General features: G+C 40.4%; 5 protein-coding genes and 2 long non-coding RNA genes across 41 annotated transcripts in view; 4 read left to right on the top strand and 3 right to left on the bottom strand.

The window, feature by feature from the left end:
* The window catches only part of CUL2 (cullin 2), a 49,239-nt gene extending 2,621 nt beyond the window's left edge, over positions 1–46,618 (bottom strand). The window contains exons 1-21 of one of the 6 annotated variants that reach the window (XM_048076613.2): positions 46,478–46,618; positions 43,252–43,390; positions 39,882–39,984; positions 37,994–38,088; positions 28,932–29,037; positions 24,702–24,784; positions 21,935–22,021; positions 18,426–18,522; positions 18,224–18,334; positions 16,827–16,989; positions 15,525–15,649; positions 13,814–13,921; positions 10,926–10,985; positions 10,416–10,544; positions 10,235–10,321; positions 9,560–9,712; positions 9,102–9,179; positions 6,306–6,372; positions 5,467–5,669; positions 2,595–2,696; positions 1,756–1,872 (exon numbers count right to left, since the gene is read on the bottom strand). In XM_048076613.2, the coding sequence (XP_047932570.2) occupies positions 1,756–1,872; positions 2,595–2,696; positions 5,467–5,669; positions 6,306–6,372; positions 9,102–9,179; positions 9,560–9,712; positions 10,235–10,321; positions 10,416–10,544; positions 10,926–10,985; positions 13,814–13,921; positions 15,525–15,649; positions 16,827–16,989; positions 18,224–18,334; positions 18,426–18,522; positions 21,935–22,021; positions 24,702–24,784; positions 28,932–29,037; positions 37,994–38,088; positions 39,882–39,984; positions 43,252–43,370 (2,193 nt within the window). In that variant the 5' untranslated portion in view covers positions 43,371–43,390; positions 46,478–46,618. The other 5 variants (XM_048076612.2, XM_066991496.1, XM_066991497.1 and 2 more) reach the window with 5 other exon arrangements.
* A 4,863-nt stretch (positions 46,619–51,481) lies between these two features.
* On the bottom strand, positions 51,482–57,064 carry LOC106045298 (uncharacterized). Its single transcript, XR_001212714.3, has 3 exons — positions 55,000–57,064; positions 52,820–52,874; positions 51,482–52,236 (listed from the first exon to the last, which is right to left on the bottom strand). It is a non-coding gene; the product is annotated as an uncharacterized lncRNA (long non-coding RNA).
* A 141-nt stretch (positions 57,065–57,205) lies between these two features.
* Positions 57,206–90,760, top strand: CREM (cAMP responsive element modulator). Of its 27 annotated transcripts, none has more exons than XM_066991478.1 (10): positions 57,210–57,361; positions 61,763–61,875; positions 62,507–62,630; positions 65,806–65,919; positions 70,107–70,253; positions 74,188–74,279; positions 74,420–74,562; positions 79,866–80,054; positions 87,826–87,982; positions 88,310–89,619. In XM_066991478.1, exons 2-10 carry the CDS (start codon positions 61,835–61,837, stop codon positions 88,413–88,415), a joined length of 1,113 nt encoding a protein of 370 aa, XP_066847579.1. In that variant the 5' UTR covers positions 57,210–57,361; positions 61,763–61,834; the 3' UTR covers positions 88,416–89,619. The 27 variants fall into 27 exon arrangements, with proteins under 27 accessions (XP_066847580.1, XP_066847586.1, XP_066847591.1 ...); XM_066991476.1 differs by lacking the exon at positions 88,310–89,619 and adding an exon at positions 90,027–90,760 and having other exon boundaries at positions 57,212–57,361; XM_066991477.1 differs by lacking the exon at positions 88,310–89,619 and adding an exon at positions 89,626–90,760 and having other exon boundaries at positions 57,213–57,361; positions 65,809–65,919.
* A 25,289-nt stretch (positions 90,761–116,049) lies between these two features.
* CCNY (cyclin Y) lies at positions 116,050–242,887 on the top strand. 3 transcript variants are annotated; one of them, XM_048076573.2, is made up of 10 exons: positions 116,050–116,596; positions 193,320–193,394; positions 199,185–199,219; positions 210,562–210,662; positions 214,004–214,039; positions 217,821–217,878; positions 217,975–218,094; positions 229,873–230,039; positions 234,716–234,878; positions 240,421–242,887. In XM_048076573.2, the coding sequence occupies exons 1-10, from the start codon at positions 116,443–116,445 to the stop codon at positions 240,535–240,537; spliced, it is 1,026 nt and encodes a 341-aa protein (XP_047932530.1). In that variant the 5' UTR covers positions 116,050–116,442; the 3' UTR covers positions 240,538–242,887. The 3 variants fall into 3 exon arrangements, with proteins under 3 accessions (XP_047932530.1, XP_047932532.1, XP_047932531.1); XM_048076574.2 differs by lacking the exon at positions 116,050–116,596 and adding an exon at positions 135,706–135,921; XM_048076575.2 differs by lacking the exon at positions 199,185–199,219 and having other exon boundaries at positions 116,557–116,596.
* Positions 242,888–250,680: 7,793 nt separating this feature from the next.
* Positions 250,681–252,937, top strand: LOC136790011 (uncharacterized). Its single transcript, XR_010829080.1, has 3 exons — positions 250,681–250,936; positions 251,883–252,022; positions 252,753–252,937. It is a non-coding gene; the product is annotated as an uncharacterized lncRNA (long non-coding RNA).
* Positions 252,938–257,373: 4,436 nt separating this feature from the next.
* GJD4 (gap junction protein delta 4) lies at positions 257,374–267,687 on the top strand. 2 transcript variants are annotated; one of them, XM_048076521.2, is made up of 3 exons: positions 257,374–257,817; positions 258,826–258,961; positions 262,169–267,687. In XM_048076521.2, the coding sequence occupies exons 2-3, from the start codon at positions 258,898–258,900 to the stop codon at positions 263,350–263,352; spliced, it is 1,248 nt and encodes a 415-aa protein (XP_047932478.2). In that variant the 5' UTR covers positions 257,374–257,817; positions 258,826–258,897; the 3' UTR covers positions 263,353–267,687. The 2 variants fall into 2 exon arrangements, with proteins under 2 accessions (XP_047932478.2, XP_013051145.3); XM_013195691.3 differs by lacking the exon at positions 257,374–257,817 and adding an exon at positions 257,983–258,623.
* Positions 267,688–280,325: 12,638 nt separating this feature from the next.
* On the bottom strand, positions 280,326–283,606 carry FZD8 (frizzled class receptor 8). The gene has a single exon (XM_013195695.3). The coding sequence runs from the start codon at positions 282,996–282,998 to the stop codon at positions 280,962–280,964; it is 2,037 nt and encodes a 678-aa protein (XP_013051149.2). The 5' UTR covers positions 282,999–283,606; the 3' UTR covers positions 280,326–280,961.
* Positions 283,607–288,358: the final 4,752 nt, after the last annotated feature.

The following is a 288,358-nucleotide window of genomic DNA, read 5'->3' as shown; positions in this document are numbered from 1 at the left end:
ATTTTTGTACTGCTTCACATTACTGCTTGAAGTTCTACAATTGCTCATTTAAGATGACATCAGGTCTCCACAGTACATTGCAACATAGATAAGAATTATTTAGAAGTCTAGCCTTCAGTTTTTACTTATATTCTGGGTGGATTAGAACATTTAATATTAAAAACTGAGAACTACAGACTAAATGAATAAGGACACGATTTTCATAAATTTATAGGTCATAAATTTAGTTAAAAGCTAAAGTTAAAAAAAACTATACAAGTTGATGTGGCTGGTGATAGATAAATGGGGCACCAACTTTATTCTGTGCTGTTTTTTAAGCTGACTTGCTATCAAGATATTCACTTTTCTGGAAAAACTTGAAAAATCTCCTGATGTTAATAGACTGTACTATTCTGCAAGAGTACTGCACGAGCAAAATGCAGCATAAGCATGTCAGATACTGCCTCCTGAGCTGGACAAAGAAGGAAATGACCATAAAGTAGTTCTTCTGTTTCTAAGCTGTCCAAGTTTGTTCTCTCTTCCACCATTTAAACGGGTCTCAAGTAAAGCACACTTTGAAAACTTTTTTAAGTTGTGAATATGGGGGAAAATATTTTCAAAGATGAATCAGGGCTTGCCTACCATTTTCTAGTTTTAACATAAAAATCTTAGAGGATTTCATCATGATTGTATGAAACAGAAGAGCAAATAAACAAAGGTTTTGAGAAGTAATCAAGGCCTATGCTGCCTCATCTTTTAGATGTTCAAAATCAGATTTCTTAGGTTAAGCTTGCTTTCAGAGAGTTTGTGTACAAACACTATTTATTTAAAGATCCAAAACCTTTCAGATGTCTCGTGTTACCAGTCAATATGAAAGCTCTGGACTTACAAGCTCTCTGCAGCTGCTTATTTTGCTTAGGAAATAAAAAATAATTGGCAATTATGGTAAACTAATTTCTCCATCACCACAGGACAGAAAGAATACAGAAGACCTCAAAATGACAGAATGCCTCTCCACCATGTTCAAAATAGTCCAGAAAAGCAGGACTCTATTCCCTCTCCCACCAATCTGCTCTGAGGCTATCCAGCAAAGCTTGGGAGACACAAGAACGACTTGGAAGGTTGAGAAAAACTAGGGACTGGTTGGTATGAGTGAAGGTTTGGTTGGAATAGGAAATGCAATTAGGCAGGCAACTATCACAGATGGAAAAGTAGAAGAAAAACGAAAGAAATAACACCTTTTTCCAAGCCAGTCCATGACAGTTCACAGATCATTAATTTAGAATACAAAAAATCTAGACAACTGTACTGCTGCTAAAATAAAGATTAAGAGGTGCACGTCTACATACTCAGACAACTTTTAAAATATAAGCCATGAATTAGAACAAAATCCAACTTTACAATTAGAGCTCAAAATTGGCGAGGTGCTTCTGTGGAAATGTAATGTCTAGAATATCCATACTCAAGTGTCTTCAATTGAACCTACAGCTCTGGCAACGATTCCTACAGGATACAACATCTGCAGGTATAGAACCAGCCAACTGGGAAGAGCAAGCACAGCACTAAAGCATTAAGCATCTCTAAGACATATTTACAGGGCTGAGTGATCACAGGTAAGTGCCCCAGTACTATGGTTCCAAGTAGACTCCATTGGAATTCTCATCAATTTCACTGAAGTATTAGTTTTGACATGGGAGTTTTGTGGTCAGATGTTTTACCCAGCTATCCTGAAGATTTTCCTCCAAATCATGCTTAAGAAGAGGATTTTTATCTTACCTCCTGAATAAGAGCATTATGTCGCAACACTTTACGTGCTTTCATGATACGGACTATAGCAGCTTGAAGATACATTTTTCTGTCTTCATCTACAGCGCTTCTGGTCTGTTCCATCTCCTGCGATATAGGAAGAATGGTAAAGCTTCAAATATAGTAAGATCAACAAACACGTCATAAAAGTATCTTGAATCTAAACTTTTTACTTTATTAAAAGTGGTCAACTGATATAAAAATCTAGATAAAGATCAATGTAAAGCGCTTCTGTAAATCAAGAACACCAGGTTTCATGAAAGTCAGCAGGTAGGTAGGAGGAAGACAGCCAAATCAGATTCTGCTATGGAGAAAAGTGGGCAAAATTTACTGTAAGATATTGAGTTTGTCGGCACATACGTCTCTTGTATACATGTCTATGTCTTAAGAGATATAGAAGGAAACTGGATTATCAAAATTTGAGTTGATTATAGTTGATGGACACAAAACCATATGAAAACAGAGTTCAGTGGATCTGCTGTTTCTGGATTAAATTGCTTTTATAAACACTACCAACAAAAGAGTCTCATTAGATAAGACAAGGTGAATGTCAATTCAGTTTGGTACAAGAGGAATAGCTCTTGTTCATTTTTTATTCTTATTCCCTAACCCTTTTTTTTTTCTACCTGTATTTTAAGTACAAAAAAATTGCAGTGCTTAAACTGTAAACTTAAACAATGTTTTCACAATGATATAAATCTTACACAGAGACTCTTATATCTGCTTTTACCAACCTAATACAATCAATTCAATTTTAGAAAAATAAGCTTCATAAGCTCTTCAGTTTACAAACATCAAAAAATACTTGCCTGTGGTGTGTCTTTCTGCATTGACGTAGTAATTTTAAATTTCGTTCGTTTACTGCTGAAGTTCATATTTAATGAAAACGTAGACTCTGCCTCTACATCTTCCTGCAATAGAGAATCTTTTTAAAAAACAGAAATGGAACCAAAAAAGAATAAGCAGCAAGGATTTGCCAGGATAACAGTTTACTTAGAAAAATCACAGGTAGGGGCTTGCATACATACAAATAATTACAGTGGATTTGTAGTTGAAAATTCTAAAGAGCCACTTGAACCAGGTTAGTTTTTTAAGTTACAGTTTAACTAACCTAGAAATACAGTCTATTTTACAAGACACTATAAAAAACTCTGATATACATGAGTACTGTTAATAAGTCAATATTATGAATAGAATAGTTCCAGTCCGAAGGGACCTACAAAGATCAAGTCCAACTGTCAGACTACTTCAGAACTGACCCAAAGTTAAACTGTCATTAAGAGTGTTATCCAAATTCTTCTTAAACATGGACAGGCACGGTGCATGAACCACCTGCGTAGGAAGCCTGTTCCAACATATACCTACCATTTTGGTAAAGAAGTTTTTCCTAATGTCTAGTCTGAACATTAAGAAAAACTTCTTTACTGAGAAGCAATTAAAGCAATTTCAGTTTTAATAACTGAACAGCTGTTTTAACTTATGGTTTAATACTTCAATAGCTTATCTTAGTTGCAAACACTCTCCTTTTAAACACATTTTTGTCCCTGCAAAGAAAGTAGGATTTGCATTTATTTATGGCAGAACCTCAAGAGAGCAAGCTATTACTTTCACAAACATTACTAAAGTTGCCTTTAAGAACTTAAGGAAAAAAACTAAACATTTTATGTTGTATCAGAAACAGTTGATGAACTGCACCTTCTACAGCTCCACAACTGTATGCAATTTCTCTTTTTTTCTCATCTGGATCTCAATTTTTTCCCCTACACATGTCAAAGTCCATTTCTTTCAATAAATTTTAACTATTCCCAGCAGTCCCAACACCTTTACATTCAACTAACAGGATGACCTGAACAATCTTTCCAATTTCCAGGCAAGAGTCTGTACAAGTATTACCAATTTCCAGCAGAACACAGTTACCGGGCTTCTTAGACTTCGGAATCTTGCCAAACTATGGTTGCCTCAAGTGCAAATACTTGAGCAAACTCTTAAGCAAACACTGTCAATATTTATTTAAAAAATATACCAAATACTATTACTTTTAATTTTATACTCTGCAGACATTCTCTATTAGAATATAACATCTAGTCATATATAATATCTAGTATAGAAAATTTAATACGGAAGGGCAAAGATCAACAGCTTTAAAAATGTCATTAAACTTTAGTGCTGTTGTGTTTATATGGTTGAGTATAAAACAAAACAAAACCAATAAAGATTTTGTCAAAACTTTGTTTAAAAAAAAAAAAAGAACAAGCAAAAGCAAACTGCAGTATATAATACATTGTACTTTGCTGTGTAGCTCAGACACAGGTAGAGAGAAGTCAGTATGTTTAATTTCACTGTTTAAGCCACTGAAGTTCACTGGCTTATCCAATGAGTAAGCTGATAGACTGCATACAGATCAGCTTTCAAATTGCTGGACGGAATGCAAAGAAAACAGAATCAGCTAATACGTTTGAATACAACAGCCTGTAAGTTAAAGAACCAGAAAATGCAGTGGTAAACATTAAAAGGTAAAAGGACTGGAAAGCTATACCATTCAGCCTTCAATGACATATGCTTAAAGAAACTAGATGAACCTTATATGGCAGACAAATAAATGTAAATCCTTTAAATAATGGGCAACTTTCTAAGATTATGAAAAATCTCACTGTTTTCTGTAATAGCTCCCAGTGTTATATTTCACCCATGGTTTAACAGACATCTTCCCAGCCACTGTTCCAACCTGAGCTCATTTCTAGATATTGGAAGCATGTCCTATGCTTCAGCCAAGCATCAGATCTTCCTTGCGATCTCACTTTCCATTTTCTAACATTTTCCTGGTTAAAAAAAAAAGCAGCTATCAGAGCAGCTTTGGATTTCTTCTCGTAAGCCAAGTGAACAGCTTATCAGTTTGTTCTGCTTGATACTGTCTGAATAACTTGGGCTTTCTGGGCTAGCTGGAAGCACATACTAAAGTTTGTACGGTATGCAAAGGCACTTCTGTAGCATTACTGACGTAACAGACTTCTGTGCCCTTCACTGCATGGGGAAAAAAGGTAAGTGATTTGATGTACGTCATACAGAAGTGTGAGGCAGAGTCAGTAATAGTACCTGTATGAACCTTTGCCTTAACCACAAACAAAGCTCAGATGTTACTAGAACTCCATGAAACTCATGGAAAGACAGAGTTTGGCATAATGCAGCAAAAATCCTCTCACACAAGCCCTCCTTGCTGTCTGTCCTCCTCCCTCCTTCTCCTGTAACATGTCAGCCAGGAAGTATATGGTTGCTGTTACTTTCAGTCTCTTAACCCCACAAATTTATTTTAAGGATCTTTTTAAGTCATTTTGATTTACTACTCAGGCTCCTTCCTGTGATCCCACTACTTTGAAAGTGATGTATTTAAAGAGAATTCCCATCCAACAGTAGTGAGTTTAAAGCCACATGGATTCAACAGGAACAATAAACAGTCCCAGCATTATTACCTTTTTAGCAGACCCTGCTTTTATAGGCATATAGACCAAAGATAGTCTACTTCTTCCCCTCTTTCCTTATAAATATTTGTAATTGCTAACAAGGCCCATAATATGTTAAAAAAAGAAAAAAAGAGCTGATTGTTTTGTATTAAAAAAAGCCCTTGACAAACAGTAGAATGAAAAGACTGAGAACATGAAACACTTTTATATCATTACTGCATACCTTGTCTGAGTCATGGTTGATCATTTTGACATCGAGTAAGGATTTGATAGTTTTTGTCAGTTCCTTCTCATTCATTTGTGTGCTGTCCTGAAGCTCCTTGTAACTGACAGTTTCACTGTTGTTGAAGGCAAGCAACACTGCCATTTGGTATGTTGTCACCATGGCTACATACGGTTTGCACAAATAATTCATTTTTACTTCACCTGTAATGATACAAGTAGTATTTTATAAACTGATTAATGTGCTGAAAAGACATCTGAAGCCTAACTACTAGAGCTACTCATACAGTTCCTACACACATGCAATTCCAGACATGCAATTCAGACCTCAATATGGCATGGGAACATGAAAACCGATGTTGTAAATTTAGACACGTAGGATACGGTTTGCAAAAAAAAAGCACTCATTAATTGTGAATACCACAACAGTAGTGTTTTCAGGAGAAAACTGAAAGCGTTGAATTTGAATAATGCAATACAATTTAAAGTAGTAAAAAAATTCCAAATACCCTCAATGCAACACTGCAACACGCAAGCTTCAATTAGTAACAGCTTACACAGAATCACAGAATAGTGATTAAAAAAGGCACTGAAGAATGTGCATTAAGAACGAACAACTCTAGTTTTCCCTGGATTTAATAAATCACAGGTGACATGCAGGTTTACAAACAAATTTTGGAAATACTAAATAGCAAATATTATATTACTTAATGATGCAAAAATAATAAACTGACTTAATATGCAGTGTAATGTTCTACCTCCAATGTCTGCCGTCATTTGACCTTTAACAAACAATTGCCAGTTGTTTAGAGCATAAGTTAGCAAAGCTTTTGTTTTTACCTGTACAAAGATAATGTAACCAAGTAAGCTTCCTTCCACTAAAATGTTGACTGTAGAATAATTCAAACTGCAAAACAAGATGAACTTCAGTTAATCACACATATAAACTTACAATAGTTTAATATCACACTAACACTCCAGCAAAGAAATACTGGTTTTATGCTCACTGTATTAGACACAGACCTTGCTGATAAGTTCATGACAGCACCTTCTTTTAGAAGACGGGTGATTGAGCACCAGCCAGTTAGTGAACTACTTGAACACATTAACATACCACTTGATGACTCAATCAAAAAGATTGTTGAGACATTCATACTCTCAAAGCATAAAATATTGTAGCTAAAATTAGTGTAACTTGACTGAACCCAACAGAGTTCCTCAATGTTTATCAATCTTGTTATGTTTTATCATTCTGTTCCTTCCAATTCCATATGAAAACAAATGTATTTTTGTTTTTTCACCTTGGTGAAATCAAACCTATATTCCATGGCTTTAACTTCATTTGATTTGTCTTGATTTAAAATCAAATCAGAAAATCCATTTTACTGATTTTTTTTAAGCATCATTACAAAAATGTAAGCTTTTAGTTAACAGGTATTTCCCACAGCCAGCTATGCAATGATGAATCTCATCCTGCAAATCTCAAGATGAATCTCATCTTATGTTCCTCAACACATTTTTAGGGGAAAATTTCAAAAAAAGCAAGCTTAAAGGCAGGTATAGTTTTTGTCACTCTTCCAGTTTCGGTTTCCGACTAGACACAACTAAACAAATGGAAAACATCTCAGAACCAAGAAACAACTAGGAATCCTTAAATTTCTGCTGCCAAACTTGTAAACCTTCAAAAACTTCCAAAACCTATTTTCAGAAAGAAACACACATTTATGATTTAGAAGGTAACATTTCAAACTTATGTTGACATCAAAAATTGAAGCATCTCCTTAAAATCAGTATTTTAAAATTCTTATTTCCTAAATTGCATTAGTAGTAATATTAACTTCTTCCTGATTTTTTTTCTTTTTATAAGAATTTATAGTCATTATGGAAAGTGTTACATCAGTCACTCTGGACAGCAACTTTTCCTGATATTTAAGATATAAAAAGACACATAAACACATAGAAAACCAAGAATATGAAAAAATCAACCTCTGAACAAGAAAAGGACTTAAATTAAAAATTCCTCTCTTCCTTTAGAAACATGGGACGACTTTGTTCCTTGCTTTCGTGCAACTGAAAATTAGCTATGCAGTTTGAAATTTTGCAATAAAGTACACAAGTCTGGCATCTATAAATGAGATAGCTCTACAGAAGACTCCAGAAATGCCATTACCAGAAGATTCTTTCAAAACTACATTTACCTACATTTAAATATAATTTTCATAGAATAAGAGAAGGAAAGGCATATATGACCGGTGGATTGTGGTAAGAAAAATCAAGTTTACAGAGAAGATGCAAAATTATCCTACTTTCGTATTATATGCAATTTATCAATCCTGCTATTCCTGGAAACTAGTATGCAGTGCAGAGATAGAAAACAAAAAACAAAACAATCAAACAAACAAACTTGGAAAATAAAGGAAACACTGGATTTTGAAGAACAAGTAAAGATATTCCAGAATGTTAAAAACAAATAAACAAAAAACTTTCAAGGAGACGGCTTCCAGGTTACTTGTTCTGTGGGCTAATCAGACTGATGGAGAAAAGTTACTCTGACAGAAAAGAATTTCTCCAAAGGCTAAAGAAATTTATGGTAAGGCTTATAAAGATCAGATTTTATTTTAACATATGTAATAAGTCTGACCATTTTTCAGAAGAAATAACACTGGGAATTTTAGTAGACATGGCATTCTCTTGGATGTCATCTGAAAAGAACTGAAATTTGGCTAAAAAGCTAACAGAAAAATTAAAATATGAAATGGACCATAATCCATACAGACATGAAGGACAAGTCAGACTGCATAGTCATTGCCAAGTGCCTGGTAAGCGTTAGTATTTTTTGTTGTTTGCTTATTTTTATTTGTTTAGGAAAAAAATCCAGACATTTTGCCCTCATACTGCCTATTTGAAAGGAAAAAGAAAGTAAGGCGTGCAGACTAATCCTAATGTTAGGTCTAGCTATTTTTTGGCAATGAGAAGAACTCTGGCAAATTCAGTCTTTCCTTAAAATTGGATGGAAAATCCTCACATCCCAGGTAGCCAGCGCTACCATTTAGAACGTAACAATATAATCAAAATTAATGAAACATTCCACCCGTACAAAACAGAAATAATTTTAAATAGCAAGAGAATATGTGGCCAAAGCTAAACTTCTAATGTTTTGAGAATTCTCAAAATTATCTTTAAAAGAAGTTTGCATGAGTTTGATTTTGAATGAAATGTGGCTCATATGAAATACATGACAAGAAAGTTGTATCTGCTTTTTAATCTATGAATTCTATGCAATTTTAATATTACTTTTTATATTATATCTAGATAATTTGTTAAAATCAGTTGGAATTGGTTTTAAAGTTAAGAATCAAGTCAGTTCACTTGATTGTATTTAGTGGCATTTTCCTCTTCGATCACTGAGTGTAGAAAACAGAAGAAATAAAAGTTATGCAAATGCATACATGGAAATCAATATGTCATTTGGGTGACCTTTCCAAATTTCATATAACTAGAGAAAGGGTAGCCTTGATTTACAATCAAAATGAAATAGCTCCGGTTTTCCTCTGTTAGAGTGATCATCATAGTGGTGTTTTTTTTTGGAGTTTTTACATTTTCCACATGTTTACAAGAAGCCTCCTACTAACCTACCATCTGTACACTTTTTTCCAGTTCCTGAGGAATTGCAAATGTAGAAGAAGGAGCCTGAGTTAGAGGCCATGCACCAGCCTAAGGGTATCAGGAAAAATGAAAGCATTAACATTTTCACATGATATATACATCAAGAAAAAAAAATAACACCACTAAATAGTTTTACAATGTATATTTTCATAAGACACTCAACTGAGACCAGAAGTTTGAGCACTGCTCATTACGCGTGCCCCAGTGAGACGTAAACTCAGGTAAAAAACACAAGGCATTTTGCATCACTACTATTTAGTGTGCTAGCAGGTTAATTTTAAAAGTTAAAACTAGGAAAACAAACTATTCCACACTGATCACAAGGTGTCATATGAGAAGTGTTCCTAGTTAGAAAAATATTTCACTTGATATCAAAACATAAAAAATGAAGTACAAATAACTCAGTAATAATAAACATACATTAGTACCTGTAGAACATATATCTGAAAACTAATTCCCAAATCTATAATCGTGTCTTGGTTTTTGATAAAGTTGTTGAATTTATTGTTGAGATCAGCACTAACACTCATGTCTGTATACATTCGATGCAGCTTGCTGGTAAATTCATAACCACAGGCTTGCTGTGAAAAAATATTGTAATAAGTTTTATTGTGAAAACAATACTTATTAAATAAATAATGCACATTCACACATTTATAATATGAGTATCTAATTAGTAGAAGTGTTATATACTGTTTACAGAGAACACCACGTATAATAGAAAACAAACACTATGAAAGAAAATTATCAAATTTATCTTAATCCTGCTTTGTACACATTAGTTTAGATGAACAGTATAATTTCTTATAAAATTGAAGGATAAATCTAGTTTATGACAGGCTGCTTGGTACTTTTACAATATAAAAAACAGGCTATTGAACACACTTTATAAAACTACCCAAAAATCATAAAAAAAACTTTCATATTTAAGTGATACTTCACAATATATCTTTCATACACTATGAAAAACTTAATTTTTCTTTTCAACTACTGTAAACAGAATCTACCAATTACTAAGTTATCTCTGGCACCCTCTGCTGCTCCCTCTCAACACCACATTCTCTTATGCTTGTTTACATTGCATTAGAAGAGGATTACATTACCTTTAGTTTATTAATCATGGCTTCTTCAGAGTCCATAGACATAGACAAACCATGAATTAACCTTTTTGCCAACATTCTGGCATAGAACTGCAAGGCAAAAAAAAAAAAAAAAGACATGAGGATTCTTGAAAGTATAACCACATTGTTCGTGTATAGTTTAAATTTGAATATCAAAAGTTACCTTTTGGAATACATCTTTGTCATCTATGTATTTGAACACGGTAATGAAACTTGTAAGTTTGTCTTCTACTTCATTCTCTGTCATTCCCTTCGCTGACTTCTTCAACAAGTTGTCACAGTATTTGGCCAGCTCAAGTTAAAAAAAGAGAAACCCAAACCTACTTGTCAAGCTTGAGAACAAATGTATACCAAAGTACTCTTAAATTCTACATGAAGGTTAAAACATGAAGTAATTCACAGTCCATAGTCTCATGTTCTATTATAAGGGCTGTATTCACAGGTAAAAGATACCAACTACACACACCAAAACCACAAATTCTGTATTAAAAATTATAACTGCACCATTTTTTGCATACCCCCAAAATGTGAGGGGGGGTTAAGTAACCACTACTGACATACACACCTGAGGCTGACTTAGAGAAATGGATATTCATGTGATGGTCCCTATGCTAATTCGTTTGATAGTTATAAAGAAGTATTATTACATTCTACAATAATACTTATCACTTACCAACTCAGGTGCTTTGCAGATCGACTTGGGCTCCCTATAGTTAACTACTGATGTCAAAGCCTACATAGGAACACAGAGCAAAGATATAAAATGGAAATTACTTGAAACTTTTTCTGTTATGAATTTTAAAGTAATTAAAAAAATATTCAGGTACAGACCATCCAAGAGCCTATGAAACTCAAAAGAAACAATGAATAAAAGGATTTGGATTACTGCTCTGTGAGAATTTGTTGAATATTTTAAAGTTGAGTTGACTTGCAAAGTTAATTTTTAATTTGAGTTGAAGTGCAAAAAGTAGAGGAATAGGAGTTAATTTCAAAAAGCAGGAGAGAGAATTAAGTTTCTCTCCTTCGTTTAAGTTAATTAGAAACTTAAGCACTGAAGTATGAAGGTTTTGGTATACAGCAATAAGTATTGGAAAGAAACTAAGGAAAGCTGATAAAGCAGATTTGAGCAGCAGCACATCAACAGTAGCTTACAAGACAACACAGCTTGATTTGAAGAACATACTTGGTACGCAGTAAGAAAGAAAACTATTTTGGTTTTCAGATTTTTGTTAGACTAAAGAAAATTAAAAAAATACTGTTGAGAGACATTATGTGGAAATTTGAAGCAGGGCGATACAAAAAACATGCTAGCTGAAGAAGGATATGAGGAAATAGAAAGGAAGGAGATAAATGGCAGTTTGGAATTGGAAATTGCACGATAAAGATACCAGATTCATTGAGATTAGTTTATAAGCTATCAAATTTGAATTAACATTTTAAATTAATACTGGCCTAAAAATATTGCATAACCATAGTTTCTAGGAATTTAATCTGTTTGTGACTTTAGGTTCAAAATTCAGTAAGACTTAAACTAGCAAGAGTCCAGGAAATTACTTCCTTGAGTTGCTATATCATGTTACAAAAAATTAATGCTCAAATGAACCTATGCAGAAAATATAATAATAATAATAATTATTATTATTATTAAGAAGAACTGACAAACGACTTTTTGTACAATGCCTCAATATTCCAGTATTTGACAATAGGTCCCTAAAATCCCTATGACAAAGGAATTCACTATTTGACAAGAAATATGGAAATCTGAAGCTTGGAGCACTCTTTTGTAATAATACTGGAGGAAACAACAGCAATTTTGATACTGACCATGAAAATTGGCAACAGATTAAGATTTTAAATATCTGTTGTAAAAAAGATCACTGAAGTGACGAACCGAAGTGTTTCAGGAAAAAGTACACTGCCTAGGTACCAGTAAAAGTAGCTGTCAGTCTCCTTTTACTCCACCTTCTGGTAGATGACTTTAGTTGCACTTGAGATGCAGCATGGTACTGAAATAAGCATTTGTTTTAAAATACTAAATAATTAATTTCTAAGTATCACAAAGACAGATGGTTACCTATCAATTGTATTATTGATATCTTTGTCCCTACGTTTTTCCAGACTAACCTTGGCTGAAACTTATCTAAAGCTTTGAATAAGACTAACTACAAACTCCGAATACTATAAACACCAGAAAAAAGAGTAATGAAATGTATGCATGCATCTTATGACTTAAAACTATAGATAGGAAAGCATTACATTCACTCTCCAGGAAAAAAGATACAATGATGTATCTCTAAGAGTGGGATATTAACAAATGGATAAGATCAAATGTTCTTCTCTGAGAAGGAACCACCCAGTCTCGCAAGAGCCCAGGCATGTTTTGCAGAATTAAATTATTGTTATTATTAGAAACTAAATGTATAACACTTTGGAGTGTTATCTTAAATATTTTCATAGGTATGCATTCCACAAAAAAGGATGTCAAGCAGCTTTACTTAAAAATGCTTATTTAAATTCAAATGCAGTTGTCTCCTAGAAAATGTTACTGTGACCAGTGATTGAAGTGATATTATTTTCCAGATATCCTTTGTAGTCAGCTTGCAAAAAATCTAAACAAAGCTGCTCTGTAAGTAAGACTATCAGCATTCAGAGTTTAAGTGGAAGCAAATTCAAGTTCAAATGCATCTAAGAGTTATCACAGAATGGTTAGGGTTGGAATGGACCTTTGGAGGTCATCTGGTTGAAACCCCCTGCATGAACAGAGCCACCTAGAGCATAGTGCCCAGGACCACGTCTACACAGCTTTTGAAGGTCTCCAAGAAAGAAGACTCCACAGCCTCTCTGGGGTCCCATTCCAGTGTTCCATCACCTGCACGGAGCACAGAAGGGCTTCTGGTGTTCAGATGGAGCCTCCTGTGGGCCACTTTGTGCCCATTGCCTTTTGTCCTGCCTCTGGGCACCACAGAAAAGAGCCTGGCTCCATCCTGTTTGCACCCTCCTTTCAGGTATTTATAGATGTTGACAAGATCCCCCAGAGCCCTCTCTTCTCCAGGCTGAGCAGTCCCAGCTCCCTCAGCCTCTCCTCACAGGAGAGGTGCTCCAGTCCCTTCAGCATCTCAGTGGCCCTCTGTTGGACTCTTTCCATGTCTCTCTTGTACTGGGGGGCCCAGAACTGGACACTGTACTCCAGATAAGGCCTCACCAGTGCTGAGTAGAAAACCTTTTGCTGAGTTGCCAAACCTCTTGCAACACACAATTTGTCTATTCATTACCTTAAACTTATATTAAATGGGTCAGCTCCATTTTTGTGTTTTGATTTTTGCTTAAAAGGCTTCCTTTCAGTAAAATTTTAAGTATTACCATGTTTTTCTTTGTACATATCTATTTTTTTCCCCAGTACTAGAATTTCTTTCATATCATTGCATTTCTAAACTAGAAAAACTACATGAGAATTCTATCAATAAATGTGCTGATGCCCTGAAGAATTCTCATGAACCTGAAACAGGGTTCCACATTGATTTCCAATGCTTTTTTTTTTAAAACTGAATAGGTTAAAATTACCTTGTCAAGGGCACTCATAAAGTGTTGATCACCATTCAAAACTGTGTTGATAAGTTGAACAAATTTACTATGCACTTCCAAAACTGACTCCACAAACTGAGTTGGCATCTAAAAAGGAGATAAAACAGAAAGCAAGTTATTAAGAAAAGGGTTATTATTTACACACAAACATAATTATATCTACATTAGTTGTACATTTTTTTCTAATTATTCTTTCTGATAAAAAGTTAAAATCACTAATAATTAAGTCTTTGAGAGGATTGCTTCTGCAGTCATACTCTTGTACTAGAGTGCTTGAGCATGTTTTCAAATTAAAAAGTCTATGGCTACATTTAGAGTCAATCACACATTTGAGTCTATACTGCTCCGATGCTGTCTAATCTTTTCCATAACAACCTAACATAATTTATAAGCATTTTCAGAAATTGTTAACGCTAATATGCAAATACAGAAATCAAGTGGAAAATCCACTGAAATAAGGAAACTGTTTCTTCTACTGACTCTGAAGACAGAAAGCTGGATGAGACGTTTGAACTTTCCTACATAGAAGAACAGTTACCAATCGAATTTAGTGTGCCACATTTCAGCAAAATATTTTGTGTGGAACCAGCTAATGTGAATTCAAGGAGCCCCCACACAAATAATATAGCAGGCTGCAATGTAAGAGTGTGCAATGCACTCACCATGTCACTTGACTCCCCAAGTGCATTATCAGGTCACACAGCAGAAACGTGTTGATGCCAAAGCACTCCACCATAGTGGAGCCAAGTATTTCACGTTTTGAGTTTACCTATGTAAGGCTGTGAATTTTCATCACCCTCATGGGTCTGCATTGATTTCACTATGGAGACACTATTAGCTTGAAAGAATAGACTTGGTAAACTTAATTTTTTGAAAGAAAAATGTGCTACTAAATACTTCAGTCAGTTTTCTGAAGGTACAGAGGAGCTATGAGGAGTAAGCAGACTCCTGTGCAGTCAACAGAAGTTAGTTTACAACAGCCCATGTCTCTGTATTTTTATAGACAGAAGTACTGGATGGCTAAAGTCACTGTCCTACACTGAGCACAGATCTAGACAGCAAGATGTATAAATGTACAAAAGAGCTTCCATGTGGCATTTTTTTTTCTCTTCTGAACAGCAATGTTCAAGGAACAAAAATTGATTTCAGTAATTTAAATACACATAAGTTGAAAAAAAATTTAAACAAAAACACTTCAGTAGAGCAATTAAGCTACAGTATTTTCAAACGTCACATACAAACATGAAACTACAAAATTATTAGTGAAAAACACCACACCAAAGCAGGACAGGATGTTGAGTCTTTACAAATAACACATCGTTAAACTAAATGGTATCACTGGTTACTAATATATGAGAACAGCAAATGTCAGGGAAAAAAATAAAACAAAAGACGACACAAAAAACCACATACAACAAAATGACCTACTTGCCATGACAGCATTAAACAAGCAACAATGAAAAATATCTATCTGTAGTTGCTCTGGTTAGATCACAACAATCAACTCTCAGGATAGATATGTGTTGTACAGCTAAGATTGCTGATTGGAAACTACAATTTATCCATAAAGTTCCAACCCAATTTCATATAAACAAAATTAAAGAAACATAATATACTAAAAAGAAAAGGGTAAACATTTCATTAGGAATGTCAATCAAATAGGTAATTTCAGCTGCCTAAGGAAACTCACATTTTCCTGAGAAAGATTGCTGGTTGCTCTAAGGCCCTCATCATGGATATGGTTTTGTAGTTCCTGAATCATATGAGGTAAACCACTTGACACAGCACGAAGGAGAGTATACATATTTGCCATGTCTGTAACAGAGATACATTTTTATAGAATATGCTTAGAAACACTAAAAATCAACACTTAATATAGTATCATAATTTCACACACAACTTTCAAACACTGAAACAGGACCAACCGTTTTGAAAAAAATATTTAACATACACTGAATCGCCGACAAAAGAAGAAAAGGAAAGAGCAGGGCTAGTATCAGCATTTACTGAGTACTGCCATTGGGACTACATTACTCTTCCAATAGTGCGTATCTAGGATAGACTCCAAAAGGACAGGTAGCCTGGTAAAGAAAAGTATTGTGCTAGTTTATTTTTAATCCTCTGCCTCCCTAAGTCTCCCTTAGCAGCAGCTGACTAAGATCAGTTTTGATGTCTTCTTGACATTGTTTTCCTTCAACGGTGGCTTGAGATTTTTCTCAGGTAAGAAAATAAGCAGTGGCTGGCTTTATTAAATTTATGTAAAAAAAAAAAAAAAAAAAAATCCAAGCCATGATCAATTGTGCAAAAACTCTTTGGAAATTTATCACTAGTATTAAATACATTCTGTCTGTGAAAAATAATTTGTTTCACATAATAGATACAATCCTCCATGCAAGAATAACTATTCTTTCAAGGGTAAAAGGCGTGTAGTCATCAGGAAGCTTTTTTTTTTTTCTTTACAAAAAAAAAGGCAGGCAGGGAATATAAATGTAAGAACATCTGCTTCTGTAAAAAAGGATTTGGGAGGGGAGATCACAAAATTCAGGACAATAAAAAGTGGCTATGGAAAGAAGCCAAAATGTTTTATAATCCTGACCCGTCAAATGAAGATGAAGAAATCTGTAAAGACAGAGCCATTGGTTTACAAATGAAAACACAAGCATAAAATATGATTAATTCTATAGGACAAAAGACTTCAGTGTGTTTTTAAGCTGACTAAGACAAGGAAAGGGAAAGAGTTTTGGCCAAAAGAAGGACTGTTAAAAGTAAAATGCAAAAGAAGGTTTAGACTGTATATTTGGAAGAACAATGACAACTTGAAAGGTAAAAGAAAAATCTCATTTGGAATTTAATTGAGCTTTCTAGATGAGTAATATATATTAGCTGAAAATGCTTACGCGCATCAAAGGTCACTAAATAAAAATAATAAATCTCAATGCTAAATTAATAAAATAAAAAACACTTCATGCTTTTTGAGATCAGTGAGTCTTACCACTTCTTTTCTCTTGTCTGATAATATTGTGACATTCTGCATGTAGAAACTGCAAGTGATCTGCTACCATTCTCTGTTGGCATTCATGAATCACTTTGCCATATGAGCTGGGATGCAAATATTTCCGACACCGCATCTCTTCATCTTTTAATCTACCTAAAACCTACAGACAAGTTTTCAAACTGAGAGCAAATGAAATACTAACAAACAGCCTAGATCCATGAATGTACAATAGTATAAATACATAGAATAAGAGACAGAATCGAGTAACCAAAAGGTAAACTCGCCCAAAATGCTGAATAATTGAATTTGCTGATTTGAATCAGGCAGTTACTGAATTAACATAATCTTCTATTTCTCAGTCACTACTAGAAATCTAATAGCATTCAATAGTCCTCAAAATTTCTTCTTCCTTTGACTTTGTGACCAATTTCTCCTACTACACTTCTTATTCCTTCTGAGAAAGTATGAATATAATATACATATATAAATATAAAAATCAAATTTCTGTTCTAAACCCATTTGTTTGTATGTAAATATGTATACATACAACATGTATAGATCTACACCTGAGCTATTCAGAAGAACTCTCTTTACAATCTCAATGAATGAAACAGGTATTACCATAAAAGAAGTCATGAATACTGACATAAAAGTATTTATAACCGGTGAATGAGGGGATGCTAGGGAGACTAGCACAGCTGCAGAGCACTAATGATAAGCAAGATAAATCTGCATTTCTTGCAGTTCAGTTGAAGCCTTAGCCTTTCCCTGAATTTCACCTCAGGTGTTCAACCATTACTTTATGCTTCCTACAGTTATAACCAATCTCCCAGCCTTGTCTTCAACTTTTCCATCTTGTTACTGTGAAAAGCACGGCATCAAGGACTGATTCTTAGTCTTATATTAATCTCTGCCTTCTCAACCAAGGTACAGGTACCAAAACTTGACTTCATAAACCGCAAAACAAAATTAGACCTACTTCAGAATATATAATCTTTAAAAAATGCTCTGTAACTACTCCACCATATAGTCTTCCCTAAACATTACACTGCTAAAACTCTCATCTTACAGATGAAGTGCTTTTATGAAAAACAGAAGGAAAACAAAAAAGTGAGGAAGCAATAAGGATCAACCTGCTGCTTTTTAAATATCTGTATTTATTTGTACTTTTCATGCAATTGGTTTATCATTTATTATAGATTGCTAGCTTCAAAATAATTTATCTAGGCAAAGTTTTTAATCTATATTCAGATAAAGCATGCCATCAGAATAATCTCAAACTGTAATAAAGCACAAGAAAGAACAAATATGGAACAGAACAGGAACACATGAATCATTTATAAATTGGTAATCTTGTATTTCGGTTACTGCACATGTACAAAATAATCTCTTACCTTCTCCATGTATTGTGAGCAATTTGACTCTTGCAATAAATTTGAAGCTTCTTGTTTATAATACTCCCCTGTTTCATTCAGAAAAGGACACTCAAAAATTTCCTGATAAAACTAAAAGGGAGATTTTTTTTTTAAGTGCAAATAATGCATATACTAGACTAATGTTCACAATTCAGAATATAAATCAGAAATGTGTATCTACCTTTAGGGGGAATTTTTTCTTATACTGTTCAACATGAACAAAGGAGTTAATAACCCCATGGATTACTTTCTGGTTTGGGTCTTCTCCACAGCGATCACTGAAACAGTCAAAACAAACATTCATGAGAATGGAGATATCTAGGTGTAACGAATCCGATAGCCTAATGAAATAACTTTGTATTAGATGAAAACATTTTCTAGTAAATTCCTCTGCTTAAATTGGCCAAAAAAAGAATAGGATTAATCTCAAAATAAATAAATACGCTGTTTCTTCTCTCCTGTATGTTTAAATTGTTGAAGTGGCAATTCATAAACTATTCACAAGCATTTGCAGAACGTGAAACTTCCAAATATTTGTTAAGGATTTAAGTATTCTAAACTACGTAGTCTAAGCAAGAACTTTAAAAGTTACATCAAGCTCCACCTTGTATCTATAGCCTTCATTGAACAGATCACTTTCACACTACCGTCTCTGCCATTAGAATCATTTTTGCCAACATCACACCAAGAAGCCTAGTATGTGCTTTTCAGAATATTTGCTATTCAATCAACATGCAGACGTCAAGTAGAACAAATAATGTACTTGGCACAATCTTTACTCATATGTTGGAAAAGAAAACCTTGCATTTTCCAGTCAATTTCTTAGCTTCAAACGAGTGGGCTCAAATAAAGTAAATATACCCTTTAGTTCCATTCAGTTGAAAACAAAAGTAATAAAAAAAAGTGTTTTGGCGTTTTGCACTGCAATTAGCAGTGATCATTCTTTTGCAAAGACTGGAAATAACAGACCCACTCAGAGCAGCAGAGGTACTCCTGAAACATGAACTGTTCTAAAAAAGACTACCTTTCACATATACTTTGCCAAAAAAAAAAATTCCTTAACTCCTACTTGTAGATAGGATTAAAATACCACTTTTAAAAAAGTATATTTACAGCCAAACATCCAAAGCTGTAATTTCAAATGCTTTCCATTTTTAAATACATATACAGATATATAGTTGTAGATATAAGAACTTTACTGAGACTGCGCTGAAAGAGAAAATCAGTTCTCTATTGGAAACTGTTGTTGGCTCAGGAGAGTCAGTCACAGGAATGACTTAAAAATTAAAAGGGGGGAAAAAAGCAAAGCCAGCATAAACACTTCAAATCCAAACATTAACATACACACATCTAGGCTGCAGGTGGAACGATGGAGAAATCATCTTTCCTTGCCTTTATTTTAGAATTGATGAAAAAAATACAGAGGATGCCCATGAGAGGCATCCTAGAGAGGTTTAACAGGGCAGCCACAGCAGCAGTTATTGCGTTACACGCACCACACCATATTCCTATGTTCACATTACTGATTATGAGTATTGCTCCTAAATACCACCGCATCCTAAGATCCTTAGATTTAAGCTCATGATGGCTAGAAAGAATTTTCTTTCCCTGGGGGGATAGGAAGGTTTCCTTTGGTTCTGGCAGCTGAACCAGCACAAGAGGTCTGCTTTAGGGTACATGTAATCACATCCCACGTTCTTTCCAATACTCCTCTCCTAAGTCTGGTTACGTGATGCATAGGTGGCAGCACCTCACAGAAGAGAAGTGTAACACTAGACCACGACCTGGAAGCAGTTCCGTCCAGGAGGTGGCAGGCAGCACAGTAAGGCTGCACAATGCATGAGCTCTGAACACAGAACAATGTCACCGAGTGCAGGAAGCTATGGGACCAGAAGTTAAACATGTTGGACAGCTGGGCTCTGCCAAGAGATGGTGCAACCTGCCTCCAGCATGCAGGTTTCTGGACCTGGAAAGCCAGGGGTGATACAGCACTGTAACTGAGTAAGAACCAGCTCCCTGCTGCTCAATTCACAGGCCACTTCACAGACCTTAGCTCACGTAGATGCTGGAGAAGAAGAGGCAGGAAAAGGTCAGGACAAGGGAATTCAAAGGACAATGTACCATCAGAAAAAGTTTTGTGTTTTTTAATAAAAAACGGTAGCAGATGCAGCTTCTTGCCTGGGCTGCAAGGGAGAAGACAGGCTTTAGACACAGAGGCCATACAGCATAAAGGCAATAGAGGAAAAGGATCGCAACGCAGAGCTGGCCTTCCATGGGGGTAGCTGGGTGTACACAATAAAAAAAGTAAGAATTGATGATCTGCTGTTGAATAGGGTGGTAGTGAGGATGGGGTTGCCAATCAAATGATAAACTTGGAACAAAATTCTTAGTATCAGGAAAATTATACACTACTGGATTCACCTGATTTCAAGGCCTTCAAAATTGTGCAGTTTTCCTTCAGAATTTTGTAGTTTTGTTTAACTAAGATCATGTTATAATGCAGTAAAAAAAAAAATAGAACGATTGCCAAGAAGTACTTAACAGATGCCAACACTCCCCATTCTTTTCCCCCACACTCAAAGAATTTTAAGCAGTTTAACCTAGGTTTCCTCTGTGTGTGAGCACTATACATCTACAGCAAAGTTGTTGCAAAATTTATTGACAGAACTGTGTTATAAACTTCATTATGAGCCTGTCTTTCAGATGAACCTATTTTCAGCCACACAGTTTCCCAGACAAGCAGCATGTGTCTCCAAAGTATCATTCTTGTCAGTTGGGTAGCATCTTCAGGTTTTTATTTACAGTTATTGAACTCCTCAAGAAAACTTACAGAACAAATGGGTAGTTTCAACAAAACTTGATAGAAGTCTCAGTTGTTACAGAAGTTTCAAGTTTTATTGTTATAACAGTTGCAGTAATGAGTGTGTACTGAACTCGAATGAGACAAACTGGTGACCCAGGAGGTGGATGTTTATGCTGCATAGTTTCTGTGTAGTGGTAGCCAGCAGGCAGTACGGATGCGAATTTTTACAGAAGCAGCTGCCACGCAGTGTGAAGTAGGGATGTCACAAGACATTGTGGGAGGATGGAAAAGAATGAAAGAATAATGTTTGGTGGGGAAAATCAACCTAAAATATAAGGCACCAGAAAGAAAAGCTCCTCCAATTCTGCTGCTGATATGGTCCCCTTTTTCAAAATCAATGGAGAAAACTACAAAGCAAAAGCTCAAGGAAATTGTGCTGTTTTATTAACTCCATCTTTAGCCTTAAGACTAAAACTAACAGTAGAAGTTTAACACATACTGTACAGTGTACTATTATATCCATACTGAACATATTTAAAGGTCAACATACAATAATAAATCCTATATTCATTAAAAGAAGATTCCATTATTCAAGTGTTCTGCTGTGTCAGACTGATGGCCTATCTAAAACTACAGAATGTGCCATGAACCAGAAGAGCCTGTTTGGAACACTTTAAAAGAAATTATTAACTTCTAATAGATTTTCTTTCAAATGATACATTATTTGTATCAGCTTAGAGAGAAATAGGTTCAGTTAGTTAAAAAGCGTTAGTTGAGTTTAGTAGAGAAGCATCTCCCGGTTAGTCTGTGCTAATCACACCAACATTTGAGCTAGCACCTGCATAATTTCCAAATTATTTAAGAATTTCAGAGATGAATTTTCTCACAATTCGAGATCTTGTCGGCTTCCTGTTGTGTTGAAACAAAAATGCGTAAGTTGATATTCAGCTTGCCTTGCAGAAGGAGTGCTTGGGCTAGAGGGAGGGGGAAGAAAGTGTGTTATATTCAGAACTCTGTATTAAGAGAACTGTATTAAGAGAAGTGCAGTCAGACAAGACTAGCTGAAGTGCTTTAACAATTCTCTGCTGTTCAAGGGGGCTAATACTACTCCCTTTTGCTTCGTCACAGGCTTCTGGGTCCCTCTTGCACTGCTTTGGCACTCATCTAAGTCTTTGCTGAACTGATTCATCATGCCAATCCATAGAAATATTAAAACTAGACCTTGTTCTGTTGAACCACAAATCACTACTTGTGCTTCTTCATTTTCACATGCCCTGAGTGTTTAATTTTAATTTATTTTAATGGGTATTGTAAAAGTTTATAGCTTCTAAAAAAGCAGGTGTGTGTAAGAATTTAGTCAGTTTGTGTTTTGTTTTTTTCCCTTTAAATTCCAGTTCAATACATTCATAAAAACAGAAAGCAAAACTTGTGGCTTTGCTCTCCATATCTTTTCTGGTACAATAAAGATATAGTTAAAACATACTTCTATATACAGCCATTTGACTACTTCGTTGGTTATTAACTCTGTGTATTGTTGTATTCTATGCAAAATCTTCTGGTTATGAGAAGCTCAACTGTCCATCTATTTAAATTGTATTTTCTCTGTAAAATAAATTTTAATAAATTAAATCATGCATGTTTAAGTACTACACTAAAGACATCTGATGGATAAGTTTAAGTATATATATTAGTAATTTTATTAACTTTATTATTTTTTTTAGATAACAATCATGCATATTCTTGTGCCTCTGATAGATGCACTTTATTGATATCCATTTCTTTAAAAACATTAATCCCTGATTTGCTGAACTCAACACTAAAAGACATTTAACAGCCATTTGCAACAAAGACTTCGAAATTGCCTCTTGCAACATGCCTCGGCCAGTGGACTAATAGCAAAGAACAGTAACAGCACTACAGTTACATGCAAAGACGATCTTCAGAATACAAATAGCAATCCCCCCCTTTCACGGTATCAGGAAGAACAGCTGTAATACTAAGTTGTCTTATACAGTTCATTACATAATATACAGATCAAAAATGACTAGAACAAAATTAATATGGATAGTTAGATGGATATTTTTAGAAAAAAAGGTGTGTGCGTGGGGGGGTGGAATTACAGACCCAACTATTGTAGACAATTACTCAAGCTGCATTTAAAATGTTTAACAAATAACATTAGTATGTTACAGTCTCAAGATCTAACATCCTGTGAAGCTAATGACCTAAACATCCTTGCAAGGTCCACAGTTAGCCTCAAGGTAAATATATACCATTACTTTTAAGCAGCATCAGATGTTTGTTTAGAAAGATTTTAACACAGATTTCTGCTTCCACCACTAAGTGAAATATACAGATTGACCAAAACAAGCATTCAGTGTCACTGTGCTTGATGTAAAAAGGCAGAATTTTATTCACCATGAATTAGGGAATCTTCATTTAGTAAATATAAACCCATAGTACAATTGTTATGGTAAACATATGAAAGAAGCCACATAAGCACTGGTTACAAAGAAAGCACAGTTCAACAACCAAAAGCGAATAGGTCCTGGCTTCAGAAATACCATCTGAGAGAAACATCCTGCCAGTTATTGAGTCTTCAGAAATGTAATTCAGAAAGGAAAAAAATAAAAACATTAATACTGAAATCAGTCTTCCAATGCTTTATGGATACAGCTTTTTGCCTGACCAAGTCTGCATTCTAAGGTATCTCAATCTGCCAAATTAGCTCATTCTTTCAGTTTATATCATTAGCCTAGTCACCTGAGTCACTGAGGCATGCAATTCCTTAAAAAATCCCAGTCATTAGGCAACCCCACAACTACCGTAACTAGCAGTAAAAGTGTAGAAACTGATAGAACTTACAACTACACACAGCATCTGTAGTTGATTTCAAAATTTCTGGTTATTTATAAATAAAAAGATCTTACAGGAGCTAAATAGTACAAAGGTTTTAAATCAAAAAACTTAAAAAGCCCTAAGAACTTAATGGGGATACTACAACCATATCTACCATGGAATTACCAAGGATGTCAAGGAACAAAGATTCCGAAATAAAACAAATTCCCTTGAAGTCCAAAAATAATTATTTCCACTTCACAATTAATGTAAATCACCAAGAACATTAAATAAAGTCACTCATCTGAGCAACAGAAACCCAGACGCTGCGGATAAGCAAGAATTTGTTTTGAATCCCAGGCAAAGCAATGTAGCTTTACTGTCTTTGGCAAATCTGTGCATAAGACCTTATGTTTACTGACAGCACAGAAACCATAAGCAGTCAGCATAAGATAGAGAAAAAGGCAAAAGACATCCTTTGGGCCCTGGAGAATTATCCCAGCTATTCCCCCATCACATTATTATTAAGACAGGTTGCTGAAACAGAAAAAAATCATTACACTTTGGTTACAGTAAATGAAGTTTTCTTTCTTCTCAGTCCTCTTCCACATACACAAACAGCAATCATATAGCTACATTTATAAAAACTGATAGAATAGCATTATCAGGCAAGAACATATCTTCAATTAAATCATAAACCAGTTTGGTCAAAGTGCTTAGACTTTTCGAAAGAAAGTAGTACGATAATACCCCCACTGTATCAGTAGTACTGATAATACCACACCACTGTGTAAAAGCAAAAAAATAAGGACTCACTTTTTGATTTCTCGGAGGAGCATCCGAATAAGGATGGCCTGTAGTGGCTCAATCATTAATTTTCTCCACATATCAAGAGCTAGCTGTCAGGACACAATACCACAAGTTTATATCAGTAAAAAAAGAAAAATACAAAGAAAAATAACAAAGATAACAACTCCCAATTCCCCATTCAGGATTTTAAAAATAAGTAACTTAAAAAATAAGATTTTAAAAATAAGTAACTTAAAAAGAAGAGGAGAATATCCAATGATTTTGTTTGGACACCCCTTCCACATCTGAAATGTGTGCAGACACACAATTACTAGCATAAAGCATAGAGAAAACAAGAATGAAGAACACCATGTTTGCCCTGCAAATCTCAAGAACAGACCCCATTTTGTAACAATCACCCGTATTTCTAGAAATGGTATCAAATATCCTCAGCTGACAAAACAGAATGTCTCTCAGCCAATCTGTAAGAAGGTAGCATAAAAGATACAGATCCCTTGTATCCAACACAACACCTCCACATTAAGATGCATACAACTTAAATCAAATACTAGCCTGCAAGTGGTTTTGCTTAAATGGAATTCAAATTACTTTCACAAGAATTCCAGATGAATGTGACCCTGTCCTTAGCATATCACTACAAGGATCAAACTGTCTTGAATATTTCAAACTCTTGTGGATATAGTAATCACTCCCAAAACATGCCATTCTTATAAACATGGCTGCAATTGTTCATATGAGTTTTTGCAACAGGGCAGTCAAAAATCAGATGTGAAGTCCAAAGGGGATAACGTGAAAGACCCCCACATATTTGAGACTTCTAAAAACACCTGCCAGTAGGGGGTAACCTGGGAAAGACTGAACTCCCCCAAACCAGTGAGGACAGAGGCAGTTTGCTGCTAAAACAACCTTTGACGCAACTAACGGCTCCCTAGCTGTTAAACTTGAAATATCGGGGAGGTATGTCTTAACTGAAAGTAGGCATCTAGCTACTAAGCATCCAATCTGATTCACTCTGCAAAATAAACCTTCCTTTTAAAGACCAATTTGTAAGAGCTTCAAGCTGTCTGCTGGAATTTTCTTGTCAAGCAAACTACAGACAGATCAAGCCAGGAACCTGGTCTATCAGTTCAGGAGACCTTTTTGTCCTTGAAAAGAGGAATTGATCTTACTTCTCCACCTAAGACTGACAATACAGAACATGGCAGTTTCCTCCAATTTCCAGAATTTGTTCCCCTGTGATGAAGGAAAAAAATAGAAGACAGCCTACCTACCTTCTAGCTCAGGACTCCCCTGAGTCCTCTCCCTCATTAAAAACTCAGAACTCTGAAGTCACTGACATGAGCTCAGCTCAGAAAAAGCAATACCCTTCATAAAGCATTCATAAAATATTAACAAAAAATATCTCATTTTGCAAGCACTACCAGGCTACTTTCATAAACCGATTTCATCCCGTTTTCCTAGTACGAGAATTACTGAGCGTCCGGAACACCTTCTGGAATGATAAAATGTTTGAGGCCATGCCGATATGTATCTCATACATACTCCCACAGTCTCTCGTATGTTCCTAGTGTTACATACTCCAGAAGAACCAAGCAGGCATGTACTCTTGTTTAAGATTATTGAAAAGCTCCCAAAGTTTCATGAATACATATCAGTGATGTTGAGACAGAAACTTAAAAGCACATAGAGAATTCTGTTTCTACAAATTCTAAATACTGGATATTATTTTTGTAACTTCATCATGAGACTGAAAAGATCTATACATAAAATACGCCCATTTGTTCTTGAATAGATAAAGGACAGATCATCTCAGTCATCCAAAAGTGTTTAAGTGATAATTCCGTCCATTCTAAAGTGATGAACATCGGAGATACTTTTGTCAAAGCCCCTAGTGTAATCCAATGAATACAAGGCAGAATCCTAAACAGGAACCACAATGAAAGAAAATGCTTTCAAAACAAAGACTTGATACATTTGGCCAATGCCTTGCAGATCAAGAAATGTGAACCAGTTTTATTTCTGGAGCACTGAATTCACCAAAAACAGCCCTAAGTAGTTTAAGTGCATTAAATTATGTGTGTAGGACTCCAATCTCCACTGCTTTGCAGAGCAAAGGAGTAACTGCTATAAATCTACTCCTACATCAGTAACGAACAAAGATTAACTTCACTGCCACAGGACCCAAAATTTACCTCCTACTATTACAACTTACGAAGACAGCATTTGTAAAGAGAAATGGAAAGAATAGTGGCGAGTGAGATGATAAAAAAATGGTTAGTAGAATTTTAGACATCATCCAGAACACCTTTGTCAAAACCCATAGGCTGTCTGGTGAAGCTTAAAAACCTTGATTCTCCCCTTAACCTACCGAAATGATGAGCTACAGATATACTGTACTGTCCAAGCTGGGAAGCTTGAAGAAAAGTGTCATCATTCCTCTCCCCCATGATTCCATAAATACGAGGAAAACTAGATAATCAAAAGATGAATTATCTGCTGTTTATTCTTTTTTGGTAAGTACATCCTAGGGCAGAGAGCTATGGACAAAACGCAGAATTGCTACTACCATTCTTTGGTTGATACTTCAGAATGGAGCAGAGCACAAATTCCTAGCCCCAGGGAGCTCAGAATAGCCCAGAACTATTCCCAGTCCCAAAAGCAGCTGAACTAACATAGTCATTTGCACAGAGCTGAGGACTACCTCCAACAATTGTGGAGGAGTCAATTAAATCTCAGCCTATGGAGATAATGAAAAATATGTAGTGCATTTTGAAGACCGCACAAATAGCACAGAATTACGTGCTTCCAAGCGCTGATAAGCTCTTACAGATGACACTGATTAGAAAACCCAGGTGACAGTACAAGTAGACCAGAGAAGTATTTCCTTTTCTAAACTGCCTTGATTTGAAGTGTATCATGTTGCTGGTATTTTTTCCAGCCCACCCATAATCTGTCAAAGAATTAGCAACTTCAACTGGCAATGTCATCTTCATCAGGATAGAAGATGCTTCCTCACGCATCACATTCTCTCTGCTCTTAACTAAGACAGCAGAGATCTACTTAAAACAATGAAATCTAAGAGCTAGAAGGACAGTAAAACTTAAAGGTCCAGTTCTGACATTAGAAAAAAAAAAAAGGCTTCTAACTTTCCAAATCAAGAGAGGAAGAAGTATTTGCTTCCTTTTTAGAGAAAAACCATAAATGTAGAGAGGAAAGGAAAAACCACCACACCACTTTGAGTGTTAATAGAATAAATTAATCCTCCAGCTAGCACTGTGTATTTGTCACAGAAGCAAAGCAAGCAGATACACAAAAAAGTATTCAAAATTAAAGTTTCTATTCAACTGTGGTTTTGTTCCAATTCATACTCAAGTGGTGTTTTCAAAGTCTTCCTAAAGACATACAAAAATATTCTGTTGTGAAAAATCTGAAAGAAATTTTCTACTGGGAAATTTTCATTTTACTTTCTTTTATTTCAGGGCTTCTTGGCTGCAATAGTAGCCACGAAGTGACAGAAACAATGTATACTTCACTTCCCCAAAGCCGAATTACACAGGGTGGTGGTATCTCAGAACATACTATTGACTTTTTTCATTTTACAGATAACTGAAAATGAGCCTCAGACTCTCCAACTTACATAAGCCAACTGTAGTTGTCAACACACTTGTGTTTATTCCAATTTTTTTTTTTTTAATGATAAGCCCTCCCTACATGATATTTAAGTGCACAGAAGGCCTATGTTTTCTTCCAAAATCTGAATTGTTACAACTGAAGCACAGGAGAGCCTGCACTGGAAAATAAGATGTGCAGTATTGCTGAAGACTCTACTCTCAAAAAAGCTGTAGCACTTTGCGACAACGCAAAATATAAGTCTAAAAGTAATATTTCAAAGATTTCCCCAAATAAAAGTATTGCCTCTTTAAAATCTTTTCTAGATGATAGTGCCACATGAAAAAAACAATTTTCCCCAATAAGAGGTATCATAATACTTTGAACTGAAGTTCTGCAACAATCTTCACATTTGCTTTCTACCCTCCACCATATAAGTCATTACACACGTGTGTGTTTATATATATAAACATCAAAACTGTATTCTCATTTTCCATAGGATTCAGTACTTGTATCTTCTACTTTAATTAATTACTCAGATTCTGTGAAACACAGAAGTCAAAATTTGAAAGGACCAAGCTGTGGCTGTAGTGCAGCTGAACACAGTTGATATTCGGAGATACCTACCTCTCCTATTTCCATCAATGGTTCGTTCATATCCACCCCTCCATAGCCATACTGAAGATCAGCTTCTGTCAATTTGTTCTTCTTAATAAACTGTGTATTGAGGTACCTGTACAAATAAACACATTCTAATCAAAATATGGAAAAAATTGAGCTATTAGTTTTTAAAAATAAATTTGGAATTCTGGAATGTCTTCCACATCACAAAAGATAGCCATGATATTGGTTAAAAGTGGTTATCTGTTGAAAGTTCTTAAAATACAGATGACTTGAATATCGAAGAACCTTATATCATGTTAAAGCAGTACTGTGGTAGTAATTGAGATATTAGTCTGATAGATCTCTGTCAGCATTTTCTTGGCAAGCAATATACTTGTGTAAGGATCCACAGTAGGTGTAGAAGAAAGTTCCCAAGTATCATTTTTTTTTGCACTCCCCCCCCCTTTTAAAGTAAAATGTGTTTTCTACCTATTCTGCTTATTACTTTGCATTGCTCTCAGTCTAAAACACCGTTTCACTGTACTTCAGGTACAATGATTTATGCAATTATTCTTATTTTTACTACTCCACAGACGTCATCATCTATTTAAATTAAGAATACATTTTCTACTTTGGAAAAATACATAGTTTACGCAATCCTGGCTAGCTTCAGCATCCCAAAGGGGAATGCTTATAACAACAAAAAGCTACATCCTAAAAATCAATGATTATGAGAACCACTTGAAAGTTACACTGAATTATTGAAAACTCCATTGCCTCAGCCAAGGCAACACGTAGCACAATGTACAATGAACTATAATCTAGAATAAAAGACTGACAGGCTAAATTAATTCAATTTGCATTTGTTTTCCTGCTAGTATTCAAAACTATGTTCTCAACATGTACGCTGAACTCCAACTGTTTTGTTGACAAAGGTGAACTCGAAGCACTTTGGGGGAATCTAAATGGCCCTTCCAGTAGTACTCAGCAACAAAATCTGCTGAGAAAAAATGCCTGTCATTTTGAGATTAAATCCTTCTTATAGTGGAACTGCGTGGACGATTCAAAGATTAAGACTCACGCACATTCACTTGCCATAGATATGTGCTATAGATATGTGCTCCTTTCAGTATTTTGATTTTTTTTCTGGGAAGCAATCCAAAAATAACGTCAATTTTAACACGGTCAATTTGTTAGGTAACATCCCTCCCTCAGATCATGGTAACTGCAACTAGCAAATAGCTGTATCATAAATTTTAAAGAGAAGAGAAGAACATGCATAAATTAACCTCATGAACAGTTATATAGAAGAAATGTTATAAATACCTTTTAAAATTATTTTTTATTTTAGGATTTGATATTTATTATCATATGCATAGTTTTTAGAAAGAACAGAAAACGGCTTTTGCACAAGACCTGATAAAACATCCATCTTAATTCTCAATATTCCTCAAGAAGGAATACAGTAGCATTTTCAAACAGAACCGTTCTCCCTCTCCTGAAGATTTTCTAATTAGAATTAGAAATGGTATTAGAATTTTCTAATATCATTTCTCATAACTACACTTAAAATATCTATGTTCTTGCTTAAATGAGCTAACTAAGAAAACTTAAAATGTCATATCCATCTAGTAGTTCTAAGATGCCTGGTTTCAGACACTGAAGAGAGCCCGATTACCAAAGCACTTTTAAGGGATGCTGATTTCAGAGGCTGTACCAGGCTAGCGGTGTCTGAACGCTTTAGGTAGGAAGGTAAATGACGAGCAAGAAAGACAAGGAGAAACACACTACAGAAACCTCCAAACTTGAAAGAATTTAGCCACCAGCATACAAAGAATGAAGACTGGTGATACCGCAGTGGTGACAAACTGGAAAACAGTGGGCTAATCTCCTTTCAGACCCCACAGAGTACCAAAACCCACACTGCTACCATCAATCATCATCATAAATTTTCAAGTACTAGTCTCTGTGGAAGGCTCCAGTCCCACCACTTCACGTAAAGCGTGTGTGGACATGCAGAACAGTTAGGCCTTAGTAGGCCTTAAGCAGGCACGTTCCTCATTTTTGTTACATGGGGGAAAGTCAGCCGGTACCATACTACTTGCTTTTTTAGCCAGCTTAAAAGGAAAAAGTCCTATGCTCTGCCTATTCACAGCACATGCCTTCTCAACAATCGCAGACCAGGCAATTGATTAAACTTAAAACTAGTGTAACCACAAGTAAATAGATGAGTTTAACCAAGATGAAGTACTTCTTTGCAGACCTATCTAATTCACCAAAAAAGAGGTGGAAAGAAGCAGACAGGCAGAACCACTCTTTCGAGAAGAGCTCAGAAATACTGAGAACAAACTTGCCTCTATTTCCCTTCCACTTATCTCACCATCAGCTCCCAGCACAAGCAAATAACTGAAAAAGATGTGCAAACAGTATAATCTCACATCATCCTCTCCACTGAAGCGATAAGCCATTTTTCACCTTGAATAACTACTCAAAATACTTAATCTGCATTTCTTACTTGTAGAAGACAACCCGTGAGGTTCATCAGTAACTTACTTCAGAGACAAGGACTAGGTACGAATTGATAATAGCAGAAAATACCCACAGACTCTTACTGCTATTGAGATACAACTTTCAGGTGAAAATTTGGAGTACCTGACCACACAGCTTCAGGCTCAACTATTTGAGAGTACACCTATGCAGGCTTATGCTATATTATCTAATAAAGAAAAATGTAAAAACGAAACAAAAGAACAAAAAAACTTTAAGGTTTGTTTCCTTTCACAGTGTTAGTGAAGCAATATACTTTTCCGTACCCAAACCTCAAAACACACCCTCTGAAATATTTCACTCCAGAAAAAGGTTAAAACAGTTCCAAAAGTGTTACAGGAGTCATTTAAAACCATCACCTATTTGACAGGGGAATACTGGAAGCCAGTGTTCCCATCTGAATTACCAGTTAATGTCAGGAAAGTGTCCAGTAAATAAACACACATTTTGGGGCACAGCTTTTCAGACTAAAGGCACCCGATAATTCAACAGATAAGTCCTTTAAGTATTTTAGCAAAAAATTAAACAAACATTAATTTAACAATTAGAAGGGTATCTAATTACTGGGACAGACTGCCAGGTTACATGGGAACTTTCATGTATTTGGTATTTTTAGATCAACCAAGGGCAACAATCTATCCAGAGATCCCTGTTCTAAATACAGCGACCACATTCCCAAATCAATGTTTCCAAATCACAATAACACGCAATGTCCTTGCGGATACAGACTTTGCAAAGCCTTGTCAGAAGGATTAGTTGAACATACATATTTTTTCTTTAAACATGTTACGTGGGTTTAGTGATTTGAATTGCACACTCCTGGATAAGAAACAAATATTAGCATTGGCAAAATAGATGTTGTGAAATTTAGCCCGAATATAATAAACCCAAGACTGTACCTGTCTCAAGACAACTCCTTGTAATTTTCTATGTTCTCCATCATAAATCCGAAAAAGTTTACCTTCATTAAATCTTTGTCCACCCATGACAGGACACCACAGAACAACACATTTCTAGAAGTACCATACTTCTTTAAGCAAAAACAGTGAACCCTTCCTGTTCAGGTTATTTCCTTCCCAAAAGCTCTCCAAACGTATGGAAGAAACTTTTGAGTAATGGTTTTTTTTTTTTCCTCCGAACTTGCCCCCACTTACATGTTACATATTTTAACCTTAAGCAGCATCCTCTAGGGTGCAAAATAAGTAAAATCTGTGCAAGGAAAAACATGTTAATTGACAATGAAATACTATTTATGACCAATTGTCAATCATTCCTCTAAATTAAAAAGAAAGAAAATAGTTCTAGCTCGATCTCTCCGTTTTCAGTTTAAAGTACCAACCCTAGTTTTCACACTTAACTGGCAAATAAGACAAGCAGCTACTTCGAGAACTGTTTTCTATACTGATCCTCAAAATGGCACATGAGCTCAGCAGGACAGTATACAGAAATAAACTCAATCAAGTGCTGAAGAAATTGCTTTAAGAAATTTGCATCAGAAGTGCAACAATGTGAACAATTTTCACAAATTGTTGCAAGTGCTCATGGATAAATGGATAAAGAGCCTACACGACAATACCATCCACTGTTCTGAGGCATAGGAGGCAATTAAAACCATAACTAATTAGTCCTAATTATTATAGATAGTTTCAGAAGAATGATTTATTTATTTATTTAACAAATAAACTGCTTTGCAAGCTACTGAACATATAGGCATATACATTTACTAAGTACATGGCAAAATTATAAAGGGGTACATTACCGTACAACAGCACATAGCAATCTTATTAATGCTTTCGATGATTTGCATGCGCTTTCATATGCACTTATGCTTAAAACCAAAAATTTCATTCTTGATATTTCTGCCTTTTGAAAAAGGAAAAATCTCCAAGATCCAAGAAGTTTTTTTTTTTTTTTATCTCGACTGTCACCCCAGTCAACAACAAAACAAAAAGTGGGAAAGGGTTCTTTGAACATAAATTATTCTAAAGCCCACAAAACACTTGAAAAAGTCTTTACACACTCTTTTCTAAGAAAAAACACTTTTTTTCTATCTTTTCAGTTAACATGACAGAACTGTCAAAAAAAAACACCAGAAACACCTACTACTGGTGTCAGAATAAACAGTCAAATTTTAAAAATAAAATATTCAAAATTTTATATATAAAGAAAGGGTTACTTGCACTCATTCCTTAAGGAGGTTTTACCTCTTGAGCTGGAAATGCAATACAGCAACAAACTAGGGACTTAAACAGAAGCTCGACATGACTAAGTCTGTGATAGCAAAGGGGGTGTACAGGAGTGTCCCGAGGGAGGTAGGGAACACCACTGCAAGGTCACACTCTATCATGTCTGAAAGTCTACGACAATCAGGGGCAACACCTAATGATTTAAAAAAAAAAGAAAAAGGCAGAAGGATCTGGGGAACTCCACCAAAGTCACACCTCAGTCCCTGGGAAAATAGCAGAGAACGCTTGAAAGTCATTTCTAGTTACAAGATAAGAAAGCAACTGGGAACAGCTAGCACTGATTTACCAATTGCAAATCACACCTGAGTAACTTGAAATAGGATGAAATGGGACTGTGGATGAGGGGAGAGCAGTGGATTTTATTTACCTTTGGTGTAGCTATCCACAAAGTCTTTTATAGTATCATTGTAACCACACAGGAAGAGGCTGGATCATGGACTACAAGGCGGGTGACCTGTCAGACTGGAAAGGCAGGGGTCAGCGGTGCTAAATCCACCTGGGGACCAGTTGCAGACAGCATTGTGGGTGGACACTAAGTCAGCAAATTGCCATCGCAGCGTTGACAATTAACCACTTCCTTTGCGACATCAGCAAGAGAGTCACCAGCAAGTGGAGGGATGCCATTGTTCCATCAGCGCTGCCCAGAGCACACCTGGAATGTTGGCTCGAGTTTCAAGTACCCAAATACAACAGAGGTTGACAAGTGGGAGTCCAGAGAAAGCCCAATGAAATAGAATCATTAAGGTTGGAAAAGACCTCCAAGATCATCTGGTCCAACCGTCCCCCTACCACCAGTATCACCCACTAAACCACATCCCTAAGCACCACATCCAACCTTTCCTTAAACACCCCCAGGGACGGTGACTTCCTGAGCACGAGACATACCAAAGATGAAGATAAACTCTCCTCTGAGGAGCATAGAGGAAAGACAAGAAACAATGCACACCAAACATGTGGGAAAATTTCTTAGAATGAGAGTGTAAGTATGCTGCACAGAAAGTTGCAAAATCTCTGTCCCTGTAGGAGCTCAGAATTCAACTCAACAAAGCCTTATGCAACCTAGTATACCTTTGAAGTTAGTCCTACTCCAAACATAAGGTTGAACTGGGTGACCTTCAGAAGTTCCTTTAGACCTAGTGTGTTTTTTTTTTAAAGGAAAAGTCACCATTACATGTTTCAGTGAAAACATTCATGAGAGTTACACTAAAAGCAGCAGAACCACTCTGCTTTATACAAGCAGGATGCTTTAATGCATCTAGCAATACAGATATACAAGTTCTTAGCACTCGAAATTTTCATAATCCTATCTGTTCTGATTCACTTTTAAGCACAGATGAACTATTCACTGGTTGACAGACCTGTAAAACAGGGTTAAGTCATCTAATCACAATTGGAGCATTAGCTAATAAATGAAAGCGACTTCAACATGACAAAGCACTGCAGATAATAAAAATGTTGTGACTTCAGCAGTTGTAACAAGACGATGAGATCATTAATACATACCTGACGTGGAAGTAAACTTCCAAAGGCTACAAAATGCTATAGCTTAAAATGAAGGCAGTCCTTTCAGTTGAAATCTCAATAGAAAAATATTGTTCAAGTTAGGTTTGAAAAGCTGAAAGGACTTATTGTTTAAATCTTTCCCGTATTTATTAAGTTACATATTTAGTAAGAAGGACTAAGAACAGCAGCCTCTTAACACTTAAAAAACAAGAGAAGGGACTGGAACTAACGTCAGTTTGAATTATGTGATGGGTTACTTAGGGGTTGCAAGATATCTCATGTAAAGTGAGAAAAAGATCCAGATAAGGCTGAAGACCTAAAAATTACTACAGATGAATATGCTGGTATCATTACAAATGCTACAAAAAAGACAAGATGGAACAAAGCAAAAACTGATATTTAGAAAAAAGCAAACAACCATTTAAATGAAAATCAATTTGCTGGGTATGAAACCCCCTCAGTTGTTTGAAATAATGATACACGAAACAGAATTTGTACAATTACCTGTGAAAACAGTTACAGCACCATGACACAGGTAAGTGTCAATGTCTAGCACCACTTTTGTCTATTGTTAATCTGCTAATAATAAAACAAACCCTACAGTTTAGTCAACATCAAGCGCTCCTTATTCCATCAGTTTTATCATCTTGGGTTAAGTCAAGTGTGTGTGGGATTTGAATTTTTCAAATTGAATTCAAATTTGTTTCCTTAGGAAAACGCAGCCAGGAGGGGTGGGAGAAGAAATAAATATATCAACCACATTTTAGTAGTATTTCAAATATTATCTATCAAAGTAGAAGGATTAAGAAGACATGCAAGCCTACTTAAATTTTAAAGGTACCTATTTAAAAAATATTATTAACTTTGGATCTATTATCTTTATTATCTTTGGATCTATTAATTTTCATTGCTGAAAGAATTATGCAAATTAGATCCTGGGATAAAACTGGAGTTAACTAACTTATGCTACCTTCTTGAGAGCAGGAACACAAGAAAACAACTCCAACTAGTTTATAAAAACAGAATATCAATTTATGGTCTTCAAAGGTATTTTCAGCAAAAACATTTTCTTGGAAAATGAAAGAGTGACATAACACTTAATGAAGTGCTTCCAACGCATGAAAGCTATTATGACTCTACTAATCAAGGCCTGAATTATTTATTGCCTTCACTTAAGAGTGTCTTTCAGTTCCCATTACAAGGTGTGTTTTATCATAGAACATACAGTCATACTTCCACAAAGTCATACCCTTTATAGACTTTTCAAAGATACTACATGACAAAACTCAATCTCAAAAGAAGGAAAGAAGATACAAAGCACTCCACTAAACTTTAAGGTAAAATTATTTCCAACAAATTATCTAATGTTAAGTAATTTTTCTGGACCAAAATACTATATGCAAAGTCTGAAGAGTTAGAACAGACAGAGAAGAGTTAGAATAGACAGAGCTGACATGAAATTAACTACACAGTTTAAAAATTTGTCATCACTGAATATCATTACACAGTTACTGACCTTATATATACTTACAGGTGTGTTTGTATGCACAGTAACTGTTACAGAAAAGCAAGCCCTAGGTTGTTTAGAAGTAAAACAAGAAAGCAGGTGCACACTGCTGGAAAAGTATTTTAATTTGTTGGTTTAGGACCAGAAGCACCCAAGAGCTCAGAAAAAACTGTTACACAAAGCAGAATCAATGAGATTCCTACACACTAAATGGAACTTCCCCCCAGCCCCCGCCCCGTATCAACCCTCCAATTATGTGAGACTCCAGCACATCCATTCCCAGTCTCCTAGAGGTCATTTAACAGATTCTTCAAGGTAACAAACAGTTCTGCTAGAGTAGTGGTAAAGGTCTTGAAGCTCTTTGTAAATCCTTAAATCATATTGTCTCATGTTACCAAACACAATATTAGCAGTACCTCATAAGTTATATTTACTTGCTGGGTATCACAAGCATAATGGACACTAGTATGTTCAAACTGCAGCCAGACTGGAACTGAAATTCAAATCCTAGTATATCTAAAAACATCTCAATATAGTTACAATTCTGTCAGTTCATGCAGGAGCCGGTTTTATATGCTTAAGCTATCACTAGTAGCAAAGAAACACACTCACAATTCAGGCAACATTAAAAGTACAAAAATAAAAGGGACCAGTTGTATTTTTATTTGCAGACTTGGCTATAATTTATTTTTTTAAAAAAAGTAAAATTTATTTTCTGTATAGAGTCTATCAGCTTCTGAAACTCTCTGTAAGGAGTAAAGAAAGATGTCCATTGCCTCTAAGACCTGTAGCCTTAACATCCACCTGATAAGACCCCAACAGTACTTAGCCTTGTGAGAAAGGCTCTTCTAGAAGGGAGAGGTATGTTTTTTGCCAAGGTACACGGCCAAGGTTTGAAATAAACCATGCTGGTTCAACAGGACGCTTCAGTACAATGCCATCATGTAGAAAAATACCGAGTATTACAAGCTGCTTCACTACAGAGCTCGTTAGCGCTGACATATTTGGCACTGGAACATCAGAAACAACTAAAGTAGGCTATACTAGTAATAACAGAATTGTAGGAATAATCTTGGATAATTACTTTAGTGGTAAGGAGCAGTACACAAAAAAACCTGTTGGAGCATTATTCCTGTTTTCTTACGTTCTGCTGCTATAACTACATTTTCTCCAAAACTCACCTGGGGCATATACACCTCTTGCTCTCTTTAAACATTCTTCAGTTTAATATGTAGATCCCAGTAATAATCTCAAAAGTTTAACAACTCATTTGCAAAACTTACCTGTATAAGCAGTCCATATAGTCTGCTCCTTTGCTATACTCTTCCCAGTATCTGTGATACATAACCAGTACTTGTTCTTCAGATTCCAGAACTCTCTGTGAAGGAAGACAGGTGCGCACAGGTGCACACACACACACAGGTAAAATTAGTAAGAAAATAGTATAAATTGAAAGTTGTAACAGGATTACTGTTTTAGAACAACCACAGATGCAAAACTAAGACCACACCTAAGCTTCAACAACAGTCAAAATAACATTTTTGCAATGACCTGAAAACTACCAAATATTACTTAGAAGTTTTGATAAGTTAACTACAACAGCAGAAGTTGTTTTATTTTGTGTTTTACAAGGACAACCTCTATAATACGTTAATTTTCTATTTGTCCTTACAGAAGCACTGGCTTGAACAAGCACTGTTCATATTCTCAGCATATGCTGGTGGATAACTCACATAACTACTTCTCCACTGACATGAACTAATTTTAAACCCATGCAACCACATGCACACTGGGGGAGTTGCCTCACTCACTGTAACTATTTAAAATCAGTATGCATTACTCATTTGAAAAACCCTCATACTCACCAATAATCCTGGAATAAAACAACTTTAACAAAGCACAGGTATATGCAAACTTATACACATCTTAAATTCTGTAAAGCTAGGCCCAAATTTTTTGGAACATCAGCCATTTATCACCTGAGAAGTTGTTGGTATACTAAAGTTCTCAAAATATAATAGTATTTCAAACGAATATAGTTTAACTAATTTGTTTAAATCTAAATTGTATGATTTGTGGAGGCAGACAAGATCCTAGGAATTTAGCTCCAGAATGCAATTTTAAACTGTCTCAAGCAGCAACAAAGCTTGTTCCACAACAATATAAAAGGAAAGCCAGTAGGCCAGATAGAATCAAGAGTGCTTTCCTCTGTAGTATGAATTTCACAAAGATTTTTCAAAATTATTTCAAAGACAAATGATGGGTAGCCACTTCCAAGAACTGGATGTATGCTTTCCACGCCTTCCCACAGCTTCTAGTGTGCCTGAGTGTCCTAAGTGAGCTCGTTCAGCTCACTAAATAACTGAGAAACAACTTTGTGACTGAGTTGTCTGCCAGTTTTGTGAACTGATTTAGTCTGTCAAAGCATCAGAGGTAGCCTCCCTGCAACCAGTGGAACTACCTATTAAGGTGTCTAGCCTATGCTGTCAAGCATACAGGTACTTAAGTTGAAAAACCAGCAATACGCCACTCAGCAGTGCTGGCCAGAACTTGCAGCTCTTCACTCCCTATACAGACACCAAAGAGAGGCAGGCATCTAGTTTAACTCTTTTTACTGATGCACAAGGAGATACTGTTCATCCATCCTATATATGCAGCGTGATAAATCACGATTCTGTTGAATTTCTGTGTCATCATGTAAGACACCTAAACTAATTTACAGCTATATTGGTATAGAAGTACTGTTATATGTCATAATAAATAATTTGTCATTACTTCCTCCCATCTCAAGCACTTTTCTTTCTTAGAGTATACACAGTCGGTTTTCAAGACGCTGGAGTAGTTTTACATTAAACAGACAGCTAATGACAAACTATTAACACATTCTGAAAATGAAGACCTTTCTGTAACTCATTTGATTATAAGCAGTGAACAGAGAAGAATGAACATATTACAAATTGTATGCATTTGTTGTTGGCTTGAAAAGTAAGTCTGTGATGCATACAGACATCTGTCTCTCTCATAGATGTATATTCTGGTGCCAGAACACTGACACCTCTGATTTTACCTCAGAAAATATACACAGCTTCACATGAACAAAACAAAAACCCACCCTGAAGTCAAAAAAGGACAAGCAATAACCACACACACATCATTAACTGTATAGGTTACCTTGTGCAAATGGCGTACATGATTTTCCAAAAAAATTTTAGTCTCAGTATAAAGTCTCTCTCCAAGAGGTTCAGGATAGGCCACACACAAAGCATAAATGTCTCTGGGTTAGGAGTCAAGGCTTGTATCTGCTTAAAGTATGAAAACTCATCAACAGAATTTAAAGTTTACATAAACTACCCACCCACATTTTAGAGGTTTTAATTTTATTTTTTTTGTGTGTGTGATTAAATCGATCTTTTTCTGAAGTTTCTCTAATCCCTGATTTGCAAAGAGCAAGTTTTCAGCTTCAATAATCAATATCTCTGTTTTAAGTAGTGGAAGCAGAGGGAACATTAGGGCTCGGATCCTGGAACTTCTGACAGCCCCACACTGACATGGCTACCACTTATTTACCATCTACAGATAGATATGATTATCTGAAAGTGAAAATCAGCATTCATCTAAAATACTTCTGTATCTGCAGCCAGTATGGCTGGTGGAACGATCAGTTCTCCAGCTGAAAAAACACCAAGACAATTACAGGAAGATCCTGACGTTCTACCTGTCCAAAAAAGTCCAACTGTTAGACAGCAGTTATCAAAGTACAGTTATCAAAGTTCTAAACTACCACTCCCTATTCAACTCGATCAGCCTCTTAACTTAAAGAACACACCCTAGCCAACCGAACAGTTAGAAGCAAAGTCTTAAAATTTGTATTGGGCATTCGTAATAACCAAATTCTTATAAATAATATCTCAAGTAGAGATTTGTAACTGTCGCTTTTTTAGTGGACAATGAAACATCTCCAGAATCACTTGTTTCCACAGAGAACCGGTGAGGAGATCTGAAGGTCAAAGGTGGCTGGAGATGACTCACAGTTTAAATACAGTGACATATGGTCTTTCAGGTGATCTTTTCCAGAAGATTCTTTAACCCTTACACAGTTAGGGCTCTCAGTTCCCTGGCATTCTAGCATTTCGAGGTATTAGCTAAGTTTAAAGATGAGCCAGGTTTAACAATAAAATTATCATCAAAGTTACAAAGAAAACACTATATTTGAGTTTTGGGAAAGTAATGATGCAAGAATTAGTTCTAGAAGATGAATCTGCACATTGCAAAGCTTCTCAGCCCTAAAAGACTGCTAGCCTGTGTACTGCGCCTGACCTCAGCTGTCTCAAGCAGCGCATAAGAGAAAGCAATCACTTCTGAGAACAGTGCTGCAGACTGAAGTCACATTCCTCTGCTGTAGCTCATTCTTTATGTCATTGTTGCGACTACAGAGGGAGTACGCTGATCACCTGGTACTATAATCAATAAAACAGCCTGGATTAACACATTGTGCAAAGCTATTAGTCATCTCTTCGTTATGCTTATTAAGCAGCAAGAAGAATAGAGTAAACAACCAGCATTTCCTCACCCATTTTTAAGTCAGGTCTATGAAGAGGTCAGATACATACACCAATTTTACAATCCCTCTAGATGTTTAGAAACACGTTACTCCAATTAAATTAAATTTGGCAGAGAGTAAAGAGCTATCACAGAACAAGAAGATACACTGTAGGAAGACTTGGCATTTCAAACTTATTAATAACATCTCAGATTAAAAAAAAAAACACATTTAAAATACAAGAAAAATCTTCCACGCTAGCTGTACAGAAGAGCTACCAGTTTCACTGAGTTGTTCAAGACTCAGTCACTAGTTCATGTTAAAACATACAGCTTGGGTAATGTAGCAAAAGTACCAATCCGCATTTAAGGTTGGCCTGAGGGGCTCTGTAACTACCAGTCTGCCATGGAGAATACTCCAAAAGGCTCCTGACTGTGCCAAATTAGGCAGTAACAGTGCCACCTTCCCAGGAATTTAACAACGCCATGCTTTACTCTCATCTCTCAAAGAATTACTTGCCAAATGATTCTTCCCAGACTGCTTCCTGAGTCTGCTATTCCCAAGCGTTCGCCTCCTGATGCTCAAGCAACTGAAGCAAATCCCAAAAGAGGATCAAAGAGCAGACCTGCGTACAAGGTCCCAACATAAGAAGTTCTAAGTGGAGAAGTATGACGAGGAATCAATCCAACATCTCATTCAACTATTCTGAATATAAAATCCACTTTGGGTGCCCTTGTTAAAATGGTTAGAGTTTTACACTACACAAGTTAACTTGTTAAAGACTGAAACGAGTGGTTCTTAAAATCTGCTTAGAAAGAATTACTACAGCACTACCTGTAAGCATGGGAGCGCACATCTAATTAACGAAAAAAGTCACCAATGTTTTGGTGTTGTTTGAACTTGACTCAAAGACAAGGCGAAGAGTCATGCCCCCAGAAATTAATTAAAAGTTTTCAAATGAAAGAGCCACTTAAAGATTATTGCACCATACAACCGCATAACCATATTCTACGTGGTCTATGAGCAACTACAATTTTATATATTTACATACACAAACTCAAAGTCAGAGGCAAACTGAAAACAAGTCTAAGAAACAGTAACACGTTCAGAAAGAGAAGAGGCTTTAGAGCCCAGCTCCTGCACAAAGAACGAGGTCACACTGTAATAACTTATACCTAAGAGTTCTCTTGGAAGCTTCCTTTTTCACCCAGCAGAAATTTAAAAAAACTGATAAACAAGTCTAAACCATTCTTCCACCTTATAATCAAATCCAACTCAGTCAGATTGCCTGGGAGCAGCTATGAGCCTCCAAAACTTCTCTCATTATTCACCCTACTGACAAGGGTAATGAATGCGCAGACACAGGGCACAGCTTTATTGCTGCAAAAAAAGAAGTTCACTGAAACAGATCTTATTACAAGCCCACTTTATGTGTAAAATGCAAACCTTTCACTACAACAATATCACTTGTGCAGTTATAACTTGAACTGTAAGCCTGTACGATCACAGCTAGAAATCTATGTTGAAAATAATCACTCTTAACTGTTCAGGACCAGGGAGCTATAACAGTGGCAGAAAAGAAGGCTTTTCTATAAACCCTGGCTACAGAAATGTTTAACGGCATACTTAGAAGTACAAAGAAGATGGAGATGTGTTTAAGCAAAACAAAAACAATCTCACCTCTACCGCCAGCAAAGTTTAAAGATTAATTCTCTGTCTTAGATGCTCCCCTCACAACACACACACTTCAACATATAAGAAAGAATCATTATTACAATAGGGGAAATTGATGCATGAGCTTTTGTGAACAACTGTAGCACAAGCTAAATATTGATGGTAAAAACGAGCAAAAACTCAGTCTCCACTGACTCATGAGCTTAACATCAGGTACTACCTGAAAACGCACTCCTGATCAAGACCACTGACACTGTCACACAGCGCAGGCTTGCTCCATGCTAAGCACATCACACAACCATATCAGGATTGGCACTTAAAGGATACGAGAAGCGGTCGTTCCACGTCGCTCTTTCAACATAATCCAACATAACAACAGCTTTAATTGTTGTTAGAAGTTTGTTCCATGTTTCATCAAAGTCAACTACTCGTGGTTTCAGGGACATTGTGGGGCTTTAGTGTTAATCTGCAGAAGAATTAAACATATCAGGCAATGCTGCACAATAATTAAAAAGAATACATCTCATTTGATTTTTTCAGTTTAAAGTGTATATACTGCTGCAACACATCAGCACAGCAACATGAAAGGTGCCTCCCTCCTCCCCCCAAAATCAAGCTCTTAAGCCCTGATTTTTAACATTAAGGAAGGAACACTAATGCTGCACGAGTAGCCTACAATGTAACACCAGTTTATCTAACACCACCACGCCTCAAAGCTCATCACCTTACAGAGATGTCCATTCAACAGCACCATATGAAGAAACTGACTTTTCTGCATGCCTTTGGTCACTTTTACACAAAGACTGCTTCAGCTTCTCAGTAGCTGAGGGAACTTTGAGCAGAAGCACACTCAACAGATTAGCAGTTTATCTGAAATTACTGTTGTCAGCTCGTAGCCAACGTTCACCTCAAGCTTTCATGAAACGTTTGTTGGCGTTATATTTGAAAAGCCACAAAACCCAAAAGCTTTGATCAAGATGACAAAAAGAAAACACTTAACACAGAGCAGTATGCACAGCTTGCGCAGCTTATTGCTCTGTGCAGCACGACAAACAGTGAACTCCTTCAAATAAAACGTGGCTTGAAAATACAGAAGTCATGTTAATAAATTCACGTAAAAATACTTGGAGATTTATTGAAACAAACAAAAAAATAAATTACTGAAATAAAGCTAGGAGAAGAGTAATAGAATTCAGAAAAGAGGTCCTGAGAAAGACAAAAAACTGTGAAGGCCTCTTCTTTCTGTGTTCCCATTTGCCTCCGTCCCATGCACCCAACCCAGCAAGGAGCTGAAGTGTGACACTCCATGCACAGAGCGAGCCTAGATCCTGCTCAGAAGGATGGCATCATAAGATAAAGAACAGGAATAAGATTCCTATTCCCATTTTATTTAGATGGGCAGGTGACTTCTCACTTGATTCCCACATTTTCATGGTCAGAAGGAAAAAAAAAAAAGAAAGATACTGACAGACTTTTAGCATGGAGACATGTCTACAAGGTAAAGAATCAAAAAATACATTGAAAAGGTGGTTATCCAACTTACTCCCTTAACCCTACTGGCTTTGTATTTTTTCCTCAGGCACACAACTTCTTTCAAACTGCAGGATATGCAGCTTCTCAGATTAAAGAAAATACTAATCATGTCAAAAGCAGCTTCTACACCTTGTATCTGCAAAATGTTACCCTGACTAGTTAACCAAGCTCCTTAACTGCTGTAAACTCAGGAACCTCAGAAGGCTGTTTTCCTCTCCCTGCAATACAACAACTTCCATTTGAAGTGTAATCAATTTACTACCTACATTTGCTTTGATTTCCTAAAAAAAAGAGTAGCAAATAACATCAAGGAAGTGGTATTATCCTGGGCATTATGAGCAGGACTTTTTTTTTTTTCCCAGCAGAAGAAATAAAAATCAGTAAGCGATGGTTGGACTGGACGATCTTGAAGGTCTCTTCCAACCTTAATAATTCTATGATGCATAAATACTTCTCAGTTCAACAGTAACATGTAAGTTGGTGTATTTGCAACATGGCTACTATCGCTTTGGGAAATAAAAGAAAAGTCTTCTACTGCCATATACGGGTTGGAATGTGTTACGCAAAAAAATCAATGAGAATTGACAAAATAAACAGATATCCACCAAAGGTAAACTGAAAAACACAAACTGATGCATGTTTCAAAGAAACATGAACTTCAGTAGAAGTAAACAACTTCAAAGCTCTCTTTTAAAAGAAAAAAAAAAAGTATTTTTCTAAAAGCCTTAATGTTAATCTTCTAGTAAACGCAAGAACACTTTCAGATGATGCCAAGAAGTTTTCATGGTCCATAAAACCTTTAAGAATCCCAAGAAGCACTTGTGTTAATGAAGTTACACTTAATTGAATGTTACATGTTACAGGCTTTTCTCTCTAAAACATGCACTTGGTATCTCTAACTAAACAGGCACTCCTTCAAAGATAAGCAAAACCGAGGGGAGGAAGGAAGGCTGAAGAAAAATTCTTCCCTACAATACATCCCACAGGACCAGTAACATTGTATTTAGGGTCAGCCAAACATGTAACATGCAAAACACTGCGCATCCCTGTAAGCATAGAAGTATTCGGGGTTAAACAGCTTAAGATAGAGCTGACTAGAGCCTGGTAACCTCTTACAACTTTTAAGCCAATGTGAACCTAACTTTTACGAACGCGTTGACAAACCCGGTGTAAGTTTTTGTGTACAACACCGGGGTTTTGGGTGCTAGCGGTCCAAGCTTACCACCTCAGAGCGCTAAGCGCCCCGCGGTGCTGCACGCCGTCCTGATATATCTACTCGGCGGTCCTGATACATTTACCTCGGTGGTAAAAGTTACACCAGCGCCGAACGCCTACCCCGGGGTGCACGCTACCGAGGGGCTGGGAGCCCTACGCGACCATTACCAGCCCCGCGGCGGGCAGCCGGCGCTGGCACGCCTTCACACGCGGGGACGAGGAGCGGATGCCCCCCGTCCGCCCCCCTCTCAGCCCGGGCAGGGAGCCCCCAGCACGGCAGCCCCGACCCCCAACCCCCCCCCCGGCCCTACTCTCCCCGCCCCGGGCACCCAACCAAAACCGAAACCAGGCGGGGCCGGGCCCCGCCGCTCCCTCCCCACAGGGCCCGGCCCGGGGAACGCCCAGCGGGGCCCCCCCCGAGCCCCCCGAGCCGGGGGCGCTGCCCCGGGACCCCCTCAGGGGGGCAGCGGGCGGGGAAGGGGGGGGGGGGGAGCCCGGCTCCCTCCCGCGGCCCGGCCCCGCCGCCCCCCGCCCCGAGCCGTGGCCCCGTCCCCTCAGCGCGGCGGGGGCGCGCCCGGCCCGGCCTTTACCTGGCGGCCCCGAGCACGCGCCTCGCGCGCGCGCCCCCCTCCCCGCTCCCCGCCGCGCGGCCGCGGTCCCTGCCCCGCGCCCCGTCCTCACGGCGCTGCCATTACCCAGCCGCTCGCGCCCCGCCCCGCCCCGCCGCCGGCCGCCGCCACTGACGGGGCCGGGGTGACGCGCGGCCCCGCTGCCTCCGCTCGCCTCCCTCCCTCCGCCGCCTCACCCGCCCCGCCCCGCCGCCTGCCGCCGCCGTTCGCTCCCGGGCTCGCCCCGCCGCCGGCAGGATGGGCGGCGGGTGGCGGCTCCCGGCACACCGAGGTTTTCCGGCCGCGCCCCCCCCCGCCGGAGGGGAGGCGGTTGGTACGGCCCGCCCTACGGCAAGCACGGCGGGCCGCAAGGCCCCGCGCCGCGCATGGGCCGTGGGGGAGCCTCCATGGGCGACGGTGCCCGCGCCGCGCATGCGCGGGGCTCATGGGGTCTGGGGGTGTGTGTGGAGATGTGGTGTTGTGCTTCCGGTGCTCCTGAGCCCGCAGTCCTTACGTTATTAAACTTAAACCCTCTTCTCTGTAGTGAATCTGTATCCCTTCTGTGGGTCCTTCTGTGTTCTTAAGAGATCCCTTAATAATTATCAGGTTACAAAGAAATAACTAGTAACTCCTTAAGATAGTATATATTCTCCTTAATATTTTTCCCTTAGTTGCGTGAGATGCCATTACATCACACAAAACGCTTCCTGATTTTTATTTCCTTTGTAAAATGCATCCCTGTCCAGAAATGCTTAGAAATAGCTCACTATAAATTTTGTGGGTTTGATTTTTTTGTTTTGTTTTGTTTTTTCCTTATGAAGTTCAGGAATGTGAAGGATAGGAGGACAATAAGAAAACAAAGACAAACAAAAAAACACATCAAACCCCTATGGAAGAAGAAAAAATTCCAAATTCAGTGTTGCAATTGCTAATACAATTCTTACTCAAAATATAATACGTTTATAACTCCAATTTCTCCTTTCTGTTATTTGTAGTGTTTCCTGCCAGAGGGGAATCTATGTTTGATTTCAGCCCGCATGTTTGTTTGTTTAATTATGGAAATGCCGCACAGCTGCTCTTATTGTTCAAGGCGGTTTTCATACGTGTATCCTCCTTCACATGCTATTCAAATACTTTTTTTTTTTTCCATCTGCCCAACTGTAAATAGCAATTGCAGAAATACACAGCTGGTACAGTGAGGTCGTTTTCTGAATAGTAACTCAAAACTGTTCTACACTTCTTGTAACTTACAGAACAAACTTGTTTAAGGCCTGGCGTGTAGCCAAAGGTGGATTTCTACACGTACATGTAAAAATCCAGTGACATCAAATTCTTAAACAACTTATTTTTCCTTGGCTGTGGAAAAACAAGGGTTACTTTTTTCTTAAAAGTCAAGTCCAGTTCTTCAGTTACGCAAAAGCAAGCCTAAATATGTATCTTATAATGAAGTGGTATCTTAAAATAAAGAGGTATTTTATCATAAAATGGAAAATGAAGTTCTAAAGATATGAGTGCTAACTCTGTAGTCTACATTGAAAAGATTGTCATCAGTGCACATTTCTGTATCTTTGTAAAACTGTATGTAGGTGTCAGGTTTACATAATTATAATTATGGTACTCCAAAATATCTTAATTTTATGTGTATGCAAAAAGTATCAAATCTAACTGACCTTAAATTAAAAAAAAAATAAGAATATTTTAGACTCTCAGTTTTCCAGTGGTCTTCACACAGACAGCTGTAAAAGAAATTGCACCAAGTAAAAATGTAGTAATCAGGCATTTAAATCAGCAGGTAGTCCAGCTGATAAACTCCAACTGTTAATGTTCACAAGTTCAAAAGTCCAAACTAAAACCTCTGAAAATCACAGTGTGTGGATACCAAGTTCTCAGCACCAGCAGTTTTCCATGGATGTGCTCCTCTCGTGTCACAATAGTGAGTGTAAATAGAGCCAAAGAAAGAACATCAAAATACAAAAAATGTTTATAATGTGTAACAGAATGTTTTTTTCTGGAAATCTTCTTTCCATCTATTCATTGCATAAGTTATTAATTTGCTTTCAGTGAGCTACACAGGTTAGTTTGTAGTAGATGCGTATGTGACCTTAAAACTATGCCACAACACCTATACAAATAGTAAGTACTCTGTGATTACATCAACTATCTCCACATCTTTATAACCAGTACTGCAGTATTTCCTGAAATTCCCCTGGTGTTTATATGTATTTGTTCTCTCTTATCTGATACTTATGTTTCTCTGTCTGTTTGTATTAGTTTGTTTTCTCTTCCATAATTAATTCTTTTGGCAGGAGCTGCCTCTTTTGTTTATGTTTATACTACAGCTAACGCAGTGTTATTCTGGTCCAAAATTAGGAATCCTTAAGCCTATGATAATACAAGCACTGTATGAAATATGCCAATATATGGCCTACTGCTTTATTTAAAAATAACCTCACCCTTAAACTGTGGTTTCCTCATAAACTGTTGGCAAAGCCTGGTACCCCTCAGCAGAAAGTAATCAGTCAAGGCCTCCTTTTTTCGTAAAGGTATGGATCATCCTTATTTGCACATTTACTTGTCACTCAGCTAGTTCTTTGTGCCTGCCCCAGGCCTAATTACACTGTGAGAAATCATAGAATCGTAGAAGGGCTTGGGTTGGAAGGGACCTTAACCCCCCTGCCATGATGCCTGACTTCCTTAGATCTTGGTATTATTTCTTCTCCTTTCAGACATGTCTGAGTTGCATAGTTATTTATCACTGGGCATATCTAAAGTATTATTAATAGTATTACCACCTCGTGTTGTAGTAAATGAGATAGTTTATTCCTTCCTGCATTTGTTCCAGGATCTCTGGAAATTCAGGTATACGTTGCTGCCTTAGCAATCAAAGCAAACAAGGGAAAAAGCCAAGATGATGACTATAATTATCAGCAGAAAACATTATTATCAGAGGTACAACGAGATACACGAAAGGAAGAATGAACCTTTATTTCCTTACAGATATTTTTAATCTAGTCTTTTATCATGGCTTTGTCTTTCATGTGGTGGCGTATTAAATATGAGTATGAATGGAATGTATATTTTGTGGTTATTAAAAACCACAGTAGCAAAGTATTATTCTTTTAGCTTTCATTTTAAAGTTTATGAAGTGTGATAATTTCATGTTTCAAAACCTTTAATTCTTGAAAAGAAATAATCTCACTGCAATCATGTCCACTAGATGGCAGTGCTGAATATATAAAAATAGTCTAAGAAGTTGCACATCATACACGGTGACTAACAAAATCTAAATGTTATTGTACATGAAATAGGAAAATAGACAGAAGTTGAACTTTCTCAAACAGCATTTATTAGTTATCCATCAATGGCTTAGTTCAACTCCCATATTTGTTCTGTCCTTCCCCAAGACCTGAAAAAAAATCATGAGGCAAATTTTCCTTCATTACTAAAAAAGGGGCACCAACTAATTTTCATGTCATTGTAACCAAACAGTTAAATTCAATGTATGTATGAACAACCCTAATTAATTTCCCTTTCTCGTTTTTTTTTTTTGCCACACAGTTATTGTTAGTGAAATTCCAGAACACGATTGACAGGTAAAATGGCATATTTAGAACTTGTATTTAAACATCAGTGGGTTGTTTTTTTGTTTTTTTTTTTTGCAATAACTCTGAATCAAAATAATAGTATTTAAAGGACTTTTAAGATATAAAATATCTTCATATCGTAGAATTATGATTTGGGTTGGAAGGCACCTTTAAAGATCATTTAGTTCAACCTCCCCTGCACAATGCAAGGTATCAAAATAGTGAAGACTTTTAGAGCTTTCCCTTGTTCCATTACAAGATTTTAATCCTCTTCTGTGAGTGTATTAAATGCAAACATCTCAGGTACTTGTTACTGACTGGGATTAAATAGCTATAATAAATAACAACACACTGCCTCAGGATGTTCAAGTAATCTGGCATATAAAAGGCTTCAGTGTTCCTAATTATCACATTGCTAATCTAGGCAAGCTCTAGAAAAACAACAACAACAACAACCAGCTTCTAATTGAAAGAGGTATGCGACCTTTTTTCTGACCTGCTGGAAACGGAGCAGGCCTAGCTGAGTCATTCCTTACCAATGGGTTTGAACTGATCATTGGGATTTTGCTTTGAGGTTTTTAATTTGAATATAAAACTGGCCCCAAAGGCTTACTGTAGTAAACAAGATACTGTTTGTAGCTTTCGTGCACTGTTGTGTATATAAAATCCCCAAGACAGCATGTGTTGCAAAATGTAATAACAACTGAATACATAGAACAGTTAAAACATTATATACAGCATCTGTTGCATTAGGAGACCAAACAGCCACGTGAGGGCACTGTATACAACTGAAAGAAAGTTGAACAAGTTAGAGAGTAAGTTATTTTACCTCTACTCATCCATGATTAAGCAATACATCTGTTTACGCTACCAGCAGTGAACCAAACAACCTGGTCAGTAAGCCCCTCTCCTTCCCCTTTAATTCAGAAATTGTGTAACTGCCCTCAGATAGCGATTCTTCTATTTTTTATTTTTAGCAGTATGGCTGCTTTTTATAAGTATATACCACATTAAAATCATATTCAAATAATCATTTTAATATTCACAAGGAGATGCTCATGAATGTAGTGATGCAGTGAAAAAGGATTGTTTAACAGGTATTGTGAGAGGAAGAAATCATCTTCTTTCTGTTTGCTAGGCACAATGAAATGGAGAAAATAGTCATTTAAATCTCGAGTGGTTCTACTACAATACTAAAAATATAAAATCCAGCATATTGCTCTTTGACATCTCTGTGTGGGGTATGTATAAGCACATATAGAAAGAAGAAAAACATTGAAGTTCAGTGACTGCACAGTCCTTAGTGATGACGAATTTTAGGCAATAGAACTTAGCTTTGAGACAAATAGAATTTACAGAACGGTTTCCAGGAAAAAGGAAGGGGGGGGGGGGGGGGGGGGGCAAGTAGTATTGGTCTTCACTGAAATATAATAAATAGAAAATGTCTAGTGCCTATTTCTGAGACATCAATTTTCAAATCAGAATAGAGATCAGTCCACTGACTGAAGTCCACTGATAGTTTTCTCAGCTTTTTTTTTAACGAAATTATTTAATAACGTCTCTCAAGTACTTCAGCAAAACACATTTTTCATACTTAACGGAGACTGAAGCCTCTTGTAATGTGCAAAAGTAGCAGACAAGTAGAATGAGAAAAAAAAACGGTCATAAATAAGTCAGCTGGCAAAAGAGCATCATCAAGGAGACAGGTTTGTTGAGCCAGCATTTGATAAAAGAGACAAGATGGAGATTTCCTCTCCAGGAAAAACACATTGCTTTAGCCATTTATGTGTATTACTGGGAGCTTAAGAACTAAATAACTCTTGACATGAAAGAAATATAATGGCTCTGTCACATAAATAACACGGTGAATAGCTTGATAATCTCCTGTTATACTGAATACTACTCCATTTAATTATTTTTCACTTGAATCTCTTCCTGCTCTTTACTTACCCAGACACCTCTATTTTGTGGCTGGTGAGCTCCATTTATTCAGTTGCTTTTGCTTTCCATTTTTTCTTCTTCCTTTTTAAACTTCATGGTCATTTACAACCATCTAACAGGAAAACAAATAAACAAAAAAAAACCCTGCCCCCCCCCATCAAAAACAACACACAGGTGCTAGAAAATGTAGTCTACAGCCAGACTGTTAAACGAATGCATTTTTTATATATTTTTGAAGGAGTCTGAGACCTTTATACGTGTTTCTCTTTTACTGCATTACCCAAATGGCTGATGGCATTCACCTTGCATTCACCTCTCAATGTCTGTAAGAGCGCCTGCCACATTATTACATCGGCTTGCCTTGCTTTACAGCAGGAATCTTTTGCAAAGTGTGTTTGTACGACAGCAAACAGGTTGTGGTATGCGCATTCCTGTGGTACAGTATATTCTCATTAAGCTATTTGAGCCTTTTAAACCTTTCAGGAAGCATTTCATACAGGTAAACTCCATGTAGTTCTCCACGTAGTTCTATCCATGTAGTTCTCTTATGCAGCCTACTCAGGAAACTTTTAGTGGTACAATTTTGTGTATTTAAATTTTAAATAGAACTCAGCCAGTTGTGTGCAAAGGGACATGAGTTTATATTCATGTTACAAGTACAAAATAATGTGTTACATAAACCTCATACTTTCCACCAAAGAAGCGCAAAGATCTCTTCAAACAGTACTAAATTGTAAATAATCAAGCACACTGTAAAGTACATATTATGTCCATGCTATAAGCAAGGAAATTATTATACAGGGCAATAGAGAAAATTCATTACTCTGCAGAAGAAATAAAAGAAATCACGTAATAGATCTCAACTGCCATTTTTTTTCTGCTGCAGCAGAAATGCCATCATTCGTGTGTCTTGAAATTGCTAGTCGATGCATTAAACATGAAATGAGCATGCGACAGATGAGTACACAGCAAGTCAGAGAACCTCAAGCTACTTGCCCAGCTATGAGTACTTACAGGGTTCCCCAGTTTTTGGCTCCTCCCGGCTCCGTTGTGCATGGAGAGACCTAACCTGGGGATGGCAGAGGAGAAGCAGGCACTGCAATTTTTATTAATTCCCCTTCTCATAAAGCTTTTCTTACAAACACCACACCAAACATCCAGCTGCACATTCACAAACCATTTTAACTGTTGTGTTACTTGGGCAGTGATGAATAACATTCAATATAAACCATGGTTTCGCTGCAGGTGTACTCTGCTTTCCTTTGTCAGGTTTTGGCACACCAGTAAGCAGCCCTCCTTTCAAACTACATGACATGTCAGGTAGTAGCGTACCACTTGTGATTCCAGTTTAGTATTCATAAAATTAGATTTTGGTTTACAAATCCTAACAAAACGTCAGATTTTAAAAGTACATCGAATTGTTGTATATCAGGCTGTGCATCTGTGCTTAGGGCAGTAAAATATTGTAGCATTATTGCAAGTTATTATCCAAAATCAAATCACCACAAACCCAAGAAATATCAAAGTAATGATACCTTAAAAATGTATTCCTTGAAACCAGTTTATATATATATATATATTAAAAAAAAAAAAGAACAGGTAAAATAAATCATTAGTTTTATATTTTACCATTATGGTATATTATATTTAATGCTTTTTACAGTATACTTCTTGCCTAATCTGTTCTCTGTTTCAGACAGGTCAGGATTCTGTTGCATCATGAGGGTACTGGTTACTTCTGCCTTTCACAACACTTACAAAATCAGTTGTGAAAACACTGGCTGTGTGTTATGACTGCACTTTTGTATGACCATCCTACAAGTTCTGCACATCAATTCCTTTAGAGACAATGAAAGAATAGAGGTAGAAGTTGTTTAATGACCCACTAAAATGTGAGTGGTCCATGAAGAGATCTGTGGTACAATTATTTTTTGGTAATTCATGGAATCAGAGAATGGCTTGGGTTGGAAGAGATCTCAAAGACCATCTGGTTCCATCCCCCTGCCATGGGCAGGGACACCTCCCACCAGACCAGGTTGCCCAAAGCCCCATCCAGCCTGGCCTTAAACACCTCCAGGGATGGGGCATCCACAGCTTCTCTGGGCAACCTGTGCCACTGCCTCACCACCCTGAGTGAAGAATTTCCTCCTAACATCTAATCTAAATCTCCCATCTTTTAGTTTAAAACCGATACCCCTTGTCCTATCATTACACTCCCAGTCTTTTCTAGGTTTATATAACCACTGAGGAATTAATTTATGACCTATGACAATAATTACAAACATGCATTCTTTAGGGAGACAAAGGAGATAAAGATGTAGACATCAAACATCAGATTGCATAATCAAAGAAAAATATAGCACAGTTAGAAAATGCTAACAGGGAGTTTCATTAAGTGCTACATGAAAATAAATTTATTGGACATCTTTTAGCAAAGAATTCAATGGGAATTATTTCTGGTATAAAAAACTACCTGTAAATTATCATCTTCTTTATACAAATAACTATCTTCGTTATACAAATAACATTTAGGGCATTTCAGACATAATTTGAATAAAGGCTTTTTTTAACCTTTAAGTTTTATTTCATCATTTCTTAATGTTTAGGATGTGTAAGCGTGGAATGGGCTGGAAAGAGATATATGTAACACACCAAATGGCTAGAAGATGAAAAAATTCACAGAACAAACACTTAAACATCAGTCAAGGTGTCAATATTGGGATCATTTTTAAAAGCAAAAATACTAAATACCAGTATTATTTCAACTAGAATGCCATTATTTATTTATTTATTTTCTGTCAGTCTAACCTATATTATCTTCAAATGTCTGGACTCTAATTAAAAAGAAATCTACAAATATAAGCAGCTTATTCATTTTTCTATTTTTACTTATGCTGTGACAATCTATGTACTTTTTACAAGAAAACTAGATGTATCTTATAAGACTATGATTGAAATGCACGAAGTTCTTTTAACTCCATTCTTTAAAAAATCTATTTGAAAGATTGAAGACCCAATATGTAAAATCAGTTTTTTGAAGATTACAGTGTTTGTAGTGATGTAATATACCTAGGTGAAGGATTTACGTTCTTAGCAAAGGGCATCGTGTTTCTTTTGCGTTTCTTTTGGTGTCAGTGCCAACTGAAGTCACTTGACTCCCTGCTCATATATTAACCCCTCAGTCAAGATCGTACTTCTCTGTGTGATGGTGCAGAGGGCCAGGTTGATCCAGGTTAAAAGCAACTGTTTTTTTCTTGGTGTACTGTTTCCAACTCAGATTACTTCCCAGATAGGCTTCTGGGTTCCCCCAGTGGTGCGAATGAGATGCCAGAAGATACTGGAGGCTGCTTAAGCTGGCACTGACTCACATTTTTAACTCCTTAGAGAGGTCCTGACTTTGCGCACTAAATCCAAAAAAAATAAAAACAAACAAAAGCAATTAAAAAGTAACTGCTATTGAATTGCTGGTATTTCCTTGAAGTTGTAGGACACGATCGGACATTTCAGGTTGGAGAGGAAAGATGACCCAGGTGGTCATTGTGATGGCAGTGAAGTGCCTGGATTTCAAATTTTTGTTCAGAATCACCTCGTGTAAATTATGACAATCATAAAGAGTCCCGCCCTGTGTGGTCTTCTTATGTATGCTTTTGGCCTTAGCCTTCCAAATTAAATTGGTTCATGTCAGGGACTGATCCCACTTAGAACAATTTTAGGATGATTTTAGTTGCAGCGATGCACGTTCGTAGCAAAGGCTGTTCTTGCCTCAGCTAACAAATACACTACCCCAGCCTCGCCACAGTAAGAATGCAATGTTTCCTGTTTTTTACCTTCCTCTTCTAGCCCACTGACCCTGTGGCCAGACTAAACCCAGGCAGAACTTTACCGGCCTCAGTAAGCCATGTCAAGTATTCAAGAGCTGCAGCTGGTTAATCATCTCTACATCCCTAAAGACTAAATCCCTTTGGCAGTTCACTCATTCCTCTGACCAGATGTTTCTCAGACTGGAAGTTAAATTTTCAATTTCTCATTTAGATAATATCACAGAATCATTTAGCTCGGAAAACACTTCTAAGGTCATCAAGCCCAACCTTTAACCTAGCACACAGTTTAATATACCTCGCTAAACTAGATAAAAAAGGTACAAATAGTAACAAGTTGCTAGGTAAGCATTTAAAAGCTGCTAATGACCTACTTGAAAACTAACAGAAAATAACTGCTTTTCCAAATTCACACCACCAGAGTTCCGTGGAAATTTGTGGTTTGTTTATAAACAGCTCACTCCATTGGTTTCCATTCTTTAACACATTTTCTCAACTTTTCTGTTTGTAATCAGATTTCCACCTTTAAAAATACATCTGAGGTGTTACTAGCATCACAGCAGCTGATTTTGACTTCTTGAATACACTAGATGGGGACAGAATTACTTCCAAAGGCACCAGCACAGTTATTCTCAGTATTTTTATGCTTGCCTGCTCATTTGATTATGTTATTATTCCACAAAATATTTTCTAGTTCAACAGGGGGTTCTAGTAAAGCACGTATTTGACGGATGGGCATCAGAAGTCTGTCCCTAATGGGTTGTTAATCACGGGAAGAGCAACGCCTGTTTAAAACCCCGAAGAGACACACAGCAGTGTGTGCAGCGAGCCAAAGGAGGGAAACAGAACCGAAACAGGAAGGGGGCTGTTCGGTATTTCGGCAAAGGAAATGCAGAATGCAAACTGACAACTTTCATCAGCACCGGGGACGTTAAAAATGTATTATTTGCTCTGGATTGTGATCTGGGTAGGTGTGTTGAGTAACTTCTGTGAGACGCGTTAACAACGTTAAGTGGTCAAAGGCAAAGCCCGTGTAGATAAATGCAATTCCCTTCTCACGGAGTCAGAGATAAGGGTTATTATTTCTGAAAACGCAGGAAATCGATACTTCGGCTCTCCCCGCTCTGTGAACAAGAGAAACGTGACGCGTCCTCCCGCTCCCCGACCACTGCCAGCCAAGGGAACACAACGCTGGGCTTTCCTTCTCACCGGGCGCACCGCCGCACGGTTTCTCACAGAAACATAACCCACAGGCAGGGGCAACACCTAACGGTGTAAGACAAACTGGGCCATGTAACTCGGGCGTGCAGCGGCGCGCCCCTCCGGGCCCTGCCGGGTCCCCCCGCGCCCCCCACCCCAGCCCCGCTCCCCGGGCCGGGCCCGCCCGGGCGTTACAACCAAGCCGCCCCCCCCCCACACCCCACACGCCCCGCCCCCCGCCGCCTCGTCCCGCCCCTCAGCCAATGAGCAGCGCCGCCCGCGGCCCCGCGGCGCCGGTTGGCCCCGCCGCCTGCCGTTGGGGAGCCCCTCGGCCACTCGGCGGCGCCGCCCGCGGCCAGGCCCCGCCCCCTTCGGCGGCCGGCGGCGCTGGGAGTCGCCGCGGACGCCATTTCCTCAGCGCCCCCGCGGCGGCGCGGCTGCATCAGCGCTGACGTGAGGCCGACGCGCGGCTCCGCCCGGCCCAATCCCCCTCCACCCCCACCCCCCTGTGACGGGGGCAGCGCGCACAGGGCGCCGGGTGAGTGCGGGAGGGGGCGGGGACACGGGTGCGCGCAGCCCGGCACCCCCCACGCGCCCTCCCCCCCTCCCTCCCCCCTCCCCCAGGCGGCGGGGCCGCGCGCGGGGCAGCGGCGGCGCGCGGCGGGCAGGGGAAGGGCAGAGGGGCGCTGCGCCGCCGGGAGCGCGCGCCAGGGGGCGGGGGCGGCGCGTCCTCGTCGGGAGCGCGCTCGGAGGGCCGCGCCCGCCCGCCGTGGGGGAGCTCGGGGCCGGGCGGGGCGGGGGGGGGGGATGAGGGGATGGGGGGGGGGGGCAGCGGCTCTGTCCCGGCGCCCCCCTGAGGAGAAGGGGCGGCGGGGGGGGCCCGGCGGCGGCTGGGGATGGGCGGGGAGGGCTGTGCCCGCTTCCAGCGGGGTTCGCTAGCGGTTAAACGGGCCCCGGTGCTGGCACGGCCCTCAGGGGTGTTCAGGGCTCCCCGGGCTGTGAGGACCGGTACCGGCTGCTGGGGTCGTTGTGGGTGCGGTGATCCTGAGGTACCAGGCGGGGGGGGGGGCTAGCTGGGGTCCTGGTGAGGACGAGGAGGGTGGGGAAGGAAAAGGAGAAAAACGTGTGGAAGTTAGGCGATGGGAGAGCAGCGTTGTGCCGCCACGGAACGCCGGCAGAACGCGGCTTGCCCCGGCTGGGCGCTGCGGGCGCCGTGGTGCGCTCCTCACAGCGGCACGGCGGGGCAGAGGGCAGCGCCCCCCTCTGAAAACCGTCTTCTCCCCCAAAACCGGCGCTCCGAGCGCTTCCACGCTCGCTGCCGGGCCGCCAGTAAGTGCAAACCAGGCCTGTGTAAGTTCACACGCTTGCTTTCTAGTAACTTCCCCGAGAATAAAAGCCTTCAAAGAGGTGCGTGGAGCAGGGGTTGAAGCGTATTGCTAAGCCTCTTCCTTCGTCATAAGCCGCCTCTGTAAACAGCCACCGATGTACGAAGTATTGTGGAAATAAAGAAGCTACCTTTAAAACGTCTCTGGGTATTTAATGAGAAAGTCACGCATGCAAGTTTATACCGGTTTGCGCATGCAGTTGAATTTCACGGTCAAACGTTAAATATTCACATTAATATTCACTGATATGCTTCTAGAACAAATAGCACTATTGATGGTAAAATAATTTTTTTGTGATCTTTATCACAGAAAACTATATCATTAAAGATGCTATCCTTGTCCTTTATGGACAAAATATACTAAAAAATGCCACCTATAGGTACTAAAGGCATTACCTACAGATGTAAGTGACTTCCAGTTGTCTGCTTTTCCCTCGAGCTCATGCTGTCAGTTTTGTCCCGTTGGCGATGCTGCTGTTACCAGCTGAAGAAGCTTTTGGTGTGTTTTATGTGCATCTTCATCTTCTTAATAGGTGTTTACCTGCTACTGAGCTACTGTACCTAAGTGTCAGTAACTATAGTAAATACATATATTAATAGGCATTAAGATGTTATTAACTAGATAACAGTTAAGCTTCCTGCCACATCTTGGAAGATCTGCTTGTAGGGAGAAAGGGCTATCTTTGCTTAGGTTAGGGAAAGCCATCCCCCCCCCCCCTTTTTTTTTTAGTGGGAGAGGTATGTCTTGTTTATTGAATTAAAAATCCAGACTAATATTTAAAATTAGTGTCCAGTCATCATAAACAACCAAGGTAGAATATGTAGGAAATGATTGTATTAATGGTGAATATTATAGGACTAAAGCTTGTATATCGTTAATCATACAGTGAAGAAAAACATATCATTTTAGATGGAGGTTAGGACTGTATCCATTAAAACTAATGGATTAATTTTCCTGTAAAACAGGAGGAAGGTTACAATATTATACAGAGGGTAGACTTTAATAAATTTAAGCTGTAGTGTGATGCGTACTAATACTGATACACCTATACAAAGGATTTTAAGTGGTTGACAACAGTGTTTTTTTTTCTTTGAAACTTAAAAGGAAAAAAATCTTTTAGAATTTTATTTTAGTGTGGAGTGATTGAGTATGAGACATGAAAGAAATTATTTGGTAGGTTCTGCATTACTAACTTTCTTACAACTGAGGTTTTAGAAAAACATTGTTTTGATCTACTCCGTTTTATTCTGCATATTTATTGAAGTACTTCAGTATTCATGGTTAAGTGATATATGAGATAGTACAGGAAATAAACAGCCTGTAAGGCTCAGGCTATATAAATCGGAGAGTTTATGAAAATGCACTAAAGACAGCGATACCTGGACCAGATTGTGGAATTCAGAAGTTTCGTAGCATGCACAGTCTTGAGCTGCGCATGAGCCCACGTAAGGTGATGTGGCTGTACCACGGCACCGTGGGCGCCAGTGGCTGCGAGTGACCTTTGCCTGTGAGTTTAGTTATTCCTATGGTTATGTTTACGGAAGGTTCTTAATCTTGTAACATGTATGATTATGATATTAATAGGCTACAATATAGCTTCAGTTAGCCTTCTCATAGAAGTTTCATGTCAACCTAAATCTTTTAAAAGTACTTACGTATTTGTTGTGGTCGTTTTGGTTTTGTAGAATGTAGTTAGACCTTTGTAATTGGGATGGGGGATTTCTGCAGCATTGTTACTCAAGACCCGGTTTTCCAACATACAGCCATATTTTCAAAAATAAGTGGGTTTTAGCTTACCTAGAAGTAGTGTTTTGCTATGGTCTAGGGTAAACTTGAATTTAATGGCTGTCAAAAAACAAAAAAACTAAAGAAAAGCAGCATAAAAAATTTCAGCATAAAAATCTTCAGTTTTTGTTCTTCTTTGCTAAAGATTTAAAATAAGGCATCGTCTATGTTGACTCAGAATATACACATTCATAGGTGGAAAATATATTTCAATTCTTGAGTTTTTCATGTATGCCATGTCTTAATTATGTTTGCTGTTTCACTGACGTATATAATGCTTGTTGTTGTTCTTCTAATTTAATGTAGATAATCTAAAAAACAGTTCTTTCCCTGTACTGTACTTTATAAAATACTAGGAATAACTTTTTATTGGAATTTCTGCTGTGCTGATGCTGTTTTCATAGCTATTAGCTAACTGTTACTGGACTGCAGCAGCTGGAAAAGCTGTGGGAAAGAGATGCTGATAATAAAAGTAGTAAAACAAAACATTTTTGATAGTGTTCTGCAATCAGGAAAGGATTAAGCTACAATTTGGAACATAAAACCCGTTTGTTCATGAAATGAAGTCTGGCTCTTGCCAGGTAAAATTTCTGTGAAATGTTTTCAGTGGGATGAAAATACTTGTGTGTTGGTTTTCTGGTTTGTTTTTTTGTTCACGTTTTCAGCAGTAGGTTATGTGTGACAGATGGCTTTGGGTAACAAAATACTTCAAGGCCTGTACAAAGTGAATTAAATCTGACTGTATTCATATAGGAAGAGGTTGCAGTGACTGTGGTGCCCGTACATAGTCATCATTTAACCTGCCCTGGTGGGTGAGCTGTTCTGAAGCTTACGGAGGCATTCGTAGGTGAACCAGATACAGATTCAAACATGAAAGCTCTGTGGCTATTCCCAGTTTACTAAGGAACAAATACATTTTCTACTTTTTTATTGTTATATTGAATACATGTATACAAATGAAATGCATTAATAAGATAAACATTTTGAAAAATTATGGTGGAAAACTTGGTGAAAACATTCTCCCCAGAGTTGTCCAGTTTGGTGTATTAAAGTAGCCCTTCAATTAGCTCGTACCTAGCGAAAGAGTTGATGAGTTATAACTACGAGAAGGCAGGAATGTTGAAAGAAATTATGAATTTGATCTGAATCGGCGCTGACACAGAGTGTAAAACTTCTGTTCGCAGAAATACCCCGACAAGTGTAAGCGCTTAATTTGTGAGGTCCTGCCAGCAAGGCAGGCTGTTAAATCCGGTCAGTAGGACCCCATTAGAGGAACGCAGGTTTGAAATCCGCTGCTCTGTGTCATTTCAATGGGTTCATCTCTGACCTGTATGGTTTCAGGTTACCACAGAGGTAGAGCAGTGTTTTCATGCCTTTATTCTGTGTTGCCCCAGAAGGAGCTGAGTTGGGACGCAGCGCCGTTAACTTGCCGCATGTGGGACTCTCCCAGCCAGCTGGGACAGCTGGAGGTGGCGCTCAGCCTGGCTTGCCGTGCCCTAGTTCCAGGGCCTGAACCCAGCTGATCTGAGCCTGCAGAAGCTCTGTTTTCTGCCTCTTACAGCCCCTAGCGGTGTCACTTCCTCCTGTGGTCTTAATTCCTTCCCCAACACCGCGCGCAGTTGGGAGCGCGTCTGCGGGGCACGCTGGGCTCTGTAGGTTCCGTACCCCCCGTCTGCCCAACCTATATCCCCATCTTTGTTCTGTTGTGACTTGCACGGTTGCCATGGCAATGCTTGTGACTTGTCACTTGTTCCGTGTTACACCTTCAGTGCAGAGAATGGTAGGAGAGAGAGAAAGGGAGCCGAAGAGAACCTTGTTTTAACACACACACATCTTCCGTTATGACTAAGAGTGCCAAGAGATATGGAAAAGCAACCGTAAGGTAACTGCATTTCTATACAGCAGATATATTTAGAAGCTTTCTCTGTCGAGTTTAAACTTGTAGTTTAAGTTGAGGGTCAGGGAGTTGTTTATTCTTCTCTGAAACTTGCCCTAATTTTAAAACCTGCAGAGTGAGAAGAATGGCTGAGGGTCTTGAGCCCCGAGCAGTTTACAGATAGTTGTACTACAAATCCCAGACCGGGGTTGTTCTCAGCGGAGCCTTTAGAGGGCTGTGCCAGCACGTGGCCGCTGGGAGACACGAGGGACCCTCTGCAGGCAGTGCTGGTGGGCTGTGCAGGAGCACAGTGCTTGTAGACCCTGGTCAGCTCTGCTCAAGACCCCAGGGCTCTGTTCATCCCTCCCCTGAGAACCATTTCCAGAACTGCCCCTCCTTGCAGCTTTCCAAAGCACACGTTTTATAGCTCTTGGCTATGTGAATGAAGATTTAATATGAGTGAGTGGGAAGAAAGGACTTCAATTAATCTGATAAGTTTGAGAAAGATCTATGTGTTTACTGTTAGTTGTTAGTTTACTGCTCCAAATATAAAATAATCTTGTAGTGCTCTTTTCTCCCTAGATGCCCGATAAACCTTAATACAACAAAATTTATATATGTGTGTACTTACTTTTAGACAGATGACCATGGAAATGGTTGAATCGCAACAGGATGAAAATACAGTGGATTCTCTGCCAGACAGAGATGCTGTTCACGATCGGAGTCAGCCAGGCGAAAGTCATATTTCCTCAGTACCTCAGGTAAGCTGAAATGTGGAAAGACGAGAAGAATCAATAAAGTGACATTCAGAAATGTTACGATTCTTTTATTGTTGATGATGAAATTACTAACTTGTATGGTGTTGTCATGTGCTGTTAAGTCTTGTTGTTAAATAGGAAAAAACACCAAGCTTATACTGAAAACCATACCTGCTGTATTTAACGAAAGGCCAGTATAACATCAGGTCTGTTAAAAGGTGACACTTTTAGGAGACTAGGCTTTTCAGAATGATCATTAGGGATCTTTTACACTTTTCTCAGATGATCGTATGTATTTGTTATGCAGATGAGGATAGAGTCCTAAAGAATTGAGGTGGCTGCAAGATCAAACAGTGGAAATGTGTGTCTTGAAGATGTGTTGCATAACAAAAGTGAAAATGAATAAAAATAGTCATTGCTCTTTCCTACTTCCATTTTTTTATAGCATGTGTTTAGTCTTGCAAGTACAATTGTGCTTGTTCTGTTTCATCTCTGTGCATGTGGTGACAGTATCTGGGTTTCTAAAATGTACATGTTCTACATAGTAATCATACCTGGATACTTCTTTGGCAGTTAATGGATAAAGATGACATAAAACAATGAAAATAAGCACTGAAAGGTTCAGCACTTGAGAGAATGTTCTTGCCAGTGCTAAGATTTATAGCTTCAGGATGTTGTGTAGACCCCTTTGAAGGATCTTCAAAACAGCTTTGTGAAATAAAGGAACTGAGTTTAAAAAAAAAAAAAAAAAAAAAAATTAGAGAAATTCTTCCACATCAAAAGTTAGAAGTTAGTAAGATTTCTGTCTGAACTATAATGGAGGGATGCTCCATTATTTCATGCCATGTATGTGGCATGTTAGATACTTGATTTACATTATAGATTTATTTTCAAGAGTGAATGCAACTGGGTTTTTCTGGGTCTTCAGACACCAAGTAGAACTCGTTTGTTTTTTCTAACCTGTGGCATTGGGTTGTGGTTTTGTTATCTACATCCCTGGAAATCCTGTGTTGTTTTTTTTTGTTTTGTTTTGTTTTTTCCCTTGAAGAATGGAGTATGAAACCAAGATATTTTTTTTTCTGCTGATTTCACCCCTTCATTTCATCTTTCTTTGATAGTTCAAATTCGGTGTTTTAACGTAACAGATTTTACTTGTAAGCCATTAGCTCATACAATAGTCTCTGCTGGTATCTCTTGGTACTTGAGTACTGCGTGGTGGTAACTGATGAGGTTCAGCCATGCTGGGCAGGGGCCTTAGGTCTTTCAGTTAAAACCAATAACTCTTGAAGTACTGATGAGGAGAAGAGTCTGGAGTTTACATCTCTGAGTTCCTTAGGCCTTCTGACCAAAAGGAGGAGCTGGGGCAGAGCTCAGAGCTGCTCAGTGCTCTCAGCTGGAGTCCATGTCCCTGTGTGGGCCTTCCAGAACAGCGGGTTCAGCAGCGTGGCGCCGCTGAGGAAAATGGCGGAGCCGGGAGGCCTCCAGCGGGCGGCCCCTGGAGCCCCCGGTGGTGGCCACTGACCAGCGGGGGCCCCGCCACCTCAGGCCAGGCCACCGTGCTCCTCCTGCCACCCCTGCGGCCTGTGGGACACACACTGCTGGCCTTGGGCAGCCGGGAGGCTGTGCCCACCCCCTTGGCGCCCTGAGGCTCAGTTGCCACCGTGTTTCGGTGGGTCGGCCTGACCCGGGAGGAGAGCTTATTGCCGAGAAGGGGGAACGGCCTGGTTTTGCAGGGAGCTTTGTTTGGCCTAGGATGAGGAGGACTCTCGTAGTTTATGTTCCCGCCTGGCACGTTCTGCAGGTGAGAGGTCGTCCCAGTGAAGGTTAGAGAGCCATGGTGAGAGGGGAAGCAGGGACTTTTTGGGATGAGGAACATCCCTACCTGCTTCTGCTGGGTGTGGGATGGGAAACTCGGGGCGCTTCTGAGGGATTTGTGGCTGTGCTGCTGGTCTGGCACCTGTGAATTTGGGACAGAAGGGCACAGATAGCTCCTTCCCCCTCTTTTACCTCTGAAGGAGTGCAGTTAAGGCAGCCACTGAAAGTGACTGTCATGTAGCTTTCTCCCACTTCCAGTCATCTCTCCTAGTAATTTTCTTGAAGTTGTGCAGTAATGTGAGAAAAGTAGGATGAGTTGGTTCCTACCAAGAGGTAAAATGTCTGCTCGCTGAACTTGAGGGTTGTTTTTCAGACATCTGTGTGGGGTTTTTATTTTTTTTTCCAGGCAGATATTTTTTCAACCTTGGTTTTGTTCTGTTAGAGGTAAATCATTTTCATACATTATCTTTTAATACTCAATTTGTGGTTCTCTGTATATTATCAAAGAATGACAGAATGGTTGAGGCAATGAGGGACCTCTAGACCAATAGCCCTGCTCAAGCAGGGTCAGCCAGAGCAGGTTGCCCAGGACTGAGTGCAGGTGGGTTTTGAATATCTCCAAGGATGGATACTCCACAACTTCTGTGGTTGGCCTGTACCATTATTTGACTTCCCTCACAGTAAAAAACAAACAAACAAAAAACACAACAATTTTTCTTGTGTTCAGGTGGAATTTTATGGTTATTAATTTCCTTGGCCTGTTGTTGAATTAATACTTTGTTCAGGGAATGATGAGGAAAATGCTGAAGGATATAACTGCATAGGAGTGTGTTTTGTTTGTCTGTTTTCCTCCTCTGGAATTCAGGCTTTTTAGAGAAATACCTGCCACCTAGTGTGATAAAGGCCGACCAGGTAATCAGTGTGGAGATTGTATGAAGAGAGCAGGCACTGTTTTTGTGCTGAAGCATTCCATTGATACTGTTTGGATGGAGAGCTGTGGTGTGGTGGTATAACCTCCAGTGCCATGGGGACCCCTTATAATTTATTAGCAGAGATAAGAGCTTTTTTTTTTCTTATGTTGTGTAATAGATAGTTATATGCTCCTGCAATTTTTGATGATGAAAGTAAAACATTTTTTCCTGCAAAAGCAAAAATTAGCAAATCAGAAACTAGCAAAATGAGATGCATCTTTCATCCATTGAGGCAAAACTGACAATTTCTGCCTTTAAAGGGATATTTTTGTAATAAAATTAATTAATATAGATTAAGATAGGTATGCAAGGAATTCAGCCACAGACGCTAAGTCCCAGCCACCAACAGAATTATGTAAGAAAATATTTATAAAAGTTTTGGTTGTCTTTAGAAGCTGTTTGAACTGTGTAGAACACCCAAACGAGAAGATCGATGCCTTTTCCTCAGTGAAGAGCAGAGGTGTGAGGTGGTAAACGTCTCCATGGGTTTTGTCTCGTATGCACAGGTGATATGCTAATGCATATAGGGCTGCTCTTAGAAAAATAAGTTAATTTGGACTGAAATATTCTCGTAATATCTATGATAAAATTTGGAACAGTTACATGCGCATTGTTATTTAAATTAATGTTCATTTTGCAGCATTTTTAGAGTCTGTATAGCATTCTGTGGTGTACTGTGCTCAGCTACATAAATATACTAAGTATAACTATAAATAAGTAAGAGCAATATGCTTAGAACTTTTTCAATTTTGACAAAGTACTTTTTTTTTCTTTAATCCTGCATCCTGGATAAGTTCTTTGAATCAGTATTTGCATTTGTTATATTCCATCTATTATTAGAGCTGTGTTTGCTGCCTTGATCTGAAATATTTTCTGTTGACCTCACCGTGCTGGCCCTGAACCAGACATGGGCCAGGATTTACAGTGTGAAAACTGCTGTCGGAGGGATTAGGAGGGACCTTTCTGATGCAGGCACTGCAGAGCTGTTGTGAGCCGGGACTACTCAGGTTTAGCACTTCAAGGACATTCACTTTGGGCTCGCAGCACGAAATGTTGCATTAAATCTTGCTCCTAGGAGATTGAGCACTGTAGAAGTTCTCCACAGTGTTGTGAATGTGGCTCTAAAACCAGCCTGCCAAGTGCAAGTCCAGGGCATTTAGGAAAATTGATGTTACAGCATTACGAACCTGCAGCTTTGTCACTGCTTTGTGCTTCTTCAAGTGTATCCTATTGACAAGTGGCTGAGATCAGTCTAACCTTGATTTCCTTAAAACTAGGAGTTTCCTTCTTGGTGTTGGCTGTGCAATTGGCCAAAACTTCCCTGTCTTCAGCTTTTCCTCGTAAAGGCTAGGCAGTACCTGAACGTGACAAGTCCTGTGCTCTTCTGTTAGGTGAACCCACAAAGGGTTTGTTCTTTTCCAGAAGCACTCCTCTCATTACTTCTGGAGTCCTTGCAGCGTTTAAATTCTACAGCTGAGGCACAAATCAGGTGGAACTGCATGTGGTGTACTTCCTATTAGCCGTGTTTGAGGCATGAGAGGTTGAGTGTCAGTGTGAACTCTGTAGTACTCTGTAGGGGAAAGTTATCTGACCTTGAGTGACAGTGTGTGTACGCAGGACAGCTGTGCAGTGAGCCGTGGATCTTGAAGTCAGAGAACTGATAAGCAGTTGAACTCCTGAAAGAATACGTACCTCAGTGTGAAGATAATTCATGTTTATTTTTCTGACGGGTGGGGTGGGAGGGTGCCTCTTGCTTTGTTTCCCTCTTTTTGCAAGAGGGAGCTCTTCTGTTTCCAAACATACAGAGTACGGGCCCACGCTGCCATGTCAGACTACGTGGTTGGTATTTGTTGAAGCTATTAGGCTCGACTGTTGCACACGTAAGAGGCTCGACCATCAAAGGATATTGCAACATCCAAAGTCTCTTAGCAATTGCTGGGGCATAACCCTTGCACTGTTTAATCAGGTACTTGGGGTGTTAATCTTCCGCTCGCTCTCTGTGTTGCTGAATTGCTTAGGGATTGTTTTCGGGCATTGTGCTACACAGACCTCGGAGTGACGATGTTAGAAGGAGCATTGCTCATCGCTGACGGCTGAAAGTAATGTGTTTTTTGCCAGGGTTGTGTCAGTCAGTGTGTATGCATGATAGCCTCAAATGGCAAAAGTATCTCGGCTAACACAGGACTGTTCAATTCGAAACAATTCAAAGCGAGATGCGAATCAAAATTATTTTTACAGTTTTAAAAATTTGTAAAAGAGATGCAAAATACGACGTTAGAAATTGTCATAGTTCTAGAAAACAAACCTAAGACAAAGTAGTCACAGACTTTAAGTGTAGTTCGTAGGGACTGCAATAACATGAATGTGCACACAGTATAACTTTCAGAAATTGGTGGAAACTCAGCCATGATCACATCAAGTTGAGATGTTTAAAGCAGATATAAATGAGCAAGCAAATCACTTTTTGGTTTTGGAACCAGCTTTAAAGATACTATTGTCTCTCCTCCCCCTGCACCCTACACCTCCATTTAATCTCCTATCTGAATTAATGGGAACAAAACAATTCATCCTGTGATACTGTCGACTTTAGACTATTAGCTGAGTGATTTTTTTATTATTATTTTTTTCCCCTCCTTTTGCGGTTAGACTGAATGAATAAGTAGCTTTTAAATGACAACAGTGTTTCTTAATTTTGAGTACTGGTTTACTTCCTGCTTATATGTGCCTGACCCATTGTGTGCCAAACACAGGAACTAATAAACTGTACATGTAGTGCAGTTTGGTGTTTGTACTCAACATGTTCTTCCTGATACCCTAGAGAATTGTAGCAGATTACTGCTATCTTTGAGAGCAGCAAACTGAAAGGTTTGGTGAAATTGCCTTTGTAATGTTTTGAAAAGTTAGCATGCTTTGTAAATGTTTAGACTGCTCCATGCTCCTTCCTTGAAGCTGGGGTTTGGGATGATGTCAGCTTTGACTGACAGAAAATAGATCGCGATCTCCAGGACGTTCAAGATGTTCTAGATCTCAAATATGTATTCTGATAATAATGTTCGTATTTGTGGTATAGACTGGGAAGAGAGCTTGTGTATCCTATTTACATGGTGCCATTTAATGCCATTTAAGGAATGATTGCTTGCATTTAGGGATTAAAAATGTCCTCAATTGTTTTATTTCCTGAAAATCTGTTCAGTTTACTACAACAATCGAGCAATTGCATAGTGAATGTGTACAAGCTCCTGTGTCTGTTCGCTAGAAACATCGTTTCTTTGAGATAATGTGAGCCAACATCTGCTCTTCTTGATAGCAGCATGTCTTAATAGTAGATAAACGTTTTCTCTTGCCTTAAGAAAGAAACGTTTCCCAGACAAGCAATGGCTTACCGATCATAAGTAAAGTGTCATTTAATATTAGGAATTTAAAAAACAACAAAACCCCCAAAAAACAACTTCAGTGTGAATATAGAAAAATACAAAACTCTTTAAACAATTTTTTTCAAATTGGGCATTAATCATGTTTTTCTTCTCACTCGCATCTCTTTTTACCTCTACTGCTCGCACCAGCTACCTTTTTGGGCTGAGAACCAAGCTAGGAAGGGGAAGATATCAGCATCTTAGATATGACTCAGGGCTTATTCTTGTTCATGCGGAAGTTAGAAATTAAGTTTTTCAATGCAGTTTACTTTCAGAAAGACTTATCTATTTTTATCGTATGATTTTATGAAGTTGTTTGTAATTTTTTTCCTCTTCACTCTGAGTTTCAGGATGTTTCATCACAAAGAACTTGAGATCAGTCTTAGTGTTTTCCCTTTTGCTTCAGTATTTGTTTCTGATAACAATTTTAGCAGTAAGAGAATAAAATCTGAGTTATTTCTTAGTCTGTAGATGCTTAACTATTTCTTAACACATTCGGCATCAATACACGTGATTGAGAGCCAGGGGCTGGGCAAAGCAGCTTGTGCTCTGAGATGTCATTAGAAAAAGGGGTCAGATGTCTTCCTGGACAGAACGGGGCTACCTTTTTCTTCAGCTCTGCTAAGTTTAAAGATTTGTCTGTACGTTATTTTAGTTGTATCAAAGTGTTCCAACTCTGTCTTGGTTTTGTGAAATATGTAAAGTGAATTTATTAAACTAAAACAATTTACAAACCCATGCATTGCTTTATTGAACGCTTTTTTCCTTCCTATTATCGCATCCCTTGAGACATATATCTGAAAACCAAAAGTTGAACCTAAACTTTTAGCTTAACAAAGCAAAAACAAAACAGTTGTGGATATTTTTTGGACCAAGAACATTCTGCTCTGTATCTTTTTGTTGCAGCATACCACTTGAATGAATATTGGTGTTTTTGGTTACGTTTCTTGAGCTTCTTCCTAGCCTTCATGCTAGCGACAGCAGATTTACTCTGTGATAGCTTAGGGTTGTTTTTGATTGAAAAGAAAATGTGAAGTCTCTGGGGGGAAGGGGGGGAAGGATGAAGATTTGCAGTTTGGTAGGGCTCAGTTTTCCACACCATTTGGAGAGATACCACGTTTTTCCTATGAAGACTTGTGTACTTGCGTGTGAGATAAGTACGCACGCTTAAGCTGTTCTGGGTACGGCATCAGAACCAGTTTGTTTTAGTATCACTTCTAAAAGCATTTACTGAAATCTTGCGGCGTGTTTCTTAAACATGACGGTTGTAACTTTTGCAGGTTTCTGTAGCTGCATCAAGTGCTGGAAGAGGATCTCCAGCAGTAACTCTAGTGCAGTTGCCTTCTGGTCAAACTGTTCATGTCCAGGGTGTCATTCAAGCCACACAGCCCTCAGTCATTCAGTCACCACAAATGCAAGCTGTTCAGGTTAGCTCTTTTATTGTTCTGTTTTCATGAATATTTGGTGCTTCATTACTCATGCCCCTGCCCTCATCTTCAGCTTCTCTTCATTCCTGCCGGCGCTGGGAGATTTACTAGTGCGGTTGTAGGAAGGTGGGGGTGGGGAGGGCGGTGGCAAGCAGCCAGCTAGTAGCAGCTCTGCAAGCATTGTGTAGCGATTCCTTAATGCTTCCTGTTTATTTCTTAAGAAATTGTGTCTTGGAACCCTGAACTTTTGCAACAGCAAGTTTGTGTAATAACATGACCTTGTTTTAGCGTACCTTGCAGTTCTTCTGTTTCGTTCAACTCCGCGATCGTCCTGATTCTAATGGAAATTTGCAAGTGTCTCTTACGCTGTATTTCTGAGAGCATCTGGATGTGATGGAAGTAAACATAGCTTCAAATGATTCCTTGTTGGTGTAGCAGGCTCAGTTAGAGCATCTGGTACTGCTTTTTGTGGGTGTGTATAAGTAAAGAGCAAAAATAAGGGCAGCCTCAAAATAAACGTTTATTTGGCAAATCTTCACGTTTGAACCTGCTGATGTTAGAAAACAGGGACCGGTACAAAATGCTTAGAGAGCTTTCAGAGCTTTTAAGTAGTGAAAAAGACTGAAGAGAATGACTTTGCACTATTTTGCAAATGACTAGGCAAGCCTCCCATTAGCGTTTCTCTTGTAGGCAGGAATGTCTTTGATCCTTCCTTAAAAACTGATTGCAAAATGAAGGCTGAATTGGTTCTTGCAAGTAGAATTGATAATCTCTGCAAAGAAAGGCTAGATAACAGTTACATGTGAACAGTTTTACCTGCAGTCGTTGCAATGTAGTCAGGAAAAGACAAATGTATTGTCAGTCTTCTTGAGAAGCTGCTTTGAAACTTTTTAGTAGCTTTCAAGTGTAATAGATAAAAAGGCATGTGCAAGTATATTTATCCTAGAGACTAGAAAACAAGAATAAAACCTTAGCCAGGTATTCAGTAGTTTATTTGTAGGTGTAGATGAAAAAAGTAAAAGTAGTAAAGGTAAAGTAAAATGTAGAATGGTAAGGTTTGGAAATTCTAGATTGCTACTGAAAAGGTGCAGGAGATGGCTTGGGTTTGGTCAGACTTGAAGGCAAATTGGAATATTCAAAAAATAAATACTCTTTTTGGGAATTCTTTCTCACTATAATTTGCCAGGGTGAACTTTATCAAATAATCATGTTATAGTCATTCCTAGTTTCTGTCACTGCTTTTCTTCATGTTGCTGTGCTTGGGGCATGCATACAAAAACAGGCCTTGCTTCAGAGCTCAGGAGGAGGAATTTCTCCCGAATCTCTTGACAGCTGCTGCTGTGTTGTCTTAGGGGGTGGAGATTGACTGTTTGTTGTATTGAGTCAACTCTGTCCTCTCTTTCCCGAAAGAGCAGAGATGGGAAAGCTGTGTCCTGGTTAATACTAACTTGTTAGTTCCATTTTTTTTGGCTTTGTTTTCGTTTGAGCACGTTAATGGTAAATAGTGTGACTCTCCCAGAAGGGCTTGAAGATGCTGTTTTAAAAAAAAAAAAAAAAAAAAGTGAAGGACTCCAGTACAGCATTGCAGAGGTTGCCTAGGCTCTTCTGTGATCTTCTTAAGCGCTTTATCCTGCCACCTGGCACTTCCTCCAGATTGTTTGGCTTTAACTTAGCGTATTTTTCTGCCAGATAGTAGGAGACTTGGAAAATGGTATCAGTCTGCTTAAATAAATAAATAAAATACATAAATAAAAATATCTTGAAGGCTGACGTTAAAGCCTGCATGACCTCTCCCTCAGACACCTGCAGCTTTAAGCTGGAAGACATTTAATTGTATTTTTTTTCTTGTAACACTGTTGCTTTCTGGATGAAAAATACTTATCTGCGTTGTGTTCTTTGTTCTGTTATTGTTGTTTTACTTGTAGGAAGGCTTGCAATTCAGATTATTTGACTTTGCTACTTGCTTCTCCCCTGTAATATATCAGGTATTGACAGAGGCACATGAGCTCATATTTGTTGTGAGCTATATTTGTTCACAAATGCAGAACAGCGTGTTAAGGTTGGAGAAGTCTGACTGATGGCCAGGAGAAACGGCACTGCTTCCCTTCTGTAAGCCTCGTGGACATGGCTGCTTGCTATTAGAAGAAACAAACATTACATTTCTCTCTTGTATCCTGATGAAAATTAGAACTTTTGAAACTTCTTGCAGAAAATTTCCTCTTCCACATTAAAATGCTTACATTTTCTTGTTAGTTACTTACCATCTTACCGAAGTGCTGCTGTTCCTGACTTCTTGGTTGTCTTCACAGTCAAGAAGGGGTGGCCATTAGTAATTCTAAGTGGAATGACCAAGATCTTGTTTTCCTGCTGTTTGTCCTGGGATGTTTTTTTTTTTTTTTTTTAATTATTTTTATCCTGTGGAGTGAAAGCTCACTTTCTGAGTTATGCTGCTCTTGGCTGTGTAATGTTGCCTTTAAAGGTTTGTGCCAGAGGCTTGAAGATTGATCCATGAGTAGATCTGCATAGGGCACTGGAAATGCCTTTCAGAAGATCTCTGGTCAGCAGTGGTTCATCCTGCAAAAGAACGAATACAAATGTTTTGAAACTCTCGTGTCTCCCCAGTCAGCTCTGAAGCCTGGTTTGGAGCTGGATGCTTGTAGACATGCAGAAGTGCTTCTCATTATTTCCAGGTCTGTTTTAATTAGATAGGCATAGTGTTTTAATCACGTTCCTATCTACTACCCAGCAAAATTGAGGCTACGTTATTAATGTAATATTTTTTGCACAAAATTGGAATGTAATGAAATTAATATGTAGAGAAAAACCCTCATTCTGCAGTAACATGTAGTTCTTTCAAGGTGCAGTTGTACAGGTTTGAGATGGAGTGACACAGGCCCATGAATTTCCCGAGCCTTCCAACCAGTCATTTTCTGTTGGTCATGCAGGTTTTGTTTTCAGGCACCAAGCGCTGAGGCCTAGCAGCCACAGTACTTCTCGAGGTTTGTCTGGTCTTTCCTGAGCTGTAGAGAAGTCTCCACCCAGGTCGAACACTTGAGCCTTCTAGTCACTTCACTCTTGTTTAATGACGTGAGTGCTTGTTCAGCGTTAGTTTAGAACAGTATTTAGTCTGCAGCTGCATTATGGTCTTTATGTAAAAGGTCATTTTCCACGCCACCATTAGCATACTGTTTCAGTTTTGGAAATCTTATACACCAATAGTTCTGAGTAGTTGCAAGAATCAAGAAATTCGCATGTTTTTCTTGTTCAGTAATCGGTTTCTGTTCTGTGTAATGTAATATTTGCTGGCAAAGAGTGTGATTCAGCTCCAGGCCTTAATGCTCTGGGTAATTTTAAGAGACAAGAACCTGTGAAAAGAATGCTAATAAAGTCTTGAGAAAATAAAATAGATATTGTAGACTTCACAGAAGTTTCTAAAAGTTTCATGAAATTGCTAAGTTGTATTTATGAACGTGTTGATAAGTGTAATTTAATAAATGTATATTTAAATAAACTTATTTTCTAAATAGATTTGGTGTGGTTTTGAAGAAGTTTTTGTCTTGTATACAGTTATTTAAGGTGCATTCATGCGGTATTCTGCATTTTAAGTGTTTAATTTTAATTTAAAAGCTAATTGTACAATATTTTTACATTTAAAGAAATCTATATCAATACTTTTTCTTGATGTCACTAACGTTGTAATGTGGATTATTTATATTTTTTTCGAAATGGAAGATGTCATCTAAGTGCCTGTGTGTTGCTTACGTCATAGTTTGTGATGTGTTGTGGAAAGAGAAGTCCAAGATCACATGATTTGTGATTTTTTTTAAAAAGTGCATAAACTTCCTGTATGCAGACATGGAAGGAAATTTTTAAATATGATCTTTTTACTTTTTTTTTAATGAAGTTATAAATTTCAGAAACTTTGCTATTACAGGTAGCATCGATTGCAGATGAGTCTGCAGAATCAGAAGAGATAATTGATTCTCAAAAACGTAGGGAAATACTTTCAAGAAGGCCTTCATACCGGTAAGGACTTTTGGTTTTGTTTTTGCTGGTTTTAAAGGCAGGTTATATGTAACAGCAAAACTGTCTGATAAAAGCCAGTGACTTAGTTTCTCATGGGTATGGAATTTCAAATATATAAAACTATCTTTGTTCTCTTCTAGAAAAATTTTGAATGAACTCTCTTCAGATACTCCTGCAGTCCCGAAGATTGAAGAAGAAAAGTCAGAAGAAGAAGGAGCGCCTTCTGGAATTTCTCCAATGTCCATGCCAACCAGCCTGTATCAGACTAGCTCAGGGCAATACAGTATGTTTGCAAAGATCTGTGTTTCGTTGCAGAACACAAATAGGAACAGTTTTTTTTCTAAAAGTTCCATAATGAAGTAGAGATGTTTTGGTGAAGAAGAATGAGAGCTTCTATATTTCTAAATAATCTAAATTTTTATATTTAATTTCTCCTAACATGGGCACAACAGACATTTTAGCCTGCTTCTCTTAATGCTTGTTGATTGCTAAGTTTAGTCCTTCTAGAATTCCTACGCATTAAAAATGTGGAGGTGAGGCTCAGATGAAATGACAAATGTTGGCACTGGGTTATGTTTTGTGTGCATGTACAGTGTTATAAACCATTGCAGTTTCATGTTGCTGTGATTTGATATGTATTAGTATTATACGCTACATGAAAAATGACAATTGGTGAGCAGTTACTTTTTTAAACATAGGGTTGGAGCATGAAATTCTTTATTAACTTTGAATTTTCATTTTTAAAAGAACAACCTATCTATCTCTCCAATTGCCAACGATTAACACTCTCTTAACTGCAGAATTAACCTCAATTGTAGTCTTCAACATTTGGTACTTTATCCAAACACAGTCTAAAAGTTAGTTTCACAGTTCTACTCTCTAGATTTAATTCCTGCGTTTATATTGAAAACATTGCATAACTTGCTCCATATATCTTCTTTGTGCTTAATCGTGTATCATCTAAGGGATACCTTTCTGATAACTTTTTTTTTCCAATTATGTATTTGATAAAGCTTCATTCCTGCAGTTATTTTTTGATGTCTTTCTATGCATAGACCTGCTGAAATGCAGGTATTTTCCCTTTCATATAATGACAGCAGAATTGCCAAAGGAATGTTGTTTTCTGAAACTTTGCTTTGAGAACAGAGGAAGTCTATTAAAACATGAACAGTAGAATATAAAAGAAGATAAAATGTCTTTCTGCATGCAGTGTTCTAGTCACCCTTAGAATTCTTCATTTATTTTTAGTTTGTACAACTGAGTTGTTATCAAGTCAGAGAAAGCAGAAATCGCATATAATATCTACACTTCTGCATAGAAAATAACTTTGCTTGGAGTTCCTAAGCTGCTTTTCTTAACTGTCCTGTAAAGCGCGGACATAAAGGTCTGCTTTGTGATGTCCATCATTTGAAGTGCTCTTTTCCATGGACTTCTGGTCATACTAAATGACAGTTACCTAGTCCAGAATCTGCTTCTTTTTTTTTTTTTTTTTTTTTTTGGGTGGTGGTGGTGATGTTAGCTTCAGAGAAGTATTTGCAGTTTCAAGACTAAAAAAGAAAGTGCTATAGTGTCCGTACTATGCTCTAATGAGCCTTCAAACCTTAAGGATTTCTAAGAAATCAGGAGTTTAGATTTCTTACTCATAAATTCCTCTGCGAAACCAGACTTGTGGTTGCAAGAGACCATTCTCACGTCTTAATGGAAGGATATTTTAGTTTGAATGTTATGTATATAATAATGGCAGGGAAGCGTATAAAAGAATAATGAAAATCTCAGTTTTATCTTTCTTGTTCAAACAAACATTTACTTTTGAAAAATCAAAGAGCAGAGAGCATCACCAACAATGTGCTTGAATTAGAAGAGTCCATAGAAATTTAATTTAATCTAATTTATCTTAATTTAAGCCTGGCTTGAGCATGGAAGCATAGAAGAATTCTGCTTCATGCTGCTTTTTCTTTCAGTAAGTTCTATTGGTAGCTTTTTTTTTTTTTGCAGTACATTTAAGATAACTAAATCTACAAATATTTATTTAATGTTTCAGACATAATGAGACATGGCTTCAGGATGCAATGTCAGTCTTCATAGACCCTACTGATTCAGGCTTAAAAATACGTTTTGAGAGCCTTGTCTTCCTGGAAATTGCTTTCTTACTCAATTTATTCATTTGATGTTTTTTGTTTTCAAGTTTACATTTCCAAGTTAAAATGTCATATATCTTTTTCTGCAGTGAAGTCTGTTCTCTCCACTTCTGGTTAGGGAAAAAATACAGCCTTTGTCCTTAAAATTACTGCTTGCCGGAAAAGTTACGTCTGAGGTTGAATCCAAGTGGTAGCAAGGATGGTCATCTCCTTGTAGTAGATGGAGGCTTAATTTGGAATTTACCAAAGAGAGCTTGGCTGTTTGCTTCTAGTTCTGACAGCAGGCCCAAAAGGCACAAATCTGCAGCATTTCTGAGCAGCTGTGCTGCTGCCTGCCTGGGTTCCCCTAAATCCCCTGGAAGGCTGTGTGGGAATGGAACATCTCCTGTGCTGACTTCTGGCTGGGTGCGATGCAGAAGGTCACGACAGAGATCTATTTTATTTTTATCTCTCATGTCAGTTATATCTCCTCATCTGCTTATCATCACCGTATCTGAGTACCTCTCTGTCCTTGGCCAGTGTTGGTGGCCTGGGTTCTCCTGTGTAGGCAGCCAGCAGTTTGTTTATAAAGGTTTTGTGGTGTCCATGGCAATGAAGGCTGGTCTTGTAGGGTCACTACAGCTGTCTCTACTGTGGCCTGGTTTAAAATGTACCATATGTCACTAAATATGCTGAATCCTTGTTTTTCTTTATTTCTCTCTCTATTCTTGAATGGGAGAGGCAGGTTAAGAGTAGCTGAAAAGATAGTTTTGGCTGTATGTTGGTGTCGGTAGGTATGTGGTAATTATTTTTGGAAGAACTTGATAACATACTTGGTTTTAAGATAAACGTGCTTGGTTCTGTTATCAGCAGTGATGGCTGCTCTTTGCTTACTTTTTACCAGCCAAAAAATACGTTGCCATGGTTTCCAAATACCATTTTCCTTTCCTTAGGGTTCTTGGCTTTGGCCTGTGGAAGCAGATGGACTGACAGGCATGACCAGCTAGATGAAATGTGGGTTTACATCCGTCACCATGTATGTTGATTTTTCTGTAAGGAGAACATACACTTTTTTCCTAAGGCGGTGTCTTTTGTATGAGCCACGTAGCCTGATTTGCTACAAAACTGCTTTGCTGGCTGTCGTTCTGTCACAGGGGTTGTTGAATACTGAAAAAAATGGTTTGCCTCAACTGTGGTGGTGGTCTAAACACACAAGAGTTGTTTGCTTAGATGGAGATTGTGAATCAACTTCCTTCTTGCCTACTCGTGCATGTCATGATGTTCTTTCTGGACCAGTGCAGGGAAAATGAAAATAACTAGTTCTTTTGCCATCTGTTTTGGTTACTTGCCGTCTTAGGAAAGGTTTTTAACAATTTTTATCAATTGCAGAATTAGGAAATATGCTGGGAAAGAGCAGCTTTTCCTTGCCTTGGGAGGGAGGGAAAGGTCTGATCTTTCTGAATTAGGGGTGTTGATCATACTCAGAGAATGGTGTTAGTTTCACCTTCAGTCCTAGCTAGAAGAGAAGCTGCCATTTATTATACGCAAGTGCACGATGTACAAAACCAGGGGATGTCTGGGAAAATCCAGTATTCTATGAAGGCCCAATTTCAAGTAAAGCTCTGACACACGAAGTATCTGTGCAGTGGTTGGGATTAGGGCAGTGAATAGGGTGGGAGGAGTGTCATGTCCATAATAGGGTAGGAATCAATCCTATAGGAGGGAGAGTGGAGTACCTTCTCTGTTATTTAAAAAGAACTGAATTGTGATCTAACTAAACAGTTGAACTGACTTTTTTGTGTAGTGTGGTACTCTAATGGTATAGACATACCATTTTTTTTTTGGTGCTAAGTCTTTGTGAGTTCAGTGTTCGAGTAAATTTCACTTCCCTGGGAGGTACTGACGATCTGCTGAGAACCTGCTATTGTCCTGGACCTAATGAACAACAGAGGAGACAATGATTTATTCTTACTTCTCTTTCCTCTAAGCTGCCCCCAAATGGGGCACTTCCTGCTTTGGAGGCCAGACAAAAACAGCATATTGCTCTTTTATTTCTTTTTTTTCTTCCTGTAATGCCTTACGGAGCCCCCATGGAGCATGCGTTTGGTTCTGTGTGATGTTCCCCATCCTGAGGGTAGGGCTGGAGGTCATGCTGAACCTTGTTGCAGATAAAGCTCAGCCTGAGGGGAATTCCTTGTTTTACCCCAAATAGAAACTAAATTAGCTAATTGTATTTGGCCACTTTGGTAGGTGATTCCTATATTTTGAAATAAATCATCTGAGGTTTTAGTAGATTGCTACTATTCCCGAAGTTACTAATAACTGTTAGTGATTAGTAAGTAATCTCCTGTTAGCGTTTCAGTGCTCTTTGAAGTGTTACTGTCTTATGTTGTACTTTCAAGTTAACATACTATTGTCAGGACAAAACATCTGAAATCAATAGTCTACCTCCAAAATTCATGTAGGTATCTTAGAAATCATGTACCAGAGCTGAACATTCAAAAATGTCCTCAAATACTGTCAACCTGGCCATGAAATCTGAGGAGTTGAGAGTCCTGAATCTGTACTTACATACCACGTTTGTACCATCTCAGACCACTTCAAGTACAATGCCAATGATTGTCAGTTAAGTATCTTCACGGGGAGACATAAGCCCATTACTTCTTGGGAACTGGGTTCTCTTCTAAAAGTTTTTAATTAACATATTCCTGTTCTTGATGAGGGCAATGCTAATTTGAAAAGACAGACAATTAATAAACTCTGTAGGGAATTTCGTTTTTGCCTGATTATTTAATTATGATGAGCTAGCCGCAGGTTACACAGCATGTTTTTTTGTGGGGAAAGTATACCTTTCGTATTGTTGACCACATGGGAAGAAGACTCCGTTCTGTTTCTTTTCACATAAGCCAGTAAGCCAGACTCTTTACAACTTTCTAAAACTTGGGAAAATGTTTTTGTCCTAGGCTTTCAGTCAAACTAAGAGAAGGAGGAAGAGTGAGTGTTAGAAGAATTGTTACTCTTCTGTCTAGATGTCCTAGGTTTTGTGTCATGGGATTTGGTAAAGACAGATTTTTAAAATAATCTTTTTATATTAGTGTAGAAAACTGCAATTCTTTATAGCTAGAAGCTACCAGTCTTTTTTTTTTTTCCCCTCTTGTATTAAAACTATTTTAGGACTTCCAGAAATATTTTTAATATTGCTGGAAATTTACAGAGAAACATATGTGCAGCAGTTTTTTTTTTTCTTCCCTTGTTAGACACATGGCATGTACTACACAACAGGATTCATGTTTGCGAAAACCAGTATTAACGTTGTGTGTTTTGGGTTTCTTTAATACAAGTGTGCATTCAACAAGAAGAGGACCTGGAGTCCTATCAAATGATGTTTATTTTAAAAAGGGCGATGTGCTTTTAGCATGTTGTATGTCTCTTTCTGTTGACTAACCTGTCATTTTCTTTTTATGTTTAGTTGCTATAACTCAAGGTGGTACAATCCAGATTTCTAATCCACCCTCTGATGGAGTCCAGGGACTGCAGGCCTTAACGATGACAAATTCAGGAGCTCCTCAGCCTGGTGCTACCATTGTGCAATATGCAGCACACTCGCCTGATGGTGCACAACAGTTTTTTGTTCCTGGAAACCAGGTTGTTGTTCAAGGTATTGTTTATTAGTCTACTACACTTTACTTTTTTCATATTAAACATTTCTTCCTAAACGGCTTTTATTTTGTGTTTACGTTGTAGCACTATTAAATAACACTTACATGTAATATGAAAGATGATCCTACAAGGAGACTGAGTTCCTCTGTTCAGTAAAGCAGATACTTCTTTAGATTAAAAAAATTACGAGGAGGAAATAACAGGATAAAATCACCTTCTGCTTTGAATGCTTTTATCCATATTCTGAGAGACATGTTTAATTGAAGTAAAGATGGTGTTGCAGTTTGAACTGAGATGCTGAGTCTGCATCTCATCTAGTATATGAAACTAATTTGTTTTTTTCAACAGCATTCATACAACACGAGTTCTGATGGTACTTGGAAGTTCACAAGGCTATGTTTAGGGCAGAATTTCCTTGCAGTTTGTGTCTTGCCATTATTGGAAAGGAGATCCTTTCATGAAGCTGATTTTCTCACAGAAGAACAACTTACAGGTCCTGTGAAATGTACACATGTGAATTGAACTGTGAATAGTGAATTCTTAAACCTTACTGTAGTTTATACAGGATTTCCTATTCTTCCACTGTTCCCAGCCATTCAGAAATGCTGAGGGAAGTGGAGAACCAAACACATTGGATTCTTATCAATACCAGTAGGGTCGAGCTTTAGATTATATTGAGGAAACCTTTTGGAAATGTGTACAAGAAGTCTATATAGAGACACCAAATTAATGCTATGGAGGATATAGGGAATTTAGTTTCCATTTTCCTGTTTGTCTTTGTGTCAGTACAGAGGAGTAAAGTAGGAAACATGGCCAAATGCTTTCTTAAGCCAGAACAGCTAACTGAAATAAACCATGAGAAGGGTAGGAAGACGTTAAACATGTATTCATGGAATGGATGAGTGTCATCAACTAAATGCAGACAGATAAAGAATCATGGAGTGGTTTGGATTTGGAGCAGCCTTAAAGACCATGCAGTTCCAACCCCCCTGACGTAGGCAGGGGCACCCCCCACTAGATCAAGTTGCCTAAAGCCCCATCCAGCCTGGCTTTGAACACTTCCAGGGATGGGGCATCCACAGCTTCTCTGGTTCCAGTGCCTCACCACCCTCTGAGTGAAGAATTTCTTCCTTATATCTTCTAATCTAAACTTACCCTAGTTTGGTCTGAGATAGTTGGTGAAGTCCAGGTCAAGGATTTTTTTTTTGCACCCTAACAGGGACGTTTGGGATAAGTTCTGTCTTTAAGTGGCTGTTTCTCTCCCTTTGCTGTAAAGGAAGCTCAGGATGTAAATAACGCTATTAGCTTGTAAATATTTAGCTTTTTGGGATAGTACTAAATAATGACACCAAACTTGAATTCTTCCGTTGCCTCTGGTCAATTCCTTGCTGAAATATCGTGTCTTTCTAGGACTTAGAAGCATTTCAGTGAAACTTTAATACTATAATGTGAAAAACCTTGAAATGGTATTTGTCATGGAGACAGCACTGTTGTAACTACCTTAAGCGTTACTAGGTATACATTCTTAGTGAAGCCTTAAGACCCAAATTTGTTGTGGTGTTGTGTGTCGTCCCCCTCCCCCCCCAATTTCCCATTCTGGTGGTGGTGCATGTATATCTCACCTTTGATGAAAACCTTCAAAACAGATTCAGAGACAGTTACTGAATACCTGCTATGTCCTGTTTCTGTAAGTTTCTAGATTCTTTTAACCGAATTGATTTGTTTTCTGTCCATGCTTAGCAAAGTTGAATTTTCCTGGAATTCTCTGTTTCTTTGGCCCAAACAAAGACTGCTGCTTTAGTGATGCTCGAAGTGGTTGACACTGAAGAAAAATGCTACATAAAATATACAGGAAAAATACAAAGGGAATAGTAAGCATGCTTGAACTCAGAGATGATCAGAAGCGGTTTCAAATTATTATACACTATTGTTCCAAACAAATCCTTTAGGTGAAAAATAGAAGTAGGAAAGCCCTTGAAAATGTATAAGGTAAGAGAGATCTTGTTCTAATAATTGCGTATCATCAACAAACCTGAGTTACGGAGGATGGCGTGAGACAATGGAGCAGTAAGTCCTTGCTGCAGGTCATGTTGTTTGATATAGCTGAAAGTCTGTAGGTATATAGGTGATGAAATGTGTCATTTATGTACACTTTGACTGGCTATCAATACATGATATCGTGACAGTGCAGATTATAAGAGGAAAGCAACATTCTGCTTAGTAAACTGTCAAGCTGCATGTCTATATTTTTATAATGGTTTTGGTAGACAACATTTAAATTTGACTTATAATAATTATAGAAGGGAGATGGGGAACAAACCCAACAAATAGCAGTCCTGGACTGTATTTTACGGTTTCAGAAATCTGAAATTTATACTGAATTTGAACTGTATTTTACAGTTTCAGTATCTGTTTCAGAACCTTTCAGATTGGGTATGTATTCAGATTTTTTCCTAAAGGATTTGTTGATGAATCTGTTGCGATAATGGATGGCAACACATAAACCCTGTGCTTGGTATTTTCTGATAACCTGTGTGATGGGAAAAAGGACTAACATAAAAGGGCCAAAGATATTGGTCTGAGTGATATTTTGTTAGCTACTGATTTGCCTCATTTTGCCAACAAATGGAGCTCTGATGTCCTGATGGTTTCCTAATACTCTGGGCTCTTTGCTAGCTGAAGAAAAAAGTGTTTAATTTTTAGTGAAAATGAGTGTAGGAAAATCGTATCAAAAATATTCTGTTGGGACCTAGGTGTGTTTTATTAATATGGTCAGTGATATTTCAGAGATCCGTGGTTGGTATTTCTTCAGTGCTTCAGTTCTGATCTTTTATTCACATGATCCTGAAGTGGTCTTAGAATCACGGGGGGATCCTCCCTTGCACTGATGCTCCCGTTACTGCTGTCCTTGGCATAGCTTCACAGCTGATGAATTACCAGTGTAAATGTGTTACAGGCACAGGCTTTAGGAGTTTGCTGTGCCCTGTGTACAGAACAGTGCCTGGGCTGCTGGCTTGGGTCTAGTTTCATTCAAGCTGGTGTAAAGGAGTAAATACTTTAAAGATGAGATTGTTTTTCTTTTATTTTTTAAATAAGTCAGCCAGATCTCTTGGATGTATTTTTTTTTTTTTTGAAAAAGGAGGGAATGGCTGGAGGGGCTGCCCTTATTCAGAGTTACTGGTCTGCCTGTTAGACCAAAGTCACTCTCATTAGGTTGACTTATTTTGTTGGAGCTTTCTTCAGTCTTTTCTGAAGCTTTTAACTGAAATGAAATGAGTGGGTTGAAAGTCTCCCCTGGCCTTCCCCCCCCGCCCCATAAGGAGCTGTAGCCTTTCGTTTACTTGTTACAGCTTGTTAAGCTCTGCTGCCTCACACGGCTGTCTGTCAGATTTCTGCCTTCTAGTGGAGCTGCTCAAACCAAAACAATTGCACAAGTCCTTATAAAATGCCACTGTTTTCTGTCCAGTCGAGATTTTATCCTAAATCATTCATGAATTCTGCAGTCATTTTCTTAATTTCTGTCAGTCAGTGCTCTGAATCTTTGTCTTGTTATACAGCCAGCTCTGTGGTGAGTGCTTTCTGTAGCTTTATGTATAATTCAGGGGAAGAGAACAAAGCTGGGTTTACAGAAATACGGAAGGAAGAAAAAAAAGCTTTACTGGAAAAGCAGTTCTTTGGGCTGCAGTTTCAGTGAGCTGTTCCAGTGACAGAGCATATTAATGACAGCGGTAGGCAAGTGAGGTCACTGTGATGTCAGTGCTCTTGCTTGTAATCCTGCACATGCTTGCTAGTTTGGAACAGTTCATGCTGAGCTCTGGTAGAGGGACAAGAGAAGCCTGTGTGCAGAAGCTGGTCATGGCTGTAACAGGAGATGAAACAGGTAAAAATTATATTAGTCTTTTACATTATATTGGGTTTACATTATATTGGGGATGTTTAAGCAATGCTCAGTGTTTGTGACGTTTTCTTTTGAACTTGTTGCTGTAACTTAATCCTTCAAAACTGGTACAAAGGTTTTGCTTATACCTAGTCAGTGTAGGATTTCAGAGTGATTGTAACAGTTTCACCTTGGGGGGGAAATTTGTGTTAGTTTGTAAGTTCTTGTACAGATTGATTCAGATAACTAATATTTGATGGAGGATTCTGCTGAAAAAATCCATTACTTTTAAATCATTTAATGTGGATATAGTCATATATATTGTTGTAATTGTTCTTTTTATTTATTTTGTAAAAAATGACACTGCCTTTTTTTGTTTAGCAATAACGGCTAACAGATTTGGTAGCTAAAACATGCTTAAGCATAGCTGTAAGATAAAGGTGTAAGTTGTTTCAGTGGTATAAATGAACCGTTTTGCTTTCCTTATTAAAGAAAATAGCGAATAGAAGCAGATTTGAGAGCAGAAATTTTAAGTATTGCAATGCCTGCGTGTGTTCTCCTCCGCTGTTAAAATGGTCTGTTCCTCAGCTAATTGAGTTCAAAAGGCTGACGTCACTAGATTTCCTGGAATCGTGTTGCAGTAGGGAACTGGAAAAGTTAAACTCCAAACAAGATACACATTGACGTCAGCTCCAAGTCATGCTGTGATTTAGTCAGTTCCTTTCTGCTTCGTCAATTGCCTCCGGCAGCTCTGTGATGTTAACCAGTTTGCAGCCGGTACCGACGTGCTGCTTGGTGCTGGTACATCTTTTTTCATTAATCCAAAGATATTTATCTTCCCCGAGTCTGTGCTTTGTGTTTTTATACACAAAGGAATAATGATTCATGTCTTGTTTAGCCAGTTCAGTGGTGAAGTTTAAAACCCTTTGATAATTTAGTCTCATCATTATGACTCACAGGAAGGGAGAATAGATACACCAATACATAGCATGTATCAGTTTTTTTTCTCCTGTGTGGTTGCTGAAAGAATTCAAATGCAGGGGTGCTCTCTAGTGTTCAAGCTATTTATTTTTCCCCCAGGAGCTTGCTGATACAAGGTGTTTGATTTTTTTTGATAACTTAGGTAATTTTTATTTTTTTCCCAGAAATTAATTTATAAGGGTAGTTGTGCTCTTGTGAATGTCATTTTTTGTTTAATTTCCTGTTAATAATGTCCTTTGTCTAAGTCTCAACTCAAAGCTTTAGGTTTTTGGTGACATTTTTCTCCCTTGCAATTTTAAGGAGGGAAAAAAAAAGATGATCTATGGTAATGTGCTAGGAAACTATACCATCTACAGGGTTGTTGCTCTGTTAACATTCTCAGCCCTATGTCTGATACGTAGGAATGACTTTAAAGCTCCGTAGGGTTTCATTAGGAATGAACGCTGTTTTTAAAGGTCTGGCAGTCTGGATCAAGGTGTTGGGGATTTGTGTCTCAGATGCTGAAATGGAAGGTACCCTTCTGTGTAGTACATGTGTATGTTAAACACCATGGTTATGGTGTACCCCATGTGTATGACTTAAACACCATGATTTTTTCCAAGGGTATTTTAGCCTTCCTGTTTAAAGTCTGTTTCATCTTTCCCAATCTCTTTTCCAGGGGAAACAGTACTTTATTGTAACATTTAGAGATATTACACAGAAATGTGCCGAGTTAGAAATAATCAGTTTGTAATCATGTCATTTACTTCATCGTAAAGCAAACATTACTGAGGTATGCTTTTTTTCCTTTTTTTTTTTTAATCTGCAGTGCCTGGGTTTGCTAGGTCTGTACCAACAACCGGTTATTTCTCTGTGAGCACACTTGGCAGTTCATAGCTGGGCCGAGTTTTAGGCAGGGACAGACACTCTGGAACGTGGTCAGCCCCTTCGCACAGACGTTGTTGCTTGCTTACGTGGTGCTTGTTGATCCCAGCTGAGATAGGGGCTCGCTGTTGTTGAGCCGTGCTGCAGGTGCCTATTGCAGAGTCCTTTTAACAGCAGCAACAATAACGCCTGTTAGGTAACGTCTGAGTGTAAGTCAAGCAAAGACAACAGAGTTGTTGGTGCTGTCAGGCTGAGGTGACCTGGGTTATGGGCTTTTCCCTGTGACGTGATCTAGAAAGGGCTTCACTTTGTCTTCTAATTCACTGTAGCTAATGCAACGTAAAATATCATCTCTTTTTTTCGTAACATATCACCTCTTTTTTTCATAAGATATCATCTCTTTTTTTTCCTAGTGAAGAGAGATAGACAAAGGTAGTTCTTGCAGTAGCCTTTATAAAAACAAATGTAATGTGGCCAGCGTGAAGGTGAGCCTAGAGTCTCTTTAAAAAAATTCCGCTTTTATAAGCTGAAGTATCATCACCATGATATACCTGGGGCTCCTAACAGAAGCAGAGAACGCAAATCAAGGGTTAAGTCATTCTGTGATAGCAACACGAGCAGCCCAAGGCCGTGGCAGCTGCCGGGCAGCGCTCCAAGGCCGCCTCGGTGGCGTTCGCTGCCCGCCCAGCCCTGGCCCCGGCGGATTAGTCAGAGCCCCGCTGCGCTCCGCCGGCCGTGCTGCACGCCCTGCTGCTGCTGGAGCTGGTAGGGATTTAGGGACAAGGCTGTGGAATTGTAGTCTAAACAGAGCTTGAGCCTATTTTTTCTATTTAGTTAGTGAGCCACCTGCACAAACTGCATCAGATTAATGGTAATTTTTTTGTGAGGTTGAGGATTTGGTTTTGGTTCTGTCAGTCTGTTGTTGACTGATGTCTCTTTACTGCTCCAACTGTCAGCCCCCCCCCAGACTGCTTTGTCTACATTTTATTTTTCCAGTTTAAGTTTTTCTGTCACTTTAATATTGCTTTAAGTATAAATTAAGCATAGTTTAACAGCCCCTGAAATTTCATCTTTTATGTTCAGTTGCTTTAATGACAAAAATTGAAGTTCTGTTCTGGGATAATAGGAAATGTTTGTGGAGTTAAATAGGCAAATATTTGCTTAAAATTTTAAGAAGGATGCGTTTTTTGTTTGATTTTTCTGTCAGACAAGACAGCACTTAGGACTCTCACCGTGCTTGAAAGTTGAAGTACGCAATGCCATAATGTAGGAACAAAGTATTTTAGAAAAATGGAAATGAGGTGAGTGTATCAGAAGGGTATTGGTTCCAAGATCAGATTTTATATCTGCATTTAGTGTGGGAGAGCTCAAAGCCGGCAGGCTTGGGAGATGAACTTTTGCACCCCTATTACTGTGTAGCTACGCCTCTTCCTGTGCTGCAGCCACTGCTTCCTCGTGCCTGCTGATGCTGCAGCATCCTATTTGTGCTCCTGCTCGCTGTGAGCATTTGGCTGTTCTGTTTCATTTTGGCAACGGCAGCTCTGCCCAGTTTTCCAAGGGTTGCCAAGCTGCTTCTTCTAAAGGAAGGAGCAGGAGCTGGTACTGTTGCTGTCACAGGGAAGAGGAGCGAGTTGACTCCTGAAGCCCTGAAGCATCTGTTAGGGGATAGTGGTAGTATATAACCCTCAGCAGGACCGTCTTTTCGTGGGATTGTACAAACAGGAAATAAGAGGGCACGATCTGACAGCATTTCTCAAACAGCTTTCCCTATGTTGTTTGAAAAGAGCCATGTGGAAGCTTTCACAGGCTTCAGTCTGGCCGGCTGGTGGGAGCACATGCTAGACCAATTTAGATGGCTTGCTTTACAATAGAGAAATGAAAGCTAGTCAGAAAAAAAAAATATAGTTGTGACATTACAGGCCTGTGAAATACTTTGTGTAGTACGGATCCTGATAATTCATCAGCCAAATCCTGTTATTTCCAGTGAGACTTTTTGCATAGTTCTTTTTTTTTGCCATAAAGATTTAAATGTGATTCTTTAATACAGCTGCCACTGGAGACATGCCAGCTTACCAGCTTCGAACTCCCACTACTACCTTACCTCAGGGAGTGGTAATGGCAGCCTCGCCAGGGACTCTGCATAGTCCTCAGCAGTTGGCAGAAGAGGCAACGCGCAAGAGAGAGCTGCGACTTATGAAAAATAGGTAAGGCTACGTAGCAATAGCTGCTGTTGCTAAATAAATAAAGAAAGAAATCATTCTAATAAAGTTTTCTTCTTAAGGTCATGAGTACTGCCTGTGATTGACGAAGGAAAGAAATTCTTTGTCAGTCATCCCACCTACTTAGAGAATTTATGAATATTGGGCACTAACACTGGAAAGTTAGGGCTGGCCTTATCTCCATGGATTTTTAGTTCTAAAATTTTATGGTAATTCAAAAATCAGTATTGGTGTTGTCCATTACTGGTCATTTCTGTGATGATCCGGAAGTATACTTACTGTTGAATGATTTTATTTTTTTTCCACTGACAGCACAATGACCAGTATGGGCATGCTCATCTTGAAACTTCCCTGGAAAGAATTGGTTAGAATAATATCTGAGAATCTCATTAGCAGCTGTCCATTTATGATGCTGTGAAGAAGAGTTATTTTAGGATCGAATGATAATTACAGAATTTCCTACCTACCTCGCTACTGTGATAAGTTATTGTACAATGCTCTTGGCATTTAGCATACTGTGTGAGATGGCTGTATATTTTTTTAAATTAGTTGACGTGGAATTGACCGTATGCTGTAAATACCTGTCTTTCTCTGCACGTTATTCTTGCTATTTTTAGGGGACTTCCTTTTTTTAAATCTGTATCAATAGAAATCAGATTAATGCCTTCAGGAAGAAATAGTCTGCTGTGCAGATCTCTAATACATTGAATAGCCACTTACTGAATTCTTGGTATTGCTTTGCTCTCATGCCTGTCCTTACTTTAAATTACTCACGAGGACTGCTGCATTGTAGTGCCTCCCTTTGTTTCTCCTCTCTGCATTTTTAAAACTAGTCTCTATGCTGTCTCGCATATAACTTGCTGCAAAGTTCTGTTCTCACAATCTGACACTTCTTAAAGTTCCAAAAAGTTAGCAGAGTGGAATCCCAGTGTTTATAGAACTTCTTTTAGAATCGAAAACTTGTTGAGATGTGCTTCTGAAAATGCTATCTAAAGTGCGTAGCTTCCGTATAGCAATTCTGAGCAGAGCTATGGGAATGGCTCTGGGCTGTCACTTGCCAACACGAAAAAAAAGTCATTGAAATATGCCCAGGTGGACAGTTCTGAAAGGCTAAAAAACTGTTTGGACTTAACTTCTTGGTTAAAAGCAAAAAACTACAGCAGGTTTTAAATTTGGCATCTATCTTTTTATCTGAAGAGAGTAGCGTTATGGTTGTATTTTGTGAAAGTAAATTCTTTGAGTTTGAATTTAAGATTTTGAATGCAGAGATCATACTCCAGATAAACACATCAAATGGAGTATGACTGGAAGAAGAAATGCTGCTTTCAGTCTTAATGTGTCCCTTGGTCATCATTTACCGTGCTTTTCTCAGTTCCTCTGTGTATTCTATCATTGTATTTGTTGGTGCTGAATTTGTTTCAAGTCGGTTTAGTTGTTTTGAATTGCATTTTAACCATGTTATTGCTTATGGCTGTTATCTGCTGTTCTGTTTGTGCAATCCAAGAGTTGTTGTTGTTAGTGGTGGTGGTGGTTGTTGTTGAACCACAGGGATTGCAGGTAATTTCATTTATCCAGTCTTTGCCGTATTGTGGCTGTTCCTGTAGTCATTTGCCTTGTATTGGTTCCAGGGAAGCTGCCAGAGAATGTCGCAGAAAGAAGAAAGAATATGTCAAATGTCTTGAAAATCGTGTGGCTGTGCTTGAAAACCAAAACAAGACTCTCATTGAGGAACTCAAGGCCCTCAAAGATCTTTATTGTCATAAAGCAGAATAACTGTCTTTCATTTGGACCTTGTTTATTATGAACTTTAATCAAGGCATGAGAGGAAGCAATTCTACAGATTGCCATATGAACTTGAGAAAGAGACACTTGAGGCCCTTGTGGAACCCAGTTTTGCTTAGTGTTTTCAGACTGATTTGGGAGATATTCCAAAATTTGGAATTCAGTCGTAGTCTCCCTACTCTGCTGAGCTTTCTAATAGCATGCAAATGGCTTTTTTGTTTGCACTTTTTACTTCTGCTTTTTGCAGGGAAGCTGCTAAAGAATGTCGACGTCGGAAGAAAGAATACATAAAATGTCTGGAGAGTCGTGTTGCAGTGCTAGAAGTTCAGAACAAGAAACTTATAGAGGAGCTTGAAACCCTTAAAGACATTTGCTCTTCCAAAACAGATTAGTAGAAATATTTATTATACTGTGAACTGACTAAAATATTTCCAGTTGCTTTATAAGGCAATACATAGCCAACATGAATTATGGTTTTCTCTTTGTGTCATTTATATTATATTCCAACTTCTAACATTCCCAAATGCTTTCCTGCTTTTTGTCAATTCATAGCTCCAATTTCAGGTTTTCCACGCTCCTCCTTTCTACCATCGAAGGAGCCAAATGCTGTAAAAAAAAAAAAAAAATAACAAAGTGAAAAAGTGCATCATTTCTAAGAGCTGTTTCTTTGCCATATATTTACATACTACTTTTTACGTGTTACTGCTAGTGGCCTGCACATACAAAATATTTTACAGTTGTTTTAAATGAATCACAAAGATAATGCATCCAGTAATACAAGAAAATCAAACAACCCAAGGTATCTCAGGAAAGAGTTTATAAAAGAATGTTATGATTACATGTATGTACTAGCATACTAGTCTACAAATGATTTTATGGCATATTTTTATATTAGTTGCTTTGTGGGGAAAAAAAAGTATTGTATTGCTGTCACTGAGTGCCATGGTTAAAGATAGTTTTTAATAGAACCATGTTGTTTAACCTGTGTAGTGTCTGATTTCCTTTAAACATCTGGGCTTTTTTTTGTGGGGGTGGAAGGGGTGGGAGGCTTTTAAACCTGTGAGAGTCTAGAAGGGGAGGAAGGAGAAAGGCATACGTAAGCTCTTTGACATGATGTGAAGTATGTTGTAAATATCTGAAAACAGCTCTCTGATATATGACTGCTATTCACTTACATTGTCTGTAGTTTGTGAAATACTTGATTTATTAGAGTTCTATCAAAACTATTTGAGTTATATCAAAATTCAATATTGCATCCTGAATACTTCATTTTAGATTCTGGACAGTTGTACACAGTTACCTGTAGTGAAGGCTGATCCTGTAGCTCTTTTCACACTTTCTGCAAAGTACCAGGAGGAAGTAAACGTGGCTTACAGAAGGAAGCTTCCCAATGACAAGTAGCAATTTGCTGATTCACAGGGTTCCAGAATATAGGTGAGAACTGAAGATTTTTAAAAACAAACCCGTGCATAAACCAGATTACAGTTCCAGTAAATGCAGTGTGCCAATTTACTGTAGTACTTTGAAAGAAAATAGAGCTTATGCAAAATCTCTTCCAGGTTTTTGTTTAACTCAGGAATTATTTAATTGATTGGTGGCCTGTACAGTCTATGAGCAGGGTATTTGGGAACTTTGCATGTGTGTATTGGAGAAGGGGGGTGGAATTCTGCCACTACTGAAGTCACTGAGATTTCTTTGCTTAATTTAAACTGAATTCACCTTTAACCCAATCCCACATTCCTTCCTTCTGATACTGTTGGGGTGAGGGCTATTTTTTTGATCTTTTTTTCTGTCACTTTCTGAATTTACTTGAAGTAAACAGGATATATTTCTCCAATCCTTTTGAAAATCCCTCTAGGTACCTAAGTGAGACCATTTGTAAGAAGAGGTAGTATCTCTTTTTCCTGCAGCTACATCAATTGGTTTAAGAAGGAAACAGACCAGCTTTTGGACCCACAGGCTCTGCTTCAGGTCTGGAACCAAAATGAAATAAAATTTAAAATAACCTGTTTCACTGTGAAAATGCATCCCAAGTGCTAAAGTCAGCAGGGGGTCCGTGGGTCTTTTGAAGATGGACAGGATGAGCACAGGCTATTGCAGGTCCACATTGAAGCCTCTAGACTGCAACAAAAGTGTCCAGCAAATTGTTTGTTGTGGCTCTGTCACTAGAATCTGTTTTCTGTTACAGGTAGGCATTGCTCCTGACTCTCACAAGGGATTTGGAAACTAAGTGGAAAGAAACTTGGGCACATGGTGGATACCTCTCCTGTACAAACCTCTCTTATCTTCCTCTTCCCAGTAGTATCTGGTACTACCTCTAAATAGAAATGACAGGAGGAATCCTTGTCTGCCTCACATCTAAGTAGTCTACAGTCTTTGCTAATGCACTTAAAACATTTGATTAATGTGCATATTTATGTAAACAATGACTCTGGGGAAGGGTGAGGAAGTCTCTGTTAATAACAGAGCTAAACCAAAATGTTCTTGGGTGTATGTTTGGTCGTTCTGGAAAAGTCCATTTCATATATTTGTCTGCACTAGGGAAAAGTATTCTGCTTTCAGAAAGTCCACTGCACAAAACCTGGCTCATTTGGACCAAGACTGGGAAAAAATATGTTTATGACACATGCTTCTTTCATTCTCAGTTATTTGGCTTGACGTAGCGTTGATGTTGACAGAATTTTTGTAAACTAAACATTTACGGATTTTAAAATGAGAATGAATTGGTGAACAAGAACATTTAAGATGTATGGTTGGTAAATTAGATCCAAAGCGCATCTTGTGGTGAAGGAAATGAGTTACTTGCAAATAATTTGTAAATGAAGGCCTGCAGAAATGCCAAGGATCTGATGTCAAATTGACAGTGGAAAAATAGAGTACTTACTAATCCTGTTTTGAGTTGATTTGAGAAGGTGCTCTGAAAACTTTTGGAGAGTTCCCTGAGGTTAAATGAAGATTTGAAGGAAAGCTCAAAGTACCACTGACATTAGTCAGAGAAGTAACACCATAATTCTTACGTGAAATGGGACTGCTGGAACCATTGAAATGATAGGATATATCCTAGGATATATGAATTAGTTCAGATTATAAAGAAACACAGTATCCTTAGCTGTTGAGGTTCATGTGAATACCAGGACTTGCTCCCTCTCACTGTTCTAGTTGTTCAGTTCTCTTGAACCAGCCTTTAGCTGAGGGGAAGAAAGAAAACGGAAGGAAGATTACATCTTTGTAGAGCTTTGTCTTTGCACGTGGGGAAGCACGCACAAGTCCAGTGGACTTGGAACATTTTCATTTTTGTACATCTTGAATTACATTATTGATGTTTGTCTGGATTCACATAGGATGTCTCCAAAAGCAACAGCTGCAAAAGAATGGTAGTTTTTTCTGGAGCGCTTTTGTTCATGAGCTGGACCAAGTATGGTTTCAAGTGGCTTTCATGTTTTATTCTTGACTTTACAGTCAGGGCAACAGTTGCCAGGTAAGTCTTGTACGGAGAAGTCTATTTAGAAAAAGCAAAGTCAAAATTTTTGGGTTTAATCTTCTGCTGAAATTTAACTTTGGACTCTGCAGTAGCATGCAAATGTATAGATTTTTATTATACCTTATAATATTATTGTACGCATTGTTGGTGACTGTCAAATTATTCACAATTTGAATTTTTCAAATATTTGGGATTTAAATGTTTAAAGCACAGTATTACATACAGTACAAAGTGAAAGGGCTGAAAAGAAGAAGGTAGATTGCTTGTTACTCCTTGCTAGTAACAGGGGAGAATAGCAACAAAGGATTTCAATTAGGTTCAGCCTATTCTTTTTTTTTTTTTTTTAAAACAAAACAAACAAAAAAAAAACAACCAGCCTTTTCTGAGAAGGCATACAGGACCCTCGATGCCTGCTTTGGTTTCTTCTGCATGGTTAATGCTTGGCCTTTTAATTATGAAGCTATTCTATGAGGACTTTCATAAAAATTTGTCCTAATCCAGTTGTTGAAGAGGGAACTACTCGTGTGTTGAGCTGCCTGAATTAATATTTCAGATTTCCTGTGCTCTAGGTCTTAGTTGAATTGATAGTGTTCGTATGATAACCAGATTGTCACTCATCGCATAAAATCCTTTACACCAAATTTATGGTATTAATTCATAATTTTGTAATCTTTTTTTTTTTGAGTGTGACAATCTGTTCTGGTATCTGGTATTATGAAAAGCAAGCTAGGTAACTACGAAGCTCTACCAAACTATATTAGAAGCATCTACTGTCCTCTTCTGTATTGAAGATGATTGAGTTCCCTCTTTTTGTTAGAATCCATAACCACAGAGGTTTGATGACTGTTAATAAGGGAGACTCTTCAAATAACTTCTCGACCACAAGATCAAAACCCGCATTCTGTCTTCTAGCATGTATATCATTGGTTTTAATGCCTTTTCCCACAATTTGATGCTGTTGTTACTTTCAGAAAAAGAAGTTGCTAAGAATGTACAAATAACAACTGGAGATGTGTTTAGTCTTAATTATCTTATTTGATGGCTGCGTCACCATCGCATCAACAAGTTTGGGAAGAACCTACTTCCACAGTGAAAACCTAGCTCTGAGCTCTAGATACCAGCGTAATTTCCATAGGAATCTGATTCTAATTCAGATTTGTGAACTCAAGTGCTTGGTGTGGTACAGGAGAAGGGCCTTTTGGACACAGTATTGTTCTCATTATAGAAACATTAAATGAACTTGAGTTTATTAGAGGAGAACTTGAGCATTGTCCAATCTGTGATTTATCAGAGCCAGGATTTTTTTTCTCCTGTACCAGTTAGAAAGGCTGAAATAATTGTGATTTCTCTTTCGGCAAGAAAATCATATCCATATTGCACAAAACTATTTTCCTTTGCTGAATCTGAGATAGATAGCCAGAGGATCTGCTTTTACTTCACAGGAGTATGCACAAAGGACTGCATGGATTTTTTTATTATTTTCAAACGTAACTTCATGTAGCTCAGGGGAAATGGTCTCTTCAAGAATGCCTTCAGCCTCCTAGAGTTGTGGGTGATGAGGAATGTAATAGTCAGCTTCCTCTTAAGGTACAGCTTTGAGTCATAGCTGTTTTCTTCCCCATCTAAGCAGATGGGGGGAGCAGAGTTAAAAAGAAATCTCTAGGCTGTTAGCTCTTGAATGTCTAAACCTCAGCTGATGTGAGCTGGGAAAATTGGGATTAAAAACAGTATATTTTGTGAGTAGGTGTGGGCTTGGTGGTTTGGGTTGTGTGGTTGGTTGGTTTATTTATTTATTTATTGGATTGTTAGTTCCTATGGATTTTACAAGATCTATTTGCAAGAATAACTGTAGTTTTTCTGCCTGCACAGATGTAGACCTGAAGACTGTAGGCTCTATAATCTCTCACTTGGTTCTCCAGGGTTTTCCTTGTATTTTCAAACATAATTGTTGATCTGTCCTGTTATCCTACAGATATCAGAGTAATAGCTAAATCCAGTGTGATCTTTTTCTGAATGAAGCCTCACTTCAAAGAGAACAGCAGCTCAGCTGCTATTTTGGATTGCGTCATTTTGCCCACAGTTCTTTTCTGTTTTATCTCACTTCAGATTTTGTGTTTGGGTGTGTACATGACAAGAATGTGTTGAATGCTGATGCTGAGCTGTTAAGCAGCTGATTTTTGGTTGTTAGCATTCCTGTATAAAATGTAGTCTTATGGGGCAGTGGGTTTCATTTGAGATTTTCATGGCACTATGAGGCTCTTCTGGATGAGAGATACCAATGATTTCATTATTCCAGCCAAAGTTGTACTAGTTTGAGTATTTGCTTGATTTAAAAGCTTAAGAAAATGAGTTAGTTAATTTCAGGTCAGTTTGATAGTATCTCATGAAGACTGGCAAAGGCTAGTAGCAAAAATCACTTTAATCTATCTGTAATGAATATTTTCTAGTTTATTTTCTCAGGTTTCTGCTTTTTTCCCACTTCTGAGATGCAGCTTCCTTATTGCAGTGTGTTTGTTCGCCATGTTACGAAGCAGAAGGTGTGTATGTACACAAAGTCTCAGAGAGGGTAATGTGAGAGTTTAATGCTGTGTGTAGACTGAGGGGGAAAAATAACTTCATTGTGTTATGTATGAGTTGAATGGGAAAAACAGCAGAGGAAGTGTCTTTGTTATGGTAAGTGCTGAGGTTTTTCCTCTCCTTTAATAGCCATATCAGTGGAGTCAGGTGTGATTAATACGTCTTGTGAATGGAATAACTATAAAAATGTCCCAGCTCAGAAGTCTTGCTACCTAGCCAAGTTATTGTTTTTATTTTGTGGTTTCAAATTTATAACTTCCAAATGGTCTTGAATGAAGCTTTTGTTGGTCTTGTTTTCATGATTTTTTCCCCGAATGTGGTTGTGCTTATACCAGGTAAAAGCTGCATCAGAGCCATTTAACAAGATTAGTCTGGAGAAGAACATTAGAGGTAGGAAGAAGCCTCTGCCTCATCTGAATCTATGATGGCGTAAATCTCATATGGAGCAAGGCAGGCTCTAATAAAAATAATACAAAACTAAGACACATTATTCTATAATGTACAGGGGCTGCTTCTACTAAAGTAATTCTTGTAACATTTTTTAAAGTATTATTGTTTCAGCAGGGTATTTATGAAGTTTCTAACTGCCCTTACGTCTTACAGGAATGAGAGAAGTGCAAACACTTTCTGAGTTCAATGCATGCTGACATGTTTTGGTTCTGAAGAATTAGATTCTGAGAGATCCTAGCTGTATGTAATAAAAACTTTCAGAATTTTGTCAGCTGCTGTACAAAGAAAATACTCAGTTCTTACACATGTGCCTCTTCACTAGTGAGGCTGTCAGTTGCTTCAAAGATCAGGACAGGGGCTTGGAATTACAGCCTTCTTGATGCAAGTACACGACCAAAATTTGTTGAGAACTTTAAAGTAGATATTCTCCTGTTCCCCTCATCTGAGCCCTGACCTAATTAACTTTTTTTTTTTTTTTGAAGTGTGTCTACCAGAGTTTGGCTTGACATGAAATATGGCCAGAAAGAAAGAGAGGAAAAAAAGTCATGAGTGAAAAGTCATTGAAAGCTGTAGTGTTAGAGTAACACAAGCAGAGAGGTATTGTCAGTTTGTACATTGGAGCTTTTTTGCTTAGCTCTGTATTGTTTTTATATAAGAATCCAAATACTCTGTGCAGGGATCAGAGCTCTGTTGTAGTGAGCATAGGATGAAAAGCATTAACATTTGAAAATTGCTTCCAGTTTTTGCTCTAGTAGCGTGTAGCTTGTCAACTATAGCTCTCATGCTGACAGATCTATTCCATATGTTCTGTGTCCTTTCTCAAAAATGCTTTTCATTTTCTTGATATATTAATCTTGTTTCCTACAGAGTGATGGGCAGTCATGTTTTTGTCTGATTTCTTCTAGTATGTTTTGAACCCGGCAGTCAATTTCAATTAAATAGATGTCGTAGGAATCTCTCGAAAGTTTCATGAAAATAGGTGTTGCCAAAGAAGGCCATGCTGTTCACGGAGGTAATAAAGAAAAAACTACAACGTAAGCATTGTTAGATACAAAAAATCTAATTGGAATTTTTCCTCCTGTTAGACTCCAGAGACTTAATTCACTGATTGCAGGTGAACCGTAGAAAAGGAGGTTTCATAGTTTTATTGCTGACAACTATTTGTATTTTGGAGAGGCATACAGACTTCTGTGGAACACACCATATGTATTTAAAAGGAAAATGTGTTTATAGACAAAGCATTTATTTTTATTTAAAATTTTACAGTTTAAGTCTGCAAAGTATTTGAGTCTGAAGCTGTACTCTGCCTCTTTGCTAAGCCAACAGGAGTTGGCCAAGAGGCAAGGAATGAATGTACCCTGATTAAATGTTGCTGGATGCTATCCTGGATTTAAACAGTTACTGACAATTTTGTAGGCTTCAGCTAGGCACAAATGTTAAATAAATATATATATATACATATATATACTGGCTTTGAAATGTGTTATTTACAAGAAAAAATACCTATTGCCCTTACAGTGTTGCATTAAAGTAGCTTTAAGTAAAGAAAGTCTGGTAGTTCACTCTGTTAGATTACAAATGCTAGTCATTTCTGACCTTTTGGGTCAGAGCTTGAAATACAAGACACGAATTTTACAGCTGTTTTAGAGTGACACCTTGTGGAGTATAAATGTCTACACTTTATTTCCAAAGACTTATTAAGCAGTCAAAAGGTATTACAGAAGGAGAAGTTTTTTGTATCCAGAGGTAAGAACTTACAATTTCTTTTATCCAAGTCGGGGGGGAGATGTTTACTATAGTAAAAGGTGTTCTGTGGTTGAGAATACAAACTCAATTTTGTGTTGTTCCTGTGTCAATACATAGTAATAAAAATAATTTAAGTTTTGATAGCCTTTTAATGGGAAAGAATACTGTATTGACAAAATTTCAATTTCTAGAGTCTTCCTGACTGATAGTTTCATTTATTTAAAGATAAAATGACAATTCTTTACTCTTGATTACATTCATTCTAATAATCATGGAATGTTATCTAAATACATAAAAATTGTTTTTAGAAATACTGCAATTGAAGCATAGCACTTACTAGTTCTGGGGTCATGAAAATGAAATGCAATAAATAAGCATATTTAGAAACCTAATTGTGTGACAATAACAGGAAATAATTTTAATCCACTTTTAATGCAACTTAATGAAAGATCATTTTGGCAGTAGGAAAGGAGGCCAGGGTTTGAAAGAGGGAATATAGAAAACAGGAAAAGATAAAGGCAGTGATGAAGAAAGTCCATTCTTCAGGCTGGATAATAAATCTTCTAATAAATCACCCATTTCTGCATTACCATGAATATAGAGTATTCCATCCGATGGTCACATGTGCAAGCGGCTCTCTGTATGCATAGATTATACAGAACTGTGTAGTATAGTGGTTTTCCCAAAGCTCTTATGAGGCCTGAACAGAGCTCCTAAATAGACTTTTTTTTTTTTTTCATTAAAGAGATATAGCCAAATACATGGGTTTTGATCTCAGGTTCAGCAGGTGAATTTCGGAATTGTATGGTAAGTTAATGGGCGTGTACTACAAGAAACCAAAAGATGATGTATGGTTTCAGAATGGTTGTTATTGATTAAGGGATTAATTCAAATTATATAATTAACAAAGCAATTACACCATGTAATTTCCATTCATAAATGTAATGTTAACTCATAGTTTAAAACTGTTTTTAAAGTTGATGTTGTAGGTGAGACAATCTAAAGAGGGTTGGTATCCACTTTCACTGCAGTGTCACAGAATGGTTGAGGCTGGTAGGGACCTCCAGAGACCATCTAGTCCAACCCCCATGCTCAAGCAGGGTCACCTCGAGCACATTACACAGGATCACATCCAGGCGGGTTTTGAGTATCTCCAGAGGAGGAGACTCCACAGTCTCTGGGCAGCCTGTTCCAGTGCTCTGTCACCCTCACAGTAAAGTTGTTCCTCATATGGCGGTGAAACCTCCTGTGGTTCAATTTATACCCGTTACCCCTTGTCCTATGGCTGGCTACCACTGAGAAGAGTTTGGCGCCATCCTCTTTACGTTGTCCCTTGGGTATTTGTAGAGGTTGATAAGATCTCCTCTGTCTCCTCCTCTGTGCTATCCAGGCCCAGCTCCCTCGGTCATACCTCACAGGACAGATGCCCCAATCCTCATCTCCGTGGCTCTGCGCTGGACCCTCTCTAGAAGTTCCACATCCCCCGGCAGTATATGGCTGCCAAGCTTATACAGTCAATTTGCTGTTGCAGCTGTTTTCACCATAGCAAATTTAGCTGATGTTAGATCTGGATGCGTGACTTTTCCCTGGATTGAATCATTTCTGAGGGTAGAAACGCTGTTCTTAAACAACATTTACCATTAGTTTTTGCTGTTTGAGTAGATCAGTCAGTTTCACAAAAAGAGCCATTCTGTTCCCAGAGCCCTCCCTCTCCTGAATGAAGGAAATAATGCTCCATTTCTTTAGCAAACATTTTTGCTCTAGAAACACTCAAGCCTTCTGCTTGGTCTGCTGTGACTGCCATTTAGTGCCCTAAGGATTGGAAATGGATTTTCCCTGATAACACAACTGACCTCTTCTCTTGCAGCAGAGGTCTCACCATCCTACTTGAAAACGTTTTGCAGAAGAGGAGAAGCAGCTAGTACAAATACATATGGCAATATCTGCAGGCCTCAGGTCAGAGCCGCATTATAGTGGTACAGTTGTACCAGTTCTCCTTAATAAATGGCTGACAGCAGAGCCTCTGCTTCTAGTGGATATTTGCCCAAAGCCAAATACATGGAAACTTGTACAAGTTATTCTTATTTCTGCAGGTATCTATTTTTTTTTTTATCGATTTCTTGTAGTTTCTTTTTCAAAGTCTTCTCTTGGGGTGATGGCTGTTGTTGCAGAGTTTAATGACCTCTCTGGCTCTAGGTAATAATGGTCACATTCAAATTTTTCTTGAGAAAGGTGGTTCACATCTACCTTTGGCAATGGCATTTGTTACGCTTTATCGTACACACTTCAGTGCCAGAGAAATGGCTACAGAGACATCAAAGAGCTTTTCCAAGTGTACTGGTGTAAAATAAAGGTATATGGTGAAATCTGAAGGTAGGAAAAGCTTCCTCACAACAAGAAAGGCATCCCCATAACAAAAATACCAAAGCTGTGCTCTGAAGTTTTACAGAAGGCTTTAAATCAGGCCAAACCATTTCCTTGCCTACCTGCACAGGTTTTGAAAAGGAGATTTCAGCTATGAAATCTAGACTCTGACAGAATCAGTTTACAACAGATAATGTAAAAATACTCATTCAAATGTCTACGTCTGCTGAAATTATAAGAAACATAAAAACAAGGGGTTGTATGCATTTATGTATGCATGCACTGCATGTAGACTTATATTTAGGACAGAGGAAAACATGATTAAAAGTATCTACATAGACTTTATTTTTAGTTAGGATATGGATTTAATTTTACCTGCCTCTTGGAAAAAAATCTTCATGTACAGAAAAAAATGCTTGACTACTTCATAATGATTTATGCAACTGCACGAGAGAAATTGTGTATAGATGAAAACATAAAATGTGAGTCAATTGGTGCCCCTTGCAAACTGGCACAGTAGTTAAGTATCTAGGTCACTTTTTAGATGTTATTTTTCCGGGATCTCAGACAGATGCCCAGTGAAGTGAAAAACAATTAATGGAATTGTTGATATAAAATTAACCCTATTGCAATACAGAGGAATGTAGTAAAAACAGCAGCTTGGTTTTAAAATACATACTTGATCAGGTGATAAACCTATCGCATTAATAAAATCTCTTCATAAGCACAATGGCTCTGAATCTTTAGCAATATAATGCAAAATAAAGGGTATTTTAAAATAAAGGGAACAGAGCTAATACCTGATCAGGTAATACTTGATTTTAGCCTGAGTCAGCAAATTTTTTGTTCATTTCAGTTGGTAATGTAGCAGAAAGCATGGTTGGACCTGACAGTATGTGTTCCATGTGAACCAACAGAAGCTATTCTAAATTCTTCTCTTCTTTGAAGCTGCTTACCTAAGCCAAAACACTAACAAACAAAAGAACAGCAAAAGAACAACAAAAGCAAAGTAAGTACCTGAGGCAAAAGGAAGGAGTTTACTGCAAGAAATGTGATGGGGGGAAAAAAAGTAAAACTGGCAGTCTTAGCCCAGTATTCAGTAGGAGTGGTATGAAATGCTATGGGGAGCTGGGAGTGCTATGCCTGGTTCTCATTCAGAGTTCCTGAGGCTGAGTATGTCATCGTATGAGAGAAGCAGAACTGGCTGAATAACATTGTACTTCGCTTCTGGGACTTGAACTGCTTGTTTGCTTCAGGCTCAGTGGTTAGTGGATGCAGTAGATGGAGCCAAACTGACAGCGAGACCTTAAAGTGCAGCCCACATTGAAGAGAACTGCTAAGAGAACTACAGCAACATTTCTGGACCTACTGCTGGAGATAGCGTTACCTTAATGTCCAGACAGATCAAGCAGTAAATTGTTTCACATCTAAATTCTAGGTACTTGGTCCTGAATGTGGTGACTGGATCTCTGTGTCAGTGTGTTCAGGCTCCCAGCACGGTATGTGAGTACTCACATTAAAATTCACAAACATTCATAAGAGCAGGCATGGAAAGTCCAAGACTGCTTTGTCTGCATTCCTGTGTGAGTTTTTATAATTGCTTGAAGTAATATTTGTTTTATCTAGAAAATAGTCATCTAAAATCTAGGTATTCCTCTGTAGTTTTAATTCCCTCAGTGCAGTAACGGGCAGCATTTCTGCAGTGCAGTCCATATCTTTCTGAGGATGGAATTATTTGCCGTTGGTGAAGTCCATTCCCTTCCACTGAATGTACAAGCAGTTCAGAGATGAGCTATGAGGAAGAGGACGAGCCTTCCAATAGCTCAAGTTAGTTGAGACGTATCCCACAATGGAGTTATCTTGACCTTTCTCAAGACAGAACAATTTTTTTATAAAATCACAGAATCATTAAGGTTGGAAAAGGCCTCCAAGATCATCTGGTCCAACCATCCCCCTACCACCAATGTCACCCGCGGAACCATGTCCCCAAGCACCACGTCCAACCTTTCCTTGAACACCCCCAGGGATGGTGATGTCATCACTTTCCTGGGCATCTCTGAGACAAAAAATTTTGAGAGGAACAGCTTTGGTAAAGAAGTGGAGATGATAGTATTGTGTGAGAACGATGCTGTGCAGATGGCGGACCCTGAGTAGCGTGGTCGTTAAAGACTTCCTAGGAGAGGTAAGGTTGAGTGTTCTTGGACAGAGGAGGAACTGAAGGCAAGTCCCACAGATCAGGAGATGAATCCTGATTCTGCCATAGATGCTGTATAAACATGTCATGGATTGTGTCATTTTAAAGGGTAGTAATAGCTTGGGCTTCATGGCAGTTTGATCAGAAAGCACACGGCACGTTTTGCAACTTTGCAGTTAACTGAGACCCCCCGTGGTATCGGGCCTGCGTTCTGGACTCTGAGCTGGTCACATGCAGCCTAACCAGCCCTGGGAGGACTGGAAAAAAGCGTAGCTGTTAACAGGAGGAGAACTGTAGTCATGTCAGGTGCTCTTAATTTTAGGAAGTGAGGTTATCCACATTCATTTATATCCCATTTTAGATAATGAAGCCTTTCTTTAGATCTGGCCTTGTTGCGCTATGTCTTGTCAAATATCTGATCGTGTTCTCATTAATTTTTCTACCTTGGTGAACCTGCATAGAAATACTTACACAAAACTGAAGTACTACGGTATCTGTGGCCATTAAATACTAGATAATGATTATTTTAATTTCAATTTTCTTTACACCTTCTTAGCAACTAGCATGTTTTACCTTTCTTAGCATAAGCCACTTACGGGTTTAGTAAAAACTTAGTTATTTCTGAGTACTTCTTAATCTTTTGAATATATTCTAGAAATATTTTATGGATATTTACAGAAGGGAAGAAAGCCATTTGGGGGCAATTGCATAACAATATAAACAGGGTTTAATCTAATGTGATTCTGCAACTCTTGGGAAGGAGTCAAATGTTCATTTGGAATTCAATCCCAGGATAAAATTCCGAAGTGTTGTTAATATTTTGTTAAAATGTGTTGGATTTTTGTCAATAAATTCACTGTCAGTAATGGTATGTTACTGAATTCACTGTTGCCTGTGAAAAGGTCTCACAGTAAAAGCTCTAAACTCTTCACCAGATTTTTTTAAGGAGAAAGGTTTAAAACTGAACATTGCACAATATAAAAATTGTACATTGTAACTGCAATGAGGTTTCCCAACCTGTATCTCAAGTCTAACCCAAATTGTTACTTAGCTTATTTGGATTCCAGATGACAACTTCAAAAGTTGTGTTATTCACATGAATAACATAAATTAATAATCAGTACAGATCTGAAAGTGTTCAAAGTTATTTTTATCTTTGCAGTACCACTTACCACTGATGCTGGCAGCATTAGGGCACGTGTGATTACTTCTCCATGCAGACAGGAACCTTTTTATTACCCTGTATTTAAGTATATGCACTCAGTCTTTCCAGTAACACACACCATTTTTTACTTACGAAGTTGTGTTACAGCTGCTGCCTCTGCCATTCTGTGTGTTTATGACCCGTGCAACCCTGTCTGGAGTCCAGTGGCTGTCTTGTGCTCTTGCACCTTCTGGGCATTACCCTCTGCATCTTGTCATTCTCCTCACTTGTATGATCAGGCACATTGGATTTAAATTGCTGTCGTTCCTGCTAATGCAAATCAAAGTCTTTAACTGGTGATGCCCAGTACGTATGGATGCAGAAATACAAATTAGCTCATTGAAATAAACTGCTATAGAAATTTTCCATGAAAATTGGTTTTATATTTGGTCCATATAGCTAAATTACAGACATTAATAGGGTTCCAAAATATATATGCTTTAAATATAGGGATACTCATAGAAATCAGTGGTGAAAGTAACAATGACATAAAGAGTTAAGAAACTGAGCTCCTTAGTTGCCCAAGAGAGACAGGTACACACAATCCTTCTCCCTCAGAAAATCCCACAGACAGAATTAGGCTCTACTTGCAACCCATCAGCACCTCGATACTTTCTTCCACAGTGCTTTTTGCTGTTATATAAAGAGAATTGGTTAGTGACACAGGCAGCTGCCTCCTGCTGTGACTGGCTAAAAATATTTGGTTTGTAATGGACTAATGCTTTTAAAAAGATGCAAGAGTTTGTGTAAAAGTATATTTGATAATGCTTAGTTAAGGGCATCCACGCCTCTCATTGTGATGCACTCCTCTGATTTCAGAACCTTACATCTATGAACCTTCAACCTAACTCCTCTTCTTGCCATACCTAACAAGTTCTTGGATGGGACACAAGTAACCTCTACATGCCATGCCAGCAGTGAAGTCCTGATACATTTGTATTCTGCCTAAACTTCCTGTGTAATGTTCTGGGGACGTTGCCTTACACGGATAGTTCTGTAAGTCACGTTGAACTTGTGCTGAGTTTGATGGCCAGTGAGGACAGCACATCTTTATGTGCAGAAGCTTCGGCTGAGAACAGCGTTGTACTGTTAGCCTTGTGTCTTAATAGGGATACCACGTGAAAAAGTGGATTCAAGTTGTGCAGTACTTCTCTGTTTCAGGCCTTATTATGGTTGAGAGCGAGACAGGGTTTGTGTTTCTTTAGACCAAGTGTTTGAATCCACGGTCTGATAGCTTGCGTTCTATCCCTGCCATCCTTATGTTATCCCTGAAAAAGGAGAAAAACAAACCAAAAAACCACCGCAGGAACATTCTCAGGAAATACGGGCATGCTAAAACTGAGCAGTGGTTGGTGGAGTGAGGAGCAAGGAGTGAATAGCCCAACTTAATTCTGCCTGTGTTACGTCTGGCCAAAGCCGTTAGAGTTATTTGGATTCTCCTCGCTGACTGACCTTATGATTCAGTTCTCAGCGATGCATTCATTATTCCACAGGAATAAACGCATACGTTTACTGCTTGGTGTCTGCAGATTTGTACGTGGCATTCAAGCATGCTTAAAGGCAGGATATTGAGCACTTGCAGGCAGACAGTTAACGCAGTGTTTGTATTTCTCTTTCGTCTCATGGTTGCTTCTGGGATGCCTGGTTCTGCAAGGCTTTTTCTTTTTTTTCTTTCTATTTTTTTATTTCATTTTATACCCTGTTGTCAGTGGGAGTGTGCGTGATTAGCGGTATAGATCAAACCCAGACCCTGTGAGCCCTAGCACTCCAGATGAATGACAGAAAATGTGTTTTGCATTACTGTCATGTATAAAATGTTCTTTTGTTGGCTACACTGTGGCCAGCAGCGTGATTTATCCTAAACACTATGCCAGCATAGCATTTTTTTTGAGAAAAAGTAGCCACCAACAAATAGGCATACTTTTTAGCAATATAGAGAATCCCATACAAGTTGCAAATTCATGTCTCGGTCTGAACAACTGGGAAAATTAGAAACCAGCTAAAGAAAATACTGTGTGATCATTGTGGATAAACCAGCACATTTAGCCAGTGAGATGAACCTTTAGTAATGCTCCTATGGTCAAAGATAACAAAGGTTGAGGTTAGGGGCTTGAATTGTATAATTTGTATACATAAACTTGTATAATTTGAATATATCAAGTACAAAGACTGCATTTCATCAGCTTTAAAGCTCCAAGGGGCAACTGTGAAATCTGATCTGAACTGCCAAAGCCTTCCAAAGAATTTTGCTTTGTAATCTTGCACCAAATTCTGCAATTCATGTAATGCACCCATTGCAGAAACAAAAGCAGCCTTCTTTAATTGTGCTTTTGCTATTTATTGAAGAGGTCTTGCTGCTATTTTAGAAGTTCTGTAATAAAATTTAAAGAAAATGTGCATATGCTTGTATACAGATTTTCTGCCCTGAATTATACAAGATGTTTTTCTGTTTGTAGAAAATAGAAGTGACGTTTGTCATCTACTTTTTCAGCCAAGCACATCTAGCAGAGCTATAATTTATAATCATATGTTGTAATATGCTTTCGTGTTCATCATTAGAACTTAATAAATTGTCAAAATGTGTGACAGTTCGAAGTTCCTGAGATGTAAAAAATGATGTCTCTAAATCCTTTTCAGTTAAGTAGCTTTAAAATAAAGGGACAGAGTCATCACTGAATTAGTAAGTTCTCTTTAAACAGTGTCACTCTTGTAACTGCAGCAAAATTATGCTGCAGTAAACCTGGTGATGCAGTGAACTGGGCCAGAGAAAAAAATACCTTTCTAATGCATGCACTTTATGTCCTGTAGCACACCCCCTGAAGGTGTTTTATGACTGATAGAGGTCTGTCAGAGGGGACGTTTTGGAAAAGTGTTAACTGAAGAGTTCCAGCAGAAAAGGGCAGCATTAACTCAGAAGGAAAAACAGCAAGGTAGATCCTTATTTGAGATAAAACTGTCTTCAGTAATTGTATTCTCAGTTATTTGAAGTATAATTCAGACTAGGTTCTTGCCAATATTAGTCAGCAGTTTTCTACAGAAGTTGCTGTGCTGAGTCCCCTCTTCAACCATAGATTCCTGGATGCAGCAGCAGATCTTAAAGCCTTCTGGCTTGCCAGCTGCTACAATTCCAGAGCTGCTTCAAAGACTGCAGAGTGGTGAAAATATATAATCACCTCCTCTTAAACAGTTTGAAAAGTATTCCCTGATTTTTATTTCCATTAAAAAGTATCTTTAAACAAGCCACTTTCCCTTTTGACTATTTAGAACAATTGCACAATAGTATTAATGTGTTTTCGTTACTTCTTGGTTTTATTTACACGTTTGCTAGGACAGTCTATTCTTTATTTTACCATATGGTTCTGTTTCTTTATCTGCTTTGGCTCTTGTCACTTTTAACTGTGTGAAATGGATTCACAGACATCCAGTGGGAAGTGTTTGTAGGTCAGTGACTAATTTTTCCAGGCCCATATTGCAGACTCTGGTGATTTAGACTGATTCTATTTATAGAGAAAAGATGACTTTTTTTAACCTATGAACTTACACTCTCATGTTGGCATTTCTGCACTCAGCTGATGTATCTGCTTGTTGAGTGATGATGACAGCAAAGTTAATATGCCACGCAAGTGGCAAAATGTGTTACAAGATACCAGAGTTTGTTTCACATTGGATGACAGATACGGGTGCTGCCTGCATCAGGAAGCATTAGTGTGCACGTCAAGCACCACGACAGGGTAGAATATCTATGATGATGGAGTATTCTGCCATTTTATTTACTTGGTCCCCTTTTCTATGGTACGTGAACATCTTGCTGTTTTCAAGATTTTAGACTTACAAATATCACTTGAGACAGTGAGATTTTATTCCTGATTCAGTGAAAGGGATCTAAGAAACAGATGAAGGGTTGATGAATGTCTTGCACGCAGTTTACAGAAGAGCAGAAAAGTGAATTTGGGTCCCTTGACTGCATGCAAATCAATGGGTTGTTATTCCCACAAATAAAGCCAGCAGTGCTACTATCTCTGCGATTACATAGTTCAAAATATAGAAAATGAATAAGCAGAAAGTTTTATGGCAAAATACAGTTTAAGCTGTATTTCAGATCACGTGTCTGACTGACGGCTTGCTAGTAGCAACTGAAATGAAAATAAACTTCACCTGGCTAAAGGAGGCAGCCTTCTCTTCCTTTTTTTGTCCACAGAAATGGAAAGTGATTTCAAATTCATGCTGGCTTTTCCTACGTTTTGAGGAAAAATCTTGAACGTTCATATCACTCCCATTTTCAAAAGGGGCAGAAAGGAGGACTCAGGGGAACTGGTGAGCCTCACCTCTGTGCCTGGGAAGATCCTGGACGAGATCCTCCTGGAAGCAATGTCAAGGCACGTGCAGGACAAGGAGGTGATCCGAGACTGCCAGCACAGCTCCGCCACCGGCCTGACCAGTCTGGTGGCCTTCTGTGGTGGAGTGGCTGCGTCAGCTGACAAGGGAAGACTGACTGATGTCATCTACCTGGACTTCCGCAAGGCCTTCGACGCGGTCCCACATGACATCCTGCTCTCCAGACTGGAGAGAGATGGATTTGAAGGGCAGACCATTCGGTGGATAAGGAGTTGGCTTGAAGGCCACCCCCAGAGAGTGGTGGTCAATGGTTCTGTGTCCAGGTGGAGGCCCTCAGGGGTCTGTCTTGGGACTGGTGCTGTTTAATATCTTTATCCACAACATAGAGAGATTGAGTGCACCCTCAGAAAGTTTGCAGATGACACCAAGCTGATTTGGTGCAGTTATAACAGAAGGAAGGGATGCCATCCAAAGGGACATGGACAAGCCTGAGAAGTGGGCCCACGTGAACCTGATGAGGCTCAACAAGTCCAAGTGCAGGGTGTTGCACCTGGGTCGGGGCAATCCTGGACATGAGGACAGACTGGGAGAACTCATTGAGAGCAGCCCTGCAGAGAAGGACTTGGGGGTTCTGGTGGACGAAAAGCTTGACGTGAACCAACAGTGTGCTCTTACAGCCCAGAAGGCCAACTGCATCCTGGGCTGCATCAACAGAGGGGTGTCCAGCAGGGGAGGGAGGGGATTGTGCCCCTCTGCTCTGCCCTTGTGAGGCCCCACTTGGAGTCCTGCAGGTCTGGGGCCCTCAGCACAAGAAGGACATGGGTCTGTTAGAGCGGGTCCAGAGGAGGGCCATGAGGATGATCAGAGGGCTGGAGAACCTCTGCTGTGAAGAAAGGCTGAGAGAGCTGGGGATGTTCAGCCTGAAGAAAAGGCTCCAGGGAGATGTCATTGAAGCTTTTCAATACTTAAAGGGGGCTTATAAAAAAGATGGAGAACAACTTTTTCCTCAGTCAGATAGTGACAGGACAAAGGGGAATGGTTTTAAATTAAAAAAGGGGAGATTTATAATAGAGGTTAGGAGGAAATCCTTTGCTCAGAGGGCAGTGAGGCACTGGCCCAGGCTGCCCAGAGAAGCTGTGGCTGCCCCATCCCTGGAGGTGCTCAAGGCCAGGCTGGATGGGGCTTTGGGCAACCTGGTCTGGTGGGAGGTGTCCCTGCCCATGGCAGGGGGGTTAGAACTGGGTGATCTTTAAGGTCCCTTCCAACCCAAACCATTCTGTGATTCAATGATATGGGAGCCTTAATTTTAATTCTGTAGGATTGGTTATGTCCTTGGTACTTCTTCATTTAGAGGGAGAGGACTTTGAAAATCATACATTGAGGTTAGCATTACTTTTGTAGTCCAGCCTTTTCTTTCAAAGGACACTGGGACCAATGCCCATTGATAGTGGATAGAATTCACTGTTCAAATAGAAAAATAAAGGAAAGATTTTCCCCCATTTAGGTGAACAGTTTTTAATTTTACATTATTTTTCAAAGGAAAGGGTATTGCCTAATCTTTACAGGACTTGAGAAGGTTGAATAAAATATTTATGAAATACACAGTCAAACTGATATATCTGCTGTTTTGTTAAGTACAATAATTAATTTGTTTTTTGTTGCTGTTGTTGTTGCGGTTTTTTTGTTTGTTTTACCTCTGTTTCCATTTTCTGTATTTTCCAGGCATATGCACAGAAACAGGGGATTTGTCTTGAGGAGAGTAATGTTACAATTCTACAATTCTAAATGTGTTCCTACAGGTATTCACAATTGTAGTACTCTGCTAAAAATCAGTAAGGCTTATGCCTGGACACTTCTCTGTTGAAAGCTTGGACACTTTAAGAGCTTTAATTTCCATACTGACTTTTTTGTCCATACTCACTTTTTTGTTTCACCTCTTGGTTTGAAAATTAACTGCGGAAAGTCTATTTTCACCTCTATATAGAAAATGATAGCAGAAATTTAATCAGTTTGAGAATGTGTTTCATGGGGGCAATTCTTGAGATGAGTCAGTACAGTTCACAGTATTCAGCTTGGTTCCCTGTCTCTGAAACCTTTAACTTTTCTTTAAATCAGTTCTTCAAACACAGCTTTGCACTATTCTGGTTAAAAAGGCTGGTCTTCTAGGGAGCTGACGGCTAAAGTAAGATGCTTCCCTGATGCTTTTCTTCATATAAAGGGCTCAGCCTGAGCATATGTGTGTACAGTGAGCTATACTTCTAAATAATTAAATTCCTTGCATATTAACATATATTAGCTCATGTTACACACAAATGTTTGTAACTACAAGCTGCCATGACTGATACTCAGAAGTGCTGTGTATTGAGAGTTGGGTGAAAGTTGTTTATTCTTTCAAAAATATATAATATTTTTATATATATAATATTTTTAAGCTGAATTAGAGAATAAAATATGTCTGAACATGCTAACCTAAGTTTCTGTTCCTGGTTCAGGTCTCATTGTACAAATTGTGAGCAGCTTCAGTGAAATTGAAGGAGTTACTCTTGCCTAGACCTGTACGAAATCAGAACACATTAACAGATACCTCTTTACAGAACGGGATCTTTCACAAGCAGAAAGGACTAAAACACAGTAGCCTCTTATTCATACTCCATATAGACTCTCCAGTTGGCAAAGCCCTTCGTGGCAGCACTGTCTGTTTTTACACATTGTTTTGTTTTGTTTAGTTAGGCTTTGCTATACAAGGGGTTTTATTGTTCAAGAGGAGGCAGTCCCACCCTTGCTAGTAGTCACCATGCCATACCATTGGGTAATTATAGCTCTTTACATGCCAAGATCTCAGACCAAGAAAAGGCAGCCAATCCTGATATGGGAAGACACACACTGGCACAAAAAAGAAAAAAATAGCTAGAGAGACAATGAAGAGAGAAAAACAGAGAGAGACACTGTATGGGATTGTGCTTTATCTGCCTATGACAGTAGCATCAGGGGCAATGTTGTTTTTCCCCAGTAGTTTTCCAATATAGTTACTCCATTCACTGATGAATTAAGACTATGTGAAACTGTGCCAAAGCTAATCCAGTCAAATTCCACCCAGATGGTTAAATCCAATTGCCTGTGCCTTCCCCCACAATGCAAAAGCTTCCCTGGTACAGTCTGCTTTGTTACTGCTTTCCTCCCCTGCCAACCGGCAGCTCTGTGCTGTACGGGTGATCTTCCCTCGTGTGCATAATGCCCGGGCTTCTGGCTGCCTCCACACACAGATCTTAACTTGTTCCATCCCTGGAGAGGTACAAAAAATATGAATGGTTAAGTGTATATATAAATATTCCAGTGTAGCTGTTCTTCAAATGTTTCACCCAAAACGATACTCAGCCTTTCCCTAATTGAGGGAAACTGCCTATTTCTGCAGTAATTTCAGTTTGGTGAGAGAACTGGCAATAATATTCCAGATAATATATTATCTGGCTATGTATGTTTAGGGAAGTACTCTAATGCCTGCCTGAAGGTGTGTCACCTTCATTCCTGAATCCCCTATTTCCTCCTGCTTAGCAAATGAAAATGGCTAGGATTCTCCAGTTGTCACACACTTCAGAGCAGGACCGTGACTTTGTGCCCTGATTTACTGCCTAGAATATTACCTCTTCCGTAGCTGGCAGGAGATTAACATCCTAATTCATGCACTGCAGTTAAATACATTTAGTAGGTAACCTGAATTTTGCCCTTTGCATTCAAAAGAAATCTTGATTTACTCTACATACTGCTCTCAGATTCAGAAAAGCTGCTTACTCGCCAAGTAAAAGTGCTGTTCACCAAAGGGCTGCCTTCAGTTGATGAGAATTCATTTGAAATGTTTTCAGTTAGGTAACACTGAGCAGGGACTCCATAACTTACATAATTCTTGTTGAGTCTTGATGTCTTTCCTGTGACCGGTCACTGCGGGATCACTCTGCCAAGTACCCCAGAAACCTCCAGGTGCCTCTGATGACAGCATAATGGTTGGAGTAGGCATAGGAAGGGCTCCAGATAAGTTGTGACACGGCTGAAAGGACATTTTTTGGCAAGCACTGAAATACTTCCTTCAAGAAAGAGAAGACTGCCTTAATCCTAGAAGAATCAACACCTTAAACAAAGGGGGAACGTGCCGCAGGAGTAGTCCACCTGAACCCACAGGGGTGGACATCTCAGTGAAGTCTGAGCCGTGATGGGTGAACGCGTCCTCCGGAGGAATGCAAAGACTTCGCCTTCCTGGTTGGGTCAGAATCAAGTACGAAGAACTTGCCTTGAGGAAGAAAGTCTTTTGCTGCCACTGAATTTGGGATTGCAACATAAATAATAAATAATAATAAAAAAAAATCAGAGGGTTGATAATTAACATCCCTCAGCTGTTCATCACTGCTGTGCTAGGTAATATTCTAGTCAAAATAAATTTAGGCATGATTGTAAACAGAGTTTAGGGTATGATTCAGTCAACCAGCCAGATCACTTTTCACATTTGTACATAGGAATGTTCATTTTAAGCTTTCTTTTAAAAAATCCCATACAACAATTAACCCTGTGATAAATTTGGCAATACAGCATTTTAGACTTTAATGCCTAAATTGTTAGTAGGACTCCTATTGAACATTAGGTGGCAGTGTGGGGAAGGTATTGTATGACAAATTTCTCAGAGTGTATCTGGAAGACAATCTGGAGTCAAAAGATCTAGCTGTCACCAATCCTTTATTTTAAAGGATTTTATTTTATTTTATTAACCTGTGTTTCCCATATCACTAGGTTTGCAAGCAGAAAGTAGTTCAGGGTTAAAAAATATTTACCACTTCTACGTACCCTAAATAGGTAAAAACCTTTTCTAAGCAAAACAGTGACCTACATCTGCTACACTTGTTGATGATGTACTAGGAAGACTTCAGGAACAAAATTTAATGGGTCACATTATTAACATTAAACCTATAAAAGTACATTGTCTTCCGAACAGTGGAGATTTAAAAATATCTTTATGCAGGAAGAAGCCCTTTGTAAACACAGGTAGCTCAGCACTGACCAATCTTGGCCTTAGTTTTAGGTGCTTTATGGTGTTCCTCAGCTGATGTATTAAGTTCCTCGGGAGGACAAACTCATGAAAATACATAATCTTAAACTTCAAGGACAGAATGATCTCCAAGCAAGGAAAGACACAAAAGATCATCTTTTGAAACACGACATCTAAGCAAGTCATGAGGTACAGTGAAGTGTTTTTGCTTTACAGTGCCAACGTTTATCAAATGATAATTTACATTATACACTTGATACAGCTGAAATTTGATACAGCTGAAATAAAGTTGTCACAATTGAAAACCAAACATGCTTTCCTGACGTATTTCATTTATTTACTTGTCTCAGCTCTCAGATACCAGCGTGAGACCATTACCCTAGAGGAGCGTTCCTTTTCTTTGACCTTCTCCGTAAGTAGGTATTGTAGCACCTTTGCCATTAGAATGTACTTCAGCAAGCTCTTAGGGCGAGAGGAGGAATAAAGGCATATGAAAAATTCAGAACAAGAGACTGCAAGTAGGAAAATAGGTTGCTACATAGTGATTACATGGTCACAACTGGTGATCACAAGTATTAAATATTTCATATTTTAAAACATTTTTAATGTTTACCTTTAGAGTATATGGACTGAAGTATAAATCATTTGTTTCTAATGAAGAAAACATCTTCTTTAGCTTCTCTAGTTAGATAAGAAGACTTTGCAATTAACCAACCTCCATCATTATGTTTTTGCCTGTTTTGTTTCAAAGATTATGAAAACTGTGGAATATGTACAACATAAAGATTTGACTAAGGATTTGTTATAATAGATTTAGAGATGTTAAAAAAAATCTAAATCATTAGGGGTTACGAAATGTTTGCTCTGTGCCCAAAAAATTAAGTGGTATTGGTACAGCAAAGCAAGGTAACACAAAGGCTTCCCCTGAAGGCAGTACCCAAGCACATGTTTAGAACACAATGCTGCTGGCACCTGAGGAGCAGTCATGGTGGGAGACTACAGGTCAAAACGGCTGTAAATGGGAAAGTGTCTGGATTCCTACAGGATGGTAGGATTTAACGGGGCAGGGCAGGGAGCCATGGCAGGCAGGCAAACAAGTACTTCTTCCACAGAAGCCTTTCTAGCCCTGTCGAACTCCTCCTGTGAGGTGTGCTAAGCTAGACATTTCACTAATGTTTTATTTTTCTATTTTATGTATCCTAGGATAGATTTGATTCTTGCAAAGTTGTGTTTGATTTTTTTCTGATGACTGCTTCTGACCATCTGTGACTTAATCGGCTCTGGCGAGGTGAGCATGGTTTATGCCATGTCCTGGTCCGAGCAGAAGAGTGGGCTGGCAGCAGGCTCGGGAGCAGCTCCAGCCCTCCAGCTGAGGAGCTGGGTACGCCTGATGGTTGCAGCGACCTACGTGGTGGTGGTGGAAAGGGCTAATTAACATTACATCCTACTACGGGACAATATTTCTAAGCTAGAGCACCAGCAAGTGCTTAATTTCCTTTCGTTTGGACACAGACTACAGAATACAGAAGACACTAACACACAAAAGATACTAAACGTATTTTTCATCTTGCATTACTCAAACACAAAAGGACAATGTAACAAACGTACATCGCCGCTTTGGGGTATCACAACATTATTTACAGAAACCCATCCTCAACGTGTTTTTTAAAATGTTATTTTTCTTTATTGTTTTGTACCCCACCAGAGTACATTTGTATCAAATAAACATTGAAGCTTGTTGAAAAATAAAAATGATTTTTTCTTTGCAATGTAGGGTCTGAAAAAAATTTAGTATGAAAACTTAAAGTCTTTCATGTAATTATCCAACTTGGGGCATTATTTATAAAGACACAGTTGTGTCTTTCTGTAATCGAATTATCAGTGTAACCATTTGACTAACGTGACTCAGACCTCCAGTAGTCATGAGATTTGCTTAGATTATAAAGATTAGAAAACAAAACTAATGAGAAACATCCCGAGTCTCCATCGTTAGGATTACACTGATACTGGAGAAAGGGATTTTGACTGGGAAAGCTCTGAATACATGGTAGGGGCACATCACCAGTCGGTTGCATGCTCTCCATCCCCTCTGACCACTCATCTGTGACCACCAGTGGAGTGGGGAGCTGGGGGTTGGCCTCTTCTCACAGGTAACTAGTGGTAGGACTAGAGGGAATGGCCTCAAGTTGTGCCAGGGGAGATTTAGGTTGGAAATGAGGAGACATTTCTTCTCAGAAAGAGCAGTCAGGCATTGGGACGGGTTGCCCAGGGAGGTGGTGGAGTCACCGTCCCTGGGGGTGTTCAAGGAAAGGTTGGACGTGGTGCTTAGGGACATGGTTTAGTGGGTGATACTGGTGGTAGGGGGATGGTTGGACCAGATGATCTTGGAGGCCTTTTCCAACCTGAATGGTTCTGTGATTCTATGAAAACCAAGCCCTCGCAGAATGGAGACGGTTGGACCAGATGATCTTCGAGGCCTTTTCCAACCTTTTCAACCTTTATGATTCTGTGATGCTCTGAATTCCTGAAGGAACCGAGGACACACCCCGCTGCTGGGGGACACGGAGCCGTTGGTGTGAGGGGACCCCGGCGGGGCAGCGCCTGCGGGGGGACAGCGGGGCTGACGGGGGGCTGCAGCCCCCAGGGCGTGCAACGCCGGGCGGGAGCCGCCCCCTCCGCCCCGCCGCTCCCTTCGGCCACCGCCGTGCTTCGTCTTCCCGTCACGTAAACGCACACGGGGCTCGGCACCGCCTGGCAGCGGGCAGGCGGCACGGCCGGGGGCCGCCCCTCAGCCCCCGCCGAGCCGGGCACGGCCGCCGGCCCGGCAGCCCGCCTGGCAGGAGGCGTCACCGCCCGCTTGAACCGGAACCGCTTGGCGGAGGCCGCCCGGGGCGGCTGCTGCTGCTGCTGCCGGTGCTGCCGCTGCGGCTGCCGCGGTGCCGAGGGGGTGAGGGGGGCCCGCGGGGGCGGAGGAGGAGCGCGGCGGCCCCGCCGCCCGGCGATGGGGCTGTGCCTCGGCCGGCCCTGCGCCGCCCGGCCGCGCAGCAGCGCTTAGCTCGCCCTCAGCTGCCGCAGCCCTCGCCGCGGGGCTGCCGCCTCGGATGACCCAGCGGCGGGATCCGCCGGCGAGTGCAGCCGCAGGGCGCCGCAGCCGCCGCCTCTCCCCATCCTCCTCCTCCTCCTCCTCGTCCTCCTCCTCCTCGCCCATGGCCGCCCGCCGCCCCCGCTGACCGGCCGCCCCTCGCCTCCTCCCCGGCCGGGGTCGGCTGGAGCAGAGAAGATGGGGAACACCACCTCCTGCTGCGTCTCCTCCAGCCCCAAGCTGCGCAGGAATGCCCACTCCCGGCTGGAGTCCTACCGCCCCGAGGCCGACCTGAGCCGGGAGGACACGGGCTGCAACCTGCAGCACATCAGCGACCGGGAGAACATCGACGGTGAGGGCGGCCGGGCGGCGAAACCCCGGGGGGCTCCGGTCCCTTCCCCTCGCCCTGCCCGGGCGCGGAGCCCCCGCGGTGTCCCCGCGTCCCAGCCCCGGCCGTGTGGTGCCGGGGTGCGCTGCCCGAGCCCTGCGGCACCTCGGCGGGGGTGCTGGGGGTCGCCTGGGCTGGGCCGCGCTGGGACGGGCCTGTCGCGCATATCGCCGGCCGCGGGCAGAAGCCGCGGGGCAGAGCCGGTGAGGCAGCAGCGAAGGCAAGAAGTGACCTCCGCGCTGCCGCCGTGACTCTTCCTGCCCGCGGTGCTGTCGCGATGAGGCGCGGCTGCTGGGCTCGCCCGCGCGTCGCTTCGCCCCCTTTCCCCTCAGCCGTGCCCTGAGGAGCCCCGGCCCCCCGCAGAGCCCAGCCGAACTCGCAGGCGCGGGTTAACCCGCACAGGCCGCTCGGGCTCTGGGTGCCCGCACCGTTCGTCCCCACAGCTTCACCTGGGGGAAGGTCAGCGGCGTCCCGGAGCAGTTCACATGCAGTGCTTTTGGTAGGGAGCCAGGAGGAGTGACTGTGGCGCGCCTCACTTTGCCTTCCAGGGTTTTGTTTTTTATTTTTTCGTAGCTTACGTGGTGGTGATTTTATTACGGTTTTGTGTTAGGTCAGTTCTTGGCACCGGTGAAGTTACGAAGTGCCTGGTAGCAGATGGATTCCCTCTCTGGTTAAGGCCATTTCTCTGAATTCTGGAATTTAATCCTGGAAATATGAATGTTTTTCAGATGTCTTCGCTGCACGCAGCTGAAAAATCGGAGTGTAATAGGATCAGTAGGTGGAAAAAAATACATAATGGTCTGGTCTGAGACAGTCAGGGAAATGAAAGAACCAATTGTTGATCTATGAATGATTAATTCTTCCAGCAGCAGCGTTGTCCAGCGTAGCAGTGTGCATCTATATCTACAGCAACAGATCCTGCAGTAAAGTTTTTGGTCAGATGAGTGGATGAGTGTGGGCTTTGTGCCTTGTTCTTGAAGCTTTTTTTTTTGTTGGTTGTTTCCCATGGATGGAAGAAGGGTATAGGTGAAAATAGTAAGGCATGTGTGCTTGCTAAAATGAGCATATAATGCAGATAACTTTCTGTATCTTGGTAATTATATCAAGAAACAATCTGTGTTGGTTGGTTTGTTTGTTGGATCAAGGCACATGTCTGCTTTGTCTCCCTTTAAACCGTGGTATGTTTCAATCCTGGGGTTGGATTTTTAGTGTTCTAACAAGTTACATTTGTATTAATAATTTTTAAATGTTTTTTTGTTGTTGTTTGTTTTTTTGTGTGTGTTTTTGCTATTTGTCTAAGGCTGCTGTTGGTGAAATGCCGTGTTTTCAAATGGGCAAGCTGTCTGATTCTTGAAAAGACCAAACAATTACGAGTTTTGTTTTTGTGCCTTGCTCTAATCTTGCTGCCCTTTATGGGTAGGGGCCACAAAATAAGATGTCACTGAGGAGACTGGTGGTCAGTAAATGTCCGTAGACATGAAACAACTGGAGATGATAGCTGGGTAAAACAGCTCTTTGGAGCGTGCTTTGTTGCAGAGCTGCTACCCTGGAGTCATGCTCGCTGCAGGTCTTTTAGGCAGAGGTGGCAGGCTGATTGCTAAGGGTAGGAAGGTGATACTGTGATTCTGAAATTTTATTTCTTGTTAGACTACCTGTTACGTTTTTGTGGTCAAGTTGCTTGAAGTTATACGGCACACGCATGTTTACAGACGAGTCACAGGGGTGAAAAAAAACTGCTTAATAGGGAGCTATAATATTTTTTTTTATCATTTTACAATTGCATGAAGATATTTGAACAAGGGAAGAACAATAGCCTGCTTATCTGTGTCGTGCAGAGAAAATGCTGGGTGCTGATTCCTTGATATTACCACAGATCGTGAACTATTTCCAGGAGTTTCTCGAATTGCTAGCGTTTGCCAAATGTACTTTTTTTTTAAGCAAGTGATGATAGCGACTGATGCACTGAACGAAAACGTTTCTGACACTTTTACTTCATATTTAGTTTTCTTGCTGCTCTTCAAATGAGAACCCTTCCATCCAGCCCAGTGCCAGTGCCAGAGGCTGCCAGGCACAAGAAGTGCAAATTCACGTCTCTGGCGAGCCCCGGCTCTGCGAGCGCTGCTTCCAGGAGCTGAGCGGTCGTGACATGCAGCGGCTGAGTTAACTTGGTTCACGTGGAAGTTCCCTTCATGCTCATGTTCAGCGAAAGTCGTGACACTCTTTTTTTTTTTTTTTGAGTGGGTAAAGCTGCATGAATAGAACAGGAACTTTTAAAGCCTTTAAATCACTTGTGGGCCGTTTCTAAGTTTTTAAGAGATGTGTGGTTTTCCTTGTTGCGGACCCTGTTCCTGGCAGTATCAGAGGGAGAGGGGAAGAAGAGGGAGGAGTGACCCAGCTCCAACAATGATTTAAGTGGAACCGTTAGTACTGGTGGAAGTGGAACTGTTTGAAGTTTGCCAGTGTTAAATGCCTTGTAAAGAAACATTTGTCAAATCTGCCTTCAAGATCATGCCTTTAAATCGTCTCATATGATGCAACCCAATCCAGTAGCAGCTTTTCAAAGAATGGTTGGAGGAGTTCTGTTTCCTTAGGACTGGGTTTTATAGCAAGATACTATCTCTGTGGCGGTGGTACCTTGTCAGAAAATCTCCATTTCTGTAATGCTTCGCAACTGTTTATGAAGTGATATCTGAAAGAGAAGGGAATTTTGAAAGAAGATAGAATGGGAGGAATTTATCAAATGACATGTCGGAGAATACTAATGGTGGATTTATCTCTCTTTTAGGGTGTTTTTTTTTTTTTTTTTTTTGGTCCTAAAAACTTTTCTTAAAGGTAACTGACTTCTTTAAGACTCCACACGTGCACAGTTGACTCTCTCAATTATGTGTAGTCCCCAGGATGCCTTTTTTTTGTACAGGCTCATGATAGTGAAGACCACCCAGCAGATTTTGACTTTTCTTTTTGGAGACAGAGCAAGAAGATGATGGTAACGTACAGTTCAGAGGTTACCCTTCCTTGGCTACCTGCTCTGTTTGATGATTATTGCTGAGGGGGAGCTTCGACATTTTCCAGTGCTTCACATTTAAAAATCTACTTCAAGAAAATTCTGGCAGTAGCTTCAAGCCTTGCAGATTCCTAGCTCAGTCCTTTAGCCAACAGGACGTTGCTTTACAAGTGTTGATGACAGCAGTAAGCAGAAGCAGTAGAAGCCTTGACATTTCAGGTTCTGTATCCTATTTGTGTGTAAACGTCTGTATGTGCAAGCCATGGAAGCGGCTCGGCTGTGTGTTTAAATCCCGGCTAGCTGGAGGGCTGCGGTGCAGGCTGCGCTTGGTTCTGTACCCCAGCAGCTCGCCCTGCCAGACCCGCTGCTGCCCTGTCTCGTGCAAAAGCTGAGCTGGAAAAGAGGGCTCTCAGGCGTGATTTCCCTGCTGGGGGCATGATTTCCATAGTAAGCTTCTCAAGTAGGGGGCTGTAGGGAGGGGACACGGGATATCTTACCGCAGGTAAGATGGCACGAAGCGAAGCTGCTCTACCTCATATATGGTTAAATTGGGCAAAAGGAGACTAGATGGAGAGTTCCTAGGCCATTGGAAGGGAAGATTGTCCTTAATGATTACACCCTCCCCCGTCTCTTCCTTCCTTCTCCCCCCCAGAAACCAACCTATGATATTTTTTTTCCTCTGTGTAAACTCCTGTTAATGTCACTAGGTCGTTTTTCATTGCTAGCTCAGATAATGTCATCCTCTGCAACTGGGCATCACAGATAAACCTCTTCAGCCCTTTTCATCATGTGCCAGTCATGTTAATTTTTTTGCTCTATAATGCACAGACTCCTAAGACTGGACTGGTTTTTTTTAAGCCCTTTTTTGTTCTTTTATTTATTTTTCCCCACCCTCTTGACAATAGCATGTGGGAATCCCTGAATTGAGATTTGTTAGTATTTGTATATCTCTGTCTTCAAGAGCTAGGGAATGATGGGTTGCATGTTTTGAAGGAAATGACTTACATTCACAGCAGTGAAGATACATGCACTTCTGAAGCAAATTAAGGATATAATAATCTGTGTTTTACACGGACGTTCCCTGCTAACATCTGGATCATAACAGGATAGCCCTTTTTTTTTTTTTTTTCCCAGAACAAATAGTGTGGTTTACATGAGAGTCTCTTTCAATAATGTTCTTTCTCCTTTGGCCAGAATGCTTGCACAGTGGTGTCCGTATGCTTTTCAATGCTGTCGTTTGCATTGTGCTCCTAAGCATTTGTCAGAGGTCATGCATTGGAGTAGCACAGCAACCTTGTACGTTCAAAAAAATTAAAAAGAACCTGATGTGGTCCTACCTCACCAAGCTTCTTCCTATACTGCACACTGCATGTGATGCATACCTCACAGCTTTCTTTTGTACTTCACTGTCAGCCTCATCTGTTTGCTGGCGTGTTCCCTGCTCCTCAGAGGCACCATCATGTTGTACAAACCCTTCTAAAACCTCACTTTTACATCATTCACATCAAATCAGTTAATTTACACCTCTTATGAAGTGAGTATTTTGATATTTAGCAGTAGAAGGTTTCAGATGCACGCATGCTAAGGCTAATCGTATTTGAACTTACTGCTAACTAATTTTATTAGTGCACTGCCATCTGATGAAGACTTCCTTTGAAAGTGAGTTACACGAGATCAACAGTCTTGGCTGAGTAAATTGGTACTTGAAGTGGAATGACATGATTTAAAATTATAGGTCTCTGAAAATGTGAAGGACTACCGTGTTTTCTGGTAGGTTTCTTCCTTAGATTTTACGTGCAGTAGAAATAATGGATTAAAAAACAGAGCAAACCTCTCCGCTTTGTGGTTATAGCTGTTTTACCTGATCTTGTGTGCTTCATGAAGTTCTTTCAGGCTCAGAGGGCGTGCTGCATCTTCAGGCCTTGCTCCAGATCTGACTTCTTTGTCCAAAAAGCAATCCTGCAAGTTTGGCACCCACATATGGCGGTGGGATGCTGCTTTCTGAACCGCGTGAGATGCTGGGTGCGTGTTTGCTGGGTGTCTCTCGCACCTTTCTGTGAGTACCACTCGCTCCCTGCTGTCTGCAGTGAGTCATGAGCTTGGAAGGCGACTAAGAGAGTACCTAGCACAGCCGTAGTGGTTCTTGTTTTGCTGGCCAGCTGCAGATCAGGCATAGCCTAAATACCTTCCTTGTATATCTTTGCATGCATATGAAATACATTTTACAAACTGGCAGTATAAATGCTGAACAGCCTTCCTCTGAGCTCGCTATGTAGAAGTGAATTGAATCACTTAGCTTCTTTACTTTTCCTTTGAACTTGGACGACCAGAGTTTCTTAAATCCCATTAGTTTTCTATGTGCATTCTGACATACGGGGTGACCTGTTTTATTTTGTCCTGCAGAATATCTATGTTCCAGAAACCTTTGAAATCTATATGAAGTGACTGTAAATGCTAATAAACTTTTAAAAGTTAGCAATTTGTTATTTAGACAAAATATGCCTAGCAGTAGGCTTAGGTATTGCCTTCACTGGAGTGGTTACCAGTTCCTGTGTATCTTCTGCAGCAGTTTTGTCTCCTTACAGTCCAACTTTGAAAGCAAATACTCCAGAATTGCCGAAATGAGCTGTTGGGATATTTTCATGTTTCTCAAGATGAAACTTGCAGAAGTTGACCAAAATTCAGAGATGGATTTGTTTAGCTCAACTTAAACTACGTCACTCTGTAGACCATATGTGCCATCCTAACTCCCCCAGCCAGTTGGGTTTGAGCATCATCAGCCCTTGTATTTTATCTGGGAGAATTAATTAAAACTCAGAGTGTTCCCTAGCCCGAACTGGGGAAAGAACAGCAGCAGCGGTGTCCTGAAGACTGGTCCTTGGCTAGTATTGAAACCAGCCAACGGGCTGTTGTTGGGGTATTAATGAGAAATTATTAATGAAAGCTGGTTGGAGAATTTGGTTGAAATCCTTTTTCTTATTGTTCTTCTCTCTCCCCGCCCCCCCCCCCTTTTTTTTCTCTTTCCTTTCTCATCACAATTTAACATTCCAGGCCTGCAAACTCTAAAGGATTTGTAAGAGCAACCATCATTCAGCTAAGGCAAGTTTCTTATGTCGCCCGGATTTACATTTCCCAGTCACTGATGTTCTTTACTTCTCGTTATTTCTTTGCAAAGGGGTGCTGTTTCTGTGAAGTGCGGTAATGTGACAGTCTTACTGAAACACCTTTACGATCCCATCATAGATGCAGGTTGCACTGCAGAATTGCCCTCTTGCCTATAGCTTGTGATGAACGAAGCTTCGGTAAAAGCAATGTTTTGTTACTGAGTGGCACTTTACTACTGTCTTTGTTAGAGTAAAAATGCTACAGAAAACTGTAATATTTGAATGCTTAGACAAGTTTATGGAGTAGAGCTAATACTAAGACTAAAAGTGAGTTGTGTTTCACCTCGCGTAATACTTGCCACACTCTTCTCCACTGTGCTTCTTCAGGGGAAGAGCGTCTGCACTGGTATCTCTGTGGTATCATTCTCTCTGCAGAAGTCAGCCTTCAATTACTCATTCATAATCTTCCCTGAAAAATAACACCACCCAGCTTTACTTAAAAACCAAAAATAAAAACAAACAAAACACCAAAACTTTGAGCTCAGGCTATTTGCTTGTTAGTTTCTTTGTCTGCAGAAATGATTCCTACACACCTGTGGCTGAGATCCCAAAGATGCCAGGTTGAAAGTGAGAAGATTTACTTTCAACAGTATAGAAATCAATACGAGGTTGTGTTGAAATTTTGAAAGCTCCTTTTCTTTGCAGCATTGGTATTTCATTAAAGGTGGGGGTTGATGAGTTTCTATTCCTGAATCCAAGTCTGAATGGCTAGTCACGTTTTTATAAAGTCAGGCTACCCCAAATGTCACGCATAAGGGGCGTTGTTACTAAATGAAGGTGTGAAGCTGGTCGTACAGGGATCCTACTCTAGTTTTGGAGCAAAACTAGCAGATTATTAGCATGTTTAAAGCTGTTTCTGGTACACAGTTTATCCCTGCACACAGGTATTCCGAGAAGGGCTGCCTTTTCGTTGCCGCGTTGTGGTGTTATGACGTCTTACCGAATACTTATTACCCTCTTTGTTCCTGGAAAGAATGCATTACTTTCAGATACTGGAAGTAATACTGCATGAGGAAGAAGTTATACGTGATCAGCAAAGATGTTCTGAAATACTGCCCTACATCTGTTTGTGTCTGAACTTCGTAGGGAGAGGGTAATTTAGAAGTCACAAGAGCGTGTGAGGCTGTGTATGTGCAATGACTGGCAGGAGTTACGCTTCTGTGCTTGGAGTTCTTCTTGGTCTTCATCAGTATTTCCATTTCCTACCTAAGTATACTGTGGTTTCTTTGTCCTCTTTTCTGCCCTTCCTAGGGCAGGAGGTTGCTATACTTGAAGATCTGAAGTTTGGGAGTTGTACCTGGTCCTGACCAAGACAGGACACGCTTACCTGCTTTGGGAGCAAGGAGCTCGCAGGCTGCGGTCAGGGAGCTTTACAAGCACTGATTACATCTCTCAGCCACTCGTGGTAGCCTCTGAAATGATGCAAGTTGTGTAAAGGCCTTGAAGAAGGTCTCTCAGAATCTGAAAGGGATTAGAGCTAGCGGCTCTTGGGCTGATGGTCAGAATTTTAGATCCTGTCTGTTTCTCTAGCTTGAAAACACTTGTCCGTGTGTTACACCATCCCGTGTACCATTGACATTCAGTAAGCTGTAGTCTCTGGTGTCTGACAGCCCCCACTTCCTCCTCCTCAAAGAAAGCTGTTAAAATAACCAGTGCGACATACAGGTTAGAAGGAAAAGAAATGTTATGATGAGGAACATACAGATAATTGTCATATAAATTTAGATTTCTAGACGTTTGGTTATTTTACTGCTGTAGGATTGCAGCCTCTGGTGTGTCCAGGGGATATATCGCACCTGCTATGAGTCAGGACATTTATCACCTGTTCTGTTATCTATTTGTTCTGTTTGCTTTTTATTTTGGAGGATTTTGGAGCAGACTGATTTTCATTTTATTAATTAAATTTATGAAGCTATATAACTGAAATCAGCAGAGATAAATTCAGAAGGGCGAGTCTGGTTACTGCAGAATGTTTTGCCTAGTCATTCAGAGCATTATTCTGCTGTGTACTTCGAGAGAGGGGAAAAAACAAACAGTTTCAGATCCTATCAGCGAGGATTTTATTTCTAATTGCTCACGCAGTTTCAACTACAGCTGTAGGCAGGGCCTTAAAGTTATGGGATCTCCAGGCTCACGAAGTTTGTTGAGAATGATCTGACTTGAATTTGGTACTCTCTCCTCTTATTGCCATTAAAATAGGTAGTGCAATTAGCCTCTCGACATAGGAATTCAAACCATGTACCTGGACAACTGCTGTTACTGACTATTAAATAGTAATCAATCACAGATTTATGTACATTTGAAATGAATGTTTCCTGAAAAGAGATTCTGAAACCAAGATAGAGGAGCTTTCTTCCGATGGGTATTTTGGTATTTCTTCCTACGTGGTTTGATGCAGCAGATTCGAAAGTCACACGTTAAAACGGACATCAAGATAAAATCCATCATGAGGAGTGAGTGATGAGATCTTTGGCGTGTCTCTGCCGTAGGCCGTGTGGCCACCCCACCTGAATGCCCCCTGTGACCGCGTAGCTCTCGGTAGCGCTTCCTTCTCCAGGCTTTTTGTTGTGGCTCTTCCTACCTGACAGAAATCCATGTGCATTTTATTCAGTCAATGGAGGTTGAAAGGGGGGTGAGCGGTTTGGAAATGCAGTTAGATTTTAAGCTTTCAAACCGTGTTGCCTGCAGCTAAATGTCCTCTTTCCTTTTAGAATAATTCATTTGCGATGCTAAGTGTCTGCTGTACTGCAGCGATGATGCACAGCTATCCTCCCTGTGTCACGCATAGGAAGAAATTGTTGTTTTACTGTGTACTTTTTCTGGGGTTTAGGTAAGAGGAGGATGCCTTTAACTGAAGTGGTCCTGGAGATCCGATCTGTGGTAAAAATAGTGTGCAGAAGGAGAGCTCTAACTGGTTGTTTTGGGGAAGAAAACAAACCAACACCGCCTTGGAAAGCTAAAACAAACAAAAAAATTTACAATTCTTTATTTAAGCAGTGATGTAAATTCCACGTCTAGCAACGCGTTTCCACTTGGCAAAATGGATATTTGAGTGAAAGGGATGCTGCCAAGCTAAATTTAACTGGAAGCGAATGTTTTGCGAAAAGTAAGCTTTCAACCTCAAGTCACGTTGAAAAATATTATAGTAAACAGTTATTTTTATAACAAGTGGTTGAATCACAGTTGATGTAACCCAAACACTGAAGCATTATGTTACTACGTGAGAACCTGAACTTAAATGGAACAACTCTAGAACAAAATGCACATCGATACTGGCTTCTACAGGGCGATTGCTGAGGACGCAGCGAGGTGCGGTGCCTGGCAGAACTCGCAGCCCCGGGAGGTACGGTACGAGAAGGTGGGAAGAAGTTGTGCTGACCAGGTCCGGGCAGCTCGCTGCTGGCTCCGTTCCCCTGTCCCTGGGGGCTGGGGGCAGCTGGGGAGCTGGGTGGTGTGAGCCCAGCACCGGCTTTGTCTTTGGGCTGTTTGTAAGCTGTGAGGGCTGGCCTTCGTGGCTTCTTTGGAAATATAAACTAGGGGTAGGTAGCAGGCTTTTTTTTCACTTGTTCTTTTTTTTCTAACTCTTTTTTGGTGTTCCTTAGTGAATTATTTATACCTGAGATATTTGTATTCAACAAATCTTCTGGTAAATACCATTGAAAAAGTAAAATGTTATTATTTTTTTAATCACGTTGCTGGTATAATCTTAAACAAGCTTTGATCTGAAAGAGAAAAATTTCCTTTCAAATACTGCCCTCCTCCATCCTTGTAACTTTAATGAGACTCTGATTTTTCTGCCTTCCCCCATCCCCTTTTTTGTACATCTCTGACAGTCTGCATTACTTGCCTCCTGCCAGTGCTTGGCAGCTCAGCATTTTTTTTTTTACCCCAAACATACCCAAGTTCCTGCCTCTAATCTCATTGCCTTTTATTTGACCCCTTCTGTTCTGCTGTGCTTTTTGAGCTACGAGAAGTGAACAATACAGACAGTGTATTCTAGGGCAGGGGTTGTGTGATGATTCCACGATGACATCAGAAATTTCAATGTGAATTTCAAAACCCTGCTTTATATTTTGTCATGTTTGCATTTTAACATTTGCTGTGCATTCCTAGTTCCTACCTCTCCTGCATGTTTTACAGCCAAGCAGATAAAATAATCCTTACTGTCTCCGATCAGCACATTATCCACACATAGTAAGATACCTCTATTTTTTTTCCCGTATCTTTGCACTTAAAGGGCATTGAGCACATTTTTTGATCTCCATCATTTTCTTCATGACTTTCGGAAATGTGTGCTTTGTGATGAGTTTGTGTCCTGGATTTTTGGGAGTTTGGGATTACAGATACACTGCAGTGCATGGGCTGTAATTCTTAAAATACAGGCTGAGGCTGTGTAGGTTGTTTCTTCTCAAATAGTGGAATGCATATACACTGCTTTCGTCTAAATAAAAAGCTGAAGAGAGATTTAGTTAGTAACAGTATTAAGATTTGCAATTCGTGGAAGAAAATTCTTGATAATTACCATCTCTGTAATTGATGCTCTGCCCGTGCTTCAATGTGTCCAGCTGTATGTAAATCTCCAACTACATATTTGTGCATTTCTTCCCTCATGTAAATGAGGAATCTCCTTGGTTTCTATTTGGGGACCGGGACCCGATTGATTTGGCATTGCCTAATTGAAAAGCAGGATATGTTGCCAAGAAAGGATTTTCCTTCTATTCAGGGAGTGGGGCGGCGTGAGCTCCGAGCTCGCAGGCGTTTCCGTGTGCTCCCCGCCTCGGGGGCAGCGAGCGGGCAGGAAGGTTTGTAGTGCTGCCCTGGTGGGTTTCTGGGGTCCGGCTGCACCTTCAGCCCGGCCCTGGCCTGCCGAGGAAGGATGGGACCACGTTTCCATCTCCCACGTGTGGCCTGTGCCTGGCACAGTTCCTCCCCATGACTTTCATCGGTCTGCGGCTCTTGTCCGTGTGATGGTTTGGTCTGAGGCTCTGTAGGGCAGAAAGGCTCTCCAGCCTCTATCTGCTTTTTCTCTTATTTTCTGTTATTTGTAGAAAGTTCTTGAAATGGTCACGAGTGTTTCCTGTGCCCTGCTTGCTGGCCATGCCATCGTCTCCAGCAAGCAGCTCCTTCAGCCTAATCCTGCTACTCGGACCTGTACGCCCCATGCTAAGTCAGCACGTTGCCTCATGCTGTTGTAGCTGTGTCACTTGGCTGGTCTTATTTATGTGACAAAAGCGAATGGAAGCACCGACATCTCAGGAGAATTTGCTGACCTGCCTGGTCCAATGCCAGCTCTAACGTGGGGATTTTAATCCTGTTTTTCACCTAGGCAAAGTAGTTTTGATGCAGGTATACCAGTTGCTAAAGGTAACCTATTAAATAAGAAAATATACGTGTGTGTGTGTGTATCTCCTGATATAACTCTTTGGCAGGGGGCGTGGAGCAGTATGTAACTAACCCTGTGAAGCTTCAGTTCAGCAGTGCACGTAAGCTGTATACTGAAGCCCATTGCTTATATCTGTAAGGCTGTTATAGCACCTGAGCTGGCTCTTATCATGCAGTTAAGTCCTGGGATAAGTTATTTGCTAAACAGGGCCTGTGTGTGAATAATGCTTGTTAAAATAATTGAGAGCATGAAGCTTGCTGCTGCAAGATGCTTAGCGTTCACTTGTCTGCTCGGCAGAGCACTTGTTGAGAGAGGATATTGCATCTGATTTATAAATAGCCCGATTAACTTCCTCCTGCTTGCTGTGGTTCTCTTTCCTTAAGTATCTCTGGTACTTTTTTATGATATCTGTTGGAAAATAGCAGAGAAAGTGTATGCTGATGCCTTCTAGAGAGGTGGCAATACATAGCTGGAATCTGAAAAATACTTTGAGCCACGAGCCTGTTTGATCTCTGGAAAAATCTCTACAGCATCTTTCAAGTAAAAGCCTGCCAATATTGACTTGGTGTTTGGAGAGAAACCTAAGGCCTGGTTCGGGAAAGCAGTTTTGTGTCATTTAGCAAATAGCGTAACCTCTGCTTATCTTACTGTCTGGGTCTCTGTCTTTGTTCACCCACTATATTTTCATTGGATCCTGATCTTTTGTCTTTGTTTCTCCCTTTGCGGCAGGGATTATTGTTTTGCAACAAGTATGCTTTCTTATCCTAGCAGGATGAGGTTGTTACCCAGGACTGGGTCATGATAACTTTTTTTTTTGCTCCCGTAATAATAAATAAACTTGTGTTTAAGTGTATTTTCTGAATGGATCTGAAAACAGATGGGAGGGATAAGTCTGTGTTTCTTCATGATAATGTATAGCACTTAGCCTCAGGCACGTGCCTATGTATCTTAAATATCTAACACATTGGTAGTTAGCATTAATTATTTCCATCAGCTTCATTCTTTTAATTAAAAGAAATCATTATCATCTCCATGGTGGTATATTGACCTAGTGAACAGTGGAGAATCAGAAATGAATCAGAAATGATGAACAACATTCCTTACGTATTTATGCCTCTGCTTGTTAGTCTAGTGGTAAGGGGTGACTCCTTGTGTTTTCAAGCTCAGACAGCAGCGAGGAGATGTCTTCAGCTCTCTGTTTACCAGAAAGATGGAAGTAAACAAAAAGGATTGATGAGATTTAGAAAGAAAGCTGAAGGAGATTTGGATATTAAGTAAGCTGGCAAATACTGTGCCTGAATCTTGGGAACAGGATTTGTTTTTAAGCTAATATGTGTTCTCTCCCACTTAATGGATTTTTTTAATTCCCCAATTATAAAAGATTTTTATTTTTTTAGAAACAGTGTCTTGATGCTACAAGCTAGCATTAAAATTAACAGTCGGCATCTATCAAGCAAAGCAATCTCCATGTCAACAAGTAGTGTTTGGAAGACAATTAGAAGCACTTGAAACACATTAGAAGATGTATGGTGAGTGGGTAGGGAAATGCTGTTTTATTCATTTGTACTACAGACTCTAGGTGAAATTTCAGTAACCCTAATTCTTTGCTTACCCTTCTCTCAGATTTGAAACTCACTTAGGGTCACATACTCATCTGTTTTAAGTGAGCTTAAAGGAACTCAGTGGAACTACATCTAGGCAAATCTGTTTGATTTCCAAGCTGATGGATGGACACAGCTCTTGAAATCAAATCCAAGGTTTGAGACTTCCTTCAGCTTGCCTCAGGTTTGAGGACTGAGCATTTTTCTGCCATGTAGAATTAATTTAGTTCTTGTAGTAAAATTGGCGCAATACATTTTATTTGTGGGAGTTTAATTTACATGTATGTATATATAAAAACCCCACAACAAAAAAGCTTTCTGTAAAGAAAATCAGGGATTCTGTGTAAGTGTAGAAACAATTAGGACATTGAGTTTCCTGCCAGGAACGGGTAACTGAAATAGAGCTGGTAACAACTCAAAGACTTATTCTGCTAATTTCTTCATGCCTCCTTATGCTGTACAATTGGTCTCCTTGACTTCTGTTTTTATTTCTCAAAAAAAAAAAAAGGTGAAAAATACCTTGCCAAGAATGCCTGCACCTAGAAACTAGGTGTCTTTTTCAGTTTTTTCGTCCTTAGTCCAAGGGTGATGTAGAAGTTTTTGATTTTCACCACTCATGGCTGGACTTGCAAGGTGGAGAGCGCGTTGTATCCTCGTTAGGGTGGTTGCTTGGGCCGTAAGTAAGACAAGATCAGCAGCTTTGCTCTTCTGCTGAACGTGAATTTAGCATTAAATGATCTGTTAGACTTGCTTCTCTCTTTCAGAGGGATGTTCAGCCGTGTCTCTACTTAGAGCTTAATTTGTAGTTGCTTTGATAGTAGTTTCAACCCTGAGCTATGGAAATCCTTTCTCATCTTTTTGAGCTCCTTGTGGGTTTTATCAAAGGGTGGAATTTTTCTTTCTCAAATATTTTCTCTGTGAAAGTATATTTAGAAAGTAGCTTACCAACTGCTCCTCTGCCTCCCTCTCTTCTTGCAGACTCGGGGTCTGCTACTTGCCTACGTTATTTACTGCATAGCATTTGCTGTGTATATACTGTGCTAAAATATTCACGATGTAAGGCTGACTTTCAGAAAGGCAAACCACTTGATTACCCTGTAAAGTTAAAAAATAATTACAAAATAAGACTTATTAAAATATATATATATATATTTTTTTTTAACTGAGTCTTACCTTTTTCCAACTAGTGCCTTACATACTTGCCTTAAAGTGTTGCATTAGACTGTAGCAGAGAATTTGAGAAATCCCACAGTTGGTCAAACCAAATGTCTTTGACAGCAGCAGCTGCTCAAGGAATGTGTACAGAAACATCTGTAGCGTGCTGTGTTAGATAAAGAGCCTTACAGGATTGGAGAATACCTGGAAACATTTAAAAGACATGGAGACGTAATACAATTGTGTTTGGATGTGGAATTATTTTTAAAGAAAAGATAGCCTTAGCCTTAAAAAAAAATAAAAAAGAATGGACGTTGCTTGTTTATAAACCTCTGTATTAGATTTGTATTGCTTCTGATACAGGGAAGTAAGTTCATCCATGGGATTGTTTTGGAGCGCGCTCCTGTATTTCTGAGGCGTATGTGAGAGTCCTACAGAAATATGCAGGTCTGTGAGCAGCAGACATGCTTAGATATTTGACACTTTAATTTTTGTGGGCTTAGGCTATGTTGATGGTCTAAGAGAACACTGAGGAGTTTTCAGTGTCAAGTAGAATGTTGAAAAATACGTGTATTTTTTTTTCTTTGCTTAATATTTTTCTTAGCTAAAAAACTCAATTCTAAAAAGCAATCCTTGCGTACCAAGAAGTTTCACAAGGACACACAAATGAAGTTGTAGTTTCAATGTGAAATATGATTTTAGTGCTTCTGCAGTAAAATTCTATGCCCTTACAGACTGAAGTGTGCTTTGGGCCTTAAAAGAGCATGGGGTCAACTTATCCAGAGTCAGCTACGGAAATGGCTTTCCAAAAACAAGTTTTTAGTTTACTTCAGCACTCACTGCCTCATAATTTCTGAAGGAGAAAGGTCAGCCTGATGGTCTCAGTAGTTTTTTGGTTTTTGTTTTTGTTTTTGGCATAGCATGCTGGAGGGTGAATTGGGTATTACATGGCATGTAAATACTGTTTGGGGGGAATGCAGGAATGCAGTATGCGCTTTACGTTCTCTCTTATTAGAGCAGGTTTCTTTAACTAATAATGTGCAAAGCAGAAAAAAAGAATGGAAACATGAACTTCTGTTAATAGATTATTTCTGCTGCTCTGCATATTGGAGAGCGTTGTTTGCACACTGAAAAGAAAACCGGGTTAATATAGGGAAATGCTTGCTACAGGATAAAAGGAAGTATTTTCTTCTAGAAAAGGTGTCTTCTGCACTTGATTATTTAGGCAGCTTTAGTAATTACAAAAAACACACACTAGAAAGGTAAGGAAAATTCAGAGGTTAAGCTGAAGTTAACCATGTGGCTAGTCCACATCTCAAAGTGGGTGGGCATATCAAATCTGACGGTGCCTTAAAGCAATGTATTGGGGGGTGAGGGGTGGAAATCTACCCTCACCCCAGCCCCTGCTGCACGTACTCACAGGACATTCGATGTGGAGGCAGGAGTGCAATCGGAGGCCGCAGCCAAGTGTTCATACATTTGTGGCGTTAGTGTTTCAGTTCCATTTCATTTCAAATGAATAGAAGAACCTTTTCAAAGATAGCATTTCAAGAAAGATTAGGCTTCCAAATACTGAGCTGAGCATAATCAGCAGGTGACATTCGAGACCATAATTTTTATGTATTTTAGCTAAAGCCTGTCCATAGCACTGATTAAGAAAATGCTTCTACTCTCCCCTCTTATCCCAGCAATACTGAGTAAGCTTAGAAAAGAAAAGATTTAATTTCTGTAGAAGTCTGTTTCGTATCTTGATTTGAAGTCTAATGCAGAACACGACAGATGAAACCTACAAAGCGATACCCTGTCACTATTTTTGAAGCTGCCCCTGATCCAGCCCAAATTCTGAGCTTTGAAATCATCTCTGTTTTTAATACGGTTTTATCATAGTTTTAAAGACCTCCCCAGTCATTCCTAGAACCACAGTAAGGTCTCTACGTTGCTTAATGCTACTTTACAAAGCGTGGATATGAAATTAAATAGAAAGTGTTACAGTGATGATTCTCTCGTTTCTCTCTGATTGCTGCTACCCACTGCTGCCCACTTCCTGCGACTTCATGGAGACCCTGTATGACCCGTTCTGCTCGGTTCCTGAAAGTAAAAGCCACACACGTGTGTTACGAACAACCCTTCGGGGGTCTGCAGCTTCTCGTGTCTGCAGATAAGAGAAAAAGAGCTGCCAGGTACCTCCAGTGCAAGCGTCCAGTGGCATGAAATACCGTCCACCAAAGCGGGTTTTAGCACAGTGGCTTCTGCCCGGCGTTGTTCTCGCTCTATCTGACATTCATTACGTGTGTTCCGCAGCGGTAGCTGGGTTGGGGGCAACGTACAACATCCATACTGTGTTTCTGCTCAGAGGTGGCTGTATTTAATTGGTGGATGAACAGTCAGAGTCCACTAACAGCTTTAATCTTGCTATTTTTTTTTACTGGAATTGCTCAGTGATGGGCACTGAAGGTCTAGCTAGGCAGGTGAAAAGGCTGCAGAACGGAGGCCTTTAGGTTCAACAAGTGCAAGTCCTTCTTTTGGCATTTACCATCTCAGTTGTTCTTCCTCTAAGGAGTGGAAGAATATTGCTCTCATTAAAGAAGAATACTTGCAAGGAAGTGTTAATATTGTTAATTTCGGTTTGTGTTTGTTCTTTCAGCCCCATCTGCTAACCAAGATATATAACCATTTTCTCTAGGAGGCTGCTCTTCTGTCATTTTGATAAAATTAAGTTAGGCCTCAGCCTGTTAGTAAGTAATTCCAGTTTTATCTGTGTTGCCATTGGAATACTCTTTATGCATTCATGACTAATTTTCATGCTTAAAAGCACATTTTCTGTTATTTATGAGCATTGCTTATTTTTGTTTCAGTTGGACTTCCTTACCTTTTGCTGAGTGCTGCATAGAAATCCCTGCAGACTGCTGAAAACTTGTCTGCTTTCTAGATGACTGTTCTTGTTTTCCCTTGCTCTGAATAGTTAAATATTCTGGTTTGGAAATGAATAAATTTTCAGAAGCTTCTTGTTAAAATTGAAACCCTACCAATTTACTTCCAACATTTTCCATTTCAAGTGTTTTTTTAGAGTCCTCTTGACTATTTCTGCTATTCTCGTCTCTGTTGCTATGTGAAAAAATTTATTTCTGCACAGGGCAAATTCACTGTTTGCTGATAAGCTCAGGTGTGGTGTAATATGCTCATTCTTAACCTGTATTAATTTGAGCGATCTTAATAACAATGACAGACCTCTCATATACCTATACACCTATACACAGTGTTAGATCAGGGTATTACGCTTACATTACAACCATGTTCTTAGATTAGGGTTGTAAACTCTCCCATTTAAAATCTCCAGGATTTTAATAAGCCTGGTTTGGGAGTTCTGGTTGTTTATACGCTGCAGAACATTGAGAACTGTAGGATACGAGAAAAACAGAGCCAAGTGGTACAGAAGCCAAAAATACTGTCAGGGTGATTCTAAGCAACTATAGGGTCTCTTCCCCTCTCTTCCCCTCCCTCTCTGTTTGTGTATTACCTGTAGCTTATTAAATGTTTTACAGAGAAAATTAAGGTGGATTAATATTTCTAGAATAGACACATCACCTTGAAATGTAAGTGTGCTAGAAATTGAGATGAACAGTGCATTATATTAAGAAAATGTTTTGAACTAATAAATACTTTTTTAATTTTAATTTTGATTAAAGAAGAGTTTATGTCAGTGTTTGACTAATCATGTAAATTAACTTTGTTACGAGTGTGAATTGGTTATTTTCACTCATAATCTGGAGAAGATTAGTTACCTGAAATTAAAAATGATTGAAGTAGTTTCCTTATATTACCACTTTTGCATGGGGAATTCTGTCTGTACAGTTAGGAAAGGCCATGTATGTGTGTGCCATTTATAACGAGTTAAATTAGCGTTAAGGGGGTCTCGTTTTTCAAATAGTTTTCTAATTCTTTTCCATTGTGCTTTGCAGTTCTCAAAGTAGACATCCACAAAGAGAGGAATCAAAATCTCCCTGTAGGGAATGCGGCTCGTTGTATCAGTGGTAACAGCACCAGCCTGTTTTATTCTCATAAGTCAGAGAGGACTCGCTGCCGTAAGAGACAGGCTTATTATCCTGTTGAAGTACCTTGCTGGGATGGCACTGGGAAATTAAAATACAAGAAATCAGTCTCTAAAACCTGTGTTGTAGTATTTAAATGTGCAAAAGATTGGACTCAACAGTTATGTTCCTATCTCCTTTAAAGAAAGAAAATGATTCGTTAGTCTTCAAGCATGTAATTGCCTTTTATTTGCAGGGATTTTCGGATAGGTTATTTTTAGTGAAACATTTATCAAAATCACATCTGTATAACTTAGCATTTAAGTGTTTAAAGTGTTAGAAAATGGATTATTTTTTTTAGGTTTGTATCGATCAACACTGTTGTTGGAAGGTATTTTTGCCCTTAACAAAGAAACAGAGTTTCTCTTTTTAAGGAGCTTTACCTCTGCCTTAATGCAGAGATTGTTCATTTCGTAGCAAAACCGAAGCCAGAAGAGAAATGCAAGTGTGCTGAGAAAAGAAAAGCTGCAGGGTTAACTCTGGTCTCTGTGGGCACATCGATCCTTTTGAAGAAGTATCTTTGTGTGTTTTGTCTAGCTCTAAGCTTTGCTTCTGTTCTGGAGAAACTTTACTTTGGAGTAATGAAGTTCTTTAACAGATCATTTTCCTTTACCAAATCAATTATTTACAGACTTTTAAAGATTCTATGATTTTGAAAGACCCAAGCCCTGATGCTAATTCCAGATAAACTGGTGACACCTGTGCTCATTTATCTCAACACTGTAATCCCTTTCAAAGGCTTGAATTTTCCTGGTTAATCTGCAGGATCACGTCACAGTGTCTCCTTTCAAAGCCACTTCTGTGTGCTCTGAAGTTGGTTGCTGATACCATCTGAGGCCATGCCAGGCTGGAGCCTGATGAGTTTTTATCTCTGTCTGCCATAATGTGCCTATGGTAGGCAAACTTTCTGGTGTAATTATTTTAGTTTTGTATTCTAACAATACTGTGCCAGACAGTTTTTTTTTTTTCTCTGTGTAACCAATACAAATAACCAGTAAGTAACCAATACAAAGCTATAACTTCACAACAATGTTTCTTGTGCAGTTGATACGAAGGTGGACTTCAGAAATGTGTGAAAAACTTTGAGTTCTATAATATTTGTGACGTTTCTAGGCTGTTTTCTGAGCAGTGATACCACAGGACATAAAATGTACAGCATGCTTCATTTTTGCCTTTGGAGAGTGCTAGCAGACGAGTGCTGGGTACTTGCTCCCACAGTTTTAAGAGGCCAGTGGGACAGTGGACTTGGAGTCTGTCGCTCCAGGGGGAACTCCCAGCCCCAGACCTGGTAGGGTAGAAATAAGGCAAATTTGCATCCTCCCTATGTATGTTGCTCTTGCTTTTTGGGGTTGGATATAAGGCTCTTTCAGACCCTAGAAATAACAGCGATCAGGGTGGGCCATAGGATCTTGACAAAATGGAAAGGGGGCTCTGGCGTGCCTTGGGAGAGAAATTGGATAGGCTTTTCTTTGCTGCTGAAAGCTCCTTTACGTTTATCTATGAAGCCACTGTTATTGCTGCAGGGAAAGAACGATTGTTTTTTCTCCCTCTTTGCCACTATGAATGTTGAGTTACTGCGTCTTCACTTTGGGGAGTTTACTCAGCTGGGAGCAAACTTGAAGTAGAGGCACTGTGAAGGTCCACCTTCAGGGTTCCCCATATCGGAGCCTTTATCAGAAGGGAACTAACTATACAGCTTCTAAAGTTCACATAAAACAAAAACAAATCCCAAGCCAGTTATATCTTTTGGGTAAGGTGAATGGATAACTAGTAGAGGGTGTGTTTTATGTTCTAAAGCAACACTCTTGTCAATAGAGTGTGAATGAATAATTTCTAGCTGATACTTAGGTTTCAGATAGAGAGGAATTGAAATGTCCATCATGGGGGCAAAAATAGATAGTGTCCGTTAAAAATATATGGGCAACAATGATAACAGGTGTTAAGAATTCGTAAAGCACTGTATTCAATTTGCTTGTTTGTATGTTTCTGGTTTGTTATTGTAGTTTGTTTTGGGAGTTGTAAAAACAACCAAGGATCCTGAAACCATAGAATGGAAGTAACCTGTTTGAGTGAGCAGCAGCATGTCACTGTCTTAAAAGATCTGTTTCACATTTAGTCATCTATGTTCTCTTCTGTTTGTTAGAGAGAAATATTTGAGGACTTTTTTTCAGAGCTATATAACACCTGCAATCTGTATTTACTGACAACAATGCTTAAAGACACACAGTAAACTGAATTTGCAGTTCCTCTTATCTCCAGTCTGACTTGCAGACTTCACGTGTTTCATGCCAGAACTTGTTTAATTCTGAGACGCTCCAGGAGTTAGGGCCCCGTTAATCCTTCCATTTCAACATCAGTGACGTTTGTAATGGTTTGACTGATCATGTATATACGATGGCATGTTGTGTGCTGGGAGGGCTGAAAGCTGCCACCAGAGAATTGACTGAGAAGGAGTCTTTTGAAGTAATTCTTGCTACAGCTGAGGCTGCTGCGAAATGGATTGGATTTTAGCTGGTATAAATGGAGATGTTGGAGGTCTGTAATGGTCTCAGTCTTGGCTTTGCACAAGTGAGCACAGGCAACCACTATAAATAAGTGGTTAGAAAGAGCTATCTGAATCGTAGATGGCTTGTGCAAGAGAAGAAAGACAAGAGTAATGCATTGTCTCACCTGTAGTAATGAATTTAATGGTGCTGTTTCTTAATCTTCCTAAAACTTTTCCTCTGGTTTGAGGGTTTTATCTTGCCTTTTTTTTTTTTTTTTTTGGTCATTGGTTTGTGTAGGTCAGGGCTGCCTAAGGTTACACCAGGCCTAATAGTACCATGCGTGTCTACCTGTGGTTTGCCTCTGGCTGCCCTCTTCAGAGGACCTCACAAAGTCCCTGACAGCTCTCAGCCAGTTTGAATACGTCGTGGTAAAGGCCATGTCACGTGGAGGAGTTGTGTGTGCCCTTGAGTTCCTCAGATACGGTGTTCCTATATATAGGAACATTGTGCTGCACCTGTGTAGAGAAGTAGGAAATACTCTATGTGGTATGTGTACTACAGAGCTCACTTTCAAATTGTTGTTACGTACCTGATGCCTAAAGTCAAGTTTTGTTGCTCTAATGTACGTATTTACTCATTTTGCTGTACTCAGAATTAAATACACTTCATGTTCTCTGAACTGATTTGGCTCGCAGGAGTGTTTTCTGCTTTTTTGTGTTTGAAAGGTCATCGAAGTAAAAAACCTCGCCCTCGATTCTGTTGCCATTGCAGTGAAATGTTTGGATTGTGAATCACATGCGTGCTGTCACCTTTGAGTTGCAGTTCCTCTGCCCCAGTCATTCTGCCTTCCGAAAACAGGAGTGCTGCATCATCAGATGTCAGGAGGCATCCACTGGAGCTCTCTGCGTGGCCTAATCTCTAAGTTTGGCAAGAATCTTGTAAGAATGAGCAATTTGAAGCAAGGATCAATTTCCCAGGGGCTAGTAACGCTGCGAGGAAAGTGCCTGAATTCCAGCCTCTTTATAGTTGTTGAATTTCTACCAGTTTATATAACCGTGGAAGATCTACTTAAAATTATTTTCTGGTTGTGTAAATGTTTATCTTCTTTCTGTAAATCCATTTTTTACGAAATGACTTTGGATACATTTCTCCCTTCTGTCCCCTGCTCCAACAAATCAACCCTCTCCCAAACTGAGTGCATTTTAACTTTATTTTTGATATCAGCTTTTGTAAGAAATAATACTTTTTCAATGCTACAGTGACAGTACCATTACATTTTAACTTCCTGGTCATGCTTCTCTTGGCTGAGTGCTTTGTGACAGGAACGAAAACCTTTGTCTTCGTGCCTGGCTGATCAAGCGTGCTTACCCAAAGTGAACTGGTAGCCTGAGCAAGCCCTGCTCCCTTTCTTAGGGATGTACTGAGTGCTGATGCAAACCTTGGAGACTTGTGTTACAGGGCAGCTTGTGGTAACCTCATAAGGATATATTGGGTGCCCAGGGGCATGTTGTATGCACTTGGAAGGCTGTAAATACTTTCCCCTGTAAAGAGGCAATATATCTTGGAAGTGGGAAGACATTTGCCAACAGGAGGTGTTTGTCTGGAGAGCTTTACTGTTCCAGCATGTTTGTTCAAATGTGTGACCTTCTTGCATGCAAATGGTCACCCTTCCTGGTGTTTGCTCTTCCCTGTGCTGAAATTTGTTTTCCTTTTGAACTGAAACGAAGCCAACTGTTGATTTGGCTGTCTGTCTTGTAGCTACAAGTTCTTTTTTAGTTTGCCCTCTCCTCTGGTTTTAGTGTATAATTTCAGCGCTATTGTGATGTTGGAGGAAATAAAAAATAAAACATTAGTTGTTAGTTTGTCGGTATGAACACAGCTTGAATTTCTGCATCTGAAACTCCCATTCCTCCTTGGCCTTCTCTTTTGTCCTTTGGTTCTGTAGTTACTTTCGTCATTAACAATGGATTGACAGCTTTGTCCTCTCTCAGGTGAGATAGCAACCGGGTTGGTAACCCAATGAGGCCTACAGGTGGAAGCCAGAACCTCGCATGTGGTGATTTTGTTTCGTTCCTTTATGACCGTTGTTCTTTCTGGTAGAGTTGACAGAAATTAGTCAGATTGCAGCCTCGCAGCCAGACCTGTTTATCAGGGATGTAACGCTTGTGGTGAGAGCAAGAGGTGGGGGAGGCGAGCGGAGGGTCGTGGATGGAGAGGGAAGAGGAGGACATTTTGTGCAGGGGAGAGGCAAGGCTGGAGAGGGCGTTGAGCTATTAGACCAGCCCAGCAAAACCCAGTGCTTTGGTCTGGGGACTAAAGTGAAGTCCCCAGAGGGACTTTTTTGGGGGGTGGAATGAGTGGTCGCTAACCAGGGGGCTGTGCTGGAAATGGTGGGGAAGAGAGCAGAGTGGAGATAGGAGAAAAGCACATGGGTCATTAACTCCCTTATCCTGTTGGCATCTGTTGTCCTCCTCCTTGCAGTACACAGAGCAGGAAACAGTACATGTTGTGTAACTTTTATTTGTGTTTTTTTTTTTTTTCATCTTGTCTTCTAGATGTGCACTAAGTGTTTTCTTTAGGGATGCTGAGTAAAATATCCAGCTAGAGCTCTGAGGAGCAGGAGCACCGTGATGGGTGGCTAGGTTTCCTGATCTCTTATTCTTCTTGTGTCTATGGAGGTTTCCAAACCTGGAACTTCTATGGTGATGAGTTTTAATATAAAATGAAGGAGATGGGAGGGAAGATAAAGATCTCTGGGTCTCTTAGCTGATCTTGTCACCAGATTGCAGCAGACTTTAGCAATCTGCAGAATTCTTGTGTTAAACTTCAGTCTCTTAAAGGGCTGGCTGTCGCGGCGAGGCCGTCCCTGTGAACCGAGCAGAGCAGTACCACTGGAAGTGTTTGGGCAAGTTCATCTGTGAGGCAGTAAAGAGGCAGAAAAGTTAAGCTGAAGCTTGTCACATGTTCACTTACAGTTTTTGTTGTTGTTGCTGTTCTGCAGTGGAACTGGTAGAGAAAAGCATATGATATTTTATACCACAGTGTGTATTTGAGTCTGGCTGTGGTGAAGGAAAAGATCAGTAAGGCACTCGCACCGTGCTGGAATGCACTGCAGAACAATTTCAGGATAGGTTCGTAAACTGCAGAAGTATCAGTTTCTGTTACCGTTCCCTGATGCGTGGTTTTCAGATGACTGTTACGGTGTACCTTACTTCAAGTCTGCCTCGTTTCCTGTGTAAAGCTGAAGTCTCTGAAAGAGCCTTGTATGCTTGAAGCATTTATTGGTTCCCAGTGAGCAGTTACGGCTTCTCAAGCCTGTTTTCACTTTCTATGTTGCACTGCATTTTAACAGTTCTGAACGTGAGACACAAAGGTTTAGTGGGCCAGAGTTTGACAGTTTACTATTAAATATAGCAATATGAACAGCTTAGTTTTCAAATGGCTTTCTTAAAGCATACAAACATCTCAACCAGGCTCTGGGCTATTTTTTTTTTCCTTTGCATAACTTGATTACATTTACGAAAGTTTGTCATTTACTAAAGTTTGTCTTAAACTACTGCGAAGTTTTTATTAAACTTTGCTGGAAAGTATGAAAACAGTTTATCAGAAAAATGCATTTATCATGTTTCTGGCATACATTAGCAAGGTGATGCGGAAGGTGTTGTTATTCAGTAACGTGTATGGCCTTTTACTAACTATTAGGATCATAACTTACTAACTTAAAACTGCATTTGCTATTTCTCCTCCACAGGATGAGGTAAAAACCGTAACAGCGTGTATCTGGGAAATGCTTGAGTTCCCTATTTCTTTGTAGAGCTTAGAGCTTAGGCTCTAGATGCTCAGGCTTTTAATTTGTGATAGTTACTCTGAATTACACTTCTTTGTGGTTGTATATCCTCTCAGCAAAAGCTGATAGATAGACAGGTAGCGTCTTGTGTAGCGTTGGTTCTGTCCATTCTTCTTTCATCAATGTTGAGCAAAACTGTTCAAAATTGAGTAGTAAATTGATAATTAAAAAACTGAAAAGCCTGTTTTTCTGTTATGTGTATTTTTCAAAAAATTAGGCACAAGAACAATGAGTTCAGATCATTGTAAAATCTTTCCTCGGAAGGTATTTTGTAGGATTGTGTGTAATCCCTGTTTGGAAAATAATGTTTCCTGTAAACCCCTACAAATGTGCATGTCCACTGCCCCATCTTGAGTAGGAAAACTGAACAAACCCGAAGTCTTGTTTTTGTTGTTGTGCTCTCTGGATTTGAATTGAAACTATTAAGAGAAAGACAAATCATAGTAACTACAATCACAGAGACAATTTACAAGTATTCACAGCTTCTTGCAGTCATTTTCCTTTTGACAGAGGCTTTGGTATTTACTCTTAATTCCTGCTGCTTTACCATATGCAGTTGACTGGAATGGCATTAATTATGATGCTAGATAATAAACATTTTGAAGACAATGATGTGATTATTCCCTGCTCCTTAAAGTATTGCAAACTGAGATCTTCTCTATAACTATTAGGCATGCCATACAGTTGTTGGTGCTTTGTTTTTTTTTCCCTACCACCAGTCTTGTTCAGAGAAACCCAATATTCTTCTCGTGCGTCCTAGCAGGAAGTCAGCTGCCTCACATTAAATGAAATGATTTTTAGTGATCTTTTGAGGGACTTGGGCTGAGACCACCATGCTTACTCTTTGAGACTTCAAAGTAGAATCTCAGAAGTGAAATAGCATTCAACCCACACAGCTCCCACCATATGGATCAATAATATTGGGCTTCTTGGTTATTGAGTTAATCCAGAGAAGCTAGTTCCAATTATTTTTTCTCTTTCAAATGTCTGACCACCGTGTTTCTGTACTCAGGATTGTAAAGCGAGTGCTAGTGTGCTTTCCCATCACGGATTGTTCTTCACATTGAAGTTGCATTTCTAACATGTACTTCCATACACCTCGAATTTCAGGTTAGTAACTCGTAGGGGCATAATGTGGGCAGATGTGTTTTGGTGACCTCTTACTTTTTCCTCCTCAGCAGCAAACATAATGGGTGTAGAATGTTTGTGTCCGATGAAAAATAGAAAACTTGTTCATGTTTTAAAATTGCCCACATGGTAACTGTATAAAATGAATGGCTAAATTCAAGTTTTTTTTTTTTTTTGTAACAATCGTTTCTCTTCTCCTGTTCTCATTCTTTTTCCATGAGTTCCTGTTGTCAGACTCTGCATCTGGTTTCATTGTCACTTCTGCTCGTGTACAAGAGAGGCTAGTTTGGAATCTTGTCATATAGATTGAGATCCATGCTTTCAATTTAATTAATCTTTTATTTCCAAGAAATTAATATTTTAAATTATTCTTTTAAATCAAATAAATTAGTCTTTTAAATAAAAGGCGCCCTGTTATTAAAGGAGTGCTGAGCATATATTATTTCTGTGCAAGTTGTATATGACCAGCAGGCCAAACCTCTCTGATTTAGGGTTCTGATCTTAGGATAGTATTTAACTTCGAAGCAGCTCATTATGTTTATGCTTCAATGATACAGAACGGCACATACTTTTTGTCCTGATTTTTTTTGGATATATAGATGACTTAAAAGCATAACTTCTGTAGTATTTACAGTTGTATCTGTGATGAGGCTTTGAATTGTTTCCCATATTTTTAGCTGGATTAGATGATGAATCCCTTGATGGTTGGTAGAACCTGTTTAAATATTCATGTGCAGCAGGAGTTGTCTTGGCAAACTTCTTGCATGTAAAGCTCTGAAGGCTGAGTCAGGGAAGCACAGACCTGCTTCTGCCGAGTGGGACCAGGGTGTCCCGGTCGGTTTTTGGTGTGCTGTTCCTTTACGTCAGGTGTCTGGTAAAGTCTTTGGTAAATGGTCTGCCCTCAGAATTGCAACATAAATAACTCCATTAAGACAAAGGGAGGAATAGAATTACAGCATCTTCCGTCTATTCACAGTGACATCATTTGGCTGTTACAGTTCTTTCTCAATGTATAGTCAGCTAGCAAATTTTCCTAATGCCTTCTGCAGCCTGGGAATTTTATCTCCTGTCCTTTCTCATGGTAGATTAATGGAAGTGGGCTTTCCAAGAGCTGTGAAACAGATGTCAAAAATGCAGCTAAGAACAGTGACAAACGCTGCCTTCTGTGTCTGTGTTATCGTTGGATCTCAGCATGGTTTCAAACCAGGATGAAAGAAATCATGTCGATATAACAATTCCTTTTCCTTGTGGTGGGTGCTAATCATAAGTGTTGCCTTTAGAATGTTTTTGGTACCTTCAGAAAAAAAGTCTGAAAGAAGCAGCAGAAAGAAGCTGTTAGGGATGCATAGCTGCAGAGCACTGGGGAGTCTCTTGCCTTACAAACACCCAAGTGCATGGTACCACATAAGAAAACAAAATGTTTCCTGTGGTTCCCCAGCCTTCCTTTCTTCTTTTCTCCTGAAATGAAAAAACAAATGAGAAACTATATTAAAGAAAGGAGTTCTAAATTGACTTGAATTTTTAATGTTTGTTAGGACCTGTCATATACGAAAAAAAAAAACCACAAAGATAGAGCTCACATCTTAAGGTATTTAGTAGTCTGAGAGTGTGCAATTTGGAAAACATGGTAAGTAAAAATAAAATAAAAATACTGCAAGTTTGCCTCACTGTTTAAGGATATTTTTTCCTTATTTCTTCTTCAGTCTAGTCTGTTCTTTACAAACTATCCTTAGGCTAATGTTTTCAAGCTTGGGAAGAGGAAAATAAATACCACCATACAAAAACCGTGAAAGAAAAACAGCCTTAAAAAGTGCTCACAAGTGTGTTTTGTTGGAAATAGCCTGAATTCATAGCGTGTCCTGATTTGGGGAACATTTGCTCAAATGATACAGTTTCATTTGCACAAATGATCTACAGGCTGGGTCATGTAAAGGTAGATTTATTCTCAAAGTGAATATTTAGCATCTTGTTTCTCTTTAGGTATTACACGGGTGAGTTGTTACACTGAAGTAGATCTAAGTAGGGGATACCTCCAGTTGTTCACTCACATTATAACTATTATGTTCCAGGTAATAACAGATGTGCTATAACACCATTTTTCACCATGACTGTTCCCATTTCCATGTTTTTCTTTATTTTTAATTAAGATGCAAGATTTTATGAGCCTGTACGGTTTGAGTGAAGTTTTTGCCATTGGCATCAGTGTGAGCAGGCAGAGGCTTTCAAGTGGTGTTATCTCTGGGGATTAGTTTGATGTTAAGTTACCATGGAAAAAAAATTGCTGCAGAATTTACCGCCCATCCTTTACTGAAACTGAACCGTGCTGCTAACAGGTTTCCAAAGTTTTTGAGAGAGCCTGCAGGCAAACGGTGGATTATTAAACAGGTTGTTACGTGTGTCGTAGGAGTCAGTAGCTATTGTCTTGTATTGACCCTGTGGGATCTGCCTTTTTTCTCCAAATAAACCAAAACATTAGTTTGTATTTATAGTATAAAGGATTGTTTATGTTAATTATTGAAATCTTTATTTTTTTTTTTAAAGCTAAACTTCTGCCTTAAGAAATAGGATTTTGAACCCATGTAGCAAAGTAAAATATGTCAGTGGCAGGTGCATGGGAAGGAACTTACTCAAAGTGTCTACAGACTGTCTTGCTGTTTTATTTTTAAATTCCTGAAGCCTGGATATAGTACCCACCCCGGCTTAGTTTTTGCTATCAGGGATTTGACATAAAGATGACTCGCTGCAGTCATTTCGTGATTCACTGTTGCTGTGCAAATGGCTCAGGTATTTTGAGGTGCTTTTTCTTCAGGCGTCCCATGCCACATGGCAAGTTCTGATGTTTTAAATCACTGTAGGAAATCCATCAGTCTCCCCGTGTATACTTCTCCGAGGTACAGTTACAATTACTTATAGAAGACTGCATTTAAGTTCACATTATTTGATAGAAGAAGATTTTGGCGAAAACACCATATTCTGCTGAGTTCAGGACAAGAATCTTGCCCATGTGAAATGTTTTATTTTGTTACTATGCAAGACCCAGCATGTATCCTTATATATTCCCTTTTTTTTCTTTATTGTAGCAAAATACAACTGAAGTGTTTACCTTTAAAATAGATTAAGACATTCAACCTTAATTTGATCACTTAGAAGAATCACCACATCAGTAGATAAATTTGCTTTTAAAGGTTAATTGTTCTCACGGTTAAATGTAAGTTTTATCTAAATGTACTTATCACTGCTTTCAGCTATTAGATTTTATTACGGCTTTAATAATACATTATATTACATCTTGTGTACACACATGCTTCTGCAGTTTCCACTTCCTTTTTTTTTTTTCCTTAAGAATTCGGTGCTCATCAAAACAATGCTGTCAGTAGGTCTTGGGCGCTGTGCTTTCTTGCTTCCCAGCTCTGACTGGTAAATCTAATCATTGCCAGAGTGGTAAATGATATTTTTATTTCCCAGCCTTTTATTCCATTTAGTAATTGACCAGTTTCAGACGCAATCACTGACCTCCCCCATCTCGCCCGTTATTGAACCACTGTCTTTCCCCGCTCCTCCAGAAGGAGCTGGCCTTTTCTCCCCTGGTTGCGTGCTCTTCTGAGGGGAGTAGAGGGGAGGTGGTCCTCTAGCCTCTGGTGCCTGATGTAGTCATAGCACGGCTTGCCTGTACTACAGTTTGTGACAGCCTGCACTTCATATTGATGAATTATGTCTATTAGGCGTGTCGTAAAACAACAAACTCCGTGAGAGCATTGGCAGTAAGCAGCCAGTCCAATTTACTACTTTCTGGTTCTGAAAGTAAAGAGATCTGAAGATGTTTTTTTTTTTTTCCAGAAGAATGCTTGTAAGTGGCCACGGAGGGATCCTGAAGAGACGCTGAAGCTTCCCCAGGCGACATGGGGCCGGAGCAGCAGGGAGCAGTGTGTACGCTGGCTGAGGCCTGGCAGGGCTGGCAAGGCCTGGCACAGCGAGAGCTTGGCCCTTTGGCACCAGCATGCCGTTTGTAGGGCTGAGGACGCCTGTCTGCCAGGAAGCCCTCGTCTCAGGCCACGCCTGAGGAGCTCTGGGCAGCGTAATTGTGGGAAGCAGCTCTTGGGCAGTGATGTCTGGGGGTGCAGGCCGGAAGCAAAGAGCTGTGCCTCTTTCTGCCACTGGAATTTGTTGGCTCGGTTCAAGCGGTGAACACCAACATTTCCAATGACTCGGGGAGGCACGCTGCCAGAGATAAAACGGGGTCAGTCAAGAGTGCATAAAGCCATCCACAGTCTTTCCTGTTGCTCCATTTTCAGCAGCAGGCAGGGTATTCAGACACGTAAGGATGCTAAGTGCATTTCATCTGCTGCTCTGTGTACACCAGTGCTTTGCCGTCCTGAGAGAGGAGTACAGCGGCAGCGGACCCTTCCTCCTGTGTTGTGCATTCACACGGTTGGGAAGAAAGCCAGGCATCGGAGCTGTTTTCTGGCAAATCGCCCAGCAGGGAAGTTTGGCATTTTAGCAGTGTTTTCTGCCTGGTTTTGGAGAGAGGTTTTATTTTTAACTGCCCTTCTGATCAGGTAGAAATTATTGTACAATTAAGTGCAGCAATATTGAGATTAAACAGCTAAAAAACCCAAAGGAATTAAAAAAAAAAAAAAAAAAGGAAGGCCCATATTCAATGCTAATTCAGTCTTTTTTATTGTTTATTTTTTAATTTTTTTCTCGTTACTTGAGATGCTTTCTTGTGCATCTCAAGGTGAAAAAGCTCCTTGCGTTTTCTAACCCTCTACAACCTTCTGTTAAGCTTTGAAAGAGCTTTGGGATTAATTAGTTTTCTTCAAGAAAAAAAACAAGCTATGCTTATTACACCGGGCTTGAATTTTGCACTTAGGTTTCATTTTAATAAGGTGACTGAGGTGTGGGATGAAAACATCTCTGACATCTGTCCCAGCTATATGTTTCCTGAAACTATAGCTTTTTCAGGGCTAAGCTCTAGATCAAGGCAATATGCAAGATACATTGGCTACATTAGCTATACCTTTTTGCATTTGAAAAAGAATTTAAACTAAAGCTACATTTTTCTTTAAATGTAGATCATGATACATAAATAAATGCACTGTTCTGTGATTCTGTGACATCTCCAATACAGCACTAATTGGTGACCCCTGATGACCCTGCTTTTTAACATACACATTAATTGCGAATGGTGGTTGGTAATCTGTGGTTTCTGTTACTTCTTGCAAACTTCACTTGAACTGGGATGTGCTTTCTTACGGTTTCACAATGCAGATGAGAAGGGTAAGGAGCGCTAACCCTCGTGTGCTGCAGATTTCTGTCCTGCTTTGCTGTGGTTACCTGGGACCAAGGAAGTACCTGATTTTTGGAAGAAATGCTTGTCTCTGCGTCTCAAAATGTTAGACCCTAATAAATAATGTTCTAGTAGCAGTTGTATTCATGGTAAAGATGGGTAAAATGAACGGTGATCCCTGAGAAGGACAAAAGCTATGATAGATTCCATTAATGATCTGAACAAATCCTTTAAAATGTTCTCAGGAATTAAAAAACAAAACAAAAGCAACAAAAAAACCCTTACGTGGAGAATACTTGACATAAGGAATGGCTGACAGCCTCTGATGGTTGAAACTTGTTTAAAAGGATGACAGATCAAATGGCTTTTGTAGGATTATTGCTTGCTAATTGTCTACCGTGCACATTTTTGATTATATATGGTACACAGCCAAATATTAGTTTGTTGTTTTTGTTTTTCAAGAACCACTAGTAAAGAGGGTTTTTCTCGCAAGCTTGCGTTTGAGTCATTGGAATGCTTATCTGCCTTGTGAGATGCTTGTCATAATTTTAAATCATAATTAGTGAAATTGTTTTTAAAGCGTACACTCTCTTTCCAGTGTCTTCTCTCACACTTACCTACACGTTCTCCAACTTAAATAGTGTTAGGAGCTGCCCTCAAGATGTTTTTGAGTACAGTGTAGGAGGAAATTAACTCCTGCAAATTACTACCTAATTATATGCCTTTAATGGTACAGGAATTATTGTGGGACATGATTTCAAAGTCCTGGAGGACAATATTATAGTTGTTGCTTTTTTTTTCTTTCCCCCTACTCTTTGATTGGTCCTATAAAATGCAAATGAGGTCATCTTTTTGGCTTGCTTGTTTGTTTGGTGTGTGTGTCCCCGGTTTGTTCTTATCTGACATTAAGTATTTCTTTTTTATTCAGGGAAGAAGTCTGCTTCCATAACACAGATACACATCAAAGCAGCATTCTTTTTGGAAGTGTGCTTACTGAGTTCTTGATTCAGGGTAGACTTTTTTTTTTCTGTTGTTGGATTTTTAAAAATAAAATATTTGACAGTGTAAATATATAATGCATTTTTAGTTTGCAAGGTTGATAAATCTGCCACTCTGACTCTTGTTGAATAATTGACTTTCTCAGTAAGTGTATCTTTTTTATTTAGTTTATATGGTAGAAATACTTGCACAGTAAGATTCTTTCTAACATGATTAAACTTGCGAAAATAAATCCAACGGCATATTGCATGCATTCTCTATTACATGGGAAAATGTTTCTTACAGTTTCTCCCCTACTATCACAACCTGCTTTTATTATTGTAATTTATCAATTTCTGTAATGCAGTTTCATGACTCAAATTGTTATGGAATTACACTCTGTGTCAGTAGGGATCTCTTCACTTCAATCACTGCCAACTACTGCAAGCCTTTGCCCTGGTTAAAAATACAAGTCTTTGCCTGCACACCAGTAGTGAAGCAGCTAAAAGATGTGCTTGAATATGCCACAGACTTCTAAGGTTGATTGACAGGATTTAGCCCAATGCTAAATCTTGTTCTGTCTATGTCTAGTAACATTTAAAATTATATTATAATCCTCATTGGAGACCATCTAGATGGAAGCTTGCTTTTGAACATGAACTATGTGAGCTTGTGCACCACAAAATGTGACCAGGTGAACAACGTATTACTTGCTGATTTTAGTCCTGAGACATAAGCATTTATTTCTCTAGCAAGTGCCATGCTTCCTGCTTCTTCAGCCCTGGATTATATGAGCTCCTAATGTGTACAGCAAGAATGTGTTTGCTTTTGTGTCTTGTATCTGTAGAAACTATTTGCCAACACCAAAATACGGGCTTGTGGTTGAATTGATTTCTTTTAGTGCAGGTCCCACTTAGCATGTTGTGTTTCCTGGTGCATCGGGGTTGGTGCTATTTATAGTTAGTGACTGAACAGAGATACAGAGATTACAGTGAGTGGAAATCTTTCTGATGTGATAGTACACGACAGTGTTGATATATACATCCTGTCATGGTGTCCTTTCTGCTCTGTGAAAAAGCCATAGATAGCCTTTTATAGCTGCTTTGAATTGGACCTTGACTTCTGCCGATCTAGTCTCAATCTGTGAATATTGCATTATGTTTGTTTTAGGCCTTCAAGAATATTAAGTCACCCATGGATGCCTGATACGGAGTTTTTGTCTATTTTAGCTAGATTACACAGAATGTTGAATAAGTCTTCATTATAAAGAAGTTGTTTTTCTTATAAAAAAAATTGAATTCTGGAGAAGAATTAGCCTGAGGCAACCAAATGCACATAGAACAGGATTATTCTTTAAAACATTTAACATTCTTTAAATTTCTGTGTGCCTTAAACCAGAGTTTTAAATTGTCTTTAAAACCGATACGGTTCAGAATAAAGTGCAGGTAAGTGTGGAAACATTTTATTTGGCTTTGTAAGGCAAGCCTTAGTACTGTGTTGTACAGTTGACAATTTTCTCCCTGTGTTAAGGGTTGCCATTTATTCAGATAACTAATTTTCCTTTCTTGCTCCCTCTCCCAAAGTAAATCATCTGCCAGGTGAAATGGGCTACATATTGGGCTGCCTGAGCATCCTGGAACTTTACCCACTTTAGGTAGTTGTTCTTATTTTAAAGAAAGGTCAAGAATCATAGCATTGGAAACAAATACTTGCTAGGTTATGGAACCTGCTACTATAAAGGAAATCTACTTAATAGCAAGATAAAACCTTGTAATAGCAAGTAAATCCTTGATATTTGGAAGCAGTCATTTACAGTGGGGGGAAAAAAGGAAATAATTAATCCCCAGTTTATTCTCTTTGTCATGCCTTTTTGGGGCATTAAATTCAAAATTCAGCAGTGGTCTTTATGTTGAGCTTCAGCACACTGCAGAGGGGTGAGGTGGACCTGGGGTGTCGTGAACTTGCATAATGCTTCTTGCCAACTGCTGCTTGCTGGGCTTTAATGGCAGTATAGGTGAAGTCTTGTTGGCTGAAGTACATGGAAAACCCCAGGCACCACCACAGGCTGGGGGCTGATCTGCTGGGAAGCAGCTCTGCAGGCAGGGACCCGGGAGTCCTGGTGGGCAGCAGGATGACCACGAGGCAGCAATGTGCCCTTGTGGCCAAGAAGGCCAACGGGATCCTGGGCTGCATTCAGAAGAGTGTTGCCCGCAGGTCAAGGGAGGCGATCCTCCCCCTCTACTCAGCCCTGGTGAGGTCTCACCTGGAGTACTGTGTCCAGTTCTGGGCTCCCCGGTACGAGAGGGACATAGAACTACTGGAGCGAGCCCAGAGAAGGGCTACGAAGATGGTTAGAGGACTGGAGTACCTGTCATACAAGGACAGGCTGAGAGGGCTGGGCCTGTTTTAGCCTGGAAGAGAGAAGACTGAGGGGACACCTCATTAATGTGTGTAAATATCTGAGGGGAGGATGTCGTGAGGATGGAGCTGGTCTCTTTTCAGTTGGGCCCAGCGATGAGAGGCAATGGGCACAAACTGAAGCACAGGAGGTTCCGGCTCAATATGAGGGGGCACTTCTCTACTGTGGGGGTGACAGAGCACTGGAACAGGTTGCCCAGAGGGGTTGTGGAGTCTCCTTCTCTGGAGGTATTCAAAACCTGCCTGGATGCCATCCTGTGTGCAGCATGCTCTAGGGGATCCTGCTCGGCAGGGTGGTTGGACTACAGGATCTTCAGAGGTCCCTTCCAACCTCAACCACTCTGACTCTGTGGTTCTGTGAAAAAACACAAAACGTGAGGTTTTACTGGGCTCCCTGAACATCTATGTCTGTCCTTCAGCTGTAAAGAAAATGGTGTTAATGGACAAAGAAGTGGGCTGAACAGTAGTGAATGTGTCGTGCATCCTTTTGAGTCAATGTGTATGCACTTCACAGCGTTAGAGCCAGCGTGTGCCGGTGAGAACTGCTTTAATCCATCTGCAGCAGTGGGGAAGGGACGTTGTGCATTCCTGAGTGATGGTTTCTGTTCTGGTGTGGTCATTGTTTTTTTTTTTTTTTTTTTTTTTTTTTTTTTGTCTCCAACTTGTCTCTGGAGACAGGTGTGCCTGTTGTGGGTTTCCTACAAGTGCTTCCTATAAACACTTGAAAAATGTGGCCTGCAACCAGTTCCCTCTTTATAGGTTCTCTTTGTTCTTCAGCAGTAACAAAAACCTGCTAATCTGTTTTGGCAATATTTTGTTATTTGTCACAATATCTTCTGAGTTGTCTTGTAAAATCAGTGAAGTCGTACTGATAGAATTGGCTAGTCTATGCTGTGGGGTTTTGGGTGCTAGAGATGATAGATATTTATCCCTTTGCGTGGGTTCCTTCTATCAGAAGCGTGTGTTTGTCTAGGGAGGCGTGTTCCTGGAGAGGAAGCAGAAGAGATTGCAGTCCTGGAGATTGCTGCAGAAGGCAGTCTGCTTCAGGAAGAAGCTACACGATCTGATAATTAATTGTGCTGATAGAATGAGACAAAACACTCGGGTTCCCTTCTGATGCCAGATCCTTATCTGAAAGGCTCCACTCCGTGGAGTGGGGCTCAGCAGAGCCATCTGGAGAGAACCATGTGGGTGTTGGCGCTCTGCGTCGTATTGCCACAAATACTTCTTGAAATGTTTGCTTTCTGCTGCATTACAGGTTTTCTTCCCTTAAGCATTTTTCCATTATTAGAATGTTAATGGAAATCAGTTCCTATCCTCTCCTGGTGAAGTGGTATATCTGGAAGTTGTACATGTTTTTCTTCAGGTTTTACTAATAAAGGGTTTAAATGCTATTGTACTGTGCTGGTCAACAAAAAATCCTGTGCTGCCTTTCTTTTTTCTTTAGAAGTCCCGTTGCTACCGTTTGCTCCTTGTTTTTTGTAATGTAGCTCAGTCTGAGTCAGAAAGTGATCTCTCCTGCCTGCTCCCCAGATGTTTTCATCTACATTTCTTTCCTTGAGAAAAGGATCTTTAATTTTGTATGAAGATTATTCCTAAAATAAACACCATGTTTCTGGGGATGAATTTGTTAGATTTCCTGCTGTTGGTAGTAATTCTACTTGTAAAAGGTTGAAACCGCAGATTGCAGTGTTGTTCATGTATTTTGTTACTTTTTTATATAATTTCAGTGGTGCAAGGCTCAATATTTTGCTTTAAAAACATATCAAGATAATTTTGTTTATTTCATTCGTCCTATTTGTATATTCAGAGGTCCTTTTCTTATTCCACATCTTCTATAATTACATTAAAAATGTCTCTGACAGAGATCTTGTGCCTGTTTGCTTACTCCAGCTGCAGCATCCTATAGAATGGGCCACGGTGCTTTCAGGTGGCACACTGCTATGCAAGTTCAAAAGATACTTAAGATGAAATATATATATATAAAAATCTTTTTAAAATGCCTCAGCTTGTAGGAAGGAAGATGAAAGGACTAGGACCTTTGAAAGGACTAGAGGAATTGCTGGTGGAGTAATGTATGTTTTTCCACAGTTTGCCTCATGGAAGCAAGGACTTGTCCTCAAGGTTTGTGCCTGCTGCATGAAGTGCACGTTGTATATATTCCTTAGATCTAGTTTGACTTTTGTTATCTTCTTGGTCAGTATAGATCTAACCAAACTCAAGACTGAAGTACTGCACAAGGGAGAAAGCAGGTCTGTTTAGTCGTTCTGAAAGTGTGGTCTTCCTTCCTGAATCTGGTACGGACAGTTTCCTCCCTGCCTTTTAAAGTCAGTACCTAGTTTGTGTCTATGTATATCCAGTTTTTCAACTAAATATTTCAAAGTCCGTTTTGACATCATGAAAGAGCTGAGCTAATTAACTGAACTAATTCTCTCTCAGCTTCGGAGGCACTCTTAGTTCAGTAGTGGTATTTTTCACTGGCTTATCCTAATGGTTCATTTTGCTCTTGTACTGTAAGCAGCCAGCATACAGGATATACATTTGGAGAAACGTTGCTGCTTCTCTCTGTAGACGAACTACCTTGTGGTTCACTAGTTAGTGTCTTAAGAATAATGAATTTGCTGTTTCAAGTATAAATGAAGCTTGGTGTAAGGACTAAGTTACATGAGTAGATTAAGTGACTTAAAACCATTTTTGTTTAATGCAGCAATAGAAATGATTTTAAAAATGCTCCGAGAAGAACTTTTGTGCGTGCAAGGCTTGAGTCTGCAGAGATGATCTCTCTGGAGCTGTAAAGCTGACCACTGAGGGCAGAGAGCTTGGCTTTTGTAAGGAGAAGTTCTGGTTAAAGTGACTGGTGGTATGTTAAAAGGAGTAGCAGAAGATGGGTAGAATTAAACTACGGCTATAAAAAAAAAAAAACACACAAAACACTAAAATATTAGTATAAACTTTTATTATGGTCTGTGAAATGTCTTCTTTCACAGTGTCTATTTTTTTACTTCATTGTAACTCTCTTCTTAAAGTGCTTTGTGAGACCGAGCGCTTTGTGAGACTGAGCTTTCATCTCTTTGTTGCTCACAGCTGTCACTGACGTGTTTTGTCACCCCCGGTGGGGAGGTAACATTATTTAATCTTAGCATGTCGGATTGCTGCTCTGGAAGGTAAAAAGTTGAATTAAAATCCCTTAAAAATGTACTCGATGCTGCAAAGTAGTATTCCGGGCCAGGCAGAACTCAGTTTATTACTGAGTTATAATAAATAATAAACTGAGTTTATTATTTATAATAATATAATAAATAATAATATAATAATAATATAATATAATATAATAATAATATAATATAATATAATAATAATATAATATAATAAATAATAAACTGAGTTTATTATTTACACCTTGCAGAACTCAGTTTGTTAATGCCGTTGGGCAATGTCCAAGGCACAGCAGTAACACAGCTTGTTGCAGTAGTAGGTACTAGCCTTCAGCATTGTATTTCCATTTTCTTCAGGCAGTCCACTACCTTTATCTGGTATTTGCTCTCCTGTTCTGACCTTCATCAGTCCTGGGAGGGGTTTTCTTCATTTTTCTGCCCTTCTCCCCCTTGTTGTGCACAAAAAGCCCCATCCCTGCATGCTTGCCCAGTGCTGGCAGGCCATGGGGCTCCTCGCTGCTCCTTCCTGCTCCGTACGTGGGTTTTTCAGTTTATCACCATGCTGGCAGAGCTGAGTACTGATTTCTGGTTTATAGACCCCAGTGGATGTGCGTGTCGTTTTTCTTGTCCAAACCAAATCCCGGTGTGAATTCAGTGCGTGGCCTAAGCGGGCCGTACCGCTGTTGGTGGCAGGAGGTGCTGGTGCCGCCCGCAGGGCGCTGTCCCCTGCCCAAAGGCACCTGTGAGACCTGTGTCGTCTGCTTTGTTCGGGGGTAGGGCGAGTCAAGCCTGCACGTGCACTGCCTCGTAGGTAAATGAAAATGCTATTGGGAATGTACTTAAATACAATAAAAATGACCCATGCTGTTAAAGGGAACAAGTAAAAACACATCCCTAGGTTGACAGGGCTTTGAGCTTCTGTGGGATATTTGGGTCCAAAGTTTTCAGCCAGTGTTTTCTTTTGGCAGTTTTCCAGGAGCAGAGCTGTTCAGGTGGGGCTTCGGGTGAGGCCTGAGGTGCAGGCTGGTGTGGGGAGGCTTCATCTGCCCCGACCACGTGTGCTGCTCACACACTGGAGCTGGATTGTGTGTCTTTCACAGGGAGCAGTGTAAAAGCCCTAAACCAGCAGGCATGACTTCCGATGTAGCTTTTTGCAGTCCAGGAGGAAGAGCGTAGAATAAAGACTGTGCTTGGGCTTCTGCATGTCCATTAAAAAGGAAATAAATGTGTCTCTAGCAGAAAATAGCAGAGGGACTCTGGAGCTGTCAGCTGTTCGTCATGGTTTCAGGGCCCCTGCAGGCTTGCTCCTAGTTCTTCCCACAGGCCCACAGATGGCTTCTGTGTCTGTCTAGAGGAGAACACCCGTGGGACAGCACTGTCACTCACTCTCCACCTCTGCTGGTGACCCCAAAACAGGGGTGACAGTCAAGAGTAGTCCCTCTTGGACTGAACATTCATACCACAGAACTGGCCTGAGATGGCGGGGGGGGGGGGGGTGGTGGTGGTTCATGGCTGCTTTTGTGATACTTTTCCAGAAAAAGACGTCAGATTAAACTTACATTTTGTTTTATGTTGAAGTTTTAGCCTGTTTAGTGCAGAAATGCAGTTGACATTTATGTGCTTGTATGTGTTTTCTAAAGTTACTGTCTTGAAGCCAGTTAGGTCTCCAGCTTACGTGCCTATATTACACACCATAATGCAAGACTTTCCCTATCGCTTTGCCTGCAACAATTGAGAGATTCACAAGACAAAAATGTTTTCGAACAGTAATTTCTTTTGCAGATCTGAAGCTTATCTCTTTTAAAAGTACTGAACATTGTTTTGTCGGCTCCTCTGTATAGCCATTATTACGTTGCAGTGGGCTCAAAATTCCTAACTTCTCTCTTAAAAATAAACTGTGGAAATATCTTCACAAGAGATCATCAGTCCTGAATTCATCCCACCTAACAAGGCTACGTAGGTGCTGTTGTTATCCCTAGAGTTTTTTCTGTTTAGATGCACATCTTTCTTGTTCAGGGAATTTTTCTCACTTGCCTTTGTAGTAGTAAGCAAACATTTCAGGCTGAAGAACCTTTGCACTTTTTTAAAAGTCAGTAACAGAATTATGTGACATCTATATAGATCTAATAAAAGTTTAACTACTAATTTAATAACAAATATTGTCTTAGAAACGTATAGTGTTTTCTAATAAAGGTATTGTGACTCATTTTAGTAATTTGGAGATGTATCATTGTAGTCTTAAACAGAAACTAAGATTTGAACTATGTATTTAAATATTGCAGTGTTTTTTGCATGAGGGATACTATGGTCCGTCTCCAGCAGAGCTTTAAGCTTCACTAAAATCTTTGTTCTTCTGTCATTGTAGTGATGTTTAACAAGCTTCTGCAAGCACTTTTTTTCATTAGCAAACACGTTACAAGTTGTAAGTTCATGGGCAGCGTGCGTGGTGCTTATTTCCCTCTTGTGCCAAGCATGGATGGTGCACGTGTTCACATGCAGAAGAGATGGCAAAATACCAACCCCCAAGACTTGTGTTCCTTAATTTGTTTTCCTGACTGAAGATTTTTGGCATCATAATATAGAGCTGAAATATTTTGCCCAAGCATAAATTTTAATTTTGCATGTGTTTTGTGGTACAGAACAGGAGAGAGTTTCTAGAGCTTTATAATGAACTTAGGCCTGTTGTAATTTAGGGCTGAGTTTTACCTGCCCTGCAGTTAGATTAGATCCTTGTAGGTGTAACCCTCTGTGTGGTTTCCTTTCCCAAAAGCAATTAGTTGTTGAGTGCATGCCTTTTAAAATGTGCCCCTGATGAGTTCACAGGCTGTCTGCTGTGTGCATGTGATGCTGTCTTATTTGTACCAGTCATTTGTGCACAAAGCAGAGACAAAGTCGGTAACAATGTGGGACTTGCAGGATTTTCCTACGCCTGCATTTATGTGGCAATTTAATTTTTTTCACCTTCTGTTCAGCCTGTTCCAGCGTTGAAAAGAAAAGTCTTTGGAGACTTAAATAGAACAAAGCTTTTTTGTCAGAAGAAGATCCTACAGTGATAGATGCCTTAGAAAAGTGGATAGGTATTCTGCAAAAGTACCTATCACTCAGAAAACCATTTAGTTCTGTTCATTCAGTGGTGCATAAACACCGTTAATTTAGCCCGATGTTTAGACTTGCATCTGCAATCTAAAGTACTGAGAAACACTATTGCTTCATCTTAGATCTAAGGGAATCATGAGAATTCTAAGATGACAAAATAGGAAGGAGTTGAAAACTGACAAAGTTTTGGACAGGAAAATTAAGATCTAGTGCTTTGCTGTTTAACATTGTTTGTAACTTGAATGATGCTGGTGGAGGTGAACACCTACATCTGCCTGTTTGTTTATTTTCTCCTTCCTTCTCTCTGATCTGCCTCTTTTTTCACTTGCCCCTGAAAATGTAATGCTGGTTACTAGCAGATGAAAGCCTTGGTGTAAGTGGGCAGTGTATCTGACAGCTTGCATCCACAAGCTCAGATGTGTAGGGAGGGGAAAGCTATCTGAAATGTTGCCTGGACTATCTGTGTGAAGGTCTTACCGAGAGGGGTGGCTAATAATAAAATCTTTGTTATTAGTTTTATAGTCATTTTGATGCCTGTCCACATGTGGCAAGAAATATGAGTTATACAAAGCGTATATACAAAATACATACATATTATTTAATAAGATGTTACGCAGAGTACCATCATACTTTGTAAATGAAACATCACGGTGTTTCTGTCCTTGAGATGTATGTATTTTGAGCATATTCATTCACTTCTGTTTGAGCCACAGCGCAGAGCGTGTGCTGCACCCTCATGCTTGGTGCGTGGGTTCTCCGGCTTGCCAAGTACGCCCGGTGAGAGTGCAGGCAGGGTGGGAAGACTGCGGGAGCCTGCTAGAGAAATCAGAGCCTGGGAGGAGGCAAGGATCAGTCAGACCTGCTGGGGAGAAAATTGAAGATGCTGCCAGCTGTCTGGGAGGAATTTGAAAGGCAGTGACCATGGAGGGGTCAGAGAAGCTGCAGATCGTGTATGAGAGAAAACAATATGCTTAGGTTAGAGACCAAATCCTGTTCTCAGTTCCACGCTATTTCACTTTTAAACATGCTTTCTAAAATGTATCCATGGTCTTTTTGCCACCCTACAAACATACCAAAAACATAGTGTTTTTTAAGATACTTTTTTTTCTTATTTTGGAGTTTTGTGTTTTTTTTTTTTTTTTTTTTTAAATAATCCTTCAGTGGAATCAATTTGTGCCTTGTGTCTTGGTGTTGAAATGTGCAGAGTAACAGTCAGGGTTAGATTCATCTCTGTCAGCTATGCAGGGTGACTGAGGTAATTAGACCATAATGTAGGCTTTATTTAGTAAGATGGGTTGAATGCGAACCTAGCAAGGGGGTTGTTTTTTGGGGAGGAGAGGGGGAAACTAATGGTATTTAAATGCAATTCAGTATTATTGAGACTCTTTGTCACGGAGTGTATTGATAGGACAAGTAGTAATGGTTTTAAACTAAAGGAGGGGAGATTTAGATTAGATATTAGGAAAGTATTCTTCACTCTGAGGGTGGTGAGGCCCTGGCACAGGTTGCCCAGAGAAGCTGTGGCTGCCCCATCCCTGGAGGTGCTCAAGGCCAGGCTGGATGGGGCTTTGGGCAACCTGGTCTGGTGGGAGGTGTCCCTGCCCGTGGCAGGGGGCTGGAATTAGAGGGGCTGTAAGGCCCCAAACCATTCTATGATTTTATGATAATAGTGTGTTTGTTCTCTGTTGTCACGCATGTTCTCACTGTTCTTATGCAAACCCCGTGAATTTTCCATTTTTCTAGGCCACAGCCCTCCTTTAAGGTGCTTTAAGTTTTAAGACGCTTACCGTACGTAGCAATCTTCTATTTTTGCAACTGCATTTCTTACATTGAAAACAAGAAAATGCTGTGGCCTTTCATTACGTAGGCAGCCATGGGTTGGTAAAATTGATGAGGCTTGCCCTTGTTCCACCCAGCAATTTTTACTGCTCTAGGCATCTGCGTGTCTCTCCAGAGTTACAAATGCTCCTGTCTTTTTCCGGATCAATCATCGTGGTCTGGGTCATCTCTTCTTCACCTCGGGCCTTTTTGGCTCCCTGAAGGCATTTGGTCCATGCAGTACAGGCATCAGTGCCCAAGGAGTCATTGCCGCTGCACCTCTTGCATGCTGTGACTGTTTATGCTCTTCTTCTCGGCATTGAAGCCCTTCAGCAAGCCCTGCCAGTTGATTTCAGGCTCGGATTTTGGTCCTGGAATTGTGAAGATACAGGTAGCTCAGCTGCTGTACGGTGGGCAGCCTGTGGCACAGCTGCCTCATGTTTGCTCAGTACTTACGTGTACTTCTGGATGGATGGATGGAAGTGAAGAAAGCATAGGAGGAATTAAGTCAACCTGGTGAAGAAATGAGTGCTCAATGTTGAAGTTAACGGAGTAGATAGAAGCATTCTCTTCTGCTAAAGGAAAGGAAAGAGAGAAAATGTGGTAAACATAAAAACAACCCCCCTGGGAAAGACAAATAAATACAAAAGAGGGAGAAAAAGAAATAGTGTAAACTTGAAAAAACGTATCTGGAGGGAAAAAATCGAGCTCTGTGACTATAGGGCAGGAAGCATAAATTCAGTAAAGGAAAAGAAGTATGAGTACCTTATGCTGCATGTTACTGTAACGCTGCAAAATCACAAGGAAGGCACCAAACTGTACATCTGAACCTTCCTGGTGGACTAGGGTCCTACTTTTGAGGTTTTTTTTGCAAGATTTTGTCTTGCAGATTTTGTCTTTTTGCTTGAATAGTCGCCGAGAATGCAGTGGCTCTACTGATCTTTATTCCATGGGTGAATGTCAGGGAGTTTGCCCCCCCCCCCCCCCCACTATACTTTCTGACAGAAACTATATCCTGTACTCTTTTTTTCTTTTTTTTTGAGCAATACCTAAAGCTACCTACCTGATTGCTGAAGAAACAAGTAGCACTGAGTTAATCCGTGGTCCTGATGAGATGTGGAGGAGCTGATGTGCGTTCCTGGGTTGAGGTCTCATTTCTGAGGTGTCTTCTCCACATTAGAGTTGTGTGAAAGTACCGTCCCTCATGGCCACGCATGTTGGTGATATCTCATTTCTTTTGCATGTTTATTAAAAGCCAGCATATTCTTTTCTTCAGTGTGTTTTTATATGTAGTGATAATCAGCCCATTCTTCTAATGGCACGTTAGCTGTTAACTGAATTCAAATAATAATTCAAGCAAAAGGCAAGTCCATCCGACTTCTGAAGAGGAAGCAGTTTGTTTTCCCAAAGCTTCTCTTTCTCTGTTGCTTTTATTTTTCTCTCTCTCTTTCTAGTGGTCATCCAGTAAGATTGTATTAATAACAAACTTTTAGAAAGAAAATATGTGGAATTTATGTATAAATTGCCAGAAGCTGTATAAGCACGTTTGAAAGTAATAACATCCAGGTCTGAAAGGGCTGCCCGCTGCCGCCTTCTCAACTATAAAAGCCTACATTTGGCTGTGCACGTGGCTCACTATACTTAGAAAGCAACTGAGTTTTCCTGCCTGGGATCTTTAAGTGATGTGAATTTAAATTTGAGGATAACAGAAGTGATTTATGGTGTTTACCAGCAACGATGAATGTCATTGACAAAGAGGAAAACCAGATGCCATTAGTTAAGTTCCGCACTGTCTTTGCTTCTCATTGCATCTGCAGATTTTGTTAAGATAGATCACCTTTATGTCCTTTTTTCCTACAGGATATGAGAATAAGCATGTAATTGCTGTTCAGAATGAACAGTTGTATTAAACAGCCTAATGCAGTTTACCTAAATTTTTTTTAATTCAATCTGAACATAATTTAGCCTTCATCATAAAATTATTAGTGCCAAGGGACGTATTTTAAAGATTGTGAGGAGCACTTAGGATCATTTTAATCAGAGATGGGTAAGTCCCATTCAACAATTGAGTTAGTTTTCCTGCCAAGACACGACATAGTCTGCTCTATGCAGATGTATATATGGGGTTTCATGACCAGCCAGTGTAATGAATTCTCTCATTTTTCTTTTTTTACTTAACAGATACTTGGTACTTACACCCTGCCCTGCTGTGCCTCATCTTTCTCCCATTTTTGTCTCTGTTTGATTGGACAGAAAGCCACGTGTGCTGTCCCCAGACTGGATATGGAAGCGTGCTGGCTGGCCAGCCACTTTCCCTCGGAGGGAACTGTCACTCCTCCTTGCTTTTAACGAGGTCTTTTATATGCTGCCTGTCCTAAATCTGCTTGCCAGCTTTCACAAAACGTGCAGGCAGCTAGTACTTTGAGATATTTAGCCTTTTTTCAAAATTTGTTGCAGTTGGCTGTGGGCTCTAAGGATATTAGGAGAGAGGGCTGAGCATTAACACAGTTACGTATGCCTGATTTCCTTAGGAAGTCAGCTAAAAATAGTATTACACTTTCATATTTATCTACAAGCCAAGAAGCTGACATCTTCTATTGTCTAGTGTGCCCTATTTGCAAACAACAAAAATTAATAAGCGTGTCACTTCTGCATGTGTCAATGTATAAAAGATGATAGCTGAAATTTCCTAATTTTTCGTAACTATAAACCTACGTAGTAAAATTCCATGTACTTTCATACTTAGTTTTTTACCCAAATATATCCTTTTTAAATTATTTATTTATTATTTTTTTCCTATCGTTCTATCTTACTTTCATGGATGACATAACTATTTTGATGTCATTGACTACCTGGAACCTAGTTTGTATATTGGCTTTTTGTCTGATGTCCTCTGTTAAATACCTGCTAGGTAACAAGGAAAGAATTTTTGCCTTCAAGGGCAGCTCTGTCTGCGTGAAACGTGGCACTTACTGGAGCTAGCAACAGCTAAACAATGTGTCAGAGACAAATTTGTAAATCTGGTGCTTATTTCTAAACGCTATTACCTCCATTTTGTTATTATAATTTTCCATTGTCTTTTAAGACTATTATACAAAATATTTTTTAAATAGCTAGGTAGTTTGGTTTCAAGTTCTAAAAGAAGGCTGCATTTTTACCGATGTGGTCGCCGTGTTTTGTGATTCAAAGTGTGATTACGCATTGAAATCAGCAGCAATATAGCACTCCTTTTCTCAGACACCTTCCCTCCCCCCCCCCAAGTGGTTTGTTCAGTCATTCTTCCGAGGTCAGGCTCTTTCTTACGAATTCTAGCTGCTATTAATAACACTTAACTGTAAGCACAGGGCCAATCTGTTAGTGCTGTGTAACCCCACTAAATGCAACAGATTTCTAATTCGATTAGAACTGGAAGATGCACGAAAGCCCCACATGTCGCTGTGCAGTCTGGCACTCGCCAGAAAGATGCAAAGCAGCGCAGAGAGGTTCTGAGGTGCATTTACATGGTGTAATATTAGCAACGGAGCTGCCTCTGCTCTGCTCGGAGTGGATGAGTTGCTAACATAGTCGTGAGGCCCCTGGAGATGAGGTAGAGCAGTCTCGCATCTGCCTAAAATATGCTAAGGAAGCACAATTTTTAGTGGAACCAAGCTCACCGTGCTGCTCGATATTTAATGAAGACCTGGAGATAAATGAGACCAACAGCTTAACTACTTGGTTTATTTGGTAAACACACAATAGTATAAAAGAGAGTGCACGTTAATGGATTTGCAGATACAGCATTAAAATTTGTTCTGACAGCTTCATGGGCTTTGCTTTTCACTGCAGACCAAATAACACTAGGCAAGCATTTGCATATCTCAGTCGGTGTTAAGTCTCGATGTACTTCGTGTTTATTCAGAACAAGGATCTGTGTGTGTACTTACTGGGTAGTATGTTTCATCATGTAGAGATGAGTAGCTCAGACATTTTAGAGGACTGTGTCATTTATTGCATGCCTGGGAAGCTGACAACCAAATAGCTTTTGTTGCTTAAAACCCCGTGTTGATGTTCTATCCCAGAATTCTAGAGCACAAATTATTTGCTCTCTTGAACGTTTTACTGCATCTAATAAGAAAATAAGTATTCATATCTTCTAGGTCTTGCCTTTTGAAGACCATAAATAAATAATCCCGAATGAAATCAAGTGTAAAAACTTTTCTTTTTCAGGGTTGTGCTGGTAATGGAAGATCTGTAATTGATACTAGCTATTAGGAAAAATTATCTGAACTAATTGCTAATATGATATATTCCATTGTTTTCATAATGCATTTTTATTTTTTACATTTTTTTATTTTTTAAATTCTAGACTAACATTTTTTGATGTGAGGTGGATACTTCAGTAGGAAAATTTGCTTAGCTGGAAAACCTGATGGGAGGGACCTGCTTTTAAAAAGTAAATAGTGGTCAGCTGTGATGTACAGTTCCTGTTCTTCTACATTTTTTGTATGAAGCAAAGTATAACATTTCCTGAACATGTTATGAAACAGATGGGCAGTAAGCATTCTCTGCATGAATTGTGTTATAAATGGTGCATTCAAAAAACATTAAGATTCAAAAATTGAACACTTGAAAAATAGGAAATGTCAGGAGTTAAAGCTGCCTTTCACACTCAATTCATCTTGCTGTTGGCCTCTTGTTGTATGAATTCCAGAACCACAGACTGTTTCCTGCCTTATTCAGTGGCAGTGGTCCCGTAATGGACAAATTTTCGGCATTTTTCTCGTCCATTGTTCATTGTGCGGGCCCAGGTCTTACTCACAGTATTCAGGTCTTGCTCCCAGGTAAGTTTCACAGCGTGCTCGTGGACACAAATGTTTCTCACAGGCTTTCAGGAGTTTTACGAGAAGAAATCATTTTTGTGGGTACCGAGTATTATCCAGCAGTTTATGTGCTTAGCAAAACTGCTTCTGTTAGTTGAGGGTTGCAGCTCTTGATTACTCTGCCAGTCTTTTAGTCTGGCCTTAGGAAGAGTTGGACATGCAGAACTGCACCTAAGGGTTGTCTCTATAAAGTTTTTGCCTAGCAGCACGCAAGCTCCCTTTGGAGGCAGAAGAACCATTTTTTCGCCTTTCGTATGAAACTCCTTTCTCTTCTTACAGTCTGCACCTTGTTTCCCTCAGACAGAGGACCCTGTTCTGCCATGGGTCCTGTTCTGCAACCAGGCAGGGAGATGGAGGAGCGTCCATGAGGAATGCAGTGGAGGGGTTGGCACATGGAGTGAGGGAATCACAGAATTACAGAATCATTACGGTTGGAAGAAACCTCCAAGATCATCTGGTCCAACCATCACCCTACTACCAACGTCACCCACTAAACCATGTCTGTAGGCGCCAGGTCCAACCTTTCCTTGAACACCCCCAGGGACGGTGACTCCACCACCTCCCTGGGCAACCCGTCCCAATGCCTGACTGCTCCTTCTGAGAAGAAATGTCTCCTCATTTCCAGCCTGAACCTCCCCTGGCACAACTTGAGGCCATTCCCTCTAGTCCTATCACTGGTTACCTGTGAGAAGAGGCCGATCCCAGCTCCCCACACCTTCCTTTCAGGTAGTTGTAGAGAAGGAAGGCACAGGAGGAAGAATGTAGGCAGATCCCTGAGTCCAGCTGTGTTTAGCTCTAACAATTCAGAAGCAGTAGTGAAATGAGTAACTGCAGTCCTCTCTGTAACTGTTACCTTGCAGAATCCTCAAAAGAAAGGTGAATGTATATACTGCTGGGGAGAAAATAATCAGCAGGGAGCAGTTGGTGAGCAGGTATTTTGCTGTTCTGTTCAGTTCTGGTGTTGATAGACCAGATAATGCAGACACGCTGTTTTTAGAAATTTAGCTATGAAGGGATCACAGTTTCATAAAACTAATGAAAGCCAGCTAAAACAAAGATGACCAGAGAAACTGTGGCTGCCCCATCCCTGGAGGTGTTCAAGGCCAGGCTGGATGGGGCTTTGAGCAACTTGGTGTGGTGGGAGGTGTCCCTGCCCATGGCAGGGGGCTGGAACTGGATGGGCGTTAAGGTCCCTTCATACCCAAACCATTCCATGATTCTATGACCAGTTTTTTATCCCTTAAGAGCTGTGTACCAATACCCTCATGTAGCTGAGATCCTTAAGACAGAGTATGCATTCTGGTGTGCAAGCTAGATGTGAATTCTTGAAAACTACACATGAATTGCAAGTTGTGTATTGACAATCCCTTACTGCAAAATGCCTTTCTTGGGCTGTGTCATAACTGGTAACAGCTAGACCAACCATTCATTCTGTAGTCGTGGAATGGCAGAGTTGGCTTGGTTGGACTTTCCTCTGGCCTGGTGAGAATGAGTTTCTAGATTCCTTCTTTTAATATTTCCTGCAAGTAAAATAGTAATTTCAGCATGGGAATATGAGGGAGTACGATAGGAGAAAGGTAAAGATGTTGTGAAGGGAATGCAGAATGCAAAGGAATGTTTATGACTTTTGCATCTGCTCGTGCAGAACCTGTTCCTGGGAACAAAAGCATTAATATTTAAGTTATACTCAATAGTGTAATATTCCTTCTTGATAGTGTCCCTGTTGTGGGACAGAAATCGTGGCTGGGGTGGTGTAGGCATCTGAGTGATGACCTTTTCAGATTTCCTTAGCATATCACTGGCACATTTGAGAGAAGAATCCCCTGTACCATGTCAAACCATTAGCCTGTCAGCTCAGGAACCCTTCTTCTGCAGCATCCACTCAAACACTTCAGGGTTCAGAGCAAAACTAATAAATGTTCTTCTTGCTAGGCTGTCTGACAAGTCAAGGGGAACAGTCTCCTGAATTTATGTCCTGAAGCGTGACGCTTGTATTTCCAGCCTAGCATTCATAACTGTAAATGTTATTAGCCTTCAGAGTATTCCATCTGCCTGAGCTGTGCTGCGCTTATTTAAACTAGAAAATCTGGCCATGTAATGATTGTGTCATGCATTAGGAGGATACACAGAGTTTGAAACTTTGCTAAAATACGAGATATTAAATGTGGTTGTGAAATGACCACAAGGGGCTGTTTCAAGAAAAAAATGACAAAAACTGTTTTTGACCAAACTGATATTGGTGTAGGGTACTAATACGTACTTATTCAGTGTATAGGCATAGAATGTATTGGGATAAGTCTCAGATATTACTGTAGGTATTTTGCTTCTAAATGCAAAAAGGATCCAGATTGTCCCTACAATAATTTTATTTACAATTCTTAATTTTCCTTGAAATAGTGATTTATCAATGCCATGTTTTATTTGAGTACAGAACTCTATATTCTGTTACATTTTTGTGGACAATTGGCTGAGCCTGAAATACTTTATTAGTAACATTTACTCACTTTATTACAGAATACAAAAAATACATTTTGCCCTACTTTATAGAAAATACTTCAGGTATTAAAAGTATTCTTAGTATTCATTGGTGGTCTATATTGCCTTAAATTATTTTAGTAATAAAGAGCAAAGAGAAATCATGAGCTATAATTCAAAATATTTTTGCCAGGCTGCTAAGGTTTAACTCTCATATGGAAATAAAAATTACAGAGAGAATAGTGAGATAACATTTCTCTGTGTAATCTAGAAAGTTGTTTCATCCTATATGTTTAAGGAATGTTTTCCTGGTTCGACATCAAGAAAAAAAAGTGTTGCTGCCTGCTTTACAAAAGAAGAAACCAAAGAGCCAAGCTACTTTCAAAGCAACCGAATCAGCTGGCTGACTTTGTATTAATTATTCATAAAGAATACATTCATGTGAAGTCCTTCATTGTCTGAAGTGTCAGACTTCCTGATACTTCGTAATGAAATGTAATAAACCTCTCAGTGAAAAGTTTCTATTTATTCTATCTCTGTTTCAAGCTCCAGAAAAGATGATTGTGGTAAATGAGACCCTGTATCTTTTTTGAATGCCTGATTTGTTATTTTTCTGAAATCTGATTTGTAGTTGTTTTCCCTGATGTACTTGTAGGCTTTTGATCTTCAGACTAATCAGCCAAATCTGTATAAATCTGGAATGATTATGCTGAGGGTTGTTATTTAGTGTAGAATTTTTCCCCAGTGGTCAAAGGCTTTTTTTTCTCTCTTTTTATTAAAATCAAACAACATCAGCACAAGAAAATGAAATGGGCCTGCATAGTATTGTATGATTTTTTATTTTTTTGGTTTTTTTTGGGTGTGTGTAAGAGTTATTTCAAAAAGACTTTTTCCATCAGAATAGTGCTTTGTAGTATTTTTTTTCCTATTATTTATTTTTCCTATTATTTTTTTTCCTATTATTTTTGTCATACCATATTTCTTTATTAGTCTCTTTAATATTTTTGCTTCTTTCAGTGTTGATGATAATGAGGTTAATTCAGCTTTGTTATATCTCTCTATTACTGTGTGGTATAAAGGAAAGGTCGAGAAAGGAAGTAAATAAAGAAGAAAGGCAGGGCATGTTGATGGACCTCTGGGGTTACCCATTTCCTCAGTGACTTAATTGCGAAGTTACCTCTGAGTTCTGCTTCCTTGGTCCCATGGAGCTCCATTTGCTGTCTTCTACCCTCTATAGTGGGAGGGGGAGGAAAAAACTAAGTGAGATGTGGTCAGATGTTGGTTTCTTCAAATTAGCATTCCAGATTCCAGGGTTGCATTTTCTTAAAAGCAGAAATATGGGCTGAAAGATTTTTCTCAGCCTTCATTTAAAATAATAAAAAAAAAAAAAGTAAGTTTTAATTTTCCTGGCGCTGAGCTGATGCATGACAATCTTTAAATGGAGTGAGACGTGTCGTGAGAGTGTTTGGCAGAGCCAGGAGGATGAGTCAGTCCAACTCGCTGTCCTGTGGGCAATCGTTTCATCCTTGCGTCGCTCTTCTACCCAGTGGAGAGTGGGCTGGGAGGAAAGCTTTTAATTGCGTCAGGAGGACGGGCAATGTTTTTTCATTCTCCTTTTGAGTCACTGCAGTTTATTACCATAGCAGCTTATTCTTCTCAGGATCGTAGAAATCGATTATTAGCAAAATGCTTGATGAAAGGTACCGAAGAACTTTTTTTTCCCCCTTTCCCTTCATATGCTCCAGTCAGTGTCTGCTCCCTGTTGACTTTGTTCCTCCTGCTGTTCCTGTACGTTGCAGACGCTTGTTGTCGTAATTTTCCTCTTGAGCTGTCTTTACGTGCTCGATGTGAGAAACAAAACAGAGAATGCCCTCCCCATGCTTTTTTGTTTGTTTTACCTTAATGTGCTGTTCTTTAGAGCTAATAGACTTGTGGGAATTGGAGCAAGATGAAGAAGAGGCTGCCTAACAAGAAGAGTATGTCATTGAAACTGAAAAATGTTCCTGAACCAACTGCAAAATCTAATGCTAGTCACATTAAAAGAAAAAAAAAAAAGAACATTTTTCTCCAACACCTAAAGATTTTAAAATGTGTTGAGGAGGAAAAAAATGAAAACAGGTCGAAGTACTAAAGCTGGGAAGAGAGAGCCAGTTGCTCCTGTTTGATTTTACTAATGATTGGTGACATAACAGTAATGCCACAACATATGTTTTTGTGATTTAAAAATAGAGCTGTTTGCCACTCTGCTGACATAGTCATTCATTCCGTGGAGCATTGTAGATTAAAACCAACAGCCTCTTCTGCTAGTGCTGTAGTCTGGCAGCGTGATAGCAGAGTGTCAGTTCAGTTGGTGCAAATTAATATTAACAGGGAATTACTATTTAACTGTGCAGCACTGATTGTAATACGTGATGAATTTCAAGGGTGCAGTACAAGAATTGAGGTTCTAGACAGCAAGATTTGAACTCTGAAAATGTTCAGTTTTCTAAGGGAGAATAGGCCGAATCTGTTCTACATAGTAATTCTTCTTGTTGACCAGAGAAGATAGATCTACAGGTTAGATAAGCAACTGTTTAGTGTAATCTGCTACATAGGTTAATCTATCTGTATTAAAAGATGCTAAATGATTAATTCTACGTGAGAATAAGGTTTCTCAAACCGTGTGTGTCGGTACAATATGCAAACTGCTTCAGAATGGTATGCGGTCTGATGTATAGCATGGATAACGACTGGTGATATTTGATGCTGTATTTTTGGGCATCAGCAGAAATAATTGTGCTTGGTTAAAAAGGAAATACATATGCTTGAAACACTGTGCTAACATAATTCGCTTTTAAATGTGGTGTATGTCCGGTCCATTTGCAAGGAATTTTGGATTTAAAAGAAATGCATGAAAATTGTTTAAATGGCTTACTGGATAAAGTAGCCCATTTTCTAAGAATGGCAAGAAAAGGAAAATACTAGTGTGTTCCTTAAACTTGTTAAGGAGGGCGGTACGGTAACTGTTGTTGAACTGCTGCTACGCACATTATCCTTAAACTCTCTAGCTAAAGATCTAATTTGACTGGTTTTGTTCATAGAGTAAACTTTTCTGTTCTTTCAAATTGCATCTGACTTTTTTGCTCAGTTCTATTAATGAAAATAGCTTCTGCACTTGCAGAAGAAGCTGTTGTTGACACAAACTGGTTGGGTGTTTGGCCAGCAACTTGCATTAGCTAAACCTAAGGATGTTTTTTTTTTTTTTTAAGGCATTGGTTGAAAATCTAAGGGAACACTTATAAACCACCCTGAGGCCCAAGCGTAGGACAGATAAAACTTTCAGCTTACTTTAATTTCTATTTTTTAAAAAGGAAAAAAATGAAATGGAAGTACCTTCCTCTGACCCCTTACTTTGCTTCCCATTCATCTGCTGTAGGTATCTGCTCTGGCTTTGGCTGGGAAGAGCACTGTGGGAGTTTATCATGGAACAGACCTGTGACAGTCTGGAGGAGACTGCAGGACAATTTTATTTACAAACTGTTGGAAATGGAAGTACAACACTTACTCCCACCAAACACCAGTCCCTGGCTGTAGAGCTGTACTACCAACTGCATTTCTAGACTTATGTTTAGCACGGGACCAGAGCAGCTTTCTGTCTTGCTTAGGCTGTTCTCCATGCTGTTATTCTGCCTTCTCTCATTTTCAACTCACCTTGAATTTGTGGGTGGATCAAGGATTTCTTTTCCTGTGTCCTTTCTTTTCAGGAGGCCTTTGTGAGGGCTGTGCTAGAGCCTGCTGTCTCACATGCAGCCCTTTTGCAGGGCTGTGAGCGCTTCCCCACAGCAGCCGATGGAATTTCCTGGAGAAACCTCCAGGATGCAGCTGCAAGCGTAACATCGACACTGCGTTTGGTCCAAATATGTTCACCTACTGTTATTTGGCACCTTCTGACCGTCTTGAAAACTTACTTTCTTCTAAGATGTAACTGTTTACTAGATTATTTTTCTTTTTTTTTTTTTGTTATATCAAGTTGAGGCACAGGGACTTGCAAAATGCCTGTGTTCTTCAGTGTGATGAGTAGAATTTTCTGGCTACGTTTTTCTAGCCCGTGATGTTCTAGGCAGTGTTTAGAAATTCTCCAAATGTTTTATTAGCTACTAAGATGTGATCAGAAAAAAACATTCGAAGACTGACAGTGTTGAAAACTGTTGTGAAAGGATGCACTGGCGTGCATGCTTGGATGGACTGGCACATGCATAAGGAGGAAGAATGATAAAATATGTGCAGGGATGAAGCAGCACAGTAACAGTGCATGGATGAGCACTAGCTGATACTAATTAGACAAACTTGGAAAAGGGGAAATGATCTTATCTGTTGCAGCAGGGGTAACTTTTGATGAGTTTAGCTGTGTCATCCTTTTTCAGTTTTTGCTGTGCTCACTGAGCCTCAAGTAATAATGGCATCGTAGCTGAAGGGTAACTTACCCAAAGCACATGGTGCTGTACAGTTCTACACTACTGAGAGAAGAAGAGTTAATTTTTCCAAGAGTGGGATAATATTTCCCCTTCCCAAAATAATACATATATGTGAAAGTATTAATTAAGAGACTAATCATCTCCCTGAGAACAGAGTAATCCCTGTGATGGAGGATAGCAGCTGCGTGGGCATCAGACTTCACCAGTGGTGTTGAGCATGGAAATATTTGCAGGAGACACTGAAACAAGCCAGAGAACAGGTGTGCCATGGCAAGATCTCTCGTAAAGCTCTGCTTTTGGCCTGAGTAGAAATCAAATAATGGCAAGATAGGCTCCTCTTTTCAGTAAAATTTACTCAAGGGCCTACAAACAGTGAAAACTTGAGATAACTGACCATGGTGAAATTCAGTTCTCTGTGCAGAAGGCTGTTTTTTCTTATGCCTTTCCTGCTGAGTTCTTCCCTTTATGAACAGAAGATAATCGAGTGTTGGGATTGTCAGTGATTAAATGAGAAAGTGGGAAATGAATTGAGAAAATGGGTAATGGGGATTAGACTCTGTGAGTGCAGCCTGGGATGCTGTTAATTGCCATTTACACAAGCAGACAGTATTAGCTGCTTTCATAAGGCTTCTGTACTTTGCTGTTGTGTTCACTTATAACTTTTCTGAAATTCCTGTTGGGAGTTTTTTTCAACAGAAAGGCGTAAATCATAAGGAAAATTAATACACAATCTGGCCGTAGATGGTGAAATTCATAAGCTACACAGGTTATATATAGCTGGTAAAAACTCGGATTTGCATGTGATTTATTTTTTTTTCATTTCAAGAAATACGAAGTTGGCTTTTAAAAAGCTGTTGTTGTTATTTATTTTTTTCTTGCACAAATCCAGTAAGGTAAATTGATCTTGGTGAAAGAAAAGAAAGGGAAGTAAATAAAGATACTTCGCAAGCTCCTATTCCTTTTTTTTTCCTATTGCGTTTTAAATGTACTTGCTTTCTGTGGTGACTTGAAGGGAACAATTTTCCACTTGATTGTATGTGTTTTACTGTATGACAGTTGAAGACACGCTGATTCATTACAGAATAGATATGAAATTTTTCTAGTGGAGCAAAGTGGGAGGGAAAGCACAGAGAGAGATTTTCTTATTACATTTAAAAATAATGAGAAAAAATTGCTTGGGAAAAAAACATTTCAGCGGAACTTTCTTACAGCTATTTAGACATCAACTTTTCTTCTCTTTGCTAGATTTGTTCATTAAGGTCACCTTGGAACCAGAAGTGAAGAAAGCAGTGGCTTGTGAAGGATGCCTTCTGTTACTAAAATCATGATTCTCCTGACAGTAGTGTGACAAACTAGGAACAAAAGTATAACAACGAATTTGTGGCTTATCAGAACAAAAGATGTAGGCCTGTTAGATTTTGAGGGAAATCCGGAACATGTTTCTGCTGCGTTCTTGTCCCACGAGTTTCAGAAACGGGAGCAGGCCAACATGGGCTGTGTGTATAGTTACCTCAAACCATGAATGTAGCTCTTCGCATCCTTGCTCTTTGCAGAAGCTCACCCAGTGATGGATTTGGTCTGTGACAGAAATGCAGGCATTTTGATTTGTAGTTTTGTGTCTCTTCCAGAGCTCATCTGACTGATCCTTTTGTCTGTGGAGCTGACGCCGATCTGTTTGAGTGCTCATCAGGCTGCTCTTGGTCTCAGCAATGCTGAGACATCTGCTATGCCTTCCGTGTCTCAGGAGGCCGTGGTATTGTTTCTTTCTTGGCATGCCTGAAAGATTTCCTGGTTTTAGGCTTATTGTCGCTCTGTCACAAAGTGGAACTCTGCACCCCGACTGCCTTAGACTCTCGGATCTGTGCTGACTTCCAGGATATTTTAAGGCTTAAACGCTGCAGCATGCTGCAGCTCTGTCCACACAGGTTTTCTGGGGCATCTGCTGCACGTATAGGTGTGTGTTATGCCTCAGCCTATACTTTTAAAGTATTTGAGGACATCATTGCTATTTACATAGTAGTTCAAATTACACACAGATTAGGCAAAAGCGTATAGTTTCTGCTGTATTTGCTCTTCTGGATTACTGCTTTAGTTTGTGAGGAGGATCCAGGGTTTTTCTGTGGGAGCACCCATGTTCACCCCTTCTCCATCTCAAACACACCCAAGGCCTTCCTCTTGCCTTGTATGTGAACCTTCAGTGCCCAAATTCATTTTCTTTACACAGCTCTGATGAGCAGATTGTTCAGCCATTCTCATTAGTCCTTCAACTATTTAGTATAAGTACAGATGTTTTAGTCAGTCTTGAAACTAATACGCGTTGCTTTAGTGCAGACAGGATCTCTTGCAGGCTGCTGTATGAACCTTGAGGTGCTATGTGGCATACTTAGAGCAAGAAAAAAAGTTATTCTTCTAAAAAGATTAGAATTTTAAATGAATCCATACAGCAAGGTTAGGAACCCAGAGAATTATTTATGCAAATTCACAAAGTAAGCTTGTAGCGAAGTTGAATGCTTACTGTAAATTTCAGTAGTCTCACCCCTTTGCCTCAGCTGTAACGACAACCTTGCCTTTATCATGCTGAAGAAAAGCCAACAGCAGAAATGCCTGTGGCTGTTAGCACACGTGTGCCACGGAATACAATGTGTGTACCTAAGGCCAAGGCACCGCAGCACGTGGCAAATCTTTAAGACATGAGTCTCAAATTGTTGCTCTTTCTTCAGTCTCCCTGGTATTTTGAAGCAAATGAAGGACTGTGAAGTATTGAGGACAAATGATTTTCTCCTTTTGAAGTCAGACAGATTGGAGACAGCATCAAGTTTTAAAGGTTGAAAAACAGAAAAGAAAGATGATGCTAATGATTTTTCAAAGGCTGATACCTTTGAGCTAGATTCACCTTGCTAGTACTTGTGCTATAAAAATATGTCAAGAATTGAACCTCCTATTTTTTTATATTCTAGTTTTTTGAGTCTTCAAATAGAATAATTGGAACTTTGCTTTTTCAGGTGAGTCCATATTGCAGACAAGTGAATGTTAAAACTTTTTTTCCTGTGATGTCTTTGAAAATGTTAGCTAATTGCAGATGAATGAAACCAGACCGACTTTGCTGATACCTGGAAGACTTCCAGTTGCCTTAAGACCAACGCGTGTTGAATATTGATGGATAAAGGGTATGGGAAGACCTGTCTAGTACTGCTGTCACTGGAACTGCTGATGTGTTACGTGCCTGAGTGTTTGAGAAAAGGCTAAGGTTCATCCAGTTCACAGGTTCTCAGAAAAAGCTTCTAGCAACAGTGACGTCAATGTCAGTTCTGGTGGGTGTATTTTACTGTGACTGATCTGCTGGTATTTGGATCAAAACCACTGAAGTTATTGGATAGAGTAAATTGGTGTAAATCCATTAACTTCTTTGGAGCACCCCTCATTTACATCAGGACCAAGATTAAGTTATTAAATAGGTGTGTTTTTTGTTTGTTTTTGAATTATTATTTTTAATATTAAACTCACATCTGGCTTTTTTCTAATGTTTTTGATGGTACAGAGTGAAAGAACTCCATGTGATTTCATCTACATGGATGTGTACTTTGGAAAAATACTCCGTTAAGCTTTTGAATGCATAAGAAGTGGCAGGTTTTTAGGCAAGATTCCAAATCCCTCCCACATATCTGCAAGTTATATAATCAAATCCTGTGTGTGTTTCATGTCGCTAGGACAAAGTACAAACAGCAAAGTGAAATTAATTCTTCTCCTTATATAAAAGGAGGCTAGGAGCTGCCAGATTTTGCAGCATTATTACAGCAAAAGTCACAGGATTTTTTTTTTTTGGTAGGGTGATGAGGATGAAGCACAGATTGGATTCGCACTGAACACAGGCAGGAGGTGAAACTGTGGTTACTCAAGTCAATTTGTTGCACAACTAGTATGAGCATCGAAGGGGGAAAGAGAAGGACGTCTCTGTTGTCTTTTTGCAGGTGGCCAGAGGCCAGTCAGATCTTTTAGTTAGAAGACAATATGTTATCCTCCCACATTTTTGAAGAACTGTAAGGTGGCTGTAAGGGAATGTTCAAATGCCATATCTTGTTTTGTTGTGTGCCATTTGAAATTTGTGTCTCTGGCAATGGTCACGATTTACAAATTATGGGAAATTCCTATGGGTACGTGTCAGAATGAAAGCACTGCATCTTGAAAGTTTCTCTGCATCCAGAACCTGTCATTTTGTTTAGAAATATGGACTTGTGGTATTTTGAAAAATAGTCACAGAAAATAATTTCTCCAAGATTTTGAGGTGCAAACAAAGCAGTGTCAGTTTTGACCAGCATTTATGAAGTGTTAAAAGTTTCTCAGACTCCTGCTGAACAGGGGTGTGCTTCTGGTGTAGGCACTTGATGGACTCAGGATCTAGTGCCTCATTACAGCCAAGCCTTTTTCAAAACCTCACTGCATTGTATAAATCTGGGATGAGTTACATGTTGAATAACATGTTCAAAAAATATCAGACAAGTGTTCAAGAAAAGCCATCAGATGATAGCCTGTTAGCTGTTGCTATGTCATCCCTTCTTTGGGTTGTCTCCTCTGCCTGTTTCTGAGTAGGCTTTTGCTTTTTAGATGATGCTTTATTAGCTTTGTAGCTTTTCTTTTCCTTGTGCTTTACATGGTATTGCCTGTCCAGTAGTGTATCTCTTTTTCTTCCCATTTCTGATTTAGTTTATTTCACCGTCTGTTTTCTGTTCCTCATGCTATTCCACGTGTCTCAACCAGCTGCCCACTGCAAAGTGTAAGGGCCATGGTAAGCAAAGCAGCCTAGATGAAAGCTGAAATCCCTCTTGATTGCTTTTCACAGGTAGCAAGGGCCTACAAAATCCTATACATTTAATTTGCAGGCATGGGGAGGAAAACACAAAAACACAAAAGTCAAAACCTAAAACATCCATTTCACTCTACCCAAAAGTCCTGTAGATTTGTTGTGCGGAAGTAGCAACTCTGGTCATTGTTACATAAATCAGAAATGTATGTGTGGTTTTTTGATGTGTGGCTTTGGTCTAGATGTGCACTGGTAGGAAAAATAAGGTTAATGACCAATTCTTCCTGCGTTGGTCCAGGTCCCTAGCCAATCTGCAGAGTACATGTGTATGGTATTAAATGGGAAATGAGCATTATTCCATCTGGAAAAACTGCAACATTGCAATCCACTGACCCGAAAGTTAGGAGGAGTTGTAGCATGGCCTGGAGCAAATGAATAATTATGCCCTTACTGAAAGGTTGGTTTGGGCTTGTTTCATTTCTGATTCATCTGCATTCTGGCTCCTGTGGCTGATGCATAAGGCATACAGTAACTCCCTTTCCCTCTGCTTTCCAGAACATCACCTACCTGAAAGACAAATGCATGTCTGCTCGGTGCTCTCTGGGGACAAAAGTCCATATGCTGCAATAAATCTGGTACTGGAAAGCTGTCAGAACTGCAACAGTGGAGAAAAGTTAGTTAATGTTAAACCGCTAGGCATTGACAGCTTTTCTCCTTGCTCAAAAAGTACATGCTGGTCCAGTTAATTCCCTGCTTTGAGTTAAGTTAATCCAAATATTTCAATAGCTCTCAAAGACAAAGGACCTATTTGGTTTAATTAAAGCTGTTTATTTTTCTAGTATCAGATTACAGTGAGACAGACCAAAGTGCTGGCTGGCCCTCTGTCCTGCCTCCCGCAGGAGCAGATGAGAGAATACAAAACCAGAGAAAACACATGTTTTTTCTTCAGAATACCTGGTTTCTCAAAAATTGCACCTTGGGAGCTGCCTGAGCAGTTACTATGTGCAATCCTCAGTGAGTTTGTCTTGCAGGAACCTGTCTAGTCCTTTCTGAACCGTTCAAAGTTGTAGGAACTTCAGTGTCTTGTGGAAAGTGGTTCCCCAGCAGTGACGGTGCTCAGGAGCCTCCTCCTTTGGTTTGGTTTGGATATGTCTCTGCTATTTGCATTTGTTCCCCATTCCTGCATGTCCGGAGCGGTAATATTCAGAGCTCACAATTCTGAAGAAGAATGAAGAATTATTTTTCTGTGTGCACCAGTTTTTTGCATTTAGCTGCCATTTTATTGGCCGGTGACTAAGACATTCTCCACAGCCGGTGCTTGTTCGCTGTGCTATGTTCTATCATCTGCAGCCTTTGGCATCTTATTATAGTCACTTCATGTTTCTGAGTGCTTTGGAAAACAACGGACAGCCCTCAGCTGTTGAAAAGTGACCATTTCGTCCTGCCCTTCGTTTCCGATCTTTTAAGCAATTTGTGCCTGACCTTTCCTGGCATTGAATGCCTGCTTTGTTTCAGAAGCAGGCGAAAGACCTTGTTAAAGCCTTTTGTGAGTGCTGGTAGGCTGTATCTACCAGATTTCCCTTATGCAAATGCTTGTGGTTCTTGAAAGGGTCTTCAGTATGTTTGTGAGATGTAATGTCCCATTACAAAAACCTTCTTGACTTTCCTTCTGGTTGTGTCCAGATACTTTAAATATCAGGACCTTACTGTGAAAAGTAAGTTCTTCAGAATAGCAGGACCTTCTGGTAAATGCCACATACTCATTTTATGTGGTGGTTCCTGAATGTATGAAATTAAATATATATATATATATTTCATTTTTAAAGGGCAGCCAAAGTTTGGGTAGCTACTTCTATACATACATCACTTGCCAGTAAAACCTCTCCTGATGTCAGCTCTCCGGCCTGTTTGAGTGCAAAAGCATCTGACAAGGTTTGAAATGATGAACTACTGTCCCGAGTAGAACGACTCACTGCATTCAATTTTTTATTGGCAGATCAGGCCTTCAAACAGAAAATTTCATGTCTGCTTAGCAATTGCTTAAACATTTAATCTATGGCATGACTAAATGCATTCCTGATGGGAGTACATGCTGTTAATGCTGTGGGTATTCTTCCCTGTCAGTAGCTTCACTCAGTAGGTTGTCTTGGAGGAGACGTGATGAAATCAGTCTGAGCATGCTACATTAGGAATTATCTTTTCTGATTTAATATATTGCTGTTTTTAATTTATTCTGTCATGGCAACTCTGAAGGCGGTGTTGCCGGCTGACAGTTGATTTTAACGGCTATGTGGTAGCCATTCGCAGTTGTTACTTGGAGTGTATCTACCTGAGAGGTTACATTCAGGTCTGAGCTGTGCTTACATGGATATACGTAATGAATCACACACAGAATCACAGAATTGCAGGGTTTGGAAGGGACCTCAAGAGGTCATCGGGTCCAATCCCCCTGCCAAAGCAGGTTCCCTAGAGCAGGCTGCCCAGGTAGGCGTCCAGATGGGCCTTGAATATCTCCAGAGAAGGAGACCCCACAGCCTCCCTGGGCAGCCTGTCCCAGTGCTCCGTCACCCTCACCGTGAAGAAGTTCTTTCGCGTGTTGGTGCAGAACTTCCTGTGCTCCATTTTGTGGCCACTGCCCCTTGTCCTGTCCCCACAAACCACTGAAAAGAGATTGGCCAAATCCCTCTGTCTCCCGCACTTCAGGTGTTTATATACATTGATAAGATCCCCCTCAGTCGTCTTTTCTCCAGGCTGAACAGACTCAGGTCTCTCAGCCTTTCCTCATAGGGAAGATGCTCCAGGCCCCGTATCATCTTCGTGGCCCTCCGCTGGACTGTTTCCATGAGGTCCCTGTCTTTTTTGTACCGGGGAGCCCAGAACTGGGCACAGTACTCCAGGTGAGGCCTGACCAGGGCAGAGTATAGGGGGAGGATCACCTCCCTTGACCTGCGGGCCACGCTCCTTTTAATGCATGCCAGGATCCCATTGGCCTTCTTGGCCACCAGGACACACTGCTGGCTTATGCATCCTTTAGATTAGTTCATCCTTGGTACAGGATGAGGCAGGAGTCATATAGAAACATATAGAAACAGAGACAGGACAACCTGTCGTTCACCAGGACCCCCAGGTCCTTCTCCTCAGAGCTCCTCTCCAGCAGGTCGCCCCCCAGCCTGTACTGATACGTGAGCTACTTAAGGCAAAAATAGCTCAGAAGAATTAAATTCAATGAGTTAAATTAGTATTTCCTTGCCAGGCAATAATGTGAAGTGTTCATCCAAAAATGTTACATTAGATGCGGTCTGACATTTGCATGCATCTTCCCTGTAGCCTTGGTACATGGAACAATTCCCATGATCTGGAATAAGCTACTGCTTATAAATAAATGTAGATTTGAATTATTAGAAGCAGGCTATAACAACTTATGACCATGTTGGTGTAGCACTTAATTTTATGTACATTTTGAATTAATTCTCTGGTCCTTTGTCAAGAAATGTGTCAGGAAATATAAAGGGAGTCCTAATGTGTCCATCTCTGATATGCCTGAGAAGCAGCAGAGCCCAGCTGGTATGACTGATGTGTAGAGTACAATAGTTCAGTTGGAAGGGACCTACAAAGATCATCAAGTCCAACGGCTACTTACAGCTCTAGGTCCTGATTCTGGTCTGAGGCTATGTTTTCCCAGGGCAGCAGGTTTTCCTAAGAAAGAAAAGGATCCAGACGTTAAGCTCAACGTATATTCATGGCTCAGAAAATTAAGGAAGAAAAACTGGTTTTGGAGATTTAAAGATCAGACTTGAGTAAATTTACTCTGCCTTTCCCAGTTTTCTTAGAGTATATGGCTGTTTCTATATGACTTCTGCCTCATCCTGTACCAAGAATGAACTAATCTAAAGGATGCATTAGACTGTGCAGTGAAGGAGAGATTGCTAGTAGGAATCCAGAGCGATTTGTTGCTGAAATGAAGCACTGTGTACAGAGGACATCAAGAGAGAGCATGATGCCAGGGCAAGGAATCCAGCTTTCAGGCCGATGCAGTGTCCACAGCAGCAGCCCATCCTGTGTGACACTGTCAAGTTAGAAGTTTTGTAACAGAGAGGATCCATTTGGTTTAACTTCAGGTGACTGGATTTCAGTTGGATTAGTCTGAGTTTGTCACCACTGGTTCAGTATACAGTCAGTGGAAGAGTCACCATATCCAGACTTTGGCTCAGCCATGCCATCCCAAACATTTGTTTTAAGATTTGACGAATGGCCACTGGACAAATGCACTTCCAAAAATGTGTGCTTTATTGTCTGTGGGGCAGCTGGCTAACTAGCTCTGTGTTAGGCATCTACAAATAACAGCATTAACATTGGTTAAGACTCTGGTCACTAAGCATGTGCTCTCCTTTTTCTGCCTGCCTAGATCAGAGCCTGGAGTCTGACTTGCAGAGGTGTGGAGGAAGCACAGAATGGCATCAGGATTTTAGTGATTTTAGTCTTCGTTACTTTGCCTCAGTCCTTCACCTGTAATGGTAATACCAGGACCCTCTCAACCTTTTTTCTGTACTGTACACAGTCTGACTTTGCATGTGTTCTCTGCATCATGTCTCAGAATTGCAGTTTCACAGTGACCTTCCCTCTACTTATCAGTAGCACAGATATCCTTCTTCTGGGCTTGATCTGATAAAAACTTTATCTGCCTCAGTTTAGGATAGCTGCATTGCTTGTGGCTGATCAGGTCAGCCTCAAGACCTGAATATTATATGCAATGCCTGTGTCCATGTGACTGGGAGAAAAACAGATAGAAGGCTGTTTTTATCCCTTTTTTCAGTTGCCCAGAGCTCCTATTAAGAGCTAGAGAGTTGCAAGATATCAGACCTGAAGCTAATTACTGCTCAGGGACTGGATGTTACTTGTCCTGGGCATTGAGCCAATGTAATTTTGGGAATAAGTCCCTATTTGGGATAAGAACAAAACACTTCTTTATTATTGAGATCTAAAAGTAAATATATAAGACTTTTCTGTGTCATATAAGTGTTTATAAGTCATTATAAATTCACAGCCAATAACACAATATACTGCTTTTTTTGTCACTCTGGAAATAATATCTCCTACACTGACAATTGTGCAACATATTAAGTTGTCATGAATTGCTTCTCCAAGATCAGCACATAATAATCCTGTGCTGACTCTTCTGAAAACAAATAAAAATCAAAGATCTTAATCAAAGACTGAGGATAAATATCAGTTAAAGATCTGCAATTGTTTTCTTCAAAGTTTTAATGTATCTTTCTCACTCTTCTTGTTTATTCTCTTTGTCGAGTATATTGGACAGGTGGGTGTGAGTTAAACTGATAAGTGTTTTTTTTTGTGGACAGGCAAAATATGTGGAGGCTGGAGATTTTTAGGTTTGACAAGCTGTAGTGGCTGGAGTCCAAGCAAGCCTTACAGAGCTGCATCAGAAGCTGAGCGAGCTGTGTTACATGTGCTCTGCCACAGGATTGGAGGGAGGCTGAGCCTCCTAGGCTTAGGGATGACACTGTAGCTTCGTGTTGTAGCTGTATATGTTCGTGGCTGTTTGGGTGCAGGCACAAATGTAGAGTTTCAGTGATGAGAGAGATTTCTAATTCAATGCCAATTGCTTTTCAGTTTTAGGTGGTGATCTGCAGGCAGTACTGATGTTAACGCTGTATCTTGGTAGCAGGGTAATTTGGTTGCCATGTGAATATAAATCTGCAGGGGAAAAATTGAAAGCCTATTATTGCAGTTTACCAAGTATCCTGTGGTGTTCCTCAGAAAAGATCGCAAATTACATTTTTGCATATTAAAAAACCAGCTGCTGCCCTTGAAATCGCAGAATACCCCTACAAGTGCTTTATGTTACACTTGCACTAAATTTTCTGAGAAACCTGAATGGATTCTTTCTGTCTGTATTTCACAGATTACCTGTCTGCTGTTTGATAAATACTTCAACTTTAGATCACAGCTCAGTAACAAAACCAAAGGAAAAAGAAGAGATCCTGGAAAGATGACTTTTTTTTATGCTGTCATTTATTAAAATAATTTCTCTAAGGGAATGAGGAGGGATAAGCTCCACCAGCTCTGATGGGCTGGTGTAAGGGCTCTGCAGAACTTCAGTCACTATCATGAAGTTACATTTTTCCATATGAATAGCTGACCTGCAGCTCAAAATCTTAGGGCCCAATTTGTGAAATATAACACATCCTTAAGGTCATTCAGTTTCTTAATGATTAGTGTGGCAATAGTGTCTGTGTTCTGAGGAACAGTGAAATGAACACACCTCGATGCAAAGCTGCAGATGATGCTTCAATCTAAGATTAAGGCTTGTAACACCAGCTCACCTGTGAGTTGATGACGATCATGCTTTCTACTGATCTGTGTCATCATGCAAAATTGGTTCACTTTACTGTAGGTTAACCCAACGCTTCCACTGACTGGTACGGTGTTTTTGACTCAGTGACAAATAATTCCCTGCGAGCTGCTAACATCTGGGTTAAATTTGTGCCAGGAGTGCCAAAAATCACAGGCATCCTCACTTGTGGCATTGTTGGCTTGATGCCTCTTTTGGTGGAGAGTGTGGCAGTGCTGTATGAATGTTATGAAATGGTAAGTAAAATAATTTGGTATGGCAATAGCTACTACCATTTGTTTAGATCTGTAATGTTACTACATTTACATCTGTAAAAGATTTTTCATGTATCATATTAAATGATTATCTTGCATTAAATAAGAGTGTACCATAATGTAATTTTTCTGATGTATTTGTGAGAGGGAAAATAAGATTTTGTTATTATTTTTAAAAAGAAGTATTTAACAACAGTTTACATTCTGTCCTGTCTACCTTTGGATCTAATAGAGCAGAGTAAATTCATTTTAGAGTGAAGTATACATGATGCAAAAATATATTAGGGAAAAATCATTTGTGGTGCTCAGTGTCACTGAAGCATTAGAAAAATGCATCAATTTTTGTTTAAGGTTAATAGGACTGTGGTTTTATTCACTCTGTTGCTATACGTACCTCTAGTGGTGCATGTAAAAATGTACACAGAATGGAGAGACACCAGCCTTCTCTGTTACTTGGGGAGGGTTTGAATAGTGTGTTCTCAAGCACCAAAAAGTGGTGTTTAGTAATTAAACGGGAAGGTCAAAAGTAAAAGCATGAGCAGTGATGGGAGATTCACAGCAGAGAGCCGAAGTGCAAAGTAAGATGCTCTGTTTAAGGTGTGCATTGTAGTTCCTGCTTCCATTTTGCATTAGTTGAAGGCAACTGTATCACTTAAGTTTGTTTAAAAAGATTTTGTGGGGATTATGTCTTCATATAATTGTTCACACTACATAATGTTCAGTGAAGGTCACGCTTCTGAAAAACTGATGACAGGTCTTGTTGGCCAGCCTTGTCATCTTCATATTCCAACAGCAGAATGGAAACGTCTTGGGTGCATTTCCTTGCCCTTTGGTGAGAAGCATTAGAACAGCTTTGCTTGGCTTCAGCTTTTTTCCCCCAGCAGTGTGTTCCTCGGGATGAACTGAGGCAGGTTGCAGACCTGAGACCTCTGAGGGACCCACTGTGGTGTATGCTGGGTGTTCCTCTGCCTCCCCAGCTCTTCTGGACTGAAATGTGCCCTGTACTTGATGCCAGGAAGTCAGAAGCAATGCAAGGTCTTTGAGTGTCGGACTCAAAGGGCTCTGCTTGCTGTCCAAGAAAAATGTTTTTCATTCTAAAAGTCTGTTTATACTCTCAGGAGAAAGAAAATTGGGTTTTAGAATGAATTTTTGACCATGCAAAAACAGTAGCATCACAGGGAATGTTGTCCCACATCTCTAGAGTCAGTGGGTCTGGATTCTGGCATGTCTGCTTGGTATCACTGGAGTCCTCTATAAAAACAAAGCAAGGGGCCAGTTGTGATTCTTGGGCTCAAATCTGTTGATCTTTTTTTTTTTTTTTTTTTTTTTTTTTCACATGAAAAGTTCTTTTAAAACGTGGGGTTTGGGAGGGAAGCTTTCTGGGAGGACAGTTTTCTGCTGAATATTTATCAGTGTCACTTGTGCTGTGCTGTGTCATGAGCGTGCTAGTAGAAAGGAAGGGAAGCATGCTCATCCATAGAGGCCTCACTGTGTCTTCTGTACTCCGTTCTTCTCAAGTCCTTCATAGCTCCCTTGTAGGACACAGCTCTTTGTTAAGGCACTTGCACAGTCCTTTCTTCTTCTGAATTCATTAATTCCAGATTGTAGGGTTTTTGAGTCAGATTTATGATTTGTAAAGAACCTCATAGAAGTCTTCCTTTGATCACAATTCTCCCATGTGCTACAGTTTCCTTTAACTTTTGTACATCTTTTAAGATAAGGGGGAAAGTACATTGATTAATACTACAGAAACCAATGGGAAGGTACCAATTTAAACAATGTTAAAAAAATGTTTTGGCTGGATAATGTTAAAGGTATGGTACTTGAAAAGTTGCTTCTGTTTGCTGGCCTTAGAGTTCCTTTCTGACAAGTGACATAAAGACCTGGCTTTTAGAGTAGACCATGTTCTGCACATCTCAGCTGTTTTAGGGTACTGTAATGAAGAATCATGCTTTATCCCTTCCAACTTTATTCTCATACTCACTGTGACAGAGCACTGGGATGTCGTCATTAACATTCTTTCTCACAAAAATACTTCAGTGGAGAGACGTTTTCTTTTGAAGTAGCTTACTGGCTCCTTACACTAGACATAAAGTACTCTAAAAAGGTAGTGGTAAATCTTGTGGTCTTTTATGCTGCAATTCTGTGATGTTTCAATGACTTGAGCTGTGTACACTTCTGTGTAGTGGATTTTACATCTTCGAAGGTTTAGTGTTAAAGCAGATGTGGCTATTGTTATTATCCACTGAAATCAGAGTATACAGTTTAGTCCTATTTTGGCTTGAAAACTGTGAAAACTTCTGAGCAGAGAGTGTCCTGAGTTATTTTATTCCCTGTGCTTGGTGCATTCCATTTTTGAGAGACATAACCCCAAATTAATGTGCAGAAGTCTCAAATGGAAACTTTAGTACTAGTTCAGTCATATGTTTTTCCAAATATAAGATTGTGTCCTGGATGCTTAGCTTAAATCATGTTTTAAAATAACAATAGTGTGTAAGAATATACACAATAATGGTGAGAGATTGCTTTCTTCAGTCGTCTTCTTTTCTCTTTCTTGTATTTTAAAGTAATTTGTGTTCTCTTGCTTCATTTTACAAGAGAGAGATGTGGGACGTTCTCTCAGGTGAGGTACTCATTTAACTCTTACCAACTTCTGAGGGAATCTGTTTTTTAGTCACAATTGTAATGTTTGAGGGACATTAATTATGTTTGTTTTGGTTTTTTTTTTCATTACTGTACATCTAAATGGCTAATTTCTGTTACTAGAAGGAAGCAACCCACCAGAGTAAAAGGGAAGAAGAAGGACATAGGGTGCAGACTGCTGAAATTTATTTTCTAGGTTCAGTGCTGGGGCCATTGATCTACTGGTCCGTGCCTGGAGGATATTGTCTCTGTTTCTCTTCCCAGAGATTACATCAGTTCATTCATACAGGCTGGAGCAGCTGGAGAAATGCCGTCTCTGGTCCTGCTGGTACCAGGAGGGCGGCCTAGGCGAGGGAGGTGCAGCTCTGGCAGGGCCTCCACATCAGGGCCCGCTGCGAGCCCTCGCTGTGCCGGCTTCCCTCCGGTCACCTGTGCTTCCCTCTCCCGGGGTTTCCATGGCAATTGTTTTCCGCTCCTCTTTGACGTGCCTCCTTGAAACTCATAAGGCTTAATCAGACGTTGCTCCTTGCTGTCATTCTTTCAATTTCTTGCTAAACAACTGCGTGGTGGTTTTGTTGTTTTCCACCCACCGAGGCCATACGGGGTAGTTGCTCTGTCATGTCAGGTCGTCGTAGGTGTAGTGAGGATGGTAAGGTTAATTAGTTTGTGTGGCTGCAGGCCTCCTCTCTGGCATGCCCTTGACAGGTGTGCTCTTTTCTTTACCTGGAGTCCCTTTAAATGATGAAAAAACGTATCTTCTGGAAAGAAGAAATATGGATTGATTTCTTTAAGTATAGGACAGGTCATGAAATTAATGTGTGACAGTATCTTTTTCCTTAATTTTAGTGGTGCTTCTGTGGTGGCATTGATAGCCTATAGTCTCCAAGTGTAAAGGGAAGGAAGCGTAATTTCACCAGATTATCTCAGGACTGCTGAAGTATAAAACAACTGTTCTACTCAGCTTAGATTTTGGATCATCCTTGAATCAGCATGAGAACATTGGCAGTGCAAACTTAACTTTCATTGCTTCAAAGGAAGGAAACTTTTCTGATAGAATAAACACTTTTTCAGGCTTGCTCCCTGTAGTGCAGCCCTCAAGCACTATTACAAAAGAAGCAACGGTGTTGGTTTTTCCTATTTGTGTCATGGCAGATGCTATGATGCACGTTGCTCAGAAAGTAGCTGCTACAGCACCCGTCCTTCACCCTATTGTGGTTCTTGTCGCTATCTCAATAGACTTGTGAGTTGGAAAAAAAAAGTTGTTTTTCTTTTTAACTATTGCCACGAATTATGTCATTTTATCGTTTTCTGTTTTTATCGTGCTTATAATGAATTCTGACCACAAATCTTAAAATCTAGATCTCTCTGAAGTAAGAATTGCAGCAGAGTTTGGTGCACTTTTGGAAAGTTTATACACGTGACACTGAGACTTGCTGAGATTTTGTGCTTAATTTAAATAACGTTTTTTTCTGAAGATTTTATAGAACTTAAGCTAGAGGCCCCTGGGATCATCTGATCTGACCCACGTATGAATCATAAGCCCATAACTTGCATCCAGCTATTCGTAAATCAAGCCTAAATATATATGCAAGACTAGAGCCTGAAGACGTTTGACTGAAGTAATCTTTTAGGAAGGGAAAACATCGAAATATGTTGAGTTCACATTTCTTGGATGTGGAGATGCAGTGCCTAATTATCTTTTTTTTTTCAAATTCATAATTAAAATCTTTCTGCTTTCATTTTCCACTGCTTTTGTTCTGTTGTGCACTAGATTAGAGGGAACTTTTAGTGCTTTTTCTTCTCCCCCTGTGAAGACGTGTGAACTACAGACAATTCCTAGCTTTCCTTTTTGATCAGCTAAACGTTTTGAACTCTGTAAGGTTCTCATTTTAAGGCATTTTCTACAGTCCTCCAGACATTCCTGTAGCTCTGTTCTTTACTCAACTGAACTTTTTCCTTATCCTTTTAAAATCTGCAAACTGAAGCTGTATTCAGTATTTTTTGTCTCAGTAATGCTTTTTAAGATCTTGTGTAGAGATTAGAAATCTTGCCTGGGCTTTAGTCCAAGTCTGAAACTGAACTGTTTTACAGCTTGCTTCTTTTTATGGCCATATTTGAATGCAGCTACCGTGGCTTCAGGAACAAAGTTTCTCACAAAGTCCAGGGAGAATCTCATTGTGGTCTTCTGGTGGGTGTCTTGAACTTCAGGGCAGTTACGTATCGAACTGAGTCACGGGCAAAATCTACCTCTTGTTCTTGAAGAGAAAGTGAATTTATTTTGATGTGATAAATCAGAATGCCTGTTATGACAGCTGTTATTTTGGCGTGCTACTGAATGAGGAAGAGAATGCAATCTTAAGTTTAATTGCATGTATTTGTAACTTTGGTCTTGCCCAAGTACTCCGAAATTGTATAAATTGTTTTTCAGCATGTGATCTATTAGCTGAAGCATACCCGAGACTGACTTTGCTTTGGCTAAGCAAAATGAAGTGTGATCTTAAAAATGACATTTTTAATAGATGATTGTGGTGGTTTTACCCTGTTATACAGCTGAACTCCACCACAACCACTCTCTCACTCCCCCTCCTCAAAGGGAAAGGGGGAGAAAATAGGATGAAATGGGCTCAAGGATTGAGATAAGGACAGGGAGATCACCCCCCCAATTATGATCACAGGTAAAACAGACTCAGCATAGAGAGATGAATGTAGTTTATTACCTATTACTAACAGACTAGAGCAGTGAGAAACTAAAAGCAAACTAACAATACCTTCCCCCCCACACCCTTTTCTACCTCTTCCCCCTGAGTGTCACAGGTGAATGGGGAAGGGGGACCATGGTCAGTCCCCGATGCTTTGTCTCTGCTGCTCATTCTCGGTCCCTCTCTGCCCCTGCCCCGACATGGAGTCTCTCCCACGGGATGCCGTCCTTCCCGAACTGAGCCTGCGGGGGCTGCCCACAGGCAGCAGCTCTTCAAGCACTCCTCCCACACGGCTCCGTACCACGGGGTCCATCCCCCAGGAGCAAACTGCTCCAGCACGGGGCCCCCACGGGCGGCAGCTCCCCCCAGACCCCCTGCTCCTGCGGGGGCTCCTCTCCACGGGCTGCAGCTCCGGCCCGGGGCCTGCTCCTGCGGGGGCTCTCCATGGGCCGCAGCCTCCTCCAGGCCACATCCACCTGCTCCACCGGGGGCTCCTCCACGGGCTGCAGCGTGGAGATCTGCTCCGTGTGGGACCCATGGGCTGCAGGGGGACAGCCTGCTCCACCAGGGGCCTCTCCACAGGCCGCAGGGGAACTTGTGCTGCATGCCTGGAGCACCTCCTGCCCTCCTGCTGCACTCACCTTGGGTGTCTGCAGGGCTGTTTTTCCCTCCTCACTCTTCCAGCTACTGTTATGGTGTTGTATATTTTTTCCCCTTCCTTCAATCTGTTCTCCCAGAGTCCCAAACAGCATCACTCATGGCTCAGCTCTGGCCAGTGACGGGTCCCTTTTGGAGCCTTCTGGAGCTGGCTCTGATCTGACATGGGGCAGCAGCTGGGCTTTGCTCACAGGGGCCACCTCTGCAGGCCCCCTGCTACCAAAACCTTGTCATGTAAACCCAAGACAATGACATAGAGATACATCTCTCTCTATATATATATCTTTATAGATATATGTGTCTATATAAATATCTGTCTTTATTATAGATATAGATTTATGCATGTGTACGTGTACATTTATAAATAGACACACACCTTTGGTTTGTAATCCTGAGAAGTCAAAAAAAAAAACCTGAAACTTTCATGGGGCATCACACTGTTTAGGTGTTTCCAGTATGGGAGCTATATTTTAGTCCTTTAGAACTGGGAAAAAAAAAATCCGAACTGATTTTTGAACTACAAAGAGATCTAGGAAAATATTTCCTATCTGTGTAACATTTTTGGTGTGATTTTAAGGTCTCAATTATTGTTAGGTGGCTACAGGCTTGACTAATTCCAGTACAGAGGGATAAGACGTAGGGTTTTTTTTGCTCTAGAATCATAAATTCTTAGGAATCTTGAATATGAGATCTGAACTGCAAATGATACTGTCATAGGGGTTTATGTTCTGGAAGAAAGTAGAGCGTAGCTAATTTTACTCTCAGTGGTGGTCAGGAGGGGTTGATTTATTTGTGGGTTTTCCATCTTGCATTTATTTTAACTGGAACAAAATATACCAAAATCTTGAGGTGCCCAGTGTAGACAAAAGAATGGTACTGGATTGTGTAGTTCTTGGGTATGTTCCAGCATGCAATTAACTTGTTACTGTATCTTAAGTGACTTCACTATTAAAAACATGCCATTAAGGGGAAAAAATGCATTTTTACTCTTTTTTTTCTTCCCAGATTTAATTAGCTTTACTGAAGCAACTTATGGAAATAAGTATTATCATTGGCAAAGGCTTTAGTAATGTTTCACTACTTTAATGCCTAATATCTACACTTAAATATTTTAAAAGAATAAATTCTAATAATTTACTATTCTTTGTATTTATTATTGAAGATAATTATTGTAATCTTAAATTCTTTTAATATACTGGGTTGCTCTCTAAATCGTTGTGTCAATTGTTACTTGCTCCATCATTTTTAAAATAAATGAAATCCTTGCAGAAACTCTAAAACCAAAGAATCTGTAATTAAGAAGAATGTCCATTAGTCATGAACAAGTATTTCCTGGAAATAAAATTTATAGTGAAGGATTTTGGATTTGGAGAGACAATGACTTTTTTTTTTTCTTAAAAGCATTTTGGAATGCAGAGTAACTGCTAGAAAAAATACTCACTTAAAATCCTTCCTTTGTAAGGCTGTGATGAGTCACAGAGCAGACTGCTAGTAATGGATCAAATCTTTGTACAGATTTTGATGATTGAAATTCTGGCTCTCTCTTGCCTCTCTAAGAGTTGAATATTGCTTGTGTGAGTTTAAATCTCTCTCTATCGTCAGCTATTCCATTACAAAATGTGTAAAGCATTCATATTGTGGCTGTTTTTCGTGAATGCTTTTCAAATGCTAGAAAGCATTACTAAGATGACTAAAGCAGTATGACTCGAGGATGGAGATAACTTTTGGATGGATAATGTCCTTTGGTGACACGTTAGTAACTTCACATGCTGATAGCATTTGATCTCTTATGGCACTGTTTATAATGACAGATGTGTAAGAATTTGTTGCCAGATTCAAAGAGGCATTTATTTTCAAGCTGTACAGTAAATTAAGACATCTTAGGTCAACTAGCGACTGAAGTCTTCCTTCTATGTTGTGAAACTGTATCTGCTTTAATCTCCCAATATGGCAGCAGTGATGGCTTGGAGAAGTACGGTCCTGCTGGTGGCCTGTGGGGTGCTCGGATTTGCCTCGTGCTCTTCCTGGGAGGAGCGGGGAGTGGTGGAGTTGCAGGCACACACCACACAGCCAGGGCTTTTCAAGCCCCCAGGAGCTGTGCCGTTCCTCAAAGGGAGCAGGGAGACAGCCTCTCTTAGCAGCACTTCTTCTGGCCTTCTTCAGTCTTCTTCTGGCCACCTTGCACTGGGTGACCAACCCTAGATAGGTTATTCTCCTCTAATTTTTGTGAGGGCACTTGAAGGAAAAACAGGCAGATATGTTTGGCTGCTCTTTTGGGGGAGGGCATGAAAGAAGGGTCTTGGACAAAAGAAGACACATACTCTGAAGGGTTCAGGATGGATGGTCTGGGGCCCGTGGGGTGGGATGGAGCCATGGTGCTACCTGGAAGCAGCGAGCTGCCTCTCCCAGGCTGGTTCCGAATCCTTGCTCTGGCCTCTGCAGCTGCTGAGGTGGGATCTTGCTGGCCTTCTTTCAGCTTCTGCCAGAATAACAGTTCATGCTTTTTTTTAGAAAGATTTTAAGTCCTCCATTGTTTCACTGCTTCTGCATAATAGTCTTTTATAACACAGGAATCTCAAATAGTTGCAACTTGACTGCAAGATGTGGCAATTGGTTTTCTTTCTTTTCAGCCCTGCAAGCAGACTGTAAACCCGTACCAGGCTGTTATTACTCCCCAAGCAGACAATTTTCTAGGCATGAAGGAGAGGAATGTTCGCCTCTTTGGGGGCAGTGTTTTGACAGTTGAGTTCAGCTGTATTTTTACCAGTCCTGTTTTGTTGACTGAATTTGCCTTGCTGTACTTTAAAAGATTTCATAGAAAAACTGTCTGTAATCATTTAAAAAAATGCACTTTTTAATGGTAATGTATTGTGCTGTTTGATGAAAGATTAATAGGATGATAAAAAGCAATATATTTTGCTGTTTTAAAATACTGATTACTCTTTGCTTAACGATTTACATCTTGAATTGAGCTTAATGGAAAAACTATCCTGAAATGAAAAACAATCTTCACCAGCGCTATCTGTCACGCTGGGTAATTTTTCTTCTTCATCTCCATGTCTAGATAAGCTGCAGCAAGTAACAAGAGAATGCTCTTTCCAATTCCCAGTCCTTCCAATTCAGAACTTCTAGTAGAATGGCCTACTTAAAATCTTCTCCAAGCTTGGCTGTGAAGTGTGGTTTCTCAGAGAATCAAAATGACTTTCCCTGGAAATCTTTTTTCCCCTCTCCTTTGTGGCTTTGATAATAATAATAAGCCCCCTTTCTAACTGAAGAGTTGTTTGTTTGGATTTCTAGGTTCTTCCTAGTAAGCAGGAAGGCCAGTATTTACTCCAAAAGTGATCTCCAAGTACCAGCAGCATGTCAGGCTGCTCATCAGGGCTACCAAGGTGGTGAAGGGTCTGGAGGGGAAGGCGTACGAGGAGCGGCTGAGGGCCCTGGGTTTGCTCAGCCCAGAGCAGAGCAGGCTGCGGGGAGGCCTCATGGCGGCCTGCAGCTCCCTCACGAGGGGAGCGGAGGGGCAGGCGCTGAGCTCTGCTCTCTGGGGACAGCGACAGGACCCGAGGGGACGGCATGGAGCTGGGACAGGGGAGGGTCAGGCTGGGTGCTAGGGAAAGGTTCTGCACCCAGAGGTGGTTGGGCACTGGGACAGGCTCCCCAGCGCAGTGGTCATGGCACCAAGCTGCCGGAGTTCAAGGAGCATTTGGACAATTCTCTCAGACATAGGGTCTGGTTTTGGGGTGGTCCTTTGGGGACCCAGGAGTTGGACTCGATGATCCTCGTGGGTCCCTTCCAAGTTGGGATATGACTATGATCACATGGGCTGCAGAATACAGGGAGATGGAAAGGAAACCAGGAGAGCATAAAGGCTGTGCTTGGTTCTCAGTTTTTGTGAGTTTTCACAGAGATGGAGGGGAGACAGAAATGTAGAAAGCCTGGGTGAATCACCAAAGATAAACTTATCAATGCCCATAGGTAGTTTTGCATAAATGGCCTGTATCAAATGCGAGAGAAGGTGTATCTGGAGATCAAGGGAATGTAAAAGAACTAAGGTTGAAGCAGTTACACTGGGAGAGCAAGAAAAAAGATAAAAAGCTGTGTGCTATTTTTTAGCACCATGCTTTCAAGTGGATGCAAGCATTCGAGGGTTTTGAAGAATTGGTATCAGAGTGGAGTTTTGGAACAAGTAAATTCAAGGCATTTTAATCTTACTAGGGAAAATAACATTTCTCAAAGTTCATATATGCTGTGATAGATTCGTATCTTCAACCTGTTTTGAGGACTTTTTTTGGAAGTTACAGAAAGAAGTATGTTCACCTGTGAAGTGTCACAAAAGTTCTAAGCTTTAGTAATCTTGACCATTTAAAACAGTCTGGGCTAGACTTAACTCGTTTACATTTAGCTTCAATATCTACTAATGTAATCACATCTAATCATGGAAACCCATCTATCTACAGAGGGCTGCATATTTGTTTTATAATACTTCATGCTTCTGTAATTACATATAACAAGCTGTATTCCTGCGCTTAGCAGTGGCTTCAGGATATGGAAGAAGAAACTAATGGAAAATGGATAATTCCCAACTTCTTGTGTACAGGCTTCTCAAGTTGCTTTATCTGTTTTCATCCAAAAGCAAAGCAGCCCTTAGAACCCAAGTCTAATCCCAAAGCTGTGTTAATGCAAAGCATTTGCATACCAAAAAGAGCTACTTGTGTGAAGGGTAATAAAAAAAAAAAAAAGGACTTCAAGATTGATGTTGTTTTGCAATAATGTAAAATTGGTCTTCTTAAAAATAAGAAAACCTGAGCATACTGCTGGATAATCATAAATGTTTTAATGTGCTATTTTTTTATTTGTTTCTTTCCAGATTTGAACATGGAATTCAACCCATCAGATCATCCACGGGCCAGTACGATATTTCTCAGTAAATCTCAAACAGATGGTAGGTTACTGAATTTATTACAGTATTCACTACTGCAGTTATCTATGAAGTCTTTGTTAGAATGCATGTGATAGCTACTTAATATATAATTTCCCTCCCCCAAAAAGAGGCTTTTATAGGCATCAGATTAGAGTTGAAAGAAGCCAAACCTTTAGTTAATTATTTTGTCATACTCAGCAGTAGAAGATACAGATTTGAGTCCTGTCATGCTGAAATTATAAGATCCCAATAGTCATTGTATCAAAACTACAAATATAGGTAAGGCTTAATATATTTTAAAAAAGTATCTGTGCAACTGTTTGTTTTTTCTGTTTTTGTTTTCTTTTCTTCTAACATGCTGAACAACAAACAGGCCAAGCTTCTTGGAAATAAGATTTAGAAGTATTTTCCTGAAAAATGACAGTTTACATTAGCTTAGAAGACAGTCCAAAGTTTCCTCTGATATAGCTGATACTGTAAATGAGTTCAGTACTAAATTTTAATAACAAAACAACCCTCTTCCCACCCAAATGTTCTGTCTTTTTCTCTCATTATGGATTTGATGTAATCATATATTTGTCTGGAGTATTTTTTTATTATTTTTTATTCATAGACAAAATAATCTCTCTGGAATTTACATCTGTTAAGCAGGCCTCTTGATAGACTTAGTAGAATAGAAGCCATTTACTAGGGCTCTTTCATTCCCTGTTGGACATGTATGACATGTTGTTTTAGAAGTAGATGAGAATAATTGATGCAAAACACATTATTTTCTACCAAGACTTTCAAAGCAATTTCTACATTGTAATTCTGACTGTATGAATTCTTTGTCCGTCTTTCTGTTGCCTATAAATGCCATTTCTGATTTACATAGTAAATTGCAGTGTCAAGGACATCACTTTAAAAAGAAAATGTAGTTTTCAGATACTGTATATTTCTTGCTAATTTTTTGAGCTTGACTAGTACAAAGAGGATACATTTAGGCCCTGATTGAAGAGTTGATTATGTGAGTACATCTTTTGCCCTTCAGATTGTCCTGAATTCAGCCCTAGTTCTGTCAATGCCTTATTATGTAGTTTTGGATGTGATTTACCATCTTGGTCTGCTTTGGTAGTCTGTGAAATGAGTATGATAATATTTCCATAGTATACTGTGTTGTCAAGATCGATGTCTATTTTATAGTGTTTTGAGATTGTATAATCCCATATGGATGCTACATGTTTCTCATTGCAGTTTGTTGGAAAAGAAAAATGAAAAAACAATTCCAGGTCCACCAACTTAAATTATGACCGTACCTGGTGATTATTCTGACTTGTAGTAATAGCGTTTAATTTACTGCAAGATGGAGTTAGCTGTAAGAATTTTTTAATATGACAGTTTACACCCGTGCTAGGGTTGGTCTATGAAACCTTGTTCTAGCTTAAGTAATATGAATATCTTACGTGGTTTTGAGTGAGAATAATGAATTTATTGAAAAAATGCAGAAACTTTTTCAACAAGGATATAAGATCTGTTCAACTATCCTTGATCAAGGTGGTAAAAATGCAAAGGCTTGTACAAAATAAATATTCTGCAAACAGTTAACTACTGATGTATTGCCAAAAATCATCCCATTCTGGTGGGACAACTCACTATCATAAGCATTTTGGCATTTTGCTTGGCTGTACTCTGGGCCTGTCATGGAAATAAGTGAGCTGATAGGAGTTACCATACTGTTCATAGATGTTGCCTAACACCCCAGAGTGTGTAGGTTTGTATTTTGACAGCCTTCTGTAGAGCCTAGGGGATCCCCAAGGTGCCTGAAGTTAGTGTGGGAGAGCTGACCTGGCAATGCTGGAAACACCTAACCTGGACATGTAACTACTTCTCTCCATTACATAAATAGTGTTGGGCTGTCCTGACAGTAAACAGTAAATGAAAATATATTTATAGACGACAACTGCAGATGTTTAAGATACATATCGGAGAGCTGAGGAATATAAAGACTTGGGGTTTCATCCAGGATCCAGCTGTGGCTCTTGAGTGTCCATTACATATTTCTATAGTGGGAAAGGGCCAGTCCACAACTACAGGCAAGAGTAATGTGGCAAGGTTTCCGTCAGGCAGCTTCACATCTGGCTTTCTGGTAACCCACATTTGGCTTTCTAGTAACCTTGTATGCTTACAGCCTCACTGGTAAGCTTGTTGTACTGCCCTAGTACAGGAGCTGCACTCTGAGCTGCTTGTGAGCAATATGTGAGTGAAGAGCAACAAGTTCACTACCCCAAATACAGTGAAACGGGACGTGGCATCTCTGGATGTTACATGGTCTGAATTTCCTGTTGTTCTGTGCAGCTTAGATGCCGTGCTAAGGGCCTGGACCTGTCCTGTCCCTCACAGTCAGTACTCTGCCTGCACCCTTAATTACCTGAGAGTTCAGTGACTCTGAAGAGGAGTTGAAGACACAATAAATATTAATTTGATACCTAACTAGAATAGCTTTTAAAATGCTTCCAGCTCTTTGTAGGAATTTACTAGGTGCTAAATCTTACATGAGTGATTCTCCCTGTTTAGGGAGATAGTAGAGAATCACCTTTTATTTCTTTAACTTGTGTGAGTACTTTATGCAAGTTCTTGTTTGTTTGGTGAATTTGGCCTGTAAACAAGATGAGCTAGGTGACTGAAAAGCCATGCACTGTTCAGTCCATGGTTGTGGTTAAGCCAGGGTTTCCAAACCTTAGCATTCCAATAATGTCACTTCCTTTCCTTGTAATAGCAAGAGGACAGTGTTTGCTCTTTCAGGGTGCTGGTAATGGTCTTTCCTATATGTGGGTTACGGCTGTCCTGTTTTCCTAACTTATATTAGGCCTTACACATTGAATTTATTGGCTAAATTTTGCAATATCAGTGTAACAATTGGCTTTAGACAAATAACATTCTGAAATTATATTTATACAGTGGATAGGAGTGAACTAGGCTGCATTTTATTTTTATTTTTAAGCAGGATGAGTCTCCTGTTTCTCAGACAAGACAAAATAAAATGATCTGCAAACAAAATGAGAGACATCTTCATTGATGTTATCCTCGAGGATTTAGTGTTCTGTACTGGTGTGGGTAGCATTGAGGTTGTCTATAGAAATTGCACAAATGAGACTTCTACTACATCTCAATGAAAAATGCATTCGTGCATCCTCACACATACATATATATGTGTGTGTGTGTGTTTCCTCACTCCCTTTTATTTCAGGGTATGTTTTCCTATGATAGCAAAATTTCAATAATAACAAAAGAAAATGCCTGCAGAAATGAGAAATGAAGGAAAATAAGAAAATTTGGCAGTATCTCAGTCTCCACTTGAAGAATTTCATTCCGACTTTCAAGTTTTAAAATATTAGAAAGAAAATACAAGCTTTTTTCATGAAATTGTTTAAACTGTGACTCTAAATCTGTTCAGCATCATTTCTTCCAAAACCCATCACTGAAAGTCAAAAGCCTGGAGTTGTAGTTAGGAGTTTATGCTGCGAAATTATGGTTAATTATAAAGCTACAGTCTGGTCTGCTGAAGACCACGTGAGCAGTGGAAAGCATCTCTAAATGCACCAAAGCCAAGTAACAGAGAATTACCTTTTTACAACAACAACTCTAGTGCAAGCCTGGCAGAAGTGTCTTCCTGCCTTTTTGCAACAGTTGTCTATCCTTTTTCTAAAGGGAGGGTTGTGATCACAAAAGAGAGCAGTTGTGACAAAATGGGTTTCTGCTCTGCCCTATTTCCCATCAGCGTATGTTCTGGAAAGAGTTGAGCCCTACGCCATGGCAGAATGGTCCAGAAGCACGAAAGCACAGCTGCCTTCTTGTAGTCCCTCACTGAACAATCCAGGCTAACTGAATTTCTGTTATGTGGGAAGAATAAGGGAAAGAAGGTCAAGGTGGTGCTCGGAAGAATGTGCAGCACAAGCAGTGTTTGAACAGGGAGAAGTGAGGGGTCTGTATAAATACAGTGATACATTCTTCTGGAGACAGGAAATAGCAATGGCAATGAGCTGTTAGAGATATTCTCGCTTTGGTAAATAGATAATTGCACTTTTATAGGGAATCGAATAATATAATGGGTACAAGAAAAAAATGTGGAAGATAAAGACTAAGGTAGGGGAAAAAAGGTGATTAAAAGTTGGGATTTGGAGTTCATATGCAGGCTGTGTTTATAGAATTTTGTCCATAATAATTCTGTATATGCTAAAATTGTGATTGTTGTCTGTTAACTGTGAAATTTTGAACACAGTTAAGTATCTAATAGCTGTTAATTTTCACCTATGTACTCTATGAGGTCTACATGCAGTTTATCAGAGATGTTTACTGCCTGTATATTGCAATATGCAATACTAGACAAACACTTGCTCTATTCTTAGAAGTGAGTACCTATCATCATTTTGCTGTTTCCCTGGAGGTTACTTATGTCCCTTGCTGGTTATAAATGCAGTGTATGGAACTTAAGTGTAGTGCAGTGTTTTAGCAGGATTTCAAGCAGTTTAACTATTTGCTAGACAATCTGAATTTTCGTGCTCCTCCTGTTTAATTCTGTTTCTTATACAATGTCCGTAATTGTGGATCTGAGCATGTACTAAGTGACATGGCTAACATCTTGTCATGTGTGATTCTCCTTTCTGCTCCCTGGGAGGAAAATTATGTAAGGATTTTTTCAAGTTTTTTCTTATTTTCTTTTCATTTTATGTCTGCATTAAACACAATTATTTCACAGTATCCACACATACAACCTTGTTTATGTGAGATTGCTTGCTTCTAAAAAATCACGAATAATGGCTTCTCATCCAACAGGGAATGGACAGGCTAGCCTGTCGTTGCGACATTGCTCTTATTTTGCTAAGTGCATTGGGTTGCATAGCTTTCAACTCATAGTGCACCCAAGTGCATTTAATCATCTACAGCATGAAACCATTATTACTTTAATCCTGCAGTTTGATTTACGTATTAGTTGCCTCCAGACTTGTATCCTAAATGCTGTGGTATTTTCACTGGAACAGAGCTCTATGGGTTCTCTATGGGGTGAGCTAATTGGGAAAGTGCTTAAAAAAAATTAAATAGAGTATATTTAATCAGCTGTGATAAGTATTTGCCTGACAATTAAGACTCTATACATCTGTCTCCCTTGTTGCTGCTGTTTACTTTGTGAATATTTTGGCTAATAACTGTGGCTTTGACTTGCAACCCTTGCTTGTGGTGACTAGTTCTTACCCACCAATGTAATACGCTTCCATTGTTATATCGACATGAGTAATAGTTTCAGGCTTGCACCTTACCCTTATAGAAGCCAGTGGTGTAATGCATCTGGTTTCAAGGCTCTTCAGTGGGAGTTAGTGCACAGTAAGCTACAATGAGAATTCTCTAACTTCATGGTGTAGCTGTTTAGGTGCTTTCATGGCTGCAAGGTAGTGTAGGCCGCTTTGCAGCAAGGTGCCTCGCACAAAGGCACCGGTGATGCCCACACAGATCTCTGGTGAAGGGTGGTGAAGGATCTGTTGCTAACCTGGACTGTAGCTTACTGCATATTAACTTCCCCACGCGGACCAACGCCTAGTGAAGTACCCAAAAGGATGAGAATTTTAATCCATCACCACACTAGTGAGCGTAAATGCCTTTGAACATACAGATACATGTTTTTCTCAATTTGATGTGTGTGTACTTGGTTAGTGCAAAAGCAATAACAATGTTACACGTAGATAGCCTCCTGTTCTTTATATTATGAATGGTTTATAAGAAGCTTAATCAGGAAAAATAGTCATGTAATATTTCTATCATATTTTGTGTTTTTTGCAGTGAGAGAAAAACGCAAGAGTCTCTATATAAACCACGTAAGTGAAAATGCCTCGCTATGCAGCTTTCTCCTTGTTGTCTATATTATACAGTAAATAAGAGTTTTCACACGTTATTTCCGTATTGGTGAGAGGGCGCTGGTGCTTCAAATGTCTGTTCTGCATCAGGATCCAGAAGTATAGGTGTCGCCTACTGAGCTAGCAGAATGGGTCTGTTGGTTTGAGGACAGTGTCATTCTTACAGCCAGTGTCCGTAGGTTAACTGCTACTTGGGATGAAGAGCAGCAAACATCAGTATGGCTATGAAAATTACTACCAAAAAATAATCAAAACTTTAAATTGCATTTGTATGTACGTTTGCTGTTGGCAGAAAGTCTGTAGCATTTCCTATTTACACAGAAGTCTTGAAATGCCTGACAGAGTTGATGCAATGTAAATGTGTATTTGTCATGTGGTACGTGCTGAGTACGAGGATGGGGTTTTGATACACTTCTGTACCCTGGGCATTTCTCAGTTCAGTCCTCTTCTGTTAGAATTGAATTCCCAGGGAAGCTGAGAGCAAGTCTCCTGTAGCCTGCTTTGGGTGCAGGATCAGGCTCTTTGCCACTGCTTGTACTACCAAAGCACCTGGAACCAGCGTGGGTCTCCAAAAGTTAAGCCTTGTTCTGGACTCATGCCCCAGTAAAATTGGGGAGGGAGAGAGCTGATTGTTTCTCAAATGGTGTTTGCCTTTAGGGTGAAATGGGGAAGAGTTCTCAAACTTCTCTCTATCTGGAAATGCAGTCCATTTCATGAATCATTTTTAAGCTGGTAAAGCTGCTGAAAGCAGCAGATTTGGATTATAGCCTCTACTCTCCCTCCCTTTGTGCTGGTGCTAATGTCTGTGCAGCTATGACTAAACTGGATTAGGGCATGCGTGCAGGTAGATTCAGCACAGCTAAAAGCGAAAATGGATTTTGTTCCTAAATGTGATTTACTTCAATGCTTGCACCTGCACAAAGGGAGGGTGGCACAGAGGCAGGAACGAGCAGCTGAGTAGGGTGAAAAAGCAGGACTGCTTCAGTTCTTAGCAGAACTGGTTTCTGACACTTCAAAAGCAAGCTGAGATTTTCATAGTTTCCCAAGAGTTAAGATTTTGAGAAAGTCATGGAATACCATGACGTTTATTCAATTGGTAGGGCTGGCTGCACCAGGTCAGCAGATGTTCTCTGTGCTTCCCAGCCTCTATTCCTCTGTAAAACAGTCTGATTGTTTGCAGTGCACGTGAGGGTAGTTTGCATTGCCGTTGTATTGTTACAAAATTGTAAAGTTAATACGCTGGGTCCCTGTAAAATTAATAACGTGAGCTTGGAGAGTTCAGAGCAAAAATAGGAATACACAGGCACTGCAAATCAAGGTATCAACAGAGTTTCTGTGTCAGGCCACCTCGCCGCATGGGTGAAATTCTCACGTGTCCCAGAATCTTTTCATGCCACGTGAAAGATGTGTTCTGCATCAGGCAGACTGGGAATGGATTCCTATGGCAGATCGAACAGAAATGGCTGTTACAAATTCTCCTGTAAGCACATTACTGCAAACCCTGGTAGAAAACATTTTTAGGCAGCACTGGACACTGGACTTGTTGCAGAAAGGAGAAGGATGATCATATCACTGAGGAGTTGTGCTCTTGGGGCTGGATGTAGCAGCTTGTGCAGTTGATACCCTAAGCAATATACCCTTTCCTATTTTCCTTTTTTCAAGTATCATTTAGAGTGTTAGCTAAGGATGCAGAGATGTAAACTTTCCTCAGTCTGGTTTACAACTAAAATCTGATTTCTTTGTACTTACAAAGTATCTCTTTTGAATTACAAATCTTAAAAAATAAAAATAAAAAAATAAAAAATAAAAACAACCTTATGATGCTCAGGTCCTTACTATAGTTTGATGTATGTGTCCTTACAAGTTAATTAAGTTTTTAGCCAATATTCAAAGATAATCTCAATATTTTCAACTGTGGCCCGTGATATACAAGTTAGTGAGATGTTCTGAGATATGGTTGACTTGAGCACACCTGTGAGTGTTCATTCAGCACCTCCTAAGAACTGGGTCTGCTACAGTTGATGCAGAAGCTGGTGATCGTTTTTGAAGTGGTTGCTGTGGCCTTCTCTACATGAGGTCTTAGCAGAAGTGGTTTGTAGACTGCAGGGAGCTGTTGTAATTTCCCTAGACTGCCTTGTTTGAAGAAATGCGAGGAAATAGTTAGATTTAACAGTTGTATGTGATAAATCTTGGGTAGTATTTATGTGGTAAGTGAATTTACAGTATGGTCTCTTGGTTGATCATTTCTTTTTTACCACTTTTCATTGTGTGCTAGGTGCATTTCTAACAGGAGCTATTGCTACTCATCTCTTTCCTTGTTGGTGCTCAGTCCCCACATCTGCTCTGAAGGAATCAAGCCAGAGACATAAATTTTGGAGTGTTGTTTTCTCTTTCTTTTATGAGAACTCCTCACCATCATGCAGCACTCTTCACTTTTGTGTTTTTCCATAACGTCATCTTTTTTTTTTTCTTTTGTAAGTCTGCATGTACTTATTCTCCTTTTGTATCAAATGATCAGGAATGTTTTTATAACACTTCTATTTTTTTTTATCTTTTTGTGAAATATTACTTATTTTGCAGGAAGAGTTGAACATCTCCCAGCTAATCAATGTGGTTAGCAAGAGAAGTATGAAGAAATGTTGTGCTTTTTCTTTTTTTTAACTGCTTGTCTAGGCCTGTGTAATAACAGATGAGAATAGTAACTTACACAAATACAGTTTTAATTTGTTACCCAGGAAAAATAGGAAATAAATTAAAGTTGACTCTCTGATCATATGTAACAATTTGTGGCAGTTTCTGGAATAATTTTCTGGAAGCTTAGAGGAATGTCTATCAAATAGTTTATTTTGCTCTTATTTTCCTGTTATGGTTTTCATTTAAAAATTCACTTTCTCGGTATGATCTCAAGCCATTGTTCTTTTCCTTTCTTGCTCGCTTTTGTCTGTAGAATATTTTCATTGGCTGGATGGTTTCCTTTTATCCCCAAATCCAAACAGGGGGCTCCTGCTTTGATTTATTGTGCTTTGTCAGGGGCCGGCAGTTGCCAAGCTTCAGACTCACCTTGTCAGTAGGTGTGATGGAAGAAGCCGGCGGCCGTTCTTTTTTGGGTGGGGAAGGCGAGGGGCAAGGGGTGAAAGCGGGGATGACAGGGTGCCGTGGAGAAGCCGTCAGCTCTCGCTCTTCCCACAGAACCCAGGGAGGTGACAGCCTTAGGGTGGCGTTGAAACCTTTGCACAGCTGCAGCGCTCGTCTTCGTAGGGGGCTGGAAGTGTGTGGCTAAGCGAGGGAGTCGCCTGCCTACCTGCAGGGTATCTGGTGTGCTCGCTTTCTTCCTGCCTATTTTAATTTCTGAGCAGTTGCAGCCGATTGCTTTCCTTTCTCACTGAGCTGGCAGTTGTTTTTTGTTATGCCTTGAATGCTTCTTCAGTGTGCGCTTGTCTTTTCTTTTAATCTGCTTAGTCAAGCTGCTGAGGGGGATAAAGATGCAGACTGAGATAGAGACATTTCCTTCTTCAGTGACGAGAGATTGCATCAGTGCCTCTGCCTGTACCGGGAGAGCAAACAGGAAGATATGTTCTATGTTTTCAGGGGGAGGGTGGAGAAAGAGTGGATTCTTATTATTACCTGAAGTAGCTAGTTTTTTGTTCTGGATGGATTTTTGTTATTATCATTATTATCATTATTTTTTCCTCCAGGAGAAAGGAGCAGGGCAGGGGAAGGGAACGTTGTTCTTTGTCAAGTTTCTGCTATAAATTTTCCCCTTCAGACAGGATGAAAATCTTTTTTTCCCAAAGAATTTTCTTCTCCTTGACAATAGAGGCTTTTAAAGCCTATTCCATGCTTGTGAACAGTAATATCCAGTAAAAATAAGGGATATTTTTTGCAGATTAGACTATTTCTGGGAAAAGGGAAATATTTCTCTTGAGCGCTGTTTTTTTGGATTCTGAAGACTCTTCTTCAGCCTTGTACAACAGCTTCCTTTCAGCAGCATTTTGTTTAGGGATCTGGAAGTGGCTTCCACTATCTGCAGACCTGGGAACTGGGCAGTCAGATTCCAGCAGACGAATACCATCTTATCATTCCAAGAAGAGAAATGAACATCTGTATGTAGACCAAAGCTTTTTTCAGCAGCCTGGGGAGAAGTTTCTGGGCATCGTGAATGCCAGAAACCCAGTCCCTGTAAGCGATCCTCTTGTGATTCACATCAGGGGAGGCTTCTTCCCACTGGCAGCCCTGCTGATGGGGACTTGCAGAGAACGGAGGGGCCCTTTTGTGTGTGTTGTGTGGCACAAGAAATTTCTGTGAGCGTTTTAGCATGCTTGAAATGACATACGGTATTTACTCCTCTGTAGCCCCCAAATTTTCCTGTCAGAGTGGATAAAGAGGCTGTTCTGCTTCCCTGTTGTGAAACTGCTAGGCATATGACTGGTAATCAAATACTTTCAGCTAGTGATTATGAGAGTAAATATGGTACATGCTGAAGTGGGGGAACATAGCATGAAAACTACTTGAATCCATGAAAAATGCAAAGCAAAATATAAAACATGAGATGTTTTTGTTAGGTGGACTGCCTCAGGCTGCCTATTGTAAGAGTTTATAATTGCTGTCCAAATTCTTTAAGGTATTTTAATTAACATTCCTTACTCAAAGAGAAGAACAAGATAAACTAGAAGATAGATTAAAGGCTTCTCGGGTGCTCTTGTAGCTCTCCTAGAGATTGCTTAATCTGGTTTTTGCTCCTCTCCACTGCAAGATCACAAAAAATACAGGTCTGGAGTGGCCTTTATAGTCCATCTGGCCCATCTGGCAGGTTCCCTATACCAATGCCATTCCTAACAAACGCTGTTTAAGATGCATTTTCAGGCTTCCTAGTAGAAGTCAGAATCAACAGGTTCTCTTTGATGCCTTAGCTGAACTTATATGCCTTTCCTAACATTTTTCATCCCCTTCCTTCTTTTCCTGTCCTCTAAAGTGAAGACTTTTTAACCTCTCCTATCAGCCTCGATGCAACGTTATATGAAGTGACAAACTTTTGTAGGGGTAGAAGCAAAGATAACTTTTAAGGTGGAATGAAAGTAGATGGGAGAATTCTTTTGCAAGATTACTGTGTAATAGTTGCTGTGCTGGGAGCCTGGTAAAGTCTCTCTGGTCAAATTGCACAACACTGGCAATTACATGCTATGTAAACATAAGCCTTCGAGCTGCTTTTAGTGTTCCAAGAAGTATTTAATCTCTTCAGGTTTGTAAAGCAAGGTGCTTTATCAGTGGTTTAGTGGGGTCTGTGTGTGCTACAGAAGGGTTTGCCAATGGTTGATGAGCCCTCTTGGAGCTCGGTGGTACCCTAACACAGTTTTCTGTAGTTGACGTGAGGAAGGACAAGCTTTGAGAGCTCAAGAAACCTGCAAGTACAGATCTAGTCTAAGGTATCAGTTCTGAATGTTATCAAAACGTTGGTGAGACCGATCAGCTGAGAACAAGGCTGAATCCTGTCACAGATTGGTAAGATACAACAGGTATTGCTTCAGAGTGGTTGAACTGGTCTTTTTTTTTTTATTATTATTGTAGATGTTGACAGAGAAGTGTAAGCATATGATGGTGCGGTTTCCTGTAGCTTTTGTTCAGGTGAATATACCCCTCTCTAGCCACTAGATATAGATAATTGTGCTGTAGTGTACAGTTATGCAAGATGAAAATAAATGCAGAATTTTTGCAGAGCAGTGCAGAGAACTGTCTTGCAGGGCTTGCTTGATTTTTGGAAAGCACTTTGTTGACCTGTAAGATCATGTTGCTTCTGTGAATAATCTTGTCAGTACTAAATCATGTCCTGAAGCAATAAAAGATCCCAAGTTAGGAATCTCCCTTTTCCAAGTTAGAAGCAGCCCTGCTTACTGCTGTAATTTGGCTTTACGTGTACTTTTACATGCCAGTTTTGCCTAGTAGCATTTTGGCCAGTCTCCGTTGCACTGAAGCTAATGGACATAACTCCACAGATGGGTGCAAGCCAGCTGCAATTTTTCCATGGGTGAGATACTGCTTAATAATACCTTCTAAAATCATGCAGTAACTTACACCTGGTGTGATGGACGAAGAGACAGCACCATTATGATTTAAGACAGAAGCCGTAAATTATCTTTTGATGGACAAGTGGAAAAGAGCACTGGAAGAGACAAACTCCTCTGCCAGACGGGAAGCCGACTTGCTCAAGGCCAGCTCTGGTATAAAAGCTGGATGGCTTCATTAGGGGAGTGCTGTGCCCCAGTGAGCAAATCCTGCTGAGCGTCAGGGCAGAGCGCCCCACGAGGGCTGCTAAAGCGCATCCAGCACCGAGCTGGCCTCTATCAATTCTGGTCAACTCTGTGTATGCGTTTTGGTCAGTGGGCACCTCTCTGTTATATGTTTCTGCCCAAGGACACCCTGAAATGTCTGTTACCAAAACAAGTAGTAACACTTCCCCTGTCCCTGCAAATTCAAGTTTAATCTCTGAATGATTTGAAAATGGAGCCTGAGAGACAGTCATCGTTTAGTATATAGTCAGCCTGAATTAGTTAGGAATGTCTTGTGATTTCCGTCTTAGCAGGAACATAGAAACACTTCAGCAGAGCTTGTATGGTTTTGACTCGTTTTCTCTGCCTTTTTGCTAAGAAAAGTCAAAAATCAGGCAAACTAAGCCATAGCATTACTGATGAGATGCAGTTTATGTAAGATTCAAGTAAAGCACATTGTTCAAACAAACAAAATCAAAAACATGACTTGGAAAGTTGGAAAGTTCTAGGATGAAGCTGGGAAAAGAAATAAAGCAGTGATGTTTCCTTAGTACTAGCTGTGCACAAGGGCCAAACTGCTGTTTTTTAGAGCTGGAAACACCTGCTGCAAGTGGAAGTACCTTGGATCTTGATCTCCTAGAGCTTGTTCTGTAACACGTGTAAAAACCTAGCAAGTTAAACAGCAGTTTTTTCCATTATAGATCTTTTTCTGTAAAGAAAGAAACTTCACAATTTAAAAGCTATTACGTTATCATTGTAACCTATATTGTCAGCATTTCTTAATGATCTTTGGTTGAAATGAGAAAAACAACTGCTCCTGGAGTAAAGACCTGCAAACCCTCACTTCCAAAAGAGATCACAAAATGATAGAAAATTGGTCCCGAATTCATCTCAAGAGATTGTTCAGTCTGATTTCTTGCCTCAGAGCAGAATCTTGCAGCTAAGCGACTCCTGCCGTGTTTGTTTTACCTCTTCTTTACAACGGTCACTGATGGGGATTCTGACACTGCTCAAGTTGCTCAAGCTAGAACTTAGCAATACCTGCCAGTCAAAAAGGATTTTTTAAAATTTTTTTTCCATTATGTCTCTTACCCTTTCTTGTCCAGTCTGAATTTTCCCTAGTTGATTATAAGCCTGCTCTTTCTCATGCCTTTATCAATGGTCATGGAGAACAATGTTCTCTTCTTTGTAACTCCTTTCAGTATGATGTAGGGCCATTGTTGTTTTGCTCTTAGAATAAACCTATTCTGTTTTCCTGTCTCTTCTTCTAAATCAAGTGTTTCAAAGCTCTGATTAATCTCGCTGTTCCCTCCTGTCGATTCATCTTTCATCATCAAACAAATTAATCTTTCTTGAAATACAGTGGTCAAAACTGGATGAAGTATTCCATCTGAGCCGAGTGAAAGGGTGCTCCATCCTGTTGCACACATGGTAGCACTATTTATAAATCCTGCATGATATTTTCCTTTGTTTTTTATAAAAGAGAATATTTGTTGTCATGTGATACGCTTGATCTGCTCATCCTTTCTTCATCTGATGAAAGCCTCAACGGTTTATATATAACAGCCTCAACAGCCATATTATATTTAGACAGATGGTTCTGCTCTAAAGCGTATAGCCTTGCATCTGTTCTTAATGGATTGCAGGGCTATACTTTGGTGCAGGCCACTGCTCACATTAGTCAAGATTGCTCGGGATTATAACCTTGTTTTCTAATACATGTGTAGTCCTCCAAGTTAATGCCATCTGTAAATTCAGGAAAGAATACTGCGAGTCTGTTATCAAAGTTATCGCTCGATATTTAATGCTGGGTAAGCGAGACCTCTGGGGATTCTCCCTCAGCCTTCCGATCTGAACATGATCCTTGGGTAAGCAGAGTACAGTTTTTCCAAGTAGTTTCTGCCTACCGTGCTATCCTTTTTTCACCTTTTGGGAATTTTATGCGAGGTGAAGTCAGAAGTCCTGCTGAAGTTAAAAAGCATGACATCTACTGAATCTCTGCTTGGGTACAAGATAATACCAGTGCAAGTTACGGTACATACAAAGTGAATCCCACGTCTTATCAATAGGGTGCTTTTAATTTGTAAATACTTGTAACAGCAGAGATTGTCAGTGCTCCACACGTGTCCCATGCTCACTGTAGTGCTTCTGTATGAAGGCTTACAACAGGAGCTACACCAGTCCTTTTTTTGCCGCTTGTCAGCCTTAATGACAGGACAGAACCTGAGAAGGATTAATGTTAGAGGGTTTGGCTAATTTTTTCAAAGGCTTTATATTCTGTCTCAGCTCTTCCATTTTTTTCTCTTGGATCCTCTCTGACCTTGCTAAATGGAAGATTTCTGTGGCCAGCCATGATGGGTTTGAAATGCGAAGGCATTAAGCTCCTGTTTGATTTGGGAGGACTAACTCCACTGAAATGGACCCAGAAGTGGGGTGTCTGTACAGGACAGTGCTGGATCCTGAGGTGATGCTCAGTAACATTATTATTCCTTTGCAAGAATGGAGAAGGTTCACCTGCAGCATTTGATGGAGGTTCAGAAAAGCTTACTTGCCTGGACTGTGCGACCATGGATTTCTTCCAGCTTAGTCAAGCTAGAATACGAAACTGGGGGTGTTTTCCAGTGATTTGGAAAAGGCAGGAAATGTTATCTGTCTTAACATATGGCTACGTAAGAGTAGAGGCTTGGAAGCTTAGAGTAGAAGCTGGGAATGTTGCTCTGTCGATGGGTTAGTTATCCACAGGGCCCAAGTGTGTGTGTATATCCAAGGGAGTAGGCTTACACTTGGCACCACTTTTCAGGCTGGGAGAGGTACCCCGTACTGCCAAGTCATTGCGAATGGAAAGCGAGGCATGAGACACCACATATTTTTCTGAGGTGTGAAAAGTTCTAAGCCTAACAACTGTGGGGAGTTCTGTGATGTGGTAGTTTCAGAAAAAAGCTGTGTGGCTTTAATTATCGACGTGCATCAAATATTCAAGTTCTGTTTGCATAAGAAAATTGAAATCTGACAGTGGTGTTGCTACAGAGTTGTTTTCTGTTTTTACTCATGCTTGCTTCAAATGGGTCAAGTCTGTTTATCTTAAATTCTATCTCAACCTTTATAGCATAGATGTTTAATGTAGAATTAGAACTTTGCATGTGCTTTTTTTTATGATGTTGATATATCTGTACCTCTCTCCCTTCCAGACCACTAAACAGTCTCATTTTCAGTGTTTGTTTTTTTTTTTTAAGTTTTTATCATACCTGTGGAAGGTACTAATCCAGAAATATGAACTACACTGTGGTGGAATAAAAACTATAAATCACCAGAGCCCTGGTCACTTTCTCCATATCCATCAATGCCAGATGATGCATTAGTTGGCATTAACGCCTCCAGTGCTTTAAATTTTCTGTTTCTGTTGCCTTGCTTAGCACGTAATAGTTTGGAAGGTAGATGGATTGTGAGCTTCCAAAGCGTACAAAGTACCTTTCTAAATTCCTGGAGAATTTTTGAGGGGGCAAGATCTCTTTCATTTTTTTCACTAAGCTTTTTTAGCCCAAGAAAAGCAGGCCAGCCTACAAATATCAAGTTGTGGATCTTCATAGGATTTCTTGGTGAAGTTTGGAATTATTTTAGCATAATGTTCCTACTATTGTAACAGCTTCATCAGAAAATATATTTTTTTTTCAACTAGTGGAAGACTTTGAATGCTCTTTTGCTCATAGCTGGGAAAAATAAAAAGAAGGATGACTCAGACGCATGTGGGTTTTACCAGGAGTCTTGTCTGTTCTGTATCTAATGAATGCTAACAAGTCTGTTACTAATGGAACACGAAACATTAGGGAGATGATGGAGTGCTGGCACTTTTAATAATATCTGTTTGGGAGATTAGGCAGGGGAAGATGTACTGAGATGGGAGTCACAGGAGCCTAGACTGCGGTGAGCTGGTAGATCTCTGTGGCTTCTGCTGGTGGTGGTACTGACAATGGACTCTGCTGAAACTGTGGAAACAACATTCATTGTAAGGCAAATTAAAAACTTCATGTGAATGTGCCAGCTGAATTTTAAATTCATCCTGCTGTAAGTTAAGCGTGTAATTTGAGTTGCCTTAACTTCCCTGACACGGGCTCTTCTTGGTCAAGTTATTCACTAGTGTAGGTAGAATAACCAAGGATGAAATCAAAGAGCATTAATGACTGTGAAAGCTATTAGCGGATACGAATAAACGATTCTCTTTAGACTGGTGGAGTTCTGGCTGCTCTAAACAGCTGAAGGATAAACCCTCTCAACAAAAAAATCCTCTGAAATAAGCAGTGTTGTCAAATGTCATTTTGTTGCTGTTTTTGTGTTTTCCAATGTGTTTTTTTTTTCAGTAGTGCAGAAATAGAATTCAAATCTCTTGAAAACTTTTTTTATTGAGATATATTATCTATTTTTATTTGCATATATACTTTCTCTTACATCTCTAGATCAAATTTCTGCCTATCTATAACGATCTATTTTAATGAACTAATTTTTGTGAGTTTTCCATATTAATTTTTAAAGCTGTTAGTAGTTTCACTGTAAAGACCTCTTTCCCCTATTTTATCCTCTTTTTGTTTGGCTTGTTTTGATTAATTTTTTTTAAATTTTCTTTAAACATCATTTTGCATCTGTTTCTAAATCAGTCTTCATCTTTACTGTGGTATCTTTTTCACTCTTCCACTTGTTCTTTTGTAATGAGGACAGGAACATAGGTCTTGTTCATATTTTATTTCAAAATCTGTGTATTTGATTTGAGTAATTCTGTGTAAAGATTTTGCATGGCATTGGGGGGGGGGGGGGAAGGAGGAGAGATTGGGACTTGAAGAAAGCGTTAGGCAAGGCTCAGGCAGGAATTGTGACTTCTCCACTGGTAATCATTTCTGAACTTTCTGAACTGCTTCAAAACACGATCACATTACTGTGTGCGTCACTGTGAGAGACAGAAAAAATTGTTTTCTCTAAATTCTTACATCTCCTCAGAAAAATGTTTTGGTGCTACATAATTGCTATTGTTCTTTTGCATGTTTTTCATAGCATCCTCCTGGGCAGTTGAGAAGGAAGTACAGTTCCTGCTCCACTATTTTCCTGGATGACAGCACAGTCAGTCAACCAAACCTCAAGTATACCATCAAATGGTGGGTTTAATAATTTTGTGTGGTTTTTAACTTGAACCTATACTATGTATTGCGTATATGTACACACGTCTGAACCATTACTAAGCAATCTTCACAGGGGGGTTAGTTTTTGAAGTAGTAGGTCTTTTTAATCCAATCACGCTCTAGATGCAATGAGTAGAATGAGCAAAGGATATTACTCTGATTTTAGGTTTGTGTGGAATCAAACTCCCAGTACTGCATATCTCACAAGAAAGCAGCATTCAAGGTTCTCAAATTCTAGCAGCTGAAATCTTTGTGATTCTGTGTTCAACTGGGTACTTGCTTTGGATAAGTCCTCAGAAGGTTACTTGGGTACTTATTTCAGAATTCCCTAAAGATCTGAAATCTCCTGGAATTGAAGAGCTTTTTTCCATTCATGAGAAAATGTTCATTTGCTAAGCTTTCCTTCCAGTTTTCTGTTTGAAATGAAAATGAATTGCCTCCAGATTTATTTCCTTATTGAGTACAGAGACACCAACACTTTATTGCACAGCAGTGGGGAGCTTTGTCTGTGGTGCCCACATGGGCTTATACTTGGGTGACATCTCAGATGTTCATTTTCAGGTTGCTGCCTTTGTCCGTTTAGAGAGAAACGAGATTGATCTGTATAACATGGTGTTCTTTACACTTTGTACAGCGAAAGGAAAAATGAGAAAATGAATGTGCAGGCATCTTATGCTGTTTATTATGGTTGCAGATACACTCTCTTCAGTTGTTTGCTCTTAATCTATTCCAGTGAAAAAATTTATGAAGTCCAAATCTATGCTATAAAGTTATTTACATAAATGTTGGTGGTCAGTAAACATGTTCGCAATTATTCTGTTTAAGAAAAAAAAGGGGGAGTGGGGAAAGGATTTGCAGACCAATGCCCAATTCCTTATCAGCTATTTCGATCTGAAATAGTCTTGCATTTCCTCAAGCTTCTCTAATGAGTAACTTAAAAATAATTCAGATGAGTAGTGGAAAGTGGTTTTCAGGTTTCGATATTTTTTCCCCCTGGGATTTTAATACTTTTCTGCTCTAAAATCCTTTGCATGCAGATCTTGTAAGCGCAGCCTCAGGGGGGTGAGGGCCAGTTTCAGGTCCCTTTTAGCACAGGAACTGGGCCCGTTCATGGAAAGAAGAGCTGGGCTTGTGGCAGCAGCTGAGATGTCTTGTTGGTGGGCAGCAGCAGAGCTGGGAAAGGGAAGGCAGAAACCCAAGCCCTGGGTGTGGAGCTGGGGGCAAGGAGGTGGTGTCTGGGAGCAGAGCAGAGGGCCAGGAGGGAGGAAAGGGGCAGCGGCAGGGCTGGGGCTGGCAGGGAGCTGCACGGGGTCAGAGAGTTTGGAGAAGGGGTTATGTGGGGTGAGAAACTGGCCTCTGGCCTCAGAGTATTTTCCTCCTCTTTCCTCTCGTCTGGCTGCACAAGTAGCAGATTTAAGGGTTGGGAGACCGCAGGATTATCACTTTTGTAGTACAGCTTCATTTCCTGCCCCCCTGCTGGATGTCGCTGCAGACGAATGACTACTGCACATAAGGAGATCTATAAGGGCTACGTTTTGGCTGGCTCATTTATTTCCTCTGGGTCATGTTATGCACTGGTGGGTTTAAAATATTAGCATGTCTCTTGGAGATCTTCAGAGCGTGTGGGGTGGCAGGGGAGGGCAATGGAAAGCTGCGTAAGCTGCTTTCTGCACCACTGTCACAGCCCCCTGGATGCTAGCTGAACCGGTGTGTGAAAAGCAGAATACAAGTCGGGGCTGAGTTAATCTGTTACAGCTCTGAGAGACCTTCAGATTCTGATATAGATTTCTAAAGAGTAAATATTTTCCTAAACTTAATTTGTTATGTTGTTACAACAGCAACAATATGGGCACCAAGCAGAGCTCTGCGTGTATGCTCTTGCATCCACTTTCATAAAGTGAACTGGAGCTGCAAGTATGTTCCTGGGGGCATAATTTAAAATTAAATTTTGGGACTAATTCATTTGCTGAATAGCTTTCAGTCAAATTAAATTCATTCATAAATCTGTTTATTATGTTCAGTGAGGAATGTGTCTTTTAAAAGTAAATGGGTACACAGTATTTTTTAACTTATTACATGTATCTATAGAAAAATTCTGTTTTAAAAGCAAGTTTGAGCTAAAAGCTGATGTAGGCCAGTAAAAGCTATAGTGCCTGTAAAAAGTCAGTAAAATATATTTACTTTCAACTGAGAAAAAATGTTTTAAAAAAATACTGAAATCTATTACAATTCTACTAACTTGGTAGCTCCAACATATAGCTTTCCTAACATGCAGTGTGTTGATTTTTTTTGTAAAAATTCTGGAAGAAAAATATAGAGTGACTAATTCACTCTCTTAAAAGACTTTTTGTGGGGGGAATTTTGCATCATTGTAAGACATAAGAAACTTACAGTGAATTTGACAAAACAAACCATCAGCAAATAGAATCACTGAACTCACTCCTCATTCCCCTGTAGTTTTTGCTGGGTTTTGTGCTGTTAGAATAAGTAGGAAGAGCACTGTCCCTGCTTTATCCTTCAGCAAAGCTGCATCCTGAGTAAAGCATGTATCCTTTGATAAAGCTGGAGTCGCAAGTTGGAAACTGGAGAGTAAGCATGAGAAACCAAGTCTTGGTTTTCTTCAGTCTCAAAAGTGAATGGGATCAGTTAGTTATTTGTATATGTAATTAAAATCTTAGTTTTCTGTGTCTATATGGACAGTGTGTGCAGAATATAAACAGAGGTACTTAGGTTTATGATTGAGAGCACAATACAGTAACTTATTCAGGGAAACATCTTTCCTAAGTTAAAATAAGTAACTCTATGCCATAAAACTGTAGGAGCCTTATATTTGAGTCTCCTATGTGAGTAACTACGTAGAAAGAATCAGAAGTTTGTGGATTTAAATATAAAATCATAAGCCAAGGGTAATTAACATGTTTCAAGTTACCCGTGAAGTATTATCGGACAACAAGAGTGAATATCCAACGCTTGTGTCGCTTAATCTTCCACCTTGGAAGTCAGTAGGAGATTTGCCATTTACTTTAGTGGAGGCGGGCTTTAAATTGAAGGCTTTTGTGACTTGGTATATGGAGTATGAGTATTTGTGGAAGGTACTTCGTTACTAGTGGAAAGGAGGCACTTTGACTGTGCTGAACAAATATTCTAAAATGACCTATTTACAGTGTTTTACCTGGCATCTAATAATGAACAGAAGAAAGTTGGCTATTGAGCATATTTTTTTTGTCATGTGTTCTGCTAAGTTTTAAATTTGGATGTTAATATGACATAATATATGACAGTCCTGAGATATTAACTCTATATTTTTTTTTTTACAGTGTAGCTCTTGCAATATATTACCACATCAAAAACAGGTATGTGAATAATGAAGTCTTGTACTGAAGATCTCTTTAATCAAAACAAATGAACTGCTGAAACCCTAAAAATCTGTGATTTGGTTCTTTGAAAATGTTTTTGGGTAGTATTTTTCTTATCTCCAGTGTTAGAAAAAAGAAATGTATTCTCCTATATGGATGTATTATTTTACTTAAAAGAATAAAAATCAGAGGACTATGTATCATAAAAATGTGCAAGTACAGTTCAGCATTGAAAAGCTTTGATTCAGTATTTGCCTGTATATGCTCTGGGCACTTCTGCATTAAGTGTATATCTCAAATAGATTTAGAAGAAATCTGAATAGTGTCTTTCAGATTTATTTTTTTTAGGCTACACCCTTGTAAAATTAACTGTGTAAGTCAACAATCACTTAGTGGATTTTGAAATACAAGCCTTAATTATATAGTAAGATTGACATTGTCAATAAATATAATTCAGGACATCGCAGAAGCAGAGCAGGTCCTGTCTTACCACTCGTGGTGTAGTATGCTTTAGATCTCTGCTCAGCCAGGTTGACTGTTAACACTAAAACAGGTTCTCTAAAAACGTACCTTGGTACATGAATTCATGTTGTTGTTAAATTGCACTTTTGTTTCTTAAATTACATGTTGTCATGATGTAATACGTCACAGTATCATAGTAATATTGCCTGAAATTTTTAAGAGATTTGTATAAATATGTCAAATTACTTCTGTGTCCATAGCTTTTAGATGTATCTTTTCAGACAACTTAGCCGGCTTAGATCTCAATCTAACAAACCAACTTAACGCCTTATTTTTTTCTTCAGGACTGTAAGAAGTCCAACTAGAACAAAAGGAATTACTCATAAATTTAAGTTAAGCTGGTACATCATTTGGAACCGTGTTTGAGGTCACTGGAACTCATTACACTTGTTGAAACAAGGCTGGTGTCTGAAGAGAGAAACGTTTAGAAGTGCACAAAGGCAGAAAGGTTTAGGGCTTGATCCCTGCTGAAAACTCTTAGAAGACTTTCCAAGATTAAACGTGGCAATACATAAAGCAAAAGTTAGAGTGAAATCCTTTTGCTAACTTTTAATCTAATTTCCTAGGAAATGAACCATTAACGATCATGCTTGGTTTACTTGTTTATCCGTCTGTGGTTCCCTCTTCCCCTTTCCTTCCATCATCTCTGGGTTAGTTTGGCCAGCTAGTCAATTGTAACTATGCTTGACTGACTTAATAGAGATCCATCCCAAAGACAGTCTGATCCTAAAGTTTTGTGGAACAAGAATATCGTACGTGCTCCGTTAAACATTACGCCAGCTGGCTGAAAAAAGCTCAGCAGAATGGGGGCACTTCAGGGACTGCGTATGGGTGAGAAACTTCGGTATGAGCTCACAGTATCCAGGAGGAAATCCAGAGCCAAAGGAAGCTGGACTCCCTGCTGATTGCCACGAAACTGATTTCTGACGACAGTAAAATATGCGCATTCATAGTTTTATTACAGAACCCGATGCGTATTTGACCTGCAGCTATTAGAGAGGCTAAACATTTATAAATGAAAGGGCCCCGTGTCAGTGACTTGAAAACAAATATATTCTGATTGTTATCTTCTTGGGAAAGTTGGTATCTGTCCGTTCACTTTGGGGGTGGAAAGGTGATTTATTGGGTACGAACTGCTTGCTGCTTGTCCCTCCTCGAGTTCCCCAGGGCAGCGGGATGCGTTGTAACCGCGTCCTCTGCTGCACTCCCTACGGACAGTCTCAGGCGTGCGTGCATCAGCTAGCGGCTCTGAAACGAGGGGTGTGAAATGACTGCTCTGCCTTCACTTGCCTCTGATTTAGGAACGGAGGGAACAACGTGATAACAGCTCTTGGTTGTGTTTGCTGCTGAAACGGCAACAGCCAAGCATATGTTCTGTTTCCTGCCATTATAGGCAGAAAGGAAGTTGTTGACGTATGTGGTAGATTCGGGTTCGTTATGGGGGCTGGGGAGTAAGAAACCGCTGTAGCTCCTGGGTAGGCTTAAAGCTGGTTTTGACAGAAAACGAGTCAAGCTCTACCAGAGAAGAGTTCTTTTCAGACAGCAATTGTCTGTCCTCTTTCTCCTCTATGCTTAGCTTAAAAGTAAACTATTTTCTAGTGTTCCAGACTCTCACCAATCCCAGATGTCACTTTTCAGAGTACCTAATACGTTTCATATGTTCCCCACATTTTGATTGTAGCATTCTAGTTATTCCTAGTTTTCCTAATGTCTCCTGTCATTGTTCTATTGGCTTTTTCCAGCTTTTGTTGCATTTAGCTATCTTACAGGCGGTAGGAGACTTACACCTATCTTGCTTTTGAAGGAATGCATGAGTGACGGTGAATTTGCTGAACAAAATAAATCAGCAAAATTAAAGCAAACTAACCATGAGAAATGTTTAGATCAATTAATAGACAATTTCTTTTTGAAAGAAAACAATACAAATTTATTTTAGTGAGGACAAAAGCCTATCAACTCTTTTTTTCAGTGTAGATTTTTTATGGCAATCAAATGTGCCTTCATAGCACGCAGCATGAAGAAGTAGAAAAAAAATTTTTCTTTCCCTCTTCTCATTGTGAAGGGCCACAGCTTATTCTAACACAGCAAGGATTCCAGTGAGACCACTTCTGCTTTAAGATACTAGCTTTTTTGTAGGGGTAGAAGTCTGGCCTGAAATCCTTGCTGATTAGGAATTTTGAAGTAATTATCTCAATCTGTTAGTTGGTTTTAAATTACTCCTTAAAAAAAAAAAAAAAAACTATTGATTTCCAGTGTGAACAGGCTTTATAGCAGAAAAAAAAATCGATTTTAGATGTTGAGGTTTAAATGTTATCTACAATAATCACATTTTTTAGACATTAATCTCCTGTAAAACTCGTGTTTGCATGCTCTGTGAGACACGTGTTGAGTAAAGATAAAAAAAACATTCAGTGGTTTCTCTCTTAAGACCTCTCTGACCAGAGCACCAGGGATGGAATATATAAAGATGGTATTGTAGTAAGAAAGTCACATGGATGCATCTGTCCAAAAAGTGTCCGGTTCTAACTGGCACTGTTACACCACTCGCTTTTGTGATGGTTAATATTCCTGCTAAGATTACACACAGAAGTCTTAAATTGCATGCTGGATGTTAGGCTTGTGAAGTTGCATCAACTTTCATGCTGACCTTGGACAACAGGGATGAGAAAAATACAGTGAATTAAGATCCGTGAATTGAAATGTTATTTTGTCTGATTTTTTTATATGCTCTTTTTTGCTTTCAGAAATCATGAATGGGATAGGGTTTTCAAAAGAAATAAAAAGTGAAGTATGTATATATTAAAGAAAGGATAACTGTAAAAAATACAAATATTTGTAAAAGTCATGACTTTGAAAATAAAGGAGGAGGAGAAATTAGCTAAAGGAAGAGATAGCAAGGATTATCACGATGAAGTTAAGAAAAACAGAGTAAGCTGAGCTGGTTTTAATATATTAGAAGTTTATCATTGTACATCTTAGGCTGTGAAAAAGCCTCACACTAGAGTGCAGAAAACTTGTATATCTTGAGTGTTGAAATTTGAAAATTTTAGCATACTTTGTAATACAGATTTCATACTGCACATGAACTTTATGGTAGAATATATCCAACTCCTATGTGAGAGTCACATTTCTGCAGTGTTTCTAAGTGCACCACAGCATAAGGAGCATTGGAGCTTTAATGATCTGCTTGCATGTGTGACAGCTGCATGTTATTACATTCAGATAATGACACTACTTTGGTTTTAATACTTTTTAGGGACACAGATGGAAGAATGCTCTTAGATATTTTTGATGAAAACCTTCATCCCCTTTCGGTAAGTTCATTTATCTCTTCTTCTTTTTCATGTGAACTGTCTTTCTGTCTGCTTCGTTTTGTTTCAGTCACCTATTTGGAAGTATTTCTTCCTTAGAAATCCGAAGTGCCACCAGATTACGACAAACATGATCCAGAGCAGAAACAGATTTACCGCTTTGTTCGGACGTTGTTCAGTGCTGCTCAACTGACTGCTGAATGTGCCATTGTCACCCTGGTGAGTGTCTGAGAGATGACATCAGCTATCTGACAGACCCAGTTTTGTTCCCGAAGCTTGCTTTTGTATGATTTAATAGAGCTAGGTGATGCCAGGGGATTTTTTCTCACCATGGAGACCAAGAGAATTTCTTGATGGGAAGAGATATTACAGTTCATTTTCTTGGGGAGAGTTACTGATCAAAGAAGAGGGTGGATAACATGATACAAAAGCCAGGGTTATGTCTTGCCCTCACGGAGTGATAACATTACAGGCCACCAGAGTGACTAATAGAAAATGCAGGTGGCATAAGCAGTCTGAACAGGAGGGAATGTTAAAAGCAGAGATTGTTCCACTTTTGTGGGTTTATTGTGTATCACTGTAACTCCCAATGGAGATTCGGGGACAGCTGCAGGTAATTTAAGAGCACTAATCAGAATTGATGGGCACACGAAGGACTTGGTGAGTGACTGAAGCATGTTGGTGATGGCTTTTTTTTTTTTTTTTTTTTTAACTTCCACTGTACTTGTCTTTCAGGACTGCGTCATAGGGCTGAACAATTGTACTCAAGGCTGAAGTTTAGCTACTTAAAAATAGCACAACACAAAAGAAGGTTCAGATTTTCAGCTGGTGTGGATCAGCATAGCTATGTGGATTAAAGGAGCTAAAGTGATCTCTGCCAGCTGAGAATTTCTTAATTTTCCTGAAATTCGTACCCTGCCAACCCTCTTTAGCTTTCAGGCACAATTTTGGCCATGTTCTTGACTCAGAAATTTTAGAAGAATGAAATATGTTTTTACAATAACGTGTGGTCTCAAAACAGCTTTGTTACGCACTTTAGATAGGAGAAAGGGAAATTGGAGAAGGTGGATTTTGAAGGCTAGACCCACTCATTTCCTCTGTTAATCTTAGAAGACAAGGGAGAGAAATTAGTTGGCAGGCTTTTCTCCTTCAGACAGTCAGAATGAATTGCACTAGCCAGTACAGAACATGAATCTGAGGGAAACAGGGCAAGAAACACCCTGCAGTGCTCCACCCTTGCATTTTGAAGCATTACTCTACCAAGTTACTTGACCCAGCCATTAGTTGTTTTCTTAAATGACATTTTATCTGTCTTTTTTACATAATTGTGCTAAGTACTTGTCCTTCTTTTTCTTCCTGAGTGTTTTCTGCTGGAGGCAAGATATGTTGTGTGAATCAGTATGTTCTTGTATAATTTAATTAATCTACTGTCAAATACAGCGGAACTTTGTTGTAGTTATCTGTTGTTTGATCTTAGGCTATTTGATCAATGAGGGCACTCTTTAATAGAAAGGAAGAGGGCGCTTTTTTTAATAACAGTATCTTCCTGTCATTGCAATGTATGGAAAGTTCTTTCCCAGAAATCTTGTTAGCCCATGAATATATTTGAATATTTTACATTTATAACTACTTCACTGCCTCTTCTGTTTCTCGTGTAGTTTCCCTGCAAATAACTGCTTTTGGTGTGATCTGCAATTAAGTATAAATGTTTTTCATTCATTTGCCATATTACAGTTCAGTAGTTGTTACTGCTCGAAACTTTAGATGGCTTGGGTGTTTTACCCAATACTGATAAAAGATAGACTGTTTTATAACCTGGTGCTCGAGGCAGCCATGCAGATGTTTGCAGATAAATTCAGTGTAGGTGATCAGCATTACTGTTCTGCTATTCTTTACCATTTTTTCAAGATGATAGCACCTGCCTCACCCTTCTTTCCAGAAAGCTTCAGAATTTTGGGATAAACATTGTTTTACAAGTATGAAATTCTGCTGCTCCTGTTCTTAGTTTCCTCTCTTCTTTTAGATTCCATTTCTTTATTTCTTAGTGTCATCAGAAGGGGCCCCAGAGACAGATCATATTGTTTCTGAAACGTTCAAATGTGGAAATTAGTCTGCTCGAAAGCAATTGACCGCCTTCTTCCCCACCCCATTCATGATGTCTTAATAGTGCTATTTATAAGTCCTCCAAATGTTTTTAATTTTAATATCCTGACTGGAGAAGAAAGCATTTCCTGCTGAAGCTTATGTTTTGCCATAGTCTGGTCATACATTGGAGAGCAATGTGATAACCCTGTCTGCTACTTGAGCCGTGGAGGAGGGTTGCCAGAAGGTAGGAGGTATATCTGTGGCGATCACAATACACTTGGAACTAGATTCTACAGCTATTATCTTCCACTCTAATTATTTTTAAACAGTCCTAACCACCCTTTTTTATTCCTCAGGCAAACCAAATTATTAATGTGGACTAAGGTGTGTAGTTGGATGCATTTGTTTGTCTTTTTACGTGCCATTATCCAGACAGAAACAGTAGTTACAACTAGTTATATAGCAGGCTGTATGTTCAGCACAGGAGGAGAGTAAATGTGAAACTTCAGACTGTTAGATGAGCTAGTATCCAGCAAAAAAAGGCAGCATCGTATTGCTTCAAGCACTTAATTAAAATATTTCAATTAAAGTCTCCACTATTACAGCAAAACCAATTTATAATTAAACAAAAGATTTAATTTTCGCACAGTCTCCAGAGCTGCCAAGAGATTTTCTGTATTGATGGGTGAAAAATTACAATCTCAGGTTGAAACAATTAATTACTAATTCACATTTATTTATAAAATAATACCTTGAGAATAATTTTAGTTTTAAGAATTACTTTTGTTGCTGATGTAAAGTCTTGTACCAGTGAACAGCTGAACTATACCCTGTGATCTGACTTTGGGAGAAAAACAATGCTTTTCTCCACCTGACCCAGAGTATTCCCATCCTTACTAAAACTGAGAAATGCCTTTCATCATCATCATCTCCTTGGGTGCAGAGGTGGCAACTTGCACTTAAAATAATGTATTAATTGAATAGCAAATGTGAATAGTAGTGTTATCCATGCCAATAGGAAAACAATACATGGCTCACATGTCATGGGAGTTAAACGTTTTCACTTTGTTATTTTCTTATGAAAAAAAAAACAAAAACAAACCAAACCAAAACAATCCTATTAACTAGACCTGAAGACGAGAATGATCCAAGCTTTCTGCTTTCTCTTGGCATGCCTTTCTGAGTTTTGTTCAAGTAGGCCAAATCTAAGGCACCTGATAAACTCCAGCATGCGTAATATTTTCGGAGGTTACATTTTGCATAAGCAAATGTGCTATAGACTGTCGTCAGATATGGTGTTATCTAACTACATGCAGTGCATGAACTGACTTTTTTTCTGCAAAGTTCAGAGGAGTGTGTTTTGAAATATGTTGCAAAGTCCATACTGTGACTGAACGGATTTGATATTGGGAAATTTTAAATTCGAAGTATGGAAGAGTAACTTCTCCTTATGAAAAACAGGGATTTTATTAATCCAGCCAGATTTTCCTGAGTTCTTACTGTACTCTCCAGTCACCTTTTTAGCAACTAGGTAGAGAATATGTTGAATGAATTTGTTGAATTATGTGATGAAAATTATAGCATTTGAGGGGAGTTTTGTCTTCTGTGTGTTTGGAGTAAAGGAGAAAGCCTTTAACTAGTTTCCTTTCACTGGCATATTTTTAAGTGCTGCTTTTTTTTTTCCTGTTTTATTTAAAGTATCAAGGATGTGATACTGGTTTAAAGAAAACAAAAAAGTCTAAAATAAAAATAAAAAATGTAATCAGAGTCTGCACAGACATTTAATCTGTAGCAGAAGTCTTTTTCAGCTGGTGTGGGTATACCTATCGTTCCTTATACAGCTTCTGGAAGATGCAGGTTCCTCTGAACACACAAATACAATGCAAAGTACTATTTGCTGCCTGGTTTGAAGGCTGTCACTCTCCTTCCAGTGACCAAGACAGAGATCATGAGTGCAATGAGAGCAAGGCAAAGCTGGGCTCTGCTTCGTGTAAGAAACCCATGAGAACAGTTGAGTGTATTTGTTATTGTTGGTGGCCACCTTTTTAATTCCCCAACAGAAGAGAACGTTCATTTCAAGCAATGAACACTGATCCCAGTTTTGGACTGGAAAGTCAATGTTGCCTAATAGTTTGAGTCCATTTCATGCACATTACAGATTTTTGTCTTAAAACAAGTAAACTGGGGGACAAACCTGAGGATGTGTGATTTTTTTCTCAGTTCCATTAGTGTTTCCTATAAATATCTTCAATGCTACTTTGCAATTATTCACATTTTCAGAGCTGTTTTATGAGTGCATTCATTACTGTCTTTCAACACTTGGTCTCAAAAATAAAAATTGGATGAAATTGCAAGGACTGTGATGATGTGATGTCCTTTTCCACCAAATGGATGGCACTAGACCTTTACAGAACGTTTTTAAATGCCCAGCTGGGTAATTTTAAAGCACAGTTATTTCGGGAGTGTCGTGGTAGGGAACTGGCTGATTGCTTTGAACAGAGCATATGGCAATTTAGTGATTGGATTAGAGCCGTAATTTGGCTATATGGGACCCACTACCAATTATAATTTTTCCATACAAATTTCTTTTTAGTTTCAAGACATTGTGATACATTGAAGTTTTCTCATTAAAAGAGGACTGTATATTTCCTTTTACTTCTTGGTGATGTGTTGGGATGGATGCTGCCTTCGTTAAGTTAATCAGTGCTTCTGCAGCTAATAATGTGGGTTACGTAGTGAGTGCTAATGTTTAAATGTGAGAGTGAGGGAATGAAGTTGTTGCAAGTAAACAAGCATTTGTAGATTCTCAATTATAGAACTTAACAAAAACATAGTCTCCTTTCTGTCAGTGTACAACTAGTGATAATTGATTAAAGCCACTAGATTTTTATTCTTATTTTTTGGTAAAACATGGATAGAATTTGACATAACACAGCGCAAGAACAGTATGAGAAAAGGTCATGCTTTGCTCTAGCTATTCCCTCAAAATTCAGAATTCTTCTACTAATGCCAGTGATATCCTTTGGTGATTGCCTTTTTCTTTAGTGTGCTGAGACTCCCACTCAGCCTCCTTGGAGGGAATGCACAGATTCTGGTCTCTCTGGGTTGTACCACACTCCAGTACCGCAGACAGAATCACAGAATAATCTAGGTTGGAAGGGAACTCTGGAGGTCAAGTCTGGTCCAGCTTCTGTTCTAAGCATGATCAGTTGAATGAGTTTGCTTAGGGCCTGCCCAGTTGCGTTCTGAATTTCTCTGAGGATAGAAATTTCACAGCCTCATCAGAAGACCAGTTTGGTTGTTTTATGAAGTTAAATTAAGGGCTTTTGTGTCCTTAACTGCAACTCCAGTATGATAAGAGATACCAGTGGGATATTGGAGGTTAATGTTGAATAGCTCCAAAATGAAGTAACAAGGAGAAACAAAACTTTTGAAGGAATCCCATAGTAAGTTTTTAATAAAACTGGAGTGTTCCTTTGGATTGCAACATATTGAAATGAAATAATTTGACACTCATTTTTGATACATGTCGTTCTCAAGGGGGAAAAAGAAGAAGAAGAAATAAACTTCTTCAAGTATTTTAACTTTTCTTTCTACATGAGATTATTATATAATATACAAAATATGGTATAATGTCCTCTGAGATGGAAAAAAAAAAAAAAGAGATACTGCTTCACACTAATTAAAACTGAACTCCTCAGTGCTATCTTTAGTTTTAGTTTCATCAAACAGATTTATGTTCTGTTGTCTGGGAGGTTGTGTAACCAGCTGTCTGGTATCCAGAATCATAGGGAGCTGGGACATCCTAGAAAACTGGGACAACTTTGAATGCTGTGGTTGTTACCATGGGAAGTCTGGGATGGATTCACCCAACTGCAGATAATCACCCTGGGGGTCAGTTGTGGCTCAGCAGCGGCCCTGCTGGAGCAGCACTGCTGAAGACTGGATGCTGTTGCCGGGCTGGTGCCATTTTGAAGTTCTGCCCTCCAGGCCTAGTGATGGTAACGTATGGCTAAATGATTCTCCACCGTGCAAGTTCAAGTCTTGGGAATTAAGAAAAGAGGCACCCAAACTAGCTCAGCATAGGGTCATTTCGGGTCTGGCAGATTAATTAGCTCAAGATAATGTGCTGAAGCAAATCAGAGCCGTACCTCTTCTGGACTTGAAATGGTTTTGGAAGCCATTTAACTATAGGCCTGTGGTGCTGCATCTAAGCTAATGAACCTCTACAGACTATAAGACAGTTTGGGATCACCTATACCTGCAGAGTGGTAATTGTATTTCATTAGTAGATAAAAATTCCTGTTAATTCAGATTAATGAATTCTTAACAAAGACAAATCATCTGATTGGTTTCACGTATGATTAAATAATAATTTGCTCATATTCCAGTTTTAAAGGTCAGTCATTGCAAAATTTTGACAGGAGTCTGTGGGAAGAGATGGAAAATAAATACTGCTTAGCTGATCTCTTCACTCTGTGCAGGCTATCTTCTGAAATGTGCACAAGTTATTAAAACATCTCCAGTGAAGTGCAGGGTCTGTCCATGAAAGCTTGTTAGCTGACAATCAAATAAAAGCATGTTGTTCACTCCCAAACACAACAGATTAATAATGGAGGAGGCATCGGACTCCAAGGTACTGAATTTTTAAGTAGAAATGTATTGGCGGTCCATTGGTGTTTTCCAGGTCAGAACTGTGTTTTCGTTTCAACAACAAAATGAAACATATGTGACAAATGAATTTTGAAGTTTGTTGGTATTAACACTGGCTTATACTTGTTCTTTGCAAGCTGGGAAAATTCAGAACGATACATTGTTTGACTGAAGCCAATGAGAGTTTTTCCTCATGTCACATCGGTAACCTCAATCATTTACTTAAACGGTCATGCTATTGCTCTGCAAAAATCTGCGAACATGCATAGAACAAAGTCGTAGAACTAAGTGGATGATGACAGGTGTTGTGAAGATGGCTCTTGGAAGCTATTAAACTGTTTGAGGAAAACTAGGTGTTGAATTAAGGCAGAATTAATCTTTTGTCTTTTCGGAATTCGGCTTTCAAATATTCAGAAGAAAAGTGTTCCAAAGTGTTGCCCACAAAAGCTTACTTTCAGAAGAAGCATTGCAGAGGATGAGTTATAGAGAAAAATAACATCAGTGTAACAGCTTCAATTTGTTTTAAGCTTTAGATCCATTCCTAAGCATTTTTAAAACTTATTTCTTCTATATTTCTTCTAGATACTGAAAGCTCTTTTTATCATTTAGTATTGCTTCTTTAAAGGAATACCTGCTGAAATAATCCAGAGATGAGATGAGGTTTTCAGACCATTTTAGTAAAAGTTTCTCACATTGTGTCTTCTGAGCTTTTTGGTCTTCCAATATCTAAGTAAATTTCTACCAGCATCCTGAGATGTGAATTATAATATTCTTTTCCACAGCAGGCTTTTAAAACTTAGCTTGTTTTTATACGACTTTAGAGCTGCTAGTCCTAAAGAAAATGTAGAAAGTAGTTCACTTTTGCAAATTAAGCCAGTGAAATTCATTGCAACACGCAAGTTTATTGAACCACATAGTACAAAGAGAATACAGAGTCTGATTCAAAACCCGTATTTGAGAAAATGGTCCCTGCACTTAAGACAGTATTCAATATATAGACTTCATTGCATAACTAATACAAATGACATTTCCATACATCACATTTACGATTACAGGGTCAACATTTTCAGAGATTTTTTTTTCCTTGAGGTGGATGGAGTGTGTCTGCCTGCATGTGGGAAGACGCGCTTGCTGCAGCCAGCAGAAGCAGGTGGCGTTCTCCCACCAGCCACACGTTTGTTTGGGATGAGTAGCGGATTGACTAACCGCCCACCAGCCTTCCTCTTCAGATGGGCTGAGAGCCACCTGGCCCTTCTCCAAAAGTCTGTACTGATTCAGCACATCTTTGCAGCAGCCAGAAGCGTCCCCCTGCAGTAGCATAGGCTAGTGGGTACATGGCTAACTCTACCTCTCCTCCTTACTCCTTTTTACCCATCAAGGTCAAAATCTTGGTGCTCACACTGCTCCTGTGGCCTAGACCAACTACATGGAAATGCTGAGAGGTAAAAACTTATGTTTGACAGTCCTCTTTGTCACAGTAAGCTTTCTCACATGCTTGTGGGAGAGAGAGCTCGCTTGTCTGTGCCTACACTGCTTTGACGAAAACACTGCCTCAGTAGGGCAAGAGCTTGAGAGCCTTTCCTCTGCCTGAGTTATGCTGTCTGTGGAGTCACCTGGTTCTCTCCAAAGACAGAAGAAAAGAGAAGAACTTGTGGCACATGTGAAGGTTGGAGGCTGACTTGGCTATAGTGAAGAACTAAACTATCTTGGCTATAGGGAAGAACTAAACTACTGTGGTAGTATAGGCCTATATGTGGGAGACAAGGCCTAGGTGACGTTGAATTCCCACATTAGCTGAGGACCTCGATAAACTTCTACAAATATTTGCTGCAAGAGGAAGTCTTGTTCTTTTTTTGTCTTCTTACTTGAACACACACTTAAAACTGAGCCAGGGAGGCCAAACCAAGTGAACAAAACAAAATGTTCTCTTTTAAGGCATTTTCAAGGAAGGAGCCAGAAACCACGCGAAATGCCCTTCTCCTGGTGAGGTATTTCTCATCTTCAGTTTTATTCAAAGATTACACAGAGCCTTGCTCCAGCAAGCTGTATTTTTGGAGTTAAGCCCAAGTTATCACCAAGGACTCAAAAGTGATTATTCATATCCCTCAACATGCTACTAGAAGATGCTCAGATGTCTCAGTGATGCAGGTGATGTAAGGATACTGTCTTAACAAGCTATTTCATTTTTAAAGCTGATTACTCAAGTATACGCTGGTGGGAAGGTAGCAGCAAGTTCACGCTCCCCTTGTACTTACACCTTGAGTAGATGAACTTACACCTAAGTTCTCTGAATGCCTTTGAATTTGAGCCCACAATAGAATCCTTGCTCTTTTTTTCCCCCTGCATATACTAGAACTGCATGTAGGAAAGGATGTTATTTTCTTATTTTTGTCTGCTCTGTGTGTCTCAGTGGGGTATTCATTTGAAATCTGCTGAGCTATCTGTGAAGTTGACATTTCAGGGGCTTGGATTAACAGTAGAGGAGCAAGTTCAGCACTGATGTAAAGCAAATGAAGTTCATTTCCATTGCCCTAATTTAAGAGTGGCATGATATTGCAGCGTCCATCCACTCCCTGCATTAGCACTGTGTGTTGCATTAAACAAGCCTTTCACTTACCTGGAACAACTCCAGGGATTGTTCTTTGAACTATGAACTAACAACAATTTTGCTTGCTAACTTGAACAAGTATGCTTGTGTTACATGGTAAGAGGCTTACACAGGCTCCCTAAGAAGCAAAAGGCAGCCTTTTTAACAGAACCATTAAGGAGCTCTGCTGAGATGCACATGCCACTTTTTTTTTTTTACTGAGCTTTGTGTTTCTGTGGTTTTGACGTGTCACTGGAGAAATGAGTCTCTTTGAGTCTCCATTGCTGTTCCCACCTCACCCACTTACACACATTTCTTTCAGTTTCTGTCTTGAACCCTTGTGTTGGAGTGACCGCGTGTTTATTTTTAAGGACTTAATTTTCTTAAAATATTTAAACTATGCTGTTTATTTTGCACTCATACACCACGTGGAGTACCTTCATAGGCAAACCTCCAGTACCAAATCTTATATGTCAAAATGTGCACTAAGGATGAATATTTTAAAACAAGAAAACCAATTCTGGTGTCACAGAATCTATGTTGTTACTGTGCAACCGGTAAATCTTTAGTTCTACCTATTTAGCGTGTTAACTTTTTGCACATCTTTCTGTCAAACAGTGGATGGAGCAATGCAGTGGTCCCGTTGGGGTGTGCACGAGCACTGCCCGTCCTTGCGCTCCCCTGGCTGCAGTGGTGATGCTGGGTGTTCCTTTTAATTATAGGCTTGTGGGCAAGAGATGAAACTGCAGAACAAGTTCACTTCTTGATGCTAGCTAGGGAAGCCAGTAAGAAAAGTTGTTTCTTAATCAGAGTACAATTTGCTAACTTAAATGACTACATCTCATTTTCCTTAGATCAGTCAGAAGAGTGCAGTGAGACCTGTTTGAAGCAACCTCACAGTGGACTGAGAAATCTGTGTAGATTGGGAGATGTGGTCTGCGTTGTATCTTTCTCCCAAGATTTTCTCTCTCTGTATGCCTTTTATGTTGCAAAGTGAGGTAGTTCCTTTTTGTGCTCTGAGTGTCTGTGCACCCGTGTTCAGATATTGAATATTTTTTCATAAAACATAATTTCTTCTCTAAATTATAAAATGTTTGCATACTGTTTTCAGTGACCTTGTTCCCAAGTTCTAATTGCTTATATGTATTATAATAGTTAAAATTAATGAACAAAACTATATAAAGGCTGTAATTGACTGTGATATTATTGGGGACTCAGGAAAAAAAAAAAAGAGCTTAGAATGACTTTTTTTAATTATAAATTAAGTACTCTCTAATGGTAGACCTTTCAGGAACCACAAATCACTGAAGGTCCTCTGCGTGCTTCCGTTAGTAAACATCCTTATAGAAAATTACAAGTAAGCTCTTCTGGGTTTTAAAGATTTTCCCTCTGTGCTCCCCTTTCCCTTCCCCTTTATCAGGATGAATTTTACATGTATTAGCTATTCTTAAGGCACTACTTGATTAGGTGCTAGTAAATATTAACTTAGTCAAACTGCAGAAGGTTTATTATGTGTCTTGTCAGCTAGTATATAAATCGTTTGGATGTGGATTGCAGCAGCATTCAGTTTCGTTCACCTCGTGTAACTATTTGTAATGGTTGTAATTTCCCTTTTCCTATTAGGAGCTAGAGGAGGGGGGCACACAGATTGTGCACAACTGGTATTTCTTAGTACACGTTTTGTTCATCAGTCTGTTATTAATGTAAATGAGCTGCTGTTACTGATAGCAGGTATACTCACACAGCACCTTGGCTTACTGGAGTGATCCAGTGGGTCCCTGGCGTTCTCAGTTGGGGTTCCCTGAAGGGAAGGGCAAACCCAGCTCCGTTTTCATAAGCAGAGGCTGATACTGGTCTCCTGGCAACTTTCTGGTAGCTGTTCAGAAAGTCCCTCCGTGGTCCCTTGTTTCATCAGATGGGGGGATATAATTCTGTAGCCTTTGTAAACAGCAGCCTCTTGCGCGAGGTCTGGGTTGTTAATGCCGGTCTGTGCTGGTGGCCTTGGGCAGCTGGACCAGACTCCTGTGTCCTTAGTTTATCAGCTCTTGCAGGTCCAACAGGATTACTGATATGCATCTCCAGTGCTTATCACTCCACAGGAAACTGTTAGGCGTGTTATCTCAGCGCATACATTTCCTTTGTTCAGCTTGTTGTTTCTCTGGTGGCTGAGTCTCCATCCAGATGCCTGCAGAACCTCTTCACCAGAGGGGGACCTGCAGGACACGATGCCGTATCTGGTAACTGATAGGCTGTAAATTAGAACCACAGTTGTTTGCGTGATAGCTAATAACTATAATTGGTAGCATGCCCTTGCCTTCCTCATTAGTAGCTAGCGTTTTATTTGTTTACATTATTATTTTAATAATTTATTTACACTATCATTTGAATTCATTCCAACATGTGAACATATTAGCAACAGTTAAGATAGAAAAGCAACAGTTTTGTTTCTGGTTATATGATCAGAAAGCAAAGGCCAACTAAAACATGAGTTTATCACATCCAGTCTTGAGCTTGGCACAAATGTATGGATTTAAACCCACAGCTTTTATAAAAGAACCTTCTTGAGAGCATATTACTGTTTTGAAATTGCTGGAATGGGTTTATTACAATAGTTTTTCATTTCTACTTAATAGCAAACCAGATTAAGTCTTGATTTTAATGTGTTTCCACAGGTATATCTTGAAAGACTTTTAACTTATGCAGAGATAGATATTTGTCCAGCGAACTGGAAGCGAATTGTACTGGGTGCAATTCTACTGGCATCCAAGGTTTGGGACGACCAGGCGGTGTGGAATGTGGATTACTGCCAGATCCTGAAAGATATCACGGTCGAAGACATGTGAGTCCAGTATGTTTATCTTTGACAGAAAATGCCAAGAGCTGTGTGTATGAGGGAGAAGGGAAGTTCTCTCATACCTTGTGTAAAGTTTGTATGTCTGCCTTGTGTCTGAACGTGGTGGATGCTGATAAATGGCATGAGGTCTACCGGAGAGTTGCTTACATTGAAGACATGGACTTTTTATTCTGGTTAGAATTTATTTTACTGCTGGATGTTCACACACAGTGAACCTGCAGAATATTGAAATCTATGACTTAAAAAAAAAAAAAAAATGTTGGATAAGCCTGCTTGTCATCACTTCAGCAACATTTACTGTAATGTGTTTGTTCTCCTCACAGATGGTAGAACAATGTAATGCAGGGAAAAAAAAGTGTTCTGACCCTAACAACTCTTAAACAACTACATGCTTGTTGCTGCCATTACTCAACCCTTAGACGATCAGTCACTTATTGCTACCATTATTCAATAATTGTTTTTTTTTTCTTATACCCTGCTGAGTTTGTTTGCAGGATTAAAAAGTACGTAATATTTTAGCTTGCAGAGAGAAACTTCACAAGGATAACTTTTTCCATTTTTTACACGATCGCATTATTAAGAAATGTACAACACATACAGACTTACGTACAGACTGTCTGGATACTTCCCAGTTGTTTTAAGAGAATATTCCAACAGTAATAAAAGAAAATGTGATAGGAGTAAACAATTAAGATCTTAATATTTACAAATACTAAAACAAATGCTTATTCCACTAAATAGTCAAGTGCTCTTTTGGTTGGTTGATTAGTAGTTATTAGACATTATTTGCTGAAGTGTCTGGGTTTCATAACATCTATACATTGAGGGCTGAGTCACGTACCTTGCACACATTTAGAGGTGTCCTCATCTGAGTTAATGTGCACATGAGAGTAGTACTGAAATGGCTGAAGTTGGAATCACGGCGCTGGGGTTGTGCTGCTGGGGCCAGATGCCTTGACAGGCCACTGAGGCTAGCGCATTCAGTGTTTTGAATCTACGCATACACTCCCAATTTGGTAAGAACTAATAACAAAATGATAAAAGAGATGGTTTTAGAAGAGTACCTGTGAGCTTCAGAGGTCTTTTAAGCAGGGGTAAGTATCTCTATTAAGAAATATCTACGCTTGTTTCTGCCTTAACTCAATTAAGTCAGAACTGTAGTCACTGAAGAGAGTTTTCTGTGGCTAAACACTATTTACATTCATTGATACTTATATTTATTTTATATTTATGTTGTTGCTACACAGTATTTAGGGAAGGGGAAAGAAAGGAAGTAAACAAGAAAAAATGCTTTTACAGATAGCATGTTTTTTTGAATCTCAGTTTGCAATCTCAAAGCAGTAAAATGCCAAGCATTTATATGCTATAGCAGCCCTAAAGTCATTTCTTAATAGTTCACTGTCAGGTTTATAACAGGTCTAAAAATTATCAGTAAGGAAAATGTTCAAAGTTGGGAGTCAGCTGACTGTTTAAAATTAAGCGTGCTTATACGCTTCTAGATAAGACCAGCTTACAGATTGTGAGTATTTCTCTTTATTTCCTGGCTATTAGAAAAGTTATCTCAAAGTTTGTATTAACAAGCTATTTGCAATACATTCTTCATTTTGTGTACACAGGTAAAAAAAACACACAACCTTCATTGCTATGGTATGCCATAGATACTTTTGTTAGTTTTGGGGAAAACTCATTTCAAAACACAAGTTAGAAATGTCACATGATAACTATTTCAATATCTTTTAAAATGTAAATGTTACTTTTAAGGGTAGTTGATGATGCTTCTCTTCCAACATAACCAAACAGAATGAAATTTCTAACATAAACTGGGGAGGAGCAAGGGGTAGGAAACTAAAATCAGGCCCTCCACATTTCTGTATGCAGTATCGTTCCATGCAGAATAATTTGATAACATTTCCTTGACTATTCTGGGTGTTTCCTGACTGATTTTGCTGAGACATTTTCCCTTGATCCTTTTCTCATGCTTTTGGGGATTCAGTTACAATAAGGGTCTCCCTCCGTTATTTCTTTATTCAAGGCAAATCTGAGTGCTTTTAGAATATTTTTGAAGCTGGGATATCAGCTAAAGTAGAGTTCTGAACAGCTTGAAGCTGATTGACGGGTTTGGCTGTGCCATATGACAGTATTAATCAAGAATGGTTATAAATAAGAGTTTTGAAATTGCTGATTCTCATGGCTTTTTTTGAAGGCAGGTGAGGAGGCATGCTGTGATGGTGTGAAAGGAACAACAAAAAAAGAGGTTATTGCTTTTGACAAACACGCACGATGGTGCTACTGTTAGAAGTTGCACTTCAGCTATATAAAACCATTACTCAAATGGCAGACCTGTGCTCACGTGCTGACATCCGTCTTCTTTCTGCACTTCACGCTCTCTAAACAGAACTGTGATAAGTCCTTGGCCTCAAAACTTTTAGCCTTTTCTTAAACATATTATAGTTCTCACGAAGTGAAAAAAACAGAAGCCTTTTGGGGGCTTGTGCTCTCTTTCTGAATGGTACTTCATGATCTGTTTTGTGGCCTTTGTGTCTTGGGCTTCTTGTGAATCCTCCAGCAACGAACTGGGTGCTTGTTGAATTGCTGATGTTTTTATTCCTGCTGACCATTTTTCCAAACTTTTTTTTCCTGTTCATGTTGGGGTGGATTTTCCCTCTCTTTCTTTTTCAGGTAGTTGGGACGATACAATATTATGGTTTTGAAGAGCCCTGATCTACATTATTTATATTAATAAGGCAGAAAAACTTTAGGTCTAAATCTTCAACTCCTGTGAATCATTAAGCATGAATGTACGTTGGAAAACATCATGCAGACCTTTCAGAGTTTTATAAATCATCAACAGTGTGTTGAACTACACCTAAAAGCTAGCAGAGGAGCTGGGAGGACTGGCCTGTATATGTCTGTAGTTATTTATATAGCATTGTCTTGAATTTCTATGTGAATTTGAGGGGTGGCCACAGGAAAACATACATTAAAGCAGTCTCCTGTGGAAGTATCACGGACGAAGGCTATGGTGGCTAGTTAAATTACATTAGTTCAAATCAGAAATACATGCGTGGTTTTTCTTGTTGTTGTTGTTCCTTCTCAGCTGTAGTTGGTCTGCTAATCTAATCTTTAAGTCTGGGAGCTAAGGTACAGTAAGAATCTGAGGCCGTGTATAGTTTCTGAAAGATTTGGGAATCTTCCTCAATGGAAGTACAGTCAATACCTTTCTCTATTAAAATAGGCTTTATATTATTCATTAACATACACCTTAGCTTGCAGAAAGCAAAATCTTACAAGTATAAAAGGACGTTTAAAGATAATCTGTATATTATCACTAGGCTTCTTAAAACTTAAATTTTGTTGATTGGGTTTTTGAAAAGCTAGGATCTTCAACAGTGTGAATTCATGCCAAGGAGTCCGTATATGATTTTTTGGATGGTTTTCTAGTGTTCATTAGTATTTATCACTACGTACACATAGTGATTTTGACAAGGGATAGGATTTTGACAAGGAAAGTGAAGATAAGGGAAGAAAATTATTACGATGTAAGCATGATGGCCTTCCAGTAAGAAGTGAGAAAAAGAAAAATCATTGTGTTGAAAAACTACTATACTTCTTCTTATCCTCCGAACCTTCCTTTTCTATTGGCAACTGACTGCACATTCCTTGTGCACATACACTTCAGGCAGCGTGTAACTTGACTGCAGTATCATAGTCAATCTATACCTGTTGGTTACAAAGCTTTGCAGTCCGTATACTCGTCAGCAAATGTACAAAATTCCCACCCATGTATTTTTTATTTCTCATATCTTGAAATCACTGTTTTGAGTATATCGTATGTCCTTGTATATGTATTGTGTAGGAGGATATCTAGATACTATACAATTTACGAAAGCTGCAAATTTATTTTTTTTTATTTACCTATTTATTTACATGCTTTTTACTGCACTGGTATGGGTAGTAATGTATTGATATAGCAAAGTATTCATGGAGTGGGAGCTCACATAGGGCCTCTGGTTCTATCAGGGATTTTGAAAAACATATTTGTTTCAGGTAGTGAAAAAGAAATGATGAACAATGTGAATTTTGCTTGCACGTCCTAGGGAAAAATTGCTATATTCTGTTCATCAGCTGATAGATGGCATGCTGAAGAAATCAGGTTTCTCATGTCTAGTTTTATATGATTGATACTGAAAAGCAAAAGAGAATAAGTTATCCATTTTTTTTATGTTAGGGTAATTTGCAGCAGTTATGAGAGATGTCTGACAAATTTAGGGCATGTATGAATGTGTTTTGTGTTTGCATAGCTGTGTGTGCAGATCCACCTAGTGGAGGTACAGCAAAAACTACAAGAATTTTTTTTTCCTGCTAGCTTTTCCTTTCCCAGATTGCATTAGCCAAACTAAGGGGCTCTTCTGCTCAGAAAAGTTTGTGTCTGGGTTTGATTGGCACGGCAGTAGCAGCTGCAAGCTGCAGCAGCTTTCATATTCCTCACTGACGTACACGTGCTCACAGAAGTTGGTAGACTAGGTCAAACTTTAGGCTAGGATAATTGTGTCTGTCAAGAATAAGAAATTAATTTGGTTTGTACTATTTGCAATTTAAAATAAATTACATTCAGGATGCACAACCTGAAAAATGTTTTCACATTTATCTCCTTTCTACAGGAATGAGCTGGAACGCCAGTTTCTTGAGCTGTTGCAGTTCAACATTAATGTTCCCTCCAGTGTTTATGCCAAGTATTATTTTGATTTGCGTTCCCTGGCAGAAGCGAATAACCTGAGTTTTCCTTTGGAGCCCCTCAGCAGGGACAGGGCATGTAAACTTGAGGTAAGACACTTTCTTTTTAGATTGCCCAGAACTGAAATATATATATATATATATATATATGTATATGTCTATGTCTGTGTATGTATGTATAAGCATTTGGAATTTTTGCCCTTCTCTTTCCATCTCTTCCCAAATATTCCCATGTAATGGTAGAATGTGCCCCAATGTCCGTAACTGTTTTACTTGTGCTTTAGGTATTTGTAGATATGAGGGTAGCTTTCTGGCCCAATCTGTTTCATATCTGGTATTGCTTTCCATTTCTTTCAGCTCTAATTGTTGAAATTGGCCTTGTGAAAGTACAAGTTTTAAAATAACCCAGTTCTCAGTCTGGTTTTGTGTGTTCTTAAGACTGAGTATGGAGGACAGAGTATTAACAAGTACTGCTGAAAATAGCTATTCCGTGTGCTTGTTACCTGGTACTGCTGTATTTCACGTGAATCCAAGTCTGTTATCTCAGCAGTATTATTCTCAGTAACAGGACAGAAATGAGCACACTGTTACTGGATGAATCGTGAATCTTAGGAGACCTACATATGCCATGTGCATGAACCACTATGTCAGGTGGTCTGGACCTGTGAAATGCAGGGCACTGTGAATTCCCACAGACACTGGAGGAATTTAAAATCATCAGGCAATAAGTGGATACTTTACAGGACTAGAATCTTTTCTTTCTTGAGCTTTTTTAGATGAAGTTTTTTGAATATGGGCATTATTGCATGAATATGTACACATTTTGTTCCTAAATTTGAAGTCTGCTGTTAGCTGCTAACTGCTTTTAACGTTGGATGCCTTTAATTAGATAACAGCTTTACGCTGTAAGTTGTTCATCTGTGGATTAGAGTGAGTGTTGCATGTTTTGAAACTCTTACTGTTCCTGCAAAACAGTTTCTGTGGGGGAAATGATGCATGGGAAGATGAATTAACTTGTTTGCAGCAGTAATGGGAACAGAGGTATCTGGAAACTGGTGGAGAAAGAATCGAAGCAGATTTCACTAAATTTGTATTTCTTATTCTTTCTAAAAATTCTTTCTAAATTTCCCTGACGTTTCTAATAAGAATGTAATTTAATCCTTTGTATGAAGTGTGATGTAAATTTGCATCAGATTTTGTCTGTATTAAGGAGTCGGAGTAATAAAATATGGAAATTCATTGGGAATGTAATGAAAAGAGGTGCCTTGCTAAGTTATTAGATGTTAGGTCTTGATAATTATTGCCATTACGTATATTAAAATTAAATGAATTACTTTTTGAAGAAAACTTAATGCACAACATCTCCGAACCCTTTCTGTGAGTTACGAATGAAGGTAATGAAGGTAGCTCCTAAAACCATGGAAGAAAAAACAGAAAATGGTTGTAAATACACAGAGAATACTGGTGGTTATTCTGAACTATCTAAAGATAATGCATATTTAAAAAGAAATAATGGAATATTTTTAAAGTAAATACACTTTATTAAAAATTTTCCCATGGTGAGGATGGTTTGTGCTGCTAGCATGAGGTTGCAGTAAAGTAACTGCTAGCCAGAGGGAGCCTCTGCAAGGAAGAGTCTCTGCTGTGAAAACACCGTGGTTTTACCAGCTCCTTGCCTCTGTTCCGTGGCCCCAAGGAAGGGAACTTGATGGGAACTGCCTTGTTCCCTGGTAATATTGGTTGTCATTAGTGTACCCTTGAAAGCAGCTGACAGCATAATTTATAGCCTAATTCCTTGAGCACAGTTAAGCATATAGCTTGCCAAGAGTTATCAAAATGCATTTACAAAACTTTTCCAGGTCTGTCATGTGCTTCTCAGCCCCGAGTTCTCTATTTTTGAAACTGAGAGAAAAGCTGCAGTCTGTGGTTAAAGACAGCAGACTCACAGTAAATGTACGTATGCAGAGGAATGATTTGCCATGCCTGGTAAATTGAAGGGACTTTGCTCAGTTCTAAGATTTAAAGCAACTTACTGACATTTGATATCACAAAAGGTCTTGTGTAAAGAGGTGGTTATATTATAAAGCATTTTTGCTACATTTGCATTTTACAGCTGTTATATATCTGAGGCCTCTTGGTATTAGAGCTCTCATGGCAGATTCTCTGTCTTACTATTTGTTCGAATATCAACAAGTTGATTTACCTGGGACCAAAAAAAAAAGCAAGGCAAGGCTAGGAAATACTGCTGCTTGTCAGTGGTAATGCTTGACAAAGATCCATCAGATCTGAGATGCTACGAGAGGCATAGCCCGTGGCCTAAAAGTGTCCTGAATTTGTTATACAAGTCCAGCTGGTAGTCAAGAACCATTTTTGTGTCACCCCTTTCTTTTTTTTTTTTCCATTGTGTGAAATCATGCAAGTTAAAAATGGCACACAGCCTTTCATCAGATCATGCAGTCTGCTCACCTGCCAGTGCTCCTCCGTGTTCAGAACAGCACATCTTGCAGTGCGTTTTCTCCTTGCTTCTAATTGTGTCAAATGTCAAGGTCTCCTTTGCTTCTCCTGAGAAATTATTTTCTAACATGGGAGATTTTTCTGCCAAGAAGATTGTCAGATATCCAACCTTAATCCACTGTTTTGTAATTTCCTACTTGTGCACCTGGTTTTTGTCCCATGTACTGAGCTAAATGTGACTCAGATCCTGCTCTTTTGGTAAGTCCACAAAACATGCCTACCCTATTTCTGCTTGTGATCTTAGCGCTGTACTCATTTCCAGACCAGATTTTTGTAAGAGCATTCGTTAGTGCACTCTCAGTGTATTGGGCTGTGTTGTCTCTGCTTTTTATTATTAGGATAGCACTTGAGGAATAACTCTTTGAACTACGTGCTGTCTTTTCTTGACCCTAAAGAGGTGCTATCCCATAGATCAGACAGATATAAAGAGGAGGGAAAGATGTAAGTTACAAGTAGAGAAGTGTCTTTATATCCCTCCGGCTTCCTGCTGTTGCAGTGGTTGATTGCAGCCCTGCATGTCCGGTGTGTTCAGAACCTCGTAGCTAAAAGGTGAAGGGAGAGCAAAACTCCTCAGATTTTTCTGTCAGTAGTAAAGTGATTGTTTTTCTTTTCATTCTCCCAAAGTTAGGGAGAACCCTCTTCATCACAACTTCTAGTCATCTGTTTTTACATAGTCTGTCCAGACTCAGTTTGGCCTCTCCCTGCAAAGTTCTCTGGGTTGTCTGTTTTAGGGAGCATTGCAGCCTTCGCAGCTGAGTGCATTTGTGCATTTCCAGCAACAAAGGTAAAACCCACGCTCCTGCTTTCCTGCCCTGCACAATGATGTCCATGCAGGAAAGATTTATCCTACTGCTGCGTTTCTACCCTGTCCCTTCTCCTCATCAGCCCCCTTGGGCAGTGACAGTCTTCTCTAGGTCCATGCAACTCAATAGAGGAACTGACTTCTACTTCTGTGTGTGTGTATGTATGTATATATATATAATGAATAATATATATGTATGCATATTTCTAGCTAATTACAGATATTACAATCAAGTCTCCCCAAAATTTCATATAATATAATGGTGTTGCTGTTTTTCATAATGCTTTGATTTGGTTTCATTAGAGAAAAGGTCCCTTGCAGCAGTCAAAAACTAATTTCTTCTTCTGGCTTTGAAAGCAACATATACCAGATGACAGAAAGGTGTTGTGAGCTACTTGGATTTATTTTAACTGAAAGGCAGTAGTAAATAATTACAATTTTCTGCTTTTGTCTTGTTTCTCCATATGTTCCAAGATGCTATAGTTGACTTGTCAAATAGGCTCCAAATGTTGGGTTTATAAATTAGTTGCAAATGAAGTGGCTTCAAACCGCAGTCAGTGTGCTTCATATCTACATGAGTAATCACCGGGGACTGGAGTTGCCAAATGTTAGGTGCCACTTCCAAGCAAAATTTCATATTGTCTGACTGAGTGCCAGAACAGGAATTTTGCTGTGAAACAGGCAATTTTGACGTGATTACTTTCCCTGTTTAATGCCTACGATAGCAGCCTGGTTTGGCAGCTGCAGGAAGCTGACCTCCTCCACTGAACACCTGTTTGCCAAGCCACACCTTGGCACATCATCCCGTGATCAAACTGTTTTCGTCTACTGGATTTAAAATCCACTTGAATTGTATAAACATTCTTAGTGCATTGAGTTCCTGGTTACATTAAATAAAATACTACTAAGCAGTTTTGAGTGAGTTAAGTTATGGTCTATAAAGCAACAGGAATATTTGTGTTACTTTATTCTGTTCTCTTCTTGAGCGCTAAGCAAGTTCAAGAATGGTCATAGCAAAAGGAAATTCAGTTTCCAACTGAAAATAGCAGCAACTAGTTTCCAGGTGGTTTTCTTTCTTTGTTTTAATTTAAGTATGTTTTGTGGCTGGCTGGAACAAAGCGTTAGGTGAACTCGCTTTTAGAGGCATGAGTTGGGTGCTTCTGTCAAAACTGCCTCTGATCTTTGCAGAACTGTTCACTCCTACAACTTGCTGTGCTGTAGAAGTAAAAATCAAGAAAAAGCACAATGCTCAGAGTCAGACCATTTTATTTATATTACTTTCTTTTATAACCAAACACTTGTACTGTTATTGTTTGTGCCGTACTTTTTATTACACAAGCTATCTTAAGATAGCACTTAAAAGCATTCCACAGTAAATACAAATACTGTTTTCCTTCATCTCATTTTCTAAGTTGGCTTGAGTACTCTTTGGAATGACCTTTCTCTGCAGCTCTGTGTTTTTAAATGCCAGAGTTAACATCCCTACTGATGGAAACCATAGCCTCTCCCAACCATATGAATGCTTAGAGTTGAGTTATGTATGGTACATAATGTACATTCGTTTTAAACTTGGCTAAAAACAGTAGGAACATAAAAATGTTAACTCCTGTGTAGTTTAGTAAGTCTCAGCATTTGAATAATCTTTGTATCTCTCTTTAAAAAGGTTTTTAACATTTCTGTGTATTTTTAATGCTAATAAAGTTATTCTTGATATGAGTGACATTTTCCACAAGCAGCTTAAGACAGCCTGTTCACATAGAAATCACCATCTCCTGCCGTTGGGGTTCTTCAGAAATGCAGGTAGACATCATTTGCATGAGCAAAGCAGGGCAAGTATTCTGACAGACCATTCACCACTGGAGGAAAACATATTTGTTATGAGACTTTAGGAAAGAAAAAAATTAAAAGCCGTTCTCTTCCCAAACTCTCCAAATACGCTGACAATTTCTGTAATTTTCTATGAAGTTTTCCATAATTTTTCACCCATGAAGTGCTCTATTGATGCTACTTACAGCAGTGGGTAAGCACAGCTACCTTGGCTAGATTTGCGATGGTTAACCTGTAAAGAAAAGGTTTGGCATACGCTTACTGAAACCTTTGAAAGCAAATATGGTGGGCAAAGCAATGGCAATGTGTTGAGTATTTTAAGATTAACGAAATGAATAAGAGAATTTGGGGAGAAGTTCTTCACGTGCTTTGTTTAATGAAGCACCATTTTGTAGTTCTGTCTATGTATAGAAATCCACAGTCAGTTCTTTATTACTTGTACAGCTGTGGCCACTGCAACTGAGGTTTCTTCCTTCTCTCCCGTTACAGGCCATTTCCCGCTTGTGTGAAGATAAATACAAGGACTTCAGGAAATCTGCAAAGAAACGGTCAGTCAGTGCTGACAATCTGACTGTGGTTAGATGGTCGCCTGCTATTATCTCCTAACAGAGGAGACTGGAATATTCCCACGGACGTACTGTTTCATCCATCCAATTTTTTTCGGGGTGGGTTGGGGGGAAAAAAGAAAAAAGACTTTTGATTTTTTTATTTTTGAATCTGTCGAGCTGCCTTTACAGTGCCTCCCCATTGTGTAGCACACGAGCAAAATACCTAGCAGAAGTTGAAATGGAGAAGTCAAGTGTTTGGGATAGAAGATGGGCAACAATCTTTTTCTCACTTTCACTAACAGCTTTACCCTTTCTGTGAGGAAACAGCAAATCAGGTGCTTGGAAGAAGAAACAACAAACGAAGTAGAGGCAGACAAATATTTAAGAACTGTGCCATTTTCCAATATGCTGTACTTTTGAAGAGAAATGAACCGTGTAGTCAGATGACTGTGCACTAGAGGAGTGACGTTGGAGAGTTCCATCTTAAAGGTTTCTCTTAATACCTTTCTCAATTTTTCTTTTTGCATTCCTCATTGCTGCTTCCCAGGATAAATTCTTCCCCTTGCACAGCAGCAAATACCAAGTCTGTATTAACAGTAGCACAAGCCCCTGGATAAATAGTGTTGTTTTTTTTCACTGCACTTTTCTCTGTAAGCTGTCTTATTAGCATTATTCTCCATAATTATTATGCATATGTTATATTTCTTGTATGCCTTTTATTGTATTTCAAAAGAGAGAACTTGACCATAGTGCTGAACCAAAAGCATGTACAGGGATCAGAAGATCGTTCGTAATTTCATGATGTGTTTTATTTATAGTATACTTGGGTGCGTGTGCCTTCCTGAGTTCTTGGAATCATTTCTTTTTCCTTAATGTAAAGATACAGTTATTAGTGTATTCAGACGATGATGATGATAAGACTTGGGCCAAATCTCTGAAATTTGCAACAGATCTTGTGATCCTTTTTGCAGATTTTCATAGCATTAGAAGTTTAGCAGAATTCATTTTGAGAAAGCTTTTTTTTTTTTGTATGGCCTGACTAGTTCATTCCTTCACCTCCAGGTCCATTGTTGCAAGCAATATTCTCAATTTTTATATGTTTACTTTAAATCAAAGTGAGTCTGTTTGTATAAAATAAAAAATAATTTTAAAAAATGTTCCAGTGAGAAGGCCTGTAGAGAGCAGAAGGAAAATCTTAAGGTATTTGTCACAAGTAGATTTTATTTTGAAGCTAAAATACAAACCCTCATTATTTTTTTTTTTTAGTGTAGGTGCTTTTAGAAATTAAAAATAGCCAAACTGTGAACATAATTCTCAACTCTGATTATTAAGCTCTTCTGTTGCTGTTACTAGTTCCCTCCTACTGTGGCTGTTGCCCCCTTGGGACTTGTAAGAACCTTTTATAGAAAATAATTTGTCAATATAAGCATATTCGCTTTATAGTGCCCCAGGGTGATGTTTTCCCTTTTTTTGCACAGTTCAGAAAGATACGGTTGAAAACTCTCAGTTCTCTGAAATCCTTTCTTTGCGACTACCACTGAAATGAGTGGCAACAGACGTCCCTGATTTATGCACTACTGTGGTAAACCATAAAGATTCCATATTTGTTTTATTAAGCCCTATGGGCTTGTAGCAAACCGAGGGGCCCAGAGATGCACACTTCCCTTCAGTGCAATGGGAATCAGATGCCTCCAGATGGAGGGGCGCTGACAGGATCGAAGTAGTAATACCAAACAGTTTTGTGTTAACTTTCCAATGTGATTTGTGTAGTTTGAGACATGAAGGTTTTGTCCGTAAATTCTCCTGATGTCCTTTGGGCCTTTCAAATATCTAATTCTCATCATTGTTGTGCCAATGCATCAGAACTGTGAGCATCCAAGTCCATTTTCCCCTTGAACGTGGAATGTAAGGAAAGTCTTTATAACGATACGAATGCAAATCAGAGTAACATTTTCAACGCATTTGAAATTCATCCTTTATAAGCATAAATTTAGGCTTTAAAATATGTAAAATATTTTGATTTATCAACACTTTGCTAAACTATTTTCCATTAACTTGATATCAGGAATATTGGTTTTATCCATTTCTGGGTGATAGAGATACGAACTTTGGATTATGTAAAGATCTCAATGCATCTACTATAATTTTTGTGAAGTTTATTAAACTACTTTAAAGATTGTATAGTCTATTTATTGTATGTATGTACATACAGTCTGATACTTTAAAAAGTGGATTCCGTAAAACCTGGCTCAGTCTTGTTTAGACTATTGAATATCGTTTTAGCCTTGTGCACTGGACTCTACCTCTGTATAGGAGAATTTTCCATATTCTTAATTAGTACTGATTCTGTGATTAACTTGGTTATGTTTCTTGCACTAAGAATTAAAAAGAAAAAAAATCTGCTGTAAGTGTGGATTTTTTCTTTAGTTCAAGTTCTGTTGTATGAATCCTCTACATTTAAATGGAGATTTCTTTCCCTCACGGTTATAAAATAATTCTTTGTTTTTTCTTCTGGTTTGTTCCAAGTTTGCCAAAAAAAAAAAATTATATATATATATATATATACGTAGTACCTGACAGTAAATCTGAATAAGTGTCGTTTGTTTGCAAGGTACTCTATACCATGTATTTAAAAATGAATTATTATTTAGGATTTTTGCACTTAGTGTAGGGTTTTTTTAAGCGTTACTGTATGGAAAATGCCATTGCAAGATTAGAGAACCACCCAGGGTGTGAGAACAAGAGGAGAACCAATTGCATTTTCATTAACAGCACAAATAAATTGTGGTGTTCATTTCAGAACCTGAAACGAACTTTGCTGTAAATGTTTTCTGGATTAAGGTTTTCATTATTGCTTTGGTCACCGGCTCAAAAACAAAAAGGTGTAATAAACCTGTCCCTTCAAGCATCATTGTCTTAATGAATTGTTTTTTCTATGTTGAGCCAGTGGGCCATTGGTTTTGTTGCTTATGTATTGATAATTGGATAAACATTTGAAAAATGTGTCTTGTAAGGGTTTTTATTCATGCATCCCTCTGTAGACCTAAGATTTTCCCCTAATTCCTCTTTCCATTTGTAGACTTATTTATATTTCAATTTATGTTTATATATATTTTTTTTTGGTCAGCTGTTTACATCCTTTTTACGGGCAGTGTTCTTGGGGACTGTGAGAGCATTGGAGTCGTGTGCTAAAGTGTAGAAAGAAAAATGTCAAAAAGCCTTTTCCCCCTTCCACAAATCCTATCCATCTTTTTGAAAGATACACTTTTTCACTTGCTAAAAACATGCAAAATCCTGTCTGATAACAGGGTGATGGGGTCTTTTTCAATAACTGTGTTTTTTTATTTACTTTTTAGCCTTTTTTTTTGATGGGGGGGCGGGTCAGCATATGTAGCTTCATTTACCTTCGCTTATTTAGCTTAGTTTATCATGTAAACTAAACAGACGATGGAAGAACTGTTTATGTATTTATGGAGTCTTAGTCCAGACATTGTTTTTTAACGCCTCTTTCTCTATTTCCCAGCTTTGTTAATGCCAGAAGCCTTAGATACAAACTAAAGATTAGAAGTAGCAAAAGCCTCATCAGAAAAGGGTGATAGTAGATTGGTGGCAGATGACAAAGTGACATCTGGTAGCGCTGGCTGTGTATAAAAATAGCAGGATGTGGGAGGGGATAGAAGAATTGAAATGACAGAACAGAAGCAAAAAAACAAACAAACAAACAAAAAACCCAAAGCCTTAACAGCTGAAGCAACAAATTATTTACAGCCATCCTTTGTTGGTAATGAGCATTTCATTTTCCAGTGGCATGTTTAAACTGCTCATTGAAATGCTGTGCATCCACCGCAGGCTCATATAGTGCTCTGCTTCTGTGGGGAATTTATGAAGAATTTACTTGACCTAGCTTTTAGCACTTCCTCACTACTGTTGCAAACACACTTCTATAAGCTGAGTTTTATTTTTTTTATAGCTTGAATAAGTTGTTGAAAACACCGACCTACCTCTGCAGTGGAGTGTCTACTTAGTGTCTCTGACATTTGAGATGTTTTCAGAACCTGTAAACACAAGCATGTCTGTGTGCATGTGACCTAGATCTTGGTGGAAAATGTTAGTATCAAAGTGTGCACTAAGTATCCTTCTGCTGTTTGTTTTTTTTTTTCTCTTCGCCAACTGAACTGAGGAAACCACAGAAGCGATGAGAGGTAGAGTTGCAGTAGACTACTACAGGTAATGATAGAAGATACATTGCAACCACTGGTAGGAGAAGATGCTTTAAAAAAGGAAGTGAGGTTAAGAAGAAAAGCTGCTGATGATAATGGTAGTTTTATAGTGTATGCTTTTCTGAGCCCTGTTTTTAAGAATCTTGAAGAAGTGAGTGGTGAATCCCAGAAGCACAGTTTGAAAATGACTGAATGTGTTAGCCAAGAAAGAAACGCTTGGATTTACTTCTGTGGTCTGCGCTTAGGTCATCGGGCACTCCCATTAAAAACAAGAAGTGGCCAGGAGGCACAGTCAAGAAAGGCAGGTGACAGCAGCACGAATAGGCTCTTGTATTCTTTTTAGATTGGTTGGTCTGATAAAATTTGATGCCTAGATAAAAGGAGAGTGGCTTTTTTGTGCCTCTTACAGCATGTGTAATGTGTTTCAGCATTATCGGGGCAACTTTAAACTGGTATTAGCTGAAGACACTCGGTGGTGAAGATACGTTAAGGAAGCTGCTTGGTCTTCTGATAGGTGACAGTGTCCCGTATGAGTTGTCCAGAATCTTTACAGACTTTGTAAAGCTCACTCAAGGCTCTGGGCAGTATCTTTTGTGAAGATGTCAATGGTCTCCACAGTTTGAGAGCAGAACATAACAACAAAATGTCAGAAATTGTGTTTGTCCAACACCCTGGCTTACTCAATGTACCTATGTAATCTAGTTCAGGAACATTTTTTCTCTTGTGTCTCTGGCACTTAGATCGGGGTGCTGCAGTAACTACTGCAACAAAGCTTTGTAGCTGGAAGGCCCAGCGCTGCTGCCCCCTCGGGACTCGCAGTGAAACACCTTCTGAGGACGTGACACTGAGTGCTCCACTAAACGGGGCACTGGAATGAGACACCTTTGTGTAAGAGATTCTGCAGCACATTTGGAGTCTAAAGCTAATTCTTCTCTATCTGTATGTTTTCTTGCTTCATTGCCTCCTGGTTTTCATGCCCCTTTATTTTAAACATTAGTACAAATTATTCTCCATGGAAACAGTATCTTGGGAACTGGCAGATGTGATGCACTTGCTGCCTTATATTTAAACAATACAGATGATCCTGTGACCAATAATTCTGTTTCATGTCTTTCAAGCAAACTAGGCATTCTTCTGTGGAAATAGGAGAGGTCAAAAAGATGGAGATTGGAGTGCCAGAAGTGTTAGAAGGCAGAATCAGGTGTGGGCAGTTTTAAAACAATCTAAGAAATACAGATGGGCAAATTTATTTGTATCTTCTACAGTGCTGATACCAAAAGGTAATGATACTTTGAGTAATGTGATAAATTTCTCAGGCAAGTTGTTCAAGGGGTAAAATTGTCTCCCTTAAAATGCACAGGATATACGGATTCTATTTCCAAAATCCCAGGAGGAGGAAGACCATGTTAGACTAAGCAAAACGTCACAGAAGCAACATGTAAAATATCTACACCTAATAATCTTGAATATCTTGCATCAGAATTGCAGCATTACCTTGGTGTTGGTGCTGGTGTGCAATCTGCCACTGTTAGAAAGGTGTTGGTAGTCACCTTGCCTGGGATATTGCATCCTGAACCTTTTGAAGCCTTAAAGTAAAGGTAATCCTGTGGATACTTTGTCATGTACTAGAATATAATCAAGAATGTTTGGAGCTAGACTTTAAAAAACAATGCCGAGTAGTTCCTGTTAAGAGCAGAAGTTGCTGTGGATAATTTGGCAGTGCTGTGGGGTATCATCACTATAAGCATTGTGTAAAGGGAGGGTAAAGAGAGTGTCCTGTTTGCAGCACTGCTCAATACATGACAATGACACTTCTGAAATCATGGGGTGGGAGGGTAAGGAGAATTACACAGTCTCTCCCTGGCCCCCTCCCCAGTCCATTTTTTTATAGTTACAGTAATTCAGCATTAGCATTATCGTACTTGTGAACAGAGATGGGAAATTATGTTCCAACTTCTTATGTAGGCACTGTGCACAAAAGTTAAAATGATTTAAAAATCTAAGTCACCACTGGCATTCATAACTTAAATATTTAACTTATGACTGCCAATGAGCATGCACCTTATATTTTACCACAGGAACGCCTCCACAGTTTGCTTGTATACTTTAGTGGTGCTTTACAGGGTACAGATTTTAAATCTGTCCTCAAATAAACTAGAGGAATGATTTATGTATCCTAGGAAAATAGTTGGTTATATCTTCAAGATTTTGGAAAACTATCTGGTGGATGTCTTCCAGATCTCCTTGTATTTAATGCTTTGGATCAATGATTTTCTTCAGCTGAACAGAAGTAAGTGCTTCAAAGTTTAAAGCAGTGGTGTTGATTTTTTTTGACTTCATGCAGAGAAATGAGGCTGGTGGGTCTGGCACCCTGACACTGAGCCAGAATGCTGGAGTCAGCAAACTTGTCATCCTGCTTCTTCTGCATCTCCATTTACTGGGGAATCCACTGCTGAATCCCAGTGACAATGTGTGCAGTGTTTCTGACCTGTGAGAAAGCTAGACTATGAAATCATAGCTTTTCTTTGGTGGCCTGTCACTGCAGTTCACCAGAAGGGCTTGTGCTCTGCTCAGCTCCGCTGGCAGGTGTCCGACGGAGGTGGTTCTGCTCCTCCAAGCACGCAGACGGCCAGCGTGCACCGGCCAGGTCTGCATACTTGGATCTCTGGTCCCAGCTGCAACAGCTTAAATTCTGCACAGGAATTTCCTTAGGAAAAAGAAACCAGTGCAAAAAAATCATTCGCAAATCTCCTGTGAAATACATGGATTCCAAACCACCATCTAATTTTCCCATTTCATTTTTTTTTTTTAATTTCAGACATAAGCTGAATTCAGTGTGTGTGTGTGAGCATCTATTTTTGATATTAATTGCATTAGAGAAGGAATTTGTATAGCAGTTGTTAATATAAAAAGCAGTATTTTAAATGTCATTTGAACCTGTTGTTTGCTTCCCTGAAGAACGCACTTGTCTGGACTCTTCAGCTTACTAAAAATAGGTAAACCCAGTGATACAAGAGCCTGTTTTTTGGATCTGTCCCCTTCGTGTTGTAACACAATCAGTACATTTTTACAAATTACAGTATACACTGTAAGCTTCAGAGGACTTGGGGGTGGGAGGGGCAGAAAATCGGAATTTTATTTTTTTCGGTAGACTATGTTATCAGCGTTTTCTCTTCATAAACTGTGCTTAAAAACAGTTTGTTTGCACTGCGGAACATGCTGTATTCTCCCAAATGTAGCCCTTTGGGAGTCACACAGCCCCCTACAGCCCCATCAGCCCTTTCTAAGCCTCGCGGTGCCCTCGTGGAGAAGCCAGGCTGAAGCATGGCACGAGGGCGAGCAGGGCAGGGGGAAGCCCATGTGCTCCGCTCCAGCACCTGGGCCGTGGCAGCCGATGGGGAGGCCGACCTGTCCACGACCAGCACACCGAAAATCCCTCCCAGCTCCCTCTCTTGGGTGTTGAAAAGATCCAGTTCTGCAGATCTGCCCTGTTTGTGTTAGTACATGAAACGCTTAGATGAAATGGCTTCGTTAGGCAGCCCCAGTGAGCCTCAGGCCTAGCCTGGATTTGTGGCTGTTTCTCTCTGTCGTGGTGCAGAGGCCCCGCCGTGCCCTGCTCGGTGTGGGGCAGGTTCTTGAGGTACTTGGAGCCTTCGGGTGAGGGTCACGGTGGTCTCACACAGACCTGAGCTGCTCTCCTGCTCCTGCAGCTGCTCTCTGTGGTGGCGGCAATGCTCGTCTTACTGCCAGATCGCAGAGATCGCTGTTAACTTTGAATTCAGAGATTACACTGGGAATTATGAAACCTTTCTTTCACATTTTGGATCAAAACACACTGGCTAGCAACCCCGCTTTCTTCAGCTTATTCATCCATGTGTACTTGGACGGTGCTTTCAGTGGTTTTGTGCCTTAAACCAGCGGCAGCGCGGGGCCTGCGGTGTCCTGTAGGTACAGCCGTGCCACCACCCCCTGCCCAGGTGCCTGAAGCACAGGGGCTGTGCGAAGCCGGGGCTGTTGCAAACTCGTGGTTACTCCTCCAACATTAGAGGAGTTGAAACCTCTAAATCTGGGGGATGTGTCAGATAATCACTGAAAGCAGGAAGAGTAAGAGGGGCAAGTTGCTTGAAGTGAAAATTACCGTTCCCTGCTTCTGGCAATTCAGGACGGGAGTTCCTGCAGATCACTCTTCCAACAGAAAATACAAAATAGGAGTTTAGGGGGCTTCTGCCACAAAACTCTAAATAGGGCAAAGTCCATGTGCAGGTACCCATAGCATTTAACAGCAAATTAAAAAAATATATATGTCCCCCCAGCTGCCTTCAGCGTGTAGAAACAGCGAGTGCCTTGCTGCAGGGGAATGCAGCTTACATGTGGCCTGAAGGACTCAGGCTGATCTTCAAATAAAAGGTACTGTAACCTTTCAAAGCTTTATATTTTTGAGGTTAAACGAGCTTGCTCAGTGAAGTAAAGGTTAATTGTCTAGATACAAAGAACTGTGACATAACTTCATTTGTCACGTGCATAAGAGAATACAGTTATATTCAGGAATGCAGGCATTTGGTAATTTGTAAGACTGGTTTCCCAGAAATTAAAACATCACGGACAAGTTGAGTGGTTGAAGTACTTGACTGCTCTTTCAGATATTTCATGGTCCTTTTTGGATGCCCTAAACAGTTTTTTCCCATGATGGGAATTGAAGGCAGCAAAAAGAGAAAACAGCAAAATGTAACAGATTTGGGAAAAAATGGGGGGGACTGAAATAGTATGAGCAGTTATGAGGCACAACGCAGTTCATGAGGGAATATGTTCACGAATATCTATGGTCAGTTAAAAGAACTAATGCAATCTTTAAACATGTCAGAAACACAGTAATTTGTAGCAATTTTGTAGATCCAGTATTAGGCTGAAAAGGCAAAGTATCTGTCACAGAGCAGGCAGAAGGATGCAGTTAATAGTTCTGTTTTGTCTGTGTTCCTGCCTTGCTGTAATGTTGAAATTTCAGTTCTATTACCAGTTCCAAAAGAATTTTCACTGGAAGCTGTTTCATATCTTCAAGTGGGCAAAATCACTTTACCCAGCCAAATGGAAAGGTTTTGCAGAGGCAAAACCTTGGTTCAGTGGTGACGCTTCCACTTGGTTCAGTGGAGACGCTTCTCAGGCCTGGCAGGCAACAGGGCATAAGCAGAGTATGTCTGGGGACACAAGCCTGCATTTGTGCAGGGCACAGCTCATGGAAGTACACTGCAAGCGGTGGGTGAGTAATGGCAGTGTAATTAGTAGTGCCTGCTGCTTCATGGAAAATAGGCTGTCAAACTAGCATTTAAAAAACAACACAAAATGCATTATTAATATGGATGCTAGAGAAACACTCCTTTACACACCTTTATGGGCAAGACTACTGATGTACTCTGTTAAATGATATAATTTTTGTTTGCAATATACTTTTAAAAAATGCTATAGCCTAGGCCATGTCTCCAGAAGCTGTAATGTTTCTTGGTCTCATCCTGTAGCATGGTCTGTATAGGACATGAGGAATCCCTCACTTTTCTGCTCAGCTCTCCAACAACCAGTTAATGGGAGATTTCTGCAGCAAGCTTTGCTTGTATTAGCTTTGATAGATAAAAGCTAAATAGTTGCTAGCAGTAAAAGTGGCTGCTACCAGCGCGAAGCCACCAGTCACACGTATCCCCAGATCAGGCTGGTGCCACAGCAGGCTGGATGCAAGAAGGGGACGGGCTGCATTTCATCTCCCCCGCCTAAATGGGACCTGAGGCAGGACTCTCATCAGCCCTCCTATCCACTCACGGCGCAGTGTCCCTCGCTGCCAAAAATCTCCTCATTGCTGCGGTCTGTTTTGGGAATGGGCATCTTGCCAAGAAATCCACTCTTGGTGATTCTTTCCTGTTGTCTTTTGCTCTCTAAAATGGCAGAATAAATAATTTAGGATTCATGTTGCCCTTTTGGGGTTATGGTAAGGGTTTAAATGCTAATCAGATATTGAATTCCTATTAATTTTATCAAGAACCAAGCCATCACACTGAGGGATATGATGTTTTTCTCTTTAAAGGAGAAAATCCTGGTTGATATAATGCATTAAGTGTGAATGCTATCCCAGTTTAACAGGGGAATTCCTCGTGTTTTGCCCAGAGTGTTCAGAGCTCATTAGCAATGATTATTAACAAGGCTCTTTGGGAGAAAACAAAACAGAAACCATGGAAACAGCAGGCAGCTAGCAAGGTAGGTGTTTATTGTAAAGCATAGGTTCGGGGAGGACAAATTCACATCCTGAACTGATCTCTCTTTTTTTTTTTTTTTCCCCAATATTGTGGTGGTTAGCCTAGATACGATTTGTTTAAAATACTTTCTACAAGGCCACATTGAACTTTAATAAGCAGACTATTAGCTGGTCACAGATTAAGGTCAAAAGAAGACAGAGAAAAATCAAGATCAGGTTCAAAAACTCCTTTATGCATTGCCCTTGAAATGCTTTCCTATGGCTAGATGTACATAGCTAATGTGAATGTCCTGACAGTGATTCAAGAAATCTATTATTATTTTCCAAATAAGATGTGAATAACAACTAAGAGAAATATTAGAATTTTCCTTCATGATTTTTAAAGCACATCTGGAGATCAAAGGCTCTCACTGTGAAACAATGTGATAAATGTACACGTTCTTTTTAGTCAGAAAACCTCTTTTGGAGTAGGCTTTTATTATGTGCCAGATACAACTTTTTGGTGATTTAAAGTCATATTTTTAAGATGTAGATAAAATTTAAAAGAATGTACTTTTTGACATCAGCACAGGAATTAATTTAATTTGGAAAAGGCATTTCTTCACATGCAATCAGAAATCCCCACTCAGTACGGCCTGAGATTTAAATTCTGAGATTTTAAATCCCGAGATTTAAATTGTATGTGAATCAGAGGTAAAAAACATCACCTCTGTCTTTCCAGCTCCCCTCTTTCATTTTTGTGCTTGTGTAGGCTTTTTTCCTATGGTGTCTGATGCTTGGTTTCTGTGCCTGGTTTCAGTGACCAAGTACTTACATTCATCAGTCCATAGTGAAAGAAAAAGCAGTTTAAGTGTTCAATAATGCAGACAACAGTATGGGTTTTGTTTCTTAAAATGATCGGCCATGAAATACAAGAAGGTGTAAAGAGCTCCTATTTTAATTCCACAGTGGCTGCCTGTATGTTAAATCTGATATGACGGATTTATTTACTGATATCCAGAACCTACACAATAGCTCCTTCTGCTGTGCCTGTTGAAAACCATGATCTATTTGCTCTCTGCAATGTTCATACTGAGAAGGGATACTATGTAAGTACTTAAATTAAAAGTATACTCAGCCAAAGATATTTTTGCCATTATTTACTTATTATGAACCCTCTTTCCCACTTACTTATGGCATTTTTCTTACTTTAACTATTATTTACTGATATTTATATTATTTATACTGATATTTATATTATTTATACTGATATTTAACAATATCAGTGCACCATACTTTAAAATAGTACAAACAACTTTATTTGCAAACAACGTCAAAGCTAGGCAACACAAATAACAGGAGTAAGTAACTATCTGGTATCTTCAGCTGTACTGATGCCACTGCTGTTAGGAGGTCAGTGTGTGTGCTGGGGGCTTGGTCCTTCTCGGAGAGACACCTTCCAGGGCAGAGGTTTCCCTCTCCCATTGACTACCCGCTTGGGGCTGCACTTCTGCTGTCACCTGAAGGCCTCTCCCACAGCTTCTCAGCACCTCCACTGTTCATGGTTACTGTTCCTCATCTTTTGTTGGAAGAGCAAAGGGTTGGTTTCTGCTCAGTGATCTCTTTGCCAGTGGGAGTTCAGAGTGTGAAGCTGCTTTGTGCGAACTGTTTCTGCTGCTGTGACCATCACTAGGCTAGTACAGAAGAGGAGTAGGTAGTAACTTTTTTTTTTTTAAATTAACAAAATTTTCATCACACTATTATCAAGGTGCAGCAAAGCATTATCTGAGGGCCCACCCAATCTGAAATGTCCTTTCTTCTGCTTTTTGTCTGCCTTAGCACTGATAGGTTTGGAGCTGCCTGAGCAAAGAACTCAGCCTCTGATTAAAGTCAGGTGTTGGGTACCGATGCCATCACCAGATTCAGCATAAAACTTGGGATCCCAAGGCTTTCCAAACCTTCAGATATGCATTTGCTCTGCACAGAAATGTAAGTATAAAACTTGGTGTCAAGTGTTACATGCAAAATTTAAAAAAAAAAAGAAAAAAAGAAAAATAGCTGGAACTTCTCATACATTAGATATTTTGTGTGTTACAGCACAGCAAATTTCAGTAATGACATGTACTGGTGTAGTTACTTATTTCAGTAGGAGTTTAGCAGATATTAATAATATGCTTTTGGAAATCCCATGGACTCACTTTGAACTTATACTACTTCATAAAATTAAATACTTTTGAAGAAATTGGCCCTGAGCTTCTGAATGAGAATATACTTCCCATTACTTAATTTCCCTTCAGATCAGTCTTGAAATGTTTAAAGTTAAGTTCTTGGCTGAATAGCATTGACTTTGCTGAACCAAAGCCTGAAGGAGAGCTGTTTTTTTCCATTTGCTGTCATCTTAGAAGCAGATTTCCTTTAGGAAGATGTCCTGTAAAACATGTCCTGAACCTTCAAATCTTTATTGTAAGGGGATCTGTTTGAGGCAAAGTAAGACTTAGAATAATCTAATTCCTTAAGAGTATGCAGTAAAACACTATCGGTTTAGATTTACTAAATTAGTAGAGGAAGGGGGAGGCAAAAAGACACATGCAAGACACTGCAGACCTAAGTATCAAAGATGATCAAGGCATGGAAGTTACCAAATTCAAGTCCCATCAATATGAGCAGTTAAAGAAGAGCTGAACTCCTCTATTCTAGACGTCCTTCTGGACTGTTTCACCCACATGCGCTTATGCACTTATGTCTGTGTGTGTGTATGCATCTCCTGCCTGAGAGTGGAAGGTAGACAGAAGGGGAAGAGGGACATATGCACAGATTCTGAGAATGTCTTGGGTTGGAAGGGACCTTAAAGCCCATCTAATTCCAACCTGCTGCCATGGGCAGGGACACCTCCCACCAGACCAGGTTGCCCAAAGCCCGATCCCGCCTGGCCTTGAACACCTCCAGGGATGGGGCATCCACAGCTTCTCTGGGCAACCTGTGCCAGGGCCTCACCACCGTCATTCTAAAGAATTTCCTCCTAATGTCTAAACTGAATCTCCCCTCTTTTAGTTTAAAGTCATTATGCCTTGTCCCATTACTACACTCCCTGACAGAGTCCCTCCCCAGCTTTTCCGCAGGCCCCCTTTAGGCCCTGGTAGGCCACTGTAAGGTCTCCCTGGGGCCTTCTCTGCTCCAGGCTGAACAACCCCAGCTCCCTCAGCCTGTCTGCACAGCAGAGGTGCTCCAGCCCTCTGATCATCCTCGTGGCCATCCTCTGGACTCACTCGGATAGGCCCAGGCCCATTTTATATTGGAGGCCCCAGAGCTGAACACAGCACTCCAGGTGGGGTCTCAAGAGAGTGGAGCAGAGAGGGAGAAAGAATTTAAAAGTTTCCTAAAAGCCCTTCTGAATGAAGGCAGCTCTGGGGACTGCTGGGTTTGAGGCTGAGTGATGGGGAATAGGAACATGTTTAAGCTCCCCTTAAATTGTTCTTGATGGAAAAGATTCACTGCACCCTTGCCTCCATTTGCACAGGCTCCAGAGCCATAACTCCTGGGTTACAATGTTCTTGCTTGCTAAATGTTTGCGCAGCAATGACATCTGTTTTGCTGAGAGGCTGCCTTGGGAGTGCGCTGCTTGCAGTGAGTCTCCGAGTGACACGCAGCCAGAGCTCGGGGCAGTGTGTGCAGCGCCACACCACATCGGCCTGCGTAAAGCGAGGGCTCCCCACGCTGTGCCTGCTCCTTCGCTGTGCGGACGCTGTAGTAGGCTTTTACACACGTTACGTGATTACTTTCAAGTTTGTCTGGCAGGTTTATACGTATACATATGCACTATGTATCTTAAAAAAAAAAAAAAAACAGTAAAATTCTGGGCAGCTTTTCCCACTATTTGTTTGTTGTTATACTTCATGACTACCTTGTTTTCCTCCTCACTCTTCTGCTGTATTTTGCTAACTTCATAAAATCAGGATATCAAGACTAATTGCCTTAATGTTTTTTAGTGTCCTTTCTGAATAGATTATTTTTTCACTTGAATTTACAGTTCACTCTCTGGAGAGCTAGATTTACTCTAGTAAGTAAATAATGTTTGCTACTTTGAAAAATTCTACATAGATTTTTAAATTAGTCTTCAAAATATTAGATATGCATCTGTAATTTTTCTTTCTTAAACAATAGTCTGTCAAAGACCCTGTGCTGAAATGCCAGATCCCATTCGGCACTAGGGAAGCTGTTACACTGACCCATTTTTGCCTTAATATTAATTAAATTGGCACAAGGAAGTAGCGTTCTTGCTGGCAGATGCTCTACAGCATGCAATCTCCTGTAACAGCTCCCACTGCACTACACTTGCATGTCATTAGTGTAGGTGTGGGCTGGGTAGGACAGATGTGCTTGGGACTTCGGAATTTTAGAGGAATGGTGCGAGCTTCTGGGGGGTTGGACATGCGGCAACCTTCAGGTGACTCTGACTTGCTCCTGGGACGGTGATTTTTTTGTATTACTTTGCATCACTCTGAATGTCGTTCTGAACCAAGTGAACCAAGTGAAGGGTCGTTGTTGAACTTTTGTGCCAAATAACCCAGGTCTCAGCCTGGGGACCTGACATAGGTCCATAGTGAAATGCAGTTCCAGTAGTTCAGAAAGTTTCAGTGGGTCACACACAATGACAGAGTCATGTCTGTGAGGTTTTGCAGGGTCAAGCCCCGGACTTGTGGTAAAGGGTTAGAAATGTAGACAGCAGTTGTAGATGTTTAAATAGATTTAGTTGCATCTTCTTATGTTTCATTGTTGGTTTCTGAAAGTGAAAGCTTTCATGTGGCTTTTAAAGACCTCTTCTAAAATCAGACACACTGAGATACAACTAGTTTTTGAAGTTTAGCTTTATACAAAGCCATGTCAGTGTTTTCTACCTGTCTCTCCTACCTAACTAGAATGAGCCAGAACTGAAGTTTATTACAGCCTGGGAACAGTTTTCTGTGAGATGCTCGTACTGGACTGTGTCTGGAGGGATGGGGCTGTGCACACACGTGCCTGTCCTCTGACGTGGGTGGTGGTGCTATGCCAGCTGGTGGCAGAGCTGACGTCCCTGTGCTACTAGAAGGATTGCACAGCTATGGAGAAAAAATTAGCATTTTTGAGGAAATGGGCATCTGGATGTGTCAGTGCGGTCCTGGTGCAGTTGTTGCTCATCTCCTTGGCTGCTTCTGCTGGCCCTTGCGGGTGCACCCCAAGCAGGCCCAAACAGGGCCCACAGTTCATTCAGACCACAGAGCATGTCTCCCAGAGGAGGACAAGTGGATTAACACACAGGGAAGCAGTGACCTTGCTCAAATACTCCAGTAACAGCTGGAGGAGGTGCAGGGTGGGTGCACCAGGCATCCTGGTGCTTTTTCAGAGTTCTCAGAGGCACTGGCTACTGACACGTGAGAGTTCAAAGGCAAAGTTTGTCACTGCAGTGCCTCTGAGAGACATACCCTGACATTAGCTACGGTTATGTCCCATATTCCTTTGAACAGCTTGCCCCAGGTCTCCTTGTTCCACCTCCCTGCCCTCCTGGAGTGAAATCAGTGACTGACACAGTCTGCAGCTGACCAGAAACCCCTTAATAAACCAAAACCTTAACTTGTGGTCACCTGGAGGCTGCAACAAAAATCCTGATCCCTTTTAAGAGAGAGATGCCACATGCATGGGAAGAGACTGTAAAAAACATTGTGAAAAAGCATTGCAAAGAGAACACACCACAGAGAGGAGAAGTGTTGGACTGAAGTCAGATACAAGTTGCCTGGAAAAACTAAAATAGAAAAGCTAAAGTTGCCTGGAAAAACTAAAATAGAATTTAGACTTTCTGACGTAAATCCAATCCTAAGTTAGGCTGCATGGTGAGTCTGGAGGGGGATGTTGCTTTCTTTCCTTTTAAAGAAAATGGGCCAACCTACCTTAGCAGATCCTGCTGTGGGACCAGCTATAGTTGCCTGGTGTAGTCCTGAAGGCAACAGTTTGGGGGCTTAAATCCCTAGCAGTGATCCTCTTACACAAATGGTAGCGGTCTCTCACAGCAATGACAAGCGAGGATACTTTAACTGGCAATATTGACAGGGACAATTTATAGTCTATTGTGCGAATGCAGCTGCTGAGCATTCATACCCTGCCACCATCTCGACATTCCTGACTCTATTTTTATTAACTATTTTTGACAAAGGATGTTTAACAGGAATACCTTCATATCTCAGCATAATTTATATCTCCTCCATTTGCACATTTTTTCTTCTGTGTTCTCTTCCTCCAACTTTCCTTCCTTCCCATACTTCTCACACATACACATCCCTGAAAAAAAGTGTTGGATGGGGAAATGAAGCCAAAACCATTGTCTCACACCATAAATACAGTTCAGTAACAGAAGAAGTTTTGCTCAGAAAATACATTACAAAAAACAATTCTGAAAAAAGAAAACTCCTGTTTAACTGCTACAGTTAAAAATCTCTTTATTCAGTTAAAGAGTTGCACTGGGTTTTTAAGTGCCATCTTTTCAAACTCCACTTTTAGGGTTTGCATGGGATGGGGTTCTCTACAGAAAGGATGCTCAGTGTGTTCTGCTGTGGCATTGCACGCTTTGGGATCAGAGAGCTGAGGAGAAAAGTCTGTGCGGTTGTGTTGTACTTTATTAAATGATTATTTACCTTTTTTCCAGGCAAGACACACACAGTCATAAAACTCTGCCCAGTCACAGCTGGCTATCAGCACCTCATGATGGCAGGATCACCTTGCCCCCCTAGGGAGCAGAGCCATGGGCTGAAGGACGTGAGCAGGGCTGCAGCAAGAAGCCCAGGCTGCCCTGAGGTCTCCGGTTGTCATGACATCACTTTTCTCCCTTGCTGTATCACACAAAAACTCTTCTTTTCTGCTGTTTTTCTAGTTACTGGTAAGATTTGCTGACAACAAGTGCCCATATTATGTTTGTCCCTATTACAACACAGACTAGAAAGGTCAGACTGCACACAACACCACGTAAGGAGCTGAGCAGTGGGTGGAAAGCAGATTGTTTTCCCAAGGCAGCGTGGTACGGTGGGGGTGAGGAACAAAAGGCTTGGCGGGTTATTTGCACCCGTGGTTTTCCCTGGGTGCCAAGGGCAGGCTGTGCAGGGGCACCGAGCAGTTATGGAGCCACCAGCCCTGCTGTCAGCCGTGTGATGCCCTGGGTACCAAGCAGCTGAGGGAGAAAGTACTGATACCACTTCCCCACCTGCTTTTTTGTAAGGGCTTCCCCCGTTTCTCATCATGCCTGCGGGGAGGCTCAGCCCACGGGCTGGCTCAGCATGCAGGGGACTTTTCGGCGTGGCAGTGATTGACAAGGCCACGGTGTCCTGTCAGGGAGGTTGTGTTTTAGAAATAAAATTGCTTTGAGAAATTGCAATGGAATAGCTCCCAGTGAGCGGCTGCTAAACTGGCAGTGTCTTTCAAATACAGGGATGCTTACTCTTTTGTGTCCCTTTTCTGTCCCTTTATTCATCTTTGCTTCTCCTGGGGAAACAGAGAAGCTTCTGTTAATTCCTGGTCCATGCTTTTCTTCCCTCTCTCCCCTCTCCTTGTCTTTCACCACTGAAATATCTCAGCAATGCCAGGAGGCTGGTATGCCCTGGGAGGGTAAGAATAGTCTACAATGGCAGAGATCCCTCCTGTTGTTGCTTGTCTGCTTGCAGTTGTCCAGACAGAGGATCCACGAAAGAGGTAAGAGCAGAGGAATCTGAGCAGCTAGAGCTTTTGCAAGACAAATTTAAACCCTTTGGAAGCTTTGTTCCCATATCCAGAGCTAACAGTCCTGTTCAAATCATCAAAATAATCCAGCAATAGTAACGTTGTTGTAGCTGGGGTTCTAGTTGTCATCTGTGACCCTTACCAAATATTTCTTTTTTCTTTCTTCCCCGTCTAGGTCTAACCTACTTGGGAAATGCCAAACCTGTAAAGACATCAGGAGCTGGCAGCGCTGTGAACCTGGTCGAACATGGAGCGCTGGGACTCGCTGGGATTTTTGATTGTCACTCTCAACTATAACGTGACAATTGTAGGTAAGTACTTTACAAAGCTCTGCTCTTTGTTTCACTGCTCCTGTCCCAAAACCACACAAATGTTCTACTGATAGTTCCATTTCATTTCTAACTATCCCTTTGTAATCTTTAAATAAGAAGTTATTGTTTAGACGTGATTTAAAAGTGGTTAGTGTGTTTCTTTTCTTGTTAAATAGCTTCCTGCTTCCTCTCTGATGGATATTTTCTGAACTTTATGAAAAAATTCTGGCATGGTTTTCAAATTTGGATGTCAGTGCCTGAGCTTTGAATCACCTCTGTTATGGGCTGTTGTACGGATCATGGTGAAAACACACAGAAACAATACTTCATGTATATCACATACAGCCAACAGTATGCGGTAGCTTCACCGATGGACCAAAATATTTAAAGAAGGAAAAAAACTCTCTTTAGCAAGAAGACATTTGTTTGTGGTTAATTACCATTGCTTTTTGTTCTTTAATTTTATAATTGAACAAAGTTCATATGCATTTAAAACAAACGAAAGCAACAACAAAATCAGTTTATTTTTTCCTCAGCAAAGTGGTCTGAGTGTTTCTTTTTTCCTCTTCTTATTTAAATAAGACACTCTTCCTCTTTCATAGGCTGCTTGGAGCAAAATGTGAGCCAGAGAAAGACTTTTTAGGGCCTTTCAAAGCCCCTTCGCTCTGGTCGCGGGCAGGTGCTGTAGTTTGTGCTGGGCGCTGCAGGGAGCACCCAGCTCGGCCGCAGGGGCTTGTTGTAGCACGGGTAATGAGGGGCTGAGTCGTTAGAGACAGTGGTGCACAGAGGGGATCTCGATAAAATGTGTGTCGTACTAAACTACTTCCTAAGGAGCCATTGATTTTTTTAAGCAGCACTCCCTATTGTACATGATCTAATTAAAAATTGATGGTGAAATAGCATGTAGTATTTTGAGCTTAATTAACTAATGTGCTTCAAACACTTTGAGGTCCTCACAGGGAAAATATGTTACCTAAGTATGAGGCATCGCTTTCTAAAGATGACTGATTCCGTACAGCTGGTGCTTTCTATCGACCAACACTGTCAAAAAGAGGGCAGCAGCATAGCCTGCATATCAAAACACAAGAAGCTGAAAATACAGGGGAAAAAAAAAAAACACCACTAAAGTTCAGGTGATTAAAGATGGAATAGGAAGATCTTGATTTATTTAGATAATACTTTATTTTGCCAGGAGCAGCAGCTTTCTATGATGATACCTCATATAGTCTATATATCCTTACATTTTTCCTATTGAAGTTTTTGCACTTCAGAGTGCAGCTTTACTGATCCAGTCCCATAATCTGTCCATTAGCCACAAATGGTTTACGTGGGACATTCAAATCGCATGCTCAATACACTAACAGATATATGTTGCAGAAATATTTGAATGTTTAAGATTCTTACAAACTACAAGGAAACAGCTTTATGGGAAGTAGAAAAGAATGTTGTTCAAGACAATACCTGTAAATAATACTACATTTTATAGAAAAAATGTTTTTGGATCTGGATTTTAAAAACACTGTCAGAATGTGTATCAGTTCTCTTCAACAGATTGCCTTTAAGACGTTGTGTGCATGTGAGATGTACAGTCACTATTAATGACCTGAGGTTTTCAGTGCATTTCTCAGTGATTAACTGCATATAGCACGCTTCTGCTTCGTCACTGAGTCTTGCCATTTATTTATCTATGGTTAAAACCACTTTCTTAACTGCTCCTTAAAGTACAGAATTAATCTCATCACTCTTTTCTGTGTTTTTTTTTTTGTCCTTTTTGCTCCTAGGTGTGTGTGTTGTTTTCTTTTTTTTTTTTCTTTTTCTTTCTTCTTTCTTTTTGATTTTTGATTTTTTCTTCCTTCTTTTCCCTTTTTTTTCTTTTTCTTTTTCTTTTTCTTTTTCTTTTTCTTTTTTTCTTTTTTTTTTTTTTTTAATACTTGAAACTAAAGCAGGTGATTAATAAAGTAAATGAATTTTTCAAAACCACATAAGGAAACACTGACAGGACTCAAATGGAAGCTTGAGAAATTCAAACACTAAATTTTACTTCAGATGTTAAATTTTTCCATGTGCTTGTACAAAATATATTTTTAGTTTTTGGCAATATTACAGTTTATTTTCAGACTTTTCTATCCTGCCCAGAAAAAAAAATCTTTTTACTAAATAGCTTTGTCAGTAATATAGCAATTTGTATAACTTTACGAAAAAACTTTTATCTAAAACCTTCCCCATGCAAATATCCTCCATGAAACTGTCATGAACAATGAAGTCTCATTCAAAAGATATGATATGCAGGGTAGGAATGCCTGATATTTCACTGCTGTTGGTGTGATGGAATAAGGTTAAATCTTGATGTTTCCCACTGAAGTGGATGAGACCAAGCCTTACCTAATACAACCGTATGAAGGAACTGAGGAAAAGACAAATAAAAGTAATCAGCATATGGAAATGCCAGACCTGTAAGGCTTCACTCGGTGTTGGTGGTAAGACAGGAGGGAGCTGAAGGGAGAGAGGCAGCATGCCAAGGTCACGGAAGAAGGAGAGATAGGATGAAAATGAGGCAACTGAAGAAGTATTAGAGAGAAATGACTGGGGTACATGTGCACACACAAATTTACATTCATAGTACATTTTAAATAAGTTTTCTAGTAGCACCTTAACTAGCTCATGAGTAAGTATCAGTCTAGACACAGCAGAGAGATTTTGTCGGCAGTAGTAAACTATATATATAGTTTTGCAGCCAAGACAAAGAAAAAATGCTACTTCATGAAACAATCTTTTGTATTTTGAAGAGTTTCATGCTGTGTTAGCTCATCTATATTGAAATAGGACAAAATCCAGGTGCAGGAATATGAAACCAACGGTAAGTAAGAACTGTAAGAGAAATGGAATTATTCACTCATTTTCTTTTTTCTAATGGATTTGTATAAGTTCAGAGTGTTTTCATTAGTCTGAGGTTTCACTTGGTTTGTTTTATTGCATGTCAAACTCCTACACTCTCAAGTCTAGGTGAAAGTTATGGAATATGCTAGCTAACACATATTCACACAAGTTTCAGTCCTAGTCAAAACAAAGCCAAGGAGGTGCTTTTTCAAGAGGAAACTGATTACAGAGGTATTTCTTCAAATGCTTTGTATACAGAGAGAGCCTCACTACATTCTCTGCCTTTTCTCCTCTCTCAGTGCTCTGACTCCTTCTTTGGTTCTCTTCTAGGAAAGATCTGGCTAATGTTGATAATTCTGCTGCGAATGGCAGTGGTTGTGTTAGCAGGCTATCCACTCTACCAAGATGAGCAGGAGCGCTTCATCTGCAACACCCTGCAACCAGGATGCTCCAACGTTTGCTATGACTTGTTTGCTCCCATATCTCACTTCAGGTTCTGGCTCATTCAGACTGTGTCTATCCTGCTACCTTATGCTGCATTCAGCATTTATGTTTTGCACAAGGTAGCTACGTACATTGTAAGAATGCACTGTTTGGTGTACAGATGCAGAGGCAATAAGGATTCATCCAGTCACAAAGACCTGAAGAAACTTTGTAGAAGTGCTCTAGTCAATAGATTAGACTGTGATGCAGAGAACCTAAGTGTCCTCAGTTTTTCTGGGGCATACACTGTTCATCTCTTTTTTAGGACACTAATTGAGGCTGCCTTTGCAGCTGCTCAATATTACCTTTTTGGATTCTTTGTTCCTGAGCGCTTTTCCTGCTACCATTCACCTTGTACAAGTACAGTTGATTGTTATATCTCCCGGCCCACTGAGAAGTCCATCATGATGGTTTTCATCTGGGGTGTCACCAGTCTGTCCTTTCTGCTCAGCCTTGCTGACCTTGTCTGTGCCCTCCGGAGAATGACAGCAAGAAACGAAAAGAATGATCTGCTGGCAAACCTCCATGCAGAGGGTGAGGGCACTGTAAATCTTTCCCTAGGACAGCATGGCAGCCCAAAATCCCCACCTCCAAATCAAGATTGTCCAGCATCAAATGGCAGCCAGACCAGTGATGGCTCCTGCTCACTTCTCTCTGAAGAGGAAAAGGAGACTATTATTCATCCTGAAGGGGTCTCTCAGCAAACTGCCAGCACTAACCTTAACAGCAACAAGCCCTGTATGTCAGGAGATCTTGATGTTAAGCAAGATAATATTGAAGAACCATTGGGTGCTGGTGACCAAGAAGGAACTACATGCCAGCAGGTGATACCAGGGCTCCAGCAAGGTTTCATTAAAGATACTGCCCTGACTTTGAGACCTCAGATCAAGTCTCACCTTGGAGTTTCCTCCTCTGTAGTTCAGAGCAAGCTTTTAGGATACTACACTTCAGCTGAGCTAAAGAATCCTGATGCACAATCAAATTATAGTAGTTCTAGTTGCTTGAGATCAAAAAAGTCAGAATGGGTATAAAATTCTGAGAGACCACTACACAATGAGCCTGGCAGGACACATCACTGTGACCCTAAGGAATTTTTGGGTAGTTTCAGCTGGATCCCTTTGCTGAAGTTATGTTGCAGAGACATGCTGCTTTGCTGTGTTTGGCTAACTGAAGGAAAAGAGGCAAAATGGTGGATAAGAATTTGAAGGATATTACATTAATGGAACTGCTTTTTGGAAAATGTAACATATTTATCCTTTTCTGGGTGTAAGTGACTCTAAAAAGCTGTGGACTGTCACTGATGTGACTCACCTGTTTTGCCAGGAGTACATCTGCATACTTGTTTGCTCTAACCTAGTTTTATTGCAAAAGATTGAACTTAAGGAAGGTGTGACTTTTAAACACAGTTGTACATTATCTACTGTCAGAAGGTTAATTTATCTCCTCATATTAAAACTCTCTAAGCCCACTCTAAGAAAGGACATTCAGGCAAGGGTAGATGGTGAAAAATATAAATAAATGTTTTGTAGCAAAGTGTTAATGTGTAAAGAAAGTGTGGATCTTATGGATCTTTTGGGACTGAAGAGTACACCTCCACTACTTAGTGTATTGGGTTTACGTGGCAAGGTTTTGGTAGGGGGGGGCCTGCAGGAGGGGGCCTCTGTGAGAAGAGTCCAGCAGCTGCCCATGTTAGATAAGGGCCAGTTTCAGCTGGCTCCAAAGGGACCCGACCCTGGCCACAGCCAAGCCAATAAGCAGTGATGTTTGAGTCTCTGTGAGAGCAGATTTAAGAAAGGGAAAAAGCTACTGCACAACAGCAGCTGGGATTGTGAGGAGTGAGAAGCAGCCCTGCAGCCCCCAAGGTGAGTGCAGCAGGAGGGCAGGAGGTGCTCCAGGCACACAGCACAAGTTCCCCTGCGGCCTGTGGAGAGGCCCCTGGTGGAGCAGGCTGTCCCCCTGCAGCCCATGGGTCCCACACGGAGCAGATCTCCACGCTGCAGCCCGTGGAGGAGCCCCCGGTGGAGCAGGTGGATGTGGCCTGGAGGAGGCTGCGGCCCATGGAGAGCCCCCGCAGGAGCAGGCCCCGGGCCGGAGCTGCAGCCCGTGGAGAGGAGCCCATGCAGGAGCAGTTCGGGAAGGACGGCATCCTGTGGGAGGAATCCCACGTGGAGCAGGGGCAGAGAGCAACTGTGAAGGAGCGGCAGAGACGAAGCATCAGGGACTGACCACAGGCACCATGCCCCGTTCCCCTGCGCTGCTCAGGAGGAGGAGGAAAAAGAGGGTGTATGGGGGGAAGGTGTTTTATTTATTTATTTTTAGTTTCTCACAACTCTAACTTGTTAGTAATAGGTGATAAATTTCACTGATCTCCTTATGCTGAGTCTGTTTTGCCTGTGTCAATGATTGTCGAGGGATCTCCCTGTTCTTATGTCAACCCTTAAGCCCATTTCATCATATTTTCTGCCCCTTTCCCTTTGAGGAGGGGGAGTGAGAGAGCGATTGTGGTGGGGCTCAGCTTCCAGGCTGGGTAAAACCACCACAGTTAGCAGTACAGTGACAGTACCTTTCTCTAGCCCAGAGGTCAACTGGCACAGTCTGACCATGTCTGTGTTACTCAGCTCCATTAGCCTGCAAAACAGGGTGGCTGCACCCACGCTCGCTGTCGGGATTGGTGATAAGCTGAAGAATTGCCCAGGAGATGATGAGAAGGTGTGGGCCAGCAGGGTTTCAGGGGGTGCTCTAACAGCTTGGTGGCGCAGGGGACCAAGCTCTAGTGCCCATGCCCTGGCACTATTTACTGTGCGTGAGTGCAGATGTGCTACGTCTTACATGTACGTCTTACACTATGCATGAGTGCGGATGACATGTCTACAAAGCGTTATGTATTAATCTGAAATAGTCACACTAAGCTCCCTGTTTCAGTAGGGAGAATGATTCATCTGACCTGTTCAAGGCACCTCTTCAGTTACGGTGAGTCGCTTTCTAGATGTGCCTATTTCAACCACAATGTGAATATCTCAGACCTGGGCTTAGGGAAGATGATTTCTAACCCAAGAGAAGGATAAAGCAGCCATAGCTATGCAGAAGTACTCACCTCCTTTGTTTGACAGACACTAATCACTTGAAGACGTGTCTAAATGAAGCGAATCACAGATTTTATTATTGTCATGCTTTGTGCTTGCCTTCAATGTTAATTCTCCTGCATTTACATAAGCGTGGTCCAGCAGTGAAGCAGAGCAGTGTGTGAGCTGAATTTTCTTATACCTACCCGTCAGCGGGGGCTGAAGGTTGCATACACCTGCAGATCATCAGTGGGAGTGGATGTGGAGGAGTGTGCGCTCAGAGGAATGTACTGCTTGCAGTGCCCGTGACACAGGGCTGCTCAGGGGGTGGCACGAGCTGGTGTTGTAGGCACAGCCTGGAGCTGGAGTAGCTCCCACTCCATTTAGACCCATGCAAAGGGAAAACAGGCACCGATCCAGCCTTGCCTTTGCTCTGCAGTATAACAAGTTTCTGTAATGGCTTAATAGCTGGCTCCTCGCTGCAGCACATCAAGGGAAAACAGCCTTCACATTCTTCCTTTTCTCTCCTGTGGGTACAGACGTCTTTGGGATAGTCTGGCTCATAATGTCTGGGTATCATTTCTCACATATACGAGGTAAAGACTGGCACTTAATTATCCCTCATCTTCTGCTTCCCCTCAGAAATCAGGAAGCAGAGGTACTCTTTGGGCCTGGAGGCAGAATTTACTTTTGTAAAGTAGTTTGGGATCCTTAGGTATGCTACAGAAGTTTTTAATTGCTACCTTCTAAGTAATGTTTTTCTCTTTATTAGCTGTGTTTGTTTCTTTTATCGTGTGTGCTTGCTGTATGTTTTGTCATTTCCAGGACAGGAGCAGCATTAATTATTAAATTTATCATAGGCAGAAAACCATAAAATATTTAAATTCCTCATCCTCCAAAGCCTCTGTAATGGGGTCTGTGCTGATTACCCATACCATGACAAAACACTGCAACAATGAAACCTGTTATGATTCACTGCCTCTTCTCAGCTGTGAGAAGGAATGCAAGGAACAAATGTGAGTTCAGTTTGTCGTGTACATCCCTCAATGTGAAATATAAATAGGATGGGATAAATAATAAATGCGCTGTGGCTGGACACAATTTGCTTATTTGTGTCTTTAGCTAGACATCTTTTAATCACTAAGGAGTCTCATTTCCAATCAAGAAGATCCTCTTTGTGTCAGAAGTGGAAAGTGAAATGAGTGAGCTTCTTCCTTACTGTGCTTGTGGTTTCTGCGTGAGACTGCGGCCTTGTTTGTGCCACTCAGCTGCAGACCTGGCTGCTCCCGTACCCTTCGACTCATAATCCGGGGTCAGTGCAATACACAGCGCGTTTGTAAAAACTGCCTACTAAACCAGCACGATTTGTATGATATGAGAGGGAATAGACATTTCTGGCATCAACAACCTGCTCTTTAGGGAATGTCTCTGAATCTCCTAATAACTATTTCCAAGTCATATTTATTAAATTACAAAGACGTGGTTTTACAGGCTGGGTTGACTAGCATGGGAGATGAAGGGAAGATGTGCGGAAATGTTTGTATTATTCTGAGCTTCCCTGGGTCAAGCAAGTTAGATACCATTGCTGGTAGGGGCATCCACAATGGGGAGGAGGAAACAGGACAGAAGATCTGTTTGAAAGAAGAAACTAAGAGGATCCATCCTAATTTCTTCTTATATTCGGTATCACTGAATGTTAAGGTGCTATGAATATATCTGCATGTCCTAAAAAAGTGAGTAAAAGATGTAATAGATGTGGAGCAAGGAAGTAACAACATTTTATTCTGTGTAAGCAAAGATGTATTTTTTTTTAACTTGTGAATTGATCTTGTGAGTCCTTCCAGAACATTCTTTGTACTCAGAATAATGTTGCGAAAGCTACTTGTTAAGTTTGCCAGCATTTCTTTATATCTTTTCTTTACCCAGCCACTCCAGAAAAAAAAAAAGCATTTCTGCTTGATGACACAATACTCCTAACACTGCCCTCAGGAAGCTTTATCTTGCATTCAGACAGGGCTGCCAGAGCTGCAGGGCAGGTATTAGTTGCACACTGTGATGGGTTTATGGAACTATATGTAAGCTATGTATGGTGCTCATCATGTCTTGTATTACCCAACAAAGGACTATACAAAAAGGAAATAAGACTTGGAACAGGTCAGGAAATCTGTAATGAAATAGTTTCCACATGGAAATAAAATTTTCATTGGAGAATTATAAAAAACCTAAAACCATTCTGTTCTCTTAGTATCCTTGACTGTATGATAGCACTTCTCATGTTAAATAAATATCTTGCAGGATGTTGAAGACCAGCAATTTCCATCTTTTGCATACACCAAAATCAAATATCCCTGGGAGTTTCTGCAGTATGAGCATGAGTTTCTGAGTATCACCACGATTAAAACAATGAACTAACCAACCAAAAACAAACAAAAAACCCACCAGTTCTATTTCTCAACATTAAATAAGATAGGCTGTTAAAAACTTTTCATGAAAAGTATTTTTTCAATGTTTTGTTTTGTTTTAGTTCGGACTATGTTTTAATACCAAAATAAAAGCCAAACCCTAAGTTTCAATCAGCTATAATCACTTTCTTCTCTTTCTTCACACTGTAGGTTGGGTCACTTTGATTTATAGTCACCAACATAGTGGAAAGCTGTGACTCTATTCTCTTGTGAAATACACTGTAGACAGGTGTCTAGGGAATGCATAATTTCCCATTGTCAGCAGTTGTTCTCCATGAATCTCTTAGTTCAGACCATGATAAGTATTAAATCGGAAATTAACAATGTAGAGATCCTTAGTGTATTCTTTCAAGTTATTAAAATTATCTGCCCTTTTGTGATACATCGTTATTCCAGTGATTATCTTTCTAGAAGGGCTCATTAAAGAGGATATTAATTGCACATTATTTTATTTTAATGTCATGATTACAATGAAGAACAGATAAATTATTACTGCTTGTAATATTTTAAGATAGTAAAAAAATGCATCTCCAAAATTAAGAAAGTTGAGTAGTTGAAAGGCTGCTCTTTAACTTCTGTCTTTTGTACTGCTTTTAATAGCCTGATGTTCAACTGATAGGGAAGTAATTTCACAATGTAATGCTTTTACATTGTAATTGAGTTGCTAAAATATTCTGTAAATTTGATGGTCTTTGTTCAAAGTCATAGCATGAACTCTTGGCCTGTGGTACACAGTGATGACAATTCTCAAAAATTAGTTTAGCAAGACAGAAATTTGATCAAAAAGTTTGGTATCTTTGCACTTTATATTATCTGGCATCAATGTTGCAATTATCTGGCATCTACATTGCTATCACAATCTTACTAGCTTTTGCCTTTCCTTCTCCTATTTCTGTTTTCTTAGATTTGGTGTTGACTAGGGGGATGTCCCAGGCCATCTCCACAGCTATGATTTAATTATGGGAGCCCACATACGGTGCTCACTCAAAGGGCTGTTTTCTGATCCTGTGCCATGCACAACACAGACATGTTGGAAGACAGAGAGCTGTGTCTAATGCAGGTTCTGCAGGTAACACTCTGAGTACTGGATTAGCTTTGAAAAGTTTTCAGTGATGGACGATTAACTGAGTGAAAATGACAGCAGATTAGAATGGGTCCAGAGGAGGGCCATGAGGATGATCAGAGGGCTGGAGCACCTCTTCTGCAAAGACAGGCTGAGGGAGCTGGGGTTGTTCAGCCTGGAGCAGAGAAGGCTCCGGGGAGACCTTACAGTGGCCTTCCAGTACCTAAAGGGGGCTACAGGAAAGCTGGGGAGGGACTCTTTGTCAGGGGGTGTAGTGACAGGACAAGAATTAATGGCTTTAAAGTAAAAGAGGGTAGGTAGGTATTAGATATTAGGGAGAAATTCTTCACTCAGAGGGTGGTGAGGCACTGGCACAGGTTGCCCAGAGGAGCTGTTATGAAAGAGGCCAATCCCTGTTATGAAAGAGGCCGATCACCCAAGGAATAGGGAAAATCTGACGATAAGCATGGTCTTTAGCTGCATGCAGAGCATTCCCTCTTGCTGCCATTCCCCTCTGACTTGACCCCTCTTTCCCTGTGTTATGTGAGCGTGCTGGGGTGAAGTGAGTGTCCCTGAGGCAATCAAGAGAAGATGCACATACGCCTTACCCACCTCCTGGCTCATCCAGCCCCTCCAGCTTTGTCCCAGGCCTTTGTCATCATGCTTCAATCCGTGCTAAGTCCATTTTCCAGAAGGGATTTTAGCACCTTGCTTTGCTGTGTTCTTGGCAGTAGCTCTTACACTATGTTTTCTGTCCGTCCCATGCTGTCTCTTGGCACCCTTTGCATTTAACAGAGCTCAGGCTGTTATTTTGGGGAAAGAGGCTCCTATTTTATACCTCGGTATCTGTTAATTGGAAGTGAATGTCACCAGGATTGGTGGTGAAACTTAGTTTGGTTCACAGCAAACTGTGAGGGAAGGTTGCTCTGCTTGTGCTTATAGGCCTCCTGGAGATCTGGGGTGACTTATGTTAGCTCAGTTGGCCGGGCTTATATCTGAGAGAAAAACCTTTGCAAAAGCTGCTTTAGACAGTCTGCACAAAGTCGAGCACAGGCCAAGAAACATTATTATCACAAAACCCTACCAAAAACAGCCCTGCAAACATGAGAGAATTCTGAAAGCAGTTTTTCATGGGTTTTCCAATTAGAACGAGTTCACTTTGCTGTTACTTCTGTGTCAGCCGTCCAAGTGCTTAGGCAGGCAGCTGTCAATCTTGCTTTGGAGACCGATCTTAAAGAACAAAGCGGGCTTTGTCCTTCTTTTAAAGATTTATGTGTTATTTAGGGCCAAACACATGGTGGTGTTAGTCTGTAGAGGTCTACAGCTGGGAAGACTTTTCATTACTTTGACTATTTTTCATTAAAAAAAAAAAATAAATCTGCGGCTTGCTGTCAGATGCCAAGTTCCCTTAAACCCTTGTGCACACCCGGAGACAGACCGCCATCTGTCAGACACCTACTGATGGCCACGAGGAACAGGGAACATGTGGGTGTTTTCTGGGAACTGAGTGCTTCCTCCTGGCTCACAGTGTTGTGTGAGTAAGGACACGATGCCCACAGATCTGGCGGGCATCCGAGTCTGGTCCCCAGCCCAGGCTGCTCCTGCCTCGCTTTCCTTCTCCCCCGTGCCATAAGATGTTGGTGAGCAGGGGTTAGGCTCAAGCAGGACTTTTCGGGGAGAGGGCTACATCCAAAATAAGTGCTAGGACTGTTCGCAGGCAGTGCTTAAAAATGCCACACTTGGGTACAGGACCTCCATTCCTCACAGCTCCATTCCTCATAGCTGTTTGCTCTTTATCAATACTTAGCTAGCTCAGTGAATAAAGATCATCAGTGTTTCAGGGAACATGAGGTTGAATCACGTTAATATTTTATTTGAACATATTTGCTGCTCTCTAGAGGAACTGATGGAACTTGCATGGTTTAAAGTTACACTGTGAAGCACATTAAGCCAACCTACAGTCGGGATAAATGAAGGAAGCTGAAGAAAAGAAGCAAGACAAAGTAAACAGTAGCCTCCCTAAAAATGTTGCCAGGAAATGAAGCAGCATCAAAACAAAATTTAAAATACAAAAGAAAAAACAGAGAAGTGAATATATTGCAACGAGACAGAAAAAAGTACATGGGTACCATTACAGATAAGGGGGCTGCCAAAAGAGGTGCTACTAAAATAAGACATTTTAAATAAATTATGATTATATCAAATAAATTATGATTATAAATCAAAGGTCCCATCAAGAAAAACCCCTCCCAAATCCTTAGCAGACGATGTGCAGAGTACTTTTAAGAGGGTCAAAGCTGCCAGACCACTGGCTGAGAAAATACCTCCCTACTGAAAAATCAGAACTAGAGGTTGTACCAGCTTGTACAAAGACATGATAGAGCCCAGAAATAAAAGTGTAAAACTTGAGGAAACAGCAATTAAAAGATATACCACTGAGAAAATGCCGAAATCTTGCAACAGAGTTGTGACTGATGAAAAGATTCGTCAGACTGTCTCAGTGGGGCTCAGCTCAAGATGAAGTCACCTATACTTCATGGCCTACCCCTGAGGTAGGTGTCCAACTCCCACTGATCTCAGAGGTCTGGTCAAATCCCTTCCTGGACTGTCATTCAGCTAACAACCAGCTCCAATCAGTTGCCCACAGAAAGGTATCCTACCTTACTGGAGCTACCCTAGGGTAACTGGGGTTTTCAGACGTGAAAGAAAATTATGGGAGACCCATGGTGTTTTGGAGAGGCAGGTAGATGGTGGACAGGAGTCTCCAGGACTCAAATAACACTGGGTGCCTCTGTTAGGGCAACTGGGTTAAGACCCACAGGTTTACTTTAGAGGGAGCTGACTCACTTTCCAGGAACCACCAGCTATGTTACTGACACTATTAACTGCAACAGGAGCTTAGGTAATAGCTTACATTTAAAAACAACAACAACAAAAACATTTAGATATCTACCTGCATTTAGGTATACTACTCTTGAGCTGAACCCCCAGCCTTCACCAAGCATCGTGCTAGCAGGGGAAAAAAATAAAGAAAAACAGAAAATGTGAAAATACCAAGAAATGTTTAAGCAACGATCACAGCTGGAGAAATGTTACTGTAGAGAATGCTACCTTTCATCAAATGGGATATTGTTTTTGCTCAGCCAAAGAGATGGAGAAAGCAAACTCAGGAGAATAGCATTGCTTGGAGCTCAAATATCATTTGTCAAACATTTTCATAGCAGATTTTTTTAGGAAAAGAGCAGAAAAACAAAAACATAGTGGTCATATGTTTCATAGATTTCAAAAGGACATATTGAAAATCTCCTCTGCAAAACTCTGAAATCTTACAAAATGCCAGAACAAAATTGACACAAAGTCTAACTTACACAAGTACAGTCAACATTGACACAGATTGGCAGACTGAGTTCTTGTAATTTTTGTGTGTATTATTGCTAATAACTTACTTGAGAGAAACCATAGTTGCATAAAAAGAAGCACCGTAGCTCTACAGCTCTATGCTAAGAGATATAATTACACAGCTCAACTAACACTTAAATAAAAACTAAAAGATTGTCCAGGGTTGACAGAAATATATTATCAGGAGAACAGCACATCAGAACCTGCCAACTCAGTCACTGCATCAAAAGACAAGATATTTAGAGGTAAACACACTGCATTATAGGAGGCATTAAATTAAAGTTTGTTCTGCCCAGTGTTTGTGACCACTGACTGGAAATGATAAACAGCGGAAGTGTCTTAAAAGCAATTTCTCTTACCTTTCTCAAAGACAGAATATAGTATCACTTAATGCAAAATAACATATCCTTTTCCAAGAGACTGCTATTACCTATATAATACCTTATATCAAAAATCTTCCATAATTTAGTTGGGATAAAACCCATACAAGATCTACGAAAGTTGCTCAGTGAATGTTAATCACTTTCGTCTTCCACAGATTTTTCACTATTGGCTTTTGAAACTTACAGGAAATTCTACCCTGAATAATTCTTCATTAAATTATTTTATGACATGCCTGCATAAATAAATAAATAAATATTTAGTTCTCATTTATCCTATTTTCCCAAAAGGAACTGCATTTGAAAACACTGTGTAAATTTATGAGTTAAACCCTAATTCAAAAAAGTTCAGGAAAACATTTAGGCGTACATTCATTTTAAGCATCTTATAAAATCTCACTGAAATCAATAGGACTTTGGCATGCACTTAAATAGTCCTTACCACCCTACATGCTTATGATCCACTTCTATTCAAGAAAGCAATCAAGCACAAGTTTCTGAATCGGGATCTAAAGGTATTCTGTGAAAACCATTTCCATTCCAAGCTCTACTAATAAATTAGTTTTTTTGTGATTTTCCTTTTTATTTTTTTTTCATTAAGAATGTATAACGTGAATGTGCTTTGCTTCATTTTAAGCTGCAAAGGCCCATTTTATATACTGCTTGTTAAATCAGATTCTAATGATTCTTTCCTTCATGCAAATCTTTCCTCTCATTCATGGATTGTATTTAAATTCTGCTCAGCTTGCATTCATGATGCCTTGTCAGTGATTTGCATTGCTCTGATGCGTTTGCCCTGGTTGCACCCCTCACTCACTTTGGCTTGAGAACATAGAAGCCATAAATAACTCTTTAGCTGCTAAAAACAACACACACAATTCTTGTACACTAATGAGCTAGAGGATGGCAGCAATGAAGCTCCTTGTGGGTCTCCGTGGTTTCCTGATCTGACTGTTCCCAATGCCCTGCCCTATATCCTGGAAAACTGTGGTTTTCCTAATTGCCACAGCCAAAATACTGCTTCCCTAGAGTTTAGCAAAATATATATATATATATATATAATTTCAACTTAAAAAATCACAACTGCAAATGTGTGTTGTGGCCAGCAGGTCTGGGGAAAGAAAGCAGAGCTGCTCTCGGCAGGGCGGCTGCTCTGCCTGCTCTGCGGTGCGGTGAGGCTGTAGCTCCAGATGGCAGCAATGTACAGGAGCACGGGACGTACCAGAGCTGCAGGGCCCGTAGCTGGATGGCAAACGCTCCCTCCCCTTCCAAAAAGTCAGATTTAATTTTATTGCCACCCTACATTTGGTCAGAAAGCCAAAGAAAGCATTTTGCTTCATAAGCCAGATTGCTACGTTTTCTGATTTACATTGAATGAGACCATTTAGGTGTCAACCACTGAGAAATGATGAGGGTATCGTGTCTGACATACCTTTTGAATCACACCAGTTCCCAGCCTGAAAACGGTCATTTCTAATTTCAGAAGATATGAAAGTCAGACACTGGTCATTTTAAAGGTTTCTCTCGTGGACAACTTCAAGCAGAAAAAAATAATCGAGGTTAATGCTTTGTGAAAAATGCTAGGTGTATTCTTGCAATGGCAAATCTTTGGTGGAAAGAACAGCTAGCTAACATATTTAAAGCATGTATGAAAGCATCTAGTATGTCACATATAATTCAAAAATGTTTGGAAAAGAACCGTTTTTCTGCAACGTAGTAAAAGAAAAACAGAGAGCGTCCAAATGAAATATTCAGAGTTTCTCCTTCATGGTATATTGGGTTTGACTAGTGAGTAGCCCACATCTTTCTGGCTAAATTTCACTTTTCCTTGGAAGCAATGCTTTACAATAGGTCATCATAGCTCTGGCACCTTGCTGGCTGCCGTGGAAGTCGCTGCTGGGGTCCCTGCAACACGTATTGGAGCCGGGTGAGCACGCAGGGGGCTTGGCAGACCCGAACCAGCCTGGGGTCCCTGCAGCAAGCAGCTCCTACGGTGTGCTGCCCCTGTAACACACGTGGGGCAGGGCAGAAACGCTGGAATTGTTGAAGTTTTGGACTTTGTGAGAGGAGAAGCTGGGAGAAGGCTGCAAACAGCGCCAGGCGCCTATGGGACCAGGGAACAGTGGAAGGGACAATATGGTGGAGCGGGTGAAGGTGGCGGGGTGACGGAGTGATGGGGATGGGGAATGGCACGCCAGGAACCAGCGGGCAGGGCCCGGGGCTGGCGCTGTGTGAGGCGCATGGGGGTGGATGGGCCGTGGGCTCCTCTCGCTGGAGACGTGGGTTTCCACCTGAGCTTCCCCAGCTGGGTGGGGAAGCTTTATAGCGCCGACAGGACCAGGTTTCAGACCTGCCCGGCCCAAAGGGCAGCAAAGCAGGCCGGCGGGCAGAAAGCCGACGTTCCCCTCATCTCCCAGCCGAGGGCGCTGCCGGCCGGCGAGCAGCCCCGTGGAGGTGCCCCGGCACCCGGCCGGCCCGGGGAGGCCGCAGCGGCCCCGGCCCCGGCGGTCAGTCAGTCAGTCGGTCGGTCAGTCGGTCGGTCAGTCAGTCGGTCGGTCGGTCGGTCGGTCGGTCAGTCAGACAGTCAGACAGTCAGTCAGTCGGTCGGTCGGTCGGTCAGACAGTCAGTCAGTCAGACTGTCAGTCGGTCAGTCAGTCAGTCCTTTTGTCCGGGAGCGCTGGGCGAGGCGGTGCCCAGCTCTGGTCAGCAGCAATCTCCACGGCTGCCTGCGAGACTGGGGAGGACGAGTCATTTCTCTGCATGCTTAAAGGCGATTTAACATCAGCCTGCACTTCACATAGAGGGGTGGATGAGCCTAACTCGAGGGCCGTGTGCCCTACTACTTCTTTTCCTTGATCTCCCGCCAGTCCGTTCATGCCTTTGCGCCTCTCGCCCAGTGCCCACAGCCTGAGAGGGGACGGCTTTGCCCAGGAGCTGCCATCATCCTGGCGCTGCCTGGGACCCTGCACACACCGGGTACGCGGGGCCGTGGCCTTTCTGTGGCGAGGGCACGCGTGTAAAGATGTGCTTGTGGAACACGGCATGACTGGGCGCACGGAGTCAGGAAATCCAGGTTCTTCTAGGCTTGGCACATACACTTCGTTAGCCTGCGATTTTCTTCCAAGAAGAAATTTGGCTATTAATTCACCAGAGATCATGGATAAGAGAGTTGTAGGAGTGAAAAAGTATTATCTCAGCCTTCAAAATGCTTCGTTCAGCATGTGACCTTAGGTGCTAGTTTCTGAAGTGATTTGACTATCCTTACTCACCATAGATTATGGCTCCACATTTTAATACCAGACACTACTTATTTCCATTCCAACACAGCACTTACAATTTATGATCCTTTTTGCTGAACTAGTGAAATTCATACGCCCGATTACAGTAATGATGGGCATTTATAAAAGGCTAAATAAATAGAGCTGTCTGAGCATTTCTAATTGAGTTCTCTTAGAGGTAGCCTACAAAATCATGACCACATGCAGGGATTCTGCCTTGTTTAATAGTTCTTCCTTGGACTACCACCTGCACAGCACTTTCCTTATTCTTTTAAGGCTCACCCAGTTGCTTTCAGGGTGGCCTTTGCAATCCAGCCTCTTTAATTCTGGGAAGAGGTCTGCTGTCTTTTTCGATACCATCCAGTTTTGGTATGCAGGGCAAAAGGAGGGGGAACATGGCCAGGATGAGAAAATGAGAGATCGTTCCTCACTTGTTTGCCTGCTGGGCCAGAAGCTGGGCAGACCATGGTGGGTGGAAGAAGCGTGTACCTAGAGAAACACAGGCCACATGGCTCTGGAAATGGGGGACAGGAGCAGGGCATGCTACAGGCAGGTTGAAACAGCCACTTTGGAAACTGGTTGTGATTCTAAAAGCTGGTTTGACTGGGTGACACTGAGCTTTCCCCCATCGTGATCTAGACTGTAGGTGAGCTTTCACTCCAAGAGCATCTTTCTTTTGTCTTTTTTGAGTGTTCATTATTGCCATTTCACTTTTTCCCCACATTTGGTGGCCTGTGTATCCCGTATAAAATTTTATGTCTTTGTTGGTTAAGAGACTAAACACACTAGATTTGTTTTTGCACTGCATGCGGTGCTTGTGAAATAAGTTTGTTATGCTTACATGTATATTGTAAGCATATTGCACTATCCCCAGTGTGTATCCACAGTGCCCACCCCACCTTCAGATTTTGTACCCACACCTGTGAGACTTTATAGGACTAGTTAAACACCTTTGAAGAACTCTCTAATGGGTAAGCACCATGATACTTTGATTTTTAAATAGTGTGTAAGAAAGAAGGAAAAAAGATTCTTTATGTACCAGTCTTAGCCTTCATAGGCCTTTTATTACAGGAACTATAAAAAGTTTCCGAGAACGCCTGGCCACTTTCACGTTATTCCAATGTATAAGAATTTCCCAATTCCTCCCTGTCTAAAGTCCCTTCCCTTCCATGCTAACTGCTTATCAAAGCTTCAGGAAAGCTTCCTCAGCACAGAGAAAGCTTTGGAGCAGGTTGCAGGACACTTGCATGTAGCTCTGGGGGAATCAGCACTAGGGCCCAGGGGAGGTGTCCCTCCCAAATGCTCTGCAGCACACCTGGGCTGCTCTGCCTCTTTTAAAAATGCCCACAGGCAGCTGGCCTAGCTCCTTTGGAGGCTGCAGGATTATTCAGTCATTACAGCAGGAGGAGGCTAATCCATAGGATTTCCTTTTGAAGCAAGAACACGTAAAGCAGGAAAGGGTCCTGGAAAGAAAAGGAGCACTCAAAAGGTATGCTGCTTAATAGAGAAGAAAAAAAAGTCCCAAACATGTTTCTCTGCTAGCTTAGTCATTCTCCTGAATAAAGCAGTTAAACCTTTCTGTGAGCTGCAGGAGGCTCTTAGTTGCCTTCTACGCAGCTTTCTAAATGTTGCTGTGCAAGTTGTGCTGTGGAGCCGTATCGGTGGTAATCAGGCTCCCCCATGGCTCTCAGGAGCAGGCGTGGGTGCTGCCCCTGCCCAGGGGTGAGCCTGTGCCAGGGATGCCTAGGGCAGTCCTGCTCCGCAGGCAAGTGCTTGGGTCACTGGTCTGTTGGGGCTATTTTTAGTGGTTCTCTGGCAGCTTTAGGGAGAAGGCAGTCTATCATCAGACCTTGAAAACTGACATGCAACTCCTACCATCTCATCACATTTTTGGAGATCTTCATAGGAAAATTATCTTTGACGTCTGATAAAAGTTATCATAATAATGTGAAGTTCAGTGTAGCTGTGGATATATGTTTCTTGTATACCTAAATGCCTTGCTGTTGTTTTTTTGTTTGTTAGTTTTGTTTTTTCTCCCCCAGGCAGAAATTTCATGTTGATTCACAAAAATCTGCACTAGTAAATTAGCTTCTCTAGCACCCTTTCCACGTTGGAATTTTAGCGAGTTGAATATTATCTAATCTTTGTTTAATTTTGCATTACTGCTCAGTCACTTCCAAATGCCAAAGCAGGCATCTTGCTAACCTGACTAGTTCTGGGACTGCTTTCCTGGCTATGGCCACCTACCTGCAGCACCTCTTAGCTGATCCCAGGGTAAGTTGAGCCACAGAGCTACTTCCTTCTTTTTATTTATTTATTTATTTATTTTTTACTAAAAGTGTTTTCATCTCAGCACCAGCAATCTGCAAGAGACTCACGTAAACAAATTCCCACCAAATGCTTTTGGCTCCCCCAACTCCCCTTCCTTGTTAGAATACACTGGAGGAGAAGGAACACATTTTATCTGGTGGGTGATCCCGCTTCTGTATGCGGTGCTTCCCTAGGAAGAAGAAAACCTCTACCTTAGCACCACCAACATCAGGGAAAACTGCTGCAGTAATTTAACTGTTGAGAAACTATCCTTAAAAAAAGGTTTCCAGCAACACACTGTAACTCACCTAAAGGAAAACACTAGGGGAGAAGAGGCCTGTTCTGTTTGTTACACATGTCAATATTCTGGTTGGTTGGTATATAAACAGGCAGCAAACACAAATCCCAGTGGAACATCCTTTACATTTGAGAAGCTAAAATTATTTTGCCCTCCTAGGAGCCGGAGATGGGCATTTTCAATTCTTCCTTTTCACGATCCTGGTAACTTTGTAGAAGTGGAGGACTCTATTAAGTGTTGGGAACTTTGAAAGGGACACCAATAATCAAGTCAGTGCTCAATGGAACAAGGTTTTTCCCACAAATAATGATTGATATCTGTGTCATTAGTAGGGTAGCTGCCCATCTCTTATCATGATTGACAGGTTAATAAGGGACCTGGGGCTATCTTTTCACTGCTAACATACAACCTAACCAATTGCTTTTAAATTATTGCTAATTTGGCAGCATATAAGCAGAAGGCATAAAAATATCTGGAATAAATGTCTAATGCAGTTTTTACTATTAGTAATCTGACTGATCCTATTTTAGCAAAGAGATTAGAATTTACTTAATAGATTTTTATTTTTTTAAAGACACACAGTTTTTTAAAGAAAAATCTTGCAGTTGTTCTTTGGTTCAATTAGGAGCAAAAGAGAAGGGAGTTTTGTAATGCAATTGTCCTGTAAAGGAAAATGTTTTAAATTGGGGAGATTATGTGAGCAGACCACCTGTAGGGCATTCATAGCTCTTTTCTATAATGCTCCAAGCCATGCCTTGCTGCCTGCAGTCTGGCTAACAATGCAGGGAAAAGCTGTTTAAAAGGCTGTTCTCCCTTTTCCCTCTGGTGTTCACTAACTGTTACAAGTCTTCCTCTTAAAATAAAAAAAAAAAAGTCCCACGTCCCTTTAATTGAAGAACTTTAAGGCTCCATGGTGGCCAATTGGTCTGCAACAAGAGGAACCAGGCAGCAGGGAAAGAAACTTCAGACTATACATCACGTTTGGTGAAGAGAAAAGATCAAAGTTTTCCCAAACTCAAAAGAAACCAAGTTCCCTACAGATTAACCCTATTCATTTAGCTCCTCTTAAAGGAATGATGTTCTGAGCCACTGGGCAGACAGGTAAAAAGTTCAACAATTGCCAAAGCATTCTTCTGTTAATTCAACAGCCTTCTGCTCAAATAAATTAGCTTAGTCCTGACAGAAGAACAATGCCTTTTCTCTTCAAAAAGGACCATATTTGATATACAAAAGTTAAGTATGAAAGGTTAAGATGTTAGTTTAATCTGTTAAGGAGAGATTGATCTAACAAATCTCAAGTCACTGTTCCACTGTAGTATGTGATGTATGAAGCTAAAACATTAACCTTGTACACTTCAGTATGCGTCCCTGGAAAGGCAGGTGCTTAGAAAAGCACAGACAACAGATAGGAGAGGTGCAAGTTTCACACTCCTAAAATAACATCCACTTTGAAAGGCTACTTAACAAACCATGCGAGAGGACTCTTTCAGACAGGTTTGGTTTAAAGATACTGTCATTGTTCAAGGCATCCCCCCCAGTTTTGGCACAAACTTTTTAAGAACGACTTGTTGAATTACTTGTTTTCCTCATGTCTGGATATCTCACTACTTTACCATAGCTGGCCACCTATTACACAGCACTGGCTAGAACACAAGTGTAGCTCATCCTTGGGATCTTCCACCCATGAGAACCCCCTGCTGACACAGCAGCTGGAATAACCAGGGCAGGAGTAGGGGAAGAGCTTGAAGAAGTCATTTATCAAAAGTCATTTTATTGACAAAATAGAATACTCATATTTGCTCTTACAGGGGTAGCCTCTAAACGTTTTTACAAAAAAATTTACAGACTGTATAGCTTTGGATATATACATATTTTACACATCTGTACAAGGTAACAAATAATTATATAAATACATCCTTTAATGTAGGAAACCCGTATTTATCTGGGGTGTATAATTAAGACATGTTTTGATTCAGTCTGTATTATAAGGCATTTGCCTGGTCATCAGTATCCCAAGAAACCTGCAGTCCCAGCAGACTCCCACCTCAGGATGGGGGGAAGGAAGAGCCTCCCTCCCCTGAGCTGCTCTTAGTCCAGAGTGAATCAGAAGCTGCTTTGCCTTGCCCTCTGCAAGACACGGGTGAGCCCCTACCCTCCTCTGCCAGCAAAATAATAAGCTGGCTCCTTGAAGTACATGCTCCCTGCATATGAATGGAGGGGAAGGAGGAGGGGGCTGGAGCCCGGGGCCTCTGCCAGCTGCATTGTTCTATACAAGCTGTGGCTAATAAGGACCATTAGGGGTTCATTAATGGCACCAAACAGTGAGGGGGCATTTCAGGCAGGCCAGTGTCCCTCATTCCCTAACCTTTGGCTTCTTTCCCCCCTCCTCACACTTGAGACAGGGGCATCTGCTTGGGGTAGGAGACAGAGCTGGCGGTGCCTGATCTCCACGTCAGGCCGGTGCTGACATCGCTGTAGAGGGAGCCACCACCACCGGCCCCAAGTCCTCCGGCTGCAGCAATTGCAGCCTGCCCACCTGCCCCTGCCCCTGTGCCCCCAGCCACAGCAGCACCTTTGCTGGCCCAGCAGCAGCGGGTGCAGAGAGCCCTCCAGGACTCGAGGGTCTTGCCAGACCAGACCCAGACACCAGAGGTGATGCCCACCACCAGGCACATGAAGTACTTGAGCATGAACACCGCATAGTCAGGGCGGCGGGCCTGATCAGGCTGCTGGTCACGCAGGCAGGGGCAGTTGTGCGTGGCCTCCCATCGGGGCCGGTTGTGCTGCTCGTAGAAGAGGCAGGCGACCACGCTGGCAGCTGGCACCGTGTAGAGCACCGTGAAGAGGCCCAGGCGTATCATCAGCTTCTCCAGCTTGTGGGTCTTGGTGGGGCCGCCTTGCTGCTTGATGACGCTCCGGATGCGGAAGAGCGAGACGAAGCCAGCGAGCAGGAACATGGAGCCAATGGCCAAGTAGATGAGCAGCGGTGCCAGCACGAAGCCCCGCAAGTTCTCCAAGCTCTGGTTGCCCACGTAGCAGATTCCAGCCACGGGGTCCCCGTCCACAGAACTGAGTGCCAGCACGGCAATGGACTTGACGCTGGGGAGCAGCCAGGCGGCCAGGTGGAAGTACTGCGCGTAGCCAGCGATGGCCTCATTGCCCCACTTCATGCCAGCAGCGAGGAACCAGGTGAGGGAGAGGATGACCCACCAGATGGAGCTGGCCATGCCGAAGAAATAGACGAGCAGGAAGACCACAGTGCACAGTGCTGGGCCGGTGCTCTCATACCGCACGTGCTCAGCCACTGCCAGCTCTGGCTGTAACTCAGCTGCACCGCCCGCCGCCCCGCGTCCCCCCGCCGCTGCCCCCGCTGCAGCCGCGCCACCTCCAGCCCCCGCAGCCCCAGCACCCGCACCACCAGCCCCCGCACCACCGCTGCACGCCACCTTCTCGTGGCCGGCCACCAGGCGCACCAGGTAGCCGAGGGAGACGAAGAGGTAGCAAGCAGCCAGGAAGATGATGGGCCGCTCGGGGTACTTGAAGCGCTCCATGTCGATGAGGAAGGTGGAGACGGTGGCAAAGGTGGAGAGGAAGCAGAGCACGGACCAGAGGCCGATCCAGAAGGCGGTGAAGGCGCGCTCGTCGGGGCTGAAGTAAGGGTTGTGGCAGGGCAGGGCGCAGTTGGCGATCTGCCCCGTCTTCACGCGGTTGTAGAGCGGGTGCCGCTCGCTGGACACCGACACCATGGGCGCCCGGCACTGGCAGCCCGGCTCGCAGGGCGGCGGTGGCCGTGGTTTGCGCGGGGCCTCAGCCGGGGGCACGGCGGCTGCGGGGGGCGCCTTGGCGGGGCTGCCCGGCTTGGAGCCACGGTGCGGGGGCTTGGCGGGCGGCGGTGCGGCCGTGGTGAGGTCCGTGCGGTTGTAGTCCATGCAGAGCGTGTCGGGGCTGCCCTGCTCGGGGAGGCGGTCGCAGCGCATCCTGTCGGGCCAGGCGAAGCCGTACTGGCGCATGAGCGGGGCGCAGCCGGCCTTGGCCCGCTCGCAGACGCTGCGGCACGGCGGCAGCGGCTTCTTGTAGTCCTCCAGGCAGATGGGGGTGTACATGCTGCAGAGGAAGAAGCGCAGGTCGCTGGAGCACTGGATCTCCACCAGCGGCCAGAACTGGTGCACCTCCAGCCCGGCCTCGTCCTGCGTGTCGTGGTTGAACTGGTTGGGCATGTAGGTGTAGTTGTAGCCGATGCCTTTGCAGAGGGGCACGGTGATCTCCTGGCACGACAGCTCCTTGGCCGAGGAAGAGGAGGACGAGGAGGAAGAGGAGGAGGACGACGAGGCGGCGGCAGCCGAGGCGGCGGCGCAGCCTGCGCGCTGCAGCAGGGCCAGCGCGGCGAGCAGCGAGGTGATTTCCAACAGGTAACTCCACTCCATGCTCGGCGCCCGGCGGCCCCGGCAGCCCGCCCCGCCGCCCCGCTCAGCAGCCCCGGCCCCGGCTACCCCGTGCCGGCCGCAGGTGAGAGGGGCTCGCGGCCCCGCCGCTCGGGACGGACGGACGGACGGACAGACGGACGCTGTGCCGGTGGTGAGGAGGAGGGGGGGGGGCTCCGCTCAGGGCAGCCCCCTCAGCCGCCGCCGCATCTCTCTCTGTCCCCGCGGGGCTGCCTGCGGAGCGCCGGCCGCTTCCCTCGCTGCTCCGGGAGTAGGGGAGGGAGAAGCGGCGGCGGAGCGCGGCGAGAGAAGTTTTGGCCGCCGCTCCCCGCTCAAAATGGCCGAGGCGGCCCCGGGGGCCGGGAGGCGGCTGCGCCCCGCGGTGCCGGGCTCCCACCGCCCCGAGCGGGCAGCGGGGCTGGGGCGGACCGGAGCGGCTCCTCCGAGCGCCGGGGCTCCGCGGAGCTCGGCCTCCGAGCTCCCCCCCTCGGCTCAGCCGGGCCGCTCCCTCGCTGCGCTCCCCCTCCAGGCGCCCCCGGGCCGCGAACCCGCCACCTGCGAGCCGCGGGGCGAGCCCGGCAGCGGCTGGGCGCAACTTGTCGCTCCCCGGCCCCGGCCGCGCCAGGCCGGCCGCCGCGCTTCATGAATATTTATAGCGAGCGCCGCCGGGCCCCGCCCCGCCCGCCCCGGCCGCCTATCACGCGGCGAAGGGGGGGGGGAGGCCCCGGTCCCCGTTAAGGTGGAGCCGGGCTGCGGGATTAGTTCGGGTTTTTTAGTGGTTGGGGCGCTTTGCGCGCTCTCGGGAAGGGCTCGGGGGAGGGCTGCGAGGCCGGAGCTCGGCTGGGTGCAGGCGCGGGGGTCCCGGTCCCCAGGCGTGCCGCGGGGCTGCGCCCACACGCACACACCCACACAGACACCCGCGGGGGCAGCGCGGCTTCGCTGCGCCCCCGTCCTCACAGCGTCGGGGTAAAAACGTGAAATTTGGAGAAACCGGGGTCCGGAAACGTGGCGTTTGAAATAAAAATGCACTTCGTACCGAAGCAAACAGCGGTGGCTGGTGCCCGTGCCGCAGGTGCGCGGCCCCTCCCGGGCACCAGCAGCCTGTCCCCCGGCCCCGACCCACGGGGCCGCCCCGTGAGGAGCCCCGCACCGTGAGGCGCCCCGCACCGCCCCGAGGGCCCCGGTCCCGGCGGCCGTTGGAGCCTGAGGGCACGGAGGCGCCGCCGCCACACGCGGGGGACGATGTGGAGGCGTGAGGGGCCGCCCCCTCAGCCCGCCGTCGGCCCACCTTAAGGGGAGCGGCGGCGGTGCTGCCGCCCGCCCCGGCCGCTCGGTGATCGCGGCGCTGCGGGGCTCCCGCTGGGGCCGCCGGGCTGCCGAGAGCCGCGGCCCCGAGTTGGGTGCCTCGGCCCGGGGGAGCCCCCGGCCCCTTGCGGCGGTACAACGGGCAGGCGGGGCGCACGTTCGCCGTGTGGCCGCCGCGGGAGTTGGCAAAACTTCTCCTGGCGGCCCCGCGCCCACCTGAGGGGGCGGTTGTGTGCCCTCAGGGGTGGCGGGGAGACGCCGGGGCCAGGCTCCTCGGCGTTTCGCGGTCTGGGGGCTAGTAATCCCACCGCCGTGTGTATATAAATATGTATATATATATTTTAGGGCGTGTGTGTCAAATTCAGAACTTTCCCAAAAGCAGCAGACGGTCGCTTCAGTGTTAATTCGCGGCGGTTAATAATGCTCCGCTGGGAAGCGCCCGGAGACCGAACAAAGCCCGGTGAGGGGTGCAGGCGGCTGTGCTCTGCCCGGGGTCCGCGGGGCTGACACTGGCCAAAAAAATCCCCTCCGAGCCCCCAAAGCGGCTCTGGTGCTGCTGGCTGCTCGAGGCGTGCCTTGTCTGAAAATCGCTGCTGAACGCAGCAACGAGCGAGCCTAGGCAGGAGATGGGGGCGAGTGTAAATTACGGCTCCGTCAGGATCCCTGTTGCCTGCTACAAAGTACCTTTTTGCGCTGAACTTAAGCTCTGCACTACAGAGACAGCAGATGTGAGGTGATGGCTTCCAAAAGCAACACAGATGCTGTAAAAGTTCCATTGCCATACTTCAGCAAGGAAGCTCAGGAGACATGCTGAATGCTGCAGTCTAGAATTACACTGTAACTCTCCCAGAAAGGAGAGAATTACCACGTTTCTCAACAGTACGCTTGGCTGCAATTTTACTGTTGTTCATATATGCTCTTGTTTCCTTGCAGTGTGAAAAGAGATGCAGCACAAAGATACTGCGTGCCTTGAAGCTGTTCGGTGACAACAACATCGGTGCTATGGAACTTCATAGCAGTTTAATAACGACTACCGAGTTCCTTGCAAGACCACGATAATTTGTCAAATTGTCTTTCAGGTATACAAAACAGCCCAGCCGTGGGGAGGGTGCTTTACTTTATTTGCCTGAAAAGCAGCCTGAATGGCTTAAGGCTGTGGAATCACTGCCCATTGTGTGCTCCTCCAATGCTGAGACTTCGCTAAAGTCAGTAGAAGCACTGAGATGAAGGAATCAAGGGTCAAGTCTTAAATATGGTTTGTGTTTTTTTTTTTCCAGAAAATACAGCAGCTGCTTTTTCTGAAAAGCTGTGCTTTGCTATAGCAATACAGATTACGTTCAAACACTTTGTAAGGGTTTCAAAACAAATGTCCAGTCATCAACTCATGAAGAAACATAAATCCAGCAGATGAAGGCAAGAATGTTACAGATAGTACAACTCTTCGCAAACCTGTAGATTTGACAAGTAGATAACAATTTTGCAAATCTTTGTTACCACAAATATTCATGCCACTTTTGTTCAAACATTTAGGCTCTATTGCTTGTCACTGGCTGCTCTAAAATGAGCTGAATTTTTGTGTGCATCTAAGGCTCTGCACTTTTGGTTGTATGGATCACACCAAACCTGGTAATGATAACTGAAGGACTTTTCAGTTTGAGAGACTAGTAAATTTGCTCTTGATTCTTTTATTTATTTATTTATTTTACTTTAAAGTAAAATACCACATAAAATCTTGGTTTAAAATAGTATTTTGTTTATTTAAAAATACAGATGTTTAGTTCATAAAAATGGAAAAATGCATTTTAATTCCCACCTGATGTTCTCCAGTCAATTTTAGTGGGGCATTGTCTGTACTGGATAGGTCAGTGAATGGCACTTTTATAAAAAAATGTTTGAAAAGAAGAATTCAGTCCATGGAAATTGTTCAAATAATCTTGTTAGAATGAAGCCTGACTGAAGGCAGTAATTTCATGGATTAAATCCAGAAGGGACTGTTTAGGCTGATCTCCTTCCTATCGCGGGCCACAGAGCTTTACCCAGAGACTGTTTCTGCAAATAGTGGTTAGCTACAAGACACAGGGGATTTTGCATGGGCAGCGCGTTGAACAATGCCATGAAATGAGAAACCGGAACTTTGTGAGGACAGGGTAAAAGGCAACTAGAGGAGAGAATGTCTTTGTAGGCAGGTGTAATAGTGTAAGGTGTAGTTGTGTCATCTTACTATGTTCAGTTTTTCCTTAAAAAGTACCACCTAAATGTAAAAGAAACTTTTTTTTTTTCCCCAGTTCAAACTTTTTTCCCACATGCCACCTGTGGTCCAAAACTGGGCAGTGTGATGGGCAGTTCACGTATGTGAAGGAATACATTGATTTGTACTTCTACAGGTCAACAAAGTAGAAGTTATGTGTAAAAATTTGGCACTATAAACTTACAAAGAAACAAGAATGGGAGAGTAAAAGTCTGCATAAGTATCCTATATTTTGATGGATTTTTTTCCTTTCACAGAAAAATTAAATATCATTGGCACATCTGAGGCAGTGTGTATTTTATTGTGATTCCTGGGAACTTTTTGTAGGCAGGAAGAAGAATGTTCTGTTTACATCTTTTCAGTGCTGTCACATCTGATTGTGGATGGGCAAACTACTATGATGCTACCGTTTGTTTGACTTGAGAGGGCCTTTAGCCAAAAATAAAATAGGTTGTATGCAGTTTATTGTGTTAGCTACTTCTGGAGTGCAGTGAGCAGGTGACAGAGAAGGAGGAGAAACTGCTGGAGGGGCTTTGCAGTCCCTTTACCGTAAAGGAGGATGACAAAATGATTGATGAGTGCTGTGTTCTGAGGATTGCTCCAGCAATGAAGCTGCAGGTTGTGGCCCTCAGCATGGCTGGAGGATTTTTTTGCTGAACATAGGAGAAGACCTTGGTTAGACTTCTTCCTGAGGCCACTCTGGATGTGTAGGCTTAGCTAAAGTAGCATGAACCACAGAATCAGCATAAGAAGGTAGTGGGAGCAGCAGTTTAGCATGAGGACTACATAAGATGAAGGTGTATCAAGGGGTTTACCTTTATTCCCCCGCACCATACAGTCAGTGGTTGGGCTGCAGTGTACTGGCACACTCAGCATAACCATGTAATGCCCCATTTCCCTTTGGTGAAACAATGGAGGGGAAAGGAATGCAGGAAAACGTGGATTATAAGGCTTATGAAAGAAAAGGAATGTTCTTGAGAGCAATCTTTTTTTGTTTTTGTTGTTTTCTTTAGTACTAATTTTTAAATTTGCCCCTTATTTAGCAGGCTTTATTTATATTCCACCTGTGCTACAGATTGTAATACCTCTTGGTGTGATGTTTCACGTACGATAAATCCTGTGACTTTTAAAGACAAGCTCTTAGTTTTTCTGTATTAAACAGTCCATTTTTTCATCTTTACCATATGTGGAGAGTAATACAAATATCATGCAGTTCAATTGCTACACATATTAAGTATGTATGGATGCAGCATGTAGTGTTATCTTCCTCTGATTGCCCAAGTAACCACTTGTTTACTTTCTAGCAACTGCTAGAACATTTGTTTGTAATGTCTTCTTGTACCTAGGTGAGGTTATGTGGATCCAGGCTGTCAAGGAGAAGCTTGGCCTCTGGTGGCAGTATGAGTGCCTGTCTGTGCAGCATTCACCCTTGCCCCAGTGCGAGTACTCCAGATCTCCAGCATGCCAGCGACTTCTGTGGTGATATGGATGATTCTGTCCCCATACTTCATCAAAATACCGTTAATGCTTATACATGCTCAAATGGCACATGCACCCTCATTACTCCCAGCACTGACTATGAAGCCCATTTGGTGAATCTCCGTTTTTGGGGACCCCTGTTTTAACAACTTGGGTAAAACCCCCTGCAAAGATTCTCATAAATGCTCACTGCTGCTGCATTGCCATCTGGGTTACCTGACTGAGCTGTAGCCATCTGGGATGAAGGGTTTCCAAATAAGAATTACAATCTGGTTTTAAGATGGTGTGGCATGCATGTATCTGGTCCTTGATGTCAGATCTGCAGGAATGA

This window comes from Anser cygnoides, chromosome 2 (genome assembly GCF_040182565.1).
Source record: "Anser cygnoides isolate HZ-2024a breed goose chromosome 2, Taihu_goose_T2T_genome, whole genome shotgun sequence".
Classification (NCBI taxonomy): Eukaryota; Metazoa; Chordata; class Aves; order Anseriformes; family Anatidae; genus Anser; species Anser cygnoides.
The sequence above is the reverse complement of the archived record's forward strand: the minus strand, read 5'-3'. Positions and strand labels throughout refer to the sequence as shown.

Excerpts from the sequence above, each read along its gene's own strand:
- FZD8 (XM_013195695.3), bottom strand. The coding sequence starts at position 282,998 with ATGGAGTGGAGTTACCTGTTGGAAATCACCTCGCTGCTCGCCGCGCTG.
- CCNY (XM_048076573.2), top strand. The coding sequence starts at position 116,443 with ATGGGGAACACCACCTCCTGCTGCGTCTCCTCCAGCCCCAAGCTGCGC. Across the intron at positions 116,597-193,319 it reads CGACCGGGAGAACATCGACG|ATTTGAACATGGAATTCAAC; the intron begins GTGAGGGCGGCC and ends GTTTCTTTCCAG. Across the intron at positions 193,395-199,184 it reads CAGTAAATCTCAAACAGATG|TGAGAGAAAAACGCAAGAGT; the intron begins GTAGGTTACTGA and ends TGTTTTTTGCAG.
- CREM (XM_066991476.1), top strand. The coding sequence starts at position 61,835 with ATGACTAAGAGTGCCAAGAGATATGGAAAAGCAACCGTAAG. Across the intron at positions 74,563-79,865 it reads GACTAGCTCAGGGCAATACA|TTGCTATAACTCAAGGTGGT; the intron begins GTATGTTTGCAA and ends TTTTATGTTTAG. Across the intron at positions 87,983-90,026 it reads CTGCGACTTATGAAAAATAG|GGAAGCTGCTAAAGAATGTC; the intron begins GTAAGGCTACGT and ends TGCTTTTTGCAG.
- GJD4 (XM_048076521.2), top strand. The coding sequence starts at position 258,898 with ATGGAGCGCTGGGACTCGCTGGGATTTTTGATTGTCACTCTCAACTAT. Across the intron at positions 258,962-262,168 it reads CTATAACGTGACAATTGTAG|GAAAGATCTGGCTAATGTTG; the intron begins GTAAGTACTTTA and ends GTTCTCTTCTAG.